This window comes from Bombyx mori, chromosome 22 (genome assembly GCF_030269925.1).
Source record: "Bombyx mori chromosome 22, ASM3026992v2".
Lineage (NCBI taxonomy): Eukaryota > Metazoa > Arthropoda > Insecta > Lepidoptera > Bombycidae > Bombyx > Bombyx mori.
The window spans coordinates 9,331,608-9,558,750 of NC_085128.1; the positions used below are offsets into that span (position 1 = coordinate 9,331,608).

The following is a 227,143-nucleotide window of genomic DNA, read 5'->3' on the forward strand; positions in this document are numbered from 1 at the left end:
ACTAAATAAAACGGACCTTTAATTACAAAGATAAATGCCGCATACTACACGATATGTCGCTTGAATCAAATAGTCTTTCATCCCTCGATATCTACGTATCCACTTTATTTATTTCTATTACGTAGATGGGTGAATGATCTCGTGGCTCATCTGACGTGCAAGGGCTAGCAGAGCTCATAGACATGCATACAGCAATCCACCTGAGTCATAATGTTAGGTATTGATGGTAATGTATATCTGGTGACCCAACCTTCAAATCAGAATGCATAATTGCTTTGCGGCGGAAATATTCGAGATAGATAGTGCCTACCGATACTATATTATAATAATACATTTGTATACTATCGTATTAATAAATCCACCTTAATAAGCAATTTTTTATTTTCATCATATTATTTTATTAATGATCTAAATAACAATGATTTTAGAACTGAACAACAGTAAAATATTGATTAAATCAAATGAAATTAAACCAATTCATTTATTGAACACAGAAGTAGTGTGTAGCAGTAACCATAATTAAATAGTTGTGTATATATAGTGTGTATAAATTACCGCATTTAATGGCCGGACACACATTTCCCATAGCATATTTCAGGATTAAGGTAATTTTCAATAAAGCTGGCAACGTCCTGAAGATTGTACATCATTACTCTGTTGACTAATTTACCATCTTTGTCGTATTCTTCGTAGCAAAGATTTTCCACTTTTTTGGGCTTACTCCTCAAAAAGTTTTCACCGTTTATGATTAGTACTCTGCGTAGTGGTGCTGGCAATGACATTGGCTGGTGATGATAATGTTGCGTATCGTTCAATTGTTTCACGATCGTATCACTGTTAGAAAAAATTAAAGGTTCATGAAAGTGGTCGAATCAATCACCATGATTGAAGGTTCCGGTTACATTGGCAACATTTTAAATTGGTTTTTTGTTATCAGCAACGAAAATCATCGTTTATTATCATTTATTATCATCATCAACACTCAACACTAATATATAAATCTACAGTAGTTTTTACGGATGTTCCGTTATAACTACAAAACAATGAATCCGATTAACTTGAAACTTGGTATCCATGTAGACAATATACGTACTTAATGGATAGGCTAATATTTATATGAGTGTTGGGCTCCCTAATAATAATGACAATAAATAATAATGTTAATTTTAAATGCCCAACGAAGCGGGTGAGTACGTCTAGCTTATTCATACAATCATTTATTATCGCTCATGAACATTTGTAATATCATTGCTAGGTTTTATATACTGCTTACCTTACATTTTATTTACTATATACTTACCACTTTACCTTACTTGAAAAATGTTTTTCAATAACAATGACAGAGAAAAATTTACAGTTTATTACAGATCAGCGAAACTCGTTTACGGTTCGTTGTCAATTTTAGGATGGAGACCAATTTGTGGAAATCATTCAACTGCCACCTACTTTGAATACATTAGGCATTGCATCTAAACTATAAATCTCACGCAAGGGCAAGAAAGAAGTTGACAAAGTTTGATCTGGATCGGATGAACGGTATTTCAGCGCTACAAATACGAACAAACACACATTTTTAACACGCTTTTGTTTTGTTGTTCGGACGGGTGAACGAGCTCACAGCCTACCTGATGCTAAGTGGTTACTGGAAACCATAAACATCACAACGTACGTTCATTCACCTTGAAACATTAGGCTTATGTCTTAAATGAACGGTCGTCCTTTCCTTTCAAACTGGCGTCAAAACTGTGACTCTACCATTGCTCTGCCGCTGTCAGTAATTACATAAATTATAATTTTTGCGGGTTAGATTTTATAACCTAATACTATCCCTTCAACGTGGAAATCGTTCGTGAACACGTGCTAACTGTATATTTTGTGATTATGAATAAGTATATCTTCCTGCAGGAGCTTATTCTAGAGTCATATGGGTTGCTATGAATACACTGGACATCTTATCCTATAGGCATAGGACAAAGAGGTATCAATTTAAATGTTATTGCCATATACAATCGTTTACCTTATAATACAATTTATATTATGCTAAGACAAGCATTGAATATACTTACTTATCAACACGGCTAATATTTTTCGTGCAATCCCCCATGATAATAATTCCACAAAATATGAAAGACTGAAATTATTTAAATACGAAGTTTAACAGATGTTTTTTTAAATAATATTAAATGTATGTGTATATGCGGCAATTCTTTATTCACATTATTGTTTGTCAGCTTGATCAACTTTTCCTCTTTATTTTAGACTGGATACTTAAAGTACTAACAAATATTTTAAGTGAACAGTTTTTTACTGTATTCAATTATATATTGTGAATAAAATTATTTCCTTACGTTATATTAATAAATAAGATTAGTTTTCGTTATCGTGTTTTTTTTTCGTATAGTTGTAAGGAAAATTGTGTACAAATTCAGCACTTTTTCTTGTTTAGTCGTGCGCACATGGCTTATGTTACAAGCCAGATTTTGTTTCTTTTTACTTGTGTTGCTTATGTATCTTTTTAGCTTCTGATGTGTATTGTGTACCTAATAAATAAATATATAAATAATGCTTGGCATTGTGAATAACTACGCGTGTTGGAATGTCAATTTTCGCTCCCATGGCCAGGGTAACATTTTTAACACAACGAGAAGCGATAGTTTCTTGTGTATAAAATTCACAAAATTGTATGTTAAATAATTACAGTAAAACGATTTGAAAAGTGGTTAAGTGGCAAAGCATCATTCAATATTAAATTGAGAATACAAAACAACTCAAAGGAAAATGTGAACAAAAAAACAATAGCACAGTTAAAAATAAATTCTTGCTATGTCACATGCCAAAATAATATACGTACGCAAATTATTAATTTATTAATAGTTATTAATTTATCATAACATGTTACCAGGAGAGAAATTAGCACATTCATCCTTTAAAGAAAATAGCAAATTTTCATTTCTAAGTCCAAAAACATATTTACCACAAGAAATATTCTAATCAGCATCTTGTATAGTTTTATAACGGTTTTTAATTGTCAAAGTAATTTCTTTGTAAGCAGAATAACAGCGAATTCAATCAAGATAACTAACTATATTTCAAAGCCATAAAAGCTTAACGAGCAATATAAACTCGTTAGAAATTTTTTTAACCTACAATTTCACAAATGGCTCTCATTATTGGTCAGTTCATTGTTTGCAATCGAATTGTGTTTGAATAAGATGATATCGATTTATTAGTAGAGAAGACGGTGTGGAGATCTGTAGAACTTCAAAATAAAAACCATAAGGGTAGTGATAACAGCAACTTGTTTGCTGGGCAGACTATGTGAGATCAAATGCAATGCATTAAATACAAGGAATTCTGGTCAAACATCGAACATTTGGTCTACACTAGCATTTTTAACGAGCCTGGTTGGGCTATATGGTTAGGTTAGCTGGGCAAAATTAGGGTTCCTTCATTTCTTGTCTAACATATTTTACAGTAATCGTTAATACTCACGGCTCAGCTATAAATGTATGGTCCGGTTCACCTGGTGTTCAGTGGTCACCGGAGCCCATAGACATCAACCATTTCAATGGCGCCGCCCATCTTGAAACATGAGTTCTAAGTCTCGGTTCTTAAGGTATAACTTATACTTAGTAGTATATTCGATTTGAAGAAACCGAAACGCATTACTGCTTAACGTCGGAAATAGGCAGGCTGGTGCTTGTGGGGGCTCACATGGCGCCCTAACACGAGTAATAACATTGTAAGAGATTTACATAATTTCGGATTTTTTTGGGACAATTTCATTAAATTTGTCGTTAATTGCAACACGATCGACAATCGATTTTCCGGCTTTGGCGTCTTGATGATGACCGAGATGAGGTCGGTCATTAAGCTCTGCTGATGTTTTTGATTTTCCGTTACAATTGCAAAGGGATTATCTAATGCGTACCATTCTTGGAGGCATCAACATCGGATTAGGAATTTGGGTATCGTATTATTTGCTGTCACGGACTTTTGTTTAGAACATTCAAAGGGGAACAATTCTGTTCTATATTAGCCAAACTTTAACCGTTTCCGCAGCGCACATAGCGGAAGCTCTCAAAAGGAAAACAAAAACCATTTTGAAACATTCTTTATTTGTACTCCGCTCGTATTGGTCTTAGTGTAATGTTATATATATATATATAGCCTTCCTCAATATTCGCTATCTAACACTGTAAGAATTTCAAATCGGATCAGACATTCAAATCGGACCAGTAGTTCCTGAGATTAGTGCGTTAAACCAAATAAACAAACAAACTTCAGCTTTATAATGTTAGTAATAATATAATATAAGTATAGATTACTATTAAATATAATTTAAATTATCTCATAACATACGATTACTAAAATATTATATGTACATGTTAATATACCTAATGAGGGGTCGTTGCCTTTTATTCAGTCTAATATGCCAAATTGTCTGAAACTCGTTTTACGAATTAGAACGGTTTCATTTCATGGAATTGGTTCACACATATGGAATCGAGCAATTATATCAAATTTTTTTTTTGTTATTTTTAATAGTTGGGTTTCTGCAAATCGTTTAAATCGCAAAATAACAACTTAATATGTATTACGGTTCATAATAGATCGTAAAATAGAAATGCTGTAAAAATAAATGTTTATTGTAGCCGTATATTATGTGTCTGTTATGTAGCTACGAAAACTCAGCTTCACATTTGAAGTTCAATTCTCAGTTGTATTACAATATTTCCAAAACAAACGTCCAACATCAGAAGTTCAAGTGCCAACGTTCACAGAAATCGATAAAAGTAAAATATATTATATCAAAGCAAAGATATTATTACTATTTTAATAGCACTATTATTTAATAAACTTAATTCATAACAGAATGTGCAAGAAATCAAGAAAATTCAAAATCATTTATTTCAACTTAGATGTCAGCATAACACACTTGTTGAATGTCAAAATATAAATAAAAACTTAACTCTACCACTCTACCAAGAGTCTTAATAGAATGTATAAGTGTACATATTTTGTAAAAATTAGACGGAATATGAAGAACAATATTATGTGTTAGCATAATCAAGCCTTTTAAATCGAGTCTTACCATTTAGAGAAATATCCTGAAAGTGTGACGCTTAGTTTGTACTTCTCATCAGATATAAAATATGACTTCATGTTTGCGCAGTGAAAATTCCCAATTTATCATCATTGCTAACTATATCAGTACGCTGTCGGAAAATGTTTGTTGATGAGTGAATCCAAGTTTTTACCGCTCTGTTGTGAATAGCAAATAGATTTCGATTACGTATATTGTTATGAAACCTGATTCGTTTATCTTATTAACTATGTTCTATTTACAAAATTTAGCCATTATTCATACAGCCTCCGAATCCAACCTAATAAGACTATTTTCATAAAAATAACAACGGATGTATTTAACAACAAAATATCTACGAATTTGTGTGATGAGTTATTTATATTATTTATAAGTAATTTAAGTTAGTAAGCATGGTAATACTCACTATGCTTACATACGCCTTAGCGACAATAACTCAATTAACCTTCATAATAAGGTTTAATATTCGAACAACGCTGCGGTGCATTCCCTGGTGAATCGATACTTACACGGATACATAACACCACATCTCGAGGTGCCAGAAATTTTTTACTACCCTCGTATTCTGACCCTCTCCACATCCTTATTTTTCCGGATGTGGAGTAGCTTTTTGTGAGCTAAATATTCTGGGGAAAATGAAGGCACGGAGGCTCGAATGGCTCGGGCATGTAATACGTATGGAGCAGGATCGGGCTGTGAAACTGGTGTACGCGGGTGTACCGGAGGGACGCCACCCCGTAGGCAGGCCCAAGTACCGCTGGTCTGACGCTGTGGAAGGAAATTTACGTGAGCTCCAAGTGTCGGACTGGCAAGGTGTTCCGCAGCGCCGGGATGAATGGCAAAGCTTATTGTCGGAGGCCAAGATTCGGGGTCATAGCGCCAGCTCAGTAGCAGTAGTACTCTGACCCAATTTAACTGGTAAGAGTAGAAAGTGATCTATTAATTTTCTATTATACCAATAGGTCTAAGATACACCCTAAGAACCTATATCTTTATTTAAACAATTCTACTATACGTGTGTATGTAACCGAACTCCTTCTAAACGACTGGACCAATTTGAATGAATTTTTGTGTATGCATTCATTCATATTGTGTATACAGGACAACGTATCGGATCCGGTAGCTATTAACAAATTTTAAAAACAAAATTTAGTTTTTCTGTTTATGTCAAATATGTTATTTAAAAAAATTATAACGAATTTAAATTCTTCATTTTTATAGTGTATGCAATTTATCAGCACCAACGTGTTTTCTCTGATAAAAATATGCATAATAAAGAAATGATGCAGTCACGATCCTTACTAATGTATGACGAACGATAAAATTCCTTTATAAAAGCAATTTATCTTACACGTCTCAAGGTGACCTACAGAAGCTGTTCGGTATAAAATTTAATAAAATGGACGAATTATGCTTTTACGGTTTCATTAAGATAACGCATTAATAAAAATGCACAATTACAATATAACATGAACCAGTAAAGTTATAATATTCTTTAAAAACATTATAGTATGACCAAATTGATCAATGCGACTAGTTAATATCAACGTGGCTTGAATTTATAACGTCATTACAATTATTAGAGCCATTTCAAATATTTTCAAAAACCACTATTCTATCTAATACCTATAGCCCTCGAGTTATAAAGAATTAGTAACCAAATAATCCTGAGAATTACCAACACGAATGCAACACAGCAACAACGTGCGCACTAAAATAAACAAGAGCGTTGACCCAAGACCTGGCCCTACTTTCCCTTCTGTGGCACTTAAATTTTCCTTCCCTACTTTTGTCACTAGAAACAAGCAATGACGCATCGCCAGTCATTTTAGCACTTAACGAATCCTCAAGTATTGAAGCAAGATTGGTAGCAACCAGCTATTATGTTCCTCTGTTGTACTCATTGTAAATCATTTGTTTTACTGGTTTTCGTATAGAAACAAAAGACATTACTCCGGATGAATGTGTGCGCTGATTTCACATCGACTATTAACAGTATGTCGGCGGTGCTATGCTTCGAAGCCCATTGTTTATTTATTTCTAAATAGGACACGACATGTCTCCATGTTACGTGACCATGTATGACGTATACTTTAGACATCACGTCTATTCATTCGTCTATCTTTTAATGGACAGCTAGAATTGGCTCAGTTTCAGTTCAAGAAGAGCTGAGCGTTCGGATGTACGCGGCGCCTAGCGCACACGCGGACTGCTCTTAATATATAAGGAGGGAACTTGCGACACCGTTAACACATTCAGACTACAACCTGTACAGGAAGTCACTTGTTTCCGTTGTCATCTTTGCAATCCACGAAGATGCTCCTCGCTTTGGTAATTATGAATTAAACTTTATTACTAATTGTGCTAGAGCGATCAGTGCCACTAAAGTAAATGGTTACAAAATATTATCGTGATCACTACTCGAGTCTTTAGGTATTATTTTTTTATCTGTCGACCTCCCCGTGATTACGATATATCGTCAAAGATATTCTATTGCAAAAAGCCGCATCTTATGTACGTGTTAAGTTCCAACGCAAATCGCTTCATAACTACTTATGTCTTGATGAGCATGTTTTAACCTTTAAAATTGTTCATAATGCAACATCTCCTGAGACTATCGCTTAAAGTGTTTAAATAAGACCTTACCTAATTTTCTAATAATATTAAGAAGCCGTGTTACGATATTTTCCGAAACATGAAGTAGTGTTTTGATATGATTTTACTTTTTTTTTATCTTACACTCAGCTGCCAGTCGGTTACCGAAAGGTGTGGATTATAAATTCCTACAATATGTTAACCTTGAAAATATCCTGGAACGTAAATTTAGATCATTATTTTAAAATGCCGATTAAAATTCAACATCAACATTTGATACTCTTAATATATTTTGCGATAAAAGGATTGTCTAATCTCTTTTTAATAAAAAAAAATAAACGAAGCATGTTTTAGTTTATATAAAAATTTGTTTGTTGTTCTAATCTGGGTGTTGTTGTTGGTTATTGTTGCATCTGATAATTTAGTACCATCACGGTACGTACAGTTTTCAACAATAAACAATACAAGCTTCTAGCAGTTCGTATATCAAATACACTATATTATAGTGCCACAAGTTTTTTTCCCTTGATGGGAAGACAGGCTCACGGCACGCTTGACATTATGGGGTTACTGGATGTTATAATCATAGCGTAAATACCGCCGCTGCATTGAGTCATGAGGAAAAATTCTCTTTTGTAATATTTAATCGCTGTCTTACCCTTAAAATTAAAACACATGTCCACTTACCGCCCCAAAATAATAAGAATATTGATTCCTGTCCCTGCGGCTTCACAGTACTTTGATAGCAATTTTAAATTTATACTAGCGGACCCGACAGACTTCGTAGTGCCTCAATTGATAAATAAAAGACCTAAACTTTTGTATAAAATAAACTTAAAACAAATAAAATGAATCCGTCCGGCGGGGGATACATCAGAGGAAAAATAAAATTGTTATTTTTATTTAATTCCGAGCATTTTGATATTTATCTACCTTTTAAACCTTCTCTGGACTTCCACAAATAATTCAAGACCAAAATTAGCCAAATCGGTCTACTATCGAATAACCTTAACAAATCAAAATAATTTAACATAAATCAATTCATACAGTAGAACAAATCTTCCAATGCGCTTGAAGGAGGCACACTTCCCAAGATACTGGTTGCGTTACCTCGTTGGGCAGCCAAACTCACTCTCTGTGCCAAGTATCAGCCAGCCTTAGCATCACGTGTAGCTTCCTTCAAGCGTTTGGAGATTTCTGATAAAAAATTGTTATTGATTATTTTGATTAGTATGTTTAAAGAAAATATTTCTTGATTTACATACTCGATTCTCCAATCGACGCCTATAAGTAAACTAATCTCTATATATAAAAATGAATTGCTGTTCGTTAGTCTCGCTAAAACTCGAGAACGGCTGAACCGATTTGGCTAATTGTGGTCTTGAATTTTTTTTTGGAAATCCAGGTTTGAAGGTAAATAAATATGAAAATGCTCGGAATTAAATAAAAATAACAATTTTGTTTTTGCTTTGATGTGTCCCTCGTCGGACGGATTCCTTTTGTTTGTTTTAAGTTTGCTTTATACAAAAGCTTAGGTCTTTTATTTATCGATTGAGGCACTACAAAGTCTCCCGGGTCAGCTAGTTGATAATAAATAAACTAAATTAATAATACCAACAATAACCAATTTTCAGGTATGCGGTGCTTCGCTGCTTCTGCAAGTGATAGCAGCCGGTCCATTCGTCAACAACCAGAACAAAGTTCAAGTCGTTCGATATGACTTAGATACAGACAATTTACCGAATTCATATAAATTTCAGTAAGTACATTACCCATTATTGTCTTTTTAATAATGTGATATAATTTTGTTGGTGACACTAGATATACACAGATATAAATATTTTGTTTAAATATACATATAAATATTTATGTAAGTATAAAGAAAACTGCTTACTTATTTAAGCGCGCTCTTATTTTATTTGAAATTATTATTATTTTTAGACAACGCTATTATGTTTACATTTGAGTTATTATATTTATGTAAGTTTATGTACAGAGTAATAGATATGAAGGAATTAAAAAAATTAAAATTGATTAGTAGCTGTCTTCTCAGAGCCCTTTTATTTTTTTATTGCTTAAATGGGTGGACGAGCTTACAGCCCATCTGGTGTTAAGTGGTTACTGGAGCCCATAGACATCTACAACGTAAATGCACCACCCACCTTGAGATATAAGTTCTAAGGTTTCAGTATAATTACAACGGCTACCCCACCCTTCAAACCGAAACGCATTACTGCTTCACGGCAGAAATAGGCAGGGTGGTGGTACCTACCCGTGCGGACTCACAAGAGGTCCTACCACCAGTAAGTCCGGTTACAATAATATTTAAAAAATGTATCCGAAAACTTGCATTGCAATGCAAAATATACTAACTGTTTTTACACCCGTAATGTAACGCGCGCTGTCAGCTTGCGTACGGGGTTCGCTGTACAAGACGTCAACGTGTAATAGCTTAATTCGAGTTACATTGCGCGCTTGTCTGATTTCAATTTAATACGTCAAAGCTTCACAAAGTAACGCGAACAAATCAACCGCGTTCACGATAACAAATAAAGCCACAATCAAATATGGAAGTCGGTAAAGTTTTTAACGTTAATTTCCAATTTGATAGGCTCGTGCAATTGAAAAAAATGTGATAATGAAGGTCATTAGTTAAATTGTTTTGCGTAGACATTTTTAAGATTTTTTAGATTTTATTTTATTTTAAGATACTAGCAGAACCTTTAATGACAAAATATCCGTTGAAAATGAAACCTTGACTTATGTGGACAGTGTGGTCATACAGTATCTATTGGATCGGCTTGTACCCGCTATCATTACCTCTAATACTATTTTTACGTTTGTCGCATAAGTTATATAATAGAATACACGGTAATTACAAAGCGGTAGTCACTAAGCTGGTGCAAATTGTATTAATGGTTCATTTTCACCTCACGTTCATTTTCAGGTCACATTTCAATGAATTTCATATTCCACAAATAACAATACGTTTTTTGGGCAATAATGATGACTAGACATGTAATGACCCTTATTGCATTCCACTTAGTTAACAAACTTAACTCGTTATATTATTATGTTAATCGTGATCCTTATAGCGCGATAATAATAGATCGTCTAGTCTTTGCCGCAGAACATCAAAATTACCCAATCAAAATAAACAAAAAATAATATAATTGTCACGGATGTCCAAATAACTATGTTATGACTCAATCAGATTCACATTTGTGAAGAATTCTGCCATAATTTAAATAGCCAGCGATAATGTTTACAAAATTAGAATAACGGCTAAATTATTTAATAAATTTCCAATTAACTTTTCTTATACTTTATATTTAAAATGTATTAAAATTCTTACAGGTTTATAACAAGGCCGAATTATAATAAATGACAATCTGGTTCGTTCTTCTAGTTATGGACTGATTTAAATCGAAATTTGAATTAGATTTTAGAAAACAAACCTGATATCAATATGTCGGACAGCATTTTTTTCATGGCTTAGATGAGTGGACGAGCTCACAGCCCACCTAGTATTAAGTGGTTTCTGGAGCCCATAGACATTTACATTATTATATTTATTATTATAATTTTTTGTTTTTGTTTTTATAATACATTTATGGAATATGGATATAATAATATGGTGGAAATTCCGTTTAAACACGCTGTAGGAGCAAAGCTATAACAACCGGATATGTTATCGATATTGTCACAGTTCGTCGGCCTTGTAGTGGAGATTGAGTGGCAATGTCACAAACAGCTGTCACTCAAAATATCCGGTTACGACTCACAATAGAGGCTCAGTTCACAGCAAAAACTACATTTCCATCTGATAACTATAATTTTGTTTTTAAATTTGATCAAACTATGGGATGTTAATCGGCTTACCTACCTTGAAAAAAGTTAGTGGCTAGGATAAATTTGGCACGAATATAAGCAACTAAAGGTAAAACTGCTATAAACAGTAGTAATGGCTTGTGGAGGCTGGGACAACATACCTTTACCTTTTATTGGATCTATGATCTATCTATCTATAAATATTTAAATGAATACCAACCAATCCACAGATACAATATTCATGGCTATTTTATTAAAATATAAAGCCTTTACTTTAAATTTAAATTCTATTGACTGCTTCTATATTAAATCTTATACATTAATCGGCAAATAAATTTAAAAATTATAATGATTTCAAAACGGAATAAGGTCAAACTAATATTTTATTGTGTTACACTAATCATTTATTATTGAATTAAGGCAGTATAATTCTATTGAGCCTTAATCTTGATCTTGAAATTTTAATGCATATTAATTAATAATGCATACACAATATGCAATCAATATTTTAATACAATAAATGACGAAATACATCAAAAAAGCCCAAACACAATTCGAAAATTTAAATAATTACAAAATATCTCACACATACTCGTGCATGAAGTTTGCGCGTTACGATATTTTAACTATTACAAAGCCATAATTAAGCCTCATCCTTATCTATACCTGATTTATGAGCGGCATATGCGAATTCATAATAATATTCACCATCAGTAGATATATACTCGTAAATGTACCGAAGCGTACAGAGCAACAGAGAAAAGCACGTTTATTATTTTATTACATAGATCCATTATTATTTGTTGATGCATTCTGACAAAGTTAGAATATGAGTATCGTATTCAAAAATAAGCGCGTGTCCATATAATAGGTATCTGTACCGGATTCCGAAATATCAATATTCGAATAAATAATTTAATTCAAATTTACTGAGATATCGGAAGTTGCCGAAATTTAAAGGCTCGTTCGGGGGCTACTTCTGTTACAACACAGCACACCAATACCGAATTGTGCACCGATTATGCAATTTGATTTTAAAATCGAAATTTCGAGAACTATTTGATTAAAAGTTCCTACATGTCCGATATTAATCAACCTAATCACGTGTAAGTAATTGTGTTGATTGCTACCGGTTTGTCTATCACACGGAATTCAAAAACAGCTAACGTTACATTTACTAATGATATTCGAATGTAATAATATATTGAGTAATTTCCTTGATAGGTATTAAGGCTGTTTAAGAAGTATTGAATCTATCTTCGAAAGCTCGGCTTATTCCTGGGTCTATGGTAGACGTCCAGATATACTTGAAAGCCTACACAATCTTCAGGGTTTTTTTTTTATTGCTTAGATGGGTGGACGAGCTCACAGCCCACCTGGTGTTAAGTGGTTACTGGAGCCCATAGACATCAACAACGTAAATGCGCCACCCACCTTGAGATATAAGTACTAAGGTCTCAAGTAAGTTACAACGGCTGCCCCACCCTTCAAACCGAAACGCATTACTGCTTCACGGCAGAAATAGGCGGGGTGGTGGTACCGACCCGCGCGGACTCACAACAGGTCCTACCACCAGTAAGATATATAGTATAAGTATATATAGACATTAAATCTAAATGAAAAGTAGGCACGATGAGGTCCTCCTTTAAAATTAAAATTTACAATTCCCCTGACATCACTTTTATTATAAGTACATCAAGAAATAGAAATGAGGCCAGGAATTTTATAAAAAGCAATAAACAATTGTACGCGTTGGAAATACCTAAAAACATCGAACGACATTTAGAATACTAAAGCGAAAATGAAAGCTAAACGTGTGAGTCAGAACACAACAAGCATGAATTGAAGAAACCTCACTTGCTTTGTACTGATGGTAGACCATAAAGGGAGTGCGCCCTGGTAGTTGCTACTGTCTAGCCTATTTCTATTGTAGAGCCGGTCACGCATTATGGTTTCTGTTTTGATCAAGCAAGTGTTAATGTATATTAGTGCAAACTCTGGCCCTCATGCCGGAGTAGTCAGTTGACTCCAGGTAGACCGTGAACTGGTCTCCTATCTAGAGCAAAAAAAAAACCTTTAAATCACAAACAACACGGAATGTCATGATTATGTTAATTGGCCTTTATGTTGTCCTTTGTAGCCTGCTGGTCCTGTTACCTGACCTCCGTGTTTATTGGCATCAAACCGTGTATTGTTTTATTCGAGATTATTTATAAGCTCGCAATTTTGGCGTGGTGCCCTAAGAAAGCTTTTTGCTCCTGTGAACTGACAAAGAATCTTAATACGAACGAATATTTTTGTTTATCATCTACGGGCTCCTTAACCAAGCATCCAATTGTCAAATCAAATTAAATTAAAAAAAAATTATTCAACATAAATGAAAGTACATACTTGTTGAACGTCAAAAAAAACTACCACCTGTGATGAAACTTGGTATAATTATTGTTGGCGCTCGAAAGAAGGTTTTTGTCAGTACTATTACCGATTCACGAAGACGATTTTTCATACAATTCACTAGTGGCACATTGGAGCGCGTCAAAGTTTTCTTAGTTAATAATAACAATTTGTTCGGCTAGCATGTACATATGCGCTAAAACATTTTAACACAATAATCATAAATACTAATATTTAACATAAACATCTAATTATCAGCATTTTCTGTGAATGAGGAGGCCTCATTTTATGTAAAATGAAATTGAGTTAGGAGACCATATACAGGGTTCAATTTCACTTTAGATTAAATCTAAAATTATAAATATTTTATAACATGCAACAATGAAACTCACCTGAAAAAACTAAACAAAACAATATGGTGATAATTAAATATAAACATCATTAGTTTATATTCTAACAATTAAATTTCAATACGTTTATGTTTCGTTATACGATAACATAAATAATGAAAAGTTGAGAGCTACCTATAATGTCAAATTGGTGTTATAATGAAAAAAACCAGAGTTAGATATAATGCACAATGTAAAAACAATAAATATTTCAACCTTTTAATTTCATACGACATTGCAGTTAAATTAACACTTTTATCTAACCTTAACGTACAATAAAATATTGAAGCCACCTTCTTATTTTATTGAGTGATACGATAATTATTTTCCTGTCGACCAACAAAAAACTCAAGGCCCTTTTCATTTCAAACAGTAAACGGAGCACATAGATATGACAACGTGAGTCCTGATATTCACGAGTGACACAAACGAAGCCTCAATTACATACGGCTATCATGTCTATCAAACAATTTGGCCTACCTTGCCTTACCATCAATAATAAAACACATTTTGCGGCTTTAATTTCTTAGCACGACGCTATTTGAAAATCGTGGATCGGGTTAAAAAATATTTATTAATTTATATACACACAAGAAAGAAGACAAAGTACAGAGTAATAGGAAAATTATGTACAAAGCCACTGCTTATTTCTTTAAGAAATCTCTTCCGGTAGACCTGCGAGAGGATTTGAGAATAATAATTAAATATCATGTGTTAAATACGTATTTAGGTATACCTTTAAAAAAGATCCTTTTGAAATTTCTACTGGTTCGGTAACCATTTAAAACCGCGAAGACAAAGAACTCGTTAATCCATATACATAGTATAATGTAATAAAAATAAATTTAAAAAAGAATGGAAAAAAACGAAGAAAAAAAAAACAGAAATTCTGCAGTAATCTGTATAATGTGACTCTTTCAAAAGTTTATCGGTTGTATTCAACCAGTGTGTAGCTTAGTTATTATTAATACATCGGGGTTTTTTTTCATAACAGTATTGCAGTTCTAAAAATAGCATGATACATTACTGACGAGTCACTCGCCTGCGCTCGAAGAAAAAACTAAATCTTTTAGGCTGTCTCAAACTTGTTTTAGCTTCACAGAAATTATAGCCGGCACATAATGGTGTCAATTCTGACCACAAAAACAAAACACATGCTCTGTACGCCTTTTATGAGGTGAATGTCCTTTTGAGGTTCGATTAACTTTATGGGTCCGTTACTTAAAGACCTCAATTAAAGTAAAATAAACACAAAAGTGTGTTGTTTAACGCTCGACAAGTTGGATTTTAATTTTGCTTTGAATATTATTTGGTATTTTGATTTTTGTCAGGAAAAAACTGTTTTAATTGAATTATCATACATTTTCGTAATTTACGCTTATAGACCAGCATGTGGTATTACTGAAACCGTCATGATATTGTTAGCAACCTGATCATGACATATAACATCAGCTCGCTGTGGTTCTCTTAGAATCCTCTCAGCGGATCATGATTCCAGACGCATATCCAGTTGATCTGTCATGTCATTTTCTGAGAAACTGGGGCGGTTGTTAGCAAATTCTTCCCATCCTGGCCAAACAAGTGCTCGCCCAGCCATCTTAGTGAGGCTAAAAAGCCCCCAAGTCCATGAACCATCCCTCCTTCCTAGAAAAACATTAGTAATCGTAGACAATATACTTAACAAGCATTTTGGCTGATTGTTTTCAACCAATACTAGCACCTACCCGAATCTTTCGATAAATATAGTCAGAGCGATGAAGGGATCCACTAAAGAGTGCCCAGCAGTTGTCTCTACGTAACATACCATATAGTACGATTGTAAACAATCAAATCGGCATTTATTGGTAATAGAGAGTAATGTGAGAACACCATTCCTGCCAAGCAACGATACATTCCGGATTGAAGGGTGCGACTGCTTTTTTGCATTTATATAACATATTTTCTCAAATGCTATAAAGACGATAAACTATACATTAAAATTGAGATTTAGACCCCGTTTTTCAAGCTAAAGTCAAATCAAATCCAAATTAGACTAAAATAGAGAAGTATATAAGGTATACTTATATATCGAACCTAGCCTACTGTGTAGATACTCCTATTAAAGTATTTTCTAAAAACCTTTCGAATACACATTTGGTTAATCTAAGAAGACAAGGAATAAGTATAGGTATATGCCATGTTATAAATATAAATATATATTAGAGGTAACTATTATTTTAAGAATCTTGAATGACCTTCGTATGACATTAATGACATTCTTGCAAAATGTCGTGTAGGTACATTATGTATTTAAAATATAAGCTGTACCCAATACCGAACACTTCCCTATAACATTAAATTCAAAATAACTACATAGAATTTACATAGTTAAATCGAACACAATAGAGCAACACAAAGCTTTTACGACAACAGTTGCAATAAAGTATAATAGTTAGAAAATATAAGTAGACATTACTGTGATCTCGGAAATAATGACAACATATTGTAAAATTTGTTGTTTTTTTTTAATTCATCTTTTTTAAGTTCTAATCTAGTTGAAATTTTACATCATGATCATTTGTACTTCAAGGGAGATTGATTAAACAATTATTAAACGATTATTGGGTGGCGGACTAATTAATTCACAAATATAGCGATAATTACAATGAAGCTTATCCATTTTCAGCGTTTTGATCGAGTAATTTTATTAAACAGTTTTTGGAACGAAGTTCCTTACGGCAGGCTTGGATGTGATGTAAAAAATGTGATAGTAAAAACCGTAAGAAAAAGTCCGTGGAATAATGCCTTGTTTTCCGCACAGCAATATTTCACCGCGCGATTTTTTCTCGTAATTTTTTTTTTTTTTTATGAAACTTCGTTCCTATCCGGTGTCCCACGACAACCACACATCTTTTTGTTTTGATTATGGGTGAATGAACTGGTGATCCACCGGGTATTAAGAAGTAGTTACAGGAACCCGTAGATAATCACAACCTGAATACCGCCGCGGACTTTGAAATTTGAGGTCCGAGTCTCTGTTATAGTTTTTGTTTTACGCCCAACCCATTCCCACAATCATACATTGTTTCATCGTAGAAATAGGTACGACGCTGGTCCCTACTTTTGCAATATGCTCTGTCATCACTATATATCGGTTAAAAACTTACCCACGATAGTTACTAACGAAAAAAATTCAACAATCTTAGACCGTGCACATTTATCATCTCACCTAAATCTGCTGTATTGAAAATTATACCTATATAATGTCATTTATGATTACGTTTAACTAAGATGACAGTAAAGGAGACTGAAACGATTACATACATTTTTGGGCCCGAATGTAACGTGATGAAACTAATATGAATTAATAGATTCAGATTTATCAGTACCTTGCTGAAAGTTATAAAAGTTTTCTCAATCTGAGAGCCGAGTTAATCAAGATCAAAAGAATCAAAAGTTAGGTTATGTTACAATCTCTTTAAAAGAGCTGAATAATAACTTATTTAAGCATAAGTAAATGTTTATTATATCCATTGGATAATCTTTTAAATGTCATAATAAGAATGAATATCAATGATATATATCAGGTATAGAATATGGAATTGCCATCCCACAATTCACACAGCGATCCATAATTTCAACAGTATCCAATGCAACAATTTCAAGTCAAACGTGTGAGCGATCTTCGGTGTCCAGTGTAGAAGCAATTGTCGTACAAGGCTGGCAGAGTTGGAATCCGTAATAATAAAGCAGTGATCGTTGAAAATATAAAAACAGCCCGATAGATACACACTCAAAATGCGTCGAAGATACAAAACGAGTAGAGCAGAAAAAACCAACAAGCGCCAAAAAATAATTGTATAATCTATGAACAAACGTCATGTCAGCTACTGTCAAAGCTGTCATCAAAAATACAATCGATTTTAATCGATTTGAAATCGATAATCATATTACTTTGTTAAGTAATAATAGACTTTTTCTTCATTTATGTATATAATCGCAATTAAATCCGGCGTATACCGCACTTGTATACAACAAGTATAAATCACTCATTTAATTACTTTTCATTAATTACCTAGTGCAATGTTTTTCTTTTTATAATCCTGTAATCGATTAATTAAATCGATCACACCGTTATACCGACAAAAACAAACTTTCTCATTTTTCTCCGGTCCCAGAAAGAGGATTGAGGTGATTTTTTATATTCTTATATAAAAAAATATGACAAATTTTTTAGACTACATTCCAAGTTATTACATTTTTGGCCCACGATTTTCCGTCTCCTTTCATCTTGAGCTTTTTTGAGAATCTATCGCGTCACTATCTATCGACAACATTTGAAGGTTATATCTGATTTTTAATTAAAACTAAAATTAGTATTTTAATATTCATAAATGACAGATGAGTGATTGTTCATTAATGGACGGGCTCATTTAGTATTATGTGAGTACGGGTGCCCATAGATTCGAACACAAATTCGAGCATTCGTATCTAGCGATGCATCGGCGTTCGAATCCCGCCGGCGGGTACCACTTTATCTAATGAAATACGTAATTAACAAAAGAAATGTTCACGCTTGACATCAACGGAGAAGGAATGATATCGTGTAATAAAAAAAACCAAACCCGCAAAATTATAATTAGCGTAATTACTGGTGGTAGGACATCTTGTTATTCCGCACGGGTGGGTACCACCACCCTGCCTATTTCTGCCGTGAAGCAGCAATGCGTTTCGGTTTTATGGGTGGAACAGCCGTTGTAACTATACTGGGACTTTAGAACTCATATCTCAAGGTGGGTGGCAGCATTTACGTTGTAGATGTCTATAGGCTTCGGTAAACACTTAACATCAGGTGTGTCGCGAGCTCGTCCACCAACCTAATGAATAAAAAAAAATTAAATTGCCATGTACATAATTTTAAAGCAATAATTTTTCAATTCTATTACAGTTACGACGCCAGTGACGGCTCATCTCGCACTGAGGAGGGGGGCATCCAGAACCTCGGGACGAACGACGCTGCCCTCGACGTCCACGGTGCTGTACGCTGGTACAACAGCAAAGGTCAACTCTACGAGATGATCTACAAAGCTGGCAAAAGAGGCTACAGAACAATCATCAAGAAAGTTTCATAAGACAAACGATTGAACATATTGAGATTGAATGAGATTTCGAAAGACTGTATAGTAATTTATTGTTTTAGTCTGTTTATTTAAACGCTATCAAAAAAAATTATATTGGTAACCTTTTAATGACAATGACATTGTAAAATTCAAATGAGATCTTATTTTTAGAATAGCATAAGCTAATCATGTTTAAATAATCTATATATTAATACGTGAAGCGAAAACTTTGTATTCCTTTTTACGAAAATTGCGCGGACGGAGGAGTATGAAATTTTCAACACTTATAGAGATTATAGAGAAGAAGTGCACAATGCTAATATTTTTTTAAAATAATGCATAAAAGATACATTAAATCAATAAAGAAAACATTACACACACTACCATGTATTTGACACACACACGTATGCATACTATTTGTTTTTTGTCAAACTTTTCTTTGCAGTCTGTCAGTTATAGTCTGTCAAATTGAAAATAGATTAAATTTTGTTTTCTTTTTATTAATATTTGTCTAAAGTATAGTCTTGACGAAATCTGTGATTAAAGAAGTATAATAGTCCTTGACAATAGAATCATAACAGTGTACAAACTTATAATTTCCATTAGTTATAGTCGAATTTCGACTACCAGAGGTCCACTAGTATGCATAAAGAAGTGTGGGCGCGCGATTGAAGCATCAGGCTAAGGATAAGACGTCCGGTGCATCGTGTGTAGCGATGCACCGGTGTTCGAATCCCGCAGGCGGGTACCAATTTTTCTAATGAAATACGTACTCAACAAATGTTCACGATTGACTTCCACGGTGAAGGAATAACATCGTGTAATAAAAATCAAACCCGCAAAATTATAATTTGCGTAATCACTGGTGGTAGGACCTCTTGGGAGTCCGCACGGGTAGGTACCACCACCCCGCCTTTTTCCGCCGTGAAGCAGTAATGCGTTTCGGTTCGAAGGGTGAGGTAGCCGTTGTCACTATACTGAGACCTTAGAACTTATATCTCAAGGTGGGTGGCGCATTTACGTTGTAGATGTCTATGGGCTCCAGTAACCACTTAACACCAGGTAGGCTGTGAGCTCGTCCACCCATCTAAGCAATAAAAAAAAAAAAAAAAAAAAAAATCAGGCCTCTCTCTTGCACGCCCGCATTTTGATGGCGACTACGTCACAAGTCACAATGTGTGTCCTTTTTTGTCAATCTTGGATTTCACAGGTTTCTAACTAATTACTATACCGATATATAATTTTCTTCTTGTTTTAGATTACAAATAACACTATTTAATTATAAAATAGTCATTGGTCAATATCAGCATTGGTCTCAAGTCGATAATAATGATACAAATTTTGAATGTAAAAAGTGTTTTTGTAAATGTTAATATGATTTGGTATGCGAAGATATGAGACTTGTTTTAAAATATTGCATTTACGTAATGACCTTGTTCACTGAGATTATAAACTAATTTGTAATTTAATATTTAGTGAATAATAAAAATCAATCTCGTAAACATCGAGGACGTGTGAGAAAATTTATGTGTTGTAAATAAATTTAAATCTAACCAATCTTTTTTTTTTTTATTCAATTGAAACTAGTGTTCGCCCGATGATTAAAATTCAATACCACAAAGATAATTAGACGCCTCAGGTTTATTTTTATTTTTATTAGCAAGTAGTGAAGACTGGCAATAAAATAAATAGGATCTTATCTACCAAACGTTATCCTTCAAAATCAATAGTTCCTTTTTTTCATTGTACCGGCAAACTCGCGATGTTCGTAACGTGGTATCGTTCAATAATAAACGACAATACTTAAAACAACATACAGTAAAACTAAGTTAATAATAAAACGTCCTATCCGTTAATAAGAAAAGCGTCCTATACGCTTTGTAGGCTCCTAGGGTTTCTTTACAGGAGAAAATAACGGAAACCCTACCCGCGAGGCCGTATTTGGGAGTTAAACCCTCACCAAAAACTCCTGTTTTTTTTCCTACCTATTCTAGTAACCTAGGCTATTATAGATTCACCGAGCTAGTAGGTGGGCTCAAACCAGGAGTGTTGCTAGCACTGGCCCTAGCAAGAGCAATGCTTCGCAGCGTCTACCACCGGCTAGGAATCGCGACCCACTGAACAAAACCGGCGAGAAACTCAATGGGCTGTGTCTTTTTTTTTTTTTTTTTTTTATTGCTTAGCTGGATGGATCGGGAGGATTCGTAATGACGTGCTTAGGGCGACATCGACTGTTTACCATTCGGTCCACAGGATCGGGTATGTAATTACCGGCGACCACGACAAGAGAGTCTTCATATCGTGCCGCCTTCTCAAAGTGGCGTAATGATGCTGACAGTAGATACTTACTGACTGAGTCAAGCTCCAGGTCATCATGGGGATCCACGTTCCTTAGGAACCATAGTGCTCCGACGGCTATCCTGCAAAAACGGGATTGAATGACTTGAAGGGGTTTCAAGCTGGTGCGGGCCGCGTGAGCAAACATTACACATGCATAGGTCATGACAGGGCGTATGCAAGTTTTGTAGAGTATCACCTTATTACGAAAGGACAATTTATCATTAATATTAATCATCCCTCTGTCAAGGGTGACGCCCAGATATTTGACCTTCGAGGCCCACTGTATGGGCTGACCAAATAGAGTGACGGGGCTAACGGCAGAGGTGTTAACGCGCCTATTAAGGAGTGGGCTGCTCGAAGTGGTATTCGGAGGGCGAGGGAACCATTGTACCATGGTGGTTACTGCAATCTGGAGTCGCCGATGCAATAGCGACTTCTTCCTACACAAGTAGTAGATAGCCGTGTCATCGGCAAAGAGCGCTACATGGATCTCCGGAGACCGGGGTATATCACTGTTAAACAAATTAAATAATAACGGGGAGAGCGCAGAGCCTTGCGGGACTCCGGCCGTCAGATAACGGGGGCGAGAGCGAGTTCCCTCTACTCGATATCGAAACGAACGGTTCGACAAGAAGTCTCGTATAACGAGCACGAGTCTGTCTGGCACTCCCATGTTGTACAGTTTATAAATTAAACCCTTATGCCACTTTGTCGAATGCCTTTGCTATATCGAAGAACAGAGCTCCGGTCGGGATTGGTTTCCGCTTATTTAGCCCTATTAAGATATGCTCCGTGAGGCGGTGCACTTTTTGTATGCACGAGTGTTTGGTGCGGAACCCAAACTGCTCGTCTATTAATATTTTCTTTTCGGTAATGAAGTCCCAGCGGCGTTTCCGAAGGAGTGGTTCCTATATTTTTCCTATCGCTGAGAGGAGACGGCGCCAGACCCCGGACTGGGCCCAGTCCTGATCTTAAAAAACACGAATTATTCATAATACTCATGAAAACAAATCTAACAGGCCCCCGCTGAGTGAATAGTGAGTTCGTGGAATTTAGTAACAATTTAAGCGTTCCATTATACGACTTCCAGATTTATTAACAAAGTTTAATGTTACCGAATGATTATACACGCAAAAAGCACAAAAGTCAAAACTACGTTTAAATGTTGTTTTAGCCTTTGTCTACATCATTATAAGATTATTATTTTTTATTCCTTAGATGGGTGGACGAACTCACAGCCCATCGGGAGTTAAGTGGTTACTGGAGCCCATAGACATCCACAACGTAAAAGCGACACCCACCTTGAGATGTAAGTTCTAAGGTCTCGAGTATAGTTACAACGGCTGCCCCGCCCTTCAAACCGAACCGCACTACTGATTCACGGCAGAAACAGGCAAGGTGGTGGTACCCACCCGCGCGGTCTCACAAGAGGTCCTACCACTAGTAGATCGAAATTGATGAAAAATACATAATATAATAACAAATGACTACTTCGACGATTAATTAAATTATACACGCCTATATTTTCTACGTTTTCTAATACTGACATTTTAAATCCTTTACGGAGATATTGATTCCGGTGCCAATGACTAGCACTTGCGTACTATATTCAAAGGACGGCTGAAATTTCCGCCTGAAAAAAATAAAATAAAAGATCGGTCAAGTCAATTATCACCTGTTTCTGTACAAAACAATACGCAATTTTTTCTACTTTATGTTGTGTGCCAATTTTGACGTTTGTCGTTGAGTTTCATCATAAAACATATTGTATTATCACCTACGCCAGTGTGCACATTTACAGTTGCTGTAATGTGGACAAACAAAGCCTGTATTTAAGGAGTTTGGTCCGAACCATTTGTATCATTCATCTGTTTATTGTAAAAAGAAAATATTCTCTTTTTCCAACACCATGGTCGCTTTGGTAAGTTTGATTGTTTTTTACTATGGGATCGGAATAAGTCGTTCCTTTTTTTTATGTAGAAATTTATCGATTATTTACTTCACAGAAATAAATCAGTATTATTTCTGATATTATTTCTGTGATTTATCTATATTCATATTATCTTTTTGTTAAGCTCTGTAAGATAACCCATTTAATCTTGTCTTATAAATAAATAAATAAATCATAACCATCACAATCACACGAAAAATAACTAAATGGGTGGTGCCCGCTAATGCGTAGTGTCTTAACACCCGCCTTTCAAATACACTAGAATAATTCAAAACGCAATCAAGACAGTGTCAGCTATTTAATTTGCTGCTAGCAAAGCCGTGCCAGCCCCTCACTTGAAGTATTCAGAATGCCATTAAAGGAGCACTATCTATCGATTTAATATTACTTATATATTATTATTATTTATTTTATGTATTTCATTATATATGTACGTGTATGTATATAGTCTGATATATTATTTATTAGTGTTTTTTATTATTATTAATATGATTGTTATTGTGCATTGTATCAGTAAGTAAATTGATTAGATTGTACTCTTCTACCCAATTATGTAAAGCTTTCCCTCTTAAATAACAGTCAGCTGGTAGATAACTCAATTGTTGAGTTAAGCTCGCCTTTTTATAACTTTTCGCAATTATTGTATTGTATTAACTGTGTGTACAATAAATAATAAAGTACTAACTATTATTACAGAAACTGTTCGTTCTCTGTGCACTGGCCGGCGTAATTATTGCACAGGAGCAAAAAAGCACCGCCGAAATCCTTTCAGACAACAGCTTTGTCAGACCTGATGGATACGATTTCGAGTGAGTAATTTATTACTCTATTACCTCTATTGGTAGGACCTCTCTTGTAAGTCCGCACGGGTAGGTACCACCACCCTGCCTATTTCTGCCGTGATGCAGTAAGGCGTTTCGGTTTGAAGGGTGGGGCAGTATTTGTAACTATACTGAGACCTTAGAATTTATATCTCAAGGTGGGTGGTGCATTAACGTTGTAGATGTCTATGGGCTCAAGTACCACTTAACACCAGGTGGGCTGTGAGCGCTCGTCCACCCATCTAAGCAATAAAAAAAATCATTGGGAGAGTTTTAAAAATGCATAACCGTGCGGAGCGTGTGCTCTGAGGAATTGTTCGAGATGATACCGGCATCTCGTTTTTACCACCGCACCGCCCGCCACCGGAGTAGAGTTCATCCGTACTACCTGGAGCTACTGCGGTCATCCACAGTGCGTTTCCAGAGGTCTTTTTTGCCACGTACCATCCGGCTATGGAATGAGCTCCCCTCCACGATGTTTCCCGAGCGCTATGACATGTCCTTCTTCAAACGAGACTTGTGGAGAGTATTAAGCGGTAGGCAGCGGCTTGGCTCTGCCCCTGGCATTGCTGAAGTCCATGGGCGACAGAACCACTCACCATCAGGTGGGCCGTATTCTCGTCTTACTACAAGGGCAATAAAAAAAAAATTCAAAAAAAAAGATTTTAGACCCGCGTAATATGTATGAATAACACGAGTAAAAATCCAAAATTAGTCTAAATCATTTATTTTTATTTTTCTGAAACTTTTCTCCGATGTTGAGGATTGGCGTGATGTTTGAGTTCAGTATGTTTTTGTAGTTTCCCTTTCAAATGTTCGAGTTCTCCGGTTCGATTATTGATTTCTATGTCATGTATTTATCGCCTTTAGTAATAAATTATATTCTTTCAATCCAATTCAGATTCAAAACCAGTGATGGAGTGTCAAGGAAAGAGGAAGCCGGTCTTATTACCGTAGGAGAAAACCAAGGTATTGCTGTCCGAGGCTCATACTCATACCTAACTCCCGATGGTCAGGAATACGAAGTGACCTTCACAGCTGACGACAAAGGATACAAACCCACCATCCGGATTATCGATCACAGTCAGCAATGATTCGTATAAATATCAGTTTCTACTTTTATACGGAATTAAATTAATGAATACCAACACACTTTTCATTTTACTTCTATACTGTCCCCTTAATAATACTTTAGAGCAAATTGTTTGAACGAACCAATTGAAAATGTATATTTTTAAACAGTTCAACCCACTTAAAAAACGAACTAAAGTATTCTTATTATTTTAATTAGGTACATAATAGTATTTCGTATTGTTATATATATGATATACTAGCCGCACTCGCCCGCTTCGCTGGCATTTAATATTAACATTATTATTTATTGTCATTATTATTAGGGAGTCCAACACTCATATAAATATTAGCCTATCCATTAAGTACATGTATTTTTTACATGGATACCAAGTTTCAAGTCAATCGAAGGCACGGTCCAGTATATATAACGGAACATCCGTAAAAACCACAGTAGATTTATATGTTAGTATAGATTGGAGCTAATGTGTCATTAATAAAAAATGCACATAGTTCTGAATATGACAGTAGACAGAAACACAATTAATTCAGGTGCACTACGAGTGTTTAAAAATTTGAATACCTACAAAAAGTTTACTATGGTAAAAATTGTGAAATAAAAGTTGTAATTACTGTGTGATAATTTTTTTAATAAATGGATTGTGTACAGAACATAGCGAAATGGTGAATGCTATCACTCACATTAACACATGAGATTGACGTCTCAATTATGTTGTAGGTATAGGTAATTGGTTTTTTTTTCATGCTTTCTGGCTATGTTCTCATGACGCAAATTCGCATATGTGCAGACATAGGCTTACACAAAATACTCTCTCTATACCACCGATTTGTTTTCATTGCACGATGCTATTCCTATCTTCACACTCTTTTAGTCATATTATACTATCCACATTTAATTTAGTATTTGACTCAATAAAGTAAAGCACTACATAGGATTATCCTAATTCCTCGTGTTTTAATATTCCTTTCATAACTTCACTGCTTTCGTCTAGTATGTTACTGAGTAATATTCAGCCATTAAGCAATTAGTTAGCGGAAATTTCACAAAATACTATGATCTTGATAAATGGACACACTTGATAGTTAGCTATAAACAAAGTTCCTTAAAATCACAATGACTTCATCCATATTAAAACTCAGGATTAAAGACTTCTGTACTTTTGTAAATGGACAAAATCTTTTCTACACATCACTACACTGTGACAAGCACAATAAATATATAATTAAATAACACATTCATGCTTTGAGGGAGACATATCACAGTTGAACCGATTAAAGCCCTCCGTCGCTTAATGGCCAGCGTCCGAGCTTTCAGGGGAGACTAGGGGCAAGGGAGTGTATCCCCTGGCCTCTTTTTTTAGGACAGATGACCGAACCTCATCCGTCCGTGCTTAAGTGGCGCGCAGGCTATGTGAAACTTGACGATCTGCCGATATTGGGAGCAGACCACGGGTTTAAAGATGTTCTAGGGTCTTACCTACGAAACGACCTTCTTGTACTCTCACACGCGACGTCCGATCTCCGCCCCGGGTCAGAATCCGGTCAGAGTAAGGGGATTCCCTGTGGTCAACACTACAACCAGACTCTTGGCACAAGTTCTAGAACTAATGACTCTCTGCTGCCCTGCCTATACTGGACTCGCAATCATAAGAGCCCAGAACGCCGACCCTTTCGGTCGGTGGAGTAACCAAATCTCGCCTAGGCGACACCGCCAACTCTTACGCCAGGATACACCCACGAATGAGACCCAGCATAAATCCGGGACCCATAAAGGTTACGGGAAATAACATTTTGTCGAGATCCCTATGCTGACGGCGATGTATTGTTGATACGGATAGAGAAGAGAGAAGAGAGAGAAGAGAAAAAATTACGAAAATTATATTTTTGGAGATTTGGATTATATTTTTTGTTTTGGGATTTTAAACATAAAATATGGTAACTACGTATTTCTTTTAATTTCAATTACGAAAAATTATATTATACCTGCCCGCGGGGTTCGAAAAACGGAACAGTCACATCGCTTGATATAAATGCATCGGGCTTCTTATCCTTTGGGCCACGACGATTTCAAAGTTCTGTTTGGTAAATCAAATAAGAAACTAATGATGAAATTAAGTAAGAAATTAAGGTAAGGATTTCGCTGCCACGGGCGGAAGATTCATTTAATGACCGGACAGAATTACCATGGCGGATCTTTATATTCCCTGTTTCTACCGCGAAGAAACCACACGTTCCAGTCGACATTTATATGGTAGATCTTAAAATTAGAAAAAAGAAAAATTTGACAAAGATTCTTAATCGATACAATAGTATTAATATTGACAAAAGAGCATGGTACGTACGACGGTAACTTAGCGTTATTTTTGTCATCAATGGCCAATAAATTATTGAAGTTCTCCATTACAATTTTTTTATATTTTTTTTGTTGTAAGCGGATGAGCGTACGGCCCACCTGATTATGTGTGGTTACTGTCGCCCATGGACTTCAGCAATGCCAGGGGCGGGGCAAAGCCGCTGCCTACCCTAAATCAATAACCAACAAAACAGACGACCTTACGACGAAAATTTACACATTTTATTTATAATAAATAGTACAGATGTACTTTAGGATTCCATTTATTTGAACACTATTAACGGTCTAAGATACAAAATATGATCGAATAGAAGTCGATTATATAATAGTTTGATAGTATCAATCTTGGATTGTCTAAAAAGAATATTTTTTACTACGAATCATGAATAAAATTTCGGATCTCCTTATAGAGCACTTTATTGGGCAGTGTCAAATGAAGGTTTGCTTTAAGACTAGACAATACATTCTCTAGTTAGCTTATGAAATAATTTTGGTTTCCAGCAGTGATATTGTTGTTGCAGATGTTTTTAAGCCTGAGCGGGTTGTTGTTGAGTTCCGTTTTGTTCTGTGGGCTGGTAGCCGTTCTTGTCGGCGACGAAAGAAACAGAGATCTGCTGGCCGTCCGGAGCGACGTATTTGTAGCTACCCCTCACCAGGAGACCTTGCTGGTCAGTGTCGTTCTTATACTCGCCCTGTTCTTGCCTGGATGTACCGTCGCTTGTCTCGTATCTGTAAAAGTAATTGTATAGTAAAATTTAACTAATATCTATAGGCTATATCTATAGTATATCTATTATTTTTTTATTGCTTAGATGGGTGGACGATCTCACAGCCCACCTGGTGTTGAGTGGTTACTGGAGCCTATAGACATCTACAACGTAAATGCGCCACCCACCTTGAGATATAAGTTCTAAGGTCTCAGTATAGTTACAACGGCTGTTCCACCCTTCAAACCGAGACGCATTACTGCTTCACGGCAGAAATAGGCAGAGTGGTGGTGCCTACCCGAGCGGACTCGTAAGAGATACCATATATGATCCTATAATATATATGTAATAACTAATACGCTAATTATAATTTGTGTAAATTTTATTTTTATTACTATACTTTTTCATTGAAAAACTATTTAAAGTACTTTGAAACAGACTTTTGTAAAAAAATAAAATTGTCTACCCGTATTTTACAGAACAATAAGTGGTCGCTGTAATCATCGCGTCATTCGATATGAATATACGGAGTGTCTTAGCCATTGAACCACGGACACTTTGTCTAACAACAGAGAAATAGAACAAAAATACCAATTGATGCTGAAAGTGGTGATAACCCAAACCAAAATGTTTAATACAATTTAATATAATAACCCTAATAGCTTATTTTCGATGGATGATCTTTATATTATTAATTATGAAAGTACAAGCGTATAAATATTATGAACTACTACTTATAGAAAGCGGTTTTGATCTGTTTAAGTAGTTAGAAAAGATTTTATAAAAAAAGGAGTTTATTGCAAATATGGTTGGACGAGCTCACAGCTCACCCGGTGTTAAGTGGTCACCGTCGATATAGACAATTTAAATGCCGCCACCCATCTTGAGACGTGAGTTCCAAGGTCTCTCAGTTTTTACAGTACAACAGCTGGTCCGCCCTTCAAACCGAAACGCATTAACGCTTCACGGCCAAAATAGGCAGGGCGGAGAATAATTCGAACATTACTTACTCAAATTTGTATCCGTCGACGTCAACTTCAGAGTCTTGTTTGACTATTTCTACGGGTGCTTTCTGTCCCTGAGGTGGGGCATTTTGCGCTTCCTGTGCGCAGACAATGGCCAGGGCGGCAAGGACGAAAAGAGTCTGCAAATGACAAGTAAAAAGTAAGTTTTTTTTTTTTAAATGTATAAATATGTTAAAAAGAATTCAAATATAATATTTTTAGTAATCGAAATGAATATAACGCTGAATCCATTGCACTTCACTGACACTTGAGAGACACTTACGGTTTTCATCATTTTTTTATTTATATTTTTTTTTTAATTTTTTTTTACTGAACCTTAATGTTACTTGGATGAATCCTGAACGTGTGTACTCAGAGGTGCCTCAGTACAGCTATAAATATAATTCCGTTGTATTGACAATACGATGTTTCGAAGTTTCATTGGAACGCCGAGGTGTTAATCATAATAATGCAAACAATTTATTTAAGGTGATCCACGAAATTGTTACTGGAGTTTGTCAATTGTGTAAATTGTTTGTCTGACACCGACACACGCTCAATACTTAACCTACATCCTCGGTTGTATTGTTACAGAAAACCTTGACAAACAAATTTTATAACACTGCTGTCGAACGACCACGGAATATAGACGTAAAAAAATATATTCAATTAATACATATTTTAGGGTAGCTAAGAATTTAAGACACATTTTACTTTGAGGAAATTAAAAACATGCCTCTAAAGCTGTTTTAAGTTTAGTTTTCTTTTATAATCTTTATGCATAGATCGCGATGTTAATTATATAGAATGTAATTACATATACTTGCTAATTAACAAGGATAATCAGTTCTTTAGCTATTCGAAAAGCATTTAAGCATCCACGACATATAATAACAACGTTAGACTCGATACGATCCGCTTATAAAAGGTCTAAGATATCCGTGATACCGGTTTTAAGGTCTTAAGGTCAAATAAACGAACATCGGTACACAGTTATGTAAGAGTGCGGTTCGGCCTCGCTACTGCTTATTGTTACCTTTGTAACCATATTCAATACTTACCAATTAACAAGCAATTTGTTTATGGTAGTATTTTACAGCCGATTGACAAATTCGTACGCTTCGAAAAGTTTTTATCTGCAAAATGCATGTTACATATTTTTTTTCTTCTAAAATTGCATGACAGATGTCCCGTATTGAAAAGCCCCACCCTGGTTTTTTAGAAGACATCTTAATAATGAAGTAATAAAATGAATATAATAAATTAAAATACTAAACACGTTGAGATTTTTATTGTATCCTGTCTTAATAAATAATCCTGAATAATCTATACTAATATATAAATCTCTAGTGGTTTTTACGGATGTTCCGTTATAACTACTGAACCATGCATCCGATTGACTTGAAACTTGGTATGTAGAAAATACATGTACTTAATGGGTAGGATAATATTTATATGAGTGTTGGAGTCCCTAATAATAATGACAATAAATAATAATGGTTATTTTAAATGCCCAGCGAAGCGGGCGATACGGCTAGTATTTTATAAATGTGTTCAAATTTTAATAAGATCATGAATGGTCATAGTAAAACGTTAAGGAAGTTAAATTTATCATTAATTCTTCATTTATTCTCAATGCTTATGCCTAGTAAGCAGACGACGATCAAGTTATTTATAAGGTATGACTTCATATATCCCATTTGAATTTATCATTTTCGCTTTTAATTCTCTAATGCATAAAGCTTATGCAATGTCTATTAATCGTGAAATAGTCCTTAGCTATTACATTATTATGCAATACCCCATGATGAGTCACAGTCGGGATAGTACATCCAGAACGAGATGTCGACAAGGTGTTTTCTCTTAACACCCTCACAGGATTTATGCGGGTAGTTTTTGGTTACAAAGAGGATAGAGAAGAGAGGAAATGACACCAAATTTATTAAATTTTTTTTTTATTAAAGCTCTCTGTTTCTAATAAACATATTTTTATCTGTGGTGATTTTAATATAAATTTATTAGAAAATACAAATGCCACTATTAGATTCAGAACATTGTTAAAATCATATAACCTTAGCAATTTATTTTCAGAGCCCACAAGAAAAACTAGCACATCGGCAACCTGTATAGATAATATTTTCACAAACGTAAAACCTTTGCATAAATATATTATTAATCATTTAAGTTCAGACCACAGTGGACAATTCATATCTTTTAAAATGAAATCTGTTACAGATGTTAATAGTTCAAGAAACCTACAGTTTGTTCCTATTAATATTAGACGTATGGAGAAGTTTAGAGGTAAAGTTTTGGCAAAAATTGCGAATGTTTGTTATAGTGAAGATCCTAATGTTCACTACATGGATTTATTTAATTGCATTAATGATGAATTTAGTGCCATCTTTACTTCTAAAACTCTGATCTTACATAATAAAAGATCATTCAATGAATGGGCGACTGTTGGAATTCACAAAAGTAGGCAGAGATTATATGACCTTTATCATGAAAAATCCTATAATCATATAATAAGTCATTTCATGAGTATGTCTGTAAATATTCCAAGCTGTTTAAAAAAGTCTGTACATTGGCCAAGTCATTGCACTTAGGCAAACTTATAAAAAATGCACCTGACAAAATTAAAATGACTTGGAATATCATTAATAGGGAGACTGGGAATGTCAGAAACAGCAATGCTGAATCAATTTTGAAAATCAATGATAAAATAATAACTTCTCATCAAGAAGTGGCCAGTGCTTTTGAGCGCTACTTTGCTGATATCCCAGCTTCTACTACAAAATCTTTAATTTCATCTCCTACCGTCGCCGAATCATTACTGCAAGATCATGTTGATAAATGCAGTGTTAACTTTAAGTTCACAAATATTGCTATAAAGGACATAATTGATAATTTCAAGCTCATTAATATTAAAAAAACTGGTGATTTATGGGGAATATCAATTAAGGTTATAAAATCCATTATTGATATAATCGCACCTTACCTTGCTACAATATTTAATGACTGTATTGATAGTGGTGTGTTTCCTGATCTAATGAAATATAGTAAAATAATACCTCTGTTTAAATCTGATAGTACTTTTGACCCCACTAACTTTAGACCCATTTCAGTACTACCTACATTGAGTAAAATTTTTGAAAAAATTATTTTGGAACAGCTTTTGAACCATTTCTATTCCAATAACCTGCTTCATAACAAACAGTATGGATTCACTAGAGGCCGTTCGACTATTGATGCAGGTGTAGATCTTATTAAAAATATTTTTCAGGCTTGGGAGGAGTCGCATAATGCCCTTGGGGTATTCTGCGACTTATCTAAAGCTTTTGATTGTGTTGAGCATAATACATTGTTGAGGAAATTACACCATTATGGTATTAGGGGCGTTTCATTAGAACTTATTAAATCTTATTTATCCGGAAGAATCCAAAAGGTAGACGTTAAAGGAAAGAGATCTTCCGGTATCTTACTTAATATGGGTGTTCCTCAGGGTTCCATATTGGGTCCCTTCTTATTTCTTGTGTATATCAATGATTTACCAAAGTTTATTGAAACCCGTCACGAGGTCGTATTATTCGCTGATGATACATCCTTATTGTTTAAAATTAAACGACAATTGGAAGATTATGACGATGTGAATGATGCTATCTCGCGCGTGGTACATTGGTTTAGTGTTAATAATCTGTTATTAAATAACAAAAAAACCAAATGTATAAAATTTACCACACCTAATGTTAGACAAGTAGACACTAATATCATTGTAAGTGGAGAGACACTGGAGCTTGTTGATTCGACAGTTTTTCTTGGTATAACAGTTGATTCCAGGCTGCAGTGGGGTCCTCACATATGCAAGTTAGCGAATGGGCTTAGTTCTGCAGCGTTTGCGGTAAAAAAAATACGAACGTATACTGATGAAGATACGGCACGTCTAGTTTATTTCAGTTATTTTCATAGTGTTATGTCCTATGGCATTTTGCTATGGGGCAATGCTGCCGATGTCGAAACGATTTTTATCCTGCAGAAGAGGGCTATTCGTGCTATTTATAATATGCACCCGAGGGAATCCTTGAGGGACAAGTTTAAGGAAATCAAAATTCTAACTTTAGCGTCCCAATACATTTTTGAAAATTTATTGTACGTGCGTAAAAACATTGTAGAATTCCCCAGAGTCTGCGATTTGCATAATGTGAACACTAGGAACAAACATAGGCTTGCGTTGCCGGCGGCTCGAATTAAGAAAATAAGCAACTCTTTCAGGAGGCTGGGTGTACAACTTTTCAACAAGATCCCACAAAACGTTCAACTACTACCTGTTCATAGATTTAAGAAAACTGTCAAGGAACGTTTGTGCAACAAGGCATATTATAAAGTTAAGGATTTTTTACTAGATGGCACTACGTGGGAATGAGGCGTTCGCTCCTGGCCTTTTCATTTTTCATTATTATTATTATTATTATTTATTTGAATTGTATTTTTTTGACTTGTTTTTTTGTATACTGTAAATATGTTTTCTTGTTTAAAAAAAAAAGAAGAAAATAGTTGAGAAAATACAAAAAAAAAAGCCCGCTGAGTTTGTTTCGCCGGTTCTTCTCAGGACTGTGGCTTTTTTGGAACCGGTGGTAGAGTTAACATTTTCTTTTACATTTTGACATTCAACAAGTGTGTTTTTGATGACATCCAAGTTGAAATAAATGATTTTGAATTTTGAATTTTGATCCCAAGAGTCGAAGAGTGAAGTGGTAGCTTGCCCAACCCCTATAAATGTAGATTTTGAACAAGCCGTCTAACTCATGGAACTTGAAACTTAAGATGTAGCACTCTATAGTCGTTACGGATCCATAAGATCCACTAATCACTGTTATTAGACTCCTGCAGCTCTAGCTCGAAGAGCAGGCTTAAGATGTCTGGTGACCGTATTCGTCGAACTGAACTAAGCTGAATTTCTCGCCAGATCTTCGCAACGGGTCGCGATTCCGCTACTGCTACTACTACTACTACTACTACTACTACCTACTACCACTGATGGATTTGTAAGTTTTGATATACGAAATAAAATTTTGAAGACTTGGAGATTGGAAGCCAAGGTCAGATATCCATAATTTCTTCTTTCAAATTCAATTCGTAATTGACCGTCATGTGATAAATATTATTTACATATTCTTATGTGGCAATTTTAGGACAAGGTTTCTTTAAGCATTTAACTTAAAACAGTATATTATCTGATACCTCTACAATAAGAAAAAAATCAGAAATGCAATTAAAAACAAATTTTAAGAAAATTAGTTCTGAACTATTACTTTTGATTTCGAAGATTCTCAACACTCTTTCGTATTTGACGTTTGATTTGTTTCAGAGCTTAAAATTGTTTCTTAGAACATATAACATGCCGTTATAACTAATTAATGTGGCTGTTAGTTTTAAAATCTGCAATCATAATATAATTATCAAATATCATATGTAATTTTTGAAAAAAAATACATAATTTTCATTAATTTCATCAAAAATGTATATAACTATAGCGAAAGCACAAGACTTCCTAGTATATTATTCGGTCTTCACAAACCGTAGATTTAATTAAAATTAGCTTTACGATTAAATCACGCGGGTTTTTTTTTCTCATATTATTATTTTCGAAATTCAAATACTTTTAATTTTCTACAATGAATTGTCTGTTTCAAAGAAGCATAAATAAATAAAAAATTAAAACAAAAAAAAGAAACATAAATGGCAATTAATCTAATATATAAAATTCTCGTGTCACAATGTTCGTTCCCATACTCCTCCGAAACCGCTTGACCGATTCTCATGAAATTTTTTATGCATATTCAGTAAGCCTGAGAATCGGCTACTATCTATTTTTCATACCCTTAAGTGATAAGGTCCACCCCTAAGATTTATTTTTTATTTTTTGGACAATTTTTTTTTGTTATAATGAGACATTGTGTGGTTGAATGAGGTATTGTTATTTTTATATTCCTTCATCGTTCACAGCGCTACATGCCTCTTTCACTCATCTACCACATCCTTACACACTTACAATAAGTTAGTTTTTTTTTTCTACACTTGAAATTCCCTAGAAATCTTATATATGGCAAAACAACGTTTGCCGGGTCAGCTAGTAATTATGTAGAATAATGGACAGTAGGTAACAAAATATTCAAATGTAAACGAATAACATCTTGGTCGTCCGCAACCACGAAATGTATAAAATATTCAAAAATAACCAAATGATATTTTTATTTCATAAACGCGAGATTACCTAAGCCGTAAAAGGAAATTTCATTATAAAATTCACTCGCGTTCTATCGAATTCGTTACCAGAACATAAAATCTAATAAAAAACCAACAAATTTATTCTGAAACTTAATATCGTTAAACAGCAGAAAAAATCTTCTATAAATTATTGCTTAATCAAATCTCAAACAAAAGCTTTAAACAGAATAGTCGTCAGCTCTATTGAAACAATGTTCAAATGCAAACAATTATGTTGGTCATGATTATCTTAGATCAAAGGTCAAGGATGTACTATTTTTGAAAGATGTAATCTTGTATTGACCATCTTTTTTTATACAAATTATAAAGTTCGAAATAAATTATAAACAGTTGTTTTGTTGCCGAGCTATTATTATTGACATGTTTTCAATGTTAGTTTACTAAATATTGTAATTTTGTATTGATCAGTTATGTTTCTCTTTTTACTTCTACTGTAATAATAATTAAATATTTTGGCTAATAGAAAATGTTGCTGTCCCTTTTTAGGTTGTTTTAGAAGTCAGACGTAAGTTCCGTCAGTTGTGATTAAATGGCTCCCATCGTTCGACGCAACAACATTGCAGGGGCAAAACCAAACGAGCTCTTCTCAAACTGATCAGTATCCTTCAAACAAAATTGTATTCCTCCTTGTCAGAATGAGGTCAAACGTAATACTTTATTTTTACTATTTAACAATTTTACAATTCCTTTTGAATTATTTATTTAAAGTTCCAATGTCTTTTGTTCCGCGTTGAAATCATTAGCACATTCCAGATACATTTCTATGTTGAAATTGTGATAGCTGCTCACTACGTTCTCATGTTATAAGCTTATCCTTTTTTTTTATTGCATAGATGTGTGGACGAGCTCACAGCCCATCTGGTGTTTACCGGAGCCCATAGACATCTAAAACGTAAATGCCGTCACCCACCTTGAGATATGAGTTTTTAACCATTAAACCGAAACGCATTACTGCTTCACGGCAGAAATTGGCAAGGTTGTAGTACTTACCCGTGCGGACCCACAAGAGGTCCTACCACCAGTCCAACAACTGTTAGTTCTATAAAAAAAGTCGAAATCAATGGTGTACTTGTTGATGTGCAATTATCATATCTCTCTCCAACACTTTTTGGTGTTCGCGTTTAAGGGTACTAAGCTATTGCAATGCGATGTAATTTACGTACTTGGACGACGAATCGATAATGAAATTGAAATTATCAGTAGGTACATTGCAGGGTCCACTATGCTAATTATAAAAACATCAAATTATTACCTTGGCATTATCTAGCTTTACATTATCGACGCATCTTTGGTGAAGGACTGTATTCATTATATAATGTTGATACAATACTTTGATATTTAACATCGCATCGCAAGTGACGCTTAACCTTTAAGGTAAATAATAAAGAACCACTAAGACATCTCGTAAAGGTAACTCAATGGAATTCACAAAAATATTGGCTTCCGGCGATTGGTTCAGTACATTATATAATAAATTAACAAAATAAATTACTTAGTATTACTAAGAATAAACAAACAAAACTACATAAATACAACTTATTCGTTGTAGAAAAAAAGAATGTAGGTTTGTTTTCAATTTCCATAAACATTTCTAAACCTTTCACGGTTTTTTTCATAGTTTCATAGTTTTTTTTGTACAATTAATTAAAAAAAGAAACAGCGATTTTTTTTTATTGCTTATCTGTGTGGACGAGCTTACAGCCCACCTGGTGTTTTTTTAATTGCTTAGTTGGGTTGACGAGCTTACAGCACACCTGGTGTTAAGTGGTTACTGGAGCCCATAGGCATCTACAACGTAAATGCGCCACCCACCTTGAGATATAAGTTCTAAGGTCTCAGTATAGTTACACGATGTTCATTTCTTCACCGTGGAACCTAATCGTGAGCATTTGTTATGTGTGTTGAATTATTTCATTAGAAAAATTGGTACCCGCCTGCGTGATTCGAACACCGGTGCACCGCTAGATAGGAATGCACCAGACGTCTTATCCTTTAGGCCACACGACGATATACTTATGGAACTGTAATACCATAAAGAATCTTCAAGCGCGACTCATTAGCTCAGTCAAAATATACATAAATTTTTAACATTTCGCTTGGTGATGTTCGAAACAATTTGAGATTTAGGTCCCACAATCTTCGACGTCTTTAATTACATCCTTAAGATCGACTAATAATCCGCTGAATATTTTCAAACGTATTTTACTAATGAAAGTTGCAAGTGAAGAGATTCGTGGATTAAAAATCAACAAACACCTGACAATATTAGAGAAAGAACAGATCACCGAAAAATTGCAGATGGTGCAATATAATTTTAACCAAGATGGCTCATTAAAATACAATGATGATGACGACATAATGACACGTTCACGACCCCGTATTCGGGGAAACAGTTAACGAAGCTCTTTCGATACCATAAGTTCACGACTAACATTGTACTAAATAAATGCAATAACCAATCTTTCGGACCCCCGGTGTCACTTAGACCTGAGCTGTGCATGCAAATTGTACTAATTAACAATAAAATCGTATGGTCAGTTTTGGACGCACCTACACCTATTTAAATATTAATCAAGCTGTCATTTTATAGGAAAAACTCGTGAAAATGTAAAAAAAACTTAAATTTTCTGTGTTTATGTAAAAATATACTTAATGTCCTCTTTTTATGGCCTTTGTATGTAGACGAGTATACGGCCTGCCTGCCTAATGGTGTGTGGTTACCAGCACTCATAAACAACACCAATGCCAGGGGTAAGGTCTAAACGCTACCTACCGCCGAGTACTCTAAAAAAGGAAGTGAAGTATTTTAAAAATCGCCCGCTTGTACGCAGTCAACGAACTGCTGTACCTGCCGGGGGTGACGGTTGAAGGATGGCGTCCAACCCGAGGACCTGCGCAGTGTCATCGCTGCCAGGGCTTCGGACACGCCTCCTACAACTGTCATCGTGCGGTCCGTTGCGTAAGGTGTGCCGGGGAGCACATCGTAGCGGACTGCCCGAGGCCGAGGGACGGCCCATTCTCCTGTGCTAATTGCGGGAAAGACCATTCCGCCGTCGACAGACGGTGTGCGGTCTACCGCAAACGGGCCAGGATGATGGGAGTAACCGTCCCTCCTCCTGCGCCACAGGCGCCTCGAGCGGGGAGTGCAGCTCTTCCGGCATCTGAACCAGTACCAAAATGGAAGGGGAAGGGGAAAGGGAAATCTTCCCAGCCCCCTCCCCCTTCCCACTCCGTTCCGTCTGCTGTGGTGGTGGAGGCGTCGCCATCGGCGTCTACACTGATGGCACAGGCCAACCCGCCACGGCAGACAACCAAATCCAAGCCTACTCCTGCTCCCCGTGGTCGAACTACTGCTGCTCCATTGCCACAACAAACACCTTGCCCGACTAGCGGTCTTACGACAACAAAAAACAGGGAAAAGAATAGACGCAAAAAATTGAAAAAAAAGGCAAGGAAAAAGGAAGAGAAAGCAAGAAGGGGCATACCAGAGCCTATAGTGCCGGATCCCCCATCGAGAACCCATGTCGAAACCATGGAGGTCTCTGAGGCCTCCCCACCAGCCCAATTATTGACAACAAGCCCGCAATTGCCTTCGGCCCATCCGGCCGAAGGTAACTTAGATAACTTAAATAGTCAGCCCCCCCTTCCCCCCCGCCCTCAGCGCGAGCGCCGCAGCGGTCGACAGGCCTCTCAGCCTGCCGGCTTTGCTGCATGGCTGCTGGCACTCTGGGAGAACTTGGCCGAGGTGATCTCCGGAGTCATCCGCGAGATCGCCTCCGGCGCTAGCCCTATCGGGGCTATCCTGTCGGGGTTCTACCAGTTGATAGCGAGGCTCAATGGCTAGCCAGGAGCTTCGCATCATCTATTGGAACCCCGATGGGATAAGATCCCGAAAAAACGATCTCTTGGTTCTCGCCCAGGAGTACAACCCTGAGGTTCTGCTGCTGGGGGAGACCTTGTTAAAACCTCAGGATGTGTTCAGGATTCCCAACTATTTCATGTACCGACGTGACGAGCTTACCCCTGCCGGGCGGCCGTTCAGGGGCACTGCGGCCCTTGTCAGGCGGGACGTGGTGCATGATCAGTTGGATTTGCTGTCCTTCACATCGACAAGGTCAGTCGGTGTGAGGGTACACACCTCGGGGGGAGATATGCGGATTTATGCCGCGTATAGACCCCCGGGGCCTGAATTCCACCCTGAGGATATAAGACGGGCCCTGAATTACGACAGCCGCCCAGCTCTGCTGGTCGGGGACCTCAACGCGAAGCACGTCGCGTGGGGTTCCCGACTTAATACAGCAGTGGGCAGGCGGCTGTTAGAAGATGCCGATAGGGGCGACTACTCTGTGGTCGGCCCTGATGAACCCACGCACGTCCCGACCGCCGCGCTATACCAGCCCGATGTGCTGGACGTGTGTGTTCATAAGGGGCTACGGTGCCCCGTAACGATCGAGGCACTGTACGACCTGGGTACCCCCCATCTCCCTATCCTGGTGACACTGGGAATGGGGCTCACCCGGGTTGCGACTTCGCCCCTACGACCGAAGGTCGACTGGGAGCTCTTTAAGAGACGACTAGTCGACCTTCCCGTAATTCAGGACCCCAACACCCCTGAGGGGGTCGACGACGCGGCAGTCCGCCTTGTCGACTCCATCAGGGGAGCGATTGACCAGGCGACGACTCTTGTGCCCAGCGGCGGGCCCAGAGGTAGACTCCCGGCCCATCTGAAGGCGATCATTCGCCGGAAGAGGGGCCTGAGGAGGCTCTGGGCGACAACTCGTTGTCCCAGGATCAAGCGCGAGCTTAATGAGTTGGAAGCGGAGTTGGCGGCGAAGATTAGCTCCTATCGGGGCTATGCGTGGGAGGAACGGATTGAGGAGGCCCGTGAGGACCCCTCTTCCGTGTCCCTCCACCGACTTTGCCGCCAGCTCTCAAATCGGCCTGCCCCGACTTGTCCACTCGTGGACGAGAGGGGCAACCGATGCTTCTCGTCTCAGGCCCGCGCCGATGTCCTGGCCGCAATGCTGGAGCGGCAGTTCGTTCCGAATGACTCTGCACCCTCAGAGGCCGCATTCCACCAATCGGTGGAAGAGAGCGTAGCGAACCTACTCTCCTCCCCGGTGCCACCGTTGGGAGATGATGTTTTCATCACTCCCAGTGAATTGCGCCTCTCCATCAAGCGGATGAAGAGGCGCAAGGCGCCGGGCGAGGACGGTATTCCCTCCCTCGCATTCTTCCACTTCCCTGAAACGGTCGTGTCATACATGACACGGCTGTTCAATTCCATTCTGTCCACAGGACACTTCCCGGGAATTTGGAAATTGGGCAAGGTTATCGCCTTGCCCAAACCCGGCAAGGATAGGAGAAATCCCTCCAGTTACCGTCCGATCACCTTGCTGTCGCATGTGGGCAAGTTGTTCGAGAGGCTGCTGCTGAGAAGGGTGTCGCCGCACATCCTTCCCAGACCCGAGCAGTTCGGGTTTCGCAGCGGTCACTCGACAACGCTGCAATTGGTCCGCGTCATGCATCACTTGGCGGATCGGTCCAACGCGCGCCAGTACACGGCCGCAGTCTTTCTCGATATCGAGAAAGCCTTCGACCGTGTCTGGCATGCGGGACTGATCCACAAGCTGGTGCAGAACACGGACCTCCAGCACGCCTACGTGCGACTGCTGGGGTCGTACCTGGAGGGAAGATCCTTCTTTGTCGCGGTCGAGGGCGCCAAGTCGTCGGTGCGCCCAGTCACGGCCGGAGTTCCGCAGGGAAGCGTCCTGGCTCCACTCCTCTACGCTCTCTACACAAACGACATTCCCACGCTCGAGGGTAACCTCCAAGCGTGGGAAGTAGACGTGAAGTTGGCGCTGTTTGCCGACGACAGCGCCTACTTCTCGTCATCCAACGTCCCCTCTGCGGCCATTTTGAGGATGCAGAGGCTCTTGGACTTACTGCCCCAGTGGCTGGATCGATGGAGGGTCGCGGTCAACGTGGGGAAGACTGCGGCTATCCTCTTCGGTCCAGTCCGCACAACAGTCGTCCCGGGACAGCTCAGTCTCCGTGGCGCTAATGTCGAGTTTAGGTCCAGCGTCCGGTACTTGGGGGTCGATATCGACCGGAGTTTGAGGATGACCGCCCACGCCAATAAGGCGTTGGCGGCCGCTCGCTGTGCGAGATTCCTCCTCCGGCCGGTGTTGGCCTCCAGGTTGCCGGTCAGGACTAAGCTCGGCATTTATAAGACGTATGTCCGTTCCCGTATCACGTACGCAGCTGAGGCCTGGTATCACCTCATCCCGCAGGGTATGCGGGCGAGGTTACAGGTCCAGCAAAATCTGGCTCTTCGCACGATAGTCGGAGCAGGGCGTTACGTCAGAAATGACGTAATCGCCCGGGATCTGGATGTGGAGTCGCTCGAGGAGTTCATCCGGAGGCTAGCTCGTAATCTTTACGAGCGGGCTGACGGTGGACCCCACGAGCACCTCCACAATATAGCTCCCTTGCACGCCAGACCACCTGATGGTCGGGCGCTACCAAGGGAGCTACTGGAACCCCCGGCTATGGTAAGATAGTCGGCTTAACCGGAGTGATATGGGAGTGCTCATAATGAGTGCCCCCATGGGACTGAGCTATCCACACTCTTCACTTCCCCCCACATCGTTGGGGTGCCCCCCTATGGGGACCCATTTTCCACCCCCGTTGGGTGGACCACTCCCCCGCCTGGGGAGTGTTTCATATCGGTCCCTCCCCGCGATGGTCTTCTCCTTTTGGGGAGCCCAGAACGGGTGAGCGCCAAACTAGTGCCGCGGCTCCTCCTCTGGTTTGTAGAGGTGGGGCCGCGGCATGGGGCCGGTGGCGGGCCCCACGGTTGCTGACTGTTGTCCCTGTTGTACATAGTAGTTTAGTTAGTTTAGTTTAGTTAGTAGTTAGTTGTAGTTAGATAATAAGGAAAAAAAAAAAAAAAAAAAAAAAAAAAAAAAAAAAAAAAAAAAAAAAAAAAAAAAAAAAAAAAAAAAAAAAAAAAAAAAAAATTAGCATTAGGAAGCAGAGGACAGCAGCCGGCGCCGGGGAGCGTCGTCCACGGGCATCACTCCTCCTGCATCATCAAGCCCGTCGTATTATATGGGGAGTGTTTCATATCGGTCCCTCCCCGCGATGGTCTTCTCCTTTTGGGGAGCCCAGAACGGGTGAGCGCCAAACTAGTGCCGCGGCTCCTCCTCTGGTTTGTAGAGGTGGGGCCGCGGCATGGGGCCGGTGGCGGGCCCCACGGTTGCTGACTGTTGTCCCTGTTGTACATAGTAGTTTAGTTAGTTTAGTTTAGTTAGTAGTTAGTTGTAGTTAGATAATAAGGAAAAAAAAAAAAAAAAAAAAAAAAAAAAAAAAAAAAAAAAAAAAAAAAAAAAAAAAAAAAAAAAAAAAAAAAAAAAAAAATTAGCATTAGGAAGCAGAGGACAGCAGCCGGCGCCGGGGAGCGTCGTCCACGGGCATCACTCCTCCTGCATCATCAAGCCCGTCGTATTATATATATGTATGTATTTTTGTCGATGTAGTGTGCCGAAGCACGCTGCGAACAGCCCCCCCCCCCCCAATCCAGTCTTGCATCCATTTCACCCCTGCCCTGTGTGGCAGGGAGCGTCTGCCCGGGTAGTGGGGTTTACCCCGAGGCCCGCTCCGTGCCCCCGTAAGGGAGTACGACGACCCCGTAAAAAAAAGTATTTTAAATCGAAATGTGTCAAATTTATAAAAAAACGTACTTTAACACATTATTCGAAATAAGACAGTTGCTTTGCGCTTTTCATTAGCGTTGTACTTGCGAAATGATAGTGCATCCGTTAACCCTTGAGTCCGTTGTAAGAGGAGAGGCATGCCTGTCTATAGTTATAAGATGAACATTCCCATCGCTGTGTGTAACTTTTTTTTTCAGGCAAGGGCCCGAATCTCGTACGTTGTTTCCGTGCCTAGGGGGCACGCGGAGTATGTGGGAGTTGACAATCTACAGATGTTGGGAGCAGACCGCGGGCCCAAGGATATTTTTAGGGCCCTACCCACCAAACAACTCCTCTTGTACTCTCTCACCCGATGTCCGATCTCCACGGCTCAGAACTCGAGCAGAGTCCCTACTCTAAACCCTGTCACTGTCTGAACTACTGTCAACACTAAAACCGGACCCGCGGAGCCGCCACGAGGACGCCCACCCCGACCGACCGGAGAGGCGATCGTTAATGACCAACGACGCTGGTCTCCGCACTACGGCATACTATTTGTGCTTGCGATTAAGCACAACGCTGCTAAGGCCTTCATCGATGTCAAGGACAAGTGCATAAGGACAACTCGAAGCGACACAAAGCTAAATGTAGTGGTAGTTACATACGCAATTCAACACAAAGTACTCATTTTTTAGGCTACCACTTAATATGTTCACAAGTCAAAAGTGATCGAAGCTTTTTAATGAAATTATTATTATTAATGCAGTACATGAAAATATAGTGAGATAAAAGAAAGAAACTTAAATATACATAATTTAAACTTAAATATTGTAGTTTCAATTTTAATAATGAAAAAAAACAAAACGAAAGTTCTGACATCGCATCAATCACAAATTAGACACGTCCCATATAGGTTTGTGTCACACAATAAATCTGCACTGCGACTCTGCGTCGAATACCGTCTCATTCTACAGCTCATCTGCAATAGGTTACCTAAGACATAGGTCTAAATAACATGATTTCTGCAATATTACGAACTAACTTGAGACTAACTTAAAATATCACTAATGTTTTTTGACTAAGCTTTAATTTATCATACACCCGCGTGATTTGCAGAACTGTGATAATTTTATATTATAAATGACTAATTTAATCCTAGACAGAGCTTTACCGTGCGTCGTCATCGCAACAATGATATAAGGCTTTCGAACGGACACGTTGTGTTTTCACTCACGGACTATTTCACAATGCGTCTGTCGTGATTTTTTGTTTATTCTTTCTTAAGCTTATTAAGATAAATATTTACACATTAACAAGCTGATTCTTCGTACGTTTTTTTTTTGCAATCGCTCAATGAGTTTTAATGTATTAATGAAATTATAAATCGTATAACATTAATAAAATGTATTAATAAAACTATCCTTCTTAAGCTATCGGTGAACTTTTGTATGAAACTTATTTTACGTAACCGAAAAAGCTACTTTATAATTAGCTAATTAGGCTTTGATTGTTTTTTTTTTTATGATTGAAAGTTTACTGGTGGCCCGAAGGCCTTTCCAGTTTCACCAGGACAGGTGGGCGAGCAGAGGCTCAGCCAAGAGGGGCGGGATTTGCTAACAATTGCCCGAGTGCCTCCGAAGGAGACCTAACAACTCAAGAGCAATTGTTTCGCGAATGAATCTACTACCGGATCGGAATCGCGACCCGCTGAGAAGATCCGGCGAGAAACTCAGCGGGCTGATGCATGGGTTTGGTTGCACGTCGACCTCTTTGTCGAGTTCGACGAGTACGGTTACCGGGGTCCCTAAGCCTGCCCCTAGTATTAGAGCTGAAGGCATGTAATGCAAAGGTTATTGGATCTGATGGATCCGTAAGGACGTGTCTAGCGCGTCGACGGTGACTGGCTCCTGCATGATCAGGATTCGGGGAGTAGTCAGCGGCGGCAACGATAAGGCGATTATCATGACGCTTTGATTGTGTGAAGTTGCCCTAACCTAGAATAGCACTACCCCAACTCTTCGAGTGTTGTAAGGAACGATTGGCATTTAGCAGTTAGGCTGTACTGTGAACCATCGCGAACTTGTACTAGCATCCTGCCAATTTCTGTCGCGAAGCAGTCTTGCATTCTAGTTTGCGAGTGGAACAGTAGCTATACAATACAATTGGAATTTAGACCCAAATGACAGCATTTCCGTTGTGATCTCTATGGACTTAGGTCACTAAGTTACCTTACAAATGTTTTGGTTCAATTCTTAGTTAGTAAGATTGAAATGTAAATTAATAAATAAACTACTTCACACAAGATTTTGAGGAACTTACCGTGAGCCCATTCGCTACATGATGAATAATTAGTAAAAAAATGTACTATCTACTACTTTTCCAACTTCTTAATACATTAATTAGGTAATAAACTACATCTAACTTCAATTCTCACTCTCAAAATCACATAGGATAGTTGTGGAATAGTAGAACATTAAAACTTGCAAAAAATTACTATTAGCCCATAATTACATAAAACGATATCATGAAACAAAAGACGAATCTAAACGTCTATTCAAAACTTGAAATGAACGCGCATAAGAATTTCAAGAAGAAAGTCTGACTATATTTGAAATGAGTTAGCAAAACCTTTGCTAAACAATGCAAACATGGAAATGCAATATCAGTAGCAAGATCAGCCATTTGTTTAAAGCTATTCTATTAAAATTTCCTACAAAACAATTAAATAATCTGCTCAGAGACATGCTACAAGATCAAACAAACAAATTCTTACAAACTTTACACTTGATCAAAATCATAAGATACACGACAGACTAAACATTCATAATTTAAGTATCAAAACACCCAAACATATAATTTTAATATATTATTTATTACCTATTTATCGGTCGTATTATTATTTCGCTTTTTATAAACATTGCCTAATTCACGTATAATAATAGAGTTTTAATTGTAGTCACGGTTGAAAACTAACAAAAAAATACTAAGGTCTATAGGACAGACGATGCGAGCGAGACGAGTCAACCATCCGCATATTATGATGTCAGCTTTTGGAGTTGCATCTCTGGATATACATATAAAATGGACGATCTTACAATAGTTACTCATTCGCTACTTTGAACTCAGCACGAATACTAACCAAGATGCTTAAATACGTGAGTCTTTAAATTATTTATTTATTTTTAAAGCATGTAATCATAGAAAGTTCTCTTTGAGCTTTAATTTTAATAATGTTGTTAGGGTGAATATTTTGAAAGTAGGTCGCGTCCGTTAAGTGTCGTCGATATATTTCTTAAGTACAGTAATGATCAAATGTGAGAACAATGAGTATTTTTTTTAAATTGTACAGTATGGTTGACTACACATTGTTTTTTGTACGTTTCTACCTATGAATGTATTGGAAAACTAAAAGTAAAATACTTCTGTTCCAAGCTTCAATAAGAAAATACCATATCTCGTTTATTGTTACTTACGAGAAACGTTGCAAAAATTAAGTTAAGGGAGGTGGGTCGTTGCGTAGAGTCATTTTGCTGATAACATAAATAAATTGGTTACCGTAAAGTAACTCGTCATGTCCGACGACATCGACTTTGTTATTGTCCATGTCGAAAATTCGGTTGAGGCTCGCAAAATCTTATTTCATCTTCAAGACGTAATGGAAGCAAACATCTTCACCGCACTTCCTTTAACCGAGAACTTTGTTTTGTAAAAATTCATTCAATCAACAACTAGTCCAATAGAGTATAACTGTATCCTCTGACAAAAACTGGAAGCTAACATCTTCACAGCACTTCCTTTAACCGAGAACTATGTTTTGTAAAAATTAATTCAATCAACAACTAGTCCAATAGGGTATAACTGTATCCTCTGACAAAAACTGCATGACAGGATTCAAATTCAGATCTTATAAGAAAACACACAAAAAATTGATGATGTAACAGAGAATACATAAAATACAAATCAATGGTAATTTCAATCGCTCATGGAAAAACATAGGGGAATAGAATTACGTACAGTAAAGTAATAAAATTTACTGTTGTATAATTTCTCCAAATAATTAGCAACTATACGGTTATTTATCTGTAATTATGCTGTAATAAATTATTACACTTATTAGTCGAAATTAGATGAACTTACCGTAATTTTACTTAGGACCTTTACTTAGGATAATCTTATTTAGGATAATATTTTAATCTTTTTTAATCAGGTGACAGTCGCTTGCGTGCTGGTAGCCCTTTGCTCAGGTGCTCCACAACAAAACCCCCAAGATGTTCAGATCCTACGTTTTGACAGCAACGTGGAACCCGATGGCTACAGCTTTGCGTAAGATATACTTTAGTCAATTAAAGTCTTTTGTTTACGTTTGTAAGACAATCTCCAAATATGGCACTCGAACGCGAATCCGATAATGCGAACTAGAACGGACCTTAAATTGAATGTTAATAATTCAAAATAAATGAAAATAGTACGTCCACATCAAGGCCCAAATTGTAGTTGTCATGTACAGTGAAGTAAATATAAAAGTACTCTCCCATTAGATAGTGATAATACTCACACTCACACTCACGGTGAAAATACCCTAACCTTTTTTCTGCACCAAGTCTTAGTTTGAGCACTATACCATAGATAGAAATGATTGTGAGTTCGCACATGTTTGCGTCGCGATTTTGCCTATTTTACTGTGGAACAATGAACTCTTCCAGTCTAAATCGCGGGAAAGCCATTTTTTTAGTACAATTTAGACTTAGAAATTTTCAAATTGTATATTAGTTATAAACACCAATAAAACCTTTTTATTGGGTACGTCGTCTGTAAAACTTCCTATTCGCGCTTAAAAATAATTACACTAATATCAAATTTGAAGCTTCCATTCGAACAGATTATGAAGGTGCGGCAAATATATAAATTTTAGACCTATACAAAATTTAACGTAGCATTTATATGATGCATTATGGTATCCATCAGCCTCGGTGCTATATCATTAAAAATACATTAGGTTTACCAAAATCACGTCAAGGTCTTAACTTCGTCATTTTCGTTTATACAAAATCTACATAAAATTTGGAAACACATTAAATTAAGTACAGTTAATGTCTATTTGTAATGTTATACGTCAAGGAGTTACGACAAGGAATTGTATTTTAACGTATAATGTAACAATGAACACACATTACAATGTTCATTTAGATTTGAAAATCAATCTAATCAGTCTGATAAACGAGCTGTCTTATGAATTAAAATATGGAATGGAATATTCATATTTTACAAAAAATAGGAATATACAAAATAGGATTATATTTTTATCCATATTAATGCAAGCTGCAAATCTCATTAACTCTTAAATTATACGGCAATGCTAATTGCAAAGATTATAACATTGTAGGCAATCACTTTAACACACCTGATTAATCGTTCAGCAAACAAATAATATAAAATACCATACTAGTATACTTGGTGCTTACTTTTGGAACTCCATGCCGTTACGCAATCCAATTGAGGTTTCGACCTCATTACTCAAGAGCTGTGATGTCTATGGGCTCGGATCACTGTCCCAATTGTGCCATAAGCATATACACCGGTTTAATGCAATTCACTAATATCATCAATACTGACATCACGTTTTACATAAGTCTTTCTATGCAGGTACGAAACTAGTGATGGTACATCCAGACAAGAAGAAGGCAAACTCGACAACCCACAGTCCGAGAATGCAGCTCTGACAGTTACTGGACAGTATGCTTACGTAGCTCCTGACGGCAAGCACTACACTGTCACTTTCACAGCGGGACCCAACGGCTTCCAACCCAAAACCTCATTGGGCCAGAAGTAAAAACCCCAAAAACCTGTGTACATAAATAATACTCCGTCTCAACATAAGTTAGACAATGATTTTGTAGGCAGCTAAGAGATCTCGATGTTATCATCTATCCTTGTCATGTCCAGTGACAAAAGCAATTTCTAATTTCTCGTGCCATATGGACACTATCTTTTATTTGTACTTTTTTTAATAAATCAAAATGTCAATTATGAATAAACAATTGATAATACAATTTCGTTTATTTTTATTTAAGTGCCACTGAACTATCTTAAAAAAATTCCTTAAATAATTTCAGTATTTGTATAAGAATCCAAATTTTGTAGTTAGCTTCAATTGGAGGAATAATTCACACTCAATATTAAATAGTTACTATAGCCCACAGAAGAATACTGTATAATAATGATTAAAAAGAGCTAAGTAAGTAAGGTAAGCCTTACAAAACGACCGACCACCGCTAATATAAGAGGCCCATCAGAAGGAGATCCAACAGGCACTAAAATATGTTAAAGCTTATGGTACTTTGGTAGAGCATAATATTATTACGATTGATTTGGTTGTGATCACATACACCAGTATTGTTCTTTAAAATGAATTTATTATATTTCTCCGTCTGCTATCTTAAAAAATAAATTTAAACTTACTGAATAATGAGAATGGGGTGGTATTTTTGTGTACTAAAATTTAAAAAAATAAATTTGAAAATATAGAGCTAGATATAAACAAACAAGGCTTAATTAAATAACATTATATCTTCCTTATTGTTAATAGTTTAATCGTGTTTAAAACTTGTAGTTTGTTAGTATAGTGCGATAATTATATCCTTGATATCCTTGAAATTTAAAATAAAAATTCGTTTATAGATTTTTCGAACACCAACCCTACCGATACCTTCCTAAGAAATAGCAAAGGAGCACTTACATTTAACAATCTATAAATAAGCAGTTGAGTTCTATACAAGGTCAAAATGTACTATGAATAAGTTTAAAATCATATTTCCACAATAGTATAATAATAATTAAGCCTCATACTTTGTTATAAAAAACGTAGAATAAAACCAACTTTAGACCATAACAAATAACATAATAGATTTTATTTAAGTTTTTGATGGTGTTTAGTCATCGAGAAAAACGTTTGCAAGGATTTCCTGTTCAAAAAAAAAAACAATTGCCTTGATGTCTAAACAATTAAGTAATCAAAAGATAAAAATAGACAACTGCTATTTTTCATAAAACTTATTTGAATGTATCAATACATCCAGAAAACAAAATTTTCTTGACTAACTTATTGACTAACAATATAAATAGAATTTATATGATAAAAAATTTGAATTTACTTTTTTTTACTGAAAACGCACACTCCATACGCTTGTTATTAAACCAGAATATCAATTTGTGAAGATAACACAAATTCAATTTTTATTACAAAATTCGAACAATTAAGTAATAAAGATTAATAACTTGATCTTTTGCTGCAATAAGACAGCATATACATAGTACTTGTATGCAATATGCATAAACTTACGATCGTGTAAAAAGTAATTTCATACGAAGAAAATAAAACGTAACATATATAATACTTATGCAGTAACACATTACCGAAAATTTATATTAAATTACATATTACCAAATAACATCATCATGCATCTTCTTCACGCCTGCAACAAAGCGAAGGAAAACTGTTTACACAAAGGTGTAATAATATTAAAATAGAAATTTCACACTGCAAATGTTGAATGCATGTTTCGTAAAGCAAGCTAAATGCCAAAGCACACACATCTCGAAGGTTCTCGGTATCTGTGTAGGCACTACGAAGTTTATAATTTTGTAACCTTCACGCATTTGCCGTCATTGTATTATTGTGAACATTAAATATATGGTATGCTATTACAATGATGTATCTAATTAATTTGAGGTTGGTCACTTCTACTCTGAGTAAAATTTAGTACTACCAAATTTGTTGAAATGTGAAATAATAGCAAATATACGCTAGGTCTAAATTTCCGTTTTGTTATAAATGCTACGAACCATCGTACCATCTGTGATCAGGGCAGAGTTGACTATTACTACCTAGACCACTAGGTACATTCCGCCATAACATGTTTCAACAGATCAATGTTGCGATGGACCATCCTTCACTACAATGAGCTCCCCTCCTCGTTGCCTTCCCCGAGCTTTACACATGCCCTTTTCTAAACAAAATTTTAAAATGACGGTAGGTAGCAGCTTGGATTTTCTTCAAACATTACCGAATTAGATGAAACAATAACCCCTTACGATATGGTGGGGCAGAAAGATCGTTTGTCTTCAATTGATCTGAAAACAATATTCAAAACGGGAAGCGCAAAGCATACAAAAAGATAATACCTAAACAAAATTCACAACATTGAACATACGGAACTTGACAGGTAAACTGAGGCGCATATTTTACAAAACACGAATTAACTGCATTACGTAAACCCAATTATCGTAGCTGACACCTACTCCATTCTGACCTGAATCAGCGGCAAACCATCACTGGCCTCCTAGAAAAATCATCACGGTTCCTTCTGTTCCACTCTCAGTATTACTGGAAGCCACTAGTAGCAGCAATGAAAACACGGGTCACCGTACTTGTCGAACTCGCCGATTTTTTTTCCCTTCCTATGCTGATAGCCTTGAGAGGCTATTTCAGCTTCTCCTTGACGTGTAGATGAGCTCATGGGGGAGAGTGCTGTTAACACTGGCCCTAGAAAGAGCAGTGCTTCGCAGAATCTACCACCGGATCGAATACACGACCCACTGAGAAGATCCGGCGAGAAACTCAGTGGACTGTCTATGGGTTAATTTACTCGTCGAACTTTTGTTCGCAAGCGACAGGTTCTGCGAGGATGGGCACCGGTGCTTGAGGTCAATCAACGAAAAGCCCTACGTGAACTTTATAGCCATAGCAGTTGCCCGCTAAGTTTTTTGCTTCTCAACTGGTCGCAATTCCGATCTTGTGATAGATAGACTCTTGAAGGAGATAGCCTTGAGATGTTAGGCCTCGTCAGAGGATGCTCAAGCAGCTGTCAACAAACTTTCTCTTGCGACCTTGAATACTCGGGACGAAACGCTATCCTTCTACCCGAAAAAAAAGCGATGATTTGCGTGCGTCATTGGAGACTATAATTAATCAATGATGATTAACACAGATTATACATTAAAATTTAACAATTAGCCACATATGATGACATTATACTTGGTCATTAATGTTAAAAATGTAAATGAATAGCTTTTATTTAGTACTTAATATATGACACATTTAGTTTTATACCATTTTAATAATTTTTAAATTTATTGTTTTTCCATTATTTGTTTTACCATTATTACTAGTTTTATTATTGGGGTCCAGTTATTAAATACCTACAGAATTAAGTATCCTTCTTTGTGTATAGACAAAGCAGTCATACAAGATTCAATAATCTTGTGCATCGGTTGCAAAGGAACAAACAAAATACGGACTTTCTTAACCGCAACCGCCGCCCGTGTAATTAGCTCTGTCAACTTTAAGCACTCCTTAAAATTTATTGGTCGCGTACGAAATATTTACAACACGTTATGTAACGTAAGTATTTATCGGAATTAACGAGGAACCAAAAACGATTATCAATTGTCATTAATGTCTGATCGATGCGTCAAGTTGCTGGATATCGTGACTGAGCTTTTGCTCGCTCCTTGTCCTGGTGAAACTGTAAAGGCCAGGCTACCAGTAATTCTTCGTTCCTAAAAAAAGCTTCGTCGTCGTCGAAGTCGTTGTGGCTTTAAGGATAACACGTCCGGTGCATTCGTGTTGAGCGATGCACCGGTGTTCGAATCTCAGGCGGGTACCAATTTTTGTAATGAAATATGTACTCCAAATGTTCACGATTGACTTCCACGGTGAAGAAATAACGTCGTGTAATAAAAATCAAACCCTCAATATTATAATTTGCGTAATTACTGGTGGTAGGTCCTCTTGATAGTGCGCGCGGGTAGGTACCATCGCCTTGCCTACCTATTTCTTCCGTGAAGCAGTAATGCGTTTCGGTTTGAAGGGTGGGGCAGCAATTGTAACTATACTTGAGACCTTAGAACTTATATCTCAAGGTGGGTGGCGCATTTACGTTGTTGATGTCTATGGACTCCAGTAACCACTGAACACCAGGTGGGCTCGTCCACCCAGCTGAGCAATAAAAAAAAAGTGAAAATGTGCGCCGTGTGCGCTGCGTAAGCGCGAAGTAAAACTATTTTTCATTGTGTCAAATACATTAAGTGCCTTTCAAAAAACGACCCAACTGAGTTTCGAACTATGTTCGTTTATCAGATATCGATTTATGGTTTTAGTGTTGGGAATCATCATTACTATCACTGATTTTGGTTATCAGGCGAAGCTCCAAAACAATTGAAACACGACTACGAAGACATTTCCTCTGAATAATAACAACGAGACTTTTAGTATTATTACAAGTCTCTTTACTTTCCTTGCATTTGAGTAGGGTCTCTCCAAATCAAAAATAACATATATTAAGTACATTACGAAATGAATTACAATAATATATAAACATAGTTGAGTTGTGACATTTTTAAGTTTAAACAAGTGATTGAAAAAGCAGCCGTTGTACAAGATTTATTTATAGAGTTACAAAATTACATGTGATGAAAACGGGACCTTTGACATTTCACATCGAAGAGGTCATGATTCGTTTGTAGTCAGCTGCCTAAAGCTGTGATTATATGCGGATTATGATTTCACGGACAATATCTGTTATACAAAAAGTACGGGCTTAACAAACTGAGTAAGTTTTTAAACAAACAATATTAAATTAGACCAACGTTTGACGTTAGACTGGTAAGTGCTTTATAAAGTTTAAAGAATATTTATTATAAAATCTTAATGTAATATAATAAATTCAAATCTTTACTTAAAAAACTAAAGTACTAATTAAATCGAAACAGATACAAAAGTAATTATTTTCTGCAAAAAAGTTACATTATTCATTAAATTTGTTTTTCTCCCGTTGTGAAATAAATCAGTACGATTGATTACGTTAATCAATTCTGTTCATTACGAAATTACAACGCGATGAATATCTACATATCAGAGAGTCACAATATGCAGTGACCACAAATACTAAATATGGCTTTAATACAACTATCGCACGCAGTTTTTGTCAAAGAGAAACTTATGAATGTAAGCTGCATCGGAAATGATATTAACGAAAAAATATTATATAATGCATTGCCCCTTTTATTTTTAGGGACTTTAGTTGATTGAGTAGACGTGCGAATGAGTTCACCGTTCACTTTCTCTTAAATGTTAAAATACAGCATTTTGTTCGGTTTTCGCGAATCATAGACATAATTAAAACTTCAGTATGAAATGACACGTAGAAGTATGAGAATAATATTTTATAGAAAATAAGACGGTAGTTAACAAAATATCAAAATAAGTAAACTTATAAATTAAAATAAGACATGACTTAAAGGTCTTAGTTACCAGGTCATAAAATCATTAAAAAAAAAAAAAGTAAACCTTACAACACCTTAGTCGTCCGTGACCACGAAAAATGTAAAGTTAACAGTAAACTGTAAAGTATAGTGGTCGAAATGTTAGAAATAATTTAATGACAATAAAAACGCGAAATTAAACAGTAAAAGTAGTGCTAATTATGTCGTAAGTGGTAAGTGAGTAGCTAAGTATCCTAATATGGCGGGACGATAGCGTGATTGCCGCCAACCATTTCATCATTATACGTTTTGGCATAAACATCGTTCAGCATTGACAGTCGATACTGATTGAATTCCGCTTATGGGAGGTACAACTTTATGTTTTCGTGTCACTGTATTTCAAAAAATTTAATGAAAAGCAACACGATACGGCTATGCATGTGCAATCAAATTCCGACGTATTTATGAAAGCGTTAAAACGTATGTATTGAAGTATCCACAAATATGAATTTTTTTTGACGCAATTCTTTTTTTTTAATTCTAAGGCACAGGATATGACGTTATTTTTACAACCAAAAGGAATAATTATCTGTACCGTATAGCTATTTTTTTTTATAAAGTAATGCACATTAAACTTAGGATAAGAATACGCAAGAGATTAAATTTGGAAATACACTTAGGGACGATAACTTTTTAATTACTTTTTAATTTTATTATTTATAAAAAAGACCCTCCCTATGGCACCTTGCGATGGATTTACTTCTGGATTTACGGTCACCTGGCTAATGTCAACCCTCCTTGGGTTGGGTGACCGGTCGTAAAACTCGTACCAAATCTGTACGCAGATAAGGTAAGAAGATATGCTGCACCAAACCCACATAACGTGGGAATAATGGCATGAAAAAGAATAAAAACGAAAGGTATAATATTTATGTAAAACCTTTTTTTTTATCTGTATGTTTTCACACCCTAATAACTCAATTGATAATCATTAAATCTCAAACACGCGTTATCAAATGTTATTTCTTTGCCGTTATCTTGTGCACGGGCTTACGGTCTACTTAATATTAAGTGGTTACCGGAAACTATAGACATAAAAAATTTATATTTCTCCACCCACCTCGAGATATAAGAACTAAGTATCAGTAAAAAAGCTCCAAAGCAAAAATAGTTCCCAATTGAAATTCGAATTCGGAAAGGGCATGACGCTAATATAGTAGGCACATGTCCGGCGATACCCGTTTTCTTTTTCTTTTTTTGGTGTTACTTTTATTACATTCGTTTTTGGTACCATTAATTAATTTTTTTTTTTAACATTTACTACAATTTATATCACTTACACTTAGGTAATATTTGATTTTCAAACATCAAATATATCTTATATTATTTTTTCCTTTTTTTATAGCTTAGATGGGTGGAGGAGCTCACGCTTCAACCTGGTATTAAGTGGTAACCAGAACCCATAGACCCACCATAGACATCTAAAACGTAAGTGCCACCACCCACCTTGAGACATGGGTTCTAAGGACTCACTTTTAACAGTACAACGGCTGCCACGCCCTTCAAACCGAAGCGCATTATTGCTTCACGGCAGAAATAGGTATGACGGTGGTACTTAGCCATGCGACTCACAAGACGTCCTACCACCAGTAAAACATGTTTTTCGTTTTTTTCAGTATTTTTATAATAAAGACGAAATTACATTATCATGAAAATAATGAAAAACGTTGTTCTACAACATACGTACTATACGTATGTATATCTAATTATATACATAATATACTATACAAATACAGTATATATATTACCTTAAAATATGTAGGTATTACTATGTAAAACATGCACCGATTCGTATTGTTTTTTTCATTTTGTATTATTTTGTCTAAAAATTTTTTCTGATTTTCTAGTTCTACGCAAACCCATGTACTTACTATTAATCAGTTCTTGAAACTTATTATTAGTCTTAGTATTATGATGTAGTAGTAAGTTGCTACAAAAGCTGTTACGCCGTTGGTTTCAATGAGCAACACAAAAAATACTCATGCATTAAAATTTCAGTAAAGTTATTATCCAACCCCCTAAACAGTGAGAATTAAGCTTATCCAACCCCCTAAACAGTGAGAATTAAGCTTATCCAACCCCCTAAACAGTGAGAATTAAGCTATTTAACATGCTTGATGTTACCCGTTAAACCAATTTGTAATACAATTTATATTAATCAAGTAATTTCCTTAAGTAATTTAATAGCAAACTTTCGTAAACATTAACTCAGAAAAGTCTAGAATACCAAAGAAAGTAATCAAGCTCAGGGTGTATTAAGGTGTGAACAAAAATTTTATAACAAGGTAATCATAGCAGATTTCTGTAGGCCGTAGGGACTGATGAGTTTACAGATTGATATCAATACACACAGAAATAGCAAAAGACAAAATAATTAATTGCCACTCCAACAGTTTTTTAAAGCATGTGAATCTTTTATAATTGTAGATTTTTTTTGCTCACAATTTCAAAAGCAAAAGGGAAAATGTGATACATTAAAGAAATTACAATTTAGCACTTAAAACAACACGCTCCGTAATTTCTCAATAGCAAACTTGGTCTTATAGATTACAAACTTCAATCATGTGTGTATGATTTTTTTTAAATATAGCAATTTATTTCATTACCCTCAATAACAAAGTTCTATTTTAAAGACTCAATTGGAGTCACTGGCTTATTTTATTAATTAGTTTGTCTTGTGTCTTGTACAATAAGAACTTTTATAATTAAATGACGGAAAACCATGGCGCAATGTCGATAGAACATCTATTGCTATTAAATCATAAAAGGAGTGTTTTATTTTACACTTATATACTAATATATAAATCTACAGTGGTTTTTACGGATGTTCCGTTATAACTACTAAACCATGCATGCGATTGACTTGGAACTTGGTATCCATATAGAAAATACATGTACTTAATGGATAGGCTAATATTTATATGAGTGTTGGACTCCCTAATAATAATGACAATAAATAATAATGTTAATTTTAAATGCCCAGCGAAGCGGGCGAGTACGGCTAGTCATTCATAACCATCTTATTTTATGCGTTTTACTTTTTAATAATTACAATCCCATTAGATTTGTCATATATTATCATATTGTTAATCAGTAAATACTTGTCTCAAAAAAGAAACATAATAAGATCATAATAAAATAGAAACATAATAGAGAAAAATTTAAATAGGTCGAATGGGAACCTGAAAATAAATTGAAAGAAGTCAGTGAACCATTGTCAATAGCTAGTCTGTAGCGTTATTCATTATAAAATAACTTATGATCGTGGCCAACTGGACTTGCTACTCCTACTCGTACTGCTATATTTTCCATCTGCAGTAGTCATTAATTTCATTTTCCAATTTTTTTTTTTTTTTTTTTATAACAACTAATAGGCAAACGAGCAAGACGGGTCACCTGATGGTAAGTGATTCACCGCCGCCCACGGTCACCAGCGTTTAATTTTAATTTAATTTAATTTAAATGTTCTACTGGTTCCTACCGGACTTGGAAAGAACAGTTGACATCAGACAGATGGTCTATTGTAAAACTGTAAGACAACTCAACAACAATAAAAGTACACGTTGTTTTGAAATCACCTCTAGAAGATAAGGACATACATAAAATAAAACAAATAGCAAAATGTTCCATCTACGTTCGTTCTTATTAATTAGCTTTCTGTGCTACAAAACATACCAGGCAGATGGTGGTGTTGATAAATCTTTTTTATGATTGAAGGATTACTGGTGGTCCGGAGGCCTTTCCAGTTTCACCAGGACAGGCGGGCGAGCAAAGACTCAGCCAAGAGCCGTGGGATTTGCTACAGCTGCCCGAGCGCCTCCAAAGGAGACCTGGCAACTTTAGAGCAGCTGCTACGCGAATGACTCTACTACCGGATCAAAAGCGCGACCCGCTGAGAAGATCCGGCGAGAAACTCAGTGGGCTGATGCTTATGTTACGTTGCACGTCAAACTCTTTGCCGTAGTACCTACTCCTAGCGTTAGAGCTGAAGGCGTCTAATGCAAGAGTTATTGGATCTAATGGATCCGTAAGGACGTGGTTGATAATTCATGATACGATATGACGTAATAGCTACATGTGGAGGGGTGAAAGATTATTAGGAAATTTTGAAAAGCCCCTGTCTAATAAAGCAAGGAGATTATGACTAGACAGTGGCGAATATTCCGAGGTCCATTGCGTGCCAATATTAAGATAACAACGACGAGAAGTAAAGCTGTTTTCACATCTGCAAGTTCAAAAATTGACATACTTAATGTAAAACGTAACCGTTTCAGCAAAGAATAAGATGCGAACGTGATGAAAGCGTTCATATATAAATAAATAATTTATAATAATTATGCGTTTTATCATAGGGAGATATAAATCTGTCCATTAAATTATGTGTGGACGCGAACGGTGTCATCAATCGTGACTAACTTGAGTTCCTGAATCGTATCGGATCCCTAACTAACGTGTTGACAGTACAGTGTAAAGGTCGAGCATGATCCATTAAGGCGACATTTGTTTCTTCTTAAACGATTTCAATAATTTCATGAGGTGTATTCCGATAAAAAAGAACGGAATCACTCACGGTTCGCCTGGCTTAAAATGGTAAATAGGGTTCTGTTGTCATATAAACAAGTCACTACCTATGTTGAGACATGTGGTCGTAATATCAATTTTACTGTATCAAATAATACTATTTTTCAGTATCAATTTTTTTATTGCATAAGTACATAGGTGCCGCCACCCATCTTGAGATATGAGTTCTAAAGTCTCAGTATAGTTACAACGGCCGCCCCACCCTTCAAACCGAAACGCATTACTGCTTCACGGCAGAAATGGGCAGGGCGGTGGTATCTACCCGTGCGGACTCACAAGAGGTTCTACCACCAATAAAATCATAGAAGTTAACACGAATCACAAGGTCGAAGTCATAATTACTATTTAATTACAGACACCAAAATTAAATCCGATTTCTACGGCTCCACGCGTTTCTAATTTGTAATGTTGATGAAAAATTGAAATTACAACTTATTTTTAATGTGCATGCATATCTTTATAAAACATTAAGATATGATTGACTCTTAAACAATTATTGCAGAAATTGAAACAGGTAGAACTGTTTCTTGCCAAGAATAAATTACTATTTGAATAGATTAATTAATTACGATAAATAATGTTTACATTCATTAATAAATCATATTAAACTTAGCACGGGATATCTATGTAAATTAATTTAAAAAATACCCCGTGCATTGAAATTTTGAAATATCCGAAATATCAAATTACTGATGTCGAAAGAGATCATCATGATCATCGGTCATGCTGTAAACTAAATGTAGCTTCGCATATTTGTACAAAAACGCTTCTCTGAAGAAGTATACGAAATAATACTCGCTTATTAAGTGTTAGCGTAGTTGTATTGCTATAAAAGCTGTGTTTTCCTGTACTTACTCCTTTACTGGTGGTAGGACCTCTTGTGAGTCCGCACGGGTAGGTACCACCACCCTGCCTATTTCTGCAGTGAAGCAGTAATGCGTTTCGGTTTGAAGGGTGGGGCAGCAGTTGTAACTATACTTGAGACCTTAGAACTTATATATTAAGGTGGGTGGCGCATTTACGTTGTAGATGTCTATGGGCTCCAGTAACCACTTAACACCAGGTGAGCTGTGAGCTCGTTCACTCAGCTATGCACCAAAAAAAAAAAAGAAAACATTTAAAGCCTTCATTTTCCGTTTAAAATAATTATTTGACAGAGTTTAATTGAGTTAAATAAAACTGAACTCCTCTTTTATTTCAATATCAAAGAGTTCAGTTAATCCATATTAGAAAAACCTATTTTTTAAACTAAAAAGTTTCATAGCTTTTACATAAAAAATACATGAAAAAGGGATTTCTTTGCATATAGGTATAATAAAACGATTTAAAATAAAATTAAGAAACTCGATTTTTATAGTTTGCGTCTAATTTAATATTAGTTTACAATGTAAATTTGTATTTTACTATTTTATGCATAGGTATATTAAATTGTAGTATGTGTATTCTATAATACTGAGATATTATTTTAAGGAAGATTTTTGTTTTGAGTTTGTTCTTTTTTTTTTTGTTGTTTGTTATTCTTTTAACAATGCACCTACCATGCATTATCTCTGGACCACCCTATGGTCGACTGGAAGAGAATGCCCATGGCATTAAGTCCGCCTGTGTACAAGTTTTGTTTTGTGCATAAAGTATAAATAAATAAATAAATTTTACAGGCATAGGAAATTTGATGTAAACATTACAGATTTACATAATTCCGTAAAGTTTTTAAATAAACTAAAACTGCATCATTGTACAACCTTACCGACGAATCAGCGACACAGTCTTACAATATTAAGTGCCATTGCAAACATCCGAATTACATCACGAAACAAATTTGAAATTGCTTCTTGTCCATTAACATGCTTTTTGTTATGTAGGTAGACGATTCAGCTATTTATTTACAATTGAATACGACGAACTTAGGAACGTAAACCATTTCATAATGTTATTTTTTGCTTTACATTTGTATTGAAAAACTATAATTGCAAAAATACACACGTCATAAAGGAAAGGAGGAATGGAAACTGTCATGGTGTAAGTTACTAGTATGTAGTAAGGTCGGAAGGGTAGGTGCCACCAATCTAATTATATCTACATAGACATTTTGAAGTCGTCGTGGCCTAAAGGATAAGACGTCCGGTGCATTCGTATCTAGCGATGTACCGGTGTTCGAATCCCGCAGGCGGGTACCAATTTTTCTAATGAAATACGTACTTAACAAATGCTCACGATTGACTTCCACGGTGAAGGAATAACATCGTGTAATAAAAATCAAACCCACAAAAATTATAATTTGCGTAATTACTGGTCTCTTGTGAGTCCGCACGGGTAGGTACCACCGCCCCGCCTATTTCTGCCGTGAAGCAGTAATGCGTTTCAGTTTGAAGTGTGGGGCAGCCGTTGTGACTAACTGAGACCTTAGAACTTATTTCTCAAGGTGTGTGGCGCATTTACGTTGCAGATGTCTATGGGCTCCAGTAACCACTTAACACCAGGTGGGCTGTGAGCTCGTCCACCCATCTAAGCAATTAAAATATCTACATAGACATCCGCTAGACTTTAAAATTGAGTCTTATACCTCGTGTGTTAAGGGTGGCTGCATTCTCATTGTAACGTTTATGGGTCCCACTAGCTACTTAACACCAGATGGGCCGTGAACTTGCTTCCCGCTTACGTAATAAAAATAAATTGAAAATTTTCCTGATTAATTACACTTAAATCTCGCGTTTATTATTTATTTATTTATTACATCTAAAGTTTCCTATATTGTGCAGTTTTCGTTGTCACTAATAAGTACAATAAGGCATACTTTGCAATATTAATTTTCACTACTTAGTACAAATGAGTCGACTATTATCAAAGCCGGCAATCTGACTTTTGGACAATGATTGGTAAATCAGAAAAACGAATTATTGACTTTGTATTCCATTGGCAGTCACAAAACTCTTCGGAACGACATCTTAGATAAATAACAGGTTAACTATTAACCTTTATTTAATGCAGGTTTTGAACCGTATTCTCTGAAGGAGACGATTATATTCAAATCAATCTGTATTGACATATCAATAAAAAAAATTTGTCCAAATGCACAGATTGCCACCTTTGATAATAGACGACTCAAATAAGCCAAATGTAACTATTTGGGCCGTGAGCTCATTCGTACGTCCGCACAATACTCGTAGAAATAAAATAAAATATGTGATTTACTGATTTTCATAAAACTAAAGAATCCTTATTCGTTGTAATACACTTCTGGTAACTCAAATCTATACTAATATATAGATCTACAGTGGTTTTTACGGATATTCCATTATAACTACTGAACCGTGCATCCGATTGACTTGAAACTTGGTATCCATGTAGAAAATACATGTACTTAATGGATACACTAATATTTATATGAGTGTTGGACTCCCTACACCAGTTGCGGGGGCGTTAATGATGATAATCTTTGTGGGGGTGAGAAATAATAATGTTAATTTTAAATGCCCAGCAAAGCGGACGGTTACAGCTAGTTATTATATAAATCATTATAAAAAGCTCATGGTCAATCTGGTGTTATGAAGATCATCGAAACTCATGTCTCTGCCCATAACAGACTTGCATTTTATCCCCAGGCCACAACCAATGTGTAATCGACTAGAGTACCATTTAAATCTATTAAATTAATAATTATTGAAGCATAATCTATTCTAAATTAAATATTATAGTATGTATTGTTTTCGACTTCGCAAGCTGCAGACATAAAACTTATCTTATAGTTTGATCTAGCATTTTGTGTTTTCATTACATCATTTCCAAACTTTACGATTTTCGTAGTCACGGACGACTGAAATAAAAATATTTAAAAATAGTTATTATTATTAATTAAATATAAACATCGATTTCAAAACGAATGTAATGCATGTAATTTTTTGGCGCATTTACGTTGTAGATGTCTATGGGCTCCAGTAACCACTTAACACCAGGTGGGCTGTGAGCTCGTCCATCCATCAAAGCAATAAAAAAAAAAAAAAAAAAAAAAAAAAAAAAAAAAAAAAAAAAAAAAAAAAAAGTTACTTTTTCGAATTTTACTCATTGCAAATTTATTCTCCCTGTTTATTAAAAATGTCCACCGTATATTTCGAGAAATATTTTGTTGTTGCATACCATTTGGTTTTAAAATAAAGTTGTCTCTATCTTGTTTCCCGAGCCTTATGACATGCCATTCTTCTATTAACGTTTGAAAAGAATCCTTAACAATAAGCAGCGGCTTCATCGTTCACTGGCAACTGCTAATATCCATAAACAACGGTGACTACTTACCATCAAGTGGGCTGCAAGCTCGTCTGCCTAAAAAGGCAATAAAGAAATGGCTTCTAAAAAATTACGTAACCATTACACATGGATTACACAGAATTTACAGAACTTATTTTATAAATTATCATTTACGACAGGCCTGATAACAAAACACAATAAAAACATTAAGGCAAATATGCATGGGAGGTCGCGTTAATGAACTCTTAAAATTTAACGAAAGGAACGATACTAATTTCAACCCAATCTCTTCGGATTTAAGAGCTACTTTCATTTCTAATCCTCTGTCGCAACGTAGATAAATGATTGGTTTACTGCACCTGTGAATGATGTTCATTGATCGGTCGGAATAGAACCTTGATTATAGCGGTAATTGTAAAATAAACATTTAACACTCAAGTTTTGACCTTTGTCAATTAGAGTGCGTGTATTTGGTATTCATGAGTAAAAACTAGGTTTTTTACGTAGCCTAAAATACTAAAATGACACAAGGCATCATCCGTGTTAATAGTAAATTAAGTAGTCTAATTGCTTAAAATATAAGGTGAGTAAAATTGTTTCCTTGCATTATTATAATAGTTAGATTAGTTTTCGTTATTGTGTTGTTTGTAAGGAACTTTGTGTACAAACGTAGCACATATTATCTTGTTTAGTGCTCATTTTTACTTGTTTATTGTGTATCTTTTTAGCTTATAATATGTATTGAGTGCCTAATAAAGGAAAAAAATGTCTACGTATGTGGCACTCTTTTTTTTTCCTACCTATTCTGATAGCCTTGAGAGGCTATATCAGCTTTGCCCTTACGTGTAGGTGAGCTCACGGGGCTCAAACCGGAGTGTTGCTAACACGAGCAAGCTAGCAAGAGCAGTGCTTCGCAGAATCTACCACCGGATCGGAAACGCGACTCACTGAGAATATCCGGTGAGAAACTCAGTGGGCTGTATCTGAGGGTTAATTCACTCGTCTAGCACTTCGTCGCAAGCGACGGGTTCGACGAGGACGGTGACCGGTACTTGTGGTACCGTAAAATGGGGCGATTAGGGACAAATTCCAACTTTATGAGCAATTTTAAGGTAGTTGTTGATGTATATAATGCTATATCAGGATCAAAATGATTGAGTCTTGGGGGCATCTTTGTTGTCTAATTTAAAATTATGCAACTAGCATTCCAGTTTATGCAAAAAATGCAAAAATAGGTGTAATCCCTATTTACCCGAAAATTGCGGTTAATTGGGACGAAATGAGAAATTTGCTAGGGTTGGCACTATTTTTATTTTTATATATAGTTTTAATTTATTTATTTATTTAGTTGCACCAACAAAGTGATCATCAATAAAAAAAATTGAAAAACTGACAAAAGTACATGGCAGACATCACCTCAATTATAGGTGCAATCGACAGTGCAGTAACAACAAAATATATATATAATATATATGTATATATATATATATTTACACATATATAGTGGGCTTTCTTAGAAACTGTTTATATTTCTCCGTTCTTGGTAAGTACTTAGGGGCTGATATTTCTATCTGGGTTAAGAGATTAGGTGTGTCGGTTATTCCATGGATTAATCAGATGAATACCCCCACTCTGAACAAATATTAAATATTTTATTATGTATTACTTAGACATTTTTGTCCACCTTGAGATTTCATTGATCTTGTTACATGTCTCTGCAAAATCGACTTACTTATATTAAATTGCTTATCTATTTCAACTAAAGACTTATTCCCAATTTCGCTTCGATAAACCAGATTTTTACCAACAAATTAAAAAAATATTGTTATAACTACATAGACAACCCTACAAACCTGTACCTATTTATACTTAGGTCGTTTCCATTTCACGTATTCTCATCCCAATTGACCCCTTTTTCGTTGTTATTTGTACCTAAGACGTCCCCAATATCCCCAAAAACAACAGATTTTTACATGTATTTTTATTTAATCAAATACATTAAAACCAATAACAACTGAGACTTACCTTTAATATATATGCTGGTTCAAACACTAAATAACGTTTATAAATCATAGTCGTCTTCTATTATTATCAAATAAATAAAAGAGAGCAAAGTTTCTAGCACTAAAATAATTACCACCACAGGAAGTTAATTTGAAACGCGATTTTTTATAAGTTAGCAGCTATTATCATGCATATTCAGAGTTGTTTTGTGAACTTTCAACATTCTACTATTAAACTACAAAAAAATGGAAGATTTTGCAACGAATATAAAACTTATATTGAGCGTCGAAAGATTTTCCCGGTTTTGTCCCGATTCGCCTTTCAATCCCTAATCGCCCCATTTTACCGGTACCTAAAAGCACCGTTAATGGATGGAGCACTCGTGAATGTTAAAACAGTGAATAAAAACAACTATATTGTCTACCGTTAAGTATTCCTTTAAAACATCGCTTGAAATGGCCATATCATTTAATTTTCAAGAATGAAGAAAGAAGTTTATGCCAGAGTTAATTGGAGCCTAGTGAATAAGAAGTTCGAATGTGGATATGGTTAGAACTGATGCAATGGTTTTTTTAATTCCTTATATGGGTGGACGAGCTCACGATCCACCTGATTTTAAGTGGTTAGTGAACCCCATGGACATCAACAACGTAAATGATGCCACCCATCTTGATAAATAAGTTTTAAGTTGCAGTTATTACAGTACAAAGCTACCATGCCCTACCACCAGTAACTACGTAATGTATAATAATAATTAGGAACTTAACAAAATTATCTCAAGCAACTTCTCAGATCTCGGAAAGCAACATTTAAAATATTCTGTTTTAATAATGGCATTTATAAAACAATTAATTGCGATATAATCTTTGTTTGTAACTAATTTACGACTCTACCGCAAGTATAGGTAATAAAATATTTTTATGAACAAAATAAAAGATACTTAATTAAAACCACAACAAAACTAATATTTTAAGCAAGATAACTTAAAAAACTAATGTGCAAACATTATTGGAGTTCAAGTCGTTTGAGTACTATATTACTTTTATTTTTCTGCTATTGGCAGTAAACATTATTATTCTAGTGTTTATCACTTCCAGTCAAGGGCGGATCCAGCTTTGGCGCCAGGAGGGGGTCACATAGTCGTGGTCAAGTCAAGAACTTATAATTTAATTTTGACAACAATAGATACAAGTAAAAAGTAGGTATTTTATTAATACGGTACGTAAGCACTGTACTTAAAAATATTTATTCTTTATTATTACACTTGCAAAACTTAACACATAATAACTTGTATATACACGTACATATTGCCATTTTCTCTTGAAGACATCCAGAGAAGCACTATCACAAACGTTTGCCATCATACAAAGTTATTATATTATATTAAATTAATTAAATATTGAGGGTATGAAGTTACATAAAATCTGTATAGTGACAAAATATATATTATAAATAAAATCATTACGTTCAATTAGTGGTCCACCTAAGTCTTGGAGCCGGCTCAGGGGAGGGGGGGGTCCGCTGTTGCTTCCAGTGACCAGTTGACATGATATGAACGGACTGCTTATCTGACCATTTAATCTATTAATTGTGCTACATACAATACAATAGTATTTACAAGGCTTCGTTGTCTCCCATAAATCCATAAAAATGTTTATCATATTATTTTTATTGTCTATGGACATAACACACAATTCACGTGCTGTTCAGTGTAAGCTAAAGATTATAGACGATGCCCCAACCACACATGAAACCGAAGTCGCAATTTATTTTGTTCAATAATTATGCTCCTTTCAAACCCGAACGCACGAATAGTCAACATATTTTAGATTTAAACTTATTTTGCGTGACATTTCTTACTATAATATACTATAAATGCTCTATTGAACGAATATGATCGCGCACAAATTGTAATACCTGCAATGGTATTGTGAAGACTCAAAACTTGTTGAACTCTAACTCCCTCACACGTCAACACGCCTTGACGTTTTAGTAAGTTCCGCAGAAAATCATTAACAATAAATAAAATTTAATAATATCTCGGTACGTTAACAGGTTTTAAATATGTATTATATATTGGTTTTATAACTACAATCAAATAACCAACTTAATTAAGTTCTAGAAGAATAGTTACCTAACAACTCGACTTAAATGAGAAAAAGAGCGTTTAGTCCTTAAGATACATCAAAAGTACAGTACCTACGCTTATTGATAAACGTAAGCTTAGAAACTGTCAAAAGTAATACTTAATTGAATATGAAACTCGTAAGGATTAATCCAAACGAAACAAAGGTTCATGTCGCTCTCGTTCACGTCATGTGTGAGTGAATAATTAAACAAACGTGGCTCGGCTTTGATGAAAGCAAATAATTAATGGAACGATTCGTATGTCTGTGTTTCAACGATGCTAAGCCGTGTTGTAAGCACACATAGATAAGTCCACCTTCTTGCCTATTTCTGTCCTGAAGCACTCCTTCGTTCGAAGAGTTTTGGCAGCCTCTATATAAAATTAACTCTATACTATATAAAATAGACCTGAAGCTTATGCCCCAGGATGGGGAACAGCACACACATTACAAACAATAAAAAAAAAGATAGATCACCTATGCAATTAAAACATCAATTGTACGTCCCAAGATAGACAAGATGTCAAGCTGTCTATAGGCTCCGAAAACTGCTTATCTGTGTACGTGTGGTGAGAAAACTTGTCTACTCATTTCTGTTACATATTAAAGTGATTAATATTTACTGGTGACTTCGACTAAATGCTTAATTACTTTTAAACTAAACGGAAGCCTTTGCTAGGTATCACATTCAAACGATAATGAAACTAAAGAATTTGTTTCATCAATATAAACACATGTTTTATGAACCATAAATCTTATTGTAATCAGCAAAAGCGTTCGAAGCTTTTATTATAGTATAAAAAAATCACATTAATATGGCCGCAGTAAAGAACTTTTCAAAAATTTAAATTACGTCACGCGTGTTTTCCTAGAACATAAAGAAAACAGTACATCGAGACGTTGAATTTTTTTTTTTTACGTAAAATGAAACACATCATTACCGTCGTATTAAGCCTTCAAGGCACGTACTCGTTCGATAGGTATAGCACATCTGTGTGCTTCTGATCCGCTTGTATGTTCTATGCAAACGTATTAATAAATTACGTGATCCATGCGAACGGCACAGTCTCGTTCTAACTCTTGCGCAACGGGCCGCGGAACAGGCCGGCAGGATAGCGTTCCAATAAACGTCAAAGTAAGTAATCGTATTCATTGAAAATATACATAATTTTAATATAAATAAATAAATAAATATTTACTAACAATCACGCCACGTTAACTGGTCCCGTGATAAGTTCGTAAAGAACTTGTGTTACAGGTACCAGATAACGGATATAAATGCATGATTTTTATAATACACATACATATATTTAATATACATCCATAACCCTGGAAAAGACATTTATATTTATCATACGAATATCTTCCCTTGGCGGGATTCGAACCCGTATATAATCGTATTTATTACGTTATTAATAAGTTCTCGTAATTTATAACAATAGTAGAATAGAGTAACATATAGCAATACGAAAACATTGAATTCCGAGCATATTTGTGCAAAGTTAAACAATATTAATGGCTTTCTATGAAAAATAAAATATTTCGTCTTTTATAAAATAGTACCAGTAAGCGGTAATAGAATTTATTTTCAAAATAAAATAGGAAAGCTTTGTTCGTAAATAAATTTAGCGAAGAATATAAAATAATCAATTGCATTAATTGTCACAAAGATTTGAAACGATGATTGCAGAATACATTTTTATCGTATTTTCATTTATTAAAAACAATTATTCTTCAAAATCCAAGAAATAAATAAATAGTTTCAATAAATGATCAAAATATAATGTAACTACTCAAACAAATGTATTTTAGAAGTTTTTACAAATATTTTAATAACAGTTTGATTACTACCAAAAGATCATCTAAACCAAAAAAAAATTTCAAGTTTAATTACATGTAAACCTAAAGTACATTGTTGATGTCTATGAGCTCCAGTAACCACTTAACATCAGGTGGGCTGTGAGCTCGTCCATCCACATAAGCAATAAAAAAAAAAAACAGTGGCCTACGGTAACTATTTGAGAACAGGTAGGTCGTCTATACTGAATAGTGATATGCGCTATTTAAGCCTCAACCTAAAGTTCATTTTTTTTGGTGTTAAATCTAAAAATTTTAGTAACATTGAAAAACCCACTTCCTTTCATTTTATTGATCATGAATCAAATAAAAATGTAGCCAATTATACACACTATCCAACACAGTAAGTTTTGGGTAACAAAAAATATCAAATCAAAATATCAACGCGACATTTACCCACACTTTTTATGTAATAACCGTTGAAATTAAAAAATTTGAAATATTGATACAAAAAAAAACCGAAACAAATTACCCATTGATTCGTATAGTAAAAAACATTAAACACTTTCACGTTTTTTGGTATGTCTTTGACAGTGGTGTCAGATTACCGGTAATCTGAGGGTCATATTCGTCGTGTCGGGTTATAAAAGAAGTAATTCTCCACATAAATCAATCACATACAATTGACAAATTCATTTTGATTAAAATATCCATCAATCGCGTTTGAAATTAGCGATAAAATATTTATTCTGTTTGCAAAGGTCTTTTTGTAAAACATCTGTGAATATTTTATTTACTCGTTTTGTTTATCATTTACATTAATTTTTTTAATAGAAAAACTCTGGTTTTGTGGTGGCAGGATATTTTGTGTTTGCCTGCACTCAAAGACAAGGGTCTATAGATTCTGACGCGAAGCGGGTATAGGTAGGCTTCGGTTTAAAGGGTTTCGGTTTCGGTTTAAACATGAGACTCTAACCTCATGTCTGAAGAAGGGTAGAGAGACATTCACGTTGTACTATTGATCCCAATAATTTCTGAAGACCAAGCCGGTCGTGAATACGTTCGCACTCGTATTTTCTGTTCGATACAAGTTTGATTATTTCCTTGCTTTTGGGTAAATAAGATTGTTAAATAAAAACGGTCAATTAGAGATTTTAGATTTAATCAACTCGACGTAACGAATATCAACTGTTATATTATGTTTAAAAAAGTTGTTCACAAAAAATTTAGCGTTCATTTGATGTATCCGATTCATTTAGAAGCAATAAATGTCGTAAATGAACCGAAACGAAATATTATTTCTTATAAAAAAAGCGATCTTCAATAATGAACGCTACACGATGTTAACAGACAAACAGATTGTATTAAAAAAATTTTTTATATATTTTTTGTCTAATATTAATTTATTTATTATAAAAAAAAAGAACACAATATTCCTAACCTAAAAGCACATGTTATTATCCGCAAAATGCTTCATCAGATTACAGAAATAAAGTTATCAGCAATATGCTTCTTCAAAAATTTGTATTAAATTAGATAGAAACAATACAACTTACTGTTAGCTTCCAGCTTGACGTTTAAATCATTTGTGTGTGAATTTTAGGTGAAAGGTGAATCCGAATTGTTTAACAAATCAATTGTTTAACGCTAATAAAAAATCGGTTAATAATGATTTACTGGTTATTAATAATTCTTATAAGTTTCAGGGAACTTTTAAGAACATAGATTTACAATTGTATTTTAGTGATAAACCATTTCCAAACTATATATAACAAAAAAAAATTAAAAATATATTTTCCTATATAAGTCACTGAAAATAGGTATTTAGTTGCATTCAATTCAAAGCTTGAGCGTTATGTTCTTTCAATGTGCCAGGGTAGTTAATGCGATCTAGAAATACATTTACAAATGCTTCATAATATTAACATTATGTACGTTGCACTCTAGCTTTGACTAAAGTAGCAGTTTATTTAACTATACAAAATATAATAACGTGAAGTGTGTTCACTTGAAGTAACAAATTTGAATAATTTGGTTTCACAATAATAATTACATATTACTGTATTCACGGTCGAGTCAACAATGTCACGTTACCGAATGCAAACATAAGTGATGTGTACTGTTAAATAATTCTGTTACTCCCGTTGCAACTAAGAAATATTGTGAGACGTGATAATAAAACGCGATTGATTTATCCCGCTTTGGTCGGTGCGAATTCGAATTAAAATAAACAGAAGCGACCAGGCGGCATCTACCGATCGCACATCCGCATTTCGGTTAAGTTTTATTTGAAAATATATTTGTCGAGTGCTTCAAATTTATTGATCTGCAGTTACGTCACGGATGTAATTAGCATTATGTCATGCATCACGGAAATATGTACATCAAACTGTATTACATACGATAGGCGTTAATTTAACTTTTTCTCGTACTGCTCAAACAAGTACGTTAAGTTACGCTTAAGAATTTGGTGATCACGAATCTATGCACGCTATTATTATTTTTGATAAAACACTAAACCAGGTACACACACCAAACAAGTGTAATATGTATTCTTTAAACGTCAGTACGTCTGACATTTTTGGATCTGTGGATTAAAGTTACCAATCCTAATCTAATAAAACAATGCTTACAGATGGATCTACTCAGAAAGATTAATATTATTGTGGTGATTACTACATGCATATTACTCCAAGCAGAAGGAGCCGACAAATATACTGATGAGAAAAGACCGTACGAATTCGGTTTCACGATTGACGGGCAGCAGCATAGACACGAAAAGAAAGGTAATCCACTTATGTACATCGTATGTGACGTAGCGTGGGTAGGCCTTCCACAAGATTTTACTGGTGGTAGGAACTCTTGTGAGTCCACGCGGGTAGGTATCATCCTGCCTATTTCTGGCGTGAAACAGTAATGCGTTTCGGTTTGAAGGGTGGGGCAGCCGTTGTAACTATACCTGAGACCTTAGAACTTATATCTGAAGGTGGGTGGCGCATTTACGTTGTAGAAGTCTATGGGATCCAGTAACCACTTAACACCAGGTGGGGTGTGAGCTCGTCCGCCCAACTAAGCAATAAAAAAAATGGACTAACGACCTATTGAGATTCGCGGGGATCCGCTGGATTCAAACAGCGCAGGACCGATCTTTGTACCGAGGCTTGGGGGAAGCCTATGTCCAGAAGTATGGGCTGCTAGAATAGAATACCGTGTGTGGAATACATTTACTCAATGCGGCTTATAATTATTTAAGCTTAGTTTTATATTAGTCATTTAAAGTTACGGTAGCAAATAAAATAAACATTTATTTTTGGGATGTTAAGTAGGCTCCACACACATCACAACGTAAATGCCGGCACCTACCTTAAGATGTGTGATTAAGCTCTTAATTATCTTTGAAACTGGTACGCATGATTGCTACGCGGCAGAAAAGGCAAAATGTTAAACTGTATCTACCCGTCTAAGATTCAGCTATCAATCTGTACCTTTTGCACTGGTCTCCAATTAAAGCCAGGTGTGTTATGAGTTAATGTTTAGTTCAGCCTATCTATATATTAATACGTGAAGCAAAAACTTTGTATCCCTTTTTACGAAAATTGCGCGGACGGAGGATATGAAATTTTCCACACTTATAGAGAACATAGAGAACAAGTGCACAATGCATTTTTTTGGAGTTTACTCCTTTAGAATCGATTTACATATATAGGCCCGGGGTATGAAAATTATGGGGACCAAAATCGTACTAGCATGTCACACGAAATGCGTTACGCGCCTGATTGCGCATGTCACACGAAATGCGTTATCGCAGGTGACGCCGGGCTGCTGCGCCGGCAGTCCGCCACAAAGCCTCGTACTGATCGCGCGTTTCTCTCATTATTGTATTTTCATATATTTGTTAGTCGTTTGTTTTGTGTCTCGTTAATTTGTTAATAATCTGTAGTGTATCGTGTTGTCGTAATATAGAACTATTTCTCGTATTGTTTCGTTTAATTTTTTATATCCAGTAAACTCCAGTCGTGCGTCGGAGCGGACACACACACTTTTTTTTTTTTTTAAATAATGCTTAAAAGATACATTAAATCAATAAAGAAAACATTACACACACTACATACCATGTATTTGACGCACACACGCATGCATACTATTTATTGTCAAACTTTTGTTCTTGACGTTTGTTGCCAAATTGAGAATAGATTAAATATTGTTTGTCTTTCTTAATATTTTTTATAATGTAGTCTTGGCGAAATTTGTGATTATAGAAGTATAATATACAATCATAATAGTGTACAAATTTACAATTCCAATTAATTATAGTCGAATTTCGACTACTGCGGGCCCTCTAGTTTAAATTAAATTATCTATACCGTATTTTTTTAAATTATATTTTGTAATTTTTTGACAAAAGAGATCATGTAATTAGATACGGTATGACTCCTATCATCAGTCATTGTATACACATAAGATACGAGCCACTTTTTCTGGAATTTATTAATGATTCCGTGATTGGCAAACAATTCGGTGTTACCTGAAATGTCATGAGCAATTCAAAAATTATAATTACAATCTAAATATGACCTCAATAGCGTATTGTTCTTCATAGGTCATTAAATTAAATTACGTAAAATTGCCTATTGAAAATTCATCCTCCGTTATTAATTTAAATGTGACGATCACAATATTTTGTCTTTTTATTATCACCAAAAGATAATGGCTAATGATAACTTCAAATTAGCTATAAAAACCAATGAAGACTACACGAAATTTCCATAATGAATTCATATAAAATAATATACGAAGCTTATTTGGTTTTTTTTCTTGTCTAACTATAAATATATATTTTTTATTAGAGTTAATTATCTTCATTTCTGTTTATTGAATTTTTGAATTCATTACAATAATTCTTTGTAGTTTATTTTTTAATAATGTATCTAATATTATTCGGTAGAATTTATTTAATATTATTTACACGGTGAGCTTTGTCGTCTTGTCTGTATGCTCAGTTCCGTAGGTAAGATACAATGTACGTCGTTATACTTTATCGTAGCAGATTCAATAATCGTGGGTGGGACTAAAAACGACAAAAATCCGAGACTAATCGAAGTAAGATTATTTCATGAATCTGTGAATACAACAGATCAACAGATTCTGTTCCGTTACAAATTGACTTAGCGAATGCATCCAAAATGTTTATGAAAAACCATAAGTTTATAGAATCTTGCATCCGTTTCAACACGCATTTAATCACTATTTACGTTTTGTATCTGAACACAAAGACAATCCTCGTTTATTATCAAAATCTTTTTAATCTTAAATTCTGTTTTTTTTTATTATTGTAATGACAGATCTCACAACTCGTAAGATGCTCATTGATCACCAAGGCTATAAACAATGCCAAGGACATGTTCCTAACCACCCCTAATATATATTTTTAGACTCATTTCATGTTTTACTGCTTTTGTCTGAGTTATTCTATTGCCGATTTCACTGTTCGAACGTTTCAGATTCACTAGATCATTAGAAGACATCATTCTGTTCTGTTTCCGTGTTATATCATCTATTAAGCTACGTAGACTCTCAATTCCATTATTTACTGGAAAAGTCTCATAGTTCCAGAACAGTTTAGTCATTTTTGCTGTTAGAGAGTCATATAACCATATTGTGTGTATCGTTGTGTCTTGTATCTAGGAATATGGGTAAATTGAGAGTGGGAGATATAATTTATAAATATTTATGTATATGTGATTCATAAATATACTATCATTAGAATTTTAATAAAATAACAGGTACATAATTAAATTATATACTCTTAGTTGGTACAATGTGTTTTGTTTTGAGATGCAATTTTTTTTTCGTACCTAAGCTGATAGTCTTGAGAAGCTACGTCAGCGTAACCTTAGCGTGTAGGTGAGCTCTCGGGGCTCAAACCTGGAGGTGTTGCTAACACTAGCCCTAGCAGGCGCAGTGCTTCGCAGAATCTACCACAGGATCGGAAACGCCACCCACTGAGAAGATCCGGCGAGAAACTCAGTGGGCTGTGTCTGTGGGTTAATTTACTCGCCGAACCCTTCGTCGCAAGCCACGGGTTCGACGAGAACCGTGACCGATGCTTGAGGTACCTAAAAGCACTGTTAGTGGATTAGGAGTATCTGAAATGACGTGTTTAGGGCGACGTCAACTGTTTACCATTCGGTCTGCAGGATCGGAATTTCCGGCGGCCCCAACAAGATGGTTTTCATTGAAAGTTAGTAGGTAATAATTCTAACTCTTAACTTCTTTGAGTATCCGATCTAACTACATGCAGGTTCTCCAAAACTTTAATCTTTACAATCAACATATGAATTTATTAACCGATTTTGTGATACAGAACAAATTTATTGTGATGGAACCTGAGAAATTTTCTTAGCAACTATAAGTTTTGTTTAATCAGACACTTCCTGGATTCTTGGCAGAGCCTGACAGAAACTGGAAATTCCTATTAAAAAAACTTCCTAAGCTCCATCGATAAACGAAGATCGATCGGACAAATATTGATTGAGAAAAATTTTAATATAAAATATTATAAAATAAAATAATACTCTTAAATACTAAATTCATTAATCTTATCAAACTTCGATCAATAAATATGTACATTAAAGTAATCATCGGTCAATCTGTCGATGCTTAACCTTTCTACGGTCAATAGTATTCGACTCGCGATTTAAAATTTTACTTCCTTATATACGAATATACGAATTTTTTTAAATTGTATAAATTGCGTATTCCTTAGGATGCTCATAGAGGGGTGTTTTTTACGATGAAAATGATCACTTAACGAAAACTTTACATAAATATTTGTTGTGTAGTTAGACTTTTTTTTTTTATTACTTTTGTTGGTTGGACGAGCTCACAGCCCACCTGGTGTTAAGTGGTTACTGGAGCCCATAGACATCTACAACGTAAATGCGCCACCCACCTTGAGATATAAGTTGTAAGGTCTCAGTATAGTTAGTTACAACGGCTGCCCCACCCTTCAAATCGAAACGCATTACTGCTTCACGGCAGAAATAGGCGGGGTGGTGGTACCTACCCGCGCGGACTCACAACAGGTCCTACCACCAGTAATTACGCAAATTATAATTTTGCGATCCTGTGGACCGAATAGTAAACCATCGACGCCGCCCAAAGCACGTCATTACGGATCCTCCTGATCCATTAACGGTGCTTTCAGGTACCTCAAGCATCGGTCACCGTCCTCGCCGAACCCGTCGCTTGCGACGAAGGGCTCGACGAATAAATTAACCCATGGACACAGCCCACTGAGTTTCTCGCCGGATCTTCACAGTGGGTCGCGTTTCCGATCCGGTGGTAGATTCTGCAAAGCACTGCTCTTGCTAGAGCCAGTGCTAGCAACACCCCCGGTTTGAGCCCCGTGAGCTCACTTACTAGCTCGCTGAATCTAGAATAACTCCTCGAGGTTACTAGAATAGGTAGGAAAAAAAATACTGTTGCGCCGAGGGTTGTAAGCTCGATTTGCATAATCATTCATCGGAAATTATATACTATGTTGAACAAGTTTGTTTGCTCTTTGTGTGGGTGCTTATTTCCTATAAATGTATATATTTAAAAGTATTTAAGTATGTTGGTCAGTCTCTGGTACCCATAACACAGGGAATCCATAATAGGGGCCGGATGATTGTACGTTATTTGTTCCCAATTATTATTATTATTAATATTATATTATCATTATTGTAATCTAAACATTACGCTTACAGATAAGAACGGCATTATCATGGGAGAGTTCGGATTCATCACTGCCGATGATGTATATCATGTGACAGTGTACGCTACTGACGAAAATGGAAGATTCAAAATAATTTCTATGAAGAACATACATTTGAAATCACGTAAGTTGCCCTTAAGTCAATAGAAAAACTTTAGAGAGATAATTAGTAAATTTGATTAAGCAGCGGCTTCGGTCTGCTCCTGGCATTGCTGACGTCCATGAGCGGCGGTAACCACTTACCAACAGGTGGGCCGTGTGCTCGTCTGCCTACAAAGGCAATAAATAAAAAAAGATTGCTTCGCGAAAACAATACGCAGATTAGTGATACCAACTCGAAGAAGACCAAAATTTTCCCTACAATTTTAAAACACCAATATCACATCTAGTTTTAAATATATAAAAAATACAAAAGAGTATTTAATGTCTAATTCAAAGATCTCGTAATGCAGTATCAATACATTCAATAATATTTTTCATTGCAGAATCGACATCGCAAAGACAGGGTCACTCGTTGCAAATACCGAACACACAAAACGCTATAGCGTCAACTCAATCGCCCACCCAAAAACCAGAAAACACCCTCAAATCTATATCTATAGAACCACCAGCTAAATCCTGTTCGCATTGCAGTCTGCCGACAACTTCTACAGTTGCTCCGGCATCTGCTAAACCAGCATTTATCAATGGTGGAATTGGCGGCACAAAATCGGACGTACAAAATAATCAAGTGCCAACTTACAATGTAAAACAAAACAATGCTGATTCACAATACCCTCAACAAGGAGATTTCAAAAACTTCCCAGGTCAACAACTCAATCCTCAAAATGTAGGAAACCAACAAACTCCTGACGTACAAAATAGCCGTACAAATCAAAATAATAAACAAACACAAGGGGCTTCTGGAAGCTTCCTACCACTGAGTGGTAGTGGAGGCTCTCAAAATGGTTTTAAGCAAACCCCTGTCCAAGCCCTGTCTACAATAGCGAACCAAGGTGGAGACAATCCAGAATACCCAACTGGACTAAGGAATAGCTTTGATTCTCCACAAGGACAACAAAATGAATTCGGTGCTCCACAGAGACAACAAAACAGCTTTGGTGCACCACAAGGAAATCAAAATGGATTCGGTGCTCCACATGCTGCCGCTGAAGGCTTAGGAACTTCCAAGGGATCATCTGATAGTAATATTTTCAACAACCAAAATTCAAAAACACCTAATTCATTTAATCAGGGCTCGGATGAACAAAGAGGAACACGTGATGAACAAACGGGTAGCAACGCTGGCGGTACAGCTAATGAAAGAATTAATAGTATTAACGCAGGTCAAACTACTACTGGGGCTGTTGCAGGATCTCGTTCACCTAAGCTGTACAATGTAAAACCAGATCAATCTTCCAATGGCCTGAGCCCAAGAGAACAGTCTCGATTCGGACAAGCCAGTGGCAATAAAATTAGACCAGAAAATGGTCAATCTAACAACGAGAAACCGACATTGACATACGCTCAAATCCAAATTGTTGATAAGAATACTGACATTCACTCCAAACGCCCTGGAGAAAAAGACGGATTACCTAACGGTATTACCGAAAACGACATGGTTCATCTTCTTTATACGTTCAATTACACTTTAGGTTTTCAAGCACATTTTGAAGAAGGATACTCGAACGGCGTCAAACAAGGATACTATTACGTTACAGGACGAAATGGAATCAGAACAAGGATCGATTACATAGCAGACGATAAAGGCTTTAGACCTAAAATATCCCAAGAGGTGCTTGATTTACTGTCTGAAGATGTGCCGAAACCTGAAACAGAAAAAGACGAAAAATACGGTCTGAAGGGCTATGAATTTAAATGGTTATATTATCCTCTCGAGTCTAAAGCGCGGTAGAACTAAAAAAATTATATCATACTAGTTTGTAAATAAATCTAATAATAAGTTAAAAATACATCACGAAAGTATTACAGTATATATATTAGTTTGCTCTAAGAATCTCTTGTATTTTAAAATTGGATGTTCTTGTAATTTGATTTGTAAAGATTCTATTTAATAGCCATCCTTCAGATTTTTTTACTAATTAAAGATAGTCAAAATAAATCAGCAAAACTTATGTTTGTGTTACACAATACCGTTTTCATTTTCGTAATATGTGAATTTATATTGATTTAGAGAAGGTAAGATAGGATGGTACCTTTTCTACTCTTTAACTATCGAAAAAACTTTTTGCAGTGATTGTGTTCAAATTTTTTTGTAAAGTGTAATTATACAGTTTGTGTTACAGTATTCTAGTTTATGCTTAGTAAGAATGAGTAAATAGACATTCTGCTAAGTAATTAATAACGGTGCTGAATTTAAAATACATATCCCATTATCCATATAATAATAATATATTATACCTATAAATAAATTTAAATATAATCCAGCAAAAATCTTATTCTATCTCTAATCAACATATCATTACTAATTCTGAAATAATATATATTCATAGAAATCGATTTGTACTTAGATATTACTGTGTTATTGGCGTTTATTAACACATAAAATATTTTTTAGTGAAAATTTTAACTTAATTGCAATGAAAATCCTTTTAAAGCGCCATCTGTTGTAGTTTTATTTTATTAATTTCCTATTTAAGCCCTAACTTTGCAGTTATACAAATGGTTTATATTAATTATAGTAGATGGCGCTATCACTGGCAAAACTATAACTTAATAAACTTGTACTTAAAGGAATTTTATTAAAACCGTGTTAGTAAGCCGTGACGTAGGCCATCTACTTGAAGTCTTCAATTCAATTCAAATAGAAAACAAAAAAAACATGAAGCAGCGATTGTTATACTATCCATGTGAGTCTCTGGGATGAATATTGATATTAAGGAGCCGGAGATTCTGATTTAAGTACGGTCTGCAAGAAACTACTAATGTAATCTCTTGTCAGTTCCTATGATGTCACATCATCAGGTGATCAAACACGGTTAGACAGACAGGACGAAAACATAAATATTTGTTTCATTAACACTTTTCGAAGAACACACAAACCAGTTAGCAGTAATCCGTGTGCAGTTAAAAATGCTTTCCCAATTCAAGAGATTCAAAAATCGTTTGGCCAAACCAATGTCATAAAATGTTGTTATATTATGGTGTTCTAAATTTTTATGCAATGCGTATTCAATGTAACTCTAATTCTATCCTCAGTTATTTGTATCAATAGTTTTCAATAAGCATTTAACAGAGGAATGGACAACAGTTACGTTTGATTCACAAAAAAATTCCCAACCTTTGTATTTATGAATGAATCCTTGCAAAATTGCGGAGAACTATCAGTGGGTGCTTTTGGCGGGAAACCGTAACGCAACCAGTCGTAGCAAAGTCAGCGCGTGCGCAACACGCGCTACTCACTAAATATTTTACATTCAATGCGATCGCGAACTCGAAGTTTTGTCTCCTAGTATTTAAAACTTTTACCAATTTATTTAAATGGAAGTATTGAGGACGCAACTCGTTTCCATTGTAACGATTCTCTTTAACATGGTGTGAATGTACTTTGTTTGTTTACAAAAGGAGTGTTAGTTCTACTTTCTATAACTTCAAAAACAAAAGTCGGTGAATAAAATTAAAAAATAATAGGTCTTTATTTTTAGACTTGAACAAAGTCAGGCTCTAGAAGTAAGTTCATCACGTACATTTAAAGAAATATCTAACACTTCTAAACTTAAAAATAATCTACATATAGCATTAACTTGACCTATGCAAATTAAAATACATGATAAATTAAATAGCAGATCCGATCAAACGGGCAAACGGGAGTGGCCAAAATGCACTTTTACATTTGAGCGATATCAAGTTGCTTAATACTTTTGAAATAAAAGAACACTAACATAAAATCTAACATGCGCTGGTACACTAGCAATGATTAAAAAAATGAATAAGTAATTGTGAAGACTATGTAAGAATATTTACATCACGAATAGCCATGGTGTTAAGCTTACTGACTTTTTTTTATAACCCTTGTAGGCAGACGAGTATATGGCCCACTTGATGGTGAGTGATTACCAATGGGGCATGGGGAATGCCAGGGGCAGAGCCAAGCCGCTGCCTACCGTATAACCGACTTGCGCGTCTAAATTACTAACCCAAATTACATCTAAACCTCCGACAAGAGAACACATAATTCTCCCTAATTTTTCCTTATTCTGCTAGTCCCAACACTAATCCTATTGATTTTAAATTAACTGACATTCATTGTATAATCTGTAATTAAATGACATAGCGCCTAATTTAGTCCTTTGTATTGCGAACACCATCATTAATCACAGAATAATGTAATTCAAATGCCAAAACGAATGTTGTTTTCATTGAATGAGATTAGAATTTTTTGTAAGTTGTTATTTAAGTAATGTGTAATTAGACGTACCTAGACTAACTCCAACTAAATTGTTAAACGATTTTTACCGCGTTCTCCCGAAAATAACAATCAAAGGATTTTAAGAGAAGTTTGACAAAAAACTTTAATCATGAAAATATTTTCTTGTAAGCTATGAGTGAGCGATACCCTACAAATATTCTCAGTTTTTGTTTGTACTGTACTTATGCTTAGTAAAGTTTCAGAGATAAGGAGTGAAATGCTCGATTTTGATGAATAATAATAACTAAAGATATAGTGCGTCATGTGCGCACTAAGTTTCTTTTACCTTTTTTACAGTCCCCCACAACCCTATCTTATCTCTTTACTCTATAAACCTACGATTGGAGAACTTTACTCTTTCAATGTAACCATTTTAAGTTTTCGGTGAGTAAATTCAGAAAATATAGATACGTGACAGAAAGATCGAGTGTAATCTCTTTTCTAATTCTTTAAATAGGCAGGCGACCTTGCCGTTGTCTGGTATTCAGTGTTTAGCAAAGCTCATTAACTCAAAACATAAATTCAATTAACTAGCTTAAAGCATCATTGTACTTACCTCGCTTCTGTTGTAATCTACCCTGTTTATACATTTTAAGAAAATAATCTTTATAATTTTTGTTAAATAATTGTCATAGCACCGCATGTTGTTACTATAAATTATTGTCATGTACTTACTGCACGATCTGAATTAATTATAACTATTTTAATGTTCTCATTTAAGTGAATTTATGTAATTCTTTTGAGAATAAAGAATATCTTTAACCCGAAAGCATGGGTTCGAAGTATCAATTATGCTGAATCATGGTTGCATCATTCAAATTGGAACGTAAAACTACTTGATGGCAATAACAAAAGAGATGGCGGAATTAAAACGTCTCTAATTACAATAGGTTGTATATTGAGCAAATCACCAGTAATTAAGCAAATTTAATATTTTCGCGTAATTCCATCGAGAATAAGTTTTATAAAAGTCTTTAGTTGGATATAGAATACAACTTTTTTTTATTTTTTATAGCTTACATGAGTTGACGAGCTCACAGCCCACCTGGTGTTAAGTGGTTACTGGAGCCCATAGACATCTACAACGTAAATGCGCCACCCACCTTGAGATATAAGTTCTAAGGTCTCAGTATAGTTACAACGGCTGCCCTACCCTTCAAACCGAACCAACATCTGGTATTTTGACCATTCGACTATGGCCTTATAGGTGATCACCTCGTTATCGGATATGCGAAACTTTAAATCAACTTATTAACCTTAGAATGCTTATAAGAAACTGGTGGTAGGACCTCTTGTGAGTCCGTGCGGGTAGGTACCACCGCCCTGCCTATTTCTACCGTGAAGCAATAATGCGTTTCGGCTTGAAGGGTGGGGCAGCTGTTGTAACTATACTTGAGACCTTAGAACTTATATCTCAAGGTGGGTGGCGCATTTACGTCGTAGATGTCTATGGGCTCCAGTAACCACTTAACACCAGGTGGGCTATGAGCTCGTCCACCCATATAGCAACAAAAAAAAAAAAACGTAAGCGATCTACATATTATTATTATGTTTAAAATTTTCATTTGTTACGTTTTCACTGATTGTTCGGTCCGTTGCTTCCACATTAAACAGACTAAGAAATTAAGTAACCACTTTTAATTCAAAGGAATACTTCCGTTAATCTAAAAGTGTGTTCATTACTTTAGAATAGCATTACGAACTATGAATAATTTGGAATTATATTAAAATTTGCAAAGGTTCAAGCCTTCGTCTGGTGTAGTGGTAAGGGACATGGTCACTACACAAGGGGGTCGCGGGTTCGAATCCCGCCAAGGGAAGATATTTGTATGATAAATATAAATGTCTTTTCCAGGGTTATGGATGTATATTAAATATATGTATGTGTATAATAAAAATCTTACATTTATATCCGTTATCTGGTACCTGTAACACAAGCTCTTTACGAACTTATCACGGGACAAGTTAACGTGGCATGATTGTTAATAAATATTTATTTATTTATTTATTATATTATTCGTATAAATCAAAGACCTATGAAACTTACACTAATAATAAATTTAGACGAATGCAATTAATATATTTATAATAAAATATCTGTGACCTCTCGCTCTGAATGACATCATTGCATTTAGTTGCCGCACTAGTCAACATGTTTTTGTAGCAAAAAAATTCTACTGTTTATCGAGATTCGAGTTTCTTTCTAAAAGGATAAATTCTTAATGAATAACATCATCATTTCACACGTGCTATAATATTATACTGTTTTTATTTTATTTTATTAAATCTAGAAGCTTATAAATACTCAAATACTGTTTATGTTAGTTGAAAATCAATGATACGACATAAAACAGATATTATTGCTTTAATTTTTTTTGGTTTTTCTTTTTTTAATATAACTAATATTCGGATGGAAGTACTTGCTTTTATTTCGATGACCTAAAATATTTTGCATCAACTTCCATCTAAAAATATTTAAATAACCATCTCATTTGTTCATCTTCAGTACACAGAGTCTAAGTGATACAATTAATCTATGATCAACATTAATACAGCATAACTGAAATCAATAGCAAATGGCAAACCACAACTATAGTATCTTACGCAAAATATCGAATAGCTCATTTGTATTTCCGGTATTGTAGGTTACTTAAACACCGTATTACGATTTTAATTATAACTAGAGGTCCCGCAGTAGTCGAAATTCGACTATAATTAATTGGAATTGTAAGTTTGTTCACTATTATGATTGTATTTTCAACGCCAATACTGCACTATAGAAAAATATTAATAAAGACTAACAATATTTAATCTATTCTCAATTAGACAACAGACGTCAGAACAAAAGTTTGACAATAAATAGTATGCCTGCGTGTGTGCGTCAAATACACGGTATGTAGTGTGCGTAATGTTTTCTTTATTGATTTAATGTATCCTTTATGCATTATTTAAAAAAAAACATTAGCTTTGTGCACTTCTTCTCTATATTCTGTATAATTGTGGAAAATTTCACATTCCTCCGTCCGCGCAATTTTCGTAAAAAGGGATACAAAGTTTTTGCTTCACGTATTAATATATAGATAGTATTAACGTTTTCGAAATTGAATTATAAAAGAATAAAATTCTGCTTAATACTAACATTTTAACAATATAATACACGGGTACCAACCTAAGTTATTGATTAGCCCGTGTGCCAATTCCTTAACGATCCCGCTAATTATGTAACACCATGTAATTTACATAAACATTTCCCTTTGGTGCTGGATAGATATGGTAGCATTATTACGGACCGCTGTCGATCACGTTCCTTTCCTGAATCATTATAAAATACCTATTTGTTATGCGTGGAACGCGACCATTTTCACTATCGTTCAATGTCCCATTGTACTAACACTTTCTATAGTAAGTCCAGTCTGGACATGCGGAATATCAAAATAAATATTCATTCCGTTGTGTGTGAATGTGATGTCAGTGTTATAAAATTGTGTTAATCTATTGCGATGGCTTTTGTTTTAGTCGTCTACTTTCACGAACATTTTCAATTATTTCTTTTAAATATACAGGTAGAGGGTAAAGCCAAAAATTTTTTCTCGAAAAGTACATTTCTTCCATCGGTGTAGGCAGGAACTCAAGCAATATTCTTTCCACTTTTTAAGTTTATAGCTCCACCGGTTTAGGTTGTGGGCTTGCAATCCGGCACGAATGACTTCCACAGTGACGGAATTAAAGATCGTGCAATAAAATCAAAATTTATAAATTTGCGTAACTTATCGTTGTGGGTGCTACGTTGTGCTTTATTCCGACGGGACAAAGTCGTGCGCTCCGATTCAGTGTAACTATTAATCAAATGCAATTGAAATTTCAATATTTTAAGTGCATGAGCCCCAATGACTTGTTGTTGTCTGAAATAAAATAAATCATTTATTCATTCACTCAAATCATTTATTCATTGATTCATTCAATAACCACTTTACAGCGGGCTGATCGCGAACTCCTCTGTCTTGAACCAATAAATGTTAATCACAGTATTACAATTATAACAATTTTGAAACGCATTTCAAATTCGGAATAAAACACTATTCATAAATTATAACAAGCTATAAATTAACTTTTATATTAAACGTGAATTAATGTAGAACACGTTTTCATGAAACATAGTCGGAACGCCTACCTAGCCAATTTATAATTTGCTGAAGCATTAGACTGTCAACAATTGACGTTTCAATGTCACAAAATGATGAAGGTAACATGCATGACACATGGTTATCACACGATCCATAATATCGCGCGTATTTAAAATAAAGCTAAAAAAACTCCTACTCGACTTACCTAGCACTTACCTAGGTATATCAGTAGTCCTATTCTCCAAGGTATAAAATTCATGCGGCCAATTAGTAATTGCATTTTAAAATCTATATCCTTGCAATGTAAAATGTAAAACGATAGATTAATAATAATAAACAAAGCAGTAAATATGTATGTAAATACCTCAATGCTTCAATTAGCTAATTGTCATTTAGAAGGAAAAATAAATATAACATAGTTCTATTGGTATTTTAAGAATGAAAAACAAAATTAGCAGAAGTAGACTCTGAATTAGAACTACTGAAGGAAACTGAAGAAAATTAAACATTTCTCGGAAAGGAAATTAGTAATAAAGATTCTTACGTAATATAAAAAAAATAGGGGGCTGCGTCTTTTATTACAGAGTAATGATTATTTCAGAGCAAAGTGTAAAGTTAAAGCAAATATTTAATATAACCTAAATTGTGCTTAATTAATTAATACCCCCTAACTAACCCTAACAAGAGCAATAAAAAAAAACTGGTTTTATGGACTGTTTGACGGGAAGGCGAGGAATGAAATTATGTGTATTGTTTTATTTCGTTAATTTAGTGTTTCTTCAGGTTTGAATGAGTAATAACAGTGGTTAGCTGTTTATCATCTGTGAAAGTGCACAAATGTGGGAAAATCAACCAAACCTTCTCGGTTTCTTCCAAGAAAACAACTGAAACAATTTCAGTAAACAGCCACCATTTTGTTGACACTTTATTTTATCCCATCTCATCTGGTTTCATTTAATTTCATTCCAATTGATTATAGTTTCAAATTAATTATCCTCGTCTCACTTCTCTTCATATAGCAGAATATGTATTTGTATTTAATAGTTGAAGATTTTTATAAACTCGACACTGGCAACAATGACCGCAGGAAGCCAATTGCCATACTTAAAAAAAGGAGAAGAAGAACTGGTATAATAGTGTTAAATGCCAAAATCACGGAATACTTAAAAAAATTTTTAATACCAAATGAAGTACTCTCAATCAGCTCTGTGCTAGCACGTTGATTAATCAATTTTTTTCAAGAAAAATCGCGTTTTAATAGTTATGTTTGGCACGTAATATTACATGTCATACCACTGGTTTCCTGTATGGTGGTAACCACTCACCAAGAACATTGACGAGCGCCCACACATAATTGATCATAAATAACCTTGTCGAATCAACAGCAATTGATCACGCACCAAATTAAAATTATTTTCCTTAGAACATATCACTATGATTGTAACAACGAACTGATTTGATTGTAAATCGGATTCAACAAATTCATTATTTTTTTGTATCTATCAGCAACTCTATTTTAATTGCTATGCTAACGTTGTGATTCGTTAAGTACATACCTACTCGTAATTTGCTAAGTTATATCATTAATACAGACTCAGTTCACAGCGTTATTTTAAATTAGTTCAAATTTTTAATATTACAATTTTCTTTCGCAGATAATCCCTAAGTTTGTGATGAAAAATGCTTAGACAAGAACTTCTAGTGTTGGTGAGTACCTAATTCGGATAGAAATTGGATTTTTACAGCTTTCCAAACATGTTTTTGATGTCTAGATGAACATGGCTTTGTCTCATGTATTAACATTTTCGGTACCCAAAATATAGGGGAAAATCTTGGCTTAGAGCCGTTGAATTTTCCTATTATATTTATTTATAAGTTACCAACAAAATAAAAACCAAATACTATTTATAACATTTCCTGATTAACAATACAAAATTGTTGAACATTCGAATACAAAATTTCTCTTAAGAATTAAATTTAAAATTTAGAAACACTACGACAATATATGCAATGAGTTATTGACAAAAAAAAAAAGTTTTATTACGTACAGCAAAAATAACACAAAAATTTAACTATCAAACTAGGTGTGTTTGAGAAGTAAAAGCAATTTGTTATCGGTACTGAAACCTTTTCAATTTATCCGCCCATTAATGCTCAATGAACCGGATAGTTAAAACATTATACATCGCATTGACTTCCTCCTCGTTGCTTGTTCGTTTCTTTCATGTACGTGACGTAATACTAACATGAATTTCACTTTTTTATGTTTAGTCATCGTTTTGTACTTTTGCGGCACCCACTCGGTGAGTTGCATTAAGCAATAACAAAGACAGGACAAAAGAGATCTACGCAAATATTGCTAATCAGTTTTTCAAAGATAAACGAACGGGCGGCTTATGAACGCGTTGGACTAATACGCGCACCGGTGTTATAATATAATAAAATACGAACTGTTTGATTATTTTTAAAACTGAAAATGAACTTATTATAAAAATGAAATAGTTTAGGATTATTTAGAATTAATAGTTAGGATTTACTGGTGGTAGGACGTCTTGTGAGTCCGCGCGGGTAGGTACCACCACTCTGCCTATTTCTGCCGTGAAGCAGTAATGCCGTGAAGTAGTAATGCGTTGAAGAGTGGGGTAACCGTTGTAACTATACTGAGACCTTAGAACTTATAACTCAAGGTGGATGGCGCATTTACGTTGTAGATTTCTATGGGCTCTAGTAACCACTTAACACCAGGTAGGCTGTGAGCTCATCCACCCATCTAAGCAATAAAATAAAATAAAAAGTTTAGATTATTATTTTGAGAGAAAACAGAACTATCTATCTAGATCCTCATGCCGGCGAAAACTAGACTTCTTTACGTGCTTATTTAAATGAATTGCTGTAAAGATACATGTGCTTAATGAACTTTAGGAGCTTTTGTTTGAGGTAAATAATTGTTTTTTGACTTATATTTAAACAATGCTTAATCTTTCAGCACTACAATAAAGACGTTGTTTGCATTAAAGATCAGGTATTTTCTTTTTAATTTATTTTTCTCAAATTATTCTTCATCTCGCCTCAATTATTCTTCAAACAGAATGTAAATCAAATCTTAATGTAATAGATTCAACCCCGGAAATTTTATACTAATTAATATTAATATGCCATCTTAGTACTTACATAAAATTTCATGTATTTACAATTCAATATATGTATAAGTACATCACATCGGTCGTTATGAAACTATAGACACCCCAATATAGGTAGACGTTGGGGGTGAAGCCCTCGTTCATTGTTATAATAGTGTACCTGTCTTTCAAACCGGAAATTGTAAATAATTGGCAACGAAAATACGCAAAATTACGGTATCTACCCGTACGCACTTAAAATACGTCCTACTATGAGTGGACAAACTAGATCACATAGTAACAAATAGCCTACAAAGCCAAACACAAAATTTCAGGGTCAAGAACCGCTTTGTAAAACCGTCGAGAGGCCAAACAGAAGACATGGAAGTGACATAAACAATAATATACCATCATACGATCCGTACATACCAAGATCAACAGCGATCGTTTACAAGTGCTCTTCATTAGAATGTAAACCGATTATAATTCGATCTTTAACTCAGTTGACTCCTAACCAAGACTTGAAGGCTTGTTTTACTCATAACGAAGAATACGTTTGCGAAACCATACGTTACGGTTATTTGAAAAACGTGGACAAAATATTGTTCTTATCGAGTATCATACGCAACAAAATGTTTTACAATGTCGATTGTTTACATTACTCAGACGGTAGGCGCGTGTGCCTTATGAAGGACGGTGCTGATTCATATTCAGAGTTAGTCGATTTTGGGACTATAGCAAGGCGAGATGCGCCCAATGTTTATTCGGAGGACGAGTTTATCTGCGAGGAAGATCGTAATAGAATTATTAACTGTGACCTTAATCTGAACGTTCCGTATCCTGGCGGTATTCGTTTGAAGAAATTCAAGTCTGTCGATGAAATAATTATGAAAACAGGTCCTTACGTTGTGTTACTGAAACCGAAATGTATGGGAGCGTGGTGCGGATACAGCGGTCGGGTGTCATTCACACGTAGAGCCTCTAAAAGATACGAGCCCCCAGGCGGGAAAACATATCGTTGTTATTATGCAAAAAATCAACAAATTTGCAAAGAATTAGACGAAAACGGACTTTTGAATTAATAATTCTAATATGTTTAATATTTAGCGGTTAGTAGCTAGTTTATTCAAATAATATCTTTGAAATTCCAAGCCTTTGATTGTTCACTCATCAAATAAATAATAGTTTAAAAAAACTAACAAAACACGCTTTTATAGAAAATCCATCTAAAAAATAGAAAATTAAGTTTTAATAAATTTTAATTAAAAATAGTGTAAGAAAAAATTATTTTATTGTAAGAAATCGTGGAGTGGACCCTTCTACTCATATATGTTCATAAAATATTTATAACTAGTGATACCATGCACCCCACGCTTTTTTTACAATAAAATATTTTTTCTTACACTATTTTTAATTCAAATTTATTAAAAATATATTTCTATTTTGTAGTTGGGTTTTCTTTAAAAGCGTATTTTGTTAGTTTTTTTAAACTATTATTTATTTTTCATTTTTAGTTGAATTTAAATTATTCATCGGTCCTTAATAAGTATACAAATTTTCTAGTTAATCAGACGTTTTGAAGGGGGTCAAAATAATGTTCAAAGATTCCGTTACATGCTAATGAAGCTAATAAAAGCTTATTAAAATACATCCATTCGAATCAACATTATTTATGAAACGATTGTCCCTATACTTCAACTGGCAACTGCAGCTACAATATAACAATGAATATGCAATACATTAACAATTTTATTGTTTTCGTACACCTCATTACAATAGAATGAAACAACCGCGCTGTGACGTCCAGTACGTATTTGGGAGTGTATATAAAAGAATGTACATATTGTAATACTTGAGTTATTATTTCTGATGACGTAACCGCTGATAGGCATAACGAGACTTGTCATAGCGCTTTCTTAATATCTCATGCAGCAGGTTGTAAGAAACTATTGTAAAATACGATTTAAATGGTAATCTAACAATTTATCAGCTGGCGCACGTGTCAAGGACTTCCAGCGTATTCTTTTATCGACGTATGAATATAATAAGACCAAAGATTTCACTTCCAAGACGTTTTTAATGAAAGGACGATTGACGACTATGTAGGTCGCCGCCATTGAGAAATGATCATTGACCAAATAACGAGGTTAAACATACGTGAACGATATTACGTTTTGAATTGTGCTGTTGGTCATTTAAATACAAATATGGGAAACAGTAGTATTGTCTCACATTATAACGAATAAATGTGATAGACGAGCTCACAGCCCACCTGATGTTAAGTGGTGACTAGAGCCCATAGACATATACTACGTAAATGCGCCACCCACCTTAAGATATAAGTCCTAAGGTCTCAAGTATAGCTACAACGGCTGCCCCACCATTCAAACCCAAACGAATTACTGCTTCACGGCAGAAATAGGCGGGGTGGTGGTACCTACCCGCGCGGACTCACAAGAGGTCCTACCATTAGTATATTATAAAGTTAATTATTTTATTATTATATTAGTAACCAGTTAATTATTTTATTATTTTCTAACTATACATTAAACTATATAGTCTCGTTTGACGCCAGGATGCGAGCACTCAGTGTCTTCATGATAGTTTTTGAGCTACAAAATATAAACTTGCTAAACATTTCATAAATTTCATAACAATGTTTCATAAGATATTATTTAAGACCTCTCTTTATTAGGTAAATATTGTACTATCAATATAGCATTTCTTTTTTAGACCGTTGTTAGAACTACTAAGGTACCCTGTATAGCTTAGATTGCATTACAAACTTCTGTATATAGATAACTATATTTATATGTATATATTCATTTTCGATTAGTTAACTTCTCTAAGCCAATCTATATTGAAAAATATTATTGAAAAATCTAAGCGTATCCGATGCCTTTATAAAGGCATCAAAAACTACAAAACAATATCAGAATTCGAGCAAGCCTCACGATAAGTTATTTCATTATTGTCCAGTCTCAAATTCACGACACTGTATTCGCAAGGCGCACGTGACATAACTGAATCTTTAGTTCCGAGCGCTATGGATATTTTCGTGTTTCACAATACAAGGTACACGTCTACATTTCCTAAAGAGTGAAAGCAGTTTAATGCACGACCAAACGCTGACTATTATAAAACAAAACAGGACTTGACCTGTAATGAAACTTGATTAAGAAGTTCATTTTCACTGGTGGTAGGAACTCTTGTGAGTCCGCGCGAGTGGGTACCACCACGCTGCCTATTTCTGCTGTGAACCAGTGATGCGTTTCGGTTTGAAGGGTAAGGCAGCCGTTGTAACTTACTTGAGACCTTAGAACTTATATCTCAAGGTGGGTGGCGTATATACGTTGTGTGTCTATGGGCTCCAGTAACTACTTAGCATCAGGTGGGCTGTGAGCTCGTCCACCCATCTAAGCAATAAAAAAAAACAGTCTGACCATAAATAATTTTACTAGAAAAATATCAGACAAGTGCGAGTAAGATTCGCGCTCGGGGGGTTCCGCGTGCTTATGCTCTTCGTACACAAAGTAATCCTCCGAAACTAATGTCTTTCTTGTATTGCACGTATGCCCAACATACACACAATACAAAGTCTTAACATTTTTTTTTCGTATGGACTTACAACACGTACCCGATGGTTTCAACTGCACTAAATTTCTAATTAAATAATGATAACACACACACACTGCCTTTCCCAGGATAAAGAGTTGCTTGTGTCAATATCTGGTCCGATATACTATGATCCGATTTGTAGATTCCTTGTTAGCGAACACACTATCATATTTATTTTAGGAGATAATACCGCTCAGCTTATAAAGTAACTTTACGAAAAATCATCCAAATCTGCCATTGTTTGGTCATTGAAGAAAATCATCCGAGTATAATTTTTTCTTCACATTATTTTTTCACAATTCACATATATTATTTATCTCCTCTTTATATATTCAGTTAGACAATAAGCAAACTAGGCTGTACGTGCAAGTTTTTTAATTATTGATCAACATTTTAACTTTTTAACATTAATTCGGTCTTTATGCTTACATAATGACCGAATTAATCTTTAATGCTCCTGAATTGTTGAGAAGTTTTAATTGAAAAAGGTTCTCATAAATTCAGGAGTATACAATATATGCAGTATTCAACTTCAATTATGGTTTGATGGGGTGTAATCTTACCCATCATCGAAAATAGAATTGTATTTATTCAGACTTTTTAGTCAGTAGGTTATGTAACGGCACAGAACGGAATCAGAAATACATTCTAAAAAAAAATACGTCCAATTTTTGAACCTCTTTATTCTTTTTTAATAGAATAATTTAAAAAAAAAAAAGTTTGTCATTCATTTGTTTAAAAGGTTCGTGTAGAATAGTAGGTAGACCTTTTTCATTATTAGAATTTAATTTAGACATTACCATAATATTACATAGACGACAAGCACTAAAACTAGTATTAGGCAGTCATAGCTATTTCTAAACTATGAACCAAAGTGACCTATACGGAACCAGTTCTGTCAACTTCAAATAATATTAAGACCAAAGGCCACGTGATTAATCAGTCGGTCATCTAAAACCAATTACATAGTACACAAAAGCTGGACGACATGTATAATTATATTCAATCAAGAGATGTCGAATTTACCCATCTATAATGATTTACAAAATAAGTGATACTTAAAATTCATGAGTAATTGCCGAACTTGCGGAGCGGAAGCTTGACTTGCTGTTACCTAGCTATTAGTTGATTTTATCAGCCCAATACTATGCATAACGTTTCTGGAGGGTAATATAAGTACCGACAAAACTAAAATTTCGGAGCGTTTTCGTAAGTTTGAAGAAATTAATTCAATGATGGAGCCCTTTGGTTAGTGGTGAGAAATGAGGAAAGAGATTCCGGTTTTAATGTTCCCTGACATTGGGTAAAATGTACCGGAGACCTATTCCAATTCTATCAAAGTTAATGGAGCAATCACTATTTGAAAACCACTAGCTAAAGCTAAGAGTAAAATATTGTGAGTTAGAAAAGTTAGAGAAAAAAAACTATAACTTTAGATTATTAAGCACTTGAAAAAAATTAAAAAAACACCGTAATTCGTTCCCAATCTGGTTTATATGCAAAATGCAACATACCAATAAAGAACAAACGCGTTTTTAGTTGCACAATATTTTAAAATTTTCTTACTACATGATATGAACAGAGGAATGCACGTTTTTGTTTATCTCAAAGTCTTGAGAAGGAAAATTTTAAATAAAAGGTGATAAAATACTTACATACAACATTTAAAGTTTAAACATCATACTAGTCTTAACCAAATACAATTATTGCTAAGTAATATGAGTAAATAAGATTTATTGGTAATTTCAATAGAATTAATTTGCTTAATATCACAATCACAATAGCATAACAAGTGCATTTCCCAGAGATTGCTCACCAAACTCGGAAGTCGATAATTGAAACGGTAGCTGCAAACAATGGAATAACTAATGAGATTGGTGTCACTAAAAAACGCTTGAAAACATTAACAATTTATAAAATGTAGAAATTGCATCGGTTTTTAGCCATTGTAAATACAATTAAAAAGATTCCCACAGTATAATCTCGCATTTTCCGATCGACATTACATTCTTTCAGACTTTTCGAATACTACACAGCTTTCGTGGTCAAGGACGATTCAAGTTTATTAAATGGGTATCGCATGGGTAGAATATTTTCCGTAAAACTCTCTAATCCAAAAAATATAAAACTGTCAATTTTTCTCATGATTGATGACGTCATTAAGCTGGAGTGCCCGATAGCCACTTAACTCCAATTAGAGATTGAGCGCGTTTAACAAACTACTCTAGACTATTTGGTTGTTACAAATAAAAATACTGATAGTATAAATATACTTAAAACAAGTTGAGTTGATTGAAAGATAATTGAACTCAGATTGATTACGGGAAGTAATAAATCAGATTTCATAATAATTGTGAAACGTACATATTATGCTGATTTGCGTTGTGTACATAACGGATTGAAATGTTTTGACTGATTAAATTTGTTTTTATTTATTTATTATTGTTAACATAGAGTAGAAAAACAATCATAATTTGCATCTGTGCTTGAACTAGGTGATAAAACCTGAATCCCAAACAACAGTGCTCCTCATACAAAGAATACAAAAGTTTTACTTCAGAAATAGCTCCTCGTACAAAGAATACAACAGCTGTACTTCAAATACACAGAAATAGAAAATTACTAGACAAAAATTTAACTGAAATTGATGGATCGCTTAAAAGTGACAATATGTGAGCTTAAAATATTACAACTTGTAATAACAAAAAATATTGAAATGAATGTATTAATGTAAATGTAATGTAATGTTAAATTAACGATATGTAATTTAGCGTGTTAGAATATTTATGCGGTGGTAGAACGTCTTGTTTGCCGCGAAGCAATCCCCTCCTCGCGTCGTTTTCCTCATGACTGAGGGTCGTGACTCCCCCGCTGCCTCAGTTTCTCCCGTACGATTTCCCTCCATCTTCTACGATCCTTAGCTTTGTGAAGGGCATTGTGGAAGTTGATGTCCAGAAAAGATCGTATTTGGTCCGACCATCTCGTAGGACTGCGTCCTCTGGGACGTTTGCCATATACCTTTCCTGTCACCATCAGCTGTTCAAGAACCGCGAAGCAATAGTTCGTTCTAATTCCGTAGCGGCATTTACGTTGTTGATGTCTATGAGGCGTGAGCTTGTCACCCGTCTAAGCAATAAATGAAAATAAAAAAAGACGTGTGGCACTCGGGGACTGCCGCGTTAAAGCTATTGCAAAGCATTTTTTATCAACTTATGCAATTACAATTAGACAATAATAATTTAATATTAAAACAATAATAAAAATAAGACCACGCTATATTTATAAGCATTAACAAAAGCAAAACATTAACTGTCCCCTTCACACTCATAAGCTAGACCGCGTGAGAGAGAGATGGGCAGACTTTTCATGATGCTCATGCAGTGCGACGTCACGCCGCGCGCTTATTCACAAACACTACACCAGCGCAACGTGTGAATGTGTTGAACGCGAGCTACATAGTAGGCGTAGTGGGGGTGTCAGGCTATTCTCGTTACGGAATTTCTTGATTCAGTCGCCGCGCTCAAGGCCCGCGATAGAAGCTATGCAGTAGCTTAAAAAGTAGAAAATAAAAGCTTCTAGATCATCTTAATCCAGCTTGAAAAGCTTCTAGATCATCTTGGTCTTGTGTCCAGCTCCTCGCAGCACACAGTCACAGTAACGCTAGTGCAAGTACTAACAAGCTGCTATGAATTATAGCAGCACTAGATCAGCAAACAATGACCATGAGTCTTTAGGGGTAAACTTTCGTTTGGGGCATTGCCTATGTACTAAACCAAGGTCTGCCTAACATGCTGAATTATTACAATTATCAAAATTTCTGATCCAATTTTATCGCAAGCGACAATGCGATGCAAAATCCCTTCGTTTCTGTGTCTAATAAAGAACACGAAGCATTACCATACGCGTTCGTCGCACCGGCGATCGTTTAATTCGTGTGACACCCACTAGCAAGTCTTACCTTGTCAATTTGAAGCAAATGGACCAATATTGTTTTGATGCTAACGTTGAAAGATGATGCTAACTCAGCGGTAGATTGCGTATCGTCAACTTCCACTATCGCCTTTGATTCGTTATTGTTGACTATAATTGTAGGGCGACCACGTGGTTCTTTATTTAATTTAAAATTTCCATTTCAGAAGCATTCAAACCAATAACGAGCTATGGGCTCGTTTGTAGTGTTCACTCCGTATACTTCATTAATCTTATGAGCCGGCATCGCTACCGCTACGAAATTCGTATTCCATTGTTACTCCATAGTACGAGTATGTTTAGTGTATCCGTATTGATGAAAACGATACAAATATAATGAAAACAAAATACATCAATATATAAAAGACTGAATTTCTAAATGAATTTCGATTTCCATTTTCCATTTTTCCATTTGAGTTTAGAATTTATTCCCAGCCATACATAAATTACAATTTAAAATGCCAATATTTTAAAATGGCAACTTCATAGGTATTTACTATTACTTCATAGGTACTAACATATTTTTTAATTACACGTCTTTAACATCGTCATGAGTATTTTCAAGGAATTGAAAACAAAATGACGCTATAATAGGTTTATTTATAATGTGGTATTCTTATCTTATGTGATAGTTTTTTTTATTTATTTACAGAATATCTGTATAGTTTCTAAGGCTTTTATAATTATAGAAATCAAATTAGAAAAAAAAGATATTTTTTGCGTATTACCACGACGTCTTCAAACTAGACTCTTCCTGCCTACTTTTCCTTATAATTCTACCCAAAAATTAACATCCGGACGAAGCCTACGAAGTCATCAAACCTACATGACCCGGTTCATTTCGCTACACAGAATTGATCAATAATGTCATGTTGTAAAAATACGTCATGACGCAATTATTAACTTGAGCGGAGACAGCATTAATGAAAAATAATTAATGGTTCTTTTATAATTTCTCCTAATATGCCGGCGGTAGTTAAGGTGCGGCAACGTTAGATTATTTTATAATAATGTTGTTATTATGCCATACCAGAATCAGGTATTTTGAGCGATGCTACTAAATAGCGTCACGCGTTAAAAGATCGTTTTATGACCAGCGATTATTTACCGTGTATTACACGTATTTTGTTTTTTGTTTTTTTTATCTATTACAAGGGAAATCAACAGGTTTGTTTACAAGATTGTATTGAGATTACATAATAGACTTTAATAGACTCTAAATCCATGGTCGATTATACCAAGGTTTAAGGAGGTTTTCCAGAAAAACCAAAAAACAAAAAACATTAATGGAATGCCGTAAGTAATCCACACATTACTGACAAGCAAACAAAAATCGCCAAACAAAAACAAACCGAACGCCATTTAAGATCATTGAACACATTAAATTGAAAGTAATCGTCAGTTACATAAGCGTAAAAACTCCTAAGGAATTGATACGAAATAGTCGTGTCCAATAAACGAGCTTGTCTGAGCAGTGAGCAGAGCAACACTTAGCGCAAGTGGTCCGCAATGAGACAAAGAACGAATGTGGAGCAAGTTATCGAACGGACTGTCCATTACGTAATGCACTAAAGGTAAAGTAGGGCTGTCATGTAACATTTAATATATTATATCTATTACATTTAATTAAAAAATCTGTTCTTTGTATTTAAATAAAATTTATATGTATAAATAATCAGAAACAAGTCAAACAGAAACATTTTTATTTTTATTATATTGCCATAGGAGTTTTTGTGAGGTAGTATATCGCTAAATTATCTACTTTCGGACTTCTTCAAATGATACAAATGGCGCTCCAATAGCTATGCTCCTCCGTAATGATTCTGTATGAAGGAAGAACTATGAAGGTTCAATTATTTGCAATGATCAACCTTATGCTAGCTCTTTTGCTAGGATCAACTATTTTGGGGCTGTGAATCTCACATGATGATGGTCAGCCGTTAGTTTATAGATATGCAGTCCCAAACTCATAAAACTAACACGTCTGCAAAACATTTGCCGCGTTATTATCAACATTTAAATTTCCATATTATTTTTTTCGGGCCGGGGTCCGAACCTCCTATGAGGTCCCCGCGCCTAGGGGGCGCGCGGGGTATGTGAGACTCAACAATCTGCAGGTGTTGAGAGCAGATCGCGGGCCCAAGGATTTTAGGGCCCACCTACTAAACGACTCCCCTGCACTCTTACACCCGACGTCCGATCTCCGTCCGGGGTCAGAAGCCGGTCAGAGTAGGGGGGTTCCCGCAGTCAACACCAGACACGCGGCGCCACCCCGAGGACGCCCGACAGACGGGTCGTCGAGGCGATTATCGACGACCAACGACGTCGGTCTCCACGGTACGGCGGCCCTACCAGGCCGCCCGGGCGATGCCGCTGGTGTTCCGGGATACCCCGCTGGGCCAAAACCAGCCTGCCGGGTCGGAACGCGATACACCGCCGACCAGGCTGCTCTTCCACAGTATGTTCGGCGACGAGGAAAATGCGGACCACATCGCAGTCCGCAGCCGCCGACGCGCCGTACCTTCCTCTTGGTGCCAGCGCGCTAGAGTGACGGTAGCGTACGGCGCAGCCTCAACCCCCTTAGGTCACCCCGTGACCATCACCGGGAAGAGATTGCCTCCTCATAGGGGCCGGAGCTGGACAAACGCCCTCCTCCGGCCCCCGAACACTTAAATTTCCTGCCTTAAACCCTAAATCTCCAATCTTAAAACAACTATGTTATTGTGATATTACAATCACAACTGAGACTCTGACCTGAACTCAATCCGGTAGTAGTATTTATCAGTATTTCAGTAAGTAGTAAGCAGTATTTACGGTAGACTAGAGAGTCTCTTGTTGTCCGCAAGTGGGCTTACCTAACAAATAATGAGTAGCAAAAATTAGATCAAATAAACTTACCTACTACTACTACTTTGGTTTTTGACAGCCCTAAACCGAATATTTTTTACAAGCGCGCACCGCGACCGTACCTGTTCTGGGAACTCTCGTGTTGTCTATTAGAACACACCCACAAAGTTTACATAAATCGTATCTTTGGTATCCGTTGACCTACATACTTCGAAGCCCACATTAAACTAAAACACCGGATATCATTCACTTTCCAGCAGAAACTTCATTGACATTAACAGGTGCTCCTCAGACGAATTAATGACCTCGTTAATACCACGATTGAGTAACGATTGAGACATGAGGTCGCTGTTACAAATATTTCCACGGTTGTAGTTTTTTTTTTTTGTAATTCGATCGTGACTCACCATAAACCTACACATTCATGGTACATACATAATAATATATTTTATGGCCACATTGCAAAACTTCATAAATTAATAAGGTTTCAAAATATACTTGATTTTGGCTGCATTATTATGATCATTGGTGTTTCGTAAAGTAGCGGTAATATAAACAAGGTATATTTACGAGTATTGAAGGAAGTAAATATAATACCTAGTATTCGAAATACTTCACAGTACCTACTTACACCGGAAACTTAATGTCAAATATTACATATTCAAAGATATTTGAAAAATGTATATGTAATTCCTTTCACATGGGCAAAAACAATGAATACAAAGCCCTTTTACCTTATAATAAACTGTCAAATAAAGACTCATAAAATTGCTAGCTTCCTTTTCTGTTTATTTTATAGTACCTTTCACTGATACCACTCACAAGACAACGATGCAATCATTGCTCAATTAAACCCAGAAACTTTTACTATGTGGTGTGTTTCTTAATGCGGACAAGACTGGGATTACCAGTGATACACGAAATAAATACTTACAAATATACATTTTGAGTTATGGCTTTACAAAGCGAGCACTTCCCGTGGAATCTTACTCACATCTCTGGGCCGTGACGGCTTAGTACCAGCTAGTTCCATTTGACTACCCACAGAAGAGGGTCAATTGGATTGTCTATAGTTTGCATTTCATGGATAATAGGAGATTTTTGGGAGTCTATAGTGTTTTCTGTGTGTTTCATATCGTTTATTCTATGGGAGGGTTTTCGGAGGATATTTTTGAGAAGATTCCGTCTTTTGCTTTTCACTATCACACCACCCGCTACCGGGGCACACTTTACCCCTATTAGCCGGAAACAATTTATTCACTGACAGTTCATTTTCAAACAATATTTATGCTGATCCTTCCTATCCTATCCTTATTTAGACTAGCTATCCTTATTTAGACTTATCCCGCTTTGGTATAAACTTTACTCCCAAGCTATTTCGTGCTGTGATGTGTTTTTTTTATTAAATCGAAGTATCTTCAGCGGTGGGCTATTACTCTGGACATGCTGATGCGCATGAACCACTCACCATCACGTGGGCCGGGTGGTCATCTGCCTACCAAACCTAACCTTGATAGTCAATTAAAAATAACGCCTTATCAGAACAGATTAAGTTGTCTCATCGCAAACAATAAACAAAAACGAATTAGTTTACAAGATGTGTAGATGGTACGGATTGTAAGTACACAATAAAAAATGTTTATTAAGTTAAGACAAAATTTGTACAAGTTAAATTTTTCATAAATCGTACTGCAAATTGTGAACACGCGAGTTTGTAGCGAAATGAATTATGAATTCAGTTACGATAGTATACATCATTTGTATGTATAATCAACGTTAACCGATATATGGCTTAAACACAGGTTAGTATGAACGAGAGTTACTCATTTATATTGGAGATAATATGTTCTGTATCGGCAGTAGATAGTAGTTTTTTAATGCTAATGTATTGTATGACAGTAATAAAAAAATTCTAAAATCGGAATAAAAATATATTCAAAGTCTAAGAACAGATTTTTCTCAGGATTTGGGTCTTATTGAAACGGGAACTAATATTAACATTAATATTCACATAATTTATAATATGACCAAACTTAATTAAAATAAATGATTTTTCATTCCTGCAATTAATTATATTATAGACCGCTTGCACTACATAAGACGTGCATACATTTATTGTTTCTATTCGTCGGCTATTAACCTAACATAATAAGCACTGTCGTTTCTTACCAACGCAACGCTGCCTTCAGAAATCATATTATTCATGGTAATAAAATCTTAGTACAAAAACAACTGAATTAAGTGAAACGTCAGTTACAATAAAAAGTTGAGTTTTCTCATGGCCACTACTTTTTTTGAAGAAACTTTAATAATAGGTCGTTACGAGTTAGCCACATCATTTTGGGCCGGTCCGAGAATAACATAATGAACGCTAACGTCATCAAATGAATATTCCAAAATGTTAACTCAATTTAATTGTGGAAGTCGCCTTTTATAGTACTCATTCGCCTTTGTTTGACGTTAATTAACTCACATCCACTGAATCGAAAACACACTAAAACTAAATTTCGCATAGTCAAGAAAAATAGCATTACTTAAAAATAACTTTAAATATCTAGCAGTTTTAATTAGAAACTAAATTACAAAACATTATGTTAAACTGAATACGAAACATCAAATGAGCGTACCACGGAAATACATAATACAGATGAAGTAACGCTTACGTATGACTACATGTTATTAGTAAATGTGTATAATAACATTAATAACTTATCTATATATTAATACGTGAAGCAAAAACTTTGTATCTCTTTTTACGAAAATTGCGCGGACGGAGGAGTATGAAATTTTTCCTCGCTTATAGAGAAAATAGAGAAGGAGTGCAGAATGCTAATATTTTTTTTAAATTATGCATAAAAGATACAAAAAATAAATAAATAAAAAAGAATTACACACATCATGTATTTGATACATACACGCATGCATACTATTTGCTTATTGTCAAACTTTTCTTAATGCTCACAGTCTGTGGTCAAATTAAGAATGCTATAAATATTGTTTGTCTTTATTAATAATTGTCTAAAGTGTAGTCTTGGTAAAACCTGTGATTATAGAAGTATAATAGTTATTAATCTTTGACAATAGAATCATAATAGTGTACAAACTTGTAATTTCAATTAATTATAATCGAATTTCGATTACCGGGGTACCACTAGTGTTGTTACTTGTTTCATATTAAATTTGCACTTGAAATAGAGTTGACGTTCTTATATGAATTGAAAGCGATGACTACAGCTGCTGTCGCATGTCGGTCTAGGTCGTGAAGATACAAATTTACAAGTCACAATCGTTAGCGGCATAACTTTGCACGAAGTAACGGTTATGTTTTCTTACTTCGACGCCTGAGAATCTTTAACTTATTTAAAATGCTGGTCGGCATATACATTGTAGAACTGTCCGTGATCTAATTTGTAAGACACCCGGTGTATTGATTGAGAGATGCGACGATTATGGTATTCAAATCCTGAAAAAAATTCCTAAATTTTATGAGTTGCTCATCTAGCGCAAAAAATAAATATTTAGTAAAATAAATAGGTTTTAGAATAAGAAAGCCGAAATGACAAACTGGCACCAAGAAGTTAGAGAAAGGTTGCGGTATTGAAAAGAGACTTGTTCAGTACTGTAATGAACACGATTATAATACAAATAAATCTGATCATATATTTTATTATTATCATATATTTTATCATTATCATATTTTATATTTTATCATTACCAATACAGTGATCAACTGCGTACTTACTTACAGTGGGAAAAATAACAATTTTTGCCTTAATAAATTAACATGGTAAACTCAGGTTTGCAATGCTAATTTGTGTGGGCTATTTCATTGCGTAACTATGTAACAGCATCCAAGTGGTAATAATGAAAAAACTAGGTGCTCAGAAAGAATGCTGACAAGGTCGACCGCACTACTTGTAGTACGATTCATTCATTGCAAACACAATCTGAGCATATCTTTAATTTAAATACTAAAATATAATGTCATATGAAATATGGTCTTGGCTTGGGACATTAAAACATACTAAACAGAAATAAGTTACCATTTAGATTACAGTAGGTATATGTTAGAAGATAATTAAAGATTTTATTTACAAATATGCGTTGTATTTTGGATATTTGAGCATCAAATCGGATGATTCAGATGTGAGGACGAATTTTTTATGATAAACAAATTAGCCTAATTTACTGTCAAACAAACTTTTAAATGAAGAGCAGAATTAAGTGGAAACGCGGCCATTCCAATAATCAATCAAGCTTAAAAATATCTGACAAAAACGAAATGACACTGACTACATTTAAATATTGAATTAAATAAACACAATAGTTTTTTAACAATTTAAAATCAATGACTGTAATTATTAGGACATGAAATGCTCATTACTCATGAATCCAAGCAATGACTTCAATGTAAATTATTGCTGGGTATCGCTTTCGTGTAGCATGCGACATCTTGGCGAGACAACAAATTTGTAATTGGGTATCATCACGCTATTTGAATAAGAATGAATATTAATTACGTTGCCTCTGGCTATGTGTTATGTGAACATAAGCGGATCGATTCAATTAAGTCATCGCTTGTATTGTTGAATCGATTTAAATACTAAGAAAACAAATTAATAAAGGGTTAATTCTCTTTGAGGATTTACAAAAGACAAGCCAGACTTTAAGCCTCAACGACTAATTGAAACCCGATAAAATCCACTTTTTTAATCGCTACACATTCAACGACCTTAAACACAAACACACCGAGCCGCGAATACCAAATCTCTTTCAGAAAGATTACTGACCTCCGATTCTAGGACCCCATGGTATTGCAATCAAGGTCACTAGCCACTCGACCGACGAGGCGATTGTTGAATCTGTTTTACAGCCAATTAAAAGCACCAACAAACGAAGTGTGAAAACCACATGTCTTTATATCGTTCGATTACACATCAGCAATAATATTTGTAAAATACTATATAGTAAACTAAAAAAATACGATTGATAAATTTAATACACAAAAAATCAGTGTCACTTGGAGCATCCTAACGAAATCTCATATATTCGAACTAGTTCTGGCATTTAAAAGTTATGATAGAAGAAATAAACTCTCATATGTATGTGTGAGCCCAAAAAATATTACAATCCTTTTTGGGCAGCCGTGTTAAAAGCATCAAAAGCCGCCTTACCCTATTTGTCAGTACCAAATCAGTTTTTGCGAAACAAAAATCCTTTATAACTACCAACATCAAGGTATACGTTTCCATGTGAATAACTTCCAGATAATTGAATGAGAACACGAAAATAGTTTTCGCCTTGGTCTATTGCATTATTATATAGTAGAGTGCAAACGCCTAGCCAAGGATCGCACACAATAGATTATTTAAGCAAGGTCTCCGCCGAAGTACCCACGTTTGATAGCGGGTAAGGCGATAGATGCAATTTATTATCACCCACATTTGTCAAATACTGGGTAAGCAGCAAATACGCGTGTTCAATTCTGTTTATTAATAAAACGTTATTTCTGTTTTTGTTGCACTTAATATCTCGAATTACATTGTCGTGAGCAAATCATTTTACATTTATCACTTAACTGATAACTTTGATATGAATCATATGGTAATACGTTAGATGGAGCTCAAAATAATTTCTAAGCCACACGTGTTTAGAAAGTTCTTATTCCTTTAACGTGCTTACAATTGAGAGATTATCGGTATTGTTTTAACTATTTGGCATTGAAAATCAAGTGACGTTTGTTCGTATGTTTATATAGGCATCGTGAGCATATTACTTTTAGTTGAAGAAATACTACATAAAAAAAACTTACAAAACGCTCTCGGTGTAACAACAAAATAAAATTATCAACATCGTCCGCCCACAAAAACATACTTGATACAGGCGAGTAATGTTGCAATCGCGACTCATATAACAGGCATGTTTATTTTAAAAAAAAAAGACTATCACTGTAACAAATCAGTCACGTTCAGAACAATAAAAAACAATTGCATCTATTTCAGCCATCTGGTTGAAACAGACCGTGATGCGATAAATCAGAATCATTTTAAACAATACAATCAACGTATGTGAAAAATATTACGTGAAACTTCATATTCCTAAACGCAAGGCTTCCGTCGTGACTCCGTAATAATTCAATGTCATTTCGAACTGATAATTAATGCGTATATCAGCAAAGGTGAAATTTAAGTGTAAGATGTATTACATGCAATAAAGTCAAGGTAGCAGCGATTTGCTACCGAAAAACGTAAGAAAATGTAAATAGCAACGCTAATAATAATTATAAAGGCTATTGGTACGGTAGTTATATATTATTAGTTTTGAATATATTTTTAGTTTTGAAGGCTACTGCTCGGTACTAATAATAGGTAATAGTTGACCATTCAGAAAACTATTAATAATTATTTTAAGTGAACACTTAAACTGATTTATGTTTTTGTTTTTTTTTATTATGTTTGTTTTTTTTATGTTAAATTATTTTGATTTGTTTTTTGTTAATAAAAAAAAAGAATTTTAAGTGAACACTTAAAATTATATAAGTATGTATACAAGTCATTACAAGAATACTACTGTGGAAAATTGAGCATATAAAGTTATTGCTTTAACAGATCAGGGTCAACTTTTTAAATTTGTTTGATTGACTAGGGCGTTAACAAACCAAAAGATTTATCAGTACAATTAGCTTGGAATAATATTATGGTTATCATAATGCTCAGAGAGCAGCATTTAATATATTGGCGATAATTTGAATAAAATAGTACCTATGGCAAAAACCCTAAAAGTCTAGCCTATCTATTAGGCTACAGTTTGGCTAAGTCCCTGGCATTGCCCGCTTCCTTGATGCTACAACACAAGTTTTTGCCTTTACATTTTGTGCCCTTATAATAATAATAATGCCTTTATTTCCCGAAAATTTTACATTTTAAGCTAACAATTTTAAGTAGACTAAAAAATAACTGAAAACAATAAAACAAATTAAAACAAAATATAAAAAATAAAATCTACACTTCTACTACAGAATGTCTCTGATCTCGGTGTGTATTTCGGCAAAGGCCTCCTCCAACTCTTTCCACCGCCTTCTGTCTGCTGCTACTCTAACCCAAAGGGGTCCACAGGTAACTTTTAGTTCGTCCTCCCTTGCGACCTCGGCTCCTCGCTCCATCCCTGGGGTACCATACTGTCACCTGTTTGCTCCATGTTTGTGCTGTTAACTTATAAGTAAACAAAATCCATTTAATAGTTGATCAAGTATTGCCTAATAGTATCGGAATATACGGTGTCAATAAAACTAAAGTAATGTAATAGTCGTTCTAAAAACCAGGAAATTTTAAATTATATTGCAAAACAATTTACATTACGTGTATCCGCAATTTTACGCAGCAATTTTAAAGGTTCTGCTATATATTATTCATTAATGAAATCGTTTATAGCAACCACACAGCCTTTCGTAACATTCTGTGGGCAAAATACCAAGTGTTCAATCTTAGACTTAAGTTACTCTGTTTCCTGCTACATACTAGATTTAAGATAGAAGTAGGTAGTAAGAAGCATGCGCTTTGGAATGACGTCACATAATTACGATCCAACTAATGCAATAACATCAAAGATTTCAACCTCCGATAGCGTGGGTGAAAGCGGCCACCGTCCTGCCAAGTGGTCCTCTCGTGTCCCGATTTGGAAACCTGCACAAGCTTCTGTCGCAAATATCTCATGAATTTCCGAAGAAATCATTGCAAAGTAAGCATTCCGTCAACGTCCCGTTGTCTCTATTGAGTATAATTATTCATAGGTCACAGAAGCTCACGTTAATCCAAAATCTAGGGCCTTATCTTGATCCACTGATTCAAACGCAAATTTCATGTTATAATCTCGTATACAATCTATCGTGATGCAACACCAGAACAAACTATAAAGTAGATTGATGTATGAGCTCTCTGCTTTCCGATTATTATTTTTTCGAAAAATTTTCCGAGTTTTGCCCATCGGGACATCTCTGAATTAGAAAGCGTGCTCTTTGGACACATGCCAAAGTGTCTCAGTTAGTTGCGCAACAGGCTGGTTGTATAACGACAGTTGCAATACATGCTAATGTATAGCTTCCGAACGAACATGTCAATTCATTTAGCGACATGTGTACTGACCGTCAAAACAAAAACGTTCTTACATTCTATAATGTGGTTAAATATTACCAGTTCCATATCGAACACATTCAGACTTGATGTCTCCGAAATGAAAATAAAAACTTCAGTTATAATATCATTGCATTATTCTCGGCCTTAAAATATTTAACGAACGAATTCACACTAATTACAACATAAGAAAAAAAAATAGTGAAACTTAATTCCGCAACTGCCCAGACTCGGACCAACCTATTTATTTGTGAGATAACATAAAAACTAGTAGATTTTTTGATTAATGAACCTTGCTTCAAGTAGCCGTAAATTAGCAAATTGGGATGGAGTAGAGTACAAGCACAAAAACCACTTCACTTGATTGAGTGAATGTCATACGGACGTTTAACCCAAATCTATCCGTCAATGCGACATACAAAAGGCCCTTTACTGCCCAACTGACTAATTTATGAACCAGAAACTTTTTTTTCATCATCTTGTTACAGTCAACTACTTTTTCTGATTTAAGACTATGAAGAAATATTTATTTATTTAATTTTAATTGACCAGCCATTTCATAACACTATATTACGTATAATGTTATTTAACTATTAGCATGTTATATTATTATGTTATTGTTATTAAACACAAAGCTTATTCAAACCATGAGATACCTACATGGGATTTGACTCTTCGTCTTTCCCACCATACCATGAAATTTAGTGAATTTTACCAAACAAAGTGTACTTTCTATTTTATTGCCTGCGTCGTTTAAGTTCGTAAGAAATCCAGAAACGATGTGATGTTATCAACTACCACAATAAATTAATAGACAATTTGAAGAATACAAATAGATATAACTTTAGCCTAATAGATAAAACGCTCGGTATGCACAAATTCCAATCCTAGAGCACTTATGATCACGATTAATTTCCTCGGTGAAGCATAAAATGATGTGCTAAAAAGCAAAACTCACTTATAATGATAGTTAAGTAATTACCTGGTACTGCGGTAAGACTTTTATTGCTCATACAGGCAAGTAACATGCCACCTATTTCAGCCGCGAAGAAAATGCCTCGAATTGAAACTTAGACCCCCAGTCGGAAGTAACAATTAATCTATATCTACTCTTAAACTTCATAAACATTAATAAGCTCTATTTAAGGAAACGAATCACGAAACAATTTAATTAATTTCCCAATCTAGGTCTATACAATATCTTACTTAGAACTATAAAAATATCGGCATTGGGTCCAGTTTTATGAAACAGTGACGTCACCAAAAAGAAAAGGGATGCGTAATTTACAAAATTTCTGAAAAGTCACTAAATCAACATTCTGAAAAATGGATGGAGTTGAAACTTAATCACATTCAGAGAATAAAATTAAAAGCAGTAGGTATGTCTTCGTGCAATCTTGGAGATAAAACTCCTTCGTAAATTGTAGATGCAATATAAATAGAATGAAAACAGCATTAAGGTATACTTCAAGGACTATAAGCATTATTCCAATATTTTCAATGAAATCTAGCTTAGTTTAGGCAGCGGCTTGGCCCCTGGGATTGCTGAAGTCCATGGGCTACGGTTACTACTCACCATCAGGTGGGCCGTATGCTCGTCTGCCTACAAGGGCAATAAAAAAAAGATTACGTTACTCTTGTGAAATTCAATGAATTTATGGTTTAGGCCTTCGATAATTATTTAAGGTGCTTCAAAAAATAAAAACCAAACCATCCGATTCTACATACGCATTATTTAATTAGGCTCTTCGAAATGACAGGTCCAATTGTACAGTGAAGGTTTATGTCCGCCGTGCTGTCACACGCTGATTACGTCAGCGCTTTCGTCTCGTGAGAAACTTCGTGCATTGTGGCGTTTAAGCATCACTTTCATTGTTTATGCGGAACTTCGCGGAACAACCGATAAGACGAGTGGATACGAACGTTAACCTCAAACTAATAATGGTGCATACGTTTTATTTAGAACTAATTCTGGTCATGACTAAGATTGAACTCATATAGACCCCTTTTTAGTGGAATATTTGTCGCCTTGTGTGAACTTGATATTTAAAATTAAAATACGAATAATAAATAAGTCCAAAGACCCCACAGACACAACCTACTGAATTTCTCGCCAGCTCTTCTGGGTCGCGATTCAGAACCGGTAGTAGATTCTGGAGAAGCTCTCTTGCTAGGGCTAGTGTTAGCAAGTTCTCTCAGGTTGAGCCCGTTAGCTCACATACCGATCCCCGCGTAGTCGGGATATCCCCTTAGGCTACCAACGAGTAGGTAGGAAGAAAAAAACGAAAGACGTACAATATTATATCCCTTAGTATTATTTTCAATTTGGCAAAAATTTTACAAGAAAAATTTATTTGCATTCAAAATATGCAATCCTAAAACATACTGAAAACGTTTCGACAAGAACTGAATGACGTCAACTTTAAGTGGCTTATTTTAAAATACTTCTTTAATCTTGCTACATACATTAAATTTGAATAAAGATTTCTGCTTTACTAATCTGAACACTTCATTACTACGACGGTGACGAGAGATATAATCACAAACATGTACAATGGATACAAGCTGCTTTTAACTAATCGTCAAAAGCTGCACAATAGCGTTGCAACAAGTACAGTTATAGCAAAACCAGGGCCGTAGTTAGAATTTCTATTAATTTAATCTTTCACCTTTATCCTTTCTTTATAGCGTTGTTCGTTAGCACAAAATGAAATAAAATGACTCGAGTTAAATAAAATATTTAAACAAATAAGACAACAGCTCAACAATTGTTGTGAACAATTTGAAATATTGCGTTGAAATCTAGTTTGTCTCACGAACTGAAACATAATCATACATTAAAATCAATGTGATGGATAAACATGATAAAATATGTTCAATTTATATTACACGTCTCTATTTTAAAAGCTATATCATAATGGCCTTTAAAAGACCATCGACCGCGTAATTATGGGCTATAAAAATTTAAAAGTAATCTCTTTTAAGGATGAATTAACAGAAATACAAAATTTGAATACGGTTTTGGCCGTTTTGGCTACAACGATGAATACGAGGTTGTATAGTCGATTTCGATCGTAGATTCTTTGCCTGCATTCTGTTTTAAAATAACAGTGTATTGGATTTTGAAATTTATTAGAGACTAATTTTGGAGATTTAGAGACAGAGCCGCAGCGACTTGGCTCTGCCCCTGGCATTGTTGACGTACATGAGCAAAGGTAACCACTTACCAACAGGTGGACCGTATATTCGTCTGCTTACAAAGGCAAAAAATTATAATAATAAAACACCCTAGAGCTCATACTGCCTATGGCCCTTATTATGGTTACGGCGTTAGGAATGCGAATGTCAGTCGGCGACTGTAAGTCGCGACATTGTGCATCACACGAGTCTAATGTTTGTCTCTAATGAGCTTTTAACTTTCTTTCAAGTGTGAATACTTATTTCCTTGTACCTTGCATTGTCTACTAATGACCAAATTAAAAGTTCGCTAAGTGTTTTCTTCAAATATGTGTACCGCTATATCCACGTTAGTGGGTACAAACTAAGATATTCTATTTTAACAGTTGCCCACGATAAATTAATATACTTTAATTATTCCATTGTTTAGTAGATTTTCAATTGTTAAATGGTCGGGTAGCAGGATATGTACAAAACAACATAATATGTTAATATCTCTCAAAACAGGTTGGATAAAGCAGTTAATGTCCATTAAACAAATACATCTAAAATTTTTTTGTCATTTAAATTGAGAAACTTATATGGAAAGTAAATTATCGTAATATTAGTATTTTATATAGACTTATCTCAAATCTAATGTATTAGGTACCATAAAAGCCTATAGCCTTGTGGGCAGCACCCTCACACCCACGTCTTCTTGCTAAGGAATTCTTGGACAAGGAAATTGAGAATAGTCAGTACCTACGTACAGACTTGGTATTCGCAATTGCTCATGGCTTGGCGCCCACGCGTAACTAACTACCTGAGTTAGTGATCTCATATCTCGACAGCTCTGTCACAACCGCAACTACTACATAGAATGAAATTTAAATTTAAATTATACATCCATGTGGATTAATATTATTTAAAAAAATATCCAACAAAAACCGAACGCGGAAGACTTAATTGTTTCTCATCTGTTGCTATTTTTTGTTTTGTCGTGTGATCAAATTAAAATGACTCCGTAATTAAAAGTATGCGAGTAAAAAATTTAGGATATAAAACTGAATAACCTTGCAACAAAAACCAAAACGTTAATCTGACTCTGAAAATGTTATCTCAGTAATCTATGACCATAAATTGTTTCTTTTTTAATCCTGTAAAAGACCGAGGACAAATATAGTGAGATACTCAAACCGCAGTTTTAGTCTTACGATTATTCAGTACCATTTATGGCTATCCAATGGCTTCGTTGTAAACAGTGAATCACAGATCATGACTAAAATACAATTTTATGGTCACCTCGTAAAATATATACGGGAAACAATGCTGATGTTTCCGGTACATCATTGAACTCTTTTATTTTTGGTATTACCACAGATATTAGTTTGTTCATAAGGAGTAAAAAATCATCATATTATTATGGAAAAAAATATACGATTTAAGTGTTCCAAAATGAATTAACATATATCACTGTAAGATATTTCATAATTATATTTAATATGAATAATATCATCTATTTTACTAATGCCTGATACCAATCTTGTTTTATCTCATTTTAAAATTAAGAGTCACATAATTTGTATTTTGTCACATAATTGCTTTGTAACATGGCAAAGTTTTTCTAACACTCATTTTAGATATAATAATAATATTAAATAATTAATTATAAAAATAACAGTGACAAATTACGATATACATACACGATATCTCACACGATCCTCAATTAGATAAATGGAAGAATTCCAACAAATTACTAAGCTAATGAATTCCATGGAATTCTACTTGCATAATATTATTTACAGCAAGTAATTTAAAGCATGTATCACTGCATTCTTACGATCACAATATAATTTGAATATATTAATTGTATTAAGTAAACAACTGTATGCATAAATCTTCTTGGGAGCAAACCTTATTACTTAAGAGGAAGCAGACCGTCAATGCAAATAACAAAACTGGATACATGTGTTATTCGCTTTATTCGGTTTATTTATATTTATTTAGCTAGTAGCAGCTTGAAAATTGTAAAACAAAATGTTAAAAATTATTACTATTGTACCTAGATCAGTCTTTAAGTTAAACTGAATAAAAATAATGAAATACGTACACAACAAATGTTCACGATTGACTTCCACGGTGAAGGAATAACATCGTGTAATAAAAATCAAACCCGCAAAATTGTAATTTGCGTAATTACTGGTGGTAGGACCTCTTGTGAGTCCGCGCGGGTAGGTACCACCACCCTGACTATTTCTGCCGTGAAGCAGTAATGCATTTCGGTTTGAATGGTGGGGCAGCCGTTGTAACTATACTTGAGAGCTTAGAACTTATATCTCAAGGTGGGTGGCGCATTTACGTTGTGGATGTCTATGGGCTCCTGTAACCACTTAACACCAGGTCCACCCATCTAAGCAATAAAAAAAAAGGTCTGTACAACTCTTAATAAAAAAAAACACAATTTAGATTACGGTGACGAATGATTCTTACAACTTAACTACATACTTCATTGTTACCTGCCCGTAGTAGCAGTATCTTCACCGAATACTTAATTCCTTAATAATACTAATAATACTTTCTACTTAATTACTGACATCTAAGCTCCCCAGTTCTTATATTAATTATTAGCAGTATGTTGCAAACCGCACCAATGTGTACCAGTGATTACGGATCCTCCTGATCCATTAACGGTGCTTTTAGGCACCACAAGCAATGGTCACCGTCGAACCTGTCGCTTGCGACGAAGGCCTCGAGGAGCGAATTAACCTATAGACACAGCCCACTGAGTTTCTCGCCGGATCTTCTCAGTGGGTCGCGTTTCCGATCCGGTGGTAGATTCTGCGAAGCACTGCTCTTGCTAGGGTCGTTGTTAGCAACACTCCGGTTTGAGCCCCGTGAGCTCACCTACACACGTTAGGGCGAGGCTGAAATAGCCTCTCAAGGCTATCAGCATAGATAGGAGAAAAATTCTATTTATTCGTCGGAGTAATCATGTGTTGCACTTTACCGTAAGATTAGTTATAGTATAAAAACCACTTTAATCGTAGGTAACTAAATTTATTTTATCTTTGTTAACTTAAAACTTCCAAAAGAAACGAAGATTTTAGAAGTGTTAAATACTTAGTATAAGTTTTCTGTATTCCTTCAGTCTACTACTTTAGGTGGGTGGCGCATTTACGTTGTGAATGTCTATGGGCTCCAGTTACCACTTAACACCAGGTGGGCTGTGAGCTCGTCCACTCACCTAAGCAATAAAAAAAAACTTAACAGTTACAATTTTAAATACATTATGCTTATATTCAGATTCAGTATTTTGTGCACGTAACTTTTATGAATATGTGCATACATATGATCTATGATCTCATTAGTGCGGATGATGAAGTCCACGTTACTATTGTTTTGGAACCATTGTGTAATTTAGTTAAGTTAAATTCTTTGCAATTATGTATTATAAAAAATTCAGCCAAATTTGGAAAACGTTTTTGCCCCGTTTTTGCGCGTTAATGACTTCACTATTTCTTATTTGCTATAATTTGTGTATCCGTCTTTCAAGAACATAACAATGACTTAATTTCAGACAACGCTGTAAAATTCTCAGCTCGGACTAATTACTTTAAATGCAAGTTTTATTCCTTATGAAAATATTATAAATTTATTATATTATAAACGTTTTTTCTAGATCTAGAAATTTTCCAATTATAGGTAGAACGAGAGACAGAATATCTTATATTTATGAAATCACTAAGCAACGTTTTCCTCTGTTAGTGTTATTGCCATGGAAATGTTGAATCAAGTTGATTAAAAGCCTCGGAGTGTTCCTACAAGGATACTGGCAGGTTTTCATATGATATTCTTGTTGTAAAGGGTTGGCTATACCCCTGGATTACGTCCATGATCGACGATAACCACACACCATTAGATGGATCGTGAAACTTTTGTGAAAAAAACAAACCACCGAGGATCGATTTCAGGGATAGCTTCCCCTTAATCATACAAAGAAGTATCAGCGATCATTTCTTGGATTGCATTTTACGGGAAAATATAAAAAGAAAGAGAGAGAGAGAGAGAGAGAATACACTTTATTGCACACCAACACAATTTACATTTTAAAAAAACAAACAGTCAAAAAGCACATGTGTACAATAGGCATATGTACAATGTTGCATATGTTGTACATATGTACAAAGAAGATATAACCAAAAAATTATTTACTTCTCCATTCACCAACTATTGATAACACTAAAACTATTGGCAAGCTTTAGTATTACCAATAATAATAAAAGGATAATAATAAACAAAGAAAATAATGATGGTGGACAATCAGAGTAGAAAATCATACTTAACTGTTTTGTCTTTGCCTATTTACAGTTTTCGTGGTCACGGACCCATGATTGATAAATTAATTTTAGCTTCATTCCTTCATGACCATGAACCCACGAACTAAAATTTTCGACGCACTAAATAAAAGCACGGTCATAAATAAAAACACATTATAATAATATTTGATTTCGTATTTTCGATTCGTAGAAATCTGAGAAAACACTAAGGAATAATTCTACTATGTAATTTTTCAAAGATGTTAATATTGCTTAAAATAAAAGTAGTAAATTCGATTCATATGTAAATCATTCGAATTGAGTGTGGCAAATTCTTTGTCTATTTTGTAAGCGGTCTGTCTAATCGCATTTCCACATAAAAACAATACTTGAAGTAAGTGAATCAGTAGGAACGAATGAGATTTTGGTTATAGTTTTTGCGACGTGTCTAATGTTGCATGTGGACATTTCCGCGTAGTTCTTTAGTTATCAACCCACGTATAACCCGAGGTTGTGGCGGCCCTCACAACATAGGTCTTAATCAGTGGAAAACATTGATATTCTATGTAGCATCGTATGAGTAGGTAGATGCTATTACAGCTGGCAACATTGATTTTAATAAAACGTTTCCTTAAACAAATGACAAATAAAAAGCTAATCTAATGTCTATTATGTGTGTAACAGCATTTCCTAATAAAATGACAGTCCAGGAGCCTAAACGAACTGAAGTTTGGATGTAATATTAAAATTCACCATTTTCTACAGAACCAACATGATAGAAAATATTAGTCATTGTTTTTTTTAAATAAAATATTTTATTACCTCTGAATGTATTTTTTTTTTTCATTTGGAAAAATAAAATAATAAATGTAAAAAAGGCAATAACAACTCGTAGCTTTAAAATATTAATTAGGAATTCCATTTTACGTACTTGAAATGTCGAAAATGTTAATGCGAACTCGACTTTAAAAATATAAAATCATTGTTGAACACTCAAATGAAAACGTACTACGGGAGTTTACGTTTTAGTTTAGTTTCATGAAATACTCGTGTACACAAACATATGTATTGCTACGTCTCAAAAGACCTTCAAAGTCCAGTTAACATCTATTGTTTTAGAAATGGTTGAATCCGTCTCTAATTTACTACGAAACCATTGTCTTATATACCTAGCCGATTTTATGGGCACTACACATAATAACAATGCATGTTTACCAACTTAAACCTTAAGTACCCATCAATGAAGAACTCACTTTGTCACAAACACTTTACAAACTTTAATTAAAGTACAATTTATTAGTTTGCTTATTACCCGTCTGTGGTTCTAATTAGTGAGACACCCGGTGTATCGTGTAAAGATACACTCTGATGTGTATTTTGGGCGTACAGTATAAGTCTACAAGTTTTATTTTATGATTGAAGGATTACTGGTGGCCCGAAGGCCTTTCCAGTTTCACCAGGATAAGTGGGCGAGTAAAGGCTCAGTCAAGAGGGGTGGGAATTGCTAACAGCTGCCTGAGCGCCTCCGAAGGAGACCTATCAGCTCAAGAGCATCTACTTCGCGAATGAATCTACTAGCGGATCGGAATCGCGACCCGCTGAGAAGATCCGGCGAGAAACTCATTGGGCTAATGCAAGGGTTACGTTGCACGTCGAACTCTTTGTCGAGTTCTACGAGTACGGTTACCGGGGTCCCTAAGCCTGCTCCCAGTGAAGTCTGCAAGTGTCAATATCACTGCGCCATCTTTTCTTTCTATACTTGTCCATCAGCAAGCAACAGTGATAAAAGGGCCATCTCAACCTCTCGTATATCATTGGAAACAATGAGACTGTCCGTTCAATCTGTAGTTTATTTGTAAAATCCTTGACACCACAACTAATAAACTGTTGTTTCGAACGATCCCTACTGACTACTCCCACGCTCGGTTAAGTTGTGATTATGAACAAGACACTTCACTAATCACTAATTAACTACTACAGGCCTTGGTTTCAACCCACATCCATAGTACTTGATATGAAATGGATAAAACAAACTTTTACTCGGATAATATGAAATAAACTCTAAATAAAACCATTCTAGGCTCATATTAGTAGAGAGAAGTCTGTTTATAAGATAGCTTAGCAGTATTTGTGCAGTGGTTGTAAAATAAAATGTGTAGATACGGATCTCAAAACTTAGATAGAAGCAAACATGAGGATTATTTCCCTTTACAAGGTCATGCTATAGATGTATATGAATAATTAATTTGAGTTTTTCTAATAGCTGAACTGAAAGCTTATTCTAAGGTTGTTTATTTAAATCTTTAATAATTAATTACCGATATCTAATCTGTAAACCTCTAATTAGAGATGTAAATGTAAACCTCTAATTTACTGGTGGTAGGACCTCTTGTGAGTCCGCGCGGGTACGTACCACCGCCCTGCCTATTTCTGCCGTGAAGCAGTAATGCGTTTCGGTCTGAAGGGTAGGGCAGCCGTTGTAACTATACCGAGTTCTTAGAACTTATATTTCAAGATGGGTGGCGCATTTACGTTGTAGATGTCTATGGGCGCCAGTAACCACTTAACACCAGGTGGGCTGTGAGCTCGTCCACCCATCTAAGCAATAAATAAATAAAAGAGATTGTTAAACATAATAATTTCTTCTGAAACTAAATTGATATAGGTGGTTTAAACAAAGGCAAAGTAAAATATTTATATTACCACTTTCCAGGTATTTGCCTGCAGTTCACTAGCGGCGTTAGACGGCTACAGTCCCCAACAAGACCCCGATCAGTTCCACATACAAACAGATGACGAGGACGAGCGCTACTTCCTCTACCAAACTCACAATGGACAGTATCGTAAAGAAAGGAGGTTAAAAGATGGATCCGTAGTTGGTGAGTATTAGCGTTAGCATTTAAAATACAATACTGTAAGGGCTTTTTTGGAAAAGAATTAACATCTCTTCAGTTTCTCTAAAACCATTGTAGACATAATTGTTGTGAGTAAAATTTAGCACAACATTCAATAGTCGATAGTCACTTGTCCAAAAACTTGTTAAGTATTCAAAACGTCAAAACTAATATAACAAAAATAATAAAAAAATGCGGGAATAATCAGTCAGTGTACTTTCAACAAGGCCTTACCCGGTCTTAAGCGAGAATGTTTCTTTTTAATTAAACCAAGTATGAATTAAGCCCCCTTAGTTTATATGCATGAGGAACAAATTCAACAATTTTGATATCATTTTTAAAAGTAACACCTAAATAATATTGTTTGTTTTTTTTGTAATATAATATTTTTTTATGACTTTTCGGAATAATTCGGCATACTGGTGGTAGGACCTCTTGTGAGTCCGCCCGGGTAGGTACCACCGCCCTGCCTATTTTTACCGTGAAGCAGTAATGCGTTTCGGTTTGAAGGGTGGGGCAGCCGTTGTAACTATACTTGAGACCTTAAAACTTATATCTTAAGGTGGGTGGCGCATTTACGTCGTGGATGTCTATGGGCTCCAGTAACAACTTAACATCAGATGGGCTGTGAGCTCGTCCACCCGTCTAAGCAATAAAAAAAATATAATAATAACAGAATAAGAAAATTAATTTACGAATAGTACAAATTTACTTAGAGAATGGTTACAGGCACAACGGGCTGGGTTGGCGCAGATGGATTTCTACGCTTACAAGATTACATAGCTGACGACCAGGGTTATAGAATATACAAATCCAAAACTGTATATGTTGGACAAAACCGACCGATAAGTGTATGTATTAATCAATCCGCAGAATAAAGCTATCATTATACGTTTTGGATATTAGTGCTCTGAGGAATTGTTTGAGATGATGATACCATCATCTGGTTTTTAACATTGCACCGCCCGCCACCCGAGTAGTGTTCATCCATACTACCTGAAGCCACTGCGTTCATCCACAGTGCGTTTCCAGAGATGTCGTCGTGGCCTAAAACATAAGACGTTCGGTGCACTCGTGTTGAAGCGATGCACCGGTGTTCGAATCCCGCAGGCGGGTACCAATTTTTCTAATGAAATACGTACTCAACAAATGTTCACGATTGACTTCCACGGTGAAGGAATAACATCGTGTAATAATAGTGAAACCCGCAAAATTATAATTTGCGTAATTACTGGTGGTAGGACCTGTTGTGAGTCCGCGCGGGTAGGTACCACCGCCCTGCCTATTTCTGCCGTGAAGCAGTAATGCGTTTCGGTTCGAAGGGTGGGGTAGCCGTTGTAACTATACTGAGACCTTACAACTTATATCTCAAGGTGGGTGGCGCATTTACGTTGTAGATGTCTATGGGCTCCAGTAACCACTTAATATCAGGTGGGCTGTGAGCTAGTCCACCCATCTAAGCAACAAAAAAAAAAAAAAAGATCTTTTTTGCCATGTACCATCCGGCTTTGGACTGAGCTCTCCTCCACGGTGTTTCCCAAGCGCTATGAGATATCCTTCCTTAAACGAGTTTTGTGGATAATACTTAACGGTAGGCAGCGGCTTGGCTCTGCCCCTGGCATTGCTAAAGCCCATGGGCGACGGTAACCACTCACCATTAGGTGGGCCGTATGCTCGCCTACCTACAAGGGCAATAAAAAAATAAAAATAACGTCGATCATTTAATGATCTATTTTATGGTAAGGTCAATAGACTCAGAACGAAGCAAATGATTTGATGTACTCAAACTATATTAATAATCTGTTTATTAAGTATAATCTATCTAATCTATATCTATACTAATATTATAAAGAGGAAAGATTTGTTTGTTTGTTTGTTTCGAATAGGCTCCGAAACTACTGGACCGATTTGAAAAATTATTTTTCCATTAGAAGCCGACATTGTCCCTGATGAACATAGGCTACTTTTAAAAAAAAAAAATTTAATAAAAATTTTTTGGTTTCATGTGTGTTTTAATGTTTCCGAAGCGAAGCGAGGGCGGGTCGCTAGTAATCTCTATAAATTTCAATAGTGAAACGGATGGAACCTAATAAGTTGTTGAAATAGTCAAATATAATACATATACCTTAATATGGATACGATTCTCGGTACTGTTTTGATGATTTTAATGCCTCAAATTTAATATTTTCAGGAGTCCTTGAATATAGCGAAAACCGCGCCCACAGACTCGGGATATGGAGTGACACGAGCGCCCGCCGTACAACGTAATCGAGGGCCACCTCGATTCACATCTACGACACATTCACCACTACCTTCTTCCACTATAGAACCACCGCACTTCTCCTCCTCAGATGTCACAATTACACCAGCCCCACCTACATTTTCCCATCCGAGCTCAACTCCACGAGTATTTGTATCACCAAACTCTATTGATTCTTCTACAGCTTATGATTACAGACCTACTGTAACATCAGTGACCGACAGAGACGCTACAACACCAAATCCTTATGCCTACGAGCCCCCGAATACCAATTCACTTGACGACGGGTATTATGCGAGCGACAGTCAAAGATATGACGTATTTAATCCTAATTCGTATAGACATGCCGATGATTGGTTGCGGCGGCAGCGACCAACCGCCGAAATAGGAGACGGCTATACTCCACAATTCTCAACATACGATGGTGCGCCGTTCAGAAGAAACGGTTTCAGATATTATCTTCCAAAGCAGTACCACGAGGAAAACACGGGAGATGTTAACGATAGAATAGGCAGCTTCGGTTATGTAGATCCTTTTGGTATTCGACGAGTTATTTATTACAATACCGCTCCCGGGGACGGTTTTCAGATAAGAAAAAACAATAGATATGTCGGACACGACGCAACTCCTTACGATCCACGACCGATTGCTAAAAAATAGAAAAAAAAAAAAAAACGTGTGCATGCGTCAGTGTGAATAAAGTTACCTAATTTATTTAATGATCAGTATTGCTAGGTTCAAAAAAAAAACGAAATTAGTGAAGGCAAAACTATTAGATTTATCGAACGAAACGAAAATTTCTTAGCCAATTACTACTTAATTTGAATGTGTATAATTACCATAGATTACAGAACGTTATCTATAAAATGATATGTTATGTTATGAGCTTCTTCGGACACATCATGCGGTCTCCCAGACATGAATCAGAGAATCTCATAATTTTGGATCGCATAGAAGGCAAGGCCGCGCCATGGACAGAACACCAGCCAGATGGTGAGATCTGATTAAGAAAGTGGTTGGTGATAGCTTATACAATGCGATCCATGCCACCCATGACCGAACATTATGGAGGAAAGTACCACATGTGGTCGCGATCCTTGGCAGTGAGGGTACAATGAAGAAGATCTATAATATTTCTTATCCGAACAAATAAACAATCGAATTTATCACCGTTAGAAAACCAAAATATAAATATATTTAATTTAAGTGCCATCGTATGGGAAAACACCTAGAAGAAAAAATATTAAACAATAATAAATTATTATTACATACTGTTCTTTGACATTTTCTTACGCGGTTAGAAATACTCGTTTACCGTTAAAACTAAAAATACGAAATGTTCACGATATTTTATGAAGAAAATTAGAGTTTGTAGTATCAGAGTCAGTGAACTCATTAAAATATATGAAAATGGTCATCTACAATTTGTGTGGGTGCTTAAAATGGTCAATCGTATTTGGGCCTATCTTTTGGTACCGTTCATTTTCCAACAAATATAAAAATGTGTTTTGATCAGTCATACATAAGTAGCATATAACTAATAATAAATTAAAGTACGTCATTAACTTATGCAGTAATGCATTTTAATAATAGAAGGTGGATGTTTTGAGTCAAGGCGAATAATTTGTCATTATAAAATATCAGGCATCTAAGCATCATCATCATCATTTTTATTTTTCAATAAAATGGCAACTTGTTGCTTTGACTACTGGGGAATTAATTTATTTTAAAATCATTTGCAAATTTTCTTCTCTATTAAGTTCTGAAGATTTTTGTACTTATAGTTCACCTTTAAACCTTTACAGGACTTGTAATAATACTTGCTAATATTATTATTGTATATTTTATTTTTATTTAACAAAACGTGTTTAATAAATAATAATAAAATACAAAAAAATGTTTTATTTTTAATGTACAGACACTATTGCAATGAAATTGTGACTTCGACTTCAAATCAGAGTAATTGATGCTTTGGCCAAAAACAATAAAAACAGCGAAACGATGTCTTTTAAGACTAAATATGCAATCTTACAAGCATCGACAATCAGTTAGTGCTTTAAAATAAAATAAACAATATAAAAAAAATGTTAACAACAATTTTCTCTTTTCGATATTTATTATACATTGTTGAACGTAATAAAATAATAAAACTTCCTAATAATTAACGTTAACTACTTCTTGGAATAAAGTTTAGTGATACAGGTTTGTTTGGTTTATTTATAAGCAGTGTCTTCACTCCAAGCTCCTCGCCGGCCCATTGGATTTCAAACTCACGAATTAACTAGAGAATTACAAGAATATTTAAGACATAATATCACATTCGTTTTCACCGAGTTGTTTCATACAAAAACTTCCAAAATACTACTTCTACTTCGAATTAACAATATATGAAAAAACGAAGACTGATGTTCCAAAATATTCTTATCCATATCTTTTAATAACTCAATACAAAAATTCTGACTCTTGACTTGTGATAACTTGAAATGTAGTACACCTAATAATTCAAGAACAGCTTACGCTTCAATAAAACGAATGTAAAGGTTAGAGGTTGACTAACAAAAAAAAACAGTTTTAACTAAAAAATGTGTCTTAAAATAGATCAATACCCTTACCCTCATTAAGATAATGCAAATATTTTGCTCGGCCAGTCTTCTTGCAATACACGAACGGGGCCCGTGACCAAAAGGCAAGCTCAGAAACGGATGAATGGTCTCGTATTGCGGTGAACCACGCATCCAACGTTCAGGCTTGAAGGTTAAGGGGTCCCGTATAAACTGCGGCAACCTTGATGACGTCATGTTCTGCGTCACTATAACAGTCTGTGGACAATTTAAGTGACATTTTTGTGACTAAGATGGGTGGACGGGCTCACATATTAAGTGATTACCGGATCCAATATACATATTATATCAACCACAACAAAGCCGCCGCCCATCTTGAGATATTAGTTTCATGTTTTGGTTTTTACAGTACAACGACTGCTCCACCCTTCGAGCCGAAAGCATTACTGCTTCACAGCAGAAATAGGCAGGGCGTTGGTACCCGACGACGCGTGCTCATAAGGCGCCCTACCACCAGTAATATCATAAATAATTGGTAATAACAGTAATTTAAAACAATGACGACACTAATCGCATTAATCATGACGAGTCAGTTTTAATAAAACACAGTTTATATACGGAATCTCCGGAAAGAGAGACGCTTCTGTCATATCTGCGCCTGGTTCTGTCGTCAGGTGTAAAGGTCACCTACTATCACTAGTACTACTTAGAATCGCTCGCCCCGTACATCCATGGTACATCCCAGAAGATAATCTGTGCCCGTATCATACGGCTCTAAAATGGACGCCTCTTCTCCGTGTACACTCAGCGTCATAATAAGGTCGTCTCCAAATTAGATTTGAAATTTCATATTAGTTCGGAACAACTCGACTGTGCTATTGACATTGCTATTAAGTAATGAGTGAGTAAGTTCTCACTATCCCGTTAGCCCACTGAATTTCTCGCCGGATCTTCTCGGTGGGTCGCGTTTCCGATCCGGTGGTTTTGCGAAGCACTGCTCTTGCTAGGGCCAGTATTAGCAACACTCCCAGTTTGAGGCCCGTGAGCTCACCTACTAACTCGATGAATCTAGAATAGCCCCTCGAGGTTACTAGAATAGGTAGGAAAAAAAATACTATCCTGCATGAACGTATACCATTGGCAACAGTGGACATCAGTTTTCTTTAAATCAGTTTGAGCCGTCAAAATGATACCACAAGGAATTAATACAAAAACAAATCTAGAACCGAAAAATAGTAATATCAATTATAGCGGTCGTCTAGCCTAAGCCGAAGAATTATCAAAGGATTTTGGTCGGTCAATGAAGGAGAATGAAATGAGATAAATATACATAGAAAAAGTTAATACATACTCCCTTAGGAATGGAATATCCTTTTAAAACTATATCCTTCTGCAGCCATCTACCTATTCCAATCGATACCGGATTAAGTCTCAAACTCTCTTTAATACTGCTTCTCACGTATGAAGCTTTAGAAAGAACGTCAGCGGTTATCTCATCATCTTTCTTTGGTAATAATGTATGTAGCTCTTCAAACATTTCGTCCTGGCATCTCTTATTACGGGCTATATGGTACAATACGAAGCTTGTCGTGTAGGCTGTCTGTAACATGACATGACTTAAGTAACAAAAGGTTTCACTCCCTCTATGCATTAAATGCTAAAAAAACATAAGATGTGGTGTCGTGGGACACCAGGTAGGAACGAAGTTCCTTCGGCTAATGTAGAATCGACACAATTTGCAAAAAAAAAATCGTGCTCAATTTTATGTAGGTTTTCTTGATTTTTCTCTTAAATTTTGCTGATTAGTGTTTATTTAAGTATAGGAAAATATTTAGGAAATTCAGTATTTTAAGAAAATCATAAATTACGTAAAATAGAAAGAGAATGGATGAGAGAACGAAAAGAAAGAGGGAGAAAGAGAAAGGTATTATACACTACTCGCTTGTGTATGCGACTGTCGCGCCTGCGCGCGTCTCATTTAACGGTTTTATTCCACGCACTTTTTTCCACGGATTTTTTCTTACGGTTTTACTATCACATTTTTTTCAGTTTGGTCGCGCAGCAAAATCCCTATCCCCTCCAAGCCTGCCGTAAGGAACTTCGTTCCAAAAATTTCATACACTCACTGTATCGATTGCAGCCATTAGAATATCAACCATCATTCCCATGATATCCTTGTGATCCAGCTGGGGTTGTTGAAGAAATGTTTTTAACAAAGATTTATCGTTTTTACTATCATCGGATTCGAAGAGATTAATCTTTCTAATCAATATATCTGTGGAAATTCTGTAATGTAAATAAATTGATTATTCTGTATTTAAAGATTTTGTAATGTTTCTTAAGGGGTTTTTTATTTAGTTGCAACGAACAAGCCTTAATTTGGTCATGATTTGTTTTTTTGTAATAGGCTTATTTATTTTTTCAAAAGTGACAAAAATTTCAATACAATTTTTTCTCTACTTATACATATATTTAATATTTCACCCAACGGCCGAAAATGGATGAAGTTTTTTGGGTGCAATACATATCTATTTATAACTATTTTTACGCTCTACAGCCTAATTTCAACTTAAAAGGTGTCACTTGCGTCTCATTGGTGCTAAACGGTACCTATTAGATTAATAAAGAGTCCTCAAAAAAATAGGTACAATAAAAACAAACTGCCTTTTTTAAATTTCGAAAACAAAAGAGAAAATATATAATATATGTAGATATTACAATGAAATGAATTTGAATCTTCTAATCTAGCGATTATATTAATTATTCGGCGAACACTGATTATGTTAATTATTTAAGACACGTACTTTTCTAAATAGATTTGAGAATTCACGAGTTTCTTGTATAGTGGAGTACTAAACATTTTCCAGAGAAATCCTTTATCAAGCTTCATGACCCCAGAATTTGATCCGAATGCTGCCGCTATCGTTTTGCTGCTGCGACTCTCGGGATCTTGCTCGCTCAAAGCGAAACTATTGAAACGTTCGTTAAAAGCTACTACACCTATGACTGAAAAAAAAACATTTGAATATATTTATTTTTTTGTTCAAACAATTTATAATATATAGACATTCATTCGAACTCACTTTCTAAGTTAAGGCGATTTAGAAACGTCAAAAAATCATTTTTAGATGACACCTTGTCTCTTTTGATCCACTCAACGAATTCTTTTGCGATATTATCGGTGTCAGAGACGTGAGTTTTAACACTTTGTGGACTCGTGAAATTCTTTTGAAATATGCTTCTGAGTCTCCACCAATCGGGTCCGTTGCTAAAATATCGTGACGGTTAAAATACTATTTGATATTGTCTCAATTTTTAAGATTTTTAAGTTCTATACTTTTGATCTGCAAATTAATAGATCTTTTAAGAAGTCTGGGGCACCCACTTTACACAAGAGGATCCGTTCGTTATAAAAACAAATGTGCCAGCCCGGTATTTGGAATTGAGAATGAATTATCATATTCTAAAATCTTTGAATGAGACAAAAGGTAAATAACTTAAGGCGTTCACGTCCGATTTTGATCTTATGAAACATTGCGATCAGCAATATAACATAATAAACAATACCGGATCTTCTCAAAATGCATATATGCCGATGCAGATCTCAAAACTCACAGTTTTATTAACAATCTAAATGATACGCGTTTGTCAAAACATGGTCTTATCTTTCTTTAAATTGTTGTGCAAACAAACACTATCGTGCCTAATCGTTTACTATAGATTAAAGTGAATTGAGGTCAGTCTTATTTCTGCCATAGAAACCGCTGTTTTTTGGCCTTAAATTCAGAGTGCAAGACCTTTTTATGGTTCTGAATTCTGAATACGAGCTACCAGCCGTAATTGCACAAATTAATAGATATTTTAGGTAGTGGTAGTTTTATGACAAAGACTAAAATCGCGCTAAAGACTTCTTCAAGTTAAGCCTGACAATGTTCCGAATAACAACATTAAGACAATCCGCTTACAGAGAACCTTCCTGTTTTTGTCTCCATATAAAAGATGATTCTGCTTCGTATTAAACACGTATTTATTTTACGTTAACCTACGCAGAATCTTCTCGAGAATGTTCTTTCTGTTTCGCTGCATCCTCAATACCATTTCTCAATATATTTATTATACTGTAACGTTTCGAATATATTGAATGTTATCAACAGTAATAAAAACGGGTCGATGATTAATTTTACCACACTATTTTGTAAAATTGTAACTATTATCTATACGAGATTAACAAATTAATAAACGTTGCATGCAACGGCTCTATGTCAAGTTTTTCTCTTGTGTTATGGTTGCCAAAAACTGGCACGACACAATAGTGTGAATATAAAAACACTAGGGGCTACACATTATTGGAGTTTTAGTAGGGATCCCTAATTTTTTTCAAAAAAGATTATTGCCTATGTCACTCGAGAATAGTGTAGCTTCCAAACAGTGAAAGAATTTTTCAAATCGGTTCAGTAGTTTCGGAGCCTATTCAAGACAAACAAACAAATCTTTCCTTTTTATAATATTAATTATAGAAGTATAGATAAAATGTCAGAAAAAACCAATGGGGTGTGACAACTTTATGGTCACTATCATTTGCCCTACGAAGAAAGCAATATAATCTATATATATAAAAATGAATTGCTGTTCGTTAGTCTCGCTAAAACTCGAGAACGGCTGGACCGATTTGGCTAAGTTTGGTCTTGACTTATTTGTGGAAGTCCAGGGAAGGTTTAAAAGGTAGATAAATATGAAATTGCGGACGGATTCCTTTTGTTTGTTTTAAGTGTATTTTATACAAAAGTTTAGGGTCTTTTATTTATCGATCGAGGCACTACGAAGTCTGCCGGGTCAGCTAGTTCTTTATAAAATTCTCATTACGTCGCAAGAAGTCCTCCAGTGTTGTACACATTCGGTTTGTTGGTTCTGTAGTAGTTCATAGCGGTATGACTGCGCCTCGCTGGATAGCGGTGGTCTTGTCGGAACACCGCCTCAATGTCATCCGGATCATAAACATGGACTAAATTGACAATCGGTTTTTCTCTAACTAAGCTACCATAACGTCGCCAATTCAATATTGCATTCTTATCTAAAGCTTCGGCGTCATAGTCACCTGAAAAAAAAGGTACTATTCATCAAATATATAAAGTCATAAAATTATCAGGAAAATAAGTGAAGATATTATAAGGTGACGTTTTAAAGCAATAATTAAAATCAATTAAAAAAGATCAAGTAGACAACAAAACAGTTTGAGTTAAATATTCCGTTCAATATTCTCTGATTCTCCAAAAAAGTGGTCATAATTTTATGAGCAAAAACAGGCCTATGAAACCATCTACACACACATAGGCAGTGACGTCTTAAACTAGGATGGGGCTCTTGGGCACACAAGAATTTGAAGCCCTTTTTTTTGGAAAGTAAAAAAAGCGAATTATAATAACATTTTTTTTACTGAGTATGACCATTTATTATAGATCAAATAGAATGTAATATGTCATTAATGATATTAGAATGCTGTTGGTTTTTTGGTTACTATTTCGATAATGGTTTCTTTCGGGATTTCTGTTGAGCAAAATCTTCTATTATAGACATAGTATATGCCTTGTAAATACCTTCTGATTACTGATTTGTGAAAAAAGTGTAATTTGCCCAACAAAAATGTTTTGAGAATAAACGTGTGAGAGAAATTGTCGGTCTTTCGGGGCCCTCTGAGAATGGGGGCCCTGGGCACGGGCCCCGTGTGCCCTTATGGTAAAGACGGTATTGCACATAGGTATACGGTAAAGCTAAAGCTCGTAATTGAACAATAATAAGAACAATAGACACCACTTTATATCACATTCATGGACTAACAGAAAACCTTCGATACTATTTCATACGAAGTTATACAGGATACTCTCTAAATACACAAAATGTAGTGACAGAATCAATGAGAAAACTACTAAAGGAGATTAAGAACTTGACTAGCATTAAACTAGACACTATTTGCCCAAGTTTTCCATCGTGAAGAGGAGTAATAAAATGTGAATCCCGTTCCCAAAACAAATCAATGTAATACTGGAATACGCCATTAGCCAACTAGCCTAGAAAAAAGAGAGTTTTATAATCAACTGTACCAAAAAAAGAGATAGTAATAGAACTAGACAAAAGTGTTCTAGACGTAAGTGATTTGTTGAGCTGGATAGAAGTTTTTTTTTTCACCCACCATGAGATCTGAGATATAAGGTCTCAGAGTGCTCTGAGGAATTGTTCGAGATGATACCGGCATCTCGTTTTTACCACCGCACCGCCCGCCATCGGAGTAGAGTTCATCCGTACTACCTGGAGCCACTGCGATCATCCACAGTGCGTTTCCAGAGATCTTTTTTGCCACGTACCATCCGGCTATGGAATGAGCTCCCCTCCACGGTGTTTCCCGAGCGCTATGACATGTCCTTCTTCAAACGAGGCTTGTGGAGAATATTAAGCGGTAGGCAGCGGCTTGGCTCTGCCCCTGGCATTGCTGAAGTCCATGGGCAACGGTAACCACTCACCATCAGGTGGGCCGTATGCTCGTCTGCATACAAGGGCAATAAAAAAAAAAAAAAAAAAAAAAAAAAAAAAAAAAGAATAGTTACAACGGCTGCTCCACCATTCTTTTTTTTTTTTTTTTTTTTTTTTTTTTTATTGCCCTTGTAGGCAGACGAGCATACGGCCCACCTGATGGTGAGTGGTTACCGTCGCCCATGGACTTCAGCAATGCCAGGGGCAGAGCCAAGCCGCTGCCTACAAACTTCCAACCGAAACGCATTACTGCTTCACAGCAGAATTAGGCTGGGTGGTGGTACCTACCCGTGCGGACTCACAAGAGGTCCTACCACCAATAGAAGCGGCTTGGCTGTGGCTAGTGACCTCAGATGCAAGAAAAACTATGTTACTACCTGGAAAGGACGATCAGACAAGCCCTACAAAGGCATACCCTTGACACGTTTGGAAGATGATACCAAAAATATTTCGGAACCACAATGACCCCAGAAATGGAGATCTTCATACAAGGTGTATTCCTTCTAATAATGCACTGTAATTAATTTAGATCTAGGACCAGAAAATAAACTGCTTTTTATTAATTTATTAATTGGTAATTGGTAATTACATGTATGATTTGGATATGTGATGGCAAATGGATCATCCAAATACAAAAAACCTAAGCGAAACAGAACACAGCGTAATTTTTAGGTATCTACATAATAGCCAAATACAGTAATTGCCACAAAAGTAGCTGAATCAAAATTGATGATATACGTAAATTGAGTAACTGCGACACACTTACGAATATGTGCCTACATCATATATTGGTCAAAGTCAAAGAGATCAGATATAACAACAGTTATCACAAATCACCAAGCAGTACAAAAAGGGGATTAAGAAATGCACTGTTTTCATTTTTATAATGTATCCATTATTGTGTGTGAAACCCTTCATTTTAGTTTATGTGATAATAATTATTAGATCCAAAACATTAAATTTTTTTTTATTTTGCGATGCCACTACGCCAGTACATATTCGATTCCGCAGGCCGTAACTTTTTTTAATGTTAAACGCATTCAACATGGGTTCGCGAACGAATTTTACGGTAATGGAATAGTAACGTGTAGTTTTTAATTATTTTTATTGCTTATATGGGTGGACGAGCTCACAGCCCACCTGGTGTTAAGTGGTTACTGGAGCCCATAGACATCCACAACGTAAATGCACCACCCACCTTGAGATATAAGTTCTAAGGTCTCAAGTATAGTTACAACGGCTGCCCCACCCTTCAAACCGAAACGCATTACTCCTTCACGGTAGAAATAGGCAGAGTGGTGGTACCCACCCGCGCGGACTCACAAGAGGTCCTACCACCAGTTTAAAAGAATACCGCATTTTTTTTAAATCCGCTTATTTACTAGACGTGTTGTCGGTTCGCACGGATAGATAACACAACCCTGCTGTTGCCTACAATCCACAAACTTGCTACCAAGTAATCATGCGCCCCGTTTTGAAGTGTGGGATCAGCTGTAATATCTACAATTTTAGGTAAACACCTAACTCCAGATGGGCCACGAGACCGTTCGCACGTACGATTTACGAAATAAATCAAAACAACGTACAGTACATCATTCAAACTCAAATACTTGCCTATATTCAAAATTTCGTTTAAGCTTTAATAAATTAATTTACTTACCAATTAAAGGTAGGTATTTATGAAGCGTACCAATAATGGGATAGCTTCGAGGTCCCGGTATATCTTCGAAATTCATGAGATTATCTCCCTGTTCATTGACCTTACTGGCATGTTCACTACCCACAAAATTTTCAGACGCTCTTCTGTAAACACATTTCCTCGCCCGGTAGGGAATATTATTTTTAACTGTTAATCTAACAAACATGTTTCCTAAACTGAAGCATTAAGCGATGTGTGCGGATTGCATCGAATCACTGAGCCAAAGAATAGACTTACAAAAAATACACCGTCCATTGGGAATTATGTATTTGAACAAAAGATTATTCCGGACCGCACCGTAACTTTATCCATATTTGAATATTTGATTTCTCGAAGTGCGTCAACGATTTAAACAACATAAATAAGCTCCTCCTACGTTCTAAAGTGCAGTATATTTAATAAGACCAAGATTTTTACTTATTTCATACTATGAGTATAATATTTATGAAATACCAAACATATAGTTTCCTACAATTCTAAAATTACTACCAGTTATTTCAAAACAATTCGAACTTTGAATACTTTATCTACAACTGTTTCCTTACGAGAAAAAATTATAATCCTAGACAAAAAACGTTTTTCTCTGTATAAAACGGCTGGCTGACCACTTTGCTTCTTCTGAAGATTGTCATGTACACTTCCAGTGAACACGGTAACTGATTCGCCGTCCATGGAGTGCAATTATAATACTCCTTTCCTTAACCTATATGTGGTAGCTCTTTTTTTGCATATTTTAATATTCAAACGAAGGGAAATTTCCTGTCACCGTATTTTTCTGGTATGTGTGTTTTTTTGTTAATCAGTTGCAATGTATGAATTTGTATTCTCGCGAAACCGCCTGAGGTGCGTGCGGCTAAACCAGAAAATTGTGCGAAAAGAACCGTAACATTATCTAACAAATAATAATGTTACTTATCTAACAAACCAAGCATTCTAGCATTTCTATACAGTGCCTCTTTACCAATATCGAGGGTAGACTAAAAAGTATACCCCGTATTATTTTTTAAAACTATTTAGACATGAGTCTTACAATGTGAACGGTCCTGCAATTGAAGTGGATCAAATCATTATGCATGCCGTGAAATACGATCAACGCGTATCTACCTTAAATTTATACACTACTGAAATAAATTTATAGATAAACATTTCAAACATCATTTTAAAAAATGATGTTTGAAATGCTGTGTTCATTTAAGAAATAGTGGTAAAAATGTTTAAAAAAAAGTGTTTTGTCGCTTTAAGTATTTAGACCAGACCAGTGCGAACGCTGAACCCTCAAGCGGTTGTTAAACAGCGCGGAATAATGTTGGAAAGTTTTTTAAGGAAATACAAATGTACAATTTTGCCTCTAGGTCTATCTAAACTTAGGGTTGAAATGGAGAAGCTCCCTTTGGCAGGTCTTCGAACGAGATGAATTGAAATTTATCCAATTCAACCCATTGAGGACAAATATTATTTGCAGGTTCAAAGAAGAACCCTTTTGCTATTGCGCTGAAAATTCAGGAGGCGTATTATACCAAATGCCAGGCGATAATTTTTGGTAGCCATCGAAATATGAGTAAGATCAGTAATTTTAAGTTGCCGCCTGTTGTTTTCAATGACATAATCATCCCTTTTAGCCGAAACGTCAAAAATCTTGGATTACACATTGACACTACACTTGGTTGGAGAGCGCAAATAACATCCATTAGTCAAAAAGTTATCAGGACCTTGCGATCTCTCTATCGGCTAAAAAATATGCTACCATAGAATGTAAAGGCCATGCTTGTGCAGACTTTAATTTTCCCTATGGTCGACTGCGGTGATGTGTGCTAATATGACCTGGATGCAGATCTCCTCAACAAACTAGACCGCCTTCTCAATAATTGCATTCGATTCGTTTTCAATCTTAGAAATTATGACCATGTGTCCGCGCATCGAACTCGTCTGAAATGGTTACCGATCCGTCAGCGTAGAGAGGAGAGAGCGCTGACTACCTTGTTTTTTCTTTTGGACTCTGCCTCCTCACCCTCTTACTTAAAATGAATTCGTCGTGGCCTAAAGGATAAGACGTCCGGTGCATTCGTATGAAGCGATGCACCAGTGTTCGAATCCCGCAGGCGGGTACCAATTTTTCTAATAAAATACGTACTCAACAAATGTTCACGATTGACTTCCACGGTGAAGGAATAACATCGTGTAATAAAAATCAAACCCGCAAAATTATAATTTGCGTAATCACTGGTGGTAGGACCTCTTGGGAGTCCGCGCGGGTAGGTACCACCACCCCGCCTATTTCCGCCGTGAAGCAGTAATGCGTTTCGGTTCGAAGGGTGGGGTAGCCGTTGTAACTATACTGAGACCTTAGAACTTATATCTCGAGGTGGGTGGCGCATTTACGTTGTAGATGTCTATGGGCTCCAGTAACCACTTAACATCAGGTGGGCTGTGAGATCGTCCATCCATCTAAGCAATAAAAAAAAATAAAAAAAATAAAAAAAATCCCATTTTAGATACTTGAACGCAAGCCATGAGAAAAGTCTACGTTCTTCACATAATTGTCTCTTACAATGTCCTATTTATCGCTCAGATTTCTTACATTCTTCTTTCTTTGTACAGTCCTAATATTATGGAATTCGCTTCCCAAAGAAATCAGGATGACCAGCAATCGCTTTACTTCTAAACTCAAAGTTCGCGAATACATCCACAAAAAACTGGAAGAATCATCTCCAAACGAATTTATTTTATTTTTCAATTATTATTATTATTATTTTTTACTTTTAGCCATTCTTAACTATCATACTAAATTGTGTATTTTCATGTGTATTTATATATTATTACTTTACATGTATATTAAATTGTAGTATGTTTATTTATGCATACAAAGTCATATGTAATCTATATAAGTACCTATATTTAACATTATGTGTATTCTATAATACTGAGATGTTACTTTACGGAAGATTTTTGTTTTGATTTTGTTCTTTTTTGTTGTTGTTTGTTATTCTTTTGTTAATGCACCTACCATGCATTATCTCTGCGCCACCCTATGGTCGACTGGAAGAGAATGCCCATGGCATTAAGTCCGCTTGTGTACAACTTTCGTTTTGTCACGGTTTTGTGCATAAAGTATTAATAAATAAATAAATAATATACAATGTACAATTGTTCGGAAAAAATTGGGAATCTTAAATTCGATGTAAATTGAGCAATATTAAGTTACCGAGCTATCTTAAGAGAAAGCTAAATTAGTTTGTAAAACAACGAAGAGTGAGCGTCAGCATACTGTAGGGTTCCTCTCCGAGGTCGTTTTAAAAGAGAAATTGAAATTAATTAAAATAATGTTTATTGGATTACATATATTGTACGAGAAGAAGAGGACCCTTAGGCAATCGATTGACGCGATAGCTGTGATTAGACTGTCTATAAGTGGGCTGGTTGTGCCTTCACTGATAATGCTATATAAGTGCTGACAAGGCAGAATTGTCGAGATGTATGACTGAGGGCCATGCCATCTAATTACGGTTCAGTAGAAGGTTATAACAGTACACTCTAAATGCATTCGCGAAGCAGCTGCCCTTGAGCTGTTAGGTTTCCTTCGGAGACACTCGGGCAGCTGTTAGCAAAACCGACCCCTCCTGGCTGAAGGGTTTTTCCAGTAATTCTTCCTTCATATTACTTCATAAACAGTACGCTCAAGAGGCCAAAGCAATCTGCGCGCCTGGATAAAGAGTTGTGCTCTACAAAGTAAAGATCCAGCTTCGCATGAAGTACTACTATCATCCATGGGCCGATACTTCCAAATATCAGCTACTTCAATTTGACTCCATACATTATAGCGCCATTTGCGATACATAACCATTTTTCGTGAAACTGACATTACTGAGATTTTAATTTTAAAATCTAGATATGAATGGTCTTTGATCCCTTGTATAACTGAATTTCTCGTCTAAACTAATAATTTGGCTCTCAGACTAAAAAATCACAATCATAGTATTAATAACAGTAACTAATAAAATAATCTCTGAATTTACACTTCAACATAAATCATATTCCTCCTGTATAAATATGTCTATATATAAATTTAATTAACACAAAAAAAAATCCCTACCTAAGCCTTGAGAGGCTATGTCAGCGTAACCTAAGAAGTAGGTAAACTCACGGGGCTCAAACCTGATGATGTTGCTAACACGAACCCTAGGAAGAGCCGTGCTTCGCAGAATCTACCACCGAATCGGAAACGCGACCCACTGAGGGCGAGAAACTCAGTGGGCTGTGTCTGTGGGTTAATTTACTCGTCGAGCCCTTCGTCGCAAGCGACGGGTTCGACGAGAACAATGATCGGTGCTTGGGGTACCTAAAAACACCGTTAGTGGATCGGGAGGATCCGAATTTACGTGTTTTGGACGACGTCCGCTCTTTACCATTTGGTCCGCAGGATCGGTTATGTAATACACATATTAATTAACACTTGAATTGGGACTTTTTGGTGGAAACGTCAGGAGTGAAGTTGTGTGATTTGTTTTATTTTGTCTATTTAGTGTTTCTTCAGGTTTAAATGCATAATAACGGTAGTTTATTAACTGTTTAGTACTCTGTTTAGCTTCTCGGGATCCTCCATAAAGTCCACTAAGAAAGCCTTAGTAAATGACAACCATTTTACTGAAATTATATTTCATCCGATATCATCTCATTCCATGTTTCATAATATTAATCAACTTCATTTCATTTCACTTCGTATTATCATTTGCAGAGTTAATTACTACATTAATCAAATTACTTTCTCAACTTCATTTATCTATACCGTCCCACACTGCTAATTTAATTACTTAAACTGATATTAATAATGGTCAACATAGACAGTTTCCTTCGTTTTTTATTATCATTTTGTACTGCAAATAATTAAAATGGCGAATTGTAAAAATGTTATTACTTAACACTGGCTAATACACAAACCGTACCGAAACCAAAAATAAAGAAGAAAAAAACATTTGAAATTTGAATTGACATGACATTGACAATTAAGTGATATCTATGTATGTTTCTTCAAGTGATTTTAAAAGACCAAAACATTGATGATGCCAGGAATACTTTGCAGAAGTGCTATGAATACGTTTCAAAAATTAAGACCTTTAACGAATTCTAAATGTAATTCTACTTTAATATTCGGAATAGAAACATCGTGTGATGATACTGGATGTGCCATAATCAACGAGGAAGGGAATATCATTGCGGAGTCCTTAAAATCCCAAAATTTAGTACATTTAAGAAATGGCGGAATTATACCTGATGTTGCTCAAGATCTTCATCGGAAATATATTGAACCGACAGTCACAGAAACATTACTAAAAGCTAATCTGTTGATGAAAGACATAAGCGCAATAGCTGTTACAGTAAAACCTGGTTTACCATTAAGTCTGGCTGTCGGCATGAAGTATGCCAAACATTTAGCACGAGTTAATGCTAAACCTATAATTCCTATTCACCATATGGAAGCACATGCATTGACAGTCAGAATGGAACACAATGTTAATTTCCCATATTTAGTGTTACTCATTTCTGGTGGTCATTGCTTATTGGCTGTGGTCCAAAATATAAACAAGTTCCTCCTTCTAGGTAAAAGTATAGACATGGCACCAGGTGAACTATTTGATAAAATTGCTAGGAGAATGAAACTTAGGAATGTACCTGAACTCTCCACTATGTGTGGAGGACAAGCTGTAGAAACAGCGGCATTAAGAGCCACCAATCCAGAGATGTTTAACCTTCCAATACCACTGGTACAAGTTAAAGATTGCAATTTTAGTTTTAATGGATTAAAAACTTCAGTTTTGTATCACCTGCGTAAGAAAGAAAAGGAACACAAAGTAGTTGCTGATGCATTAATACCTGAAATAAGTAATTTATGTTGTGCTGCATTGATAGCAACTACAAAACATCTTGTTCACAGGACACAACGTGCAATGCAATTCTGTTCTATCAATAATTTAATTCCAGAAAATAATAAACGGTTAGTTGTATCTGGAGGTGTAGCATGTAATAATTACATTTTCAATGCCTTAAAAGCTGCAAGTGTTGATTATGGCTATAATGTATATAGACCATCAATGAAACTGTGCACCGATAATGGTATTATGATAGCATGGAATGGCTTAGAAAAATGGAGAAAAAATTTGGATATTATGACAAATTTCAACACATTAGACTTGGAAGCAACAAGTCAATTAGGTGAAAGCTTAATTGACCAAGTTGCAAGTGCAAAAATAAAAACGAAAATTTTTAAATTTCAGAAAGCTGTTCAATAATAACACAGTACACTCGAGGCTTGATTGCCTAATTAAATTGGTCACCAGCAAAATCATGACCAAATACAAATTTACATTGGTTTTAAACTAAATACATATTTGCAGAAGTAAATCATGGGCAATTAATTGTTTAAGTACTAATGTTACTTTCAGTCAACACTATGTCACTACAGTGATAAAATACTGCTACTAATACCAGTATGATAAGATACAATGTACAAAACCATCATTTAAAAGAAATAGATTTTGTTACATAATGTATATTGATCTCATTTCTTTATGTAAGTTAGTATCTTTATTTATCATATAGGTAGTTGGCCCAACAATATCAACTTTTATGTTGAGCACTGTTGAATAGTAAAATTGAGTAAATACTATTGCTAAAGTTGTTGGTAACAATATTCCATATATAATAAGTGCAAATTAAAAAGTATTACAATTAAGATTAATCAGAACCCATTTGTCTATTCAACACAGGACCTACAAAAGATCGTTCATAAAAGCTCCAATAGTAACGGTTACTCTTTGATATTGATCATAGTTTATTGCATTATGCTCTTGAAAATATATTAAGTTACCATTTTGTAACTGTACGACAGTTTTAACCTTTTTTTGTAGTAGTAGTAAGTGGCATACAGCCAAATTTTTTATATCAAAAATATATTTTTAAATGAAATCAAAAAACCTCTCAGTCAAATGGTACTAATTAACAAAGGAATTAATAGAGGTGTTTATAAAACTTGAGAAGCAATGTCCATTAAACTTTGTTGCATTTCCACATCTACTAATCAGGAAGAAACAGGAAATTAAACAACACTCCTTCAGTCATCACGTTCCTACCAAAAGTCAATGAAAACTTTTGTTTGAATCTTAGTAGGTAAGTCAAATAGATTTCAACATTTACAATGAAGATCGAAAAAATCGTATAAAAAAATCTCCGTCGAGATAACTGTCCTGCCTGCGAGATCGATAAACATTGATAAATTAGGCAAATTGTGCATATTGTTTGTATACAGACATATTATCACACAATATTTTTGTTTAACTGGTTGACTGACATGTAAATGGTGTACAACTTAGTGGTTACACATTTAGGTACCTTTAATGGCAAAACGCTTTAAATATCTCTCTTATTTATTAACATGCAAACTATTCCGTTGAATGATGAAGATTCCTCGGTGAAATAATGTACTCTGTACTCTATGTTATATATGCAATACGTAACGTGCATACCTGACTACGGTTTTTCTATTAGTTATGAGAAATATTAAAATACACTAGGTTACCTACATCATTTTAATTTTACTACAACTGAATTCTCAAGCTATCTAGGCACAATCATATGATTTCCATGATCAACTTTTCATTTGTCAAGTCAACATGTCAATTGTCATGTTAGCTTAGGATTTTTGGTCTAGAGTTCCAAGACTTTTCTTGTCATGTTACCTATTACCTACCTATGTTCTGTTTTGACTTTATTGTAAGTGTAGTGAGTGAATTAAATTAAAGTATAAATATAACAAGAAAAGCTCTTGCCAAATTATTCGTTATGACCTAACCTTAACAACATTCGTTGAGTGCTAGGCCAAAAGTACAGTTACTTTTTCTATAAATAGCCAATAAATTACAATATGGATATTTTGGAAAAGGTCTACCGAAATTGTCGACAACATCTCTTAAATCTACCAGCAGCAGTACCAAAAAGTATAGATTTTTTAAATAAATCTGTTAATAATATAAAACTACCACCTTTCACAAGGGACAATGTACTTTATTATTACATACCAATGCAAGGGCTTGCTAGTTACACAACCCTATCAGTTAGTGTGATGAACCCTCATTTAATGGTCAGGTATGTAACATATGAAACATTAACTAATCATTGGTTGATAGGCATTTTCACACAATCCAAACTTAGTCCTTGTTCTATTTCAGGCTCTTCCCGCAAAGAGACATCACGGATGTATTGTTTCTTAGTGCTGGAACTGGGGCAGGTTTATGGCTTTGGGCAAGACCACACATGGCTGCAGCTGTTCCTGCACGTCGATTTTCTTGGGCGTTTTTAGGTGGTTGTCTCTGGCCTTTAGGTTCTATATTTTTATGGGCAATCCTAAGGAGTTCAGTAGGACAAAGGCCAGTCATTGGCACAATAATCGGTGTAACGACTGGAGCTATGCTTACAAATATAGCTTTAGATTATTTCCATTACATAGAACTTATGTTTTGTGGAGAATTACATTTACCTGAAGAAACTTATACCCCGAATAGTGATGATGAAAGATACGATATTGATATTTAAATGTTCATGGCAGCCTATGAAATGTTTTGAGTCATTTTAATCTTTGTAATTTTAGCACATTTGCAGTAAAACTCCTAAAATTGTTTTGACCCTGTAAGTCTTGCTAAATATGTATAAAATTTAGATAAGTTTATTCCAGCACTGATCGCTTTAAATAAATTATTTTAATTGAAAATTGTGTTAATTTATTGCATAATAAAATTATCAATATGTAATATTTAAATAAGGAAATAGCTTATTTTTTATTGCCTATATACTTAAAATTATATTATAAGAAAATATTTCAGTTGAATGTCACTTTGTAATCTATGAAGTCATATGAAAACTAAATGGTTTTTCAGCACAGGCACTCTGGCACTGTTTGAGATCATAACGCCACCATGGACTGCATTATATGTAACTGCCTATGGTGCCCAATAAATACTATTTATTTTAGTGAGCTATATAATTTTTCTTTGAAAGCTAGCAAAAGGTTTTGGTAAAAAAATGCATTTTGTTTTCTGAGAAAACTCAATGCCATAAATCTATTATCTGGACATGACATGAAGTTCTAATACTTAATCCCCATTACACTTACTGAGTGATAGCACAAATTGAGCCAATATTGAATGAAGTACAAATTTATCAGAATAAATGTGTCATTGGCCTAATAATGAAATAAATGAGAACACCATCTGGTGTACTTGAATCAAGTTATATCAGAGATAAAATGAGACAGACAACAATTTTAAAATAGTTAAAATAATTACATTTAATCATGTTATGATTTCTAAGGCTTTCTTTTGATATATTGTTATAGGGACCCTAAATAAACTATCATTGAAGTCAAAAGAAACTACATCATATTTTTAATATAAATGTATTTATTTAAGTTTGTGTACAAATGGAACTTTTTAATTGTTTTGTGGAGGCTTAGACCATTCCACGTTCAAAATCAGATGATCATAACCATGACCATTAAGTGATTGAATTGCTTTCGCAGCATCTGCCCTGAACTTGAAGTGCACATAAGCAAATCCTTTGCAATGTCCAGTACTCTGAAATGAATTTTATAGTGGTTAAGTATTTTATTTTATTAATTTATGACAAGTTCCACTAGCATAATAAGTACTAATGTAAATTAAGTTTTGGTGAAGCTGTCATTAAATAAAGTATTATGTCGACATACAATGTCGTTGTCGGGTGGTGATGCTGTCAGGCATCAATTTACTTGGACAGGAAGTCTACCATTTTTACTGGATGTTTCTAATAACCCAAATCGACTTGTAAACTTAAATCCTCAACCATATTTATTTATTTATTTGATTAGGTGGGTGGACGAGCTCATGGCTCATTTGGTGTTAAGTGGTTACTGGAGCCCATAGACATCTACAACGTAAATGCCGCCACTTACCTTGAGATATGAGTTCTAAGAACTCAGTTTTTTCAGAACATCAGGTGGGGCCCTTTGAAACGAAACGCATTACTGCTTCACGGCAGAAATAGGCAGGATGGTGGTACCTACCCGTACAGACTCACTAGATGTTTCCAGTCAAAATATATATTAATACTAGCTGACCCGGCAAACATTGTTTTGCCATATATAAGATTTCTAGGGAATTTCTAGTGTAGAAAAAAAAAAAACTTATTGTAAGTGTGTAAGGATGTGATAAATGAGTGAAAGAGGTATGTAGTGCTGTGAACGATGAGGGAATATATAATAAAAATAACAAAACCTGATTCAACCACATAATACCTCATTATAACAAAAAAAAATGTCCAAATAAAAAAAAAATGTTAGTGGTGGACAACCCTAATCACTTAGGGGTATAAAAAATAGATAGTAGCTGATTCTCAGGCTTACTGAATATGCATAAAAAATTTCATGAGAATCGGTCAAGCGGTTTCGGAGGAGTATGGGAACGAACATTGTGACACGAGAATTTTATATATTAGATTAGGTATATAATATTAAATTATTTACTGAATCCTTTTTATTGTTTAAGTGCTTATTTGTGTACAGGGTATGTTGGAATCATACATACCCTTACACCTTAAACTAAAACTTAACCTCTTTACGGATTACGGCACATGTGTGTACATTTGTTTTATTTTATTTAGTTGAATGGCCACTAATTTTTTTAATGAATATTCACTATTTTTTACGTTTTTTACAATTCAAGGAGAATCGTTTTCAATATAAAGTAACCAAATCACTATAAAGAATAATTTTAAATTAATGTGTTTGTTTTTTAAATTATTCCCTGAAGAGGTTCAAACTTTTGCTACAATTCGATTTTGGGTAGCTATATTTTTTTTTATTTAAATGTTTCAGACGTGTCGAATGCTTCGTAACCATGACAACTATAACATCCGAAACATCCCATTTATATGAAAAATGTGAGAAAGAAGAAGAAAAATATGTAAACTTTGAAAATACTTTTATATTTCTTTGCCTTAAAAACAGGCCCCATTGATTGTGAGGGATGATAAATCAGCAGTTTGCTAAGGTTATTTATTACCGGTCTTAGGTTATTGGCTGATTTTTTACATGATCTGAGTTGGTACATGAGATGAAAGAGGTCAACCACGGCTCATATCATCATATGAACCTGAACCGTGGTTGGTTGCAGCGGCTAGTTAAAGTAAAATAGGTTTTCATATTATCTCACTTTTTCCTTCGCAAGGTACAGTTTATGCACAGGGCCAAAACCTTTGACAAGGTCATCAATATCAGCTTCAACTGCAAAATTGCTAAGGTTTGATATACGGATGGCAGTTACGTCTTCACGACGCACAGGGGGCTGATCACGACCAGGTATACGTCCCGCAGACGAGGGCGGAATGTACTTGTTGCTAGCAGCAACTTTTGCCTCTGAAACATTTTTTTTTTAAATCAGTTAAACAATCAATCTTTTAAAAGTCCACAGAAATACTCATTAGAATCATCGGAAATTTAAATTTTAGTATAGGTCTTTTTCTACTTATATTCTTGAAGAAAAGGCAGATCCTGTTCTATCAAATATTATATTCTTTTGATGAATGTACTACAAATATAATTAGTATTACTAGACTTACCTGCAGCTTTGGCAGCTTCAGCAGCTTTAGCTTGTGCAATTTGAGTGTGCTTGAATGGACAATACAATGTCAAATGGTCTCCTTGACATGTACGACACTTAAAGATAACATTGCTGGATGGTGGCTAAAAACAAAGATTTGAATTTTTAACATTTTATATTTATGAATTTTTTCTGAGATTTTACGTAGTTAAATATGGGCAGATTTTCCTATATTCGATGCATCATTAATGGCGTTAGTGATTAGCATTTCATTAATATGTGAAATGTTTGTTCTTTCAGGAATAGTCCGTGCTCAATTACACCAATCAAAGATACTGAATTTTACCAATTAGGTGTGTTTCATATGTAGTAATGATCAGAGCTTATGAATAAAGTGACAATTTACAAGTTTCTTAAAGAATTCATTTTAACCTGCTAATTAACAGACACTGTTTTGATTTCCCAATTGGGAATGAATGAAATATTTACAGATATGTTTGTATGTAGATAATCATAATCTGAACATAGCACAATTATGAAAAACAAAGTTTAATGTCTTATTAAGTGAAAAATGTCTGAAACTCATGCAATAGTGTAACTTAAATAAATAACTTTCAATACCTTATGAACCTTAAAATACTGGAAAATTACCTTAAGACCATCAAGCTCCCCGTCATCTGGGCGTTGACTCTCTTCCTTACTGGTGATGAACTGCATGAAGACATCTTCAGCTACATTAGTAGTAGCAGGGTTAGGCCCAGGCTTGTCGCTGGCTGAATCTCCAAATTTGCTCCAAGTTTTACGTTTGGCAATACTCTATAACAGTAAGTTTTTTTTGTGACATGTAGACTACCTGGCCAGGCCCACTCAAGCTAAAATGTTTACTGGCGCAGAGACATCACAATTTAAAGTGGTCACAAATTTTTAGCAGTGTTACATAAACAATAATTAAATAGGTAAGGGATTAAAAGTATTTCACCAAAATGGTCCAGTCACATATTTGTGAAAACAATTGAAAGTACAAGTGTAACACTGTAAATATATTTGTATGTGAAGTATATCTAGGGCCTAATATCATTAAAGCTGATTTATTTTATAAGAACTACCATTAATTTAGAAAAGTTGTGGAACACTAGCAGTAATAGCTGAGTAGCTTGACATCACTAATAAATGTATACCTTTGAAACAACACGTTTTTCAATTTTGTATGTCCTGACAATTTTCACTTTCTTGTTATCATTGTCGTATTTATATTCCGTAACAATTTTTAGTCCATTTTCAACCACTTCAGAAGGTGGTGGAAGTACACCTTGGTCAATCTCGACCTCATCAGCCCAGGAAGCCTGAAATTCTTCAGCAACAGGCATCTGTGAAAAATTTAAAGTTGTTCTTACGACAGACACAACAAACTTTTTTTTATTGATTATAGGAAACCAAGCATACAGCCCACTTGATGATAAGTAACCACCATCACTCAAGCACATTAGCAATTCCAGAAGCACAATCAAGCTGTTTTCTACTTCTGAAGAGTCTTCAAAGACATACATGTCATTGTGCTTGGTAACACTATAGACATTAGAATTCATTATAAATTTGAACGTTATGTTGCTAAAATGATGGCCAAAAAAGTACTGTAAATTATTCTAGTGGTTCCAGAAAGTGAAGATAAATTACGCTCATGTGGCTGGGTTACCTCAAAAAATACCTTTGAGCACTTCCTATGGAACATACAGTAAAGAAATCAACAAGAACTGGAATCCTGCTGTAGAACCTTAGTTTCCAAATGATCTGTGAGAATGCGATGGTCGGCAATCCAAACAGCCCATATCCATTTGGAGACATATGGAAGTAGCTAGTATTAGAGAGGCTAGGCCCATTATAGCACTCAACATAAGGACTGATGGGAAGTGTTTGCCTAGGGATGAAGAACTTTACTGTTAAAGACTTAATATTTTAAAAGCCTTAGCTTTCCCTTTCATATCGCTCTACTACTGAACAGTTCCAGAAGTATCAACCTTAAGATTCCCAATCCTCTCAAAAGGTTGTAAGAATACTCCTTGGAATTGCAGATTTCTTTTACTATCACACTTATTATTGGTGCAGAGTTCGACCTTACTACCCAAAATCAGTGCATTTCTAGATATATTCTTTGCTATATGCACCATTTGGCTTGAAATAATGTTCCCTCTATAGTTTTTTCTGAGGGATATAATAACTCCTTGAAATGGGATTTATAGGGCATATTCAGTTCTAGGTAGAGGCATGGCTACTACTGTCACATTGCTGATATCCATAAGTGACCGTAACCACTCATTATCATGTGTACCGTATACTTATATGCCTTCAGAGCCAATAAAAAAATATTACTTTAATTTAAATTGGAATTACAAAGCTGACAAGGCAATATAAAAAGAATGAGTTATACACAAATGAATTTTAATGGATTCCGAAGTTAAATAAAAGGTTGTTTGCGTAAATTTTATTCAATTATGATTTAATGGAATTGGAATATAAATTCAGAGCAGTTAGCGAACTAAGTATAAAGTTGCATCTTCTACCAACGAAGTGGTATATACCTTCACAAAAAAAAAACATGTTACTTTACTCTACATTGGAGCCTAATCTTGAAATACGTAGAAAATACTGTTTTCAATGCTGCCATTATTTTAAATATTTTTGAATGCAAACATTGAGGTTAATATTAAAATTAAATGTTAATCAGAGAAACGTGAAATGAGGTTTATGTTGTTGGTGGTTATAAAAAATCAAGAATATGAAAGTATAATTTGTTTCTACTTACGTCGAAACATATATTTTATACACCAATTGCTATTTTGCAATTTATCGTATGAAGTGATAATTGATAGGTAGGTTTGATCGAATGCTCCACTTGTTTTGCTGGATACAATAAAAAGAAATCGTAACGTAGTCACGTCACACCACAGATCACTAATCCATAGATTATACACTTGATGGCTCCTCTTCACAATCGGCCAAGATGGGCGATTAAAGAAACTCACGATAGTGTAATAATGGCTCCTCTTCACCATCGGCCATGATGGGCCAACAAATGATCGTCCATCATCGCCGTCATGATCGGGCAACTCTCCACACAATCGTGAACGTTCATTTACTGACTACTGATATGTTAAGACGTCTAGGTATCGATGATGGAAATCGAGAGGATCGCGGCTGCGGTAATAATTTTAGTTAGCTCATATAGTCATTTATTTATTGTGCGCGAAAAAAGAATTGTGAAAATTCTTTTATTTATTTATAATTAATTAAACAAATGCTCACCTTTAAGTTGGATCCCTTTACTAGATATGTTTATTTTTATCACTCAAATTAATTAACTTTGGTCAATTATCGTTTGTTCGACGACTGTTGGTGATTTTTCGATCATAAAAACAATTAAATTCCCAATTATTAATTATTTTATATCTAATAAGCAAACCATCACCTCACGCCTTCCTTGCACATGCATCGGTTTTGTTAGTCAGCTGGCAATGGCCGTATTTACTAGCGTTTTGTTATCAAGTGCGTTTATACTGTCTAGTTATTTTGTAGATAAAAGATAGAAAAAAATATTGAAAACTTCAACAAACTTCAACAATACTTCAACAAAAAAAATGTCAGTGAAGACGGCCAATTAGTTGTTAAAGTACGATTACCGCGGTTTTAATAAATTCAGTTATTTTTAATGATATTAAATATTAACAAGCTTATAGAAATTTCAGTGATTTCTAATTACTCTAAGAATATTTTAGGAGTACAACTTTCGTGTTAAAATGATACTATTCATTACCATGCAATAGGAGATAGTAATGATACTTGTATTTTGTAATAAATTTATAATTCCTAAATTCAGTGCGTAGTTCAAAAAATGGAAATGTATGCACACAAAATCTGTTTTTGTTGAAATGATAATTATTTATAAGTGCAAGAAATATATTGCAGGAACATGTAGTAGAAATTCATTTAATATGGAAGAATGAACTTAGTATATCTAAACTCTTTAAACAGGATTTTATTTTGCAATTTATACAACAGTAGCACAGCTAAAATAAAAACAGAAAGAGAAAGTGAAGAATAAAAAGGTGAAGAAGAAAAGAAAGTGAAGAAATGAAGAATAAAGAGGAGTCCGTCAAGGAGATCCTTTGTCACCGAAGTTGCTGCGGTTCTGGAGAACGTTTTTCGTCAATTAAACTGGGAAACAAGAGGGCTATCAATAGATGGAGACAACTTAACCCATTTAAGATTTGCAGATAACTTGATAATCTTTTCACCAACAAAAAATGAACTTCAAGCAATGCTTGGAGAATCAAATGAGGAAAGTCGGAAGATAGGGCTGATTATGAACACTCAGAAGACTAAAGCTATAACTAACGATATAAAATACCCCATAACTATGAACAGCAACACTATTGAATATGTTGATGAATACGTTTACCTAGGCCAAATAAAATCGCCGTCAGACCTCACTTCAAAAGAAATAGAAAGACGAATATGGAATCTAAAAAAAGTGATGAAAAACAATGAAACAAGCATAACCATTAAAAGGAAACTCTTCAACACCTGCATCCTCCCTGTCCTTACATACGGATGTCAAACATGGGCCCTAACAAAGGCACATGCTCGAAGATTAGAAGTTTGTCAAAATGCTATAGAGAGGAGCATGAAGGGGAAAAGATTATCAGACAAAATAAGAACATCAACAATTAAAAAACAAACTCAAACAGAGGATGTCTCAGTTACAATAAGGAAACTTAAATGGAAGTGGACGGGGCATACTATAAGAGAACAGGTATCCGAGAGACAGAAAAAGAAACCGAGGTAAACCATTTCGGAGATGGGTGGACGACATTAAGGCAGTTGCGGGAAGCACATGGACCAGAACAGCTGAAAATAGAAGCTTATGGAGGCAGTTGGAGGAGGCCTAGGTCTATAATAGACAAACAGACAAAAACTAATAATAATTTAGGTGAAAAAGAAAAAAATCCATAAAAATGTAATTAATATTAATACCACTACTTACTTAAAACATAGTAAAAAAACTAATAAAATGAAATAATAATTGTATATGTAAAAAAAAATGTATTTGTCTGAATAAAGGCTTTATTATTATTATTATTATTATTATTATTATTATTATAAAAAAGACGAACAAACAATTTTTACATTCGATCATCAACGAACAAACGACGAACAAATAATTAAAAATAAAAAAATCCGAAAATCAAAAAAAGGGAGGCTAAGTTCAGTGAGCCAGCTTCCCCCTAGCACGGCATAGTGAGTGATAATCTATGTACCATAGATTATACACTTAATTAACTACATAAGTGTATATACCTACATTTGTAAACGCCAGTTTTGCAGATTGAATGCTATTGCAATGTTTATTCATTAGGTAATATTAGTCCGTCCCAGAGAACTAAAAATATTATTTTAGTAACTTTCAGGTAAGCACTTGCTAAATAGTTCTTTGCGAAATATTTTTAAAATAGTCGCTCAATATTATTAAATCACAGATCCGAATGATGTCAAAATGATCGTGGGCATGGCATTTACTTTCGTAGACGTTGAAGTTCGGAATGTTTTATGGATATAACATAGTTACAATAATAACTTATGCTTTTCGATTGAATGCCCTTGATTAAAACGAATCTATTAATTAAATTTATACATCACCACCTTTATGAGTATAAAATAAATGGGTGGATCAATGCAGTAGTGATAACATCATTTGTTTAAGTTGTAATATTTTTTGAAAATCGAACCGAATTTGAATTCGTTTAACGACACTAAGCTCTTTTATGTCTATGTTTATTTTTTTTCTAATTAGGCTATTATGGTTCTTAATGCAATTATTATTTAAAGTAAAAATCATTAATAAACTATATATTTTTTTTATTTTAGGATATAATTAGCAAAATGCTAAAGTTTTTAACAAGAGGGCGTTCTTCAAGCAAAAGTAGAAACAAACAGGGGCAAAAAAATACTAACAATAAGAATCTAATACAATGTAAAGTCTTGTTATTGGATGATACTGATTTAACTATAAATTTGTCCAAAAAAGCTAGTGCCGCTGAACTCTATGAACAAGTTTTTTATTCTTTAGATTTAATAGAGAAAGATTATTTTGGATTACAATTCACTGATACAAATAATGTGAAACATTGGCTTGATCCTACTAAAACCATAAAGAAACAGATAAAGATTGGCCCTCCTTATACACTCAGACTTAGAGTTAAATTTTATTCTTCTGAGCCTAATAATCTTCGGGAAGAGTTGACTCGATATCAATTCTTTTTACAACTCAAAAAAGATTTACTAGAGAGTAGGTTACAATGTCCTAATACTACTGCTGTGGAATTAGCTGCTTTATCTTTGCAATCTGAACTGGGGGATTATGATGACACTGTACACACACCAGCAACAGTGTCAGAATTTAGATTTGTACCCAATCAAAGTGAAGAAATGGAAATTGAAATATTAGAGGAATTCAAAAAGTACAAAGGTCTCACTCCAGCTCAAGCTGAAGTCAATTATTTGAACAAAGCAAAATGGCTTGAAATGTATGGTGTTGATATGCACATTGTTCTTGGAAAGGATGGGTGTGAGTATCGCCTTGGCTTAACTCCTACTGGCATTCTTGTATTTGAAGCACAACAGACAATTGGGCTCTTCTTTTGGCCCAAGATAACAAAGCTAGACTTCAAGAAGAAGAAATTAACTCTGATAGTTGTAGAAGATGATGATCAGGGACACGAACAAGAACATACCTTTGTTTTTCGATTACATAATGAAAAAGCTTGTAAACATCTTTGGAAATGTGCTGTTGAATATCACACATTTTTCCGCCTAAGAGCACCAGTTAAAGGACCATCAGCTCGTCAAAATTTCTTCAGAATGGGTTCGAGATTTCAGTATTCTGGTAAGACTGAATATCAGACCACACAACAGAACCGTGCCCGTCGTACTGTACAGTTTGAGAGAAGGCCAAGCCAGAGGTTTGCACGTAGACAAAGCCATGTTTTAAGAGAACGTGAGAAACAAAACAGTACGAAATCTGAAGTAAATCCGTCAGAAACTAATGATGAAACACACAATAACTCTGCAGAAACTGCTACCATTTCTCCAGCTTCAGATGTTGATGCACTGTCAAGGAAGAGTAGTGCAAAGTCACAAAAATCGAATGTTGAACCTGATCTATTAGACACCCAAAATGATACAAAACTATCTTCAGTTTCTGATCATGTAGCAGAGCCAAAAGATAGTTTTACATCGATAAATGAGCAGAGTAAGATGTATGTACGAAATTATAAACATTAGACACACAACAAATAATTTTACACACAAGTTATTATTTTAAAGTACAAATTATATTAAACAAATTTATGAATAAATAAATTCTTTTTTTTCAGTTCAAGGATTTTAAAAGGAAACAATGGCTTAAAACTCTCAGATCTTGATACTAAGATAAGTTCTGAAACAACAAATGGAAATGTATCCGGACCTAACTCACCAAAAGTATTGGCTGAACCAGCTGTCACCAATCAGACCGGCTCTGCATATGTGTCAATTGTGGTTGTGGAACCGAATCAACAAGTAGCTAATAAAATTTTACCTACAAAGCAAACGGAAAAGAAAGAGGAAATAACTCCAAAGTTGCATACAATGTCGGCACTTTCTCCATGGTTGGTAAGTTCTGAGCCGAGTTCTCCTTCAGGTATTGGTGAGAAGGAGATTACTATCATCCATCGTAAATCAGTTATTACAACACAGCTTTAATTTACAGCAAGAAAGTAGTAATACTGTCCCATAAACTAGTAATTTTTATTTTGTTTTTGAAAGAGATTTATTCGGGTTAATTTGGAATAATTTATTTCCTTTATAAAATGACAATATTGATGTTATTTATTTCTTATTTTATGTGATTTTTATCGAAATATAAGTTTTAGTGCCTTAGATTTAATGCCTTATAAGTGTAAGTGTTAAGGTGCTCGCAATTATATATAGGAAAATCGTCTGATAGTATTTAGCTTATGAATTTAATGACGATAATTATATGGTATGAAAATCATTTAAATGTACTTAATTTTTATTATTATTTATCATTCATTTTATACATTTATATCACAACTTAATTTAGATTTAGAAAAATATTTCCTTAAGTGTGTGTTATAAGCATAAGTATTTAGCATTTTATTGAATGCATTCAAAGGGACCCAATATAACATTCCATATTCTGCTCAAGATCATGATGTCTTGCAATGAAACCGTCCTATAATAAAACTATAGAATTATGGAAATAAACTACAATTAAATAAGTACAATTTAAAAGATATCTTTCAGTATTATACCCATCAGTTAAGGTGCCATAAACATGTCAATTTCCTTCATTGTAATCAATACTCATTGGATTTTTGATTTCACCTGATGGATTAAAAAAAGTTAAGGATCTACAACTATGAACATAAGGCTGCTATTTTGTACTTAAACAATAATTATATGATAGATAAAACAACATTCATTTATTATTATTCGTGAAGTGGTTTTGAGATTATTGTTTAAAATATTAACTGTGCTTAATTCAATTGATAACAGAACCTACTTAGACAGTAAATATATTGTCTGAACACTTAAGTGGTCTTGGTCCAGGGAGTCATAGGTATCAGGACTACCTGGTTAATAAAAAGTGTTCCTAACAAGTATTAAGGTGACTTTCTGTGCTTACTGGAATACCATTTTAAACCAAATTCCAGCAGTCACAAGGAAAATGCAGTTACAAGTTAAGTTTTACAATATGATCCTGGTGATCATATTAGTGCCCAAATGATTGCCATTTGAATTTTTTTGAAATTAAAATTTTTCGAAGCTTTATTAAAAGTACTCAACAAAAAGTTACAATGTATACATAAATCAGCTGTATTTAAATGAACAAAATAAAATTATCAGGAAATAGGTTCATTCAGTCATGCAGAAATACCATTCTACTTACAAAAATGTGCTTAATGCTATTTATTTTAGGCACTTTTAGACTTCCTAAACCATATGAGATGTATCTCTTTCTAATCTACTTTCCATGTAAAGTAATGTAGTATAGTATATAATAATCACCACACGTGAATGGATGAATAGAGATTTAAATATTTTATTAAATGTTTCCCCGGTGTAGAGTCCAGTTCATACTTCATTCTATTAAAAAAATGGTTTTTCGTCAAGTGGTTCAATTGTAAGTTACTGTCGTCGCCGTAAATCGGTTTTTTAGTTTATATGACTATCTGATTAAAATTAGTTTAACATCTTGATAGTGGTTATACATGTTCAAATGCAAAGAAATAGAAGTTTCAGACATAACCTGGGATACCTTTACGGTTTTATGTTGCATTTATTTATTTAATTTACAATTAGTTAATACAATAATTATTATTAAGTAGGTAGACTTTCTTTTCAATAATTTATTGCCCAACATTAATTTAAATGACAGATTCTTGAAAGCTTTTCACGTATTACAAGGAAAGTCTGATAAAATTGATGTGAGTGGCGGCACATAGCATGTATGTTGATTTTTTCTATGACGTCATCATACAAATTGGCCTCGGATAAGATATTATGACGTCATCATACAAATTCAAATTGGCTTCGTATAAGATATGTTACAAATGAACAGAGTTAAGTGGTGCAAAATGTTAACCTCATGAGTAACTTGTATTTGAATCTATACGTAAGAATAGACTACCTTCGTAGTACATGCCGAGGACCGCACGACGGTAACGACTGATCAATTAGCCCGTAGGTTGGTCTACCTTCAACGGCCAAAAAAGTTGGCAGGAGCTTTTTTGCCATCTAAATTTCATATAATAGGACATCCTGAGTTTATATGCAACATTGATTCGAACAAAAATAATGCAATCTATATTCAAGTTGGTTAACTTTAGTTTTGTTCAAGAGACCGTACAAAAAAATTTACGCCTTAAAGACATACAATAAAATTCAAAATTAAGTTGCTGCTTGAAACAATCTATTTATTTCCGAGTTTAACGGTTTTAAATAAAAATTACCGTATTTATCAATATTGTTGAAGGTATGAATGAATAATATCTGTAATTCCCCCATTATCGCTACAATATGTTTTATAATTCTTAGCTAAGTTATTAATAATTTGTCACTGAGTTTATCAGCATACGTGTGTCATCTTTTTAGACCTTCAATAAATAGGGTAAAACAAATTTTGCACGCGCATCTTTTCCTTGTTTTGAAAAAATACGCGTTTTGTAAGTTTCCAACTTTTCATTTTATCGACTTAAAAGTGTGTCAGAAATGAATTATAAGTTAAAGTTTAATTCATAGTTTGAATAGCGATTTTTTTTGGCCTCGTTAAGCGACGAAAAGCTTACTAGGAGGTGATCTCACCGACTCATTCGACCGACATTTATGAGCCTCAATGACGTAGACACATAAGATAGTACCTAAGTTTTCGAAAAATAGTTTTGAAGAAAAAAAAGCAACGAATATTTTATGTCTAAAATGGTTATTAAAATATACATTTTAATTATATATGTATTTTTATATTCCTAATATAGGTACTTAGGACTACAAATGTAAACGTATGTACTTACTCGATGTAATTATTTGTAATGGAATTAAGTCGCCTCTATATCTGAATATATCTACAGTATTTTACATTTTAAGAAAGTAATAAATGGTTTTATCTTCAAATGTGTTTCTATTAATACTATATTAAGGTTTTTACTTGAATGAATCTACTACGGGATCGGAATCGCGACCCGCGGACAAAAATTCAACAGGCTGATGCTAAAGTTAGTTTGCAAGTCTAACTCTTTACCGAGTTCGACGAGTACAACTAGGCCCTGTTTATAGCGCCATTTTTAATGTTAGATTTAATTTTACTAATTTTGATCCAATATTTTTATTGAAACTCAATATACTTTATATTTTTTTATAAACAATAATCTGAACTCATTTTCAAAGGAGACTGACTGTCTTTATGAAAATGTACATGGCAGAAATATCTTGAACATATCTTTGGAACACTTCATCGGACACATGCTACCAAATACAGAACCAATCTCTTCGTAGACCCAGAGGTTTCAAACTGTGAGATTGGAACTCGAACACTGCTGCTGGTGATTGGATGGGCCTTTATTCAACTGCACGTCTGTGATGTGATAATGCCATTATCCCAAACAAATGAGTCAAACTAATATAGAATAAACTTAATAGTAAGTAGTATTATCCGAACATCGTTCCAAAAATGAAAACTCAATAGAACTAACTTTAAACCTTTGTTGTAAATTAAAATAGCACTGTCAAACATAATTTGTCTTTGCTAACATCGGAAAATGCCAATAGACACTCTCCACAGCTTCAATTGAACCTTTATTTACGATTATTAATTAAAAATAATTATATTAACATTGCTTGTCTTTAATTTTAAGTATCTGTGCGTATAATAACTATATATGCTCCATAACTCTCTAATATATTAAGTGTATAATCTATGTCCATAACATTTAAAAAAAAATGAAAAGGTCTGTAGAGAAAATTCCTTCGGTTACTGATACAAGCAATTTATTTTCGCATCGACGCTATTTCATTAACAATTTAGATTCATATCAAGGAGAGCAAATTTTAAAAGCCGTTTCAAAAATTTTGGAGCGTAATGTACCAACGAAGGAACAATCGGAAACGGTTCTGGGAGAAGACATTGACACAGGATCGCAAGTACCACCGGCAGAAATTTATGAAATTATAGGTAAATTATTCTATTTTCAGTAATATTATGTCATAACTAACAAGTTCATGCAATGTCTGACCTTTTAGTTCAAGTAAATGTTGCAAGTAGAGTTTGAAATTCGTACGTTTGATATTCAAAAACTTGGGACCTTTCCGAAACTAAAAAAAGCAAACTATTTTTTTATTAACTTAGCCAAACGATACACTAAGGCACAGCCGTGCAAATCCAAGTGGAAGGTAGCTGGCGAAGGTCTCATACCGCTAAACCAGACCGTTCTGTCACGCGTCGCCATTGCTACTACGCCTAAAACATTTAAAACTATTATCATAACAATCTTTCTTACCATCAGACCGCTTAAAAAGAAAATACCAGTATGCGCTTTTAAGATACTAATTAAGATTCAACTAAATACCACTAAGTAGTCTTGAAAATTATTATATTTATTATTAAACTTATTGTGATTAGGCACAGTAACGGATTCCAAGATTAAGACACTTGATAATGTAGCAAGAGTTATAGATAAAACAGAAGCTTTGCCTAAAATGCTTACTTGCGGAACAGTTATAATTGATATCAGCTGTGACAAAGATGAACATAAAATTGCCAAGGATTATCTTGCACGTAAGTACATATATCGCTTTAAACTATGTGAGGACGACGAAAATTAACGATCTAATTGATTGCAATCCGGATTGCGCTATTGTTAAAATAATAAGAAGTTACTGTTTACGCCCCGTCATGACGTATGCAAGCGTAGTGTTCGCTCACGCGGCCCGCACCAACTTGAAGCCCCTTCAGATTATTCAATCCCGATTTTGCAGGATAGCCGTCCGAGCACCATGGTTCCTGAGGAACGTGGATCTCCACGATGACCTGGAGCTCGACTCTGTCAGTAAGTATCTACAGTCGGCATCATTTTCGAGAAGGCGGTACGACATGAGAACCCTCTTGTCGTGGCCGCTGGAAACTACATACCCGATCCTGTAGACCGAATGGTAAACAGTCGACGTCGCCCAAAGCACGTCATTACGGATCCTCCCGATCCATTAACGGTGCTTTTAGGCACCACAAGCACCGGTCACCGTCCTCGTCGAACCCGTCGCTTGCGACGAAGGGCTCGACGAGCAAATTAACCCATAGACACAGCCCACTGAGTTGCTCGCCGCATCTTCTCAGTGGGTCGCGTTTCCGATCCGGTGGTAGATTCTGCGAAGCACTACTCTTGCTAGGGTCAGTGTTAGCAACACTCTGGTTTGAGCCCCGTGAGCTCACCTACACACGTTAGGGTGAAGCTGAAATAGCCTCTCAAGGCTATCAGCATAAGTAGGGAAAAATAACCTACATAATAGTACTTAGAACATTCAGAAAACGCCCTAAATAACCAAATGCTCAATTTATTCAGCAGTACAAATTTATTATCATTGTCATAACTTAAAATTGGTAATGTATGCAATACGTACTCAACAAATGTTCACGATTGACTTCCACGGTGAAGGAATAACATCGTGTAATAAAAATCAAACCCGCAAATTTATAATTTGCGTAATCACTGGTGGTAGGACCTCTTGGGAGTCCGCACGGGTAGGTACCACCACCCCCTGCCTATTTCCGCCGTGAAGCAGTAATGCGTTTCGGTTCGAAGGGTGGGGGGTAGCCGTTGTAACTATACTGAGATTTTAGAACTTATATCTCGAGGTGGGTGGCGCATTTACGTTGTAGATGTCTATGGGCTCCAGTAACCACTTAACACCAGGTGGGCTGTGAGCTCGTCCATCCATCTAAGCAATAAAAATGTACGCAATGTTTTTTAGTCCTGAAAGACTACTTGGAAACGCAAACGAAACCCGATGTAGCAACTGACGACGAAACTGCTGAAGATTCGAAAAAACGATGTCTCCTTCTGATTTCGACTGTTCTAACATGGGGTTGCACAAAGCCATTAGACCCAGTATGTTTTGTTTTAACTTAGACTTGCTCCAGAAAGGGCGAATTCGCCGCGAAATGTTTCGCGCGAAATCATTCGGGCGTTAGTGAGATATAGTCCCCGGCACGTAACTTGGCAAGAGTCGATAGATGCGCAAAGTCGCTTTTTAGGTCTCTTTGGTTGTCAAGCGGGACGCGGGGAAAGACGTAGCACCGTTCCGAGCGCGCAATTGGTGAGTCAGTCGACCCTCCCCTCCCGCACCTCGTCCACGTTCCGTTCGCTCCTGGTTACACATGCGCTTACTAAATTGTAGAACCCTTTGTTTATATTGAGTTTTTGTTACGAGTTGTTATTATTGTTTTAAATTTAGTTTTTGTTACGAGTGTTATTCTTTTAAATTTGTTTGCAATGCCAGGACCAAATACCAATGACCATATAGTCGATTCAGTCACTGAGCGTTTTATTATTTACGCCAGTGACGACAGCGACTCTTCGTTATGTCAACGATGAGGAGCCAACTCCTTCTACCAGCTCAGGTGCTACCATAAATTTAATCCAAGGGGTAGCACTATTAGAAAATGATAGTGACGACGGCGACACATAATTTTTAATATTAAGTATATTTTTTTAAATAAACTTCTTAACTTTTAATTGTATTTTATTTATAACACCTAATACACTTAACGAATTCCTCTCTTTTCTTTAACTTTCATCTAAACACACAGGCTTAAAGACAAATTATGGCAAATAAAAAATTAAATTAAATTAAATTATATGCGGGCAATAAAAGTGACCATTTTTTGTTGCAATGTGCACTATGCCCGACATTATCCTCACTACACCAAAACCTTGCCAACTTACGTGCCACTTACCTACTATACTAGGCACCAATACATCGCGTCCACAAGCATCGCGCGAATTTAAAATACGCGCGTAAATCGCGTGCACTACGCCAGAATCTCGACTCGCGCGTGATTATATTATTTTCCCTCCGTTTTTGTCTCTCTAGCGACGGTAAGCTTTATAGTTCGTACTGACTAAATTCGTCCCCAAATGCTCGCGCGTAGGTACGCTCTTTCTGGGCGAAATGGTCGCGCGTGATACGCACGAGAGAATCGCGGCGAATTCACTCCTTCTGGACAAGCTCTTAAAGCGAAAAATAACGACAAACGAGTTTAAATATATCTAACCCTATATTTTAATAATAACTTTTTAGGATACCCCAGATTTACCTTTCTTAGAAAGTGATTTCCGCAAAAGGAAGCCACATCCTAATTACAAAATTCACTATGACATTGAAAATGATGTGATTGCTATTGCTAGAAAATATAAATCCCAAATCAGGTAGTTAAATCCTTTTCGTAAGTAACTTGTTACACTTTGATATAATTAAAAACCATAGTCTTTAATATACCTAGTGCCGTGTAGAAATACAAAAACATGCTCAGTGGTTAGAATGGAATAGTTGGTACGAATAGTTGGTGGCTGTATAGTCCGACATTACACCCACCCGTTTCTTAATCACATTCTCGATTGCAATTTTGTTTCAACAAATCTAAGGCTAGTGTCCTTCATAGATTTTCATGGGACGCGGATTACATTAAAGCGACTTCCTCTCTCTCAAGAAATCGTTGCTGCTCTTGTCATCATGGAGCAGTGGTGGCAAACCATAGAAAAAATGATTTTATTTTATATTAGACAGACTCCACAGTTTCACTTGTGTTAAATCTGTAATTCAGATGGGATAAAAAACGTTGCCTTATAATGAGATATTTGTCTTGTTCTTTGGTCCATAAAGTACCAGTCGAATTAAAGATTATTTGGTACGTAAAATCATGAATCAGCAAGCAGCACTGCCTTATTTACTATAGAAGTTATTTATACCCAGCTTTGCCCGGGTCATTTTTTATCATAATAAAAGTAGATAAACCTGTGTTCATCCAGGTTAAAAATTGAAATCACGTGGTATGGTTTTTTAAATATACCCACAGACACAGCCCACTGAGTTTCTCGCCGGATCTTCTCAGTGGGTCGCGTTTCCGATCCGGTGGTAGATTTTACGAAGCACTGCTCTTGCTAGGGTCAGTGTTAGCAACTCTCCGGTTTGAGTCCCGTGAGCTCACCTACACACGCTAGGGTAAGCTGACATAGCCTCTCAAGGCTATCAGCATAGGTAAGAAAAAAAAAATTAAGTATATTTTTTCTTATTAATACTTTGTAGGGCTACAGTGATTGCGTCTGGTATAACTTACGGTGGTCGTGAGGATGTGCTATTTTATTGGTTTCAAAAAGCTTGGGAATGTGAACGTCTTTTACCAACAGTCGGACGTGGTGGCAATATAATTCCCCTGATTAATATTATCGATTTAGCACAGTAAGTATGCATAGCTTTAATCTGCCAAAAACTGTATTACAAAATGACCTTTCAGCAGGAAATGCAGATAATTACGGTGCGCCTTAATATTAAGGCTCACCGTTCACGGGCCATATGTCACAAACCAAGGAGCTTTATATATGTATTTGTAATCGTTTTAAAAAGACAGTGTTGTGGAAACTGTGTCCTTTGTTTTTTTTTTATTGCTTAGGTTGGTGGACGAGCTCATGGCCCACCTGATGTTAAGTGGTCACCGAAGCCCATAGACATCTACAACGTAAATGCCGGCACCCACCTTGAGATATGAGTTCTAAGGTCTCAGTATACTTGCAACGGCCCCACCCTTCAAACCGAAACGCATTACTGCTTCACGGCAGAAATAAGCAGGGTGGTGGTACCCGTGCGGACTACCACCTACCACCAGTAAGCTTCCCTTCGTGTGCCGCCATACAAATTTGAGTCAACTTTACGCGATCGAGAAGTTAAAAAATTCACTAAGCACACAGGTCTTGCATTACTCACGGTGATTCTCGAGCAAAACCACTTGCTATAATGACATCATTATCGCCATTAACGCCATAACGTCATTCGTTTTACAGAATTGTGTATAACTTGGTGACGGATTTCCCCAAGAAACTCTACATACTTGCTGTGGAACAAAACATTTCCAAACAAAGAGAGGTAATTGAAGGTAGGGTTTGAATTTTTTTGGTTTTTTGTTTCATTAAATATCTAATTGAGAGAAAAACTCTTATAGATTGTGAAAGCTTTAGGAAGAATCGTTGGTTCGGGTATGTTCACATGCATACCACCTGAAGATGCTTTTTTAATTCCCGAGATAGACGTAAGTCTGCTTTTTTTGATATTTTGGTTATATGGTTTGAAAACGAAAAAGTATTAACTAAACCCTTACTCTAATGTTAACTAAAAGTATTTTAAATTTTATAGCAAAGAATTTACGATTCCATAACACTAAATTTGACAATGGAGCCTACTTTTATCGTTGAGACAATGGGTCTTCAGTGGGTTTCGGAGCAAACATTCGCAGAAAACGTTCCGATGTTAATGAATCAATTTAAAAAAGAGAGAGGTTTGAAATCTTTCAAGGTATTTGAATTTGATGTTTGCGTTGGATATTTAATAATTCCAATTGAATACCTATAAGCGTTGATGTCTTTACGAAATTGATAGGTCATTGTTTACGGACCTCCGCTGGTTGGGAAGACGACTCTGTCAAACCTCATATGCGAATCTTACGGATTATTGTATATTTCTCCAGAGACAATAGTTCAGGATACTATAGATGATTTGGTCAGTACATTCAATGTTCCTATATATCTGTATGTAAACACTACACGTGTAAACATAAGGTACCTACATACTTAATTGTCTCTGTTTGTCATTCGATAAAAAGCCATGTGTTTCATAATCGTTTAATAATGCCATAGAACGCAACCATAAAAAATATATGAAAAGTACCTAATAGCTAAAGGATGTCACACCACAACATTATTTTGATAAAAATATTAATTTATACTTTTATAAATAGTATTAGTAGGAGTAGATTTATTTGAAAATCGTAAATAGTGAGCAACTTCTAACATCGTCTTCAATTTATTTTTTTCATAATAAGTTCTATTAATTGTAATTTTTCATGTATTAATGTATATTCATTATATTTTTAATTTGAATAACATTCACCATCGAATGAAGACATGGCGAGTAAACCATTGGGAGAAAGGGGAAACCGCAGCTTTAGGCCCTATAATGGGTGAGGAGGCCGAACCAAGTGAAGTCGACGATGATTTTGGTGAGGAAGAGGGCTTTCAAGAATCGGCGAAGCACACTTTGGCCATGCTCCAGACTGGGCGCCCCCTCGACGATGAAGAAATTCTAGGGTGCACCTTTTTCATTTTAAAAATACTTTAAATTTTTATTTCCCCTTCTGAACAGTCGTAAAAACGGAACTATTTATTTACAGATACATAAGACAACGATTACTGTGCCGTGCGGCAACAAATAGAGGATGGGTACTTGATGGTTTCCCGACCTCTCTAGGACAATGTTCTTCATGTAATATTTCCAAAATTGATACACATAATTATTGGATAAACTTATAAAACTTTCACATAATTAATAATAATACAGTAAAAGCTTCTTATTCGCGCTTCCTCCATTCGCGTTTTCACTATTCGCAGATTTAAAAAAAAAAACCACCCGTTTCCTATGTACGCGGCTAAAGATTTATTTATTCGCCAATCGAACTAGTACGTACATACACATTAATAAAAATAATTCCAATATGTAGGCATCCAACCGAATATCCTTTTTAAATGCGCTTTTCCATATTCACTTTTTCTGTATTCGCGGCATATTCACGGAAAGTATACCCCGTGAATAAATAAATTTTACTGTAATTTTTTGTCAGTATTTGAAAAAGGCGACGAACAAGATTCAGAGACCGGGGAAGAGCGCAATGAAGATGATTTTGATGAAGATATTGATTTGTACAGTAATGTTTTGAAAAAGTTATTACCAGGTAAAGATCAGGTAGATAAAGACATAAAAAACACACACAGACTAACAATTCATATGATGTATAATTTATATTCCATTAAGACGAATAACACCAAGCCATAGCGCGTGAAACACGTCATGTCGAATCCTCCCGATCCACTGACGATGCTTTTTGGTACCCCAAGCACCGGTCATCGTTCTCGTCGAACCCGTCGCTTGCGACGAAGGGCTCGACGAGCGAATTAACTCATAGACACAACCCACTGAGTTTCTCGCTGGATTTTCTCAGTGGGTCGCGTTTCCGATCCATTTGTCGATTCTGCGAATCGCGGATCTTGCTAGGGTTCGTGCTAGCAACATCGTCAGGTTTGAGCCCCGTGAGCTCACCTGCTCGCCCGGTGACGCTGAAATGGTCTCTCTAGAGTCTAGACCATTAGCTTAGGTAGGAAAAAAAAACAGCGCGTTTCAAGGAATCTTTATATCGCTATTTATACTTTTTCCATGCCTATTACCTGGTAGCCTAAGGAGCTATTCCAGCTAAGCCCGGGTGGATAGGTGAACTCACGGGCTCAACCGGTGACAATTTGCCGACACTAGCCCTCTAGAACTCTTCGACGTAATCGACGAGTTCGACGAGGATGGTGACCGGTGCTTGAGGGGCCTAAAAGCACCGAGAGTGGATCCACGGGATCCGACAAGACATGTTTTGCCCCACGGAATAGATAAATAAGGTTTCGCCCTACGACAGCTTTGTGTTGTCCCGTCGTGGTCGAATAAGGGACTTATGCCATATACCGAATGATAATGTAAAGACGAATACAAATTTTAGTGGCTTATTCTACCAATTTACAGATACTTAATTTCGAGAGATAGTAATCTATTTATTTGTTTTATGGTATACTCGCATGTAGTTTTAGGTTAATCTGACAAAAGGATACATTTTCTCCATTATAACGTGTATTAGGCTAGATTAGGCTAATCCACTCTAAGGAATGGTAAAGTATTTTAAAATTCTGAAACTTGATATACAGTTTTAAACGATTATGACAAAGACGATTTACCATAAAAACATTAAAAACACCTTAAGCACTTGTAAAAATATTATCTATATGTCGGTGTTTTTTAGAGTATTCAATGAACAAGCGTGAAGTACCGCTTCTGCCATATTTATTATAATACCACAATTTAATACAGTGTTGTGTGAAGAGTAGGAGCGCTAATGATACATATCAATAATTCATTTGAGACTTTGATTTCTTGTCTTAAGGTAGACAGCGGAATTCACGTTTGAGGCATTAGTGAACTCGGATAAATGCTCAACCGTTGCTCATGCCGATGAGTCGTCAGCACAATTACCCTCAAAAAACCTTTTGTAGATATTGTGGTATCTCTGGAAGCATCCGACGATTTCATCTGTGAAAAAGCCATGCGGCAACCCGAAGGTGATGAGCGTCTGGATGAAGAAATAGTTCTTAAAAGGTTAAATGAATTTCGAGCAGGAGACATGAGAGATATAACTCCGCTGAATTTTTTTGATGAGCTTGACATACACCCGCTTGTGGTGCCCGTGAAAGAACATTGTGATTATGCTATGAAAAGCATATATACCACTGTGGCCCTCCGAATGGGAAGGCCATGTCTTTATGGGAAACTTATTGGTACGTCGTATTTATAATTTGACGCCCATTATTTATGCATAGTTGCCATCTGTGAGATGCGAGTTCCTAAGCTTAGATTTAAATCTGATTGTTAATCAACCATTCGAAAACATTCGTCTTTTTACAGTCTAGAGAAATAAGAAGACCTCTTTGTATTTTTTAAAGTATGATTATGCTTCTAACCATCCTTGTATTCGTTAAAAGTCCACTTGCAAAGATCGTGACAAGCCATGACAATAGAGAAAAACAAATCAAGAAGCATTTTTGTTTCTTTAAATGATTTAGTAACCACTAAAACTGTAAAGTATTTGAAACATCGGAAATAATAAAAAAAAATACGAAATTAAACCGTAAGAGTAGTTTTAATTATGTACCTACTTATGATGAGTTTGTCAGTAGGAATGCCTTCGAAGATAATATGAATGTAACGTAGATAAAAACATTTTTTATTTTATTTAAGTATAATTGATAGATTAAAAAGAAGTAAAAACGTGAACTCTTAGTTCAATTGTTTTAATTACTTAAATAACACATTACATTTCATGATTATTTAATTTTCAATACTTAGCCATAGCAGAAGCTACGAAAAAAAGAGAGAAAGAGGAATTAGAGACATTAAGGTCTAAGGAAGCAAAACTGATGAAAGAAATGGAAAATAAAATGAGGACTGATCGGGAGGAAAAAATGGAATATTGGGTATAAAAAACCAATCAGTAAAACCGTAATATGATATGTATTTACTGGTGGTAGGACCTCTTGTGAGTCCGCGCGGGTAGGTACCACCACCCTGCCTATTTCTGCCGTGAAGCAGTAATGCGTTTCGGTTTGAAGGGCGGGACAGCCGTTGTAACTATACTGAGACCTTAGAACTGATATATCAAGGTAGGTGGCGCATTTACGTCGTAGATGTTTATGAACTTCGGTAACCACTTAACACCGCTGCAAGCTCGTCCACCCATCTAAGTAATAAAAAAAATGTATATTTTTACTTTTCTAATTAATTGCACAAAATAAATTTTAGTCCGAACTGTACGCTTTGCTGCGTGAAGAGGAAGAAGCCGCTCTAGCTGCTGCCAGTGAACCGATGAGGAACTATTTAGTACAATACATATTTCCTACTCTTACAAAAGGGTTATTAGAAGTTGCCAAACTTCGCCCGAACGATCCAATAGATTTTCTCGTATGTATTAATCCAATTAACCGAACATATACCTAGTATTTGTACTGATAAATAATAGATTCATTGGCCATTAAAATATTGCAGGCCGAATATCTTTTTAAACAGAACCCCACTGGGAAAATGTTGGAGCCCGGTTATAACTTGCAAGCGGAAAAATTATTGGGTAAAATAAAAATCCTAGATGATGCTATAAGGGATCTGAACATCCAATTGGAGCCATTACTGCCAGATGATGCGAAAGCGGACGAGGAATCGACTTCAAAAAAGAAAATATATAGCATGACTGCATTTTAATTATTATTAATAAATTCTTGTTCAAAGGCTTTTAAATGGTGTTTCAATAAAAAGTGTTGCTGAAGTTCGTTTTATTATTCTTAAAAGCTCTTTTTTTCTATCCTTACCTATTCGCTAGTCTAGTCTAATGGGCTATTCCAGCTACGCCCATAAAGCTAGGTGAGCTCACGAGCTAAACTTGAGAGAATTTACTAACACTAGTCCTAGCGAGAGCAGTGCTTCTAGAATCTACTACCGGATCAGAATAACGACTCCTTGAGAAGTTCCGGCGAGAAACTTAGTTGGATAAAAGCATTGTAATTGTTGCAATAATTTCCGAGGATTTTAAACAAATATACATAATACATTCATACAAACTAACTTCATAGTATTATCATTATACCAAGCATACATCTACGCCAATCATTAATGATTAAAAAATATTAATGGTGAATGAATTTACTAAAAAGTTATCACGATGAAACTAAGGCAACTTTATTAATGCGATTTGTTTCACATAAATCAACCTAGAATGCGTTGGTATGTATTGCGTTGGTTCTGTACATAAATTAATTAAAATCTGCCTATCAAAAAACGAGATTCAATATTTGTCGATCATAAGTAGGTAAACATCAGATACGACTTCGGCCTTGTGGTGCAATTACTACTTCCTATTATTTCCGAGTATTTTTATAGTCTGCTATCGTAAACTTAATATTTAAAAAAAAATTGACAATATCTGGGCATCAGATCGAACCATTTTCAATTCATTCGTTCATTCCAGTAACATTGCGTACATTTTTTTTTATTATTGATTAGATGGGTGGATGAGCTCACAGCCCACCTGGTGTTAAGTGGTTACTGGAGCCCATAGACATCTACAACGTAAATGCGCTACCCACATTGAGATATAAGTTTTAAGGTCTCAGTATAGTTGCAACCGCTGCCCTTCAAACCGAAACGCATTACTGCTTCACGGCCGGAATAGGTGAGGTGGTGGTACCTACCCGTGCGGACTCACAAGAGGTCCTACCACCAGTAATTTCCCTTTATATTTCTAGAAACCATTATTGAGGCGAACCTGTAGAAAAAACGTTCGCTCGAATCAAATCGCAAGCAGTTCAAACTTCAAAGGGCCTGCTAAAGCTCAAGATACACTATCCTTATAGGTTTATGATAAACTTAGATAAGATTCAAAACAAAAAATCAAGTATTACAGGAACATATCGATGTGTTCTACAGATTAATATTAATAATGTATAATGTTCAATAATGTAAATGGAAACGTTTCATAAAACGGAACCCTTAAAACGTACAAATAATAAAAATATAATTGCGTTATTTGTGTCAATTATGATATAGGACATTCAACAATCACGCTATGAGTAATCGATCGTTGTGATACAATCTCAGTAGCGTGATGTGTAGTAATGCTGAAGCGACCACGCCAACGCTCCGTAACTTTACTACATTAGTCGATGATTTATTTTGAAAATGTGAAACGATATGAAAGTTTATCCAGAGAATAAAGTAAAACATGGACGTAAAAGTAATAGAAAAATTGAGAGAAACGAGGAGGTCAACGGCATATCACTGTTTGCTGCTAGTCTACGACATCAAACAACTGAATTCTTCAATAATTCAACACTACACGGGGTTAGATATATCGCAGAAAAAGACAGACCGTTTTGTGAAAAGTACGTGGACGTATTAAATTAATTTACCGTTTTTTCTATAACTATTTTTTAGAAGTTGTTTCTGATTGATTTTTTTGTAGGTTTATGTGGTTCAGTTTTACTGCCATAGGAGCAGTAACGACTTGTATTATTATCGTAAGCTTATGGGAAAAGTTTCAAACCAATCCAACGATTACAGGTAAAACTTTGTTTTTGTCGTAGCTCAATAGTATTTAATAGACATAATAGACAAAAAGTGCATTAGGAAATGGTATTTTCAGGTCTCGATACGGATTTTCACAATTGGGATGTTCCTTTTCCAGCTGTGACAATATGTGATGCTAGTCCTGTCGATGATGAATTACTGCAAGAGTATATCGAAAGGTAAAATGCGTACACTGTTAGAAATAACCGATAGGAAATGTGTTTTTTTTTTTATTGCTTAGATGGGTGGACGAGCTCACAGCCCACCTGGTGTTAAGTGGTTACTGGAGCCCATAGACATCTACAACGTAAACGCGCCACCCACCTTGAGATAAAAGTTGTAAGGTCTCAAGTATAGTTACAACGGTTGCCCCACCCTTCAAACCGAAACGCATTACTGTTTCACGGCAAAAATAGGCGGGGTGGTGGTACCTACCCGTGCGGACTCACAAGAGGTCCCAACACCAGTAAGATTTTATGTGAGGTAAGTACGTATCGCAAAAGACGCGTATTTTGACTCGCGCTTTTATTTTGCAAATTTCCAGTGTTTGGGGCTCCGATCCTCCGGAACGAGCTGCCGAAATGCTGCAATGGCTGGCCACATTGAGCTATAGTTCTATAGCAGAACATGCCGCTGAATACTTAGCGGAGCCGGGACTTGTAGGCGAAAATGAAAACAATGTGCCGGAACCCGCTAGAGATTCGAAAGAAGCCGTATTTAAAGTAAGTGAAGAAGAAACAAATGCGACTTAGTCTAGGTACTTGAACCATAAAGACGTCGCCTTTTGACCTTGACCACACTTATAGTTCCTACCTACATATTTAATGGATGTCTTCAGGTTGTGCGACATTGCGAAACATTATTCTACGACTGCGTGTGGAAAGGAGATTCCGAAGAGTGTTGCGATTTGCTCATACCTGTATTCACGGAAATGGGCTTTTGTTATGCTTTTAATTCAAGACACGCGGAGAAAATTTGGCCCTGGTAATGATTAAATGAAGTGATTTTATTTACGAACTAATTGAAGAGTATATTTTACCAATTTTAAGTCGTCGTAGCCTGAAGGATATTACGCCTACTGTACTTATAGGTACTGAGCGACGCAACTATGCCCGTGTTCAAATTCGCGGACCGGTATCTAAATGAAATGAAATACAAATATTCTTAACATATTATGTTCACGAATGACTTCCACGATAAAGGAATAGCATTGCCTAATAAAAATCAGACGTATAAAACATATAATTTGCCTAATTACCTACTATACAATTAAAACATTCTCAAGAAGAATAGCGGCATTTAGGTTGAGATGTCTATGGGCTCTGGTGGTTACTTAAAACTGAGGGGGCCATGAGCTTGATCACCCATCTAAGCAATAAACCTGTGTAGAATGAATATCATAATTCAAAAATGTTCACAGGCAGTCGCAAGCACAACAAGAACAGTTTATAGAGGCATTTATTCACGAAACTGACGCAAAATGGTCATTTATGTTTAATTCGGACCGCAAAAATACGACGTTCGACGTACGTACAACACAAAATTACTTTCATGTTGTTTATTTTCGTCTATTGATTTCATTTATTTTAGTCAGTAATTTATCTAACAGATCTATATACATTCGACTGAAGAAATGGCTGGTTTAGAACAAAGCGCTCAGCACTCATGGGACTATCGCGTCGAAAAGGTTTCATTTTCCGTCAAGCATACCTATACAACTGACGATGCTCGCCAATTGTCAATCCGTCAAAGGCGTTGCGTATTCGCTGATGAATTGCACCTGGATACATCGAATATCTACACCTATTCAGCTTGCATGAGACAATGTCGTATGCGAAGAAGTCGTTCGTTTTGTAAATGCGTGCCTCATTTTTATCCAACTATAAGTGAGTTTGGTAATAAGTTATAATCGTTCTTAGTGTAAAAAAAAACACTGTTAGTAGAGTCTTGTGAGGCCGCACATGTAGGTACACCCTGCCTGTATCTGTGATAAAGGAGTAATGCGTTCAGTTTGAAGGGTTGGGCAACCGTTACACTATAAAACTGAGATTTAGAACCCGTGTTTCAAGGTGGGTGGCGGCATTGGCATTGTTCACGCAAATGGGTTCCGACGACCACTTAACAGACCCATCTGAGCAATGAAATATAATCAAAAAGTGAATTAACTCGATTCTTAGCTTTTAAACTATCTAGGCAATTCGACAAGGTCACGACTCACCTCGTGTTATGTAGGTAGTTACCGGAGATCATATCGTAACGTGAATCTATCTAGGGTCAAGAGGTTGAAGCCTTCGTTAGTTTATAACTGCTTCATCTAAAGAAACCGGAATGCAGCTGTCACGCTGGTTCGCGTCAAAAATGGGTAGGACGATGGTGCCTACCCGTGCAGACACAACCACGAGTAAGACTCGGGTTTCATTGCGTTTTGTTGCGCATAGAAAACAGAATCCTGTTCTTTCAGAGGGATACAAGCAATGTACATTGCGGGAGCTGGAATGCATAGCGAAACACGCAAGCGCTATTACAGATGTGACTAAATGCTCATGTGAGCTGGGCTGTTCCCACACCGTTTACGAAGTTGAAAAATTATCTGAAACTGAGTAAGTGACATCGATAAATTAGTTAAGAGCATTTGCCCAATGGTTCGGTCACAATTATTAACCGTTCAGAATTCAAAATCATATTAGAGCTTACATTTACTCTTATGTGTTATTATTAATATTTTTGTATTGAAAACGTATACATCATCAATCGATACTAAAAAACCAATAAGAGAAAATCTATTAACAATTGACGAGAAAATGTTAGATACTTAACTCTATAGTTTTCGTTGAAGGAAAATACCTTTTTCAATTTCTGGAATAAGTCCTCAACGGTCTTTGGTATGCATGGGAACTATGAAATAGTTATTATTAATTATTCTTTATTATGTGTGCAATAGTGCTACGAGAGGGGGCGAAAGCAATTCTTTGGAGACGGAATTTGTATCGTGGCCGATGGTGCGCTATAAGCGCGAAGTGCTCTTTGGATGGGTGGACCTTTTAGGTATGTCTTTTTTAAGTGTGTAGCTATTCGCTGGTAGTCTAAGAGGCTATTCCAGCTACGTCCGAACGGGTAAGGGAGCTGAGAGAATTTCCTGACACTAGCCCTAGAAAGAGCAGTGCTTCGCAGAATCTACTACCGGATCGGATTTGCGACTCACTGAAAAAATCCACCGAGAAAATCAGTGGGCTTTATCTATGGGTTAGTGCGCTCGTCTCTCGGGAGCTCTTTCGACGTTCGACGAGGACGCTAAGCAGTGCTTGAGGGACTTAAAAGCATCGAGAGTGAATCCGGGGATCTGACAAGACATATTTCGGGCGACGGCGGATTTGCGTTACCTCGTCGCGGTCGGATAAATAATTAGCGGCGGCCACAAGTGCGGTTTTCTTGTCGCGCCGATTTGTCGAAGTAGCGTTCTGAAGCTTCCATAAGATACTTACGTATCTGTAGGTACTAGATTTAGATGGCCTTGAAAATCTACATTCCTCACATACCACTGTGCCATGACGGCTATGCTGCAGAAACTGGATTGGTTGACATGGAGAGAGTGAACGTGTGTACGGGCCGCGTGAGCGAACACTACACTTGCATGACAAATATTTATTGTACAACTGGCATTCGACCTTTAATAAGTGTTTGTACGAAAAAAAAAACCTATGTAAACTAATAATGCGAAAATTTTAGTATCTTTCGGGGGGATCGCTGGTTTGTTCCTCGGTTTCTCGCTGTTGTCCGGGGTCGAGTTGCTGTACTACTTCACGCTAAGGGCGTGTTGCGCAGCGGTACGTGACGCCGACCAGCTGCGAAGAGAACGAGCCGAAAGACTAGCGCAGCCGAAACCGCCACACAATCTTAGTTTGATACCTTGGTAAGAGATTTTAATTTTCGAAAAACACCGTCATATAGCTGAATTTCAGTAGATGGACGGGGTTAATGGTCTCACGTGACGGGGGGAGGGAGTGTCCGCCATATTGCGGGTTCACTAATTCAAAATTCGTATTCATGGTTTATAAATATATTCACAAAGAGCAAACGAATTTGTTATATACACGAATGTTTGCCCCATGAAAAAAATCGAGCCTACGACCCTCGGCCGGTCCGGGATGTTAAATACTGCGCCGCCGAGTCATTTAAACGTACCTAACTGTTTTGTCTTTGCTCTAGTTATATATAGATTACCCAAATCGAATTGAGTCACATCGACCTTCCCAAAACTACCAATTAAAATTAACATTTATAGGTGGAAAGAACCGCCTATACCCGGAAGCGTACGCCCGATTCTTGTTCGTGCAAAGGATTCCATGCCGCCGCAGTACTCTCCTCCGCCGGGTTACACGACATATTTACCGTAACAGGTATATATGTATATACATATTATATATAGACGAAATTGATAAAATTTTACGTTATTACAAAATTTGATATGAACCTTTCGGATAATTTGAAAATGATTTCTAAAATTAATTATTGTCGTGGTAATTTAATTTTGTGAGATTTTTAAAACTGAAGTATTCGGAACATGGTCAATAATACAATACGCGAGATTAATTAATACTTTGACAGGTATTTTTAATTAACGATGAAAATACTATTATATATTAGATGACATTTTCTTCTTTGATTATTTAAATTGAAATATTTAATTCTCTGGATCTTCTCAGCAGGTCGCGATTCCGACGCATTTCACCCTATGAACTGACTATAAACTAACTTCCGTCATATCAACCAACCAGGTCTAAATATTGTAGTATGTGGGTGTTTGTCGCAGTTTCACCTGCTTTTAAATTGGCGATAAATAATATGACTCTTATCGACATGGAATTACATGAATTAAGAATAAAAATTCAATTATATTAATATTATTTTATTCGATTTCTCTTGGTCACACAACACATTCATCTAAATCTCGCGACAAGATTACATTGAACTGCATTATCGTAATAAAAGACGTAAAAATAGTCAACAAACATTCGAAAATTAAATGTTACAAAAAAAAAAAGGAAATAAACACGAAAATGCAACAATTTACTATGATTACATATTAATTTTTTTCAAATCATAATCTGTCAAAAAAAGTTTGGACCTCTTTCAAACAATTACACGTAATATGTAAATTGGTATCGACTAACAATCGAGTTATTATTCCATTACGAAGTTTGACTCGTAAATTGCTCAACTAGATCATCAGAAACCAATAAATTAAACTAACTAGGACTTAATGCTTACATGATGTAATATTTTTTTTTAATACATACATATTTTATCACCTTGTCGGGGTGTTCGTTCTAAACTTTACTTTCAGTTTTATTGACAACCGACCGAACGGTAGCAATTAATTTAACGTAATTAAACTATCAATCTTCTACAATATTCTACCTACATCATTCATTCGTTCTAATTTCAACTTTGGCTAAATAATACGTTCGTTAACTTCGACTCATAATTCGAATTGTTTTATGTGAAAAATCTACCCAGTTCATTAAAATATTAAAACTGTTGTATACACATTAATATTACGTTTATAATTGAATTATTGACGGTACGTACTTTTCAGGTGTTAATAAATAAGGATTCGTTTAAATAGTATTTCGAAATTGTTTAAAGTACCAATTCCGCACATGGTTTAAATAGTGACGAGCGATTATGACGGAAAATCGATTTTAATGCAATCGTTTACAATCGAATAATATCGACGATTTATTGATTTGAAATGATTAAAAGGGACCATCGTATTATTACGATCGATCCGCGAACAGTCGCTTAAGTGCTTATAGAATTTCATCTATTGAACGAATCTCTCTGAATAGCACTGTTTATTCGAAATTATTACATGCACATTACCTTATGTTTGGCACTAAGATATTATTAATTACGAAAATAACGTAAATCACGCACAAGATGGTTTACCTGTTGTCCTAGGTGGGCGGTGGTGGGCGAACAATAGCGATGCTACGCAGTGCGACTAATTTCAATAAAACACGTGATTTTTGTGTCACATGTTTCGACCTATTTTCACAAATGAACAAAGAGTTGTTACTATCCTAATATCCCTGCTAAATCTTATTCAATCAGTAAAAATTCCCTATACTGTATATTTAATAAAAAATAATTTTATTAAGTATAAATCTATTGAAAAATATTCAATAGATTATTTTTCAAACATCGGTCAAACTGTATCGCTTCGGTTTGTCGCTCACGTAGGACAAGGCCTTACATTATATTAATTAAGTGTTGACAGGCAAGAATAAATTTTAATGTAAATTAGTAGTAGTGAACGTTTTATGTAAATTTTAATAATAAAAATTTATTAAAATAAATTGAGGTATCTTTTTTAATTCGCCATATTCGAAATAAAACAGAAGAAAGCGTCAGTGAAAAGTTTGCAAAGATTTAGAAGACACGGTTAGTATGATGTAATGATTTTACAAAGTAAATGATTCTCAGATTATTTAATTGGTCAATACAAATTAGCAGATTCAAGATTTACCTGCGTTATGGGTAACGCAAGCATACATACGTATGAGAAAGGAACAAAGAAATACAACTCAGAACCTAAACAATTATCAATAATAAAGACACTAACTAACCATTAAGATTAATGTGATAATCCGAGAATCATTTAGGATATGTTTGGGAAAAATAAAAATATTGGCCGATGTAGCTAAAGTTAAATTGTTGGGAACCATTACGGTTTATAAAAACTTGTAAAATTTAATTGCATTAAGTACGAACCCTATGTAGTTTTTTTTCTTTAGTTTCATGTTTTTAACAATTCAGTACGGAGTACGATTCATATAAAAGTGTAAGTACAATTTATTAAGAAATGCAAATACATTGATTGGGCCGTTTTTTTTAAATTCGACCTTCAATGTAGCTATCTTAAGTAACTATTAATCCACTGAATCGCTCGCCGGATCTTCTCAGTGGGTCGTGATTATAATCCGGCGGTAGATTCTGCGTAGTACTACTCCTGCTAGGGGCAGTGTTAACAAATTCTCTAAAGTTGACCCCGTGAGCCAGCGAATGAGTAGAGAAAAAGAAAAAAGTAACTACTGCTTTATTAATTAAGCAATAGTATTGTAACTAAAGGGTAAGTAAGGTATCGAAATATCGACTTTCAATAAATTGGCATTATTTTTATCACAGCACGAAATAAATAAATTATTAAGCACCAAAACGTAAAAAAAATAAACGAAGAAATAAAAATAGAAACAACCGAAATACAGATTAAAAAATAAATAGTACAACGAAACGTGTAAGTACTCATTTTAAGATAAAGTATACACAATACCGTCTAAGTATTTCACATGTACACACGACACCCATAGGTAACTCTAGTTTTGTGATAGGTCACGCTTACGACCTCGAAATAACGCTCCTAGGAATGAATTTAACATTTCATCTTATTAAATACACGTTATCCTATGAATTAGATTAATACGGACGCCGGATCGACGCCATCATTGACTACAAATTATTGAGAACTGAATTCCATGATACATTACTAGTTATGGCAGATTTACACGGAGTCAGTTACAGGCGTCAGCGCTGGGTTCGAGATCCGACAATATTCACATTCGGCGTCTCGTGTTGCCAGTTAGTCCAGTCATTATAGGGGGTTGATCTCGGAAAATCGACATACCCAGTATATGACCACAAATTAAAACTTGTATTTCGGCATCCTAAAACTATTCTCAAAATTCATATATAATTGGATGGTCGCAAGTTTTAAAGTCAGGGGTCAAAGTTCACAAACTCGATTATTTTTACATTTTTTTGCAAATATCTCGGTTTCTATGGGTTTTACGCAATTTATTATCAATATTGCAGAGAATTAAATTCTCCACAACTTTTCTATTTAATATTTTTTTTTACCTTGAACTCAACGTTTGTGACCTTTGACCCCTGATTTTAAAAATATGTGAATTTTGAAAATGCCAGAATACAAGTTTTTACGTGGTAATATAAATTTGTTCTTCTACCTACGCCGAAAGTTCGGTTTTCGTCCCGCTGTACAGGGAAGAAAGTGTAACTTTTCCTCCCTGAGTACTGACAAGTGCGCATGCGCGTTAGTGTCTACGTCAGCTCTCACGCACCTAAAATTCTCCGCCATTGTTGTGCTCGAGTAATTTGCAATATTGTGTTTAGTGTAAAAGTGAAATAAACAAAAGGCAATAAAATTTAATAGTGAAGTATTAAGCAAAGATGAGTTCATCAGACAGTTCTTATTCAATTAGTAGTAGTTTATTTAAAAATAAAAAAACAGAAATTATTTTTTTAAAGAGTATGCTCGGTACTCCACGAACTTTCGGCCTGGTAGGAAAAAAAAATGTATGTGCACCGCGGGAATAAAATAGGACATCCCATCCCGCAAGTTAGCCAATTTTACACACGGGAGGAAATGTCCTACTTTTCTCCCTTGGTGCACAATGTACTATTACGTGGTACGTCGATTTGACGAGATATTTACTTAATTTGGCCTAAAATGACTGGACTAATTAACGCTGACCCTCTTCTAATATGTATAGTGGGAATATTTAATTAGAGTCAGTAGCTGACTCCGTGTAGATCTGCTTTTAACGCGTTGTGGACCGCGCGAGGGCGGGCGCGCCGGGTGCTAGCTGCGGACGAGTCCGGGGCAGGCGGTCGGCGCGTGCGGCGCCAGTCAGCACACGTGCGCAGGCGGCGCCCACAGCGGACACGCGCCTTCCACTGACGCGTCCTCCTTGTCCCGGCACCGTCTCCGGATCAACTTCGACAGCTTCGAGAATTTTTCTGAATTCGACAACGTCATCTGTAACACGATAATTAATTAAGTTAGAAAATTTTAGCACCATCTGTTTCGTAGGATTATAAATAACTAGCCGTACTCGCCCGCTTCGCTAGGCATTTAAAATTAACATTATTATTTATTGTCATTATTTTTAGGGAGTCCAACACTCATATAAATATTTTTCCTATCCATTAAGTACATGTATTTTCTAGATGGATACCAAGTTTCAAGTCAATCGGATGCATGGTTCAGTAGTTATAACGGAACATCCGTAAAAAACACTGTAGATTTATATATTAGTATAGATAGTATAAAAGTATAGATAATATGTAGCGAAAGGTGCTTTTCCAATTCAAGATGGTTAACATCATTAAGGTAGTTTAGGTTAGAAAATTTTAGCAGCATTTCTTTCTTGGGATTTAAAATAATATTATGTTACAAAGAATGCTTTTCAAACACGTTTACGGAAATTTAAAATCGAATTACCAATAGACTAATAAAATGTATACTCACTTCTATAGTAAAAGCCAAGATCAGATGTATGAAAGGTATCAACATCAGATAAGTACGGAAAGTTTTTTGGTCCGGATCTGTGGGGTCCAACATTTTGATGTCCATGAAATGCGCGAGCCACGACCAGGGGCACATCAACAGCAGTATCACGAATGAGGTTTGCGTCACCAGCGATAGCACCATCGAATCTGAAATGTTAAGTGTATTTGCATCACGGGATCTTAGGAACAGGCACGCCGTCCACATGAAGACAGAGCACTATTTCGGTAGGCAGCTGTTTGGCTCTGCCTCTGGCATTGCTGAAGTCCATGGGCGGCGGTAACCACTCACCATCAGGTGGGCCGTATGCTCGTCTGCCTTCAAGGGCTATAAAAAAAAATTATGATCGAGACTTTTACATAATGTTTTGAAGCAGATACTGGGTTTAAGACATGGTATATACATATATCATGTTTTGACATTCAACATGTGATATTATGACATTTTAGTGGATTTAAATTGAATTTGTTTTCGTTTTGGAGTAATTTTCTGAACTGTACCTCTGTACAACGCAAGTTTGCTTAGAGGCTGACTTCGATCAGTAAAATTGTTCATAGTTAGTGTGACCAACAGGACATTTGTGCATTTGTGTAACTATACCTGAGACCTTAGAACTTATATCTCAAGGTGGGTGGCGCATTTACGTTATGGATGTCTATGGGCTCCAGTAACCACATAACACCAGGTGGGCTGTGAGCTCGTCCACCCATCTAAGCAATAAAAAAAAAAATTTTGGACGTGTAAAGCTAAGCACAATTAAATATTCGTTTTAAAATTTTCAATAATTTGTAACTCATTTAATAATGTAAAATTAACTTTTTATTGTTTGTTCCTATTCTATACGTTCGTTTATGTGATAGAAATGAAACTATAAAGTTATTATTGGCATTTCATTTGTTAAGGTTTCCGGCATGGTACCATTAGAGTATTATCGACAACAATGTGTTTGTAGTATAGTATGTACATATTATAGTGACAAGGATTATGTTGACTCACAGTTAGCGTAAAAGCGGTCTCGGAACGGCCAGCCGTTGGCGTAAACACAGGCCATGATCAAGTACTGAAACGAGGTCGTGATGAATATTACTGTGTTGTCCCAGCACATTATATTTTCTATGTTCGGTCCACCTTCGATGGATTTGAACCTGCGAACAAAACGTCACCGGGAATTTATGTCTCTTCTGTTTATCTATATCAATCCTCCTCCACCTTGCGTCGCGTTTCTCAGTGCTGAAGGTCGTAACCTTTAGAGAGTATTTTTGTTTGGATTATGTACAGTGGATAGCGACATTGATGCTGGAGTCCAATGTCGTCTTAATTTGATCGGACCAGCGCATGAGACTACGCCTCCTAGGCCTCTTTCCTTACACTTGGCCAGTGATCAGTAGTCTTTCGAAATATTCACCCTTTTTCCTTTATATCTATATCAATAGCATTGTAATTTTCGGACAAGTAGTTCCTGAGATTAGCACGTTCAAACAAACAAACTCTTCAGCTATATATATAAGTATAGAGTATAGATCAGAATAAATAGAAATGGGACAATTGAAGTTACCAAGGTTGGCCGTGGAGCACGTAGATGGCCGAGATCTGGACCATGAGCACGAGGAGCACCTGCAGCAGCAGCTGCGCCAGGCTGACGGGCGACACCAGCGACACGGGCGGCAGCGCGGCCGTGAGGCGCGGGCCCGGACATGCGCGGCCCAGGGACAGCGCCAGCAGCGTCGTCAGCACCAGGTCGATGTACAGGAACTGATTGTTGCCCAGGGTCGAATGGTGCTACCACGATCAATAGAAGACGGTGAACGTTTTCCCTTTTTAGGGTTGCTTTTTAAGTCTAAATTTTTTTTATTGCTTAGACGGTAGGACGAGCTCATAGCCCACCTGGTGTTAGACGTCTACAAGGTAAATGCGCCTCCGACCTTGAGATATAAGTTCTAAGGTCTCAAATATAGTTGTAACGGCTGCCCCACTCTTCAAACCGAAACGTATTACTGCTTCACGGCAGAAATAGGCAGGGTGGTGGTACCTACCCGTGCGGACTCACAAGAGGTCCTACCACCAGTAAATTTGGTTAGATAAACATGGTCATGTTACAAAATTCATTGAGAATTTTTAACTTACAAAAAAAAGTTTGGTCATCCTACCACACCATACTAATACTTTTTTGTGTTACTGGGCTTCCTGAAGCAAATACCTTGGCCACTCCAGTAATAAATAGTATAGTATTGTAACTAGGGTCATTGACCACTGGACTAACGAAGTGGCCGTATCTACCAGTAAATCTAAGCTTTATTATACTCGTATAACAGTTAATCTCATTATTGGGTGGTAAGGTGAATGAATGAAATAACGACATGCATACCTTGTATAGAATAAGAATTGAGAAGAACTGTATCAGCGAATACAGAGCCATATATTTAAATATTGCGAATGAAGTGCTGAGTGCACAACGTCCCTCTAGAACTAGCAGTTTGACGCATGTGATGTTTTGCTCTTGAGAAGTGAACGGTGCCGCCACTGAAACAAAGTAGGTACTGTCTATATAGAAGTATGTAATGATAAAACGATACAGCATTATTTATTTTTGATGCTTACACTTACTTACTTATGCTTAATGTGTATGTTCTGCATTTTTTAACGTTTCCTACAAGAGTTATTAAATATAAATGATGTTTACCTCTATCGAAGTACTAACCTATCTTATATTATTATTATTGTATATTATGTTGTACATTGTATATATGCTATTGTACACAACACAAATTGAAATTTTAATTAACTGTTAGTATTTCGGTTTGCTATTTAAGCGCGTTTTTTTAGTTTTTATATTACATTATTGAAGACTGGCGTTAGGGTATGGTGTAGGGCAGCACGCGTCGATAACTATTCTCTGCCAAAAGAATTCATTACCAGCCCGCTTGGTATTAATTAGTAGTACTGAGGACTGTAGAGGTTACACAAGGTGAATATAACCAGAAAAGGCTTTTTATAAATAAATCGTGAAGTCGCCGTGACCTAAAGGATAAGACGTCCGGTGCATTCATACCTAGCGATGCAACGGTGTTCGAATTAAGCAGGCGGGGTACCAATTTTTCTAATCAAATACGTACTTAACAAATGTTTACGATTGCCTTCCATGATGAAGGAATAACGTCGTGTAATATAAAACAAACCCGCAAAATTGTAATTTGCGTAATTACTGGTGGTGGTAAGACCTCTTGTGAGTCCGAACCGGTAGGTATCGCCACCCTGCCTATTTCTGCCGTAAAGCAGTAATGCGTTTCGGTTTGAAGGTCGGGGCAGCCGTCGTAACTATACTGAGACCTTAGAACCCATATTTCAAGGTGGGTGGCGGCATTTACGTTGTAGATATCCATGAGCTCCGGTAACTATATAACACTATGTGGGCTGTAAACTCGTCCACCAATCTATGCAATAAAAAAAAGTACGTACCGGAAGCGTCGGCTTCGGAGAGCGATATCCCGACGTGCGCGGCTTTGAGGGCGCCGCAGTCGTTGGCGCCGTCCCCGCACATGCCCACCGTCAGCTCCTCGTCCTGCAGCGCGGTTATCAGCTGCGTCTTCTGGTCCGGACCGAAGCGACCGAACACCATACCTGCGCGCGCAACGTTTTTTAACATTACCCTCATAAAGTTGGTATATCTTTATATACATAACTAGCTGTACCCGTCCGCTTCGCTGGGCATTTAAAATTAACATTATTATTTCTTACCCCCACAAAGATTTTCATCATTAACGCCCCCGCAACTGGTGTAGGGAGTCCAACACTCATATAAATATTAGCCTATCCATTAAGTACATGTATTTTCTACATGGATACCAAGTTTCAAGTTAACGTATGCATGGTTCAGTAGTTATAACGGAACATACGTAAAAACCACTGTAGATTTATATATTAGTATAGAATATAGGTATAGATTCTACTGTACGATGTCACTGAAGTCCTCCTAAACGGCTGGACCGATTTGAATTATTTTTTTTTGTAAGCGTTTGGGTGGCGCCCTAAATGGTTTAAATTCACAAGTCAACCCGGCAGATGGCGTTGCAGTCGTTATCTAGGTTATTTATCTACACTGCAACTAAGCGGCCGGACTGACTTGAATGATTTTTTGTGTATGCTTTCACATGACAACGTCTGTCGAATCCGCTAGTAGTATATAGTTTTTTTATGATTTGTTGTTGATTGTAACGTATCGAACCGTTTTTGCTAATTTGTTTTTTTAAAACTAAATTTATCCAATTATTGTTATCTAGAGGTCGAAGTTATAACAAAAAAAGAACATTATACAAATCCATTAAATAAATTAAAAAGTCAATTTATCCTTTTAATTTTTTTTTTAATTTGCTTAATGTATAAGAAACCGGGCTTTGTTTCTAAATGGCCGCGCAAACTACACAACTCTGTTAAATAGAACGTTATTACCTATATTTATCTATATATTAATACGTGAAGCGAAAACTTTGTATCCCTTTTTACGAACTTTGCGCGGACGGAGGAGTATGAAATTTTCCACACTTATAGAGAATATAGAGAAGAAGTGCACAATGCTAATATTTTTTTTAAATAATGCATAAAATATACATTAAATCAATAAAGAAAACATTACACACACTACATACTATGTATTTGACGCACACACGCCTGCATACTATTTATTGTCAAACTTTTGTTCTTGACGTCTGTTGTCAATATGAGATTAAATATTGTTTGTCTTTGTTAATATTTTTTTTGTGTAGTCTTGGCGAAATTTGTGATTATAGAAGTATAAAATACAATCATAATAGTGTACAAACTTACAATTCCAAATAATTATAGTCGAATTTCGACTACTGCGGGACCTTTAGTATGCTTAAAAAGGCGCTACTTTAACAATAATCTTTCAAAACTTGCTATGTAAAAAAGGCCAACGTGATGTAGCGCTTACATATTTTGTAGTTAATAATGACTCATTTTTCTAATGCTTACGTATTATTAAAAGATATGATTTTTGAAGTGAAAACTTCTTTAGAATCGTTGTGATTTCAAACCGGATGCAACGGAAAAAACGACAGGTAAGAGACACAAATACAAAAATGTGTAGGATGAAGCCAGCACAGAATGAGGCAGAAATATACATACTATTTAATACAGCGCCATCTGTGAGATTTTTTAATACTAACGTGTGTATGAAAGCTCTTGTAGTGAATTTTAATTTAGGATTATACGTGAAATTAAAATATCAATTCACAGAGGGCGCTGCCTTACAATTATTTACTAATGACAAAATTTTACATATACTTAAGACGTTTAGGATAATTGTATTTTAATTTTGGAAGGTTTCACTTCTACCACGTGTGAATTGCACACATTTTGTATTTTTATATTTAGAGATCGATTAGCATCAGACTACAGATTTATTAACATACAACAATTAACCACATATGAACATCACACATTGCAATCAGCGTTAGGCTCGACATTCAAAAGGGATAAAAAATTTACAACTATTAATTTCATTTAGCTATTTAAATAAAATCATTAATATTAAACAACAACAAAAACATGTCGTTTATGATTATCGATAACTTATCTCCAAGTGAGGCATCTAATTGATTCAATTTTAAATATTAAAATTAATATATAAATACAACCAAACAAAGGCCAAAAGCAAGCTAACATCAGAAGCGACTTTACCTATGGTGTAAGGTTTGGACGCAGCGGCATTAAGGGCATTTTCAATGAACTTGTTACATTTGTAGCTATTCCATTTTGATCGCGCCCTTACTAGAGGAACTAGAGACGCCTTTGGCTAACTTTTTTTTTCCCTATCTATTTGCTGGTAACGCCAAAACGTGTAGGTGAGCTCACGGTCTCAAGCTGAGAGAATTTACTAACACTAGTCATAAGCAAGAGAGGTGCTTCACAGAATCTACCACCGGACCGAAATCGCGACCTACCGAGAAGATCCGGCGAGAAACTCAGTGGTCTGAAGCTAACGTAATCTGCTACTGTACCTTTTTTCAATACAGTCGGCATTAAATCTGGATAGTACGTTCGTATTGCTTGCCAAGTCTTCCCTTCCAAAGCTATGACATAAGAATCCATCGGTAACTTTGGTGGTCCGCTCTCTCCGACGACCTGTAATTTTTAAAAAGAATTCACGACTTATTTACGGTCATTCGTAACTCGCCCTTTAGGCCAACTTAGTTGTTGTGATATAGGGAATCTTGATAAATTTCAATTTTAATTCAATTCAATGAGAAAAATCGAGAAGCCATATTCTGCGATTCCTCTACGCATGTGTGCTTTCACGAAATTCCAAAAGAATATTATGCCATTATTGTGCTTTAGCATCTGATAACTGAAAAACTAATACAATACTATCTACCTTTGTTCCAAAGCAAATACATATTGCGAATTTTTACGATAGGGAAGTTTTAAAAAAAAAAAAGTTTTTTGCGCACGTGATTAACATACTTAATAATGAGCATTTACATTTAAAAATAACGGCAGCCGCACCGTGAGGATGAAGAGATCGGACTGTCGCAGGCAGAAGGGTTTACTAGGCGGAAGGGATATCTAGTACTAATAAATGCTGAGGGACAAAATTTAGAACGGATGAGGGAAGCAAGAGTAGGAACTGCTAACATCTGTAACGGGTCGCAAACTATTTTTGAACTGGGTCGTACTTACTTCCATGGTGAGTGGAGGTTGAGCGTCGTTCGCTTGTGGCACTGCAGTTATCAACACTATCTTCTGTTGCGGTTGCACCATGAAGCATCCGCGGGCCACTGACATAGCCGTCATGATGTTATCTCCTGCAATTGAAAATAATTCAGATGAATATGTATCATTGTAAGTGATATTCATTTCCCGAACAATTGTCACATACGAGTATAAAAAGTATTTAAAAAAATCATTTTCTTGAACAAACTCCATTGTACAAATATGGTATATTAAATTAATAAAAATTCGAATGTTTATATGTTTGTCCTCTATGCGTTCCTAAGCTATTCATTAGTGTGTGAAGGAATTTGTTAAAGTTATAATTGGCAGTCCAAGAAAGGTGAAAAAGGTTATAGTACTGTGAATGCGCTTTGGACGCGGGTAGTTTGAAGAAATCAGTGAGTAACCGAGTTTCCAATTGTAACCATACTGGGACCTTAGAACTTCTTAATAAAAAATTGTTTGGGTTACCTTCCTCGACTCCAGCGTATAATTCGAAGGAATGTCTTGAATTGTTTAAATGAATTGGCTCTAAATAAAAATAAAAAAAAACATGGCGTCATGGTACTTGGGAGTGTGGCCTTTAGATTAGATCGGGGCATATTTATTTTCGAAGGAATTAACAAAATATTGCATTACGGATATTAAGTATACCAAGTATGTTCGACGATTCTAATTTGTTTTACTGTTTATTACAGATTAGGTATTATGGGTAAATACAGACCTGTGACCATGACCAGCCTCATGTTGGCCATGTGTAGCTCTCTTATGATCTGGGTAGTTTCGGTTTTCAGGCTATTTTGCATGACTAGGAAGCCTAGGAAGACCATATCGCATTCGAGGGTATCTCTTTTGATTCTCTGGGCGTCGACCCATTTCATTTTACGGTCAAGCTTCTTGTGAGCGAGACCGATCACGCGGAAGCCGTTCGATGTGTATTCGTTAAGTACTGTGCTGAAGTTTTCCGGCAGGGTTTCCGGGGCGCACATGCCGGAGATCTGTTCAAAAATTAAACGAACATCTTGTTAGGCACGTGCATATTATTAACTACGGTCCATCTCATTAAGTGTAAGGTTTGAATGGGTGTATATAAAATTTATATGCACACACATACACCCACACGCACCATACACACACATATCATACACACGTCATAACAAGCCTTGAGATCAGAACTGGGCCGTTCTACTAGAAAATGAAGTGAAAAGGTATCCTGAAACTATACATATAGAAAAAAAACTACTTTTTCTTTGCTTAGATGGTAGGACGACCTCGGTACCTCCCTGATGTTAAATGGTTACATTTTTGCGTTATAAAAAGCATACAAATTTACATTATTATTATATCGATTTACCTTCTCGGGCGCTCCTTTAACAAAATACACCATTTGTGGTTGTCCAAGCACTCGGGCGATAACTCCCATAGATTGTTGGGATGAAGAAAAGTGAAACCTCCTTAGAAGACCAATCTAAAAACATACGTAGCAGAAAAATAAGCTATAACTTTTGAAGTCGTCGTAGCCCAAAGGATAAGACGTCCGGTGCATTCGTGTGTAGCGATGCACGGGTGTTCGAATCCCGCAGGCGGGTACCAATTTTTCTAATGAAATACGTACTCAACAAATGTTCACGATTGACTTCCACGGTGAAGGAATAACATCGTGTAATAAAAATTAAACCCGCAAAATTCTAATTTGCGTAATCACTGGTGGTAGGACCTCTTGTAAGTTCGCACGGGTAGGTACCACCGCCCTGCCTATTTCTGCCGTGAAGCAGTAATGCGTTTCGGTTCGAAGGGTGGGGTAGCCGTTGTAATTATACTGAGACCTTAGAACTTATATCTCGAGGTGGGTGACGCGTTTACGTTGTAGATGTCTATGGGCTCCAGTAACCACTTAACACCAGGTGGGCTGTGAGCTCGTCCACCAATCTAAGCAATAAAAAAAAAGAAAAAAAAAGAGGTCCTATCAGCAGTAATTACGCAAATTATAATTTTGCGGGTATGATTTTTATTACACGATGTTATTCCTTCACCGCGGAAGTCAATCGTGAACATTTGTTAAGTACGTATTACATAAGAAAAATTGGTACCCGCCTGCGGGATTCGAACACCCGTGCATCGCTAGTTATAGAGAATGCCCCGGACGTCTTATCCTTTAGGCCACTACGACTTCTTCCTATTACACCCTTATCGCAGCGAGTTTCGAAAGAGCGTACAATTAATTCCCAGGCAACTCTCCCCGCTCTATCAACTCATATACTTATCCCTTATGTTCCATCATCGCTCTACGTAAATTAGAAAACTTTGGTCGTACAATTTCGATTAAGCAACTTGAAGAACTACCGCTAATACTATACTTACCTCATACGGAATTTCCATTGTGTAAGGGTCATAATTGTCAAGATTCTGTGTGCTCTCCGTTGGCGATACGGGTTTAACTATAGACGGTGTTAGGTTGTCATACCGCGTGTTCTCTGGGCCGGGCTCCTCCAGTACCTGTTCAGATGATTACCAATTCAACGAAAAATCTGACGAATCACTCACAAAAAGGCCTATGTAAATACGTTCAGTTAACTTATCTGATAATTCTGTTGACGTGTTAGCCTTATCAATACGTGATTTTACTATAATATAATAATATTATTTTACTATATATATAACGGTCGAGTTTCAGGGACACGACCTTCAGTAATGAAGAAAGCGACGAAGAAGAAGAAGTATCAATTTGAAATCATTTTGCATTTTTAGTTTCGTGTGCGTTAATTGACCTTTTTATGCTATAAAATAGAAATGGAAGGGAAATGCTATATAGTTATTACTCGTCAGATGTAGAATTGGTATCAACTGGTTGGTCAAAGTGTTCCCTCCGTACACATCATTAATATTGTGAGTCCTTTTTGCAACATAGCTACCGGGCAGGAGTTCGTATTTCATAGTTACCGGTATTCTTATCATGTTCATATTGATGAAAAAGATAAAAATGTAGTGAAAGCAACAAATTAATCAATAATTAAATGACTACATTTGAAAATAGAGTTCCTTGATTTTCAAATAAAATTCATTTGAATTTAGAATTTATTGCCAGCCATACATCAATTACGTTTCAAATGGCCAGTATCGTAAAATGGCAACTTCATCGAAAAATATCTATTATTTATCTGTTTCGTTTTTATGTTAACGTTTATGCAGAACCTTTTGTCCGTTGTCTATTAAAACTTTATGTTATTATTGTTATCGTAAACGTGGCCTTGCATGTTTTAAGCATTAAACATGAAATAGATAGTTACTCAATAGCTTGACCGGTCTAAGGCTAGGTTGCACAACTTATTTAAGAGCATTCAATGTAAAATATAAAAACCTTATTTCATAACACCTCAAAAGAATATTGTGTATAAACGTAGCAATGAGCAAGTTGTCAAAGTTCCCCAAAAATGACTAAACGTATTTAACATTCTCACAAATACAGTATTGCAGATATTCTTGTGGAAAATCGTTCGTCTTGTATTATGATTAACGATAAAGAAACCATTGAATTTATGTAGGTAGATCTAATTATTTTAGGGAATCAATTTGTTTAAAGTCTTACAGACGACAAATTTGTTAGGTTTCGATTGAACATCCCCCTTTTTTTTCTTTTTTTTTTCCTACCTAAGCTGATAGCCTTAGGGGCTATTTCAGCGTAACCGTGGCTAGTAGGTGAGCTCACGGGGCTCAAACCTGATGACGTTGCTAACACGAACCCTAGCAAGAGCCGTGCTTCGCAGAATCTACCACCGGATCGGAAACGCGACCCACTGAGAAGATCCGGCGAGAAACTCAGTGGGCTGTGTCTGAGATTTAATTTACTCGTCGAGCCCTTCGTCGCAAGCGACGGGTTCGACGAGAACGGTGACCGGTGCTTGAAGTACCTAAAAGCACCGTTAGTGGATCGGGAGGATCCGAGATGACGTGTTTTGGGCGACGTCGACTGCTTTCCATTCTGTCCGCAGGATCGGGAATGGAACATCCCCATCACTACAGTTTTTCTATAAGGTTTCACGAAAGGCGTGACTAAATAATGAAGACAGAAAAAACTGAAATCTATGTTGAATATGAGGAAATTACTCATGTATTGCTTAGAAAGTTCAGCCACTTTGACGTTATAATAACCATATTTTATTCTATGTTATGGTTATACGACTAAGTTGAGAACGCTATGAGATATGAACAGAATGGTGAGTAAATTGTTTTGCAATGCTATTTATGTAGGTAAATAAGCACATGGATAGTCTCTTGCAAGGCGTTCTTGAAGTCCACATATTTCTAAGCGGTCGACTATGGAAAATTTATGTTTGAATATATAAAGTTAAATATATCCGCATCTGAACCGGTCAGAATATGTAGAAATCTAATTAGAATTTTAAACTGTTTTATTAATAGACGATTGCAGATTTGTTACGTACCCATCGTGTAAACTCAAACATTTTCAAATCAAGCGGATCTCCTTTAAGCTCGCCTTGGATGCTGGTCAAGGAATGACACGAAGCCAGGGCCTGCAGTAGAGGACTCGTAGCCGGCAGCCCCGTCACATTCACCACTTGTTTCCCGAATTTCTCGCCCTCATTTGAAGGAATTACCGAATAGAAGTCTAAGCCGTCTTCAGTTAAAGTACCAGTCTGTTAAAGAAGGAATATCAAAATTATGAGAAAAAATAAATAAAATAAAAACATGTTCCAAACAGATGTTTCCTTTTAGTTACCTTATCAAAGCACATGACTTGTAATTTCCCGCAAATCACGATCCTCGGCGGTGAGACGCAGAATATTTTGTTTTTCCTTAAGCGGCGTTGGCTGTAAACTACGCCGGCTGTCATGGCCGCGGGTAGTGCAGGCGGTACCACTATGGTTATAATGTCCAATGTACGGAGCATTATCGTACTGACGGAGCTCTGGAAACGGAATTAATTATTTGGGTATCGTTTTTACTTACGCTTTTATTAGCTTCAGACGTATGTGTGTTTGTAACAATATCTTTGAACATTATTTTGACCCCCTTCAAAACGTCGGATTAACTCGAAATTTGGTATACTTATTAAGGACCGATGACAATTCAATATTAAAAATAATAATAATAAAAATTGAAATTCAACTAAAAATGGAAAATAAATAATAGTTTAAAAAAACTAACGAAATACGCTTTTATAGAAAATCCAAGTAAAAAATAAATTTTAATAAATTTGAATTAAAAATAGTATAAGAAAAAAAATTTTATTGTAAAAAAAGCGTGGGGTGCATGGACAGATATGAGTAGAAGGGTTATTTTGGTAATATCCTGAAAACCACCCCACGGTTTTGTACAATAAAATCATTTTTTCTTACACTATTTTTTATTAAAATTTATTTTTTATTTGGATTTCCTATAAAAGCGTATTTTGTTAATATTTTAAAACTATTATTTATTTTTTTATTTAATGTAAACCAATCAACCAATAAAGGTATCCATACTGACCCCTCGCAGGACGTATAACCAGACGGAGTAAGCCATGCCAAGCGCAGCAATGGAGAACATGAATGTTACGAATCTAACGGCGTCGTCGTAGAACTGGAAATTGACCTCTTTTGGATACAGTATGCTTTTTATAAGCTCTCCTTTAGCTGTGTAAAATCCGGTCCTTACGACTTTAGCTAAAACCTAAAAAGGAAAAATTATTTGTTGTTACTTCAATTTCTACTAGATGATGAAGATGATGACCGAGCTTTGCTCTAATTTTTTTATAACGCCATCTTGTTGTGTCTTTAAAGCGGTTATTATTATTCGCCAATAGATGTCGGGAAGAGTCATAAAGTTGATTATTGAAAACACGAATAAAACAACATTTTCTGAAAATAAATCGTAGCTAGATCGATTTATCGCCCTCGAAATCCCCTGTAGGTATACTAAATTTTATGAAAATCGTTGGAGCCGTTTCCGAGATACAGATTATATATATTTATATACAAGAATTGCTCGTTTAAAGGTATAAGATAACTATGGAGAACATTTAACTATGGATTGCTAAGTTTGCTCAGGTTGGTAGCTCACTCTATATCCGATGCGCTTCATATTAAAAACAATATGGCTTTTAATGATATGATCTAGTCCGATGGTTTTAGCAAGTTCCAATATATATTCTATACTGGTGGTAGGACCTCTTGTGAGTCCGTGCGGGTAGGTACCACCACCCTTTTATTTCTGCCGTGAAGCAGTAATGCGTTTCGGTTTGAAGGGTGGGGCAGCTGTTGTAACTATACCTGAGACCTTAGAATTTATTTCTCAAGATGGGTGGCGCATTGACGTTGTAGATGTCTATGGGCTCCAGTAACCACTAACACCAGGTAGGCTGTGAACTTGTTCACCAATCTAAGCAATAAAAAAATATATACCAGTCTTCGAGACTTCGTTCAGGCGTGGTTAATACTTATGCGAAAATCGGTACAGGTACTTTTGAACGACGAGCGAATTAACAAATTTAATATACAGAAATATAGCGTAATAAAATTTTATATAATTTGGTTATTTGGCGGAATACCAGATAAATTTAGAATTTTATTACAATATTCTAAAATGTACTACTATTATGTAGTGTATTTATTTCTATTGATCTCAATATATAGATTATCATAGTATATTTGTTAATTCCGCGCACAATACTGACCTGGTTATTACCATAAAATCTGGTTTGTATCACATGAGTGCCAGCATAGAGTGTATGTCGTTTATGAACTTCTGTAGAATACACTTCAGATGACAAACACGGAGGGCCTTTCATAACTGGTACACTTTCACCTAAGCAAAACAAATATGTACAGCTGAAGACTCAATGTTTGAAATGGTTTATACGGGCAGACGAGCCTTTTTGATCCTAGTTGGTTTACAGAGCCCATGGACATCATCACGTGATGTCGTTCAAGGTGGGCTCTTGGGGTCGAAAACCCTCAGGGACTTAATTTTTTTTTAGATTATTCACAGACCGACTATTATCATGATCTCCTATTTGTATGTAAATAAGAAATATATCTGAGGATCCTATTTATGTATGAAAATTTTATTTCTGTTTGATGTAAGACGATCATAGGTGTTGTAAATTATTATGAAAAATAGATAAGTACAATACAATTTATAGAAAAGTTATTTGAACTTCACATTAGTTAAAGGTTAATAACAATTTAAAATTAAGAAAAAAATTATTAACCTGTTAGCATACTCTCGTTAACAATACAAGAACCCGTCAGAATCACCGCATCACAAGGCATTACACATCCATCAGATGGTATCACTAATACATCTCCAGGGACCAGCCTGCTAGCATTCACCACGCATTCTTCACGTCCAGAACGCGTTGGTCTCAGAACCGTTACAGTAAAAGCACTAGTACCACCAGCCATTTTGTGAATTTTGATACTCATCTGTGAAAGTAAATAGACAATCAGAGTGCGCAAAGCATATAAAACAAATAATTTATTCTAAAAATTCAGTTTTATTTACGGTCACCTTTTTCAGAGGAATATGGTACTACTTGAATTACCTGTTTTGTTTGACACAGTGCTGTTACACATGACGCAGTTGACAAAATGAACACACAAGTAGCATATTGATAGTACTCATCCAATGACCAAAGAACAATGGAGAAAACTTGGAACAAATAGAATGGATTAAAGACTTCATTGATGAAGATGGTCCAGTAACTCATTACTTTTACCTCCACACTATTTCCACCATAAAGTTTCAGCCTGAAACATAAAAAAATGTAAATAAAAAAATTAGAATAAGAAGTAAATTTAGTATGAATTTCGAATACATACAATTCATTTTGTTGTCTCTTGTTGAGTCCTGTTAGATTTTCCATCAACATACATATAGTTAGTTTTTCGTTGAGAGCGAGAACATTAACAAAGGCACCTTGATCACTCAACCAAATGTAACGATTATGCTGGTAAATAAAATATCTTAATTTATTTTCTCTATGATTCGATAGATTGAGATCCATTTCATCTATTTGTGCTAAATAAAATAATCCATCTGAATCTGTCACTGTAACAGAATATTAAATAGCAATAATTATTTATGTTAAATACATAGGTAAAAGCTGTTTTATTACAAAAAAGGCATACCGCAAATCTTTTCTGCTGATTTTAAACTGCATTTCACATATTTGAATCGATTGTACTTTGGGTAGTACAGCAATGCAATGTATGGGACTCCACATAATACTGTACATATAGAGTGGAAAACGAGGGCATGCATCTTCGAATATTTGTAGCCATATATTTTTAAAATTTGTTCTTCTCCGGGAATTTCCAGGGTCTGCCAAAACGCTTCACCGATGACTTCATATTCATCTAAAATCATAATAAAAATTTAACAACTAAACTATCTGACATCATGTTAACAGAAGTTAAGTTTATGAATAATGTAACAATTACATTACTAGGTGGGTAAGTGGTAAGTGTCAGCAAGCTACTGAGAATTAATTAAGTGTTAAGATTAATTGAGGCTAGGATTAAGGATAAGTGTTAAGATTGATACTCAATTTCAATTTATTTATATGTGGTAGCGCTTAGCGTGGTATGGATATGTGATGCGTAGAGAGAAGATGCATGTGACTAGGAGATGTATGGTAATGGTAGTAGTGTAAGGTGGAGGGGAAGAGGCTGACCGAAGAAAACATGGATGGAGTGTGTGAATGAGAAAGAGAGAGAAGTGTGAGTGTTGAAATTGATAGAAGAGAATGGAGTAGTAAAATTCGCTATACCAACCCAACCTAGTGGGATAAGGTGGAGAAAAAGAAGAAGATATATATATGTGTAAGTATATCTTCTTATTTACATTTTATAGCTCGGGGAATCCTAATCATCATGACTTTAAGCAGGACCTTAGCTTTGGTCAAATACCTTAGACATCTCAAGATACTACAACTTTCTTTGTAAATGCCAACCTCCTAGTTCTTCTTTCACATCAACCTGTCAGAGAACACATATGGCACTAGCTTTCTGTTGATATCCCAACAGCTGTAGCAATTGAAACTTCAATCTTATATCTTAAAATCTACAATAGTATTATCATTGAGATGTCTATGGACTCTGTTAGGCCTATACATAGGTAGAACAATATTCCAGTTTGTGCTTCTTTTCTGAAGAAAAAAATGTAATATTTTCAGTCAGATCTTTGTGCGTCACAACAATGCTGAGTTCACAGTCTGTCAGCCCTATTATTAAGAATAATAATAATCCAATGCTATTCGCATTGCATTATTATGCATCTGCATGCAACTGTCATAATCACAATAAATACTCATTTAGCTAAAAAGATACAAGATTTTTAAGTATTATAGTTTATTGTTCAATTTTATGGTCACCTTAACAGACATTGTAAACTAAAATTATTGTCATTGTGGGTCAATGGAATTGAGTCATCAATTGCAGCAATCTTCATTGAAATTTCAACAGTTCAATTGAAATTCATGTTTTCAATTTAACTAATCATTGATATAAAATAGAACAGATTAGAATAGCTACGTTGAACCATTGCTTAATATTGATGAATGTGATTGTAAAAATGACAAAACTAATATTATATCTTATGTATTTTGACAGTAACTTAATATACCCAGATATGCATTATTATCAACATATTAACTTGTACATAAGCTTGGCAGACTATTTCTCTGAAACTTGGAAATTGTGGATGTGCATAGACCCAAATCCCCACTCTGGCCCAGTACATAGATGAGTGCATTATTTTTAACTGAGTATAATGAGTAATTAAGGTATTAAAACAAACAACATATAAGAATGGCAAACAAAGTACAGGATGCCCTCAGGCTCTGTGGAGTGATAATCTGTGCAGGATGGCAGGCAGGAGCTGGTTGAGAGAAGCCGAGGATCATTCTCAGCAGCAAGCAATTGGGGAGGCCTATGTCCAGCAGTGGACTGCTATAGGCTGATGATGATGATGATGATGATGAAGGTATTAAAATAGGTATATTGTTGCAAAGTTCAACATATCATTGACTAGATATGTAAAAAGACTAGTAAATATTATACTATAACTTGAAAATATTAAATTTTATATATATTTTTAACATAGGTGTTTAAAACATTTTTGCACCATTAAAAACAATAATTATGAAATCACAATTCATAACTGACAAAACAAGTATTAATCTGGTATACTGATTTGCCCAATAAATATAGCACTAAGTTTTTGAAAGAATTTTCTAAATTAATTGGGATTTTTTTTCTTGAATAGCATTTCTCACCTCACTCATTTACTCAGAACTGTTGAAATTCTTACAAATTATGATCTTATGACATGGAGTAAAATTATCTTTAATAAATATAAATGCAGCTAAGAATATTAAGTAAAGTCCAAATTATGTACATCATAAAATATCTGATAAATTTCTATAATTGATTTAAGCGAATATTATTATTATACATATTCCACTGTTTTTAATGTTAGCTTAATATATTATGTTTGATAAAATATAAAAATGGCAGAACAATTGAACAATCATATGCATTAAAGTACTTAATCATTCACAAATATGTGGACTTCAAACTGAGCTGCCTTGAAGTGCTGGAGTAAGTGGTTAACTTTGATAAAGAACAAATGCTATATTTTGAGATAGTAATAAATACGTTTTCTAATTGTGACCACAGCTTTTTAGAATAAGACAAGCATAATTATTTATACAAGTGTATTACATAGTACGTACCATTGGCGAGAGGATCATTTTTGAAAAAAGGCATTCCCAGTTACGAGTTTTAAATTTTGTAACTAGAAAATGTTCTATTTATTATTGAAAAAAATGTTTAAGGTACTCTGTTACCGCATATTCATTTATTTAATCAGAACGAATTATCACGAAATTATAGAAAAATGTACTACTGCTCAGCACCCAGTGCCCAGTACCTATTCACATTTATCAGCACACTTGCAGTGACGCACACACACGACCGCGATGTGATAATATGACAAATGCAAATGTCAATGTCAAAAAAAATGCTATTTATAAGTGATGCAGCATCGTCTGGTATTATATCAAACGAAGAGAATACCCCCTTGATACTAGTATTTTTTGGTATTATAAAATTTTAAACGTAAAAGTAACTGTGAACTGCTAATAAAAGTCACGGCACAGTTAAAAGTAAGGTCAACTTGTTGAATTTTTATTAAGTCTTCCCTCGATTCTAAATTTCAATTGTAATAATTGAAAACTAGAATCTAGAATGAACTAAAATGGAATAAACAAGAACTTATAAATATTACAAAGTCATTTTTGAATATTCTTAAAAAATCTAACTTAAGACACAAAGAAAAAATGTGGTCCTTCATCAAAATATAATGTAGTTAAATAATTAAAACTACTTTTATGGCCATGGACGACTAATCTAATTACCGTTAAAATTTCACAAAACATAATTTTGTCGTCCGTATCCACAAAAACAGTAAATGTATTCGAACACTCTGGAAAAAAAAGAGATTGCATCGTAAAAGTAATTTTTAATTCTGTTTTTATAACTAACGAAAACCGAAGAAAATACTAGCTTATTAAATTTCACTCATTAATCATATTTTTCTGATTAGTATTGCATGTAAATAGATACTTAATGACTCGATTTGTGAGGTTCAATTTTTATCTATCGACGCAAAATAAGTATGGTTTTGACATTTAACGACATAATTTTTCTAAGATTATAATCAACTTAGCAGGTCTTGCTTTAAGCAACATCTCATCTCAAATTCGCATAACTTACTTCAAAAACTAATTTAATAGTCAACAAACTGATGCGTAATTCTACATAATTCCGATAGATGGCAATATATTCAACTTTAAGAATAAGCTTGCCTGATATTGATTTGGTTCCTAGTGATAAAAATTATGAAATTTAAACAGCTGTTGTACAGTGTAGTTATTTAGTCTGTATTGTTATACATTGCACAAAAATAATAGAAAGCGGAAAAACTAAGCTTAGCGTTCCTATTTGAAGTTCCTATTTCAAGAAACATGTCTCACGGTGGTTTCACAGGGAGAAAAAGTGACTTTCTAGAAATAGGAGAATTGAATTTTTCTTGGCCGGTAGAAAATGGTAGCTATCACGACTTTGGTTCGGTTAACTACACTATGCCATCAGGTAAATACTAACAAAAATTTTATTATCTTTGATACGTGTGAATTTGAATAAGCGGTAGACGACTTTTATTGCATAGGTATGTAGATGCGTAAATGAGTTCACCGTTCTCCTAATGTTTGAAAAAGGGTGAAGAAGAATGAGAGTACAGAAGAACCCGGATCAACTTTTTACCTTTTCGTGCTATTATTCAGTAAATTTACATCCTAGTACCATCCACCCCTACTAAGTGTATCAATACACGTCCAGACAACAACGTAATGGTCAACTGATGCTTCTCTTCTAAGATGGGGTTTCATCTGGCTTGAACCCTTTATTCATATAATCTAATATATCAGTAAAACATCATAAGTAATACTCCGTTCTACTTCGAGATATATATCTCGAGGTGAATGGAGACTGGACTGGAGAATGGTATAGAATCCCTTTATATCGCAAATAGAATTACTTACAAGACGACATGCGACAGTTCTAACACAGATACTGGGAAAAATAGTAGTGTGTAGACGAAAAGATCAATGTCGCGTACGCGTATTTTCAAATTAATCAGTACTCATAATGTTGAATCCTATTAAAATTATAGGACCATGGTACTGGCCGTGGTGTCCGTTATGGAGGATTCCACAACACCCATTATTTCAGGTAAGTTGTAAGTAAAAGCTTGTTGATTTTCAGATCTTTTAAAATTGCTCCAAAATCTAATGTTTTTTTGTGTACAGCTTTCCAATTTGCTGTTTGTAGCATCTTACTGTGCACCGAGTACAAAAAAAGGTCAATTATGGATGCACACAATTCTTATATTTGGTAAGTTACTTAAGACGTTTTACGCACAATTTTAATTTGAAATACAGTATAGGCTACAAATACTGCTTACATCACATACGCCATAGATAATTTATTACATTACCACATTCTTTAGAATAATAATTATAAATGTTTCCATTTCCTTAAAGCGGCACGACACGAGAACCCTCTCATCGTGGCCGCCGGAAACTATATAGCCGATCCTGCCAAAACGCGTCATCTCGGATCCTCCCGATCCACTAACGGTGCTTTTAGGTACACCAAGCACCAGTCATCGTTCTCGTCGGACCCATCGCTTGCGACGAATGGCTCGGCGTGTAAATTAACCCACAGACACAGCCCACTGAGTTTCTCGCCGGATCTTCTTAGTGGGTCGCGGTTCCGATCCGGTGGTAGATTCTGCGAAGCATGGCTCTTGCTAAGGTTCATGTTAGCAACGACGTCAGTTTTGAGCCCCGTGAGCTCATCTACTAATTCGATGAATCTAGAATAACCCCTCGAGGTTAATAGAATAGGTAGGAAAAGAAAAAAACAGATAAATTTCAACTGTCAATTTGTTAACCAATATCATAACACTTTTCCCGCCCTTTTCTTATAATGTTACCTATTTATTTTTGCTAATGTTCGTCATTTTGATCGTTATTATTTGTTTTATATTATAAAATTCTGTTGGTATGTTTTATTTGAGACTAGGCTTATCTTGCGCTTCCACTTTATTAGTTGGCTAAATTAAAAACAGCACGAAGTTTCATCTGTAATTTGTTAAAAACTGAAAACAGTAGTAGTAAACTCTAGTTCTCTCTAAAATCTAGATATATTCCTTAAAAAGACTCATGCTATGAATCAAAGCCGAATTCCCTGGTACAGGGTTATTGTCAGAATTAATAAATCAATGAGACTATCATTAATCACGTTCTTCTTCTCCTTCGTCGCTTCCTCATTACTGAGGATCGTGATCACCTTGGTCTAGTTTTTGCACCAGCTTTCCCAAAGTTGCCTGCATTCGGCCTGCTTAATGGCGCCTGGGACGCTGGTGACAATGTCCGTCCACCTGGTTGGCAATATTCCTCGACTTCTCTTTCCTACCACGTGACCTACAACTATTAGTTTTTTTAATGTGTCAATTCTCTCGGAGCTAAACGTCAAGACCCGTCTCTACGATCTGTATGCAGCGCCTCCTCAAGTACTTCGGTCACGTGGCCCGACGAAATCCTGACAACTTGGAAAAACTAATCACGTTAGATTGAGTTTAAATAAATTGAATGAAAGATATTAAATCGTAATGAGATATAATTGCCAGTTTTAAAATATTCGTAACAGAAAATCAACAAAATATTATGTTGGCGTGGTGCTCGAACCACCAATTATATTATGTATAAAATATTAAAACATAGACAATACAGACCAATTTAAAATTAAAATAAATATTAAAATAGAATAGAAAGCCCTTGATTTGTGTTCTGTTTTCAAATAGCAAAAAAAATGAATTCTTATTATTTCATTCCGATCCCCAGTCCTACATCGTACACATTTCGGTCTATTGTGAAACAACATAATGAAATGAGTTTCCTAAATCATAATAAACCAAAAAAGAACAGACTTGTCTTTATTTACATATTAATATGGTTTCACCAACTTCAAGATGACTCCTGAAAACTGATTAACCTGAAAATGTTCTCAAATGCAATAATTTTATTACTTTGCCCTAATATGACCAGAATAACCTCAATAAAAAATGTTTATTATTAATTACATATTAGTTCTGTTTGCTATTAAGTTGCGAATAAATTACATACGTCCCCGTATTGTAAGCTTGCTCCAATTGTTCAAAAACTCACAGAGTCGTCTTAAGTGGTACGAACACGTGATGTGGAGGGACTGTGACTACGTCGTTCACCTGGCACTACTAGAAAAAAGGCGTAAAATAGAGCGACCCCCGGGCACATGTTGAACAAATACGACTCGAACACTTAAAGAGGCCAAGGTCTAACTGGACAGTACGATAACTCAAGATAGAAAATACCTGGTGGTGGAAAGTCGACCCCAACCCTCTTTAGATTAGGATAATAAAGAAGAAGAAGTTTACTATTATGCGTGTTTTTTTTTAACACTACTGCTTTTTACTATTTAAACCTTTTTTATATGCTTCTTACATGTTTTAAAATACATAATTTGACCATTTCATTTGGTCCCGTGATTAGTGTTAGCCTGATTGCTGCTACCTGCACCTATAGTTCGTTTCCAGTTTGTATCTTAAAAATATTTGGTATTCAGGTTTCCATGTGTTTCCGATCGTCGAATAATTCCTTTAAATGATTACGTTTTTTCCGTTTAGCTTTCATGCTGTATTCGATTTGGGCATGGCACGTGATATGCTCTCCAGATGCGTTCTCGTGGAACTTTGGATTCGTGTTCCTTAATTTAGCTCAGGTCGTGTATCTGGTTTATGAAATGAGACCCGTCAAATTTGATCCGGAACTCGAAGAAGTATTTCACACGTTATTCGAACCGTTTAAGGTAAGCGAACGAGATAGTCCAAAATTACGTAGGTTGTGTTTTGAATTACGAATGTTTCAAAGTCTTTGTAAGTCTAGATCAATGTTACTTTCCCATTATCATTAAAAATATTGATCCGACATGTCCGTTGTGAGTCCGCACGGGTAGGTACTATCACCCCGCCTATTTCTGCCGTGAAGCAGCAATGCGTTTTGGTTTGAAGGGTGGGGCAGCCGTTGTAACCACGGAATAGATAAATAAGGTTGGAATGGTAATGTAGGCGGGGCAAGCGTGCCACTGTTATGATAGAACAAACATAACTCGACCGATTTTTTCATTCACCGCGTTTAGTGCGCTTCGGACTACTTGGCGAACAGATCTCCGCTTTATAGTGCCTCATCCGATCGAATCGATCGAAAGATATACCTCCTCGCTCAAGTATAGAGCGAGGAGGTATATCTTTCGATCGGTAAGTCGAAATTACCATTTAATTACAATATTATTTGTCTAAAACATAAAAATATACTGAGCATTATGAAATTCCAAACATTAACAATATTATTGAAGCATGTTATAAATAGCATACATTGCGCGATGTGTACTCGCCCAATGAACGCAATGACCAAGTCAGCTTCCAATGTACTACATGCATTGCGTTCTCTACACTTCAATCTTTGAAATTTCGGCCTTTGCCCTGATTGGCTGTGCAGTTTGTCGATAGTGAGGTGACCATGTGGTAAAATCATCGACAGAATTCTCGACTATATTTACATTTGAGATGGATAATTTTTGCATTATTTTATATTTAATTAATGATACCTAGTATATTCTTAGTGAGACGTATTTTGAGTAAAATAAATATGTATTATTATTATTGAATTATTATCATTGAATTAAAGTGAAGGTATAATATAAAGGGACATGTAGACCTCTAATTTACGGGTATTTACTATATTGTCTAAGACGTATTCAAATCTAAGTAAAATGCTATTTGACTTATGCAGTAAATTAAAAATTTTAGGTTTCCTAAAGAACCTAACGCCAGGGAACAATGGATTGACGTGACAGGTAGAGGAAACTGGAGACAAAGACGAGTACTATTTGCTCTAAACATTTTACTGAAAATGATTTTATCATAAAAAAAATCAGAATACTTTTAGTTTTGAAAAATTCATTCGCAATTAATAGCAAGCGCCAACTGCTTAACAAATACGTTTTATTACAGCGACAGTGACTATTTGTAATTAATAAAAGTAAAATAGTTTTTTTTTTCAATATTTATTTCATGTTTCATTTTCTCCATTCATTCATCAGATAATTTATCGATAAAGAATATCGATTTTATCAAGCACTAGCGTGTATGAACATTTTTATTGCCTTTTTGCGTGTGTGAGTGTGTATGCCTACGGGTGTTTTGTGCTAGTTTGCGAACGAATATCTGTCCTGAGATTTATGTGTGGGTGTTTTTGTTGTGTGCGAAATACTTGTAATCACAGTGTGTGTATGTGTAGAAATTAAAATAGTGGGGATGAAGCGGCGACACTGGTTCTAATACAAAATTAGAGCAAAGGCCTTTCCAACCTTATTTATCTATTCCGTGGTTGTAACTATAGTTGAGACCTTAGAGCTTATAATATCTCAAGGTGGGTGGCGCATTTACGTTGTAGATGTCTGTGGGCTCAAGTAACCACGTAACATCAGGTGGGCAGTGAGCTCGTCCACCTATCTAAGCAAAAAAAAAAGTCACTCTAGAGTCATAGATAGGCCTTTAGAGTTTTAAAAGTCTTCAAACGAAAACTTATTTGATGATTGGAAACTACCCAAAGCCGTTGCTGTTTTTCAATATGATTTTCGTAACTATATTATGTCCAAACTAATAATTAACGTAGAGTAGGTAAACAGAAAGTCAAATACATTTAAATTGATTAAGCACGTAGTTATGTGAGTACATTAATGTTACCGACTGCAAACTGGGGTGTGTTGATCGTAAAACAAGTGAATTCCCTTTAACCAATGCCGTAAACGACGAAGTAATTCGAAATGCAATTATTTTACGACCTTATTTAAAAAATATATATATATTATCCAATGGAAAAGCGCAAAATGTTTGCAACAATTTGGTGTATCTTTTAGAAAACGTGTCATATAAAGTCAAGAACAGTACACGGGCTCTAAGGAGTTCCACTATATGTCTCAGTGTGAACAACGGATATCATATTGATGTCCACGAGCTCTAGTGGTTCATTATGATTTTGCCCTAAAAAATATTAGTCCTAAGCTTTTATATTTAAAGGAAGTATCGTCTAGACCCTGTGTGAACCAAAAACAAATTTATTAATTTTTATCAAGCAAATTAATGTTTTGATAATTTCAATAATATTCATTTCGTCAAGGTTTCAAGGTTACAATTCAAGAGGATGGTGTCGCCGGATTTTGCTCATATTATGTCTTTGCACGCCGGCGAAGCGTACGCGATGCAAAACTTGACAAAAACCGATAGACTTGGACTATTGCTTTCAGGGAAGGTAAGATTAGCGATTGAGAAGATTGGTAGTTTCTTAGGGAATTGAGGCTGGTAGGTTTTAAAATGATAACTGAGAAACAGCTATAACTGGACAGTAAATATATCGAATCGTATTTTAAAAAGAAATAATTGACTCGATTCGGCTTTAGGTCTGTTACATTTCTGTAGACTAGCGGTTTAAAATTAACGCGTCCGTCACGATACAAGATCATATCGACCCATGCAGTAGTGAGTTTTCTTATTTTCACTCATAACTAAACGTAAAAACCCATTTAGGGTACACACGAAAGTGCTTTCCAGTAAAGATAGCGATGGATTTAAAACAGTTTTTCCTCGTGTTCACGTACAGATGCCCTCAATGAAGATACGCGATCACGTACCTAAATGGTGTAGACGTGACTTCGAACGACACCTATTCGTAATTTTATGGAAGCGTTTCGCTTAGACTTCATGATCATGAATACGTTTATGATACCGAGAGAAAAACTCAAAGAGCATATTTTAAATGCATTCTAGGCTTAGTGTTGTAAAAAGAACAAAAATATCAGCGAATTACCTACCTAAAAAAAGTATATTGTTTCATTATAAATAGACGAGTTAAATCGTAAATGCATCCGTTTGTTGGTAGATAAGAATCATTGATCCAATGAAGGGGATGCAAGCTGTTCCAAAATATCGATATTTTTGTATCGATAAATTATTAGTTGAAAAATAAAAATAAAAATACGCATAATAACATGATGATGATCCCAACGAAGTAAAGTATTACAATTCACATTTTCGAGAATCTTAGACAAGATTAAAAAACCTCTATAGGTAGTCTACCAAGAAGTTTTATATAGATTATTAAAATTAGAATTATGTTATTATAAAAATTTCTATTATATTTACTTTTACAAATAAATAATAACGTTCCTTGATTCTAGTTTGTTTTATTATAGGTAGAAACAATACGAAGAATAGAACCTACTTTTAACCACGTACGATTGGCTACATCTAGTTGTAACCAGCATAAAAAAGACTATACCTAGTTTTAACCAAATGAAATCGGCTACACCTAATATTAGCCGTGAACAAATCTGTTATACCTAGGTTTAAACGCCGAAGTGCGGCTACACCTAATTTTAGCCGGCTAGAACTAGGTGTAGTCGCACTTCGGGTACAGGGCGTTACATATATATTTTTTTTGTAATAAAATCCATTGTATCTAGGAATCAATGACGTGAAAAAATCGATGGCCTGTTAAATTATTTTCTAGGTAAATGTAATGAGTGGACATCAATTCCTCCATCCGATTTTGCCGTGCGAGTTCCTAGACTCGCCAGAATTCGAGTCGAGTCGAGCCACTATCGATGAAAAATTCAAGGTGAGTTCCGTTTAGGTATGAGTTGTTCAAGTTTTCATTGGTCTATATGTTAGTTAATTAACATTTTCCTAATTTTTTTTTATTGTATTTAAGAAGCAAATCTTAGTTGAATATTATTATAATAAAATATAAAATATCTTATTATCCATGAAAATAAAATGTATACCTTCATTTAAAAAAAAAGTTCCTTTTGAGTTTTAATGGAGTTTTAAAGGAGTTCGATATAATCGAGCGATGAAATAATAAAATTCTGTAATTGAAAAAGTGCAAAGAACAATGAGGGCTATTGTCAGGACCCATTTAAAAAAAAAAGATTTATACCTTTACACATACATCGACTCCAATCTGAGATTTTTCTAGTTTTATTTTTATTTTTTATTTTTTTATTGCTTAGATGTGTGAACGAGCTCACAGCCCACCTGGTCTAAGTGGTTACCGGAGCCCATATACATCTACAACGTATATGCGCCGCTCACCTTGAGATAATAAGTTCTAAGGTCTCAGTATAGTTACAACGGCTACCCCACCCTTCAGACGGACTCACAAGAGATCCTATCACCACTAATTACGCAAATTATAATTTTGCGGGTTTGATTTTTATTACACGATGTTGTTTCTTCACCGTGGAAGTAAACCGTGAACATTTGTTAAGTATGTATTTTATTAGAAAAAATTGTACCCGCCTGCGGGATTCGAACACCAGTGCATGGCGAGATACGAATGCACCGGACGTCTTATCCTTTAGGCCACGACGACTTCTAGTGCTCAGGGTACCGGAAACACACGTATGAGATGACCGATACGGATCGAATCACCTTTCTTATTACAATGCAAAGGCTGCGATAAACTTATCAGTACAAAAGCGATTCAAAAAAAAGTAGCTTTTAACTTCTGGTTTTCCTGATCTCAGTATAAATGGCTGAGGTTCAAGCACAAAGGTGGGTTAATTCCATTACAACGTTGTTCAATACCCTAATAATTATAACAGGTTTTGTATTTTTGTAAACAATCTCTTTATTCTTAGAGGTAGGTACCTTTTTTTTTTTTTTTTTTTTTCGGGTAGAGGGCCGAACCTCCTACGAGGTCCCCGCGCAAAAGGGGCGCGCGGGGTATGTGAGACTCAACGATCTGCATGGTGTTGTGAGCAGACCGCGGGCCCAAGGATTTTAGAGCCCACCCACTAAACGACTCCTCTGCACTCTTACACCCGACGTCCGATCCCCTCCGAGGTCAGAACCCGGATGAGGTAGGGGGGCTACCGCGGTCAACACTACAACCAGACGGCGCGGCTCACCCCAAGGACGCCCAGCCGACGGAGCCTTCGAGGCGAATCGAAGGCTCTAAAACGTCAGCCGTCTCGGTACGGCAGCCCGTCGGGCCGCCCAGACGGTGCCGCTGGTGTCCCGGAATACCCCGCTGGACCAGAACCAGCCTGCCGGGTCGGGACGCGATACACCGTCGACCGGTCGCTCTATTCACTCCACGGCAGCGCGCTAGAGTGCTGGTAGCGCGCCGCGCGGCCTCACCCCCTCAGGTCGCCCCTTGACCTTCACCGGGGGGAGGCCGCCACCTACAGGGGCCGGGACGTACGGGCGTATTCCCGCCTCCGGCCCCCGGCTCGACGGCGACGGATCGGTGCGGAAAGGGAAGAGCTCTCCCTCTCTCGCTCCGCCGCCTCCTTCTGCGATATGGTGGACTCGCAGAAGTCGAGCATCGCCTTCCAGGACGCGTCGCTGCCGAGCATCGTAGCCACGACGCGCGGCAGCGAGAGGTCCTCTCCAATGACCGCGACGAGGGCGGCGCGTTGCTCGTCGAATCCAGAGCAACGCGCCAGCGTGTGTTCCGCTGTGTCTTCCTCGTCGCGGTCCGCGCAGTGGTGGCACTGCGCCGTCGGTTCCCTTCCGGCTATCTTAAAGAGGTACCGGCCAAAACACCCATGGCCGGTCAACATCTGCGTCAGCCGGAAGGTGAGGCATCCGCGGTCGCGGCCCACCCAGTCCGCGAGGACCGGACGGACCGCCTCGACGGTACGGAGGCCGGCCGACGGGTCCGCCAAGCGGCGAGACCACGCCTCCAGCACGGACCGCCGAGATTGGAGCCTCCGCGCTCGAACTACTCCTTCGCCGGGGCGCCCTTCCCCCCTAGAGCGGAGGTCGCTACGCCACCGGTAATCGGCAGCGAGCGCCTCCGCCTCCAGGTCCCAGGGTGGCGCCCCGGCGAGCAAGCACGCCGCCTCGAAGGAGACGGTGCGGTATCCTCGGATCGCCCTGACCGCGATCGCGCGCTGCGGACGTCGCAGCGCGGCGATGTTCTGGCGGGTCAGGGCGTGGCACCATACGGGCGCGCCGTATAGTGCCATCGACCGCACCACCCCCATGTAGAGGCGGCGCGCCACCTGATCGGGACCCCCGACGTTTGGAAGGAGCCGGCTCAAAGAGCCGGCCGTTGCCATCAGCCGAGGGCCCAACTTCTCAAAGTGAGCGCGGAAGTTCCACCGACCGTCCAGTTCGAGGCCGAGGTACCGAAGACCGGTCACCCCGACCCCGACGCGGACGCCTCCGATCACGAGGTGGGCACCCACAGGCGGCGCTCGTCCCGGCCCGTGAAAGAGCAGGGCCTGGGTTTTGTCGAGCGCCACCTCGAGCCCCAACCGTCGGATCCTGGTGACGACGTGTGCCACGCCTGCGCACGCCAGACGGGCAGACTCCCGGTAGTCCCTCCCCGGAGCTACGACCAACGTGTCGTCAGCGTAACAAATTACGCTGAGCCCGGGGAGGGGTCCCCGAATGACGCCCCGCAGGACCCAGTCGTAGCCGATGTTCCACAGCAGGGGGCCCAGGACGGACCCCTGCGGAACACCACGCTCGACGGGGAAGCGGTACATCGCCCCACCGTGTCCGATGCACTGGATCGACCTGCCCTCGAGGTAGGAGCCGATCAGTCGGCGGAGGTATGCGGGGACGCCGTGATACTCCAGCGCCCCCGCGATCACCGACCAGGGCAGGGTGTTGAAGGCGTTCCTTACATCTAAGGATAACGCCATCGCCACCCCGCCCCGGGATACGGCTTCATCGGAGAGGGCCCGCACGCGCAGAATTGCGTCGATAGTCGAGCGGCCCTCTCTGAAGCCGTATTGCTCCGCCGAAAGATCGGGACCCGTCTCGGTCAGGTGCCGGACGATGCGGGCCGCGACGATCCTCTCGAGCATCTTGCCCGAGAGGTAGGTACCTTTTTTTTTTTTTTTTTTTTTTTTTTTTTTTTTTCGGGTAGAGGGCCGAACCTCCTACGAGGTCCCCGCGCAAAAGGGGCGCGCGGGGTATGTGAGACTCAACGATCTGCATGGTGTTGTGAGCAGACCGCGGGCCCAAGGATTTTAGGACCCACCCACTAAACGACTCCCCTGCACTCTTACACCCGACGTCCGATCCCCTCCGAGGTCAGAACCCGGATGAGGTAGGGGGGCTACCGCGGTCAACACTACAACCAGACGGCGCGGCTCACCCCAAGGACGCCCAGCCGACGGAGCCTTCGAGGCGAATCGAAGGCTCTGAAACGTCGGCCGTCTCGGTACGGCAGCCCGTCGGGCCGCCCAGACGGTGCCGCTGGTGTCCCGGAATACCCCGCTGGACCAGAACCAGCCTGCCGGGTCGGGACGCGATACACCGTCGACCGGTCGCTCTAATCACTCCACGGCAGCGCGCTAGAGTGCTGGTAGCGCGCCGCGCGGCCTCACCCCCTCAGGTCGCCCCTTGACCTTCACCGGGGGGAGGCCGCCACCTACAGGGGCCGGGACGTACGGGCGTATTCCCGCCTCCGGCCCCCGGCTCGACGGCGACGGATCGGTGCGGAAAGGGAAGAGCTCTCCCTCTCTCGCTCCGCCGCCTCCTTCTGCGAGATGGTGGACTCGCAGAAGTCGAGCATCGCCTTCCAGGACGCGTCGCTGCCGAGCATCGTAGCCACGACGCGCGGCAGCGAGAGGTCCTCTCCAATGACCGCGACGAGGGCGGCGCGTTGCTCGTCGAATCCAGAGCAACGCGCCAATGTATGTTCCGCTGTGTCTTCCTCGTCGCGGTCCGCGCAGTGGTGGCACTGCGCCGTCGGTTCCCTTCCGGCTATTTTGAAAAGGTACCGGCCAAAACAACCATGGCCGGTCAACATTTGCGTCAGCCGGAAGGTGAGGCATCCGCGGTCGCGGCCCACCCAGTCCGCGAGAACCGGGCGGACCGCCTCGACGGTACGGAGGCCGGCCGACGGGTCCGCCAAGCGGCGAGACCACGCCTCCAGCACGGACCGCCGAGATTGGAGCCTCCGCGCTCGAACTACTCCTTCGCCGGGGCGCCCTTCCCCCCTAGAGCGAAGCTCGCTACGCCACCGGTAATCGGCAGCGAGCGCCTCCGCCTCCAGGTCCCAGGGTGGCGCCCCGGCGAGCAAGCACGCCGCCTCGAAGGAGACAGTGCGGTATCCTCGGATCGCCCTGACCGCGAGTCAGGGCGGAGGTAGGTACCTAAGTTCTTTTTTTTTTTTTTTTTTTTTTTTTTTTTTTTTTTTTATGATTGAAAGTTTACTGGTGGCCCGAAGGCCTTTCCAGTTTCACCAGGACAGGTGGGCGAGCAAAGGCTCAGCCAAGAGGGGTGGGATTTGCTAACAACTGCCCGAGCGCCTCCGAAGGAGACCTAACAACTCAAGAGCAATTGTTTCGCGAATGAATCTACTACCGGATCGGAATCGCGACCCGCTGAGAAGATCCGGCGAGAAACTCAGCGGGCTGATGCATGGGTTAGGTTGCACGTCGACCTCTTTGTCGAGTTCGACGAGTACGGTTACCGGGGTCCCTAAGCCTGCCCCTAGTATTAGAGCTGAAGGCATCTAATGCAAAGGTTATTGGATCTGATGGATCCGTAAGGACGTGTCTAGGGCGTCGACGGTGACTGGCTCCTGCATGATCAGGATTCGGGGAGTAGTCAGCGGCGGCAACGATAAGGCGATTATCATGACGCATAGCCTTATCGAAGTATCGTTCCGACGCTGACTTCATGTATTTCCGAATTGATTCGAGGCCCAGGTCGTCGTGTAGGTCAACGTTCCTCACGAACCACGGAGCCCCGACAGCTAACCTGCAAAAGCGGGATTGTAGGGATTGGAGGGTGTCTATGTGTGTGCGGGCCGCGTGAGCGAACACCACACTCGCGTAAGTCATGACGGGCCTTATGCAAGTTTTGTAAAGTGTCACCTTGTTCCGAAGGGACATTTTACTCCGCTTACAGATCATGGGGTAGAGTCTACCGAGAATAAACGCGGCACGGTCACGGACTGATTTTATATGCGGGCGGAATGTCATCGATGCATCCAGGGTAACGCCCAGGTACTTGACCTTCCTGGCCCAGGGTATGGGTTGTCTAAAGAGAGTAATCGGGGGTGTGAGATTCCTCCTCCTAATCCGGGAGGAAATCCGTGTGGAGCTTCCCCTCTGAAATAGCACCGCAGTACTTTTCGCTGGGTTGATGTCTATGCGCCATTTTCGGAACCACTGTCCTAGGGCTAGGGCTGCGCTCTGAAGCTTCTTCGCGATTAGGGACTTATTTCTACTAGAATAGTAAACAGTCGTGTCGTCGGCGAATAAAGCTAAATGGGTCGGCGGCGACCGGGGAATATCGTTGACGAATAAGCTAAATAGGAGGGGTGAGAGGACAGAGCCTTGCGGGACTCCAGCTGTGAGAGGTCGTGGGGAGGAGCGGGTTCCCTCGACTCGATATCGAAAAGAGCGGTTCGACAAGAAGTCCCGTATGATGAGCACGAGACTATCCGGCACGCCCATGTTGAATAGTTTGAAAATCAAACCATTGTGCCAGACTTTGTCGAACGCTTTTGCGACGTCGAAGAAGAGAGCTCCCGTGTATAACGGTTTTGGTCGATTAAGCCCCACAAGAATGTGCTCCGTGAGGCGGTGCACCTGTTGAACGCATGAGTGATTTGTACGGAATCCGAATTGTTCATCGATAAGAATGCCCTTGGATGAGACGAAGTCTCTGAGGCGTTTGTAGAGCAGACGCTCATACAGTTTGCCTAGAGACATGAGGAGGCTAATCGGGCGGTAGCTCGTCGGATGATTTTTTGGTTTACCGGGTTTATGTATGCCGATAACGTCCGCTTCTTTCCACACCGCGGGAAAGATACAGTTCGCCATAGCGGCATTGAAAATAGATGCCAACATCACGATGAGTTGGACGGGTAGAAGTTTAATAACGCGGTTGGATATACCGTCGGAACCGGGAGCCTTGCGAGGACGTAGGTCTTTGATCAAGTCTTTAACTTCCATCGGGGTGACGGGTGGTAACGCATCAGAGGGTGGCAAGGAGGCTCTGCGTTCTACCTCACTGTCTACTAATTCTACATGAACAGGGTCCACGGATTGAGTGCTGGGCGTGCACTGGGTTTGCAATGTATCGGCCAGCAGCTCTGCTTTTTCGTCATCATCGAACGCCGCGAGTCGGCCTGAGGGGCCTACGAGGGGGGGCATAGTTACTACCGTATCCGATTTGAGAGTACGAGCTAAGCGGTAGTAAGACCTTTGAGAGGGCGCGAGTCCTTCTAAGAACCAGACCATCTGGCATCTCGGACTTCGGTGATGCGAGACTTTACGTCGCGTTGTAGGGCACGCATTCGAATACGATTTTCCGCGGTAGGATACCTATCGTACGCACGGATCGAGGCGTTCTTAGCTCTAAGGAGTTCCCTAATATCGTCAGGCAATTTGAAGCGGTGAAGGAAATCCTCCGCTACAACTTGCTTCGATGACCTATCTAATGTCGAGGTGATGTGTGACGTTACGATGTCTATGGCTTCAGCGGTATCCTGAGGAGACGGGATAGAGTCCGGACTAAACGGAAGCGATGGTGGATCAGATTCAGCCAGGCTGATGCCCAGCGTGTGCCAATCCACCACAGTCCTCGTGACGGGAACGGAATCGGGAGCGCGACCGAGCTTCATAACGACGGGACGGTGGTCTGAATCTAACTCTGAAACTACTTCGATCGAGTGTAAGCGCAGAGTTACGTTTTTTAATAACGCTATGTCGAGTATATCCGGGCGATGCGCGATATTTAGCGGGTAGTGAGTCGGGGTTAGCGGAGCGACGATATCGAAGGCGAGATCATCGACTAACGCGTCAAGCCGCCTGCCATTCGGGGTTGTGGTGTGTGAGTTCCACCTGATGTGTTTACAATTTAGGTCGCCCGCAAGAATGACAGAGCTCCCCATACCGAGCAGCGCCTCGATATCACTGCTTAGAACGATCTTATCCGGTGGAAGATAAACGGACGCGATAACGATCGGCGCGTGTCCCGTCAGTGAGATTCGGCACACTGATGCTTCGATATTAGCGAGCGCGGGAGGATCGAGCGGGACGCAATGCAGGGCTCTTCTATAGTAAATGACGGTACCACCACCACGGGCAGAGAGCCTGTCGTTCCTGACCATGTTATAGTTCGCGATTTTAGGGTCACGGCGCGCGGGCTTAAGTAGGGTCTCCTGCACTAAAAAGATATCAATTTGGTGGTCACGCAAAAAGTCAGAAACCTGATCACGTTGATTTGCGAGACCGTAAGCGTTAAAAAATCCTATCGTTACGGATAGGGGCTTTATTCTACTTATATACGCCATTGATTACCGGCGGAGTGAGGGGAGGACGTACGTATTTAATGACGCGTATACGTCGGCGTATTCCTGCACAACGGCGATAAAGTGTTGTGCAGTGGAGGCAGCGCGAATGGCGTCGCCCAAAGCGTTAACGCGCTCAAAGTTGATCGACTGAAAGAAGTCGATCGCTAAAGCGAGATTGTCGGACGCGGTCGGAGGGCAAGTCGCGGGAGAGGGACGAGTCGCGGGGGCGGGACGAATCGCGGAGGAGGGAGTTGTAGCCGTGTTCGTGTACGGCAGCGGTTTTGCCCAGGCCGAGACACTGGGCACCGCCGCCGGAACGAACGCTGGCTTAGCCTGCGACGCAGAGGGTGCCGAGGCTTTGATGTCTGGGCCGGAAGCTCGGAGGCGGTTTTGGCGGGCGACGCGGCGATTTATTTTAGGGGCTCGGGGGCAACCACGGTAATTCGCGGGGTGACCCTGTGTTCGACACAGGACGCAGCTAGGCGGTTCCGTCGCGGTTTTTTGGTCGCGAGCGCAGAGGGCCGTGGCGTGATCGCCCAAACACTTAACACATCGGGGGCGCGCGTGACAGTTACGGGAAGAGTGCCCGTACAATTGACAGTTATGGCACTGGCTAGGAGTGCCTTTTTTATGGGGGGCTTCGACAGCGATACCAGAGAGCCTACAGACGGTCTGCGTGTTAAAGATTTTCTTACCCTCGGGGGTAGGCTGGAGAGCGACTAGAACCATATTATATGGCTCCCTACCGCGACCGGTGTGCATACGGTGCACAGAATTCACTGGTAGGCCTTGTTCTAACAGGTCGGCTTTTACGAGCTCTACATCTAACTCTTTAGGGATTCCGCGTATTACAACGCGGAGTTCGCGCTCCTCCTGGAGCGTATACGTATGGAAACTTATACGCTCCTTACGGAGGTAAGAAGAGAGGGCCCTATGGTCGTCGGGTGTTTGAACCTTAATTTGAATGCCGTTCGCGAGGTTACGGGCATTCGTGAAATTTATATTTTTGGCCTTAAGGGCCAGGCAAACTCGATCCCAAGCTGCCTTCTCCTGAAGGATAACCGGGGGAGGGGTCTGGGTTTTATTTTGTGCCACCGGACGCGGCGACGGAGTGGCACGGGCTGGGGGCGCAACGGGAGTCTGAGGGCGGGGGCGCGACGCGTTCACGGCTTTGCTAATTTTAGCGGCCGCGGGAGCTCGAGACTCCGCGGCACGCTTCTTACCCTTCTGTACCAGGGTGAATCCATCCGTCGATGAGGCGGGGGCGAGGTCGACCTCCATGTCCGAGTCAGAGTCGGAGCACGAGGAGGCGGGTGCAGGCGACCTACGAGCAAGTGTAGGTGTTTTAGAGGGCGCGACGGAGGCCGCGGATGATCGCTCAGCTGAAACGATGGTCACGGCGGACGACGCAGCAGCTTTTCTCGCCAGTATAGGCGACACGGGAGCGGCAGGCACGACAGAGGCTGCGGTGCTCAATGCAGAAGCTCTGCACGCAGGTACAGGCGACGCAGGAGCAGCGAGCGCGGCGGAGTCCTCGAGAGGGCTCGCAGTGTGATTGGCCTTGAAGGCCAAAAACTCCGAGGCGAGCTGTGGGTGGCGAAGTCGGAGGAATTCCGCGAATACAGCGTCCATGATCGCTGAGTACCCAGGTGGGGCGGCCCCGGGTCTTGAAAACACTCGCCTTGCGGCGAGGCCCCAACTTCTCGGACCTGAGCGGTTCTATTGAACACAGGTGGCAATGCGGCGCGATTACTACAGGACAAAGAAAAAGCACAACAAAACAGAAATTACGAAAAGAAACAAAACAAATAAATACTTGCAGGAAACCACTTTGTCGGCAGATGTACCACGAACACAGAAACAACAAAAGGAAACAAAACAAATAAAAACTTCCAGAAAGAGCACTTAGTCGGCAGATGTACCACAAACACAGGCCGCGCGAACAATGGCCGGGCTAACAAAAGCCGGGCGAACAAAGACCGGGCGATCGAGTCGACGATGAGCACGTCCGCACGTGACGGGTGCCTCTATCGGAATGACCTAAGTTCTCTGGTATCGACCCCAGTATGCGAAACCCCTGGCCTATTTAAACAAATGTTAGACGAGGATGTAAAGGTTGAGCTAATATCAATATATCAGGTGGATAAAGTTGCAAACACCCCCAAGTTTGTTTACGAACAATAAAAAAGTATCAAGGAACTATCGTTTCTCTTTTTGATATCAGAAGAGTTTGTTACTTAATTAAATGTAAATAATACACATATTATCTATATTTTAATTTATCTCGTTTTTTGTTTGTTTGTTTAAACGCTTCGCTAAAGGCTAAACTTTTGCTGACCTTTTTTGAGCTTTTAAAACTTATAATTGGCACGCAAAACAAAGTTATTCTCGGAATACTCATAATGTTTTTACCAAATTCATCGTTTTCAAATTCACTCAAAGAAAAACAGTTCATTCAAAAATATTTAGCTGTACGCCTGTAATACAAGTAATCCTGTCATTATCGATATTTATAAATGACGGATCTATCAAAATCTTAAACTCGTTTGCCTAAATTCTGCTATAAATATAACAATTATGGATAAATCTAAAAATATAACTAAAACATAAAATCGTAACGGGGTCGATTATTAATTCGACCAAACATTTACTCTAAGATTCCCAAAATAAAACCCTTAATTGAGTCGACTATTATCAAAGCCGGCAATGTGACTTTTGGACAATTATTGGTAAATCAGAAAAACGAATTATTGACTTTGTATTCCATTGGCAGTCACAAAACTCTTCTGATCGACATCTTAGATAAATAACAGGTTAAGTATTAACCTTTATTTAATGCAGGTTTTGAACCGTATTCTTTGAAGGAGACGATTATATTCAAATCAATCTGAATTGACACATCAATAACATTTTTTTGTCCAAATGCACAGATTGCCACCTTTGATAATAGACGACTCAATTAATTGATACTCAATAACCGAATGCTATTTAATTTATATGAATAGAATCTATCAATTTCTCAAATTTAGTAAATTCAATAGTATATTTCATTTGAATTAATAAAAACTAAAAGCTAGTTATTTTTTTATGTCTGTTCAACAACGAAAATCATTTTCACGAGTTTTATCGCACACGTAAAACTGTTTTAATGATTTGCCGCATAAAATTGACTACTTCAACTATTGTGCCGGCTCTCAAATTCCGCAGACAAGTACCAATATCTCTAATGAAATACATCTGAACTTAAATTTTAATGATATTCACGAATACACAATAATGGTATAACATCGTGTAATAAAAATAAAATCGCAAAATATAATTTTTATAACTAAGTAATATGAGCCGAGACGGTGTTCGCGTTGTGATATCTATGGGCTCCGGGAACCAATTAACATTGGTTGAGATGTAGACGCGTTCGCCCGTACATGTAAAAAAAATATTAAAGAACATCGCCCATAGGCACTAGATATTCTGAATCCCACCGCACACTTTGAGGAGGAACTCTCTTTTGCGTGGAACAAGGGCTACCCAATAACATTAATCAACTTAGGTTCAGCTACACGGGAAAGATGCGCGCTCTTGAACTTCGCCAGAAAAAATTGTGGGCTATCGTTAATCTTAATATATATAATTCTTCTGTCCGTGTGTGTGTTAGTGAACTCCTTCTAAATGGTTGGACCGATTTTGATAAAAGAATTCGAGAATGGCTCAGATTTACAATTCGGTATTGTAATAACAATTTTATTCAAAACGATTCACATTAACTTATTCAAAAAAGTTTGTAAACGTCTGTCGTTAGTACTATTTAAATATATTAATAACTCAATACTTTGACATACGTATCCCACAGAACTGAAACTTAAATTGATATAAATGCAAGAACGATGCAATAAATTCAACTATCGAACTAAAATTGAAGTGCCCATAACATTGTATCCACGAAAAGAAATAATTTCAAGTCTTGTTCCGCCCGTTTTCGCAAGGAGGTTTAGACTTCATCGATATTTAACCCAGTTTCTTCCATTTATAGCTACTTTAACTGCTACACAGCCATGTTAGACAACAATTAGGTCAACGGAATGGGGTTGGTAATGCCAAAGAGCTTTGTGATGAACGGCTTCGGAAAACTCAATGTAATTTACTTAAATGCAAAAATTTGCGTTTTTTAAGTCAGATATTAATTTTTCGCGACATTTGTTCGTATTACTTTTGTTCCTAATATCGAATTTTCACAAAGAATTCAGAATTGAATTAATTTAAAGTGGGAGGATTAGAACATATTGTGAGCCCGCAATTAGTATTATTTAGTTCAGATGTGATGGTAGGACAGCCATTTAACAACACACTTGGAACTTCGCCCCAGGCGGCTATTATATTGTTGTGTCTATGGACTAAACACCAGTTGGGACGTGAGTTGTTTCTTCAATCTAGTGCAATAAAAAAAGAAAAAAAAGGTTTGAAAATTAATTAGGGAACACAAGTATGAGAATCAATCATTCTGCTACCGTGTCCCGCTTCCTCTGTAGTCCGCGGTCATATCATTAGAACTAAACTGTGCAGCCGTAAGGTGTTATGATAAACTCACTCGCCTATATACGTAGCGCCGTCGGTCTATTCCGGGCGCAAACCACACGGATTGGATTATTTAATTGTCAACAAAATATATAAATGTTAATAGTAACTGGTGGTAGAACCTTTTGTGAGTGCGCACGGGTAGGTACCACCGCTCTGCTTATTTCTGCCGTGAAGCAGTAATGCGTTTCGGTTTGAAGAGTGGGGCAGCCGTTGAAACCATACTGAGACCTTAGAATTCATATCTCGAGGTGGGTGACGGCATTTACGTTGTAGATGTCTATGGGCTCCAGTAACCACTTAACACCAGGTGGGCTGTGAGCTAGTCCACCAATGTAAGCAGTAAAAATAATAAAAATAAAGGCTTTCATTTGTTCTCCAGGTATCTATAGTAGCGGCTTCATCCTGCCGCTACGTGTACTGGCAAAGGAGTTCCCTCGAATATCTATTCGTGAAAGAGCCGTACTTAGCCTGCGTTGTTACCACGCTCATAGCACGGGACATCACCACGAAACTGTATGCTATGAACAATAAGATTGTGACGGAAAGAGGATCACATCTAGACATTAGGCTGCCGAGCATCTCTCACGCTTTGGCCCGAAGTCCGAGGAAACTGCGTTCTGTCAGCAACCCGCCGCCACCGACTACTGTACAGCCCGTTCCGCCAGAGAAAAGACCAAGTAAACAAATAATCATACATGTTACAGAAAAACACGAGTACTTGCCAAAATAAAAAATGCCTAAATTTAATGTTTACCACAAGTTTTTTTTTTTTTTATTGCTTAGATGGGTGGACGAGCTCAAAGCCCACCTGGTGTTAAGTGGTTACTGGAGCCCATAGACATCTACAACGTAAATGCGCCACCCACCTTGAGATATAAGTTCTAAGGTCTCAGTATAGTTACAATGGCTGCCTTACCCTTCAAACCGAAACGCATAACTGCTTCACGGCAGAAATAGGCAGGGTGGTAGTACCTACCCGCGCGGACTCACAAGAGGTCCTACCACCAGTAAAATATTTATTCTCGTCAACCAGGTTGCTGGACCCGGGAGGTCGAGGCTCCAGAAACCTTGAAACGAAACTGCGTTCAAGGAATAACGTATACCGATGGTGATGAAGAGCTGATGCCGCTTGCTGCTCATGAAGCGAAGGTGGCTTCTTTAGACGACCTGTCTGTAGCGGACAGCTGCCCCGACACCTCGTCTAAGTACCATAGCTGCGAAGCTGTTGAAACAGATGATGAATTAAGACATTAAGCTTATCGCGATGCTTTATAATTTTCATATAAATAATAAAGGTTTTGTTTTATTCCAAACGAGGCTTGCAAAATAAATAGTATAAGTGCATTGTTGATTTTTATTTCAATTAACTTACAACAATTCAAATATTATATGATGTGAAGAGTTTGTTTTATTTCAAACGAGGCTTGCAAAATAAATAGTATAAATACATTGTTGATTTTTATTTGAATTAAGTACCATAATTAACTTACAACAATTGAAATATTATATGACGTGAGCGGACATCGTTAGTTATAAGTGAAAATAATTACGCGGATACATAATTTATAAAATTTTCCACAAAGCAACGAACATTAATAAATTACATTGAAAATTTGAAAAAGTATAATTAAACTGCGATAACAAGTTTGCTTTAGATTTATGTTTTTATACATATAGATGATTTGCAAATAGTTTTCTGTATCTAACGTCTCTCTAATCTCAAAGTCGTCAAGAAAGATAAAATAGTTAATTTATAAAAAAATTAAGGCAAATAAGTAAGTAACTAGATAAAAGCAGAAAACAAAAGTCGTCGCGGCCTAAAGGATAAGACATCCGGTGCATTCGTATCTAGTGATGCACCGGTGTTCGACTCCCGCAGACGGGTACCAATTTTTCTAATTTTTCTAATGAAATACGTACTAAGCAAATGTTGACGATTGACTTCCACGGGAAAGGAATGTAGGTGGCGGCGTTTACGTTGTAGATGTCTATGGGTTCCGGTAACCACTTAACACCAGGTGGGCTGTGAGCTCGTTCACACATGTGTGCAAAAAAAAACGCATCAAAATGCCAAAAATGCATAAAAACAACACACATCTTAAGTATGTTTCTCAGCAGAGCACTTTTCATACATTGCTCATGATTACGGCTATTCACAATAATATATACGACTTTAATTCGGCACGCCGCTTGTGCCAGCCAATTACTAGAAGGCTCACAATACTTCAACTTACTTTAATGTCTTTTTCAAACACTGTCGAATTAAAGTATTTTGGCGAGCAGTCGTCACAAAAGTGCCAGGAAACCTGCACCTATGCATTCTGGCATGCCAAAAGTTTCAGAACACAGATGTTTGTTTACCTTATGACCAAATTAAAACGATTCGACTTCACTAAAACTAAACCAGGCTTTCTCTTGGCTTAACATTTTATTGACTATACTACATGTCGTCTAATCCTGAACACAGGCTTTAGCCGAATACAACCTCTACTTTTATGACTAAAATAGGTTCACTAAAAGTACGATGTAATATAAAAACTAAATCGGCTGTATACGTACTCTGACCGTGACCTGATATATTTATTTTGTCAGGGCAAGCTTGGAAATATAAGTAGAATCGACGAAAGTCAACAGAAGTTAAGGACTATGTACAAACAAAAACCAAAAAGTAAAATGTTATATACTATTAGCGAGCCCTGCAGGCTTTGCCTTGTTAACCAACTTAAAAAAAGGAGGAGGTTCTCAATTCGACTGTATTTTTTTTATGTTTGTTACCTCATAACTTTTGACTGGGTGAATCGATTTTGAAAATTCTTTTTTTTTTAGAAAGCTGACGCTTCTTGTGTGGTCCCATTTCAATTTAGTTCAGTTCTGATGATTGTATCCATGAGAAAACCATATGTCTTAAATTTGCATTAAGTGCGTGCGCGACAAATACATGAATAAATCAATAACTCAATATCACGCCAACCGATTTCGATGATTATTGTTTTTAGTGTATATTAATTTGTTTTGGAATATCTCTTTTTTTCTATTTGAAGTCGGTTTTTGTTAATGCAAGTCTATTTACAATTATGTGAAACATAAAGGCTGTACTACTGGAAACATTCTTGAAAACGATAACAGGTATCTTCAATAGCACAAAAATCACGTTGAAAAAACGTTCCGTTTAATACAATTAATTACACAAATAATACGTGGCATCTACATTATATCTAAAAACGCAAACTACACCTTGATAATCTACACAAAAATTACTTATTACTCGTAGTAAACTGGGATTCGTCATTCCGTTTTTATTAATAACAAACAGGTCTCAATTTTACAATTCTGAATAAATAAGCAAAGGCAACATAATTAAGAATTCTTTGTTTAGTAGCTATTGAAATATGAATAGACAAATTAATTGCTTAGTTTCGAATTTCAAATCGTAGTCGTCTTCGTATCTATCGTCTTAATAATCGTCTTAGTACCGAATTTTCTAGACAGTCAATTATGTTACCAAAAATTTTAAGTATCATTTTCTTCTCTGTTTATTCACCAATTTTCCATTATTAATTTCTATTGTATCTTTTTCTTCAAATTAATTTAGATCTTGAGGTGTCAGCTGTTATAATAGACGTATCTATTTTGATTATCGGATGAATAGGTTAGTTAACAATCGTTCTTAATAATATACGTGTACAATCTTCTTATACAGCAGCCACTTCGTCTAAGAAGTTGCTGTACGTACTTAAAATTAGGGTTAAAGTATGAAATTGCTGATTTGTACTGAAAAATTGAAATTGGTTTATTTTTCATTTAAGATATTTATACAATCAAAATATCCACCATTATTATCTATACACTACTGCCATCTAATAGGAAGGTCATTTATTTATGCCTTTGCGATAGAACGATGTTGATCTAGATTCTACAAACTGTGTGAAAGCATTTTGTACTGCCTCGTGGGAAGAAAACTTTTTATCGCGTAGAAAATTATCCAAATCGCGACAACAATGGTAGTCCGTTGGAGCAAGGTCTGGCGAATACGCAGGGTGACGAATGGTTTGTAATTGCAGTTCCTGTAGAATTCGTGCTGCATGAGGTCTCGCGTTATCATGGAGCAATAATGGTGAAGATCGATTCATGAGTCGGGGCTGTTTCACTGCAAGTTTTGCTATCACTGTTCGGAGTTCGGCATAGTAGACATATGCCGTTATTGCTTGACCAGATCGGAGACAGCTCTAGTGAATACACCATGCTGAGACCACCAAACAGTTACCATTACCTTTTTATTGGTGACCTTTGCTTTAGGACACTGTTACGGCATTTGACCTGGGGTCAGCCATTGCATTTTTCGCTTACGGTTATCGTAAAGAATCTACTTTTCATCACATGTCACAATTCGATCCAATATTCCTTCATATCTGTATCGATTCAACAAGGAAACCCAAGTTTGAAAATGCGTTTCTTTCTGCAGATCAGTCAAATCATGAGGCACCCATTTTTCATATATTTTTTATTTTATTGATTTGACGCAAATGAGTCAATGTTGTTGGTAAGGTAACGTGGCGTGGTATGGACATGTGATGCGTAGAGAGAAGATGCATGTGACTAGGAGATGTATGGAAATGGTAGTGCAAGGTAGAGGGGGAAGAGGTCGACCGAAGAAGACATGGATGGAGTGTGTGAATGACGATATGAGAGAGAGAGGAGTGAGTGTTGAGATGACGGCTGATAGAAGAGAATGGAAGAGAAAAATTAGCTGTGCCGACCCCACCTAGTGGGATAAGGTGGAGAAAAAGAAGTTGTTGGTAAGGTAACGTTAAACCATGCCGCCAATTCCTGGGTAGTTTGGCTCGGATCAGCTTCCACCATCTCTTTTAAATATTTGTTATTCACATGGGTGGGTGGTCTCCCACATGGTTCGTTTTTCAAATGAAAATTTCCATCACGAAAGCGTTTAAACCAAAATCGTACGGTGCGTTCATTAGCAGGCCCCTGTCCATACGCAACATTGATATTGCAAGCTGTTTCTGTAGCGTTAATTCCGCGTCGGAACTCGTGTTCAAAAACCACTCGAATTTTCGAAGTATCCATCTTTCTTGTCTAAGCTGAATCAAAAAACAACTGAAAGTCGATAATCGAATGTTGCACGTTTTTTAAAAGAAGAACTTCATAGGTACCATTTGAAAAAAGTTTCACTCAAAAATCTCAAAACCATGAAAAGGTTGTATGTCAAATTACGTATTACAATAAAACGGCAATTTCATACTTTATTCCCTATTATAACGATTAAACTTAAACAAACAGACGATAGCATGAATATGTAAATGTGCCTATTTCTGCTAAAGGTCAACGATTTAATATGAGCGGTAAAAGTCTTAGCTTCGAGAAAAAGTACCTATTGACGGAGCAATATAAATTGTACGAGCTTCCTAGAAAACGCTTCTGAACTCTTGAAATAAAATGTGGCCAAGCAATAAAACTTTGTTACTGAAACGGCGAGGCCGTCTTTCATCTCGCTAGTGCCGTAGTAACTTACCGTCGCGTCGACCTGTTTCGGATTTGTATGCAGCTCTTGTGTGAAGCAACGTTAATAATTTATTTTTACCTGGAGTGACCTACAAATAAAATATTCAGTGCTTGTAAAATACTTCTTATTAGATTTCAATGAAGCACTTAGTATAATTTTTCGAAGCTCAGTAATTTATTGGCACAGACATAATTTATAAAGACAGGTACAGATTTCCCGTTTTTTTTTATTGATGCCGATGGGAAATGTATTTCACGGCTTATTAAGTTGCAGGGTTTGCGAAGGTCACAAAATTAGGCACGTTGTTAGAAAGTAAACGGCACTACTGCTCAAAAGGGATGATTCCTTGAATTTATAGTTAAATTAAATAAGACGTCATTTATGACAAAAGTATCGAAATTACTCGAAATGTTTTAAAAAATACGTCCATCTAAAGAAAAGCAGGGCTCGTTAAAAATAATATCTTCTAATATATAAAAATGAATTGCTTCGTTAGTCTCACTAAAACTCGAGAACGGCTGGACCGATTTGGCTAATTTTGGTCTTGAATTATTTGTAGAAGTCCAGAGAAGGTTTAAAAGGTAGATAAATATGAAAATGCTCGGAATTAAATAAAAATAACAACTTTGTTTTTCCTTTGATGTGTCCCCCGTCGGACGGACAAATGTTTAGGTCCTTTATTTCTCGATTGAGGCACTACGAAGTCTGCCGGGTCAGCTAGTATCTGATAAAGATGCTAGGTCGTTAACACTGTAAATGTTTGTAACTTACTTATAATTATTACAAACTTTGATTTTGGATTTATGATTTGTGTGGATTTGTGGATAAAATGTGAAGTTGGATACAAAAAGATAGAAAAAAATTCATGTTGCTTTGGCTAGTCTTCAAAGCGGAACGTTTCTTTCTAGTATATGTGGGACTCGACTACTATCTACATACAATAATACCGGACGTATTGGTAGTTGAGTAATACAAGTGAAGCGTGTTGTGATTTAAATCTAGGGAAATTTAGAAATCTTGGTGAAGGAATTTTTTTTCTTATAATGTTACGAGCTCACATATCATTATGTTATTGTTTTGTATGTATGCATGGGTGTGTGTTAAAGGCCACAATAAATACATTTATTGCTGGTTTCTTTAAACATACGGATAAACAGGTTTTAATTGATTATACCGTGGGTAGATTTGATTGTTAAATATTTTTGTCACCGAGAAGAGAACTCACTTAAAATAGCTCTTAACTAAAAGTTAAGTGGAAATAAATCCTAAGATCTCTATCGAAACTTTGTTACCTTCAGGTTAAGCCTAATTAATAGTACACGATACGATCGCTTCGAAGGCACTGTGGTCAAGGCTGGTTCACCACAAATGGCCTGTTGTAAACTACATAGATGCAATTTCTTGAGCTCAACGTGTGATTTAGTATTTATCGCTTCATTTGATGACCTGTACCGATATCAACAAGACTTGCGACAGATCGATATTCCCAACTGTGTTGTTTAGTACACGTAATGTAGATATGAATGCTGTTTACAATGTACGGACCATGAAAAGTCACAAAGTGTAATTGGGCAATTTAAACTAGAACTAAGTATTGCAATTTTAGCTAGTAAAATTATAAATATTTTACTTTGATAGGTATATGATCAGAAAAATAGAAATTTCTATATATATGTATTCTTTGAACAAGTTTTTACTGGTGGTAGGACCTCTTGTGAGTCCGCGCGGGTACCACACCACCCTGCATATTTCTGCCGTGAAGCAGTAATGCGTTTCGGTTTGAAGGGTAGGGCAGCCGTTGTAACTATACTTGAGACCTTAGAACTTATATCTCAAGGTGGGTGGCGCATTTACGTTGTGGATGTCTATGGGCTCCAGTAACCATTTAACACCAGGTGGGCTGTGAGCTCGTCCACCCATCTAAGCAAGGAATAAAAAAAAAGGTACATAATAGAGTAATGAAAATTCTTTTATTTAATTTTATTTTATTGTCTGAGCAGGCAGACGAGCATACGGCCCACCTGATGGTAATTATTACGGTCGCTCATGAATGTCAGTAATGCCAGGGGCAGAGACAAGCCACTGCCTACCGCTAAAATTTGAAAAATTATTCATTAATCAATCGAATTCGAAAATAAATCACAGCATATTGATGGTGTAGCAGAGCATACCTCGCCAGGCGGCATTACTATACTCAGCCTAAAACCTCTTCATTTTTTTATTCTTTTACTACCTTCATATGCAAATGATCTCCGTAATGTTTCCACTCACCTGATAGTGTATGGTCATTCTCGGTCGTAATCACGCCGCTTTCTAACGTCAGAATTCACTGCAATTTTAAATAAATTGCGTACGGAACTCTTAATTGGAAGTTGTCCAACACGTGGTTGCCTGGTTTCTATTCATTAGATTAATGGCATTTGAGAGGCATATTTCAAACGAGCATTCAGGTTGCCACTGCGCTAATTACATCAGCCGAATATAAAACATCTTGGATTTTCGACTTAGAAAGTATTTTTTTATCTTTATAAGCAATCAACATTTTTTGTTCTTAATTAGACCACAGTTTAGCGATTTACACTACAAAAGAAGACCTAAAGTTATTTCCTCTAAAAATACGAGACAGGCCTCGATAACCGTAATGCTAATTATCAAATTTAAGTACCTAAAATAATAAATTGTGGTGTATGTAATTAACTCAATATGGGATGAAATTGGATTCTGTGTGGAAAAACGACAAGCTCTCTTCGTTTAAGTATCTAAGTGAATAAGATATGAATATGATATGTAGATATATTTATAATCAATAAGTAACAACAACAGTGCCTCTTTCTTCTACTGAAATAAACCAATATATTAAGCAGAATAGATAATGTTTTAGTCAAACAAGAGTAACTGTCGAAGAACTGTAGACTTAGCCTTTCGGGAATAAAAATGTCAAGAAACGCTCACCACATAATTGGATTTTGTGTACAACTAACGTTATTAGTTCTCACATATTAATATGATTTACTTGCAGAAATTGCTAAATACTTTATACGTTCCTACCTAAAACCAAACCCACAAAATTATAATTTGCGTAATCACTGGTGGTAGGACCTCTTGGGAGTCCGCACGGGTAGGTACCACCACCCCGCCTATTTCCGCCGTGAAGCAGTAATGCGTTTCGGTTCGAAGGGTGGGGTAGCCGTTGTAACTATACTGAGACCTTAGAACTTATATCTCGAGGTGGGTGGCGCATTTACGTTATAGATGTCTATGGGCTCCAGTAACCACTTAACACCAGGTAGGCTGTGAGCTCGTCCATCCATCTAAGCAATATAAAAAAAACCATTTTGATCCTGATTTTTTTCAATGTATTTAGTTTAAGGTTATAAAATTTTAATACTGGTATTATTAACACAATTACATGATAATTGTAGAACACAAACGCTATAAAAACCGCTAATGACCTAGGAAAATGTAAAAGTTTGATAATATTTTGTCTTTTATCACACTCCCTCACATATATACGGGTTAAGAAAGAAGTTGACGACACGCAATGGTTTTCTACCCATTCTTCATCGTAACTTTGGCTTAATGCCAAGTACACGAACCAAGATCTGTATGTTTGAAAACACAAACTTTGCTTTAGTGTTCCGTATTTGATTAGCGTTTAAAAAAACGTTTGCATATTTACCTACTTTTTTGTTGCCTTCAATTGCGGCCAAGCTTTCGAGCAAGCTGATCCTTGTCCACGAAAATGTACATATAATGTCAGGGACACAGCCAAGCCGCTTCACTTATTTCTGTAAAATCTGCCAATTTAGTATAGACAATATAAACCTTAAGTACACATATATTTATGTACTTGTGGTACTAAATGTACATTTATCCACAGTATATTACTCATAAGAAATTTGTGCCTGGAAGAATTAAATGAGCTTGATAGAAAATGTGTGGTTAATAAACATATTTTTTTTGTCAGGAGTAAATCGCCGGACTTCCGCCCTTCACTGGGGATGGAGGGCGGGGCATGTCGGAGTCGAACCGACTAAAACCTCCTGTCGCTCAACAAGCAGCATCCAAACCTCGCATGAGACAGAGCTCATGAAAAGGCAAAGGAGGGAAAGTGAAGCGTTTAGTGCGGAGCACATCTCTCCCATCACCCTCCCCCTCGGGACGCCAGACTGGCGATCGTCGGCGCCACAACCACCAGCCCTCTCTGTCGACAGGCTATCGGTTAATAAACATAGGGTAATAACACTTAATTGGATAAAATTGAACGAAAGGGTAGTTTGCTGCAGTGATGCGCGTGCACAACACAGTGAACCAATCACAACTGACGACTTGTGCCGCGACGCGGGATGATTCAATCACGTAATCGATAACGCCGGCGCCACCGCCGTTCTTGCCGCGTTATCCCAAACAGATCCAAAAATGCACTTCTGCGCATGTCAAGGTCAGAGCTTACGACTCGTGCCGATTACTATAATGAAATGAACAAAAGGCGAGTTCAACTCATAATTATATGACTTTTCTTCTAGAAATTTTGAAACAGAGTAAAGAGGTAGTATAAGAAAAGTGCATAGCCTTTTTTTTTGAAGTTTTAGAATATAAAACAATAAGTGTCCCCTCGTGTGCGTCCGCAGCCTCGGGTTCCGTTAGGAACGTTCGCTAGCTTTATTCGCTTTAGATTCTGCAGGTTTATGGAATGTGAACATTTCTCGCCAGGTGGTGGGATCATAAAATCACCCGTCACTGCGACCCACACGAATCTATTACATTTCAACATGTAAACTTACTATTTACGACACGACTGTGTTGTTTTCCGTACATTAAGTTAATAGTTTATCGTTGTAGCGCCACACAGAACGCCCCGTACATAGTATATACATACACGTAGACGTTGGTGTAGTTCAAATTGAGATAAAAATATCCACGTAAGTACAGCTTCGAACTGAACAGAAATCTGAATTTCTTTTTAAATTGATTGAAACTTACTGACTAATTAATACCGGTAGAGCCTATTGTGATTTCATCTATATATTAATACGTACTCCTTATTATGAAAATTGCGTTTACAAACGAGTATGAAATTTCTTACATTTATAGAAAATACGTTAAATCAACAAATAAAAACATTACACACACTACCATGTATTTGACACTACACATATTTAAATATTCTTTGTTTATTGTCAAACTTTTGTTATTGTTTAAAATCTGTGGTGAAATTGAGAATAGTTTAATATTGTTTGTCTCTAATATTATTTGTCTATAGTGTAGTTTTGGCAAAATCTGTGATTATAGAAGTATGGCCTTTGACAATAGAACCATAATAATGTTCATACATACTTATAATTTCAATTAATTATAGTCGAAATTCGACTACTGGTTTGACCACTAGTTAAAGTAAATATGTATTGTTACCATAATTTCAGAGAAAACAGAAATACGATTCTAAGATAAAAGAAAACATTCATGCTGTTCATGGTAATACATGTTCACGGTCCATCTAGCCGTAAGTGGTCGATGGAGTGCATAGAATTGTACAACGGCTGTCCCTAACCTATAGAGTAAATCCTCTTGAAATAGACAGGACGTCTACCTATTTTTGCCATAAAGCAGTAATACGTTTCGGTTCGAAGGGTGTGACACCGGTTGTATTGTTAAACTGAGAGTTAGAACTCTTGTGTCAAGATGGGTGGTGACATTAATGTGCTTGATATCTATGGGCTCCGGTTACCTCTTAACACCCGATGGTCCGTGAGTTCTTCCATCCATAGCAGCAATAAATAAAAACAGTTGAGGATCACCGCGGCGTAGTATCTCGAAAATATTTATAAATACCTAAATAAAATGCTTATCATTTGAAACGTAAATCCGAGGCCATGTGGTTCCAGAGGCCCCGGAGAGTGCCACCTGTCGATGCCCATATCGTGGTTGGAGGCGTCCGTATCGGGGTCGGGGTGCAGTTGAAGTACCTCGGCCTCATTCTGGACAGTCGTTGGACCTTCCGTGCTCACTTTCAAAATCTGGTCCCTCGTCTGTTGGGGGTGGCCGGCGCGTTAAGCCGGCTTCTGCCCAACGTCGGGGGGCCTGACCAGGTGACGCGCCGTCTCTATACGGGGGTGGTGCGATCAATGGCCCTATACGGGGCGCCCGTGTGGGACCAGTCCCTGGCCGTGGGGGTGGCGAAGCTGCTGCAATGGCCGCAACGCACCATCGCGGTCAGGGTCATCCGTGGTTATCGCACCATCTCCTTTGAGGCGGCGTGTGTACTGGCTGGGACGCCGCCTTGGGTTCTGGAAGCAGAGGCGCTCGCCGCTGACTATAAGTGGCGGGCTGACATTCGTGCCCGGGGCGTGGCGCGTCCCATCCCCAGTGTGGTCAGAGCGCGGAGGGCCCAATCTCGGCGGTCCGTGCTGGAGTCATGGTCCAGACGGCTGGCTGATCCTTCGGCTGGTCGTAGGACCATCGAGGCGATTCGCCCGGTCCTTGTGGATTGGGTGAATCGTGACAGAGGACGCCTCACTTTCCGGTTCACGCAGGTGCTCACTGGGCATGGTTGTTTCGGTGAGTTCCTGCACCGGATCACAGCCGAGCCGACGGCAGAGTGCCACCATTGTGGTTGCGACTTGGACACGGCAGAGCATACGCTCGTCGCCTGCCCCGCATGGAAGGGGTGGCGCCGTGTCCTCGTCGCAAAAATAGGAACCGACTTGTCGTTGCCGAGTGTTGTGGCATCGATGCTCGGCGACGACGAGTCGTGGAAGGCGATGCTCGACTTCTGCGAGTGCACCATCTCGCAGAAGGAGGCGGCGGGGCGCGTGAGAGACGCACAATCCCGCCGCCGTCGAGCGGGGGCCAGGGAGGCGGATCTCGCCCAAGCCCTGGCCCTCTAAGTGTTTCGGGTCCCCCTCACATGTCGGTCTGGGGACCGGCGAGGGGGGCCCTAAGAAGACGACGTGCAAGCTGCTCTGCACGCGTTTTACGCAAGAGCATCCGGGTGATGGAAGGCCGGCTATCCTCGACCACGCTGGTTCTGGCCCAGCGGGGTGTTCCGTAGGGTAACCCACTCTAACCGGCGCCATCTAGGCGGGCCTCGGACAGTCTGCCGACCGAGAGGGCTGGTGGTCGTGGCGCCGACGACCGCCAGTCCGGCGTCCCGAGGGGGAGGGTGATGGGAGAGATGTGCTCCGCACTAAACGCTTCACTTTCCCCCCTTTTGCCTTTTCATGAGTTCTGTCTCATGCGAGGTTTGGACGTTGGAGGTTTTAGTCAGTTCGACTCTGACATACCCCGCCCAGTATCCCCAGAAAAGGGCGGAAGTCCGGCGATTTCCTCTTGACCAAAAAAAAAAAAATCATTTCAAACGTCCAACACAATCCTAAACAACATTACAAAAATTTCACAGTATACGGTTTACGTAAAGTGACCTTTAAAATAATAAGGAAAGTATTTTGCATTTCGCAGAATTAATCACTTTGAGCTCTGTATCCAAATGTGCTTTCAGTGATTTATCAAGGCCTTTCGTTGGCTCACAATTTCCTGGAGCATTGCCTGAATTTCGAAAGTCATAACGCAAATGACGTTTAATAGAAACTGAATGTTATATATTAGTGTTATTTATGCTTTTCGATACAGTACCTAACTAA

The 227,143-nt window shown here is 36.6% G+C and overlaps 17 protein-coding genes and 1 long non-coding RNA gene across 22 annotated transcripts; 12 read left to right on the forward strand and 6 right to left on the reverse strand.

Moving 5' to 3' along the window:
- Positions 1–363: 363 nt before the first annotated feature.
- Positions 364–5,255, reverse strand: LOC134200986 (uncharacterized). Its single transcript, XM_062674957.1, has 3 exons — positions 5,096–5,255; positions 2,067–2,131; positions 364–834 (listed from the first exon to the last, which is right to left on the reverse strand). Exons 1-3 carry the CDS (start codon positions 5,096–5,098, stop codon positions 561–563), a joined length of 342 nt encoding a protein of 113 aa, XP_062530941.1. The 5' UTR covers positions 5,099–5,255; the 3' UTR covers positions 364–560.
- Positions 5,256–7,091: 1,836 nt separating this feature from the next.
- On the forward strand, positions 7,092–20,972 carry LOC101738507 (larval cuticle protein 65Ab1). Of its 2 annotated transcripts, XR_009976125.1 has the most exons (4): positions 7,092–7,438; positions 9,337–9,461; positions 19,244–20,095; positions 20,539–20,972. XR_009976125.1 is itself a non-coding variant. In XM_038019045.2 (3 exons), the coding sequence occupies exons 1-3, from the start codon at positions 7,424–7,426 to the stop codon at positions 19,425–19,427; spliced, it is 324 nt and encodes a 107-aa protein (XP_037874973.1). In that variant the 5' UTR covers positions 7,233–7,423; the 3' UTR covers positions 19,428–20,972. The 2 variants fall into 2 exon arrangements, 1 of the variants encoding a protein (XP_037874973.1); XM_038019045.2 differs by having other exon boundaries at positions 7,233–7,438; positions 19,244–20,972.
- Positions 20,973–23,664: 2,692 nt separating this feature from the next.
- Positions 23,665–25,621, forward strand: CPR25 (cuticular protein RR-1 motif 25). Its single transcript, NM_001173254.1, has 3 exons — positions 23,665–23,676; positions 24,403–24,515; positions 25,429–25,621. The coding sequence occupies exons 1-3, from the start codon at positions 23,665–23,667 to the stop codon at positions 25,619–25,621; spliced, it is 318 nt and encodes a 105-aa protein (NP_001166725.1).
- A 2,878-nt stretch (positions 25,622–28,499) lies between these two features.
- On the reverse strand, positions 28,500–29,978 carry CPR24 (cuticular protein RR-1 motif 24). The gene is made up of 3 exons (NM_001173255.1): positions 29,967–29,978; positions 29,690–29,823; positions 28,500–28,701 (listed from the first exon to the last, which is right to left on the reverse strand). The coding sequence occupies exons 1-3, from the start codon at positions 29,976–29,978 to the stop codon at positions 28,500–28,502; spliced, it is 348 nt and encodes a 115-aa protein (NP_001166726.1).
- Positions 29,979–46,767: 16,789 nt separating this feature from the next.
- CPR23 (cuticular protein RR-1 motif 23) lies at positions 46,768–49,806 on the forward strand. Its single transcript, NM_001173256.1, has 3 exons — positions 46,768–46,820; positions 47,873–47,988; positions 49,309–49,806. The coding sequence occupies exons 1-3, from the start codon at positions 46,809–46,811 to the stop codon at positions 49,493–49,495; spliced, it is 315 nt and encodes a 104-aa protein (NP_001166727.1). The 5' UTR covers positions 46,768–46,808; the 3' UTR covers positions 49,496–49,806.
- Positions 49,807–64,328: 14,522 nt separating this feature from the next.
- LOC101743800 (protein lethal(3)malignant blood neoplasm 1) lies at positions 64,329–80,098 on the forward strand. Of its 2 annotated transcripts, XM_062674958.1 has the most exons (5): positions 64,329–64,393; positions 66,912–67,012; positions 72,373–72,523; positions 77,489–77,620; positions 77,982–80,098. In XM_062674958.1, exons 3-5 carry the CDS (start codon positions 72,373–72,375, stop codon positions 79,388–79,390), a joined length of 1,692 nt encoding a protein of 563 aa, XP_062530942.1. In that variant the 5' UTR covers positions 64,329–64,393; positions 66,912–67,012; the 3' UTR covers positions 79,391–80,098. The 2 variants fall into 2 exon arrangements, with proteins under 2 accessions (XP_062530942.1, XP_012550748.2); XM_012695294.4 differs by lacking the exons at positions 64,329–64,393; positions 66,912–67,012 and adding an exon at positions 68,877–69,075.
- A 438-nt stretch (positions 80,099–80,536) lies between these two features.
- LOC101738360 (uncharacterized) lies at positions 80,537–122,233 on the forward strand. 2 transcript variants are annotated; one of them, XM_038019105.2, is made up of 5 exons: positions 80,537–81,165; positions 87,684–87,735; positions 117,896–118,061; positions 118,806–118,927; positions 120,268–122,233. In XM_038019105.2, the coding sequence occupies exons 2-5, from the start codon at positions 87,709–87,711 to the stop codon at positions 120,994–120,996; spliced, it is 1,044 nt and encodes a 347-aa protein (XP_037875033.1). In that variant the 5' UTR covers positions 80,537–81,165; positions 87,684–87,708; the 3' UTR covers positions 120,997–122,233. The 2 variants fall into 2 exon arrangements, with proteins under 2 accessions (XP_037875033.1, XP_062530944.1); XM_062674960.1 differs by lacking the exon at positions 80,537–81,165 and adding an exon at positions 84,594–84,796.
- LOC110386194 (uncharacterized) lies at positions 88,204–90,298 on the forward strand. The gene is made up of 3 exons (XM_021351765.3): positions 88,204–88,331; positions 89,015–89,050; positions 89,483–90,298. The coding sequence occupies exons 1-3, from the start codon at positions 88,275–88,277 to the stop codon at positions 90,227–90,229; spliced, it is 840 nt and encodes a 279-aa protein (XP_021207440.1). The 5' UTR covers positions 88,204–88,274; the 3' UTR covers positions 90,230–90,298.
- On the reverse strand, positions 101,571–104,977 carry LOC134200987 (uncharacterized). The gene is made up of 2 exons (XR_009976126.1): positions 104,756–104,977; positions 101,571–103,044 (listed from the first exon to the last, which is right to left on the reverse strand). It is a non-coding gene; the product is annotated as an uncharacterized LOC134200987 (long non-coding RNA).
- Positions 122,166–131,315, reverse strand: Cyp302a1 (cytochrome P450 302A1; the record flags this gene model as incomplete). The annotated part of the gene is given in 8 exon segments (NM_001043488.1): positions 122,166–122,617; positions 122,949–123,155; positions 124,249–124,497; positions 125,024–125,183; positions 125,702–125,903; positions 125,981–126,165; positions 127,761–127,992; positions 131,083–131,315. Coding segments are annotated over 8 exon segments (1,554 nt in total). The 3' UTR covers positions 122,166–122,503.
- A 4,735-nt stretch (positions 131,316–136,050) lies between these two features.
- Positions 136,051–137,996, forward strand: LOC101743560 (tRNA N6-adenosine threonylcarbamoyltransferase, mitochondrial). 2 transcript variants are annotated; one of them, XM_062674959.1, is made up of 2 exons: positions 136,051–137,110; positions 137,391–137,996. In XM_062674959.1, exons 1-2 carry the CDS (start codon positions 136,176–136,178, stop codon positions 137,494–137,496), a joined length of 1,041 nt encoding a protein of 346 aa, XP_062530943.1. In that variant the 5' UTR covers positions 136,051–136,175; the 3' UTR covers positions 137,497–137,996. The 2 variants fall into 2 exon arrangements, with proteins under 2 accessions (XP_062530943.1, XP_037875032.1); XM_038019104.2 differs by having other exon boundaries at positions 136,055–137,996.
- A 627-nt stretch (positions 137,997–138,623) lies between these two features.
- On the forward strand, positions 138,624–139,879 carry LOC101743330 (uncharacterized). Its single transcript, XM_004931821.4, has 2 exons — positions 138,624–139,257; positions 139,341–139,879. Exons 1-2 carry the CDS (start codon positions 139,037–139,039, stop codon positions 139,702–139,704), a joined length of 585 nt encoding a protein of 194 aa, XP_004931878.1. The 5' UTR covers positions 138,624–139,036; the 3' UTR covers positions 139,705–139,879.
- Positions 139,880–140,554: 675 nt separating this feature from the next.
- On the reverse strand, positions 140,555–145,637 carry eIF3g (Eukaryotic translation initiation factor 3 subunit G; the record flags this gene model as incomplete). Its single annotated transcript, NM_001044121.1, is given in 6 exon segments — positions 140,555–140,741; positions 142,356–142,558; positions 142,762–142,885; positions 143,394–143,558; positions 143,921–144,109; positions 145,543–145,637. Coding segments are annotated over 5 exon segments (825 nt in total). The 3' UTR covers positions 140,555–140,597.
- A 2,410-nt stretch (positions 145,638–148,047) lies between these two features.
- Positions 148,048–153,467, forward strand: LOC101743193 (band 4.1-like protein 5). Its single transcript, XM_004931820.5, has 3 exons — positions 148,048–148,204; positions 148,662–150,052; positions 150,170–153,467. Exons 2-3 carry the CDS (start codon positions 148,677–148,679, stop codon positions 150,534–150,536), a joined length of 1,743 nt encoding a protein of 580 aa, XP_004931877.1. The 5' UTR covers positions 148,048–148,204; positions 148,662–148,676; the 3' UTR covers positions 150,537–153,467.
- Positions 153,468–153,700: 233 nt separating this feature from the next.
- LOC101738098 (adenylate kinase 7) lies at positions 153,701–164,517 on the forward strand. The gene is made up of 16 exons (XM_021351780.3): positions 153,701–154,524; positions 154,972–155,127; positions 156,318–156,454; positions 157,647–157,774; positions 158,652–158,804; positions 159,404–159,485; positions 159,562–159,648; positions 159,753–159,911; positions 159,996–160,115; positions 160,518–160,702; positions 160,786–160,877; positions 161,233–161,343; positions 162,698–162,979; positions 163,548–163,675; positions 164,001–164,159; positions 164,244–164,517. The coding sequence occupies exons 1-16, from the start codon at positions 154,293–154,295 to the stop codon at positions 164,451–164,453; spliced, it is 2,421 nt and encodes an 806-aa protein (XP_021207455.1). The 5' UTR covers positions 153,701–154,292; the 3' UTR covers positions 164,454–164,517.
- A 1,269-nt stretch (positions 164,518–165,786) lies between these two features.
- Positions 165,787–172,672, forward strand: LOC101737967 (sodium channel protein Nach). Its single transcript, XM_038018822.2, has 12 exons — positions 165,787–166,129; positions 166,210–166,307; positions 166,390–166,492; positions 166,858–167,035; positions 167,152–167,297; positions 167,734–167,839; positions 167,923–168,199; positions 168,775–168,913; positions 169,255–169,358; positions 170,040–170,223; positions 170,596–170,710; positions 171,017–172,672. Exons 1-11 carry the CDS (start codon positions 165,939–165,941, stop codon positions 170,705–170,707), a joined length of 1,638 nt encoding a protein of 545 aa, XP_037874750.1. The 5' UTR covers positions 165,787–165,938; the 3' UTR covers positions 170,708–170,710; positions 171,017–172,672.
- LOC101737835 (polyamine-transporting ATPase 13A3) lies at positions 171,204–193,411 on the reverse strand. Its single transcript, XM_012695359.4, has 20 exons — positions 193,145–193,411; positions 190,539–190,766; positions 190,230–190,458; positions 189,953–190,157; positions 189,620–189,833; positions 189,083–189,213; positions 187,897–188,079; positions 187,148–187,336; positions 186,852–187,064; positions 184,771–184,905; positions 183,764–183,877; positions 183,134–183,407; positions 182,377–182,501; positions 181,698–181,821; positions 179,137–179,298; positions 178,046–178,200; positions 177,236–177,459; positions 176,677–176,825; positions 175,642–175,829; positions 171,204–175,149 (listed from the first exon to the last, which is right to left on the reverse strand). Exons 1-20 carry the CDS (start codon positions 193,176–193,178, stop codon positions 175,021–175,023), a joined length of 3,405 nt encoding a protein of 1,134 aa, XP_012550813.1. The 5' UTR covers positions 193,179–193,411; the 3' UTR covers positions 171,204–175,020.
- Positions 193,412–194,283: 872 nt separating this feature from the next.
- Positions 194,284–215,434, forward strand: LOC101737698 (popeye domain-containing protein 3). The gene is made up of 8 exons (XM_038019021.2): positions 194,284–194,564; positions 195,145–195,203; positions 195,281–195,365; positions 197,701–197,882; positions 200,255–200,386; positions 201,644–201,751; positions 214,365–214,662; positions 215,019–215,434. The coding sequence occupies exons 1-8, from the start codon at positions 194,438–194,440 to the stop codon at positions 215,237–215,239; spliced, it is 1,212 nt and encodes a 403-aa protein (XP_037874949.1). The 5' UTR covers positions 194,284–194,437; the 3' UTR covers positions 215,240–215,434.
- The last annotated feature ends 11,709 nt before the right edge of the window (positions 215,435–227,143 follow it).

What these genes read in the sequence shown, in the direction of transcription:
- LOC134200986 (XM_062674957.1), bottom strand. An exon ending in AATATTAGCCGTGTTGATAA is followed by an intron (nt 835 to 2,066) that starts GTAAGTATATTC and finishes TTTTTCTAACAG; the next exon opens with TGATACGATCGTGAAACAAT.
- LOC101738507 (XM_038019045.2), top strand. An exon ending in CCGAATTCATATAAATTTCA is followed by an intron (nt 9,462 to 19,243) that starts GTAAGTACATTA and finishes ATTCTATTACAG; the next exon opens with TTACGACGCCAGTGACGGCT.
- CPR25 (NM_001173254.1), top strand. An exon ending in CCTGATGGATACGATTTCGA is followed by an intron (nt 24,516 to 25,428) that starts GTGAGTAATTTA and finishes AATCCAATTCAG; the next exon opens with ATTCAAAACCAGTGATGGAG.
- CPR24 (NM_001173255.1), bottom strand. An exon ending in GTCGACGGATACAAATTTGA is followed by an intron (nt 28,702 to 29,689) that starts GTAAGTAATGTT and finishes TTACTTTTACAG; the next exon opens with ATACGAGACAAGCGACGGTA.
- CPR23 (NM_001173256.1), top strand. An exon ending in CCCGATGGCTACAGCTTTGC is followed by an intron (nt 47,989 to 49,308) that starts GTAAGATATACT and finishes CTTTCTATGCAG; the next exon opens with GTACGAAACTAGTGATGGTA.
- LOC101743800 (XM_012695294.4), top strand. Translation starts at nt 68,992, where the DNA reads ATGCGAACGGCACAGTCTCGTTCTAACTCTTGCGCAACGGGCCGCGGA. An exon ending in GCATAGACACGAAAAGAAAG is followed by an intron (nt 72,524 to 77,488) that starts GTAATCCACTTA and finishes TTACGCTTACAG; the next exon opens with ATAAGAACGGCATTATCATG. An exon ending in GAACATACATTTGAAATCAC is followed by an intron (nt 77,621 to 77,981) that starts GTAAGTTGCCCT and finishes TTTTCATTGCAG; the next exon opens with AATCGACATCGCAAAGACAG.
- LOC101738360 (XM_038019105.2), top strand. Translation starts at nt 87,709, where the DNA reads ATGCTTAGACAAGAACTTCTAGTGTTG. An exon ending in AAAAGATGGATCCGTAGTTG is followed by an intron (nt 118,062 to 118,805) that starts GTGAGTATTAGC and finishes GAATGGTTACAG; the next exon opens with GCACAACGGGCTGGGTTGGC. An exon ending in GACAAAACCGACCGATAAGT is followed by an intron (nt 118,928 to 120,267) that starts GTATGTATTAAT and finishes TAATATTTTCAG; the next exon opens with GAGTCCTTGAATATAGCGAA.
- LOC110386194 (XM_021351765.3), top strand. Translation starts at nt 88,275, where the DNA reads ATGAATTTCACTTTTTTATGTTTAGTCATCGTTTTGTACTTTTGCGGC. An exon ending in ACTTTTGCGGCACCCACTCG is followed by an intron (nt 88,332 to 89,014) that starts GTGAGTTGCATT and finishes TTAATCTTTCAG; the next exon opens with CACTACAATAAAGACGTTGT. An exon ending in TTGTTTGCATTAAAGATCAG is followed by an intron (nt 89,051 to 89,482) that starts GTATTTTCTTTT and finishes ACAAAATTTCAG; the next exon opens with GGTCAAGAACCGCTTTGTAA.
- LOC101743560 (XM_038019104.2), top strand. Translation starts at nt 136,176, where the DNA reads ATGATGCCAGGAATACTTTGCAGAAGTGCTATGAATACGTTTCAAAAA.
- LOC101743330 (XM_004931821.4), top strand. Translation starts at nt 139,037, where the DNA reads ATGGATATTTTGGAAAAGGTCTACCGAAATTGTCGACAACATCTCTTA. An exon ending in AACCCTCATTTAATGGTCAG is followed by an intron (nt 139,258 to 139,340) that starts GTATGTAACATA and finishes GTTCTATTTCAG; the next exon opens with GCTCTTCCCGCAAAGAGACA.
- LOC101743193 (XM_004931820.5), top strand. Translation starts at nt 148,677, where the DNA reads ATGCTAAAGTTTTTAACAAGAGGGCGTTCTTCAAGCAAAAGTAGAAAC. An exon ending in ATAAATGAGCAGAGTAAGAT is followed by an intron (nt 150,053 to 150,169) that starts GTATGTACGAAA and finishes CTTTTTTTTCAG; the next exon opens with TTCAAGGATTTTAAAAGGAA.
- LOC101738098 (XM_021351780.3), top strand. Translation starts at nt 154,293, where the DNA reads ATGAAAAGGTCTGTAGAGAAAATTCCTTCGGTTACTGATACAAGCAAT. An exon ending in AATATTATCGATTTAGCACA is followed by an intron (nt 158,805 to 159,403) that starts GTAAGTATGCAT and finishes TTCGTTTTACAG; the next exon opens with AATTGTGTATAACTTGGTGA. An exon ending in AGGATACTATAGATGATTTG is followed by an intron (nt 160,116 to 160,517) that starts GTCAGTACATTC and finishes CATCGAATGAAG; the next exon opens with ACATGGCGAGTAAACCATTG.
- LOC101737967 (XM_038018822.2), top strand. Translation starts at nt 165,939, where the DNA reads ATGAAAGTTTATCCAGAGAATAAAGTAAAACATGGACGTAAAAGTAAT. An exon ending in AACCAATCCAACGATTACAG is followed by an intron (nt 166,308 to 166,389) that starts GTAAAACTTTGT and finishes TGGTATTTTCAG; the next exon opens with GTCTCGATACGGATTTTCAC. An exon ending in CTGCAAGAGTATATCGAAAG is followed by an intron (nt 166,493 to 166,857) that starts GTAAAATGCGTA and finishes GCAAATTTCCAG; the next exon opens with TGTTTGGGGCTCCGATCCTC.
- LOC101737835 (XM_012695359.4), bottom strand. Translation starts at nt 193,178, where the DNA reads ATGCCTTTTTTCAAAAATGATCCTCTCGCCAATG. An exon ending in GATTTTATGGTAATAACCAG is followed by an intron (nt 188,080 to 189,082) that starts GTCAGTATTGTG and finishes TTTCCTTTTTAG; the next exon opens with GTTTTAGCTAAAGTCGTAAG. An exon ending in TTAAAGGAGCGCCCGAGAAG is followed by an intron (nt 183,408 to 183,763) that starts GTAAATCGATAT and finishes ATTTTTGAACAG; the next exon opens with ATCTCCGGCATGTGCGCCCC.
- LOC101737698 (XM_038019021.2), top strand. Translation starts at nt 194,438, where the DNA reads ATGTCTCACGGTGGTTTCACAGGGAGAAAAAGTGACTTTCTAGAAATA. An exon ending in GACTATTGCTTTCAGGGAAG is followed by an intron (nt 200,387 to 201,643) that starts GTAAGATTAGCG and finishes ATTATTTTCTAG; the next exon opens with GTAAATGTAATGAGTGGACA. An exon ending in TCCGCCAGAGAAAAGACCAA is followed by an intron (nt 214,663 to 215,018) that starts GTAAACAAATAA and finishes CTCGTCAACCAG; the next exon opens with GTTGCTGGACCCGGGAGGTC.